We start from the raw sequence: 243,793 nt of genomic DNA, 5'->3' as shown, positions 1-243,793 counted from the left end.
CAGCCCTAATATAGCCTATTTTTTTTTTTTTTTAAGATATATCCATTACTTGGCTATATGCGACCATACTATAAAATCAACATAAGATATTCCTTTATTAGTCCCGCAGTAGGGAAATGTGCAGTGTACAGCAGTAAAAAAGAGCTAAACAAAGTGTAACAAAATATGAACCATTTAAATAGAAGGAAGTATAAAAACAGGAGCGGTATATACAGTATTGACAATAAACAGACTATTAACAAAATTGCACAAGTGGAAAATGATATTGCACAGTGAGAACGAACGATTACTGCAGCATTATAATGATAATTAATAATCATGAAAACGTATATAAATATTGATTTCATTTTTGTATTAATATAATGACTATAGGACATATAAACTGTAAACAGTCCTTCCTCCAGATCAGATGATGGCAGTAATCGTCGTGTAAAGTTTTGCTGCATCCGGTGTTAAGGCACACAACTAAAGAAGAAGCATAAACACAATCCGTGAGAGGGACGAGGAGCCGGTGTAAATATATACTGTATATATTATATATTATGATAGATGACTATGACACATTTTCGAGGTCAGATCCGAGGACCACACTGGGGTCCAACCATGGACAACATGCTGATCGACTTCTGGCGCAGACATGACTGCCTGTTTAACTCCTCGGTCGACTCTTACTACGACAAGGATCTGAAGACCAGTCTGTGGACCGAGTTCGCGATGTCCATCGGAAAGCCTGGTAAGAGCTGGAAGGTGAAGGGTGACACACTAAAACAACAGTGTATGCTGTTGTTGATGAAGCATTCAGGCAGTGTTGGATAAAAAAAACACCTGAAGCAATGATATGCAAGCACAGGGAGAGAATGAACCCAGCTGAACTTCATCAACTCTGTGTTTATGGAATGGGAATTGGCTGACAAGTGCACTTTCATAGACTAAGCTACTGGAGTTACCCTGCACTATATTCACTTTTTAATAGTCGTGTATCACAGCTGTTACCCTGCACTATTTTTTGTACTTTGTACTTTGCACTACTAACTTTTTTACTGCCTTTTTACTAATATGTTTTTGCACTATGGAACTGTGATGCTGGAAACCTGAATTTCCCTCTGGATCAATAAAGTTACTATCTATCTATCTATCTATCTATCTATCTAGCCTAATGTGAACCATTTACATTGTTGTAGCCTACATTTAGAGATAAACAAGACGTCCTCTTAAGAACAATGTCTATTTCTTTTAAAACATATAAATTGTCTTCTTCTTACCCCACATCGGTAACTATTACTCTACTACTCTACTACTACTACTCCTACTCTTACACTTAGCTACATGTTATTCTGTGTTCAAACCAATGGATCGCCGCCATATGATTTCCATATTAGGCCTATAGGTAAAAATAGTTTGCATATGTATAAAAAACACAGAGAGGCTTCTTATCCTACAGTGTGCACTTTATGGTTTATCCTTTAACTTCTTCGTTACATCTAAATTACTACTGTTCAGTCACTATTTAGTAGGGCTGCACGATTATGGCCAAAATGATAATCACGATATTTTGATCAATATTGAGATCACGATTATTTATCACAATTATTTCTAGATTTTAGAGACAAAGTATTTCTATTGCAAAGAGCGCTGCTTTCACTTCCATGTCGTGCTTCATTCCAACCATCCAAAACTAAAAATGTTATCCTTTTTACTTTGTTATTATCATCTATAGTGGTTATTTGCATAAAAACACACAATTAGGAAATAAATGATTGTATTTTTATTTAAATATCTGCTTTGATTAAAAAATCTTGACATTAGTAGTTCTAATTATATATTATAAGCTGCTTAGAGCTAGTGTTAGGAAGTTAAACAGGAGTTAAACTCTCTCTCTAATATCTATTTCATATTGCTGTGAAAACATCTGCTTCAAACAACTGGATTTATTCAAGTTTCACGCCAAAAACTACATTTTACAAGATTACATTTGAACGTATCATGGTAGCATTATGATGTACCATGGCCTAATACTCATTTTTTTACTAGTAGAGTAGAAAAGAAATTGGATATACGAGACTGTTGAAAACCTGCTTGATTTATGCAGCAGAGTTTTCTATGAGCGGAGCACGTATTTGAAATGATCGTTTAATTGTGGGAGGCCAAAATTGTGATGGCGATTAATATTCGATTAATTGTGCAGCCCTACTATTTAGCATATTTTGCTAAGGCCTATTTTCACCTTGCAGTATCTGATGTTGAGAGAAGATCAAGATCGCTCCGGACTCAGTACGGGAGGGTGCTATGGCATCCGGAGAGGGTCAGCACTACCCAGCAAAAGATGCTTAGGGAGAAACTTGATTTTCTGAAGCCTTATATAGTTCGCAGGCGAGGTGAATCATATCTGGTAAGTTGAAACTAAAGCAGAAAAAACCTGCAGATGCCTCCCCTGCAGAGCTGGATTGCACATGTTTATGTATGTTTCTGCTTATACTCTTTTTGCAGGAGGACAAGTTTGATGATCGGGATGAGGACGACGAGGAGCTGGAGACTGAAGGAAGTATTGATCAGGAGATGGGAAGCTCATTTGGTAGCCCACTGGATGCTGATGTGACTGAGCAAGATCCGGAGGATGAACCCCACCCGTCCTCGAGCCTGAACCCTGCTGCTCCCATGCACTGTCCAAACCCACAGCCTCAGGTCACAGAGGTCATGTCTTTGAGCTGTCCTCGCCGTCACAACGACGAGGGTTCTGCCGATCAGCCTGACCAAACATCTGCACCAAACACACCCAGACACAACATACTAAACCAGTTTGCAGAGGTTATGTTGGCAGACATGCATCAAATTAAAGACCCCATGGTGCTCATGAGACTTCGCCGAGATATCACCGACATTGTGTTCAAAGCGGTGGAGGAGGACGTGCAGCGACGGTGCGTTCGAGTGCCGACACATAGGGAGAGCGCTCAGTTACACGGCTGCTCCGGGCCCCAGCAGGCATCTTCACAAACAAACTACTCATGGAGGCAGAGGTTTTTGAAGAGAAAGAACAAGGCCTGTGAGATTGGAAGGAGGATACAGAGATGGGAGGAGATGAAGCACGTGAGGAGAATGTCCAGGAGTCAGTTAATGCAGCCCGTCCAGCAAGGCCAAGCACTGGAAGGCATGAGTGAACACGGCTCTCAGGTTATTATTCAGGCGTCTGAGATCAAAAGAGAGACAGAGCCCCACACGGTTAAGATTGAGGAGGAGGCTCTTCCGTCGGCTTGACATTTTAGATACAGAGTTGCCACTATTTTTCCTGATCACAGTCATCCCAGTCAGTAAAGTGTAGGTTAGAAAAGCTTCTTAAGACTTGGAACACTTCCATCAGTCATTCAACAGTAAATGATAACAGTAGAAAACAGATGCTGTAAATTGCCCTCTTTGCCATACAGAAGTCTTGATGATTGTAACGTATTAGCACTTAGTAGCACTTTGTAGAGGATTTCAACAATTATCCATATTGATAGTTTTAAAAGATATGGGAATAGGATAAAGACGTATAGCCTATCGGAGTACTTAAGGACACTACAATGCCAAGGACTGCATGTAATAGTGGAATCACCACCGAGAAACTTTTCTGCCTTTTCAAACACAAGATGTCTAGTTTCTAATGAATCTATGCCTTTCAAAAACAATTCAGACTAATTTATAGGCCTACTTGGTCTGTACTTTAAGTATGGTATTTAACATGGGAGTAACTTTTGAGCCTGAAAGTGTTACAAAGTTATGGAACATTCTGAGCTGTAGGCATAAGGCAGTGGACGCTGTGTGATCCAACTCGAATCGATGATACTCTGCTCCTATTAAAGAGAAAATAAGGGTTTTCACCTTTGTTGTGTACCTTGTGTGTGTAATAGTACTTAGTCAATGGCGTCTGCAAGCTGACTGCACAGGTAGGAAAATATTGACAGTTCCAACCAACCATTGACAAGCAGATGGTAGTGTTACTCTCTTCTGTTGCACTAATCAGGATTATTTGGATTCTATTAAAAAAAAAAGTATTTTAGGATGAGCGACAGCAAGTTAAGGCCTACGCCCAATGTCAGCTGGGATCGGCTCCACGACCCTGAACAGGATAAGGGGTTACAGATAATGGATGGATGGATGAATGGATGGAGAGCAAGTTAAGGTTCAAAACCAGACTTAGATTAGTGACTGATATTTCTTGAAGCAACATTTTTCAATACCTTAAAATGAATGTAATCTTCTTTCATTTCCCCATCTCTCATAGAGCTGAACTGACTCTATATTTACTGTCCATGTCACTAAATTAATTTAAACCAGCTAATTCTGTTGAAATGTTATTTACAGGTTAAAATGTCTCAGGGAAGAGACACGATAAATCTGGATATTCTGAACATGCAAGAAAATAGATGTGATCGGGCCTCGGAGAGTTCAAATTAACACTGGAAAACACCGACTGACATTAATATGAAGATTTAACTCTAATAAAGCTGTTGCATTTAATTCATAAAGAATCAAATTAAAATGATTGCTGATTTTCCTGAAGATGACAATGAAAGATGCAATCTCTGCTGCCATGAATCTTTCTCCAGGATTGTGCATAGGTATTTTTTTTTTATTTTGAGTGAATCATATTCCCATGTAATGAACAAATTTGGTAAGGGGAAGCTTAGTTCTCATGTGTTGCATAAATGTGTTGTTGTTTCACAAGTCTGTGCATACAACAGACTATGGTCTCACTTTGAAAATGTCTTTTTTTTTAATTATACAAACCCTCTCGATTTCAGAGTAGACATGAATACATACAATATAGCTTGAAATGTCAACAATACGAACTTTCAGTTACAGAGGAAGGGATCTGCTGAATAAAATATAAAATATAAAAGTAAAATGAGGACACAGCAGCAGCTGTTTCATAAAAGCAACAGGTCTGACAACCTTTTATCTTCTGATATTTGCAACACATCTTCACTGAAACAGGTCTTTGAACAAGTCAGAGCTGTCAGGACCTGTAGGTCACCACTTTCCTGAAGAAGGATGATGGCGAGGATCATTTGCAATGATAGGCTGTTTTTTTAACATAGCCTGTTCCTTTGTTGTCCCTCAGACTCATATATTTGTATAGCTACTGTATGTTCAAGTGAGTTTTGCATGACGGTGGTGAAATTACACAGCAACAACGACTAGGCTATTTAACAATCAATCATAAACTATTTAACAATCAATCATAATTTACAATATATGTTAAGTAATAGGTGCAAATCATGTCAGTTAACAGCTGGCACCATATTTTCGGGTAGTTCCTTATTGGCTGCAAATTACCCCAAAACAAACACTTGTAGAAATGATTAAATTCATGCATGTGCATATTATGCCTTTTTTTTTTTACAAGTATGTTGGGTCTGTATAGGTTTATTCTTGGGAAACAGAATTATTAAACCCAACACCTTCACTACTAAGCCATACAATTGTAAGCTAATTACTAATAGTCACTGTCAGTGTTTCTATATTTTATTTATCTCTGTTTCCCCCGTGATCAAACGTCTTTCCTCAGTGAAGTTTATAAGATTATGCCCATAGACATGCCTGTTCGACTAGTGAGGTCCTTTTGCATTTTCAATCAGGCAATGCAGAGCGGTACCCGGAAGGGTCCTGCAGACCTCTCACACACACACACGTGTTGCTGTGCGTCGTTAAACATGGCGGACCTGCAGATGAAGCTGCTCCGCAAGAAGATACAGAAAAGAACTGATAAGAACAAAGAGCGCAAACTACTGAGGGAACAGAAAGACGACGAAGAGACGGGTATGTGCTGTAAATAAAAACAGAGTATCCGGATGTTGTTGTTGTTGTTTTCTGTGTTTCTGAAGCAGGTGAAGTTCGTCACCTGCTAAGCTAAGCTAGCTCCGTTAGCTCCTCACTGCATGGCTTTAAATCAGGAACTCTCTTCACATCGTTTACATTTCACTGACAGACATAACGTCGGCTAGTAACATCAGATTATTGTCTGTGTACATCACCGTCATGTGTCGCTGATTATTGTGATTTATAAGCGTCGCTAAAATGTAGCTAGCATCGTGTAACGTTATTTACAAAGTTCTCCTTTAAGTTCTGAATGCAGGACTTTTACTTGTATTGGAGTATTTTCAAAGTGTGGTATTAGTACTTTTACTGCAGTAAAGGATCTGAATACTTCTTCCACCGCTGTGAGTAACCTGCCAAAATAAATAAATAAATGATTCGATAATGAATCATTAAATGTACCAAAAATAGTATAAAAAATAAATGTAGTCATTAATTGAGACTTTATTTTAAATAAATAACTAAATTTATATTTCTGTTTTGCTTCTCTATTTATTTATCTTTGTACTAATTCCCTTATTTATTTACTCCTGTTTAATTTCCCCTTTTATATATTTGACAGCCCTCTCATTTGCATAATGAGGCAGAAATACATAAGAAATGTCTAAAAAAAAAATACATAAATAAATAAGTTTGGGGAATTAAATAAGGGATGAAATGCAAAGGGAAAATTATACTGACTTCCATAAACGTGAGGAAACATTTTAAATTCCCAGGAATTGTAATAATCATGAAGTACATCTTAACTGCTCATAGTTTTTTTCCACATCATCTGACTGATCCGGTAAATGTGTGTTTTGTTTTCATGATGCTTTTGACAGTGAACTCAAACGGGTTGGAGGAGGAATGTTGTGAGCAGCCTGCAACTCTTTGTAAGAAGAAACCGAAGAAGCAGATTGGGTTACCATCGGAAGGGACCACAACAGAGGAGACTCCTCTGAAGAAGAAGTCAAAGAAGAAAAGAAAGCTTGCTGACACTGCTGATACACCAGGTAACAGCTAGAGGAGGTTGACAACCTCAAATAGATAGATAGATTTGTGATGGCTAACTAACATGTTGTATCCTTACTTCAGTTGAGAAGAAGACCAAAACAGTGAAAGAAGCAGCAGACGACGAAGAGGAGGAGGAGGAGGAGGAGGGAGCAACATTAGCAGATGGAGAACAGGCTGTTGATAAACCAGAGGAAGCTGCAGATGAAGAGGAGGAGGGAGAAGATGATGAAGATGAGGAGGAGGAGGACAAAACTGGAGATGATGATGAAGAAGAGGAAGATCAACCTGAATTACCATCTGGCTTAACAGGTATTGAAGAAATAGCAGTTTGTTTACTACAGAGCCGGCTGGCTCTTCAGCAGTTGTATTACCTGTGAGGATTTCCATTAGCTGAGTACAGAAGATAAAAACGGCATGGTGCATCTGGACAGGCCCCGTAGTGAGAAATCACATAGTTTTCCTTAATATGTCCTGAATTTTACTGAAAGCCCACTGTAAAAAGTTCAGCAGTTTAAAAACAGTTTTGTTAGACTCATTTTTTGTTGTGACATCACACGTTTTTTTCTGCATCTAGAATTACGAGGCGGAAACTCTAATTTTAGATACCTGTAATTACATTTTGACTAGTAGATATAAAGTTATAACAAATGGAAATACTCTAAGTAAATATAAGAACGAGTACCTCAGAACTGTACTCAACTACAGTACTTGGGTAAATGTACGATTTTCCATTTTTCAGAGGCTGTAGCAGACCCACCTGCTACTGTTCGGTCTACATACACACACATTGACCTGAAGTGAAAAACAAAATTCAGCCGCGTTGCCTTTATGTGTTGCCCTTTCAGTGTTTCCATCATGAAAAGGGTGTCAACTAAGGCATACAGAGATTCTTGTGGTTGTCTTTGGGAGGAGTCACCAGTGATTCTCCTGACAGGACTAACTGCAAGGACACAATGGATTTTAACTAGTTTCCCATGGCCGATAACATCAGCTGTTTTTCCTGCTTCACCTTGGTCTTTAAATGGTCTTTAAATGGTCTTTAAATGGAATCTGCTTTTGGGTCTTTCAGGAGCATTTGAGGACACATCCTTTACCTCTCTTGCTGAGCTGGTGAGTGACAGCACGCTGAAAGCAGTGAAGGAGATGGGCTTTGAACACATGACGGAGATCCAGCACAAAAGTATTCGTCCCTTGTTGGAGGGAAGGTAAGTCTCAGACTCTCGTGAGCTGCTTGTAACTTAATAAGTGATGGACCATAATGTCAGACTGGGTTTCGTGTCTTTTGGCTATGGCCTTTTGAGGGCAGCTCATTTCAGATAAAAAGCATGATTGACTTTAGACCAGAATCCGATTGTGACGTTGTCAATACTTAATCAGTGTTTCTGTTTGCTTCTCTGTAGGGATGTTCTAGCTGCTGCCAAGACAGGTAGTGGTAAAACCTTGGCCTTCCTCATCCCGTCTATAGAGCTCATCTACAAACTCAAGTTCATGCCCAGGAACGGTAAGACTCCTGTTAATGTTTCCACTCTCCCCAATATGTTCTGGCTTAAAGCTAGGGTTGGTAATCTTGAGAAACCAGCAACAGTACAGTAGATTTTAAAAATGATTCAACCCAAAAACCCAGCCCAGTGTTGCCAACTCTTTTCCAAAGAAAGTAGCAGCACTAGCTCCAAAAGTCCCTACATCTAGAGAGAAAGTCACCAAGTCGTAAAAAACAAACATGAATATTGTTAGTACAAAAAAAATGTTTCTAAATTACATTACCTACCCTAGCTTTAAACACTCTGTGGGCTGCTGAGGGAGAGGGAAATGTATTTATTTTACCTAATGTATCAAACTGTATTATGTAAGTTGAGTCAAAGCTCTTGACTAATGTCCTCCTCTTCCTCTCAGGCACCGGTGTAGTGATCCTTTCTCCCACACGTGAGTTGGCCATGCAGACTTACGGTGTGCTGAAGGAGCTGATGGCACACCATGTGCACACCTTTGGTCTGATCATGGGGGGCAGCAACCGCTCAGCTGAGGCCCAGAGGCTGGCCAACGGCGTCAACATCCTGGTGTGCACACCGGGCCGTCTGCTGGACCACCTCCAGGTGAGAGGGGTGGAGTCCTGAGGGGATATATGGCACAACAACACTACTGCCAACGCTTCTGGAACATAGCATATGAAACAGGCCGTTATCCATTCATAGTATTAGTAGTCAGTACAGTTCAAACATAAGCTCATTGTTTTATTGGTGTGTTTCTGCTAGGGCTGTCAAAGTTAACGCGGTAATAACACGTTAACACAAATTCAGCATCATATTTGTCCACTCCCATGTTGATAAGAGTATTACATACTTGACAAATCTCCCTCTAAGGTACAGTGAGGCAATTAGTTGTGATTAAATATTTTAATCAATTGACAGCCCTAGTTTCTGCAGATCCTGCTTGTTGTTAATACTTGGATAATAATATTTACCATGTTACTAATGTTGTCCTTCAGAATACCGCTGGCTTCATGTACAAGAACCTCCAGTGTCTGATTATTGATGAGGCTGACCGTATCTTAGAGGTGGGCTTCGAGGAGGAACTGAAGCAGATCATCAAACTGCTGCCAAGTACGTATCTATTGTTGCACAGCTCTCATTCCTCTGTGACGGGATTGTTTTGTTAAAGGGCTACTTTAGCAATTTAGCATTGCACTTTTGTAAAGTTAGGGCACTCAGATTTTTTAAAATAGTAGTCAAAACCGCCATGATTCGATTCAAAAATCGATTCTCAATTCAGTACATAGGGGTGTTGATTTCAGGATCTCCTCCAGTCCGATGTGCGCTAATAAAGGCAGTGTGGCAAATTATGGCACGAATGCAGAGTATAAGATTGTGGAATTTTTATATTTGAAAAATTTCTATCAACTGATTGCAATAATGTAAACACAGAAAGGCAAAAGGTAACATTTATTCATGCTAAACAAACACTTTTTACTAAAGTTTTTAGTGTTTCTCAATTCTCAGAGACTTCAAGAATAACAAGTTGAAGTTATACAAAAAATATAAATGCTGCCTGTTGCATAAATACTATTGGTAGGCTTTTATTTATCACAAACGTGTCAATGAGGAACGGCTGATTCGTGAAGTTGAAATGAGGAGTTATCTTTACGATACCTCCTACTCATAAATAAGGTGACAGCTGGCTGGAGGGAGATCACCAGGAGGTCGCCTGAAAGTTTCCCACTGGCTGTTGGCTATAATGTCATTTCCAGTAAATAGCACAACATAAAACGTCAGAAGATAGCAAGTACTCAAGCCTCTTATCCATCCGGCTCCCTCTGAATCCCTGTTTTCTGCCTCTGTTGTCCAGAGAAGAGACAGACCATGCTGTTTTCAGCCACTCAGACCCGTAAGGTGGAGGACTTGGCTCGCATCTCCCTGAAGAAAGAGCCCCTCTACGTCGGCGTGGATGACAACAAAGACAACGCCACCGTTGACGGCCTGGAGCAGGTACTGTCTGCTGCTTTTCTGTTCAGTCGATGTTCCGCTGAAGGTGGACTGGCCTCGAAGCTCCTCGGCACCACACTAACATGATCTCTCCTGTGTTTCAGGGTTATGTGGTGTGCCCGTCAGAGAAGCGCTTCCTGCTGCTCTTCACCTTCCTGAAGAAGAACCGCAAGAAGAAGCTCATGGTCTTCTTCTCTTCCTGTATGTCTGTGAAATTCCACTATGAGCTACTCAACTACATCGACCTGCCCGTCATGGCCATCCATGTAAGACGTGTCACTTGTTAAATCTCATACGGTATTCCCCTACACGCCTACAGAGCCAGCTGTTGTAAAACACTGTTTATCTTTTTGTTTACCAGGGCAAGCAGAAGCAGACCAAACGTACCACCACCTTCTTCCAGTTCTGCAACGCCGACTCGGGCATCCTGCTGTGTACTGACGTGGCAGCTCGAGGTCTGGACATCCCCGAGGTGGACTGGATCATCCAGTACGACCCTCCAGATGACCCCAAGGTATCCAAACTATTACCACATAATAGAACATGACCATAATTCAAAATTGGAGCAAAAAAATCAATGTGAAATCTAGGGCTGTCCCAAATACCATTTTTTGGGCTTAGAAGCTTCGGTGATTGCAACGGTCGAAGCGTTCGGGTCAGTTCTATTGAAATCAGCGACGTGGCTCACAAACTCTCGATGACTTGTGAAGGTCACCTTTTGAGTTTGAGCCGAGTCACAGATTAGGACTCCTTCTAAACTTGACTTTGCATGTGCAGGAGTACATCCACAGGGTGGGCAGAACAGCCAGAGGCATCAACGGCCGAGGCCACGCGCTCCTGATCCTCCGACCGGAGGAGCTCGGCTTCCTCCGCTTCCTGAAACAGGCCAAGGTAACCATCTCAAACCCCACTGTTTTCATTTAGATTCACAGCTGATTGCTAATTTTACTTTATCCTATCAACCTTTACTAATGTTGAACCCAACAAGATGGACATGTCTATAAATGGGACTGCTCTCTATTTACATGCCTCTTTATTGTCCAGGTCCCACTGAGCGAGTTTGACTTTTCTTGGACGAAAATCTCTGATATCCAGTCTCAGGTAAGAAATCTACTTATATCTTTAAATAGTAGTTGTTAGTTTTCTATAGTTAGAAAAATGAAATGCTAATACCAAATGTACGATGTGTAAATTTAAGGGTATTAAAGGACATCCGTGGAATGTGCGTGCACGCTCAGCTGAGAGGTGGTGTCCCCCACCTTTTTATAGGCTTAATGAATGAACAAATGGATGAATTATCTTTACACTGCACTTTTATAAGTTGAGTTGATTTAGTAGATTCACATGATTTGAGTCAAATGATTCACATGTTTTGTAAATTTTTGGCATAGTTTTATTTTGGAAATAATTTAATTTAAAACCAATACATAGGCTAGATAAGATATGGGATTAAAAACATGTTCCCCTTAAAATAACCTTCTTTATTTCCATTGAATAAGAGTGCATTTAAATTTCTAGTAAAACTTTACATTAACCATTCATTTCCAATTTATTTAAGCGTGTAGCGCAGGCCTTCATCACATGGGTATATGATATTACGCTGTCACATTTATATTTTCCGACTTCTGGCAGCTCTCTCTTTTCACCACATGTTTGCATCCCTGGATATAAAATACATCAGTAAATAGCCCACTTGTGAATTTTGAAGCTTTGCCCCTCTGCCTTTTGTTCCTTAGCTGGATAAGCTGATTGAGAAGAACTACTATCTCCACAAGTCAGCCCAAGAGGCCTACAAGTCCTACGTGAGGGCTTACGACTCCCACTCACTCAAACAGATCTACAGCGTCAACACCCTCAACCTCCCCATGGTGGCGCTGTCTTTTGGCTTCAAAGTTCCTCCATACGTCGATCTGAGTATCCTTTACTGTGATTCTGCACACGGCTTGTTTGATATGTTAAGTCTTATTGTCGTCGTTTGTGTTCCTCAATTTTCATGTAGAAATGTATGATTAAAAAAAACAATTTAGTTTCCTTAACTCGGCTCTTCTCCAGATGTCCACAGCAGTAGAGGTGTAAAGATGCAGAAGCGAGGCGGCGGAGGCGGTTTTGGATACCAGAAGTCCAAGATCGGGCAAAAATCCAGAATCTTCAAGCATGTCAACAAAGGAAAGGGTGACAGGAGACAGTTCTCCCGCTGAAACCCCGTCACGTGAACTCCTCCTGGACTGATTCCTCTTCTCTTAGAAGAACTGCCCTTTTTTTATTACATGAACTTCCTGCTTTGAACAGGATGCTGTGTATTGTGTAGGGCACAAGTCTCTCAGACTTCCTTTAGGCCCACTTGTCCTCCTATGAGTTATGTAAAAGTCTTTTGTAAACAAACATTGTAGGTGTTGTGTGTTGAGGAGGTCGCTGCATTCCACTGTGGATTCCTGATCAACAAAGAAAAGCTCACCTTTCTAACATTTCCTCATGTCACCTGAGTGGAATATTAAATCTCTATCGACTTTAAATATATTTAGTTTGCTTCATTCATACTATGTAGACTTTGCCAAGGAGTAAAAGAAGTGCCGGTACTGCGTACCGATGAGTACCGGCCAACAGCGGACACTGGCCATGAGCATGAAGTCGCCCGATATAAACCACGTGAGGTTCTGATGTAAAATTCTTTTATTATACATCACATTATTACAGCATCCACATTCCTGCAGAGCTGAAGGACTCCTGCTATGCATCTTGTCAAACAAAGCAACCGGCAGGCACACAAATAGGATCTGGGATAATTAGATACATGTTACAAAAATCACAGTTAAGTTCATCAGAAACAAATATAGCAACATTCCCTTTAAATGATGAAAAATCTCAATAAATTTTATAACTTTAAGAAAACGTAATCCTGAGGTGTTTTCATTCTAAAAAGTGAGCTTCAGAATTTTCATGCTCTGATCTAAAAAGCTTGTGCTTAAATACAACTGATTAGTATCTAAACGTACCATGATGCTTTGTGAACTGCGCCTCGCCTTGGAAGTAGACGAGATCAGGCGGCAGCAGTGGGGGGGGGGCGGAGACAAAAAGCTGCAGTCGAGTCGGACGGTTTCCAGCAGCCTTCAAAGAATTTATAGGAAGTCTCAGGAAAAATGACATCCTGTTAGATCCGATCTGTAGGCTACTTGTAGTTTGCAGACCACGTTGGGATTTATTTATATTTGTTTGTAAATATATATGGAAATGTGTGTGTATCTGCCATTGGATATCCTGCATTATTTTAATGTCTGCCTTCTAAAACACTCGTTTTGACAACTGCTATATAGATGTGTTTAACAGATGAAACCTTCATTGCACAACATGAGACTAATAGCCTACAAATTAAATATTACAATTACACAGAAAGTTGTGACTTTCTACAACATGTGGTGTTTGCTGTCAGAAACTAAGAGCCAATCAGCTCTGTGATCAGGCGACAGCCAGGCGTTTCCCATAATGCCCTGGGTTTTGCAGTCGGTGGAGAGCAACTGCAGCTGCCTCGATCCCATGAGGTTATTGTTGCTCACGTGTGCATGACGTCAGAGCAAGTCCGGCACAAATCTAACTGGCATGCATTGCGCGGCAATCGCCGGTGATGGATTCTGCGCAGGCCTGGTTCATCTCGAACGAGCCTAATGATTAACTTAAAAAAAAATATATCCTTTTTTTAAAAACAATTAGGTTAAAAACCTGCATGGCTCCCACATCCATCCTCTCCACACAAGATCAATTATTTTGACCCAAATGCCCCATGAAACCCTGAACTCTGAACTCTGTCACTCCTTTTTAGTTCCTCCTAGACCAGACACCACTTTAAAGGGACTATTTGTAACTTTCAGAAATGTTTGTTAATAGCAACACCTGTGGCCGTGAAATCAACGAAAGTCAGCGTCGGGCTCGCGCTTGTGCTCGCTCTACATAGACATGAACAAGCATCGCTCAAAACAGTGAGGCGACACACGTCAGCTAAAACCACAATATCACTCTATATTTCAGCTGCTTGGCAGTAATGTTAGCTGACCAGACGAAGGTTTCTCCATGAATCACTGCTGATCCTAGTGTTGGCTTTTCCTGAATCAGGAAAAGAGACGTTATTGTCTCCGACCGCGGCCGGAGGGAACAGGGAAGACCCCGTCACCCGGTCGGAGACGATAAAGTTGCTCGTTGCGGAGCCCCGTCACTTCACAAGACACGGGAAACCTCTGTTGGTCTGGAGGAGCTGCAGCAGTTATTTCTGCACAAACGTCCACTGTACATTCACTACATATTCTCAGAGCTAAACTAACTCTTCTACAGTGTGTAGTGTGCGCGCATGAACGTGAGTGGGAGCCAGAAAGCGCGTTGTGTGAGTGAAGACAAGCAGGCAGCGGAGCGGTCTGAACAGCGTAGCCACACGCGAGCGCGCATGGGACACCGACCCGGTAGATTTATACATGTAAAAAGTTACAAACAGTCCCTTTAACAGGACGGAAGCTGAGCAGTAACCTTTTTCATCACCTGAATTAGTCCGACTAATCTTGTACGTCCCAAAGTTAAGAAAGAGGTACGACTACATCAACACTATGTACAGAACGATACAGAGAGTCCCCTTTTGTTACAGTGATGAGGTACAATAGTGCAACTGTGTACCCCTGAGTGTCCCTATGCTTTACAGTAAAGTTATAGTTCTCCTTTTTAGAAAAGGAAGATGAAAGAAATGTCATCAAAAATAGTTCTGTAGTTGCTTGAAAAGCTCCACAGGTTGTGTCACTCTTCAGTCCAGCTGGCACTTGAGGTTGATGATGAACTGGGTACTACTAGCAGACTATGCATCACCCTAAATGGCCGCATATCGCATCAGGCGGCCGTCAAGTCCTTTATTCCCTGTCTTGCTCCATAGGTTTCCATGTTCCCATTAAGGTCTTGTTCCAGAGTTAGCGCTGGGGATCTGTGAGGTGAAAAAGATCACAGTCAGAGAGACCACAGGACAGATAAGATTGACCGACAGATGTTTTTTTTATGGTTCAAAAAGTGTGGAGGCACGGCGGTTAGTTCCAGGAAATAGTTTGTTCCACACACAATGTAAACCCTCTGGGGCTTTAAAACAGACCCGATTGCTCAGTTAAAACATGGCGATATCAGCTGTAGCCAGCGTATGAGAGCAGTGCAGAACAGCGGCACGCTCACATGCACTAAAAGCACGCTCGCTCAGCCGGCTATGTCAATAAAGCACAGATAAGCTCTGATTACAACACATACAGAGATAGACTTCATTCTCTGCTCAGGTAGACATTACTCCTCTATATCTACATAGACAATAGTTGTTGATATATTAATGCTGTGGATATCATATAATGGACCTTTAGTTCACCAAAAACTAAAAAAGGACATTGACCTTTTCAAGTTATCTCAGAATATTAAAGTCAGTTAGTTTCATATGTGGCAACGGGGAGTCGAAATCTGCAGTTGATGGGATCACACAGATCCAGTATTTCAACTCAGCATCCCTTAATCTCTGATGACATATCATGGTCATTTTATGATTTATTACAGTAAATATATTACAAATTGGTCCTTTAAAGAGCTGGTCAAATTCCTAGAAATGTAATTATGCCACAGTGAACCCCGTCACAACATAAAGAAGTTAGCGTTAACTGTCACACACGGCATGCAGCAGCGGCAGCGAGCGTCGGACCTTAGGGGTCTGCTCCGGTGGGGGGAGTGGTGGGAGGAACCCCCCCAGGGGGCGCCGTTCATCTTTTCTACACCTGTAGACAGTGAATAAGAAAGATAGCATCCAAGATGGATCACAGTCAGGTCCAATCCCAATGACCCCCCCGCCCCCTAAGGCCTTCAGCCCTGAACCCTCAGGGACTTGACCGACGTCACCTGATAAAAGATTGAGTGTGAGAGGCTGCGAGGGCTTGAACCACGACGACGCCAATTGTGGGTTTTTATTTTATTTTAATCCTTTTTTTACTGCCTATTTGAACGTCTTCCGGGCTCTTGCCTTATGAGACTAGAGGTGACTGTCATAAAAACTATTTACTTGTTTTTGTCAAACTTCATAAAGCAAACTAAAAGGAACTGGTTGATGAATAAACCAGGTGTGTAATATAGTCTAATGCTCTCATTCCTCTGATGTCATGTGTTTTTTTACGTATCTTAAATCCTTCATGTTAATGTTTCTGTGTAAATTTAAATATGCCAGTCTGAACACCCATGTGCCATCCTCCGGGGCTTTCCCTGGTAACCATGTGTTTAACGTCACAACGCAATGAATTGTGGGTAATTTCCTCAGGCAAAGTCTGCAGAATTGCGGACTTACGGAAAGTGCTCATAAACGGCTCAAAATGTCTGTGAGAAAGTCTTCAAGGATTTGATGATTGTACAGTGGGACAGCCCTAAACAAGGACTTTACGAGAACGCACCTCAAAGTCTATCAGTCTGTGAGTGTGGACGTTTGGATTGAGCCTCAGACTCCTGCACTTGTTTACCTCTCGACATTCAGGAAAAATTGTATTACAAAATCCACATTAAAATCAATTCCTGTACGTCACAGATTTAGGGAATAACTTCTTTCTTCGGTCATACTTTTCGTAAAATAAGACAAATATTGCAGTTGTGTACCGTTGGTATTGCAGCAAGGCTCTGTGGTCTCCCAGTTCATGGATCTCTGGACGGCTTTCTTCCAACGAGCAAAGCGGAACTCGCTCTCTGTTTGTGAGAGGACAGAAAGACGGACAGACAGAAAGACAGAGACAGGTCAGGCGAGGTAATACAGAGCAATTCTTTTCCACACACTGTCCTGATCATAACATCCACTAGATGGCAGCAAATGAGCTGTTTTCTGACCATCTTTGAGAATCACATGCTCAGTATCATGTCCACATGTCCTCTGGGTCTTTTTTTCCTTACCGTCAGAGTTGATCTGAGGCTCATATTTCTCTGATGTGACGTGTGGGAGATGACTGGGGCTCAGGCTCCACATGCCCACCCCCTCTGCTGCTCCTGCTGCCATGGCGGCACCCAGAGCTGTGGTCTCTGACATGGTGGGTAGCACTGGACCAGAATGAGAGACACAAACATACACACACACACACACACACACACACACACACACACACACACACACACACACACAGGCAGAAAAAATAAGGTACAATCCCTATTTTATAAAATAAAAAATGACAAATTAGGCAATTTAATTACTGAATTTACTGAAATGCAAAACGAGTTGTTACGTGTTTTTTGACATTGTCCGAAATGACAGAAATTTTTGATGCATAATAAGTTAATATATTGTAATTTAAGTCGTAAAGAGTTTTCCTTCGTAATTTTATAATAGGTCTAAGGAAAATATTGATATTCCCAACCATAGACATATATACATAGAAGCCGCATTGGATTCTTCAGCCCGTTGCAGCGATCTGTCAACGTGGGGGCCATATTGGACCTGGCAAGACCTGGCATGTAACCCTATACAAGTGAACGGGGCAGCTGCTGCTTTTCTGATTGCTTATTTAAATTCCTTAAGTTTTCTAGTTTCATATGATACCAGTATCTTCACTCTAGCTTTAAAACGGAGCCCGCTACAACCTCTGAAAGATCGACTGCGTTAATGCGTTAAAGAAATGAGTGGCGTTAAAACGGATTTACGTTAACGCGTTATTATCGCGTTCACTTTAACGGCCCTAATGTGTATGTATGAGTACATGCATTAGTGCGTTGTGAGAGTCCTCTTACCTACGGGGATGCTGAGGATGTCGGCCTGCAGCTGCATCAGCAATCTGTTGGAAGTCATGCCTCCATCCACCTGCAGCTGCGTCAGAGGGACGCCGCTGTCCTGGTTCATCGCATCGAGGATCTGATACCCACAAAGAGCCACTCACTTAAACACAAACCAATTTCAGCCAATACCAGTCACACAAAACCTCAACCAGGGTCTGTAAAACATAACTATTGCTGAAAGAAAGTTGGTGCTTTGGTGTTTTCATTTCTACTAAGGGATTACATGCTTTTCAGTTGTTTGCAAAAACGTAATTAATACACTCAAACTTTCACTGCATCAATTTAAAGGAAAAATTAACTATTTCCCATAAATGTGGCCTTTACCTTTATTTACCTTTACATGCTGTTTCACAAACTGTTACACCTGTTTACTCAGTTTCCCAATCTGAAATACTGTCATCAAATAAATTCTGAATTTACATTTACATTACTATTTGATATTTAATTATGTTTACATGTATTTCAACTGCACTATTTTATGCCTTAGAATATCATTTTGCTTTTACATTTACTTGTATATACATATCTTATTGTTGAAGAAACCTGAGACCAAAGATTTTCATCGACAATGACTGCTTTGCTGGAATTGACATATGACAAATAACCTTGAACCATTGTGCTTTTCTCAGTCACCTCCTTGAGTATCACCCCATCCTCAAAGCAAGAAGAAGAACAACTAGAATGCAACAGGCTGAAGAAAGACAGGAGACACTGCTCACCTCTCTGGTCTGAAAGCAGACGGCCTCAAGGGCAGCAAAAGCCAAATGGTTCCTGTTGGTGAATTGAGTGAGGCCACAGATGATGCTGGAAAACAAACAGAGGAAATAGATTAAATATACAAACTATGATATCATTAAGGCAGTTTGTTAGGTCAGCTAATACATATGTTCATGCTTTCATGTTAAAGAGAGAATCTATACAAGAAAACTAACTTTATAGAATCAAACAAGTAGCTACGGAAGCCCTGAAAGGCAAGTGAGAAAAAAAAAGAAACTCTGATCTAAATTGCTTTCTCTCCTGTGTTTATGACTCAAGAAATGCTTTGCCAGGATAATCTTTCTAAGTTCCTTTTTTTTCATCTATGAAAACAGGTGAAAAAAATAAATTATGTTTGTTGTTGTAATAGTCATTTTGGCCAGAAGAGGCTGAAGCGCAACCCTACCCCATGTTCTAAATAGGACTAAAAGCATGCATGTCTTCCTTAACAGCTGATTAGCGCAGATTAAAATACATTTCTAGTCAAAAGAAAGACGTGACAGTAATGTTACATAACTTGTTAAGACACAGTTTATGTACCTTGTGTTTAGAGCACATGGAGAAGTTAAAATTCACCTAGAAGAAAACATGAATGCTTTAAGTCCTATTTAGAACATGGGGTAGTGGTGCACTTCAGCCTCTTGTGGATGAAATGAGTATTACAACAACAACAAAATACTTTTTTTCTTCACCTATAAAACTGTTTTTTGTTCCACCTGTTTCACAGATGATCTTTTTTAAGGAGCTTGGAAAGATGATCCTGTAGCTGTAAAATGAGAAAGTTTGTGACCCGGCAGCCATGTTGAGATCAGCTGAGGAAATACCAAGCACCGCCCACCAGCACAGCCAATAGGAACGCTCTCTCTCTGAAATGACCTGTGATTGGTCAAAGTCTCCCGTCATGGGCTAGACTTTCTAGAGCCTCAAATTACAGTCAATAGTTCAGACATGCGTTTTAACAGCTGACTTGCTCACCCTCTTGCACTGGGCTCCCAGTAGGGTGCATAGAGCCCGGAGAAGGCCGGCACAAAGTAACAGCCGTAAGACGTGCCTGCTGCAGCTGCTAGCTTCTCTGAATGACACGGTGAGAAAAAAAACAAAAACAGGAGGAAGAGTTGTTAGTCAAACTCAAATATGTCTTTTTTTTCTACATTATATAATCAAAAAGCAATCAAGTTGCTACAGACAGATTTTGTTTATGAATGAGTCATGAATTTCACATAAGGTCACATTAAGTTAGATGCTACAGTGTAAGTACCGATCTCTGAGGAGGACTTCACAATGCCCATGTTGTCCTTCAGCCACCGCACGACTGCCCCTGCAATGGCCACTGATCCCTGGAAGAGGAAGACAGAGAAACATCAGAGCAGCAGGCCAGGCAGGTACAACATGGAGGACCTTATTGCAACAAGGACGCTGACTTAGAAACAAAACCTAGTTCTAGTTTTCACAAACCTCGAGTGCATAGCAGGCAGGCTCGTCTTTTCCCAGTTTGTAGGCGACCGTGGTCAGCAGGCCGTGGTCTGACATCAGAGGCTGACAGAATCACATGTAAAAAACATTATACAGGGTGTGAAGACAACAGCGTGAATGTCATTTAGAATGTTAAGTCCCATGTTATATTTTCTTGGGCACAATATCTCACCTTGGTCCCTGTATTTCTGAGCAGGAAGCAACCGGTCCCGTACCTGAACATCACACGGATGGGAAAAGGAGAAAGATAAATTAGAGACCTGTCACTGAAGAATTGATGACATCCTTCAAGATGAAGAGAAGACAAAATAATAAAGTTACTCTATCTCTGAATGATGGAGACTCACAATTTCTCTGTGGTCATTTATGCCTAATGTGAGTTTGAAGTTGATTAAAAGATTATATTTCTATTATGTTGATATATTACAGACAACACTAAGTGTTTACATATATATGCTAGACTTGCTGACTCGCTGCTATTAACCACACCATTGTCACTTTTCCTTGTAACTTTGTCTTTGATTGCTCTTGTATAGTTTCCATTTTTTACTTGTAATCTTATTCTAGTTTTATATATATGTTATTATTATTATATTATTGTTTTTATTATTATTTATTTCCTTATTTATCTGTACTTATTTCTGCCTTTGTGCTACCACAACTGAATTTCATATTAACATATTTAACTTACCAATTTTCTACAATGCTAAAACCTTTTAGCTCTCTTTATTCCGCAAAACTCACCTTACTATCTGTACATTGGGATTTAATCATGTTTCTCACTAGATTTGGAAACTTTAGAACTTTTTTTGTGACTTTTTTTCCCCAAAAAATAACCTAATGACAAATGTGATGAGTCTTTGTTCAAGGGAGAGGAGTTAACGTCTGCCCAGAGTCGTCGGTGAATATGCTCTCATTGTGGTGGAGGGGGAGGAGGGCTGCAGCCAATCACTGATCCCCGTTGTCTGTCCGGGGAACTCCTTCTCCTTTGTTTTTAATTCTAAATGATTTAACTTGACTTTTTAAGTTTAATCTTTTTCTCAAATACACAGTTTACAAGAGTTTATTCCAGGTTCTGAATACTTCAGTTTCACAGTCTACAGCAGTTCGTCATAAAACTAGAATTACTGCCTCATGGTTGTATGCCTCCGCCAACCATCATCAATTAATCATTTGATCCTGTTAGACATTTGTGTGAAATTGTCATAATCAGCATATGAATTGTTGAGTTATGGATGAAAACGTGTTTTGTGAGGTCACCGTGACCTTTGGTCACCAAAATCTAATCAGACGTTTGTACAAGATGTCGCGTTAACGAGAACAGAATGTACGGATGGACGTATAACCCAAGAACATAAAAAAATTGAAATAAGAGGTAGATTTAGACACATATTGATGAGATGATAGCACTTTGAAAATAATAATAAAATGTAGTTTTGAGTCACTTCTTCTCTTGTATATATGTAAATAGTTACATCATGACATGCAAAGCAAAATAGCTTTAGCTGCTCTCCACTGAAAACAGTTGTCAACATGTTTTACATGCATCAGACGGTCTTTAATGTTATGTCATTTTGGCACCTCAGCTGGCATCTTGTGTCAACACTAACAGGAAGGATGAACCATTCTACCAGTGTAGCGCGCTAAATGTAGCAAAGAGGGAAAATGAAGAAAACGGTGGATGGCTTACGTGTTTTTGGCCTGGCCTTCCTGGAAGCACATCTGACCAACCAGAGCAGCCGACTGGTCGCCAAGACACTAAGAGAAACAAGGTTGCAGTTAGAGGGCCATGACTGTCCATGTATGCATTTACACACACACATACACACACACACACACATGTACACACACACAGAAGTGTGTACAACCCCCCAAAAACGCAGCGTCTCACGCTCAAAAACAGACAAAACAAAGCTTTAACCTGAAACTAGAGCCTGATATTAATATTTAACTTTTTTCTTTTAATCCAACAACAATATACCAGCTGAAATAACTTTGTTTTTGTTTTATTAAATAAAACAGTTTTGATAAGGATGCATTTTTGTTAACTGATAGAATTCACTCCTCTTTTTTTTATTGTTTTATTCTATTCTTCTATGATTTTTTTATCAGCTCACCTGTAAAGCACTTTGAATTGCTGATATGTAGGAATTGTGCTATATAAATAAACTTGCCTAACCTTTTATTAGGTTGACCAAGATATGAACTGAACGGGACATTTTACCGTTGAAAAATAAACTACATTTTTAACTGCAAACATCACTGGAAATTATATAAAATTACAGCAGCAACTATAAACAATAAATACAACAAAATAATATATGAGAATAAGATTCACATATATAAAAATACTGCCGATATAACTATAATAATCTATACTAAAAAATATATTAAATGAAGTAGTGTGTGGTGTGCAAAAAAACTATTTGACCTGTGCAGGGTACAGATGCCCAAAGATCAGTTTCTTGTTACTGACATATGCATTGGCACAATATGTCTCTGACAGGCTAATATTGGCCTGGGAAAAGTATAGTGGGGGTTCTAGTGGGATATTGGTCACTGGAGGAAAGCCACGTGTAACATACACCACCGCAACACAAAGCAAAGACGGATAGCACCATTCTAACCAAGTTACACAACATGACAAAAGGCCTTACCCCTGATATTGGTACTCCTGCAAGAGAGCTGGATTTCTGGTTAGAAGACAGAAACACACACATGTTTAGAGTTTGTATAAATGACTGCGGTATGACTGTTGTGCAACTGAGTTACAAAATACACGCCAAGAATAAATACTACCATATGTTTACATCGAAAACATTTGAATCAAGTAAGATGGTTGCAACAGGACATTGTAGGGAATCAAACATGTGAAATAGGCAAATTACTTGTATCCAAGAACAGTGTTTATTTATTTAACATGAATAATGAAAGGTTCACTGCTTAAAATAACATAATTTTGGTGAGGAAAAACTGCCATGGCCATTTTCAAAGGGGTCCCTTGACCTCTGACCTCAAGATATGTTAATGAAAATGGGTTCTACGGGTACCCACGAGTCTCCCCTTTACAGACATGCCCACTTTACTTCAAGTATTTAATACTCTTATCAACATGGGAGTGGGCAAAATTGCTGCTTTATGCAAATGTATGTATATATTTATTATTGGAAATCAATTAACAACACAAAAAAATTACAAATATTGTCCAGAAACCCTCACAGGTTCTGCATTTAGCATTAAAAAACATGCTCAAATCATAACATGGCAAACTGCAGCCCAACAGGCAACAACAGCTGTCAGTGTGTCAGTGTGCTGACTTGACTATGACTTGCCCAACGTGCATGTGATTATCATAAAGTGGGCATGTCTGTAAAGGGGAGACTCGTGGGTACCCATAGAACCCATTTTCATTCACATATCTTGAGGTCAGAGGTCAAGGGACCCCTTTGAAAATGGCCATGCTAGTTTTTCCTCGCCAAAATTTAGCGCAAGTTTGGAGCCTTATGAAGCCTCCTTCACTTCATGGTTGGTACCAATGGATTCCTTAGGTTTTTCTAGTTTCATATGATAGTAGTATCTTCACCCTAACTTGACTGAGCCCGCTACAACCTCCGAAAGATTGATTGTGTTAAAACGAATTTGTGTTATCGCGTTAACTTTGACAGCCCTAGTAATAATGTATAAGCTGGAAAAGAGTCATCTCAGTCAGGGCAGAGCATTTTTATTACCTAATAGGGACTTGATTATGTTATTATGTATAATCGCAACATCACGTGCACACAGATTATCATTTCTTTGGAAAGTTATCACCTTATCAGCTGCAACACCTTTATCCGTTGCCAGTTAAACACCAGCAGAGCGCTGCAGAGAGTTTGTTTATATGTGTATCTCTGGTCTAGTTGACGCAATTTCACAATGTCAATACAAGATTAGGGACTTTTCCACTACAATGTGCTCTTGCAAACATTAGGATAATACTGTATATTGAAGCAGGCGTCCTAACAGCCAAAGAACCGGTCTACTTTCTCACGAGGGCATCTCTTCCAGTATTATTTTAACGGCAGGTTTGAGGTTTGAGAGAATGTGGGTGAACAGTGAATAACTATATTCTGAGGTAAAACAAACCCGTAAAAACGAGGAAAACAAACAAAGCTGCCACGTTGCTGACCTCTGGACTGCAGGGCAGAAAACAGTTTTAACGTGGATGACGGTGTTATGGTCAAGAGATAAGACACGAGCACAGAGAAACAAAGACACACAATAACAGAACCAGTGTCCGTGTCTGTTCAATGCAATCACATCATCTGCCAGTGTGACAAAGCAACATGGGATCTGATCAGGCTGTTTATCAGGGTGAGGCCACAATAAGGAATCTTATTCTAAACCTGTAATCTGTTTAACTCCACGCCCAAACAACAAATATTTCCATAAGCATGTGATAAAACATACAAAGGGCAAAAATCAGTCCCTTCTTTACAAGTAAAACCTTACACAAACAAGCTGTATGCTGTATGTGTGAGTTATGCATGAAGGTTACTGGTGCTTAAAATTAGGAAAAATACAGTTTGACCCTTTTTTAAAAAGCAGACCACCTTGACTATTTGTACACGTTGCCTTCTCTGATATCCGCCCGTCAATACAAATTCTTTATATCATTCTTCATGGATCATGAATTAAAAAAAAAAAAATCCTATTAAAGCTTCAGCAGGCAACCATTTCTTTGCATCATTGGGTAAAAATTCCATAATAACCTCTCAGCATATTGAAATTGACCAAAGACTTTGACCAATCACAGCTCATTTCAGAGAGAGAGAGCGTTCCTATTGGCTGTGCTCCGGCTGGTGGTTGATGCTTGGTATTTCCTCAAGAGCTCTCAACTTTCTCATGTTACAGCTAAACCGTGCACTACAAAATGTTTCTGAAATCCATTTCTACCCACTGCAGCTTTAATGAGACTGTCTTTCATTTGAGATACGTTTTCTGTCCAGCAGGAAATTCAAAGTAAATGCTCACATTTAAATGCTTTACTACTTCACTATCAACACCATCAGTACATTATCTGCTCTTCTGATGAATCACACACTGTATTTTATCATGTTCTATGATTATTAAAGAGGACCTATTATGCCTTTGTGCTTTGTCCCTTTCCTTTAGTGTGTTATATAGTTGTTTGTGTGCATGTAAAAGGACTGCAAAGTTACAAAGCCCAAAGTCCACGCCAAAGGGAGTTACTCTCCCCGACAGAAACACTGCTCTTCAACTGCCTGCAACACCTTACTTGAAGTCCCGCCTTTTCTTCCGTAACGTGGTGATGTCACACATTTGCATAATACCTGCTTAGAGGCTAGTTTGGCACGCCCGCCAACAAAGCTAGTTGGATCTTAACTGGAGCGGAGTCCGAAGAGTTTGGTTCACAGCAGACTGGCTTTATGGTTACACTAAAGCATGTAAACATGTTCCAGCAGAAATACAAGCATGAACCTGAAAATTAGCATGATATGTCCCCTTTAAAATACTTAATGAGACCATTCACAAGAATATTTAGGGATTATAGTTAGCCTTAATTTACACAGATTTACAACTGTGGAGTTCTTTAATGAGTTGGAGATTACATGTAGGTCAGGTCTGATCAGGTCCATCTCCAAACAAACAGTATCACTGAAACAGAACAGACACGTTAACTGAGCTCACCATCCAGCCGTATATTTCAGAGGAGCTCCTGACTTTGGGAAGGATTTCCATCGGGACATCAAAGTACCTGGAAGCAGCACAACAGCAGTCAGTCATAACAAAACGGATCAAGAGAAAGGTAGGAAAAAGGTTTTATTTCTCTGTAGGGTCATTTCCATCATGTTGTCAGACACTTAAATACTAATAAAAAAGACACTAATAACAATCTAAGCCTGTCAGTGGCAAAAATGAGCACTTCTAGTGAACATAATGTATTGATGCTGCTTTTTTTTTTTTTGTGGCTGCCGTCTACAGTGCTCTCCCTCAAAAAACATGGGAAACGGTTGAAAAATACCAAAGTTACCCTTTAAAGCTGAAAGTCTTTAAAGTCACCCTGTGGAGTTTTCTTGCAATCAAACCCAGTTATGTTGACATTCAGTAGAGTGTGTATGCTTGAGGCCTGTGTGTTAAAAGCAGTTATTCACGAGCTCCTCAAATGGTCCAATGTGTGTGTGTGTGTGTGTGTGCACCTGTGTTCGTTTACCTGCAGAGTTCAGGATCCCAGTCCAGGTCGTGAATGTTGAAGAGCATGGTGCGACTAGCGTTTGAGACGTCTGTACAGTGGACCCCTCCATTCTTGCCCCCCGTCAGGCACTGAGGGAAAACAACACTGGACTAAGTGTGCATCAAATGTTGTAAATAAAAGGGGGTGTAGATCCAGTGAAACTGTTTCATTTGTTCTCCATATCTTGATTTTAAAACCGCCTCTGGCATGTCAAGAAAAGCACAGCATCTTCTCCTGTGCTACCTTTGACTCACAACATTTTCCAGATTGTTAATAGACTTCATTGTGTGCAGTTAAGTACAAGAGAAAAGTCTGTTAAGAATGTTTTTTTTTACTATCTGAGCTCCATCTGACCCAGGGCTGGTGCACAGCTCTTACCCAGATGATCCAGGAGTCCACTGTGCCAAACATGGCTCGCTCACTCAGCACTGCCTGTTGCACCTCATCCACGTTGTCCAGCAGCCAACGTAGCTTCACTGCACTGAAGTAGGTGCTGATGGGAAGGCCCGTCTTGTGCTGGAGAGAGAACAGTAACAAATATAGATTAGAGTGTTTGTTTTTGTATAAAAGGAGCGTGAAGATACTCAAATATCAGAAAACCAAAGGCTAAACCACCCACACTGATTTTAGTATCAAAAATAGAGTTCTCTTCTAAAATTAAAAGGACCAGTGTGTAACAATTAGGGAGATCTAATGGCAGTTATGGAATATAATATTAACTAGAAGTGCACTTGGAGAGCACAGACCTCCGCCAAGGCAGGTTTCATGTACGTCGCTTCAGAATCAGAGGATTACATTCATCCATACATCCATGTTTCCTATACCTGCTCATCCTGATCATATTTCTGATCGCTGCAGCCTGAATCTAACTTCTTGTCCATCTGTCTCACCTTGAGGTGGTTCTTGTTTTGTCCCGGAGCTTTGTTGATGAGACTCTCCACAGTCGACTGTGTGCGCAGGTCCAACCAAACTACAGACAAAGCAGAGGAGGGCGGCTTACACATAGGAACCGAAAATATCTAGATTAGACAGGAATTTGTCCTTTCGCAAAAAAAATGTATATTAACATGTACGGCTTTCGACTGCCACCCTCAACACCATTTCAGTATTGCCTTTACAGCAGTGCTTCCCAACCTCTTGTCACAGGTTGCATGTCTAAAAAACAATGATATTTATCTTCTCAGAATGTTTAATTTGAACCATTTTAAAAAAAGTTGTAAAGAGGTTATATTTTACGAAAGTGCAAAGATTAGAGAAAATCCAGAAAAAAATAAACCTATTTTTGTGTAGCAGAACTGTTTCTTTTCCTTAATTTCTATCACATTAAAGCTAGGGTAGGTAATGCATTTAAGACACTTTTTTTTTGTTATATTTGTTAAAATTCTCTTTATATCCCGACAGTCAATCAATCAATAAATCAAATGCTTTGACAAAAAAAAGAAAGAAAGAAAAGTATCTGTGGCTGTCGCAGGACTGTAATAAACCCGTCCAAACATTTCATTCAACCCGAATGAAATGATTGGACGGGCTACCTGCCTGCCTACCTGTCTCAATTTCCTACAAACAGAAACTTATGCAATCAGAATAGATTTCATAATCATCCACAATCTTTACACATGGTGGCTTTAGGCTAGACAACTGGACCTTGTTGCCTCTTGAAGAATTGTCATGCAAACTATCATGTTTGACAACCCACCCCCCGTCACATCACCCCCATTGCATCTGAATGGCATTCTTGAACAGCTGGCAGACAAACCGGCCTGTCAGGCTGGAACTGAAGGCCTTAGTAGGGGCAAGAATGACCGCTTCTCTTTGCTAGTAATATTAGCACACAGGCTATGATTGAGTGGGTGGTGTCTGCATGTCAGCTCCTACACTGAATCATTGCCACGTGGGATGCTGGGTAATGGGGCAGGGACGGACATGACACTACGATCTGATGCAACCTAGTCATGCGCTGTGCTTTTTCCAAGATGACATAATCTTAAAGATGTTACAGCTGAGGAGTATGACGTGTTAAGTCTGACATTTCACAAGTATGTAACCAAAGAAATTGTAGCAAAGGGAATCTTTACGAAAATACTTAATATGGCTGGTAGAACTGTAAATGTCGGTCTATTAATTCATTCCTTTTTATTTTAAACAAGTTTCTCCTACTGATATATTTTAACCATGTCGAGTACTTTGTTACAGTGTCTAAATTTAATAATTAAATTACAGAATTTATATATAAATAAGAATATTTGGCAGTGTTCTTTCAGACATATAATGCACCCACCAATGGCGTTGTAGAGCGGCTCTCCAGTCTCTTTGTCCCAAACCACGGTCGTCTCTCTCTGATTGGTCACCCCCACCGCTAAGAAAATAGCAACAACAGAAATGTCAATAGAACTCACACCTCTGCCCATTCCTCTCCGTTAGGTGTGGTTAACAGTCTGATCCAGCTACAGGTGTAGGTGTAGTTAACACATCTCCATCCACAGTTAGGCGTGGTCCTATAGGTAACAGTGTGCACACCTTTTATGTTGGAGATGTCGATGTTGAGCTGGCGGAGTTTCTCACAAGTCCTCTCCATGCACTCATAGATAGACTGCATTATCTCTTTGGGGTCCTCCTCCACCCAGCTGATTGAAACACACAAACACATGTCTGTTTTTTACTTGTCAGAGAAAAAGACACAAAGATGTAAACAAAATCAGCACCATACAGTGTAGTTGTTAATAGACTATACCGTGTTAGTGGGTTTGGGGTTGCAGGGCAAAATGTCTTTTGTGTACACAATATAGAGGAAACTGTTATGATGTAACCTTGCAACATGACCTAAACTGATCACTGGTGGCTTCAGGATATGTGTGCCTTGAGGCAAGAATAACCAGGATTTACACACAGCCATTGTTTTTCCATTACAAAACATAGAGCCATGATTGGAGTTTGCTAATTGTTAAGCTCCTAATTTGCAAGCCAATGTCAATTATTTCCACAGCCTGCAATGTTTCTGACCTGATATGGCCTCTAGTACTTTGTGCAGGGTGTTCATCAACCACATTTTATGTGGTTGATGAACAGTAACATCTGAATATGTGTCAGCCAAGCCAACTTTTGGGCGTACAATAAAAGCTAGACTTTAGACTCAATTATGTTCCGCCCATCAAATAAAGTAAGCGATTAGTCTAAAATGCACTTACATTGTAACCTCAGTAACCCAGTAATAAAACATTCAAAGGAAAAAGGAAGGCACCGTTGTTACAATCTGAAACTCATCTCTTGTAGGCAGTATGGATTTAAAACTATATCTTTTAGTATTTCTTTGTACATGAAAGCCAGGTTCCCGCCAAAAGTTTATGGGACTTTTTAGTCCATATAACTACTTTTAAGGAACTTGAAAGTTCCTTCAGCCCACTGTTGTCTGCGTTTCCACCGCAGTCTAAAGACCTGCGAAGATAAGGCCTTCTTTCTTGGGTAAAAGGGCCCTGGAAAATGTCCCAGGAACTTAATTTAGACCCTGGTCCCTGTGGTGGAAACGCAAAGAGTTCCTCAAAAGGTTCCTAGTTCCGGGGGAAAGTTCCTGCGGTTGAAACAGGGCTTAAAGCTGGCAAAAAAATTGTTGTCTACCGAAGCTTTACATTAGTTTCCGGACACTCAAAGATTTCCCGTATGAAGGATGTTTAGCGAATAGCTAAAATATTGACTATCGATCCACACTATATACTATTTGTACAACCAGCTGTACCAGCAGAATATGGTTCTGTTGGTTTAAAGAGTTTCCTAGCAGCCCGGCATCTAAGAATATTGTGTTATTGTGAAGTAGAGCCGCATCGATTAGTCGATTAGTCAACCGATGGAAAATTAACCAGCAACTATTTTGATAATCAAATAATCATTTTAGTCATTTAAGCAAAAATTGTCAAACATTTACTGTTTCTAGCTTCTCAAATTCTCTCTTAGTCTTTAAAGGTTGGACTGTGGGTCAGACAGAACAAGACATTTGACATCGTCACCTTGGTCTGTGGGAAATTATTACGGTTAATCGATTCATTGGAGAATAATTGAAGTTGGAAGAACTCACCCCTCCTTGGGGAAACTCTGGCTGATCTCTACTTGGTGGTGACTCATCACCTCGGCTGTTCTTGCATTGAACACCTGTGGAGAAATTTAAATTCATAAGAGACCAAGAACAGAAGTAAAACAAAGGATACAAGGGTGTGCTTGTGGAAAAAAACTCAAGACAACACATGATTTGGCATAGCACAGCACTGGAAGAGTGAGGGGAACTTTTATTTTTCCAGTGATATATATTACGACACAGCACACAGTGGTGAGTGAGGAGCTGATGATTATTATTGGCTGGATTGCATCCTGCCACCACATAGCAGGCACAGTGCCTGGCATGGACGTCACTCCAATGAAAGAATGGCTTCCTATTACAGAGGGGGGATTTAACACGAGGCAGCAGTTAGTTACTGTAACCTACAGAAGTCAGCATTTCTTCTAATAAGGTAATAGGATCAACCTCTGTGTAGCACTACCCTCCTGTGAGCACGGCAGAACAATTCAGCTGTAGACAATACTCACATTGCTACGTTTTACGAGCAACATACCACACAAGGAAACACTGGGATGCATTAACCTTGAAGACCCACAAGCAGTTTCCAACCACATTTGCAACCTTGAACTCTTTAAACTTGATGATCTTCTCACAGCTGCCAAGACTAGACAGAGGCACAGATACAAACAGGCTGCAGCTGACCCCTTTGACACTCAAAGGAAAGAGGTATCATTCCGTTGAAGTCACGCAGTTGGACAGCAAACAGGAACACCTTATGACTGGGCCTGATGTCACTCTGAGCCCAAAATTGCACCACAAATATTTAAAGTCTACAAATCTGACGCATGCAAACTAGCTAAATCACCTTGAATCATACACTAATAAAGTGTGGGCTGACAATTACATGTTATGCTAAAACCAAAGTCAAGATTGTCTTAATGACACTACCAAATCTCTATATATAAAAAGGTCAGGGAAGGTTAATGAATTTCAATCTACAGCAGAAAAAGCTTGCAGGATGCAGGAGTCGAGGCTCAGTTATGTGGAGGATGTATTTCAACACTGCCAAGGGCTTAATCATTACCATCTATGACTATAGAGACGAGTTCGCTTATCATCATTTGGGTCCCGCGATGAACCTCACAAACAACCTTCCAGGTTTAAGTTTAACTTTCTGTGCTTGTCGTCTGATCAGCATTCAGCCAGGGACCTCACAAAGGGTTCGAGGCCCCTTTGGAAAGAACTGGTAACTAATTAAGAAAACATCCAGAGCATTGTATGGCCACCGGTTTACTGTGGACATCCATCATTTTTGACCAAATAAGTTTGAGATATATTCCCCCAGCATAATGAAAAAGGCTGGGTTACAAATGTTAAATGTGCATTTGTGTATTTCTCAACAGATCATGGTTCTAAATGTGTTTTTTTCTCCGATGCATTGCTCACAAACAGCACTAAAAAAAATCTTTAACAGGGTGTGAGATAATAATTGTTCTCTAGGAGTAGTACTCATATTAAAGACCTGGCAATAAATTACGTAAAAGCAGCTAGTGTTTTAAATTTAGAATCAGACACCATCCAAACAACGACTCCCTTGTGATTTCACAGAAATGTTCAGTGTCCAGATCTACTGAGGCATCCTGTCCATCTATTCTTTGAAAATCTAACAGCAAGTTGAACTTTTTATCTCCACAGAGCTCCAAACTGCTGTATTCATGTGCCAAGTCTGAATCTTCCAGCTGACCTACTTGAGGAAGCCCAATTTTATACACAATGGATCACTCAACAGGACTCATTGTGCTCAACGGTGAAAATAAAGCAACAAGAGGAGAAATCTGATGGCAAATGTAATGTCTGCAGTATTCACACAAGCAGAACTATGAATGGGATGAGTCTCTTTGTTGGTGAGTCAGTTAGTTAGTTCACTTTAAAAGGGTCATGAACTTCAATTTCAATGTGCAATTCTTCTAATGCAAAGAGCCAAACTGACTCACTAAATTAGTTTTTACACAACAATGCTGTCCTTACCACGTAGTGCAAAACACTATCACATGCTCAGCCCTCAGAAATCAGCCATCTCATAGTAGCACATCCTTGTTACTATGCATATAAATCAATCCAACACATTGGTTTGGAAACATTACCGAGGTGATCAACATTTCTACGTAGTTGCTTATTACTTCACAACCACTGCAATGCATTTCTTACTAACAGTGAATTGTGGCATTTCATATTTTCCGGCACACAAGCATTTTGTCTTGTGTGGATGTAGAATGTACTTAGTGTGCAGTTGCACTACATTTCTGCAACATCATCTTAAATAGGCTACTTGCACTGTTTTTCTTATTGCTATTCGTATTAGCTTTGAGAAAGCGACTATTGCAGACTGTTTTGCTGCAAATTAGTTGACAGTATCATTTGGCAATGGCCAATATGTGTCATAACGTAATAATGAATGACATTAAATTTAGCTTTAAAATTAGAAAGTTTGCTCTGGTGGGCGGTGCTTGGTATTTCCTCAACTGATCTCAACATGGCTGCCGGGTCAGAAACTTTCCCATTTACAGCCAAACAGTACACTACAAGATGTTTCTGAAAACATTTGAGGCCAGCAATAGGCATTACAGTAACAGAATATTGATTCATATTTGATCAGCGCTGCATTGACCGTTGAGTCGGAGTTCACGAGTGATTGACAGCTGCCTCCGTTGAATGAACAGCCAATAGGAACGCTCTCTCTCTGAAATGACCTGTGATTGGCCAAAGTCTTCCGTCACGGCTAGATTTTCTAAACCCTGAAAACAGAGGCATGAGGAGGTGCAGAAGTCTAGTTTCCTCTCAGAACACTTGAATTTTATGGAATATTTGCCCAATGATGCCAAAAATATTCTGCTTACCCTCCCTTTTCCACTTAAGTGGCAGTAGGCAGTATATTTTTGGCATTATTGGGCAAAAATTCCATAATAACCTTTCAACATATTGTATTTCAAGGGTTCTGAGAGAAAACTAGACTCCTGCACCTCCTCATGGCTCTGTTTTCAGGCTTTAAAATCACAGGTCATTTCAGAGAGAGAGCGTTCCTATTGGCTGTGCTCTGGTTGGTAGGCGGTGCTTGGTATTTCCTCAGCTGATCTCAACATGGCTGCGGGGTCACAAACTTTCTCATTTTACAGATAAACAGTACAATACTAGATGTTTCTGTAAACATTTGAGCTGAGAATTTGTTTTCAGGTTACCTGTCTCATGTACTACTGTCAGGATATATCGACCTGTTTTAGAAAAATAACTTTTATTTTAATCAGATTTGCTCTAATCTCGCCTACTCCAGCTTTAACGTTACAAGTTGTTTTTTCAGTTTGAAGGCTTCTTTATTTGTTGTCAACTATGTGCTCATACAAACCAGCAAATATCAAAGGAAAGTAAAACAGAAGTTGTATATCAGTACAGACACTGGCTCTGTGTGAACTGTATGGAAACATTTAGATAACTATCACGTGCCACTCACCAGAAACCTCGTGGAGCTCGTGCCCTGGTCGATCGCAGCAACCAGCGGATCCATGGCAACGTCCTGGTAACGGCACGTTCTCTAGTGACGGTTCTAAAACTCTCAGAGCAAAGAAGTTAAACTCGATCAGCTGTTGATCTGAGGCTCGCTGAGAGAGCTTCACTTGAACAGCAGCCGAGACTCCTCTGAAGAGAGAGGGGGGACGTTACGTAGGTAGGTCAACAGGACTGACAGAGAGACAGTCCCTCTGGATCATCACATGGATCTTGAGGAGGACAGGGACACACCGGTGTGTCCCTGTGAACCGGCCTGTGCTGAGGACTGATTGGCTCGTCAGAAGGCGTCGGCCCCGCTCTGTCCAATCAGGGTTAGAGGCACGTCATCACTGTTATTGTTTTACAGTGACCCATAGAGACCCTCTAGTGGTTACATCAGGGATGGACGGAGCCCCCTAGGAGAACATTTTTATTACAGTTTTTCTCAATTGTTTACACACAAATACTGGTACTTGACACACAATGACCACAACATGTAACTCATGCACCAACCCCCTGAACCAATTCTGCTAAACTACAAGCACAATTCCTGCTTTACACTCAAATTGCAGTTCTAAAACACACTTTTTTTCAAAACACTACACACAATTCTCTGCATTTGGCACAATTTTCATGAAGAAAATCTCGTTTTCACAAGGAACACACTGTCATTCAAAATTCTAAAGTCAATTGCCCTACTATGCACACTGACTCATCACATGGGCAAACACCTGTCACACAGTGTTACAATTAGCAATCAGAGCTTTAGCATAAAAGGGCAAACATTGCTTGTGATGTGGATGAGGTGCTGTGGCCAGACCGAAACAGAAGAGAGGATGCAGCATAGTTTTTTTTTTCGTTTTTTTTTTTTACTGTAACTGTATACAGTAAATTCTTCTGTTGTTTTGTATGTAGACCACTGTATGTGCAACTTTGTGTTGGTTGGGATGTACACTGTGTACATTGGTTTTGTGGGGAAAATAAAATATATTTGTTACCGTGTATTTGTGTGTTCTGAGTATAAAAACAATATTCTAAAATATTTTACAACACACTTCTGTATGTACTGTCTGTAGTAAGTGTAACACTGAACAAAAAAAAGGCCTAAGTCATTATGATGAATGGAGAAGAAGTGTTTTCCATTCATCATAGTGTTTTACATTGAGCACATCAGTGTTCAACTGGTTCTTATACATGTCTATTCATATGATGGTGTGTGTGTGTCATTTGAAAACAAAATACCATTTTGAGAAGAAATAACATTGTTTTGAATGTAAAGTTTCATTTTGCAGGAGAATTGAGGGGTTTTGCCCATTGTGTGTGTGTTTTTTGATTTGTGTGTAGAGTTCTGAGAGTATGAGGCATGCTTTCAGAAAATGTGTGTAAACAATCGAGAAAAACTGTAACTCGTTCCCTCGAGTTACTTCACAGAGCACTTCCTCCAATCATTCCTGAATGTCCACACATTGCTGATGTACAGAGCCCCTCCTAGATGATGTACTTTGATAAAGTTGTAAAGATATTGACAGATTCAAACTTGCTGGATCAATAACTCATAACAGAAACATTGTTAAAACACAAACAACATCTTTTTCTAACCGTAGTAAGGTAGACAACGAGCTACAACCTCATTTTAATCAACACATAACACATAACACATTGGTCTCTATGTGCAGCCGGCTGTGAGACGAGAGGTCAGGGACCGTCTACAAAATGCAACGCCGAAAAGAGAAAAATATTCAATAACTTCAGTATTATACAGTGTAGTACCACCAAAATTACTTCACACATCAATGATCTCCTCATAGTTGTACTACAAGATTTAGTTTGGAAAAAAATATTATTTTGCATAATTCTTTTGAATTTTTAATCGGAAAAATATTCAATAACTTAGTTTTATAGTGTAGTACCACCAAAATCACTTCAATGGTCAATGGTCTCTTCCTGATTATACTTATTAAACTAATTAAGACATTTTGATGGAACTACACTTTATAAAAGGGAAGTTTTTGAATATTTCCCCAAAATTATGCAAAAGCATATATTTCCACACCATGACACTGCCCCCACCAAAAGCTGTTACTCAATCGGTGCAACAATCAGCATAGCGTTCTCCACGTCGTCTCCATACTTTGACCCTGCCATCCAACTTTCGCAGACAGAACATGGACTCATCACTGAACATGACATTCCCCCACATGTTCAGGTTCCATTGTCTGTGTTGTCGACACCAGTGCAGACGGGCCTGACGGTGAAGGGCAGTCATTGCAGGCTTCCTGGTAACCTTGTGAGAATACACTGTTTACCATTGGCAGAGCATTTTGGCACATTTTTCTTGGGCGCTACCCACATAATCAGCTGTGCTGCTCATCCCACAAATGCATGATCCTTACAAGTTGGACATCATTGTGAAGGTAAATAAACAGGCTTTCCAACGATGTAAAATACAATGACCATTAGCATTGTAACAACAGAGAAATAATCCACCAAACACAAGTTTCCGAACTTTCTTTTCCCAGTTTTATATTATATTATATTGTACTATACTGTACAGGACGGTTGTTCTATTTTGTTTATGATATTCTTCTGTACTTATTGCTTTATGCATTTTAATATAAAGCACTTGTTGAAATGTGGCGTATAAAAAATTGCCTCATGGTGGGAGAGTTGAGAGTTTTACTGTCAAACATGTTGTCTCCTCTCACTGCGCTGACATCAGAGGTGCTGGGGCCGTATCATCCTCAACAAAGTCACTGGTGAGAAATAACAGGAGTCTGGTGGGTTCTGTTGTAGAGTAACATGATTGTAGTGTCCATGGATTTGTACATTTCCTGTCCAACTTTTTAAATGACGGGAGTTATTGTTCAATCCTATAGAGTTCCTCGTGTCAGAATTGCAAGCGAGTTTTGTCAGGAATATGAAGATGATGCTGACAAAGACAGAAGGACGGGATGAGATGCAGGCAGAATGGATATTACTGCTGCATGTCCTGGACATGGACACCTCCTCTCAATTTACAGATGTGCTGAGTGAGGTAAGTCTGATATAAGAGAGACTGAGATGTGTATAAGTCATGACTGAGAAGAACTCTATGGATTTTTTAATTTGAATGCAGGTGGAATCAAAGCTTACCGTGTGGAGACATGACAAACCCGCTTCTGAACACCAGCCTCAGCTCAGAGCAGTGGGTATGTTGCTGGGGCTGTTACCAGTTCATTACACATCATCATGTAACTCATACATGAGCTTTAACATAACATTTCAACCTTTTTTTCTTATCTGTTTCTCATGTGGAAGTTAAAAAGATCAATCAAGTTCTGTCAGAGGACTATCAGTGTCGGCGACAAATGATGATCAAACGCTTTCCGGTTACACTTGAGTCATTTGCATGGGGAGAAAAACAAAAGGTAGGCATGTAAATCACTGCATCTGTTACAACTTACTCACTTTAAGAACAGTCATACCATAGGCTGTATACAAAGATGGACGACATGACAGCTCCCCAAAAGTGAAGCCAAAACATCTCCATCGCCCCCTGGTGGCTGGCTGCAATATAGGTCATAAATCCCGTCCCCTCCATGTTAGTGGATAGAACATGGGCCAAACTAAAAAGTCAAAGTACACGTCAAATAAATTTCTCCCAAATATGGTTTCTGTCATTTTAGGTAGTTCTTGGCACCACAGTGTCTCACCAGCGCTGTCCAGGGTGCTGATTCTGGGTCTGCCAGGGATGTGACACCCATCCTGTCAGTTAAGTTGGACGAGAGTTATAGAATTTGTAGAATTTAAGTGAGGGTGATACTGACTTTAACACATTCACTCGTACATTTATCTTTATGGTTTGAATACAAGGAATAGGTTTAGTGTGTATAGGCTACTGCTTACAACAGTAACAGTGGATGACGCTGGAAAGGTCGCCTGAGAAACAGCAGTCCATACCACATAGAGACATAAAGTGTAACACAACTTTCTACATACTGTTTGTACTGTACCTCATCCAAAACAAATAGTAGTATGAGAAGACCACAAAGAGGTTTGGAGTACTTTGCCAGGTGTTTATGTTTCTGTCAGTGTGTCTGTGGACAGATTATGTGACCACGATAAAGTCACAACCGTGCAATATGTAGTTACGAAACTTTACAGGTGTGTAGTTGAGATCAAAATGAAGGTTGAGATCAAAGATGGGTGTGGTCTGAGCAAGGGCGCTGGAAGTAGGGGGGTAGGAAGTGAGGTAGGGGCCATTACCCCCTCCACTTTACGCCCCTGGCCCAATTTGGTGTAGTGGCTGGTGTGATTCCATCACAAGATGGTCTCTAGTGTGTTTTATTACCTGATACTGATGCAATGTAACCAATCCAACAGTATAAACAGTTTATTTATTCCGAAACAAACAGTGGAGATTTTAAAAGAAATGCATTTTTGTCAAGACTTCCTCGTCAACAGTGAAATAATGCCATACTTTGGATGTGTGACCTAAAATGCCGAACTGTTCATATCTATAATCCATGAATCATTTGTCACACATTTTCTTTTGCAATATAATTTTTTTTTTTTCTGTCATAAAATATAAGTCAGGCAAATTTGTTGTACCCTACTTTGGAAATACTTTTTAAAACTGTCTTACTGTTGAGAATTTGTATTGAACTCCTAAAAGTAAAAGTTAGGTTCCACCTCTTCACATGACATTTACTACTGCATACACCAAAACTACAACAAACACTGATTAGAACAGAATACCTGTGCTTAGCCCAGTAAATAAACAAAAGTAAATTCAAATTAATCTATAATGATACAATCTTTAGATAAAATGCCCAAGATAGCTGCTGTCCAGTTCTCAAATGTGCCGTCCACCACAGGTCACTGTGTGTCTGTTTTCGAGGCTTCAGGCCCAGCGTCTGTGGTGCTGTCAGCTGTTCTCTGTGGGCCTGCGGTCGTCTCCTTCTTGGCTGCATTCTCGCTCTGAGCCCGGGTCTGTTTCTCCCGCTCCAGTGCTTTCTCCATCTCTGTGTAGTAATCAAGAGCCTTCCGTACCGGGTCGATAATGTGTTGCTGCAGAATGAATGAAGAATTGATCAAATTCCACCCCAAGTGAGCAAACTTTCCTTCAACCGTGTCCACTCTTCATATAGTAAGTCATTCCCATACGGTGAATCTTTTAAAGGTCCCATATTGTGCTCATTTTCAGGTTCATTCTTGTATTTTGTGTTTCTACTAGAACATGTTTATATGCTTTAATGTAAAAAAAAAATCTTTATTTTCCTCATACTGTCTGCCTGAATATACCTGTATTTACCCTCTGTCTGAAATGCTCCGTTTTAGCGCAATTCAATGGAATTGCAATGGAACTGCAATGGAATTGCAATGGAATTGCATTGCTAGGTAACAGCTTGGGTCCATGTTTACTTCCTGTCAGCTGATGTTATTTACATACACTGCAGCAGGATATAAACTGGGACACATTTCGAATGTTTATGTTTAAAACTGTGTAATCATCTACAGTAAATATTGTATATTTGTGACATCACAAATGGACAGATATCCTAACAGCTTGTTTCAAACGCACAATTTCTGAATACGGGCTGTGTGTATTTCTCCGTATTTGATAGTTTAACAGTATTTATATAGCACTTAAACCAGTTTTATAATATAAAAGACATGAAAATCTCCCTTTTTACAATATGGGACCTTTAAAATCAATTACCTCCAGGCAGGGGAAGAGGTTGGCCAGCTCAATGAAGAGAGGCAAAAGGACAAATCTGATGAAGCCTGTTTGAGATGAAGGCTTGGTTACTTTGTCCCGATCCATGAAGGGGGTGACTGGAAGACCCTCTAACTTCTCCACATCACTCTGAGGGCAGATAGACGACACAGCTGGAATTAATGGGGAGACACTTAGCAGGGCTGGCTTGTGTTACTTTTGATTTTGTCATTTATTTCAATTGCCCCTGAATCTGAAAGCTTCAGGTTATGCCTTTACAAGATTTTGAATTAGAACAACACATACATTTAATTGACCAAGAAGGTCAGATCATGTGAGGCAAAATGTAAAAAAAATCCTCTATAGTTGTGAAACTAATATCCAGGTGTTGTCACAGTCTTTACATACAGTAGGACTCAGTTACCTGGTTGAAAAATTCCTGCAGAAGGCAGTCCAACCAGGGCTCAGCCACCTCCATGGGCCGTGCCTCGTTGGAGATGTCGCTCACTTTGATCAGAATCATCATCAGCTGCACACAACAGGACAAAAATCAGATAGTAGACAGCTACCCATAAAGTATGAGAGAAACATAGAGGTATAGAGTTTAACCACTGTCAGCTTTGGCCAGTGTTTGAATTATGATGGGGCCTCAAAGAGACTGAGCTCCACTGAAAGCAAAAACAGTTTGGGGGTTTCACAAAAAAGTTTTAAAGCTAGGGTTGGTAATGTAATGTTAGTGTACTGTTTAGTTGTAAAATGAGAAAGTTTGTGACCCGGCAGCCATGTTGAGATCTGTTGAGGAAATACCAAGCACCGCCCACCAGCCGGAGCAAACGTTCTCATTTTACAGCTAAACAGTACACTACAAGATGTTTCTGAAAACATTTGATGAGAGAAATAGGCATTACAGTAACAGAATATTGATTCATATTTGATCAGCGCTGACTAGTTTGACCATTTGATCGGAGTTTGTGAGCAATTGACAGCTGCCTCCGTTGAATGAACAGCCAATAGGAACGCTCTCTCTCTGAAATGGCCCGTGATTGGCCAAAGTCTCCCGTCACAGGCTAGATTTTCTAAAGCCTGAAAACAGAGCCATGAGGAGGTGCAGAAGTGTAGTTTTCTCTCAGAACACTTGAACTACAATATGCTGAAAGGTTATTATGGAATTTTTGCCCAATGATGCCAAAAACATTTCGCCTACTGCAGGTTTAATGCATGCTTTTCCATCTAGCAATCTAAATTATTTCAATGCTTTTGCTTATTCTGCCTAATCAGACCAAATAAATTTGGTGACATCATGTTAGTCCAGCATACAGAAACATGCAGATTACAAGTAGTAATCGTCAGTGTGCCTTCTTACCACCTCTCTGTGGTCCTTGTTGGTGAAGTCAAATGCTGGCAGGATGGACTTGAACTTGTTGAGAATCTCATTGTGTCTCGTCATGTCAGTGGCCAGAATGCATCTGCAATTACGACATAATAAAAAGCATATGCTGTTATGCTATCATGACTGAACCACATGAGAAAATGTACATGCTAAGAGAATCAGAAAGATGATCTCACTTGATGATCCCTTCCCTTATCCGTTTGTATTGATCCATGGACAAATTTCTGAAGATGTTGCTCTCTGTCTAGAAAACAGAAAACCCTCTGTTCATTGCCGCTGCGTAGTTGACAGGCTCCATGTTATGGTGATAGCCCCTGGCCTTGTACAGGTTTATTCAAATCCTTAAACTAAAATGTATGTTTCATGGCAGCTTGGACAGAAAGATTTGAACAAACAGCGGGTTGTCATCCTTACCTTCTCCAGTATCTCAAAAGCTACAGCACAGTGGTGGTTCTCCAGCGGAGAGATGTCATTGTAGCGGAGAGCAAGTTCAGTCCGAGCATTAATCTGAAAGAAATACAGTTGATGCTGAATCAGTTCTGTATGCTTTGGTGCTATAGCCTCAAGGGACAAAAGCAGGAAACTGGATAAAAATGTCTATGTTATATTTACACAACTTGAGAATTCAGGGTTTTTAAATTAAAATGAGATGAATAAAATTATATAAGGTGTTGGAAAATAGGACTGACAGCAAAAAGGTCAAATACAACAGGACGTAAACACTGTGAGGGTATATAATGTGCTGGTGTCAGATGCTGTATGTAAGGTAAACAAGTACCAGTATATATTAGCTGATATAATTGACCAATTGTTGTGGCTCAGCAAGGAAACACTGTCTGTGGAAGATCAAAGAGGGGATTTCATATACCTGATAGGCATTGTTGTATCCTGTGTGGTCGAGGTCGTGGCAGACCGCAGAGGTCAACATGATCAGCAGGTCGACGCTGTCCATCTTACTCTTTAGGTCAGTCAGCCAGATCAAACCATACATCTGCTCAAGAGATTAATAATAAGTACACAATGGGGACTAGAGACGTTGTCATGTGTGGAAAAAGAAGGCTGCAATCTACTCTTAAAGATTGAAGCAGCAGGCAGGAACGCTCTCTCTGAAATTACCTGTGATTGGCCAAAGTCTCCCGTCACAGGCTAGATGTTTTAAAGCCTGAAAACAGAGGTTTTCAGGCTTTAAAACATCTAGCCTGAGCCATGAGGAGGTGCAGAACTCTAGTTTTCTCTCAGAACACTTGATTTACAATATAGTGAGAGGTTGTTATGGACTTTTTGCCCAATGATGCCAAAAACTTGTTGCTTACTGCAGCTTTAAACCTCTACATGTTGAACAAAAACAATGAGCTTAACGCGGCTAAAAGGCCTAAAGAATGGTAGAGTTAGGTACTAATTCTCTGTGATTTTGTTCATATAAGCCAACACTTTTATATTACACAGAGGCTTCTAATTTAATGATATCAAACATATTGATTAATGCAGGTTTATAGAATGAATCCTCTATGCATCAGCTATAATTTAATCCACCAGGTGTCCTCCTTCATGGATTGTGTTGAGATAACCTGCAGAGCAGTCCACTGATTTGAGTCACCTCTCCCTCCCTGAGGGCCAGACGTCCTTCACCAATTAGTCATCAAGGTGATGGCATAATTGCACAATTTCATGATTACACACACAATTGGGCTTTCTATTTTTTGCCCCTGATAAAAAGGTCACTCTGACAAACACGCACACTCACCATCTGGGTAACACAAAAGCAGTGCTTGAAGTTGTGGAAAGGGATGTTGTTGTATCTGCGATAGACCTCAAACAGGAACTGTTGCAGCACTTCAGGCTCAATGTTGAAGACCGCTATGAAATCTAAATCTGTGTACATGACCTGCAGGAGCACCATGATCTCTGCGTCCTCCCACTGCCTGCACACACAAACACACATACACACACACACAATACAATATAGGAGGGCACCTCCAGTTCAACTTTCTTTTGGACTTATATCTACAAATATGCAAATAATAATGCTGATGATAAAAAACAACAAAACATCAGCAACAAAAATACTGTTTGAAAACACTTGCAATGAAGCATAAATCTTTGTGTGTGTGTATATACTGTATATATGTGTGTTTATATAATATATATATATGTTATCTCCAAAAAATTCACTATTTACTTCTAACGTTTGCTTAAAACAGTGCCCAGCTGTTTCAGAAAATTGCTGAGCCTTTTTAAAAAAAATTAATTATATATTTTTGGATTATTATTTTTTAAAGATGTATGTGTTGAGCAGGAATGGAATGGCTTGGGGCTGAGTGCGACAGACAGGGTAGGGAAGTCATAAGTGTTGAAATACAGACTAACACATTATTGTTTTTTTCATGGGATTTGTTGACAACAACAAAAATGTAGAGCCTAATAATACCTCTATGCCCACATAGCAGGGAGCAAAGAAAAGCATATGTTATCAGGGTTTCAAAGGATTCCTAATTTATTATGATTATGTGACGCTCCAAGCTTCAGTTCTCATTCTGTAGCCTGTGCATAAACGCATATCTATCCTCCGCCACCATTGTGGGTTTGCTTTAAAAGCTTTCGGACAAATGAAATGATGACCGAGCCTTACTGAATTCAGCATGCACTTCCTCCCCATGAAGCCCACTTCAAACATGGTTTGTTGATTAAGCCTTTTAACAAAGACCTTTTGATTTGTGAGCCCTCTGCAGGCCTATTCATATTGAGATGAGTGTGTCGATCAGAAGAAATGGGTGACGTCTCCCATCCTCTTCAGAAGTGCATCAGAGGTGCTTGTCGGGCACGACTGTCATTAGCCGACCGTCTGCCTCACCTCACTGTCTGTTCACTGAGGAAACAGGTGCACTGTTTGTTTGTTTGTTTGTTTGTTTGTTTGTGATCATACAGGCACACGGACATCCAGCACATCATGGTGATGAACATTGATGCTGCAGGTGACATTAAAGCTTTTCCAGATTCATACTGGCCGAGTCGAAACGTACCAGTTATCAAAGGTTGGGGTCTTTAAGTACTGCCTCACTTCCACTGATACCTCCAGGGAGCTGCAAAGGTGACAACATAAGCATTAAAGGGGACGTATCATGTTCATTTCCAGGTTCATACTTGTATTTTGGGTTTCTACTAGAACATGTTTACATACTTTAATGTTCAAAAGACATATAATTTTTCTCCTACTGTACTACTGTACTTCTACCTCTTTTTTAAATTGAATTGAATTGAATTTTATTTTATTTTATTTTATTTTATTTTATATTTTAGCTAAAAAACTAAAATGAATTTACGTTCATTTTTATTTAAGTTTTATTAACATTTTAACGAGGCAATATCGTTTCAGTTTAGTTTTAGTATTTCTTAAATAATATAATTTTTATTTAGTTTCAGTTTTTATACAATATTTTTCACCGCTTATTTTCTTTTTCGTTTAATAATTTACAGTTTACTATAATAACCCTTGTGGGTTGGTAGGCACTCCCGATACCCAAATGTATGCACACAAGCACTGAAAAAAGGAGTTTTTTTTCATGATATATCCCCTTCAGTGATTACTAGATATTAAAACATATAATATATGGAGGAGTTTTGCATGTGAACGTGCCTCATTTGAAGAAACTTTTCCCGTACATGCTCGCACTCCTTCCTGGTTTTATGCAGGGTTCTCTTGTGGTAGAACGGGGAGGGCTTGTGTGTTCCCTCTGACAGGTCTTTAAACAATCCCAGCCAGCTCAGATGCTCCACACTCTGAAAATAAATCCAGTCAGCAGAGGCTGGAGGTCGGAGCAGAACATTGTTCATCACATCAAATCCCCAGATTGACCCTTCAACAAATAGGCAATTACACATGATCTGAAAATAGCTGGCTGCTAATGCTGGAAATGAGGTTGAGGTCGTTGAATTTTCATATTAAAGCTTCGGTGGGTAGAAGAGGGTCAGAGCTGATCTGGAGCCTGCTGTCTCTGAGCAGCTGTCAATCACTCGCAAACTCCGATCAAACGGTCAAACTAGGCAGCGCTGATCAAATATGAATCAATATTCTGTTACTATAATGCTTATTGCTCACCTCAAATGTTTTCAGAAACATTTTGTAGTCTACTGTTTAGCTGTAAAATTAGAAAGTTTGTGACCCGGCAGCCATGTTGAGATCAGTTGAGGAAATACCAAGCACCGCCCACCAGCCAGAGCACAGCCAATAGGAACGCTCAGTAGGAACGCTCTCTCTCTGAAATGACCTGTGATTGGCCAAAGTCTCCCGTCACACGCTAGATGTTTTAAAGCCTGAAAACAGAGCCTTGAGGAGGTGCAGACGTCTAGTTTTCTCTCAGAACACTTGAATTACAATATGCCGAAAGGTTATTATGGAATTTTTCTCCAATGATGCCAAAAACGTTCTGCCTTCTGAAGCTTTAATAACTTCCATGTCGTTTTCCCCGAGTAGCTTTAAAGCCATAGAGTACTTTGTCTGTACCTCTAGTTTCTGCCGGAAGGAATCCACCTGTTTCTTCATCTCATACACAACTGCAGGAGTCTCACTGGCCTCGATCAGGATTTTCTTCTCCAGGCCCTGCAGTCTGAGATCACACACACCACACAGTCATCTAGATCTTTGCTCTGTGCTGTTCAGCGTATCAAAGTTTTGCCCCTGTTCAAAGTATAATGCACCCAAATGCCAGATCTCTGACCTTATTTCCCACTCTGCCTACCTTTTCTCCATAGAGCAGAGGTCAAATCCTAGTGCACCAGCAAGCTCCGCACCTGAAATGACAAGAAAAGAGAGAGACTGTCTGTCAACAACTTTTAAATAAGCCCAAGCACTGCGATTCCCATGGTGCAAAGTTAAAGATACCTAACGGCTCACTGTTGCAGTCGGCGGCCACCACCTCTAGCTTGTAGCAAGAGTTTGGGGCGTTGGGCTCCAGACTCGGGGAGATGTTGATGATGTTGCCTTTGGGGTTGTACAGCTTCAGGATGTCATGGGGTCCTGCCTCGGCCGCAGAGCGGAACAGATCTGAAAAGAACGGTGAGCCCTTCATTTCACACCATGCTCTGAGAAATGATTAGCTGCTATAGGGAAGACCAATGGGTGTGGTTGGAAAGCCCTGTAAGTAGGTCGTCCACCAATCGGAAGGTCGGCATTTGATTCCCTACTCCTCCAGTCCACTTGTCGAAGTATCCTTGAGCAAGATACTGAGCCCTAAAATGCTCCTGAAGGCTGTGCCATCGGTGTATGAATGAGTGTTTAGATCCTGATGGGCAGGTTGGCACCTTGCATGGCAGCCTCTGCCAATCCGTGTGTGAATATGTGTGATGGGTGAATGCTGACATGTAGTGTAAAGTGTTTTGAGTGGTTGAGTGACTAGAAAGGCGCTGTATAAGTGCAAGTCCAATTACCATTTATATTAATTGTTAATGAATAATGCACTAAAGCCTTATAGATCAATTATACCATTATTATTATTAACAAAAACACATTTGAGTTGCCAGGTTGTGCAAAATCCCTTTGACTAATGAGACCGTGTGAGCATTTATTATACATTATACATGTATTTGCATTATTAGATATAAAGGACAAACATATAGACCAAAGTGAATTTTCATAACAACCCAAAAGAATGTTCTTGATAATGACTTATTACTGATCTATAAGCATTTGTAAATGATTGATTGACATTAATAAAGCATTTAGTTACAGCTTTTGAGCCCTTTATAAAGTGTGCCTGAGAAAATGGTACCACTTTTATATAGATTGCCACAGATGCACTCAAATTACAAACAACGCCATGCTCATTAACATTATATTTGAGATCTTCAATAAAGTGTTTTTTTTTTTGCCTTCCTCGCCATTTCAAACATGAAGAACATGTGAAGCCAGTGCTAGACAAAGCCCCCGACCTGTGAGACCAGTGAGGAGCTGTCAGTGGCAGCTGTATTGCTGTCTGTAGCTCAGACAACCTCCACAACACTTATACAGTTTTCCCATCTGCTGGTGTAATGACTAACTGTGCATTTGATCCAATAAGACTTACTTGATACCAAGATTGTTTTCTTGTTTGGTTTACAAAAAAAACAACTGTTTGAATAGTTGTCTGTCATTGAATCTGTTAATAATCTATACAACTAAATAATATATCAGATATTCACATTATATTTACCTTCTTCCAATAGAATGATGGTAAACATGGGAGAAGTTTGTCAAATGTACATTATGATAAAAATGGATCATGTCACAGATGTCACAGATAGGAATTTTCATACACTATAATTGCACATGTGGATACATGCATATGCATATGCACTCAGACATACCTTAAACGCTTTACTGATATAAATAAGTGAACTTTAAATAGTGCTCCTACCTTTGACATCCTGTGCAGGGCAATCCACGGAGAACTCAGCCTGCTCTGGTTTCCCATTCACGGTGAAATAGATGATTTTTGTTGCCATGTCATGAGTTCAGAGCCACTGATGTTGCTGTGTGCACTGCACTGCTGATCTCTATCTGATGTGTGTCTCGCCTCATTATTTTACGGGTAAACACCCCACCCCCTTGTTTTTACTTTCTCCTCCTCGTCTTCTGATCCTCCTTCCTTTTCCTTTTTTTGTCCTGTAACATTATTCCAGTCGACACATAAGAAGTAGGCTAATTAATTGTGTGAATGCTGTGCAGCAGCATTGTTATTCAAATTAACCTCTGGATTTTTTTTTCTTCTTAGTGTATGTGTGTGTTTATTTTTTAATTTGTTATTTGTCTGATCTTTTTGATGGAAATCCATTTCCAGTATTTGAAAAAAAAAAAAAATCCACTATACAATTAAGTCTCATTAATAAGTGGGTTTTTAAAATCATAATTATGAATATTATCTAATGATTATGACACAATATATTATAGTTGTGTGCTATTCATTCATACTCATGAGATGGTATATTATAATTATTATATATATGTATATATATATATATACATATATATATATATGTATATATATATATATTATAGTTTTACTTATTAGAGATAATAAGTCAAAAAGATCGCATTAAACATGTCCCATTATCTAATAGTGAGATATCTCAGATATATAGTCAAGAAATATTTCAATGAAACAAATAAAATGAAAAAAAGAAATGAAATTCAAAGTCTATATAGCCTATGTTATGAATTACAATACCTTGGGGACATATATGAATTGTGCATTGTGCAAATATTTTAATGGGAATATAGGCAATACAGTCCCATACATAGAGGAAATCATAAATCATAATTATGAGATACTATTTTATAATTAGGGGATGAGTCATAGAAGATCACTTAATAATTAAAATTCTTAAAGCTTCAGTAGGCAGAAGGTTTTTGGCATCGTTGGACATAATAACCTTTCAGCATATTGTAATTCAAGTGTTCTGAGAGAAAACTAGACTTCTGCCACTCATTATGGCTCTGTTTTCAGTCTTTAAAACATCATATCAGAGAGAGAGCGTTCCCATTGAGCGTTCCTATTGGCTGTGCTCCGGCTGGTGGGCGGTGCTTGATATTTCTTCAAGCTGAAGTTGGCGATATTGGAGCAAATATGATTTAAAAAAAGTTATTTTTATAAATGGTCGCTATATCGTGACAGTAGTACATGAAACAGGTAACCTGAAAAAAATCATGTGCCTCTGTGTCCTTTGGTGTCCTCCGGTGCTCCTAACGGCATCTGCAAGATTTCACTTACCGGAGGAAAACAACCAATCAGAGCTGATCTGAGGTCTGCTGTCCAGCTGCCGTCTATGAGAGCCGGCTGTCAATCACTCGCGAATTCCGACCAAACGGTCAAACTAGGCAGCGCTGATCAAATATGAATCAATATTCTGTTACTGTAATGACTATTTCTCGCCTCAAATGTTTTCAGAATCATCTTGTAGTGTACTGTTTAGCTGTGAAATTAGAAAGTTTGTCAAATCTGGTGAAGGAACGCCAAGTTCCGGTCACATGACCGGAGCACAGCCAATAGGAACACTCTCTTTGAGTGAAAGGACCTGTGATTGGTCAAAGTCTCCCGTCACGGGATAGATTTTCTAAAGCCTGAGAACAGAGCCATGAGGAGGTGCAGAAGTCTAGTTTTCTCTCAGAACACTTGAATTACAATATGACGAAAGGTTATTATGGAATTTTTGCCCATTGATGCCAAATATATACTGCCTATACTGCCACTTTAAGTAGCCCTGTGGTTTTGTGTCAAGTGGCAGAAAAGGGCTTCCACATGTTATCTGTATGGGAGCCCTTTGATGGTGTAATCCTCCAGACCTGTAGGTGGCGCTGTTTCCAGCTCACCACTGTAGAGGTCACAGTCAGACCTTCCCTCCGCATCTCTCTGGCTGGCAGCACCACATGGTCAACCGGATGAAGAAGCCAGCGTGGTTCGTAGATGCATCGTAGTTGACTGACGGCGTGTTTTCATTCTGCACTATATGTCTCGTATCATTAATTAAATCCAAAATGACTGAAAGTAAAGCAGAAACGGCTCCCAAGCCGGCCAAACAGCTGCTGGCTCTGAACCCAAAACAAGAGTCCGAGTTCAAGAAGAAGATGCAGGAGGCGAAGAAGAACACAGCCAGCAAGGTACAGTAGGTCCACATCAAACCAGCGTGAAGCCTTAACCCGTAACACGAGGCTGCTGTTGTTTAGTTTATTCAACAGTATATATTCCTGCTTACAAAGGGTAACACAGTGTTGCACATTATTCCGTAACCCGTCTGTTTGTGTTACCTAAATATACATGTTAGCTCTGGTGACTGCAGGCCCGTCTGTACCCGGTCTAGTAACGTCAGTGTTGAACTTCGCAGCCACATAATTTATCCACATAATAGTCTGGTAATTAAAATGTTGGCTCCATCATAGTGTTTTTATTCGACAGGGTGACAGACTTTGCTACAGGCCCAAAGCACAAACAGGCCATGAAGCGTGACTCGTGTCTGTCTGATGCTAAGCTAACCAGGGATAAGAGCAGTATATGAGCTCTGGGTGGAAGTCCTCTACCTTGCATAGGATGCACTTTAATTAAGTGTAACCATGCCTATGTGTTGTCCCTGTCAAATAAACTAATACATAAATAAAATACATTTAATAATGATATTCTTTGTTGATACAAAATGCATTATTGTGCATTTAAAGATCTTTATACATTACATAATAAGTAATATTAAACTAATGTATAACAATTATAGCACAAATAGTAACCAAAATACAGTTAGTGTAATAATATTATAATTGTTATAATATAATAATGTAATTGTCCTAGGAACCAAACAACTATTCATAATAATATTCATAATCTTTTTGTTTGCTGCTTGCCTAAATAATCTAGGTATAAATTAAATTAAAAAATATATATATATTTATATTAGGGGAGGACAATAATGCCCTTTTTTTTTTACTGCAGACATTACAGCTGCAGTGGGTAGAAATGGAGCAAATATGATTACAAAAAGTTATTTTTGGTTGAAGTCTTCACAGCCTAGAGTTTGTAAGGCCTGAAAACAGCCATGAGGAGGTGCAGGAGTCTAGTTATCTAGCCATGTGGAGATCAGTTGAGGAATTACCAAGCACCGCCCACCAGCCAGAGCACAGCCAATAGGAACGATCTCTCTCTGAAATGACCTGTGATTGGACAAAGTCTCCCGTCACGGGCTAGATTTGTTTAAAGCCTGAAAACAGAGCCATGAGGAGGTGCAGAAGTCAAGCTATCTCTCAGAGCACTTGAATTACAATATGCTGAAAGGTTATTATGGAATTTTTGCACAATAATGCCAAAAATAGTCTGCCTTCTGCCACGTTAAAGCAAGCACAGGTGTTACTGGTGACATGAATGTTGGCCCCAGTAAGTCAGGACAGTGTGAGAGAAGCAGCTTAATGGAACTCAGCCATCATTCATTTTATTATTTACACCTGTGACATGACAAAAATGTCTACAATGAAAAAGACCTGTCTCGTTCTGTGTACATGAAATTTATCCATTAAAACACACCCAGTATAATGTAGAAGTAGCCCATATCTGCTTATATCTTAGTTGAACTGTGCAATAATAAAATACATGCATAACTGATTCCTGCTTGACATTACACAATGTACAAGTGTTAATTCATTTTCTATGTAACTCTGTCCTCTTGTTTTATTGTAATTTTATTATTTATTTATTTTTTACAGGGGGGGCGTTTGGCCCCTGGAGTGGTTTATGTCAGTCACCTTCCACATGGGCTGTTTGAACCTCAGCTCAAATCTTACTTCGAACAGTTTGGGAAAGTCCTGAGGCTGCGGCTGTCCAGGAGTAAAAAGGTAACACAGATGAAATACACAAACGTGTCTGACACATCTATAACCCTACAAAGCCTAATTCAGTTGACTTCCACCAGAGAGTAAATGTGTTCTCATGAGATTGGAAAAAAAAAATGCCATCTTCAGTTTTTAACTTTGCTGTTAGGACATTTTAGATAATGCAGTTGGCCCATCAGTTCGACTGGACATTGTAGGAATGATCCTGCTGAAATTTGGCTCAGTCTGAAAATGATCTCAGATGTATCAGTGGTCTGAAGTCAGATAACTGAGCCTAAAGTGTTGTGGCGCGTTAAGCTTATCACCTGCTCACCCATTGGCAGAGCGATAAAACCCATGTGCCTACAAAAGCACAAGGACAACTAGAGGACAACTAAAATAATCTGCAGTATGAAAGCATTCAATGGAAATACATTTAAAATGGAAGTCAGATTGGCATTAATCAAATGCACACGTGTGATGTGAAACTATTTAATATAATATTTTTCTGTTTGTCATTGTCTCAGACAGGTGGCAGCAAAGGCTATGCATTTGTAGAGTTTGAATGTGATGAAGTAGCCAGAATTGTTGCAGAGACCATGAACAATTACCTCATGGGTGAGAGACTCATCAAATGTAAGTATTGGTCACATACAAGTTAATTACCAGCATGTTAAACACGGGTTAAATCAGATAAGAAATGGTCTAGTAGATCCTGTCAGTGCCATGATACTAGAATGGGACCTGTCTTGATTTATAGTGATAGTACATTTTTAAGATCTATTTACAAAATGATCACAGTAAAGATATTATTTTATGCCTATTTTTCACACTTTTGTCAGACAATGATTTACTCACTGTAAATGTAAAGCAAAAAATGCAACATCAACCCCTCTTGCTGTTTAACAGGTAACGTGATTCCACCAGAGAATGTGCATCAGAAGCTGTTTGTCGGCTAACTTTGTTGTTAGGACATTTTAGATAATGCAGTTGTCCCATCAGTTCGACTGGACATTATAGGAATGATCCTGCTTGAAACTTGGCTCAGTCTGAAAATGATCTCAGATGTTACAGTGGTCTGAAGTCAGATAACTGAGCCTAAAGTGTTGTGGCGCGTTAAGCTTATCACCTGCTCACCCATTGGCAGAGCGATAAAACCCATGTGCCTACAAAAGCACAAGGACAACTAGAGGATAAGAAATGGTCTAGTAGATCCTGTCAGTGCCATGATACTAGAATGGGACCTGTCTTGATTTAGTGTTAGTACATTTTTAAGATCTATTTACAAAATGATCACAGTAAAGATATTATTTTATGTCTATTTTTCACACTTTTGTCAGACAATGATTTACTCACTGTAAATGTAAAGCAAAAAATGCAACATCATCACCTCTTGCTGTTTAACAGGTAATGTGATTCCACCAGAGAGTGTGCATCAGAAGCTGTTTGTCGGCTCCCAAAGAGGATTTAAGAAACCCACCTTTCCTGCTGTTGCACGCTACAACAGGACGCACACAGAAGAGCAGGTCACCAAGATGAAGGGCAAACTCCTGCGGAAAGAAGCGAAGCTCCGCAAGAGACTCGCAGCGCACGGCATTGACTACGACTTCCCTGGATTTGTAAGTGTTTTGAGATTGAGATAGGAAGTTTAAAAAAAAAAAAAGTCATCCCTAGAATGAAAACAGTCAACCTTAGATATGCACTTTGCCCTTGGGAACTTCACATTAACAATATAAGTAAATGTCCAACACTCACGGCAGTTCGTGAAATAGTCACGAAATTGAATCTTTTTGATCCACCCTGACCTCCTCCCTACGCAGTGTTCGCACTGCTCTTTATAGTTCCCGGTTCGCAATTATGTGGATTTCATAAAAATTTGAAATTCGTGTCTACGTACACGAATCAATAAATAAACTTTCTTGACTATTTCACAAACTGCTGTGCGACTGGACTGAAATGTCATGTGAGCCGTGACATTTGGCATCCTCTTCCGATCAAAACATGGTGTTCAACATTGTAGAGCTACTCTGCTATTATCTATACTTTCTTTTGGTGGCATCATGTTAACCTTTAGTGTTCTCTTTGCTTTTCCAGGCTGCCCAGGTGCCTCAGAAGAAAAAGTCCTCCGATTCCCTGGATGAGTCTACATGTAGTAATGTAAGGCCAACACTAATGTTCTATTTAGCTTTGGCACATACTGAAAATGACCCCTGGTGTACCAGTGATCTGGGGTCAGATTAACTGTGCCTACAGTACTGTGGTGCGTTAAGCTTATTGCAAGCGTCTTTTGGTGGCTGCGCGATAAAACCCATGTACCAACATACTGTATTAATTCTAGTGAAGATTAAAGATTCAAGGGGAAAAACTTGGAACTAAACAAATCCAGAATGAGCATGTGTGACTAATGAGCTCCTCTCCTCCAATTTCAGGACACACTAATTGGTACCCCCTCAGTCCTGGAGAGGAGGAAATCCACGGCCGCTGACAGTGATGGAGATGATGAAATTATCATTAAGATGCCACCTGTAGAGAAAGATGAAGAGTGCTCCTCAGAGGAGGAGGAGGGAGACGGTGACAATGATGACTCGGAGAGTGAAGAACCCGCTGAAGAGGACGCGGAGTGAAAGTCCTCACTGTTTTTTTGTGGACTTGGTTCTGTGGCTGTCACGAGTACATGAGCATACATCAGAAATCACAGTGCGTCTTTCAGCATGTGGAAATCACATTACATTTGAGAAAGATGCTTGTATGAAAGTTTCCACCATAATTGTGGGTATTACATTAGTTAGTACCAAGGATGGTGCTCATCTGTGAGCCGGATTTATGGGCAACAGTTGTGACTGGACTTCTTTGACAATGGCAAATGTGCAGTTCAGTCTTGAAGCAGGCTGTTTTCTTTTGTCATACAGGGCCATAATGTTGATGCAAAACAGACCGTAACATTTTTTTGTTTGTTGCTTTATGCACACTTGTCTGAAAGTGTGGTTAAATTTGTACAATGTAAACTATAATTTTTAACAATAAATGATGTGAGAATATACTCTTGAGCAGTCCTTTTGTGCCTGTTATTTTTCATATACACCTTTTTTATGGGAGACATTTTGACATGTCACAGTAGGAAAAGCGTCTGTAAATACAATAAATGATGGCTGAATTCCAGTTGGCCGCTTCCGTTTCAGGGTCCTGGTATCGGGCATGTTGACTAACTCACACTATCATGGCTTAATGGGTCACTTGAATAGAACAGAGACATTGTTAATGTCATTTGTAACACCTGTGCTTTTCCTGCTCTGACGATTGTAATGTGTGCTGTGAAAAAGATCCGTCAGTGACAATCTGCGTTCCAGTACCCATATACCATACTAAATTATTAAGTATGTCAAATGCAGTGTGCCAAAAATACTAGGATGTCCTACTGCATCTGGTCGTATTTTGTAGTATGCAAGCCAGCATGCTTTTCTGGCTATTACGACCCACAATCCTCTGCAGCAGATATATGAGCCAGAGGGTCAAAGTTCAAGGTACAATGTTATGACAAAGTAGTATGTCCCAGTTGTATGCATACTTCATACAACAGTACATACTTGTAAGGGCAGCTGCAGTATGTACTAAAAGTAAAAGTATGCAATGTAGCCTATATGAAATTCTGCAATGATAACAATGTAGTTTTGCATTTCTCCACAACCAAATGGAATGTATTGGCTTAAGTCCTTATGGATTTATATTGACTGATACTGTATATTAATGCTTCACATTAATAGGTAATAAATATATTCACCCTCTTTAATACCAGGAACAGTAAACTAGGTGACACTTAGGCCTGTTTTCAAAGTAGAGACTGTGAGACATCGATACAATATTGTCAGATAAACTGGTCGTCGTAGGTACGTAATCAATCAGTCAATCAATCAAACTTTATTTATACAGCAACTTTTGAATAAATCAAATGCATTTCAAAGTGCTTAACAAGCAACAAAATGTCAAAATGATTAACAGTTACTCAAAGTCGTAAAATGTTGATAAAACATGAGTAAAATAGAGTATAAAATAGTATAAATAATAAAATCACTAAAATTGTAAAATTCCACATGAAAACCAGACTAAATAAATGGGTTTTTAATTTACGTTTAAAAATATCAATATTTTCAGCTCTGGTCAGATCCTCTGGAAGGCTGTTCCAGTGGTTTGGAGCGTAACAGCTGAAAGCAGCATTGCCAAATCATTTTGTTCTGCTTTGTGGAACGACTAAAAGAGAAGAACCAGAGCCAATCACCACCTAATGAAAACTAGTTTGTGTTGTGGGGACACTAGTCTCTGACTCAGTGGGCTGTGTTTGTGGTCTGGGGTCCTTTTGTAATTTGGATTTTTTATTCATAATTTGATTGAAATAGAAACAATTAGCTACTTGATGTACCGTTTATGTGAACAATGTTTTTTGTGGGGCCCAGGGCATGTTTTCCCTATTTTCAGGAATGTATCCCAGACACTGAACCTTTAAAGCTGCAGTGGGTAGAAATGGAGCAAATATGATTAAACAAAGTTGTTTTTATAAAACGGTCACTATATCCTGACAGTAAGGCATGAGACAGGTAATCTGAAAAAAATCATGTTCCTCTGTGTCCACTGGTGTCCCCCAGTGCTCCTAATGGCATCTGCAAGAATTCACAGACTGGAGGAAAACAACCAGTCAGTGCCGTCCAGCTGCCGTCTATGGGAATCACTCGTGAACTCCTGTCAAACCGTCAAACTAGGCAGCGCTGATCAAATATGAATCAATACTCTGTTACTGTAATGCCTATTTCTCTCCTCAAATGTTTTCAGAATCATCTTGTAGTGCACGGTTTAGCTGGTTAATGAGAAAGTTTGTGACCCGGCAGCCATGTTGAGATCAGTTGAGGATATACCAAGCATCGCCCACCAGCCGGAGCACAGCCAATAGGAATGCTCAGTAGGAACGCTCTCTCTGAAATGACCTGTGATTGGCCCAAGTCTCCTGTCACAGGCTAGATGTTTTAAAGGTCCCATATCATGCTCATTTTCAGGTTCATACTTGTATTTTGTGTTTCTACTAGAACATGTTTACATGCTGTAATGTTAAAAAAACAAAACATTTTCCTTATACTCTGCCTGAATATAGCTGTATTTACCCTCTGTCTGAAATGCTCCCTTTTAGTGCATTTCAATGGAACTGCAACGGAACTGCATTGCTAGGCAACAGCTTGGGTCCATGTTTACTTCCTGTCAACTGATGTTATTCACATCCACTGCAACAGGAAATAAACTGGGACACATTTAGAATGTTTACGTTTAAAACCGTGAAATGGTCTTAATATTGTATATTTGTGACATCACAAATGGACAGAAATCCCAATTTCTGAATACGGGCTGTGTGTATTTCTCCGTATATTGAGCGTTTTGATAGTTTAACAGTACCTGCTTTATAATATTTAAGACAATCTGAAAATCTCACTTTTTACAATATGGGACCTTTAAAGCCTGAAAACAGAGCCATGAGGAGGTGCAGAAGTCTAGTTTTCTCTCAGAACACTTGACTTTCAATATGCTGAAAGGTTATTATGGATTTTTTTTGCCAATGATGCCAAAAACTTTCTGTGTACTGCAGCTTTAAAATCCTCACTTTTATCAATTGATTTCAATCCAATTCAATTCAATTAAATTCAATTTGCTTTATTGGTATGACTGTCAGGTGAACAATATTGCCAAAGCGTCAATTCAATAATAAATAAAAATAAAAAAAGAACAAAATAAAAACAAAAACATATATATACACATATATACAATTCATTAAGCAAATTGCAATATGTAGATATTTAAAAAGAACATGCATGTAAATGGAAGAAAGCAATAAAGAAGTAATTAATGTTTGTTGTGTCAATAAAACAAACAAACAAATAAAAAAAACAATTAATAACAATATATTGCACTATCAAAGGATAAATGTAAAAAAAAACAACCCAAAAAAACATGAAGTAGAGGAGTAAATAAAAGGCAGAGTGTGTGTTACATCTAATATGTGTTGTTGTTGTTGTTGTTGTTGTTGTTGTTGTGGTCGTATCTTTCTGTATGCAACAGTTTGAGTCAAAACATTTGGTGGAAACTCCCATTGCACTGTGCACAAATCATAGATCCCCATGTGTCCAGTAGATGTCGCTAGATGTTGAGTTATACACACTGACATTTCTTTTTTTTTTGCATTGCCATGCGACAGTTTTCCAAGTGCCAACATCATCCCTGGATCCAGTGCGCATGCGCAGGACGATCCCATTCTTGTCCTGCAGGCAGCATTCCGGGTGGAGAGAGAGAGAGAGAGAGAGAGAGAGAGAGAGTGGAGAGAAAGAGAAAGACAGACGAGATCTGAAGCCGTAGAGACTGTCTATTTACACCAAGAAATACGAGCTGTTTGTCCACAACCAGCCGCGGCGTTTACAGCAGGATATGGTGAGTAGGAGAATGAATGTTGGAGGTAACACCTCCTCGCCTCTTCTCTTTGTGCTGCTGCTGCTGTCTGTCTGTCTGTGGACTGACGGCTCATTGAAAGGAAGCAGGGCTTCGCTAGAGGCTAGCTGTAGCCTTTATTCACCTAAACACACCTTACTCTAGTCTGGTACAGTTGGCCAGCTGGTTTAGAGAGAAACAAAGAAGAGGAATGTTTTATGGCCACGAGGGTAAATTACAGGGGGAGCTTTTTGTTTCATGTTAGCAGCAGTTTATCTGGAAGCTGTCAGGGCGTCCTACAGCAGAATGCACAATGCTACTAGCAGAGCAGTGATGGTCAGACAGGCTGAGAGCTAGCAGAGATCAGCTAACAGCAGAGATCTCTCTCTCTCTCTCTCTCTCTCTTTCTGTCCATCTCTCCCTCCCTCTCTCTCTGTCTCTTTCTCTCTCTCTCTCTCTCTTTCTGTCCATCTCTCTCTCTCTCTCTTTCTGTCCATCTCTCCCTCCCTCTCTCTCCCCCTCCCTCTCTCTCTGTCTCTTTCTCTCTGTCTCTTTCTCTCTGTCTCTTTCTCTTTCTTTTTCTCTCTCTCTCTCTCTCTCTTTCTGTCCATCTCTCTCCTCTCTCTCTCTCTCTCTCTCTCTCTCTCCCTCGGTATCTCTGTCTCTCCCCCCCCCCCCCTCTCTCTCTGTCTCTCTCCCCCCCCCTCTCTCCTCTCTCTCTCTCTCCCTTCCTGTGTGTGTGGCAAATATAATTGACACCAAGCTGATCTATGTGAGCAGGATGGATGAGTGGCTTATTGGTGGCTTGTCAAAGGTGAGAGTGAGTCTGTTGTAAATTGAACAAAGAGGATGATCAAATTAGAAGCATTTTTAGGGTGGTAAAAATCATATAACAATGATAACAAATTGAAATGTAAATGACCTCATAATTATAGACCTAATACATTATTACTAAACTGTATTACACTCAGACCAGTGCAGCTTCTTTACTTACACATGCACACATACACTCTCATACTTAAATGTCAATACATACACAGTGATAAACAACACATATACACATGCCTATACACATGCATACAGTTTGATTGGCTCTATATATCCTGTATCTGTTTTATCCACTTATTTGTTTACCTGTTTTTTTTAGTGAAAACACTATAAAATTACATTACAATGAGCGTGCAGATGTACATTATTATTATTTTTTTTTTTTTTTTACATAGGAACAAAAAATATTAATAAGAAAGAATCAGATTGTACACTTAAAAGAGAGAGAGAGAGAGAGAGAACCCAATCACACCAACATTCACACTCCCCTCCCTGGCTCAATTAGAATGAAGAGTGCACATTCACATAACAGAATTTAACAAACCAGCCCGACCTGCAAGTCTGTCAATTTAAGTTGTTTTAACCGTCATATAAAAGTCTAACCAGGGATGGTGGCTGCAAAATAGCTTCAGCTAGATGCGCTATGGGCATTTCATGTCATGCATTGCTTCTCCCTTAATTGGTAACAATGTTTATCTGTATTATCCTCCATAATTAATTCTAACTATTACCATTTGCAACCAGTAAAAAAGGAAACTTCTTTCACTATTTATTGTTTCAACTAGGGCTGTCAATCCGTTTAAATTTAATCGTGATTAATCGCACGACTGTCCATGATTAATCTGTTGAAAACATACCGTAAAGGGAAATTTGTCAAGTATTTAATACTCTTATCAACATGGGAGTGGCAAATATGCTGCTTTATGCAAATGTATGTATATATTTATTATTGGAAATCAATTAACAACACAAAACAATGACAGATATTGTCCAGAAACCCTCACAGGTACTGCATTTAGCATAAAAAACATGCTCAAATCATAACATGGCAAACTGCAGCCCAACAGGCAACAACAGCTGTCAGTGTGTCAGTGTGCTGACTTGACTATGACTTGCCCCAAACTGCATGTGATTATCATAAAGTGGGCATGTCTGTAAAGGGGAGACTCCCCAGAACCCATTTTCATTCACATATCTTGAGGTCAGAGGTCAAGGGACCCCTTTGAAAATGGTCATGACAGTTTTTCCTCGCCAGATTTTGTGCAAATTTGGAGCGTTATTTAGCCTCCTTCATGACATGGTTAGTACCAATGGATTTCTTAGGTTATCTAGCTTATATGATACCAGTATCTTCACTCTAGCTTCAAAATTGAGCCTGCTACAACCTCCGAAAGATTGATCGGCAAATGCGTTAAAGAAATTAGTGGCGTTAAAATAAATTTGCGCTAACGCGTTATTATCACGTTAACTTTGACGGCCCTAGTTTCAACAGTATGATTGCACTAAAAAGGAGAAAGTAGTTCACACATTTTGGCACCAAGAAGGTCATAGTCCAGTGAATGTGGCCCGTATCTGGGTGCTTCAAGACATGCAGGTATGAGTTTCACCTCCCAGAACGGAGGCCCACGTCTGATGGAGCTTGTTTAAGCAGTCCGTTCTGTTAGATAATGTTGTCACACAAAAAGCCTGGGGTTATTTGAAGGGAAGAAGTGCAGTCAGCGTTTGACCAAGCAGTTTGGAACTGCAGCAAATAAACGCCACAGTGACGTCCTTGTGTCTTATTCATTTGGAGTTGCTACTGAAGCTCAACCCCTCTGTGTTTCCACGGCAGTAGTGGGCTGTCAGGCTGAGCATTTGAGGCTGTCAGAGGTGGGGGGGATGTGTTTGGGTGGGGGAATTATTCAGAGAATTTATTCAGCTGCCTTGTCATTTTTGTTTTTGAATGTTGATTTCCATAAATTATTTGATTATAGCCTATTCTTGAAAGAAACCATGGCCAAAAGTATTTGGACAACCAAACATTACACCCATATGTGAAATTTGTCTATTTTGATAATCAATTTCCATATGATTTAAGCCATTTTTCAAGCAAAAACGCCAAACATGATCTGGTTTCAGCTTCCCAAATATGAGGATTTGCTGCTTTTCTGTGATAGTAAACTGAATATCTTTGGGTTTTGAAATATTGGTTGGACAAAACAAGTGATTTAAAGACATCACCGTGGGCACTGAGTAAAACTGATGGGCATTTTCTCTATTTTGTGATATTTTTTCAAACCAAATAATCACAAAAAAATTGTATAATAATGATAATAATATCACTGTATGCTGTAGCATTGTGATTTCATTTGTGGACAACAGGAGTCCACATACCTTTGGCCACACTGGGTTAGCTTTTTATTATATAAACCACTCTCTTTTTACTGTAAGATCAAAAATCTGAAATGAATTTCTAGTGATGAATTGTAATGCACCAGCCAGGAGGAATCAGTAATGAAGAGATTTGATAATGAATTGATTACTATTGTCTGCTCTCCTCTCTGCTCCTCTAGGGCTCTCCAGGGCAGATCCCGGGACAACACATGGAACTCTAAGCTAGCCCTCTCCATCCATCTCCATTTGCTGCCTTGCTCGCTGCACGCTGCTCGCCAAAACCACCTCTCCTACCCCTGGTATAGCGGTTTGGCTCCGACTCCTCTTAAGAGAAGGAGAGAAGAAAACCCAAGTGGGAGGGAGTAGTAAAACTTTCCCCAGCTGCTGTCCAGACACACACATGCTGCATTGCTGCCATTCCCCAAGCCCTGCTCTGCTCCATCCATCCCTAGGGCACGGCCACTAGCTCGCTAGCTACAGCTAGCACTTGGCACAAAGACGAGGCCTTGTCCTCTGGGATAAAAATACAAGCAGAACTGTGTACACTTGCCTTCTTTTTCTTTTTTCTCCCTTTTTTCCGGGTCACCCAGCCAAACACTCATTAACTGGGGCTCCTTTTGTTTAGCTGTCACTCCCGCTGCTTTGAGCAGTGGAGGCTTGCTAGTAGCCAGTCAGTCAGTCAGTCAGACATTCAGCCAGGCAGACTGAGGAAGCCAGAGGGGTCGGTTATCAGAGACCAGGATGACGGAGCCCAGCATGGAGAACTGCCTGGCCCAGGTCCTGCAGAAGGACATGGGCCGCCGGCTGCAGGTGGGGCAGGAGATCATTGATTACATTTTGGACAAGGAGAAGTCCCCCGACCTGGAGCAGGATCAGACGGCACTGGACAAGATGGTCGACGGCATCGCCAGCTCCTGGGTCAACTGCAGCAACTTCAAGGTAAACCATATAATATATAATAATACCAAGTTGTGTTGCAGGTTTCCACACACCTGCACCCACACTGGTTTAAGCTTTTACTATAACCAAATACAACCAAAGTAGCGTTATGACTCTCCGTTTGCATTCTGTTTTAGACAAAACAGCACTTTTTAATCCTCAACTCATTTTCCGTCCACTGAAATTTTCTGCAATTGTGGACTCACTCAATGTAACTCAATGTTTTGTTTAACAGCATGTTAGACGTGTTGTTTTGCCTTCAGTTTATTAGGAAGTGTTTGTTATAGCTAATTCCACTGTGAGTTAGTTATTTGTGATTAAAGGTTCAAAGCAACTTTATGGTTTAAATGTCTGATTCAAACGACTATCGGTCATTTAGATATGGTCTGTTTTCAAAATCCCAAACAGGGCTGCTTTTGTTACATCTACAGTGTTTCTTCTGTGTCGACTGCTTTGGGGCAGTGAAACCACACCAACACAAAATTCCGTTCTCCAATTTAACACTTAAAAGTTTCTTTTAAATGTTTTAAAAATATGTATCAATAGGGCTGCCGCAATAACCGGAATATTGCAATACCCGCTATTCACAAGCCAACCGCAGGGGATGGCAAGCAACCGCCACAACCGCTATGTTCACATTTTTACTTTTTTGAACTCTTCGCAATGGGAGAGCCGTGTATTTACACTATGCTACAAAACGCCAGCAGGGTGACGAGGCGCTGAGCGTCTATTCTGCACATCCAAAATCCACATGAACCACTCTTCACATCAGGCGTTGAAGAACACCAGGAGCAAATGCAATGCCAGTTTTCATTAAAACTAAAGTATGACTGGTGTGTTAACTGCATGCCAAATGGATCAGAGCACACAAGGCCAAATTGCCTCCTAAGTTATCATATGACCGGTTGCTGATAAGCAATGTAGCATTTAAAACACTATTTTTTAAATGGAGTCCAGCGAAAAACACAAAATCCGACAGCATGTTAGCGTGTCGTTCACTTCCAAGCTTGTTTGTAACCGGTGCGACACACGTTATCTTCACTTCACCTGCATGTCCTCTGCTCCGTGTGTGTGTGTGTGTGTGTGTGGGTGTGGATGTGGGTAGAGGCTAAGCCCCGCACAGAGCAGAGGATATTAACGATCGTGTGGAATTATAGCAGTGGCCTAAATATAGGGGAAACACTGATAGATGCTACTGGCCTTTGAATCAAATAGAGCAACTTGTAAACATCGATGCTACAGTGTGTGCTTGTTGCAGAATTCTCTGTTTCTTTTCTGTGTTTGGACTGCACTTCCATATTATTGTACAGCCTTATAATGGCCCTTTCTAGTTTGTTTAAGGAGGAAGTTTTTCTGACTGCCGTGCAGTAAAGCAAAATGTTCTCAAGCAGGCAAAGGCACGTAGCATTATTGTTATCCTTCACCATAGAACTGGCTCACATTCTTCTTCTGTGATTGATTGTGCTTTATTTTGGAGTTCAATCTAGGGCACATTTGTATCTGACCCGGCAATGTGATTACATCAGCAGTTCTCTCAGTGCCCAGCCACAGGTTGCTTACTCTGCCGTAACTGTTAGAACACATTGTTTACTAAAGCTCTGATTTCATGTCAGGATATGCTGCTTTTGCGTCATGTGGGCCTCAAAATGTCAGCGATATCTGCCCGAACAAAGCCGAGCCTGCCCCCACTACCCTACATACTGTAGCTCTCTGTCTCTGCAGTCTCAGTGCTATGATGCCCTGTTTGTTGTGCATGGAAGTTTTTGTGTGCTTCAAATTACCATGTAGGCTATGTTGCACTGCTGCATTTTTGCTGCCAGAAGTCTGGCACATGCCTGAGAGAAAATGGTGATGAGAGGCTAGGAAGAGTTTGAAAAATGCGAGTTTAGGACACGGAGCAAGAGAGGCTTCATCGGATCTGGCCTGGTTACAGCTCAAGGTATTGGAAGGCCCGAGCCGGCAGATATGGAGCTTCACAAAGAGGAGTCACTACTTGTGGTAGCAGACAAAGCTCCCTACAATGTGCCAAACAGTGGCCTCAAAGTCTGCATCAAATCATCTTTCCTAGTAAGCACTGCTCAAAAGATGCAAGGTTAGAAAACACAACTGTTCTCTCTTTAGCCTATGTTTAGTATGAGTCAGTCTGTCAAAAGCAGGTGATGACGTTTCCTCTTCTTAGGGGCTGATAGACAAACACATCTCTACTTTCTCAGCAGCACTACTCGTGTTGTTAGTTAGCCCAACACAGGCAGTATCCTCAGCCCAGGCCTAGCTGATCACTTGGCAACTAATGTGGAAACTATTTAGTTTGAGAGAGAGAGAGAGAGAGAGAGAGAGAGAGAGAGAGAGAGAGAGACTGATGGATTCATTCGCCATAAATGGTGCTTTGGGTGGATGCCTCTAATACCAAGCAACTGTTTAAAGAAAGAGCTTTACAGTCTTTTACACTCTCCTAAACCTAAACTTCACTGTCCCATTCAGTGTGTTTTCTTTGCTGCACATACCATTAGTGTTTGGATAACAGACGTTAGATTGTTGTACTGCCATACTGGTTAGCTGACACATCAAGTGTAGCTAAAAACTCTTATTTACAGAGGAACAGAATCACTGTGTACTTTTCTTTGTATATCCCAAGGCCTGTTGAAAGAGGCTGGGTCACGCGTCATCAACGCGTCATATGTTTGGGGTGCAACACATGCGCAGTAAAGTCTGGTCTGCACTCCAAGAAATTGAGCCAATCGCAACGCACGACCGCAGCTTCAGTTACACTGCGCATGTGTTATACCCAACATCCCAAGACCCGTGTCCGCCCGTGTCCCAGCCTCCTTCAACAGGCCTTGGTATATCCCACGACTGGACGGGGTTTAACATGACGTCAAACTAACATTTAGTTTGGGTCTACAGTATAACATAAGATATTTTTTCTTGAACAAAATTAAATTGTGATATTCAAACATAACAAAAGGCTCCACCAAGGTTCTTTTTTTTTTACACTCTCAAGCATGAGTACATAGGGTGGACATTTTGCATTAGCAGTTTTTTGTGTTAATGTTTAAGGAAGCTTCAGGCTGTAAACTGGCTAAGCATTATGGTATGTTTGCATGTAAACTGACAGTATACTTTTGTTTGGCTAGTCTCAGGTGTGCTCGCTGACACAGTGCCTGCTCCAGCTAAACTTTTATAATGTAATCTAGTATGCAAGATACTGACAGAGGATTTCATACTTAACATAACATAACATAACATAGCATACCACAGTACATTTGTTCAACCTGGGAAAATCAAATCAAAAGTGTTTCTAAATCTAAGGAAGAAGTCATTGAATAATCAAGTTAGTATCTCACAGAAATGAATGACAGTATGGAAGTCCAACAAAAACTCTTCTAAAGTGCTTTTATATATAGGGATGCACCGATACAGGATCGGATATCGGGCCGATACTGACTCAAATAGCTGGATCGGATATCGGTGACAATGGGGCCGACCTATTAAATTCATTATTCTATGTTTATATACTATACACATTATAGACTGGAATTTAAATTCCTTTTTAAGTTTTGACCAATTTGTTGCTGCGTTAAAAAGGTTTACACTTGAATTGTAATTCCTGTTAATTTTGAAGATTTTTTCTGCCAAGTTGTTGGTGCATGATTTATTATTTAAATAATAAATAACAATTACCCACCGTCATGACAGAATTAGAACAGCTAATTTTCACGTATCAGCGGCATGTTATCAATAGATGGTCGGACGACGGACACTACAAACTGAAATTGCATCTGCTCCGTATGGAGTCTCAGCTCAGACACATGGGACAAGAGACTTTAATATTTGTCAATATTTCAGATTTAAACCCAATGCTATAAGGGAACCATAATGTTAATTAATGTTAATGAATTATTATTAGTTATTCTCAGACTGATATCGCTGTTTGTTATGTGTAGAGGTGAGTGTGTGTACAGTACGGCAGCGGCACTGTCCCGAAGCTTGGAATACCTTACATTATTTCTCACAGAATCTTCGAAGCCTAAAAAAATGGTATTTTCGACAGCCCTACAAATGACTGCGATGAGACACTGAAGTTGAACAAACTGGTATTTGTGTGCAATGTGATCAGCTAAGCCTTGGAAATGCCCCTCTTAATGGAGCAGAAAGCATGAACATCAGTGATTGCTGTTGCCAGGCTAGTCTGACTGTTTCTAAATAGAGCAATTTAATGATTCATGCACATGCAATTTCAAACGAAGAGAGTCATGTGTGCAGCAGTAGATGGACACCTCTTGGTGCAGTTGTCATTTTCCAGAGCGATTTCCTTCTGTGCGACCCCATCCATCTCGGGGTGTGTCGAGTCAGCAGCCGCATCCCAGCTGTGGTTTCAGTAGCCAAATCAACTCGAAACATGTCTGCATACACCTACTGATCAGCTAAAGGCAGAGGTGTGGCGCTGTTGAGGAAGCAAGAGCGAGCGAGTCGGCGGCATGTTTGTCAGAAGCACACCAAATTCACTCTGGTGGTTTTTGTAGATAATCTGTTGATGAGGTTAAATTTAGGCCAGTAGTTGTCTGAGTGTGCACATGCTGTACACAACCCTGCTTGACGTGTGAAATGTTGCCTGTCTGCTCTACAATTAATGCTTGGCCACGCCCATCTCAGGATTCAGACTTTTGCAGTTCCCCATGAGCACATCACACATCACATCATTTTATGCCCTTGTATACAGTTAGCTGACCCTGATACAGAAAGCACAACACTGAGTAAGCTGCAATCACCGTACCAGCAGCATCGACTGACTCCAGTGTTTTTACGACAGCAGATTTAACAAAATAATGTTATGACTCTAGAATGGTGATCAGCACCGCTGTCTTCTCCTTGGGTCATACTTTTATTTTACCATTCAATAATGGCAAACAAAAACAAAACTACTTTAGTTGTACTGAAATGAATGCCCCCTCTTCCTCTTATTCAAGTTCATGCTTTGATTTTAACAGAACATGATTGTGGCATTCAAAGAATTTTAATTAGAAAAGCAAGAAAAGACCTCAAGAAAAAATACTATATTTGATGGACACTTGTATTGAAAGCACTCTCCTGTGTGACAATTGCCTTGATTTTTTTTTTGACAGATTTAGTGCCACTTTGAACTCCCCAATGCTGCAGGACCACAAAAAAAACATTGAACACGGATGTGATTTGTACTTCACTTTTTTTCACACCTTCCCTGCCTCCAGGCGACGGGTTCGGCTCTTGTCAGTAACCATCCATCACGTCACCTCTCCACTACATCATTTTCATCTCTCTTCCTCTCCCAGAGCTGAGCCTGGGAGCTGAGCTGGTTTACTGACTAAATCAATGAAGGCTGGTGGGACCGGTTTCCGGGTTTTGACGGGTCTTGAAGTAATCGCTCAGACAACCCGGTGCCACCTGTAATGTCGTTGAGCCGTGTCTGGGCGTTGTGGCTCGAGCAGACCACAGGCGTGGCAATATGACCATCATTATGATACTGGAAGAAAAAAAAGAGGTCTGCACCATTGAAGCGCTCAAAACAAGCCAAGACTCTTTAGTATTTCTAGTATTTTTACCTCTGGTCCTGATTCCCAACTAGTCATTTAGGGCGCGTTCATACCAGCCTTGTTTAGTCCGGCTGAACTGAACCCTGGAGCGTTTACCCCCTTGGTGTGGTTCGTTTGGGTTGGTGTGAACGCCAGACTGTAACTCTGGTGCGGACCAAACAACCGCTCTCTGGTCCGCCTCGAAGGAGTGATCTCAGACCGCTGTCAAGTGAACTCTGGAACCGTTCATTTCTTGAGTGAACACCATTCTAACCAATCACAGGAAGCATGCCATTTATGCGTAATTTCATTGGTTAAAAAAACATTTGCTTTATCCGTTTGTGGTGACTGGTGAACTAGTAGCCTATTTGTGCGTTTGCTACCACTGAATTTGATGAATTTACTGTTTATCAGACTACAAATGAGACAATAATTAGCTAGCTAGCACACCCTGCTCTCCCTCTACCTCACTCCCCGCGGCTAGGGGATTAGATCGCCGGTAGGAGAGCGGTCAGCACCTCCGTAGTCTCCTGAAATGCAGCTGGTGTGAACGCCCGACGCGTGTATCACGCAGCCGCCATGCCACGCCACGCAGCCGCCACCAGCTCCTGACGTTCCCAGTGTGGATGAGGCTTTAGGAACCTCGCATCATGACCACCCTTGCCTCTCCTGCACTATGCCAAGCTTCTCCTGGGGTTTCAATCAGCGCAGCTATAAGTGTTTATGAAATGTGTTCAAGCTTGTGTTTCTCAGATTCAGAGTAGAGGACCGGTACTGTCTTTGGGGAGCCATTGAGTGGTTGGCGCCTCGGTTTATTTCCTGGTATGGGAAGGCCTTTTTTTCTACTTATCATTACCGTTCACGGTTTGGTTTTATAAAAGATGGTTATGCCGTTTTTTCTCACTTCCTTCAACACAAAAAGCTGTTATGTGGTATTTGCCGTGTGTATCATTACAATGACTTCATCCATTATGTATTATACAAGAAGTGTTGTTCTGCAGACTGAGTGGTCCTAGCACAGGACCAAAGCGTTGTCTCTTTTCAACATAAACACATCTCAGTTGTCAAATTATAGGGATGAGTTTCACTTACTTCAGGCTTTTGTAACTGAATCATGGTGGAACAGTGCAGTGTGGTACAAGTTGATTTTGGGGGAAACAATAGGATGGGAACAATGAGAATGGATAGGACAGTCATAGGCTATAGTGGCTGTAGGGAGGACTGACCAGCTGGCATCATCATAAACTGGACAGATGATTAGTTGTATGGTACTCAAACACTCAGGCAGCTTAATGCTCGAGGGTGCAGCCAAATGACATCACTTTGAAGTTGTACTCATAAAATGCTGTTTCTGTTGCCCTGCGGGGGAATATGATGTCTCAACAGGATATTGTACAGCAGATAATGTGGCCTATTAAGACAAGAGAACCATTTCCCTTTGGCGACATTTTAAGTGCTTACCTTGGTTGGCTTTAGTCTAAGTATACAGTTCAACACTGTTCAGTGTGAGTCGGCTACCTGAGGCAAGCAGGAGTAATGTATCTGTAGTGCAGTATTGATATCAGAATATTTAGCACTTTACGTCGTTATGGTAGAGGTTCCCTTTAGCCCCCCTTGCCCTCTCACTCTTCTATTTTCCTCTTTGACGAGTACAGACACTGGCTTGTAGGGAGAACTTTAACGAGACAACAGAAGCCTCTTTCCCACTGGACAACAAAAACCCACTAACACCCACTAACATCTGGCTTTAGTTTTCAATGGGAAAGGTTACAATCAGCAGTCATTCCCGGGACAAATGTCTCTGCAGTAGTCTCAGTATTCTTCAGCTCCGATCAGCAGTGATGGAAACATGACACTCGAGTGGACAAACTAATTTTCGCCCCTTTTCAGGTGCGGTGCTACGTGACGCACATTAAAGTCAATATATGATAAATAAAATCAACAGGGATTTGGACAATTATATAATTAACGTACAAAACATACAACTAATATGGTCTCCTCAAAGCTGCCAGACTGCAGTCAGACAACAGTCATTTTACCTCGCTGATCGTCGTATGACACACTTCATTCAAACTTGACAGAAACAAAATAAAACTCATCAGAACCGTTTTTGTTAGTCTTTCCACTGTCCCAACAATCACTATCTCTGGTTTGAGAGTTTGATAGAGAGACTTAATAAGTAACAGATATAAAAAAAAATAAGTAACCATTTCACTGTTTACTAACCCTGCTTCCGGTGTTATCTGATGTCGAACCTCCAACAGCAAGGAAAAAAATAGAAAGGCATATTCGTCTACTGACAATGAGAAAGGAGTCTATTGCCTCTTTTTAGCGTGTTTTCCTGTGTTAAAGAAAACTGCATATGCACCCTAATTTTGATAGAAACGAGTAAGGGATTAATTTTGGCCTGTCATCAAGTTACACACAGAATGACATTTAAAGCCGGTGAAAGTGGCGGTGAGTGACGGCGAAAAACAAACTGCAAACTGAATGTTTTCTACGCTGGTCTTTGCTAATGATAATGGGCGTCAGAGTTTAGCGAATCCGTGAATCCGAGTCAATCGCCGGCGCACCCAAAGCATTTTTCACTCTCACACACTCCAATTTTCACTCTCACATGCAGCAAAATGCTCACACTGTAGAAGCCGGCTGTTGCCAAGGAGAGAAGCGCTGCAACACTATAGCATGCTGAGGTGGACATTGGAGAACAGTAAAGAAAGGATCGCAATTTGATCGGCTTCATTTTAGCCGATATGATCCTTTTTTTAAATATGCCCGGATCGGCAGGGACATCTCTACATAAATGTACAAATGTAATGTAATGAACTTTGTCGGATCTATTTATTACTTCCATGTTTGTGCTCTTCAATCTGAAACTGAGCCGTTGAAAACCTACCATAAAGTGACATTGATAAGTTACAAAATAAAAGAAATAAAAACAAAAGACTTGATTTGAATAGGACAGCAAGTCTTCTCAGATCCACTCCAGTATTCGATATGTTGGCACACAGACCCAAGACCTGTCGCAATAGAATGGGACCCTTCTCAAACTCGGATTAGACTGAATAAAGTTTGGCCCAACTCGGGTCCTGGGCCGGGTCTCTGTTACTAGGCACAGAGATGTCTCCTGAAGACCTACAGTCCATTTGCCAGATTGGAGTAGGCCCTGGGTTTTACTCATCAGAATGATCCAGATAAGTCCGTAAACCTGTAGAGATGGTAGACATGCTGTAGTTTGGCTCTGTAAGAGGCAGCCTGCCCTATCTGTCTCTTTCTGTGTTTGTCTGTCTCCCCCTCATGGACCCACTTGATCAATAGCATTTCTCTTTCATTTACTGCATCAGGATGTTGGGGAGTTGGGAATAGAGTGTGTTTGTGTCTGAAGTCAGTTTGAATGACAGCGGCAAACCCATAGAGGACCCTCTGTAACCTTTGTTCAAAGCTTGTGCTAATACAATCAACCTTTGACAGCCAAGTGTGCATACACACAAACAAACACACACATACAAACTCTTACAAAAACACACCTCTCTTGTTGCGTAGTTGATTCTCTTTATGGAAAACTGACAGTTTTCCATAAAGTGAAATCTTTGGAAGTGACATATTTGACACATTATGTTTACAATATGAGCCCATGTGCATCGAGCATGCTTGTAAACCTCAAAGTTCATTTCCAGAGTGAATCGGTCTGTTCAACTTGAAGGGGGACTTTGGAGCCTTGGCGCTGTTCCACGTTAACTGTTAATCCCAAACCATGTTAACTTTGTGAACCCTCGGAGAGCAGAGATCTGTGCAGAGCTCAGATGAAAAGCTTGCGACACACAGTGCTCCGCTCTACTGATGAAGGAAAGCCTTCAGGGTGATGCAGAGCTTGTGTGTTCTTCCACATGCTATGACATTTGTCTATTTGTGTATGGGGTGGGAGTGGTTGTGTGAGGCTTTCTGGGTAAAGTGTAAAGTCAGGAGGTGTATGCAGTGTGTTATGAATGAGGCAGCCACCGCCACATGTTTTTTGTATCGCGGGGGATTTGCTGTTGTGAGATGTGTGATATAAATACATAATATGAATATTGTTTTAATGAAAATACATTATCAAGGAAAAGCAATCATTTTTGGGGGGTTTACTAGTGGGGATGCATCGATCCGACTTTTTCAGATACCGAGTACCGATCCGATACCAGTGTTTCATTAATAAGCTGTATGCCTCAATGTGTGGAAGTGGATGAGATCGTTCTTTTATGTGTAGGGCAACATCAGGCTTGACTTAAATATTGCTTTCCTAACTCTGTAAAACAAAATGTAATAAATAAATACGTAGATATAAATTCACTGAATTGTTATTTGTTATTAAAATAATAAATTGTACACCAACAACTTGGTAAAAAATCTTCAAAATTAACAGGAATTCAATTCAGGTGTCTTTTTAATGCAGTAACAAATCTGTCATAACTTAAACAGAAATTTAAATTGCAGTATATAATGTCTATAGTTTATAAACATTGAATTTAATTGAATGGATTGGCCCTATTTTCACCGATACCTGATAAAGCTATTTGAGTCAGTATCGGCCCGATATCCGATGTAGTATCGGTATCGGTGTATCCCTATTTACTAGACTGTTCTAGCTGAGTAAAATTAATAATTGTTTGGTCATCATGTCCAGTACTTTCTACTGACTCTTAAAATTCTATGTTGTGTGAATATCTGGTGAAAGCAACATTAGTTATTTTCAAAATATTGTCATATTATTAATATTATGGTATTTGAAAACACTATGCCATTTAAAGGTGCTCTATACGATATCCGTAATATAGCAGCAAACAACTATTGTCCATGTAAAGATGTACAGGAGTAATGTCTACCTGAGCAGAGAATGAAGTCTCTCTCCCTCTGTGTGTGTTGTAATCAGAGCTTCTCTGTGCTTTGTTGACATAGCCGGTTGGCCGTGCGTGCTTTTAGTCTATGTTAGTGCATGTTAGCGTGCCCCACTGGCTAGCTCACGGCCGCCACTCCGCACTGCTCTCATACAGCGGTTACAGTTGATAACGCAGTCGTGCAGCCGTGCGGAGGCAATAGATTTGCTCCCAATCTCGCATTCAGCACCTTTAATTCTGACAATATCTCTGAGCTCTGTGTGTTTAGTGTGGTAGGGACCACATGGTTTAAGTCTGCGATTAATGGGTGGAATTAGTCCTTTATGTGATATTTGCTGCAGTCGTAATTGGGTTAATCCGTAAAACACAAGAGGTCAGCATAAAACAACTTATCTCCACAAATTTTAGTTTCGGTAAATTCAGTTTGCTACAGAGAAACACCTTGGCTCAATCTAATTTTCAAGTAAATCTAAAGAAAATGGTATCGGCAGAATTCTTGTTTTAATCAAGCCATTGCCAAAGAAGGTTAAGTATTCATATAGGCGTTCAAAGGGTTTTGGGTCTGGAGCCTGTCCCAGCATGCTTTAGGTTATAAATGGGGCACATCTGTCCACTAAAGAGCTAACACATACAGTATTATATTTTATGTAATTCTGAGGGAAACCAATGCAGACTCAGGGATAACATGCAAATTGAGGGCAGGAAATACATTTCACTCAAACTTCAGCTCCTAATAAGAGTGAAGAGGGGGGGTCAAATTCTACATTGTCTAACCTTACATGGCTGAATCAAAACTAATTCTGGTTAGAATACCCTTTTAATCTAATGATGTGAAGTGAACCTCTCTGCCTGTGGTATATGTATGTGTGTGTGTGTGTGTGCAGGGCTGCCAGAGCAGAGTTGCAGAGTATAGTAGTACACGTTTATGTGTCCAATGATAGCAGAGCCAGCTTGGTAACAGGGCTGCGCCATGATGCTAATGACGCAGCAATGGATGAGAGAGGGAGGAGCAGAGAGGATGAGGAGGAAGAGGATTGCAGAGAGTGATGGACATCCCGCTGATACCCTTTTTTTCTGTTTTCTGTTCCGTCTTCTCTTCTGTCTTTCTGTCTATGCTCTCTTTTTATCTGTTCATATTATCTGTCTCTATGGCTTTTCTCACACATTGATTCTTTCCCACACACATACAGTTTCCCTTTCCTCCTCTCACTCTCTATACCGGTCCTCCACAGATCCCGCCCTATTTTTAACCCTGAGAAACCTCCCACCTCCTTTGTTATCTCTCTCTCTCACTGAATGCAATCTCCGCTTTCCTGGCGTTTTTACAGATTGCACTGTGCAAATGATGATTCCTTTGTGTGTCACAACCACAGCCACCATCATTGTCACTAACAGCAGCAGCAGCAGCAGTAGCTGTAAATCCCTATGTCCTAATGCCCCCCCTCCAACACTGCCAGTACAAATCTGTCCAGTGGTGGGACCCTTGGCGGCGCCAACCCCATATAATCTGCTCTCTTATTTAATCTGCTCAACTCAAGGATTTTTTTCCGAGTTAAGATAGCAGTTCCGTGTTGCAATCTCCCAGTTCATCAGGTCCCTGCATGCCATTGTTGCATGTGAGACGCAGTTGGATTTTATTTTTTTTTCCAGCAATTTTTATTCAATTTCTAATATTTGTAATTTGTGAGATATGCTTTCTCTGTTGGTCTTCCTAAAGGCTGTGAATGTAAATTGAATTTGAAATTCCTTTCAGCAACAATCGGTTGGCAATTAATGAGCACAACTGTCTGGCAGATGGAGAAAGGAGATAGACCACAGGGCCTGTCTGCCTCTGCCAGTCGACTCTCATTACAGCACACGGAGAGATGAATGAGGGGCCAATAAATCTCTTCAGCGCCACGCTGGGGCCATAACAGGCGACGCAGGAGCATATCTGAATCCTTTTGTAGACCGATGCCTAAACCCTCTGATGCAGTTGTTGTTGGTGGATGTTTGGCTGACAGTCTGTCTATGTGGTGTTGCTTCAGCATGTTCCTTTGTATTGTGCATAGGTCACATTTATAGAGGGGTGACGTGTATCTTTCGTGAGTCAACGGAGATCAGAAAATGTGTTTCCAGTGGCCTATTGAGTGCCTCATATTCCTCCAGATTTTTAAAGTGTTCATCAGTCATTTCATTTGGTAAAAATATCTTTCTTAGGCAGGAATCTTTTCTTGATTTACTGAAAAGAACAAAAGGACAATCACTTATGCAGTAAAATTCAAATTTGTTTAAATTGCAAAACTGTGAAGACAAATGTGTGAGGTTGATTCTTTAGAAAAGAGCATGCACATAATGATTTGTATTCTAGCTACTACAAGTTGTGAACAAACCGCAGAGGTAGACACTATGTATTTTGGATGATGATTCATTGTTCCACGGTCTATTTAGTTTTAAGATACAAAACAATAAAAACTTGATCACAAAAAACAGATACAATTTATATTTAATATGGATTATTTTCAACAATGACTGAAGGAACATTTGGATCAACGTGGCAGTGCAGCAGGCCGAAGAAGGTTTTGCTTTGTCAGAAAGGTCCTGTAGGTAGGTCCCATGCAGGTTAAAGTTATACCAGTAAACTAAACTCACTGTTCTAAAAAATAAGTGAAAACCAATTGGTCCTGGGTTGGATAGGGTTGCCTGAAACCTTTATTAAGGCAGAGGTACGAACTTCAGAATAAAAGAGCAATTACAAACTGGAACAAACTGATCTTGCTTCAGTTCTGTTGTTACATCCATGGGAGTTAAACTGCAATAAAATCTCATCTCCATGACGGCAAGGGGAACAGAGAATGGAATGAATGTACAAAAATGGGAGAGAGGTTAGTTTGTTTGTGCAGGCCTGTTTAAGCCAAAAAAGCAAGGCATTGTGGGTATAAGGAGATTGATGTGGACATCTGATAGCCAGGAGTTACTATGTTTTCCATCTTAGCAAAATGTAATGAACTGAGGGTAAACCGCAGTCTAGACTGATGATCATATTCATGTGTAATGGTACTTCATGGCAAAGATGGTAGTCTGTCTCCCCAGCTGATGAAACATCTGATACGCTTCTACAACTAGCCTATCCAAGAGCTAATTGTGTGTGAATGATATGTTTTAAGCCAGGGTTTGCTATTTGCTGATACTACCCACTTGCAAGGATGAAACCAAGGAATGAAATGCAGAGATGCAACAGTCTTACGTTTCTCAATTTGGCTTAATACCAAAGAACATCAGGTGAGGTCACACCGAGGCTGTGATCACACCTGAAGCCGTGCATACTCATGTAGTTCACTTACTTAGACATATTATCTAAGTCGTTCTTCCTTAATTGGACCAACTCCAACTCCCCTCAGGAGGAAGTCACAGAACATTACAGCTGTGAGAATAGAAGTCTTTTTACACTTACACAGCGGTGTCTTTTTGTGTGTGTGAACCTACAGGCACTGATCAGCTGAGCATCCATGTGTGAGTTTGTTCTCATTAGAACTCTGGTACCAATCAGGTTTGTGTGTGTGTTAATGTGTCAGTTTAATGTAATGTAACATTTAAAGCCGGGGTAGGCAGTTTATTTTTTGCGTCATTGGGCAAAAATTCCATAATAACCTTTCAGCTTATTGTAATTCAAGTGGGTAGGCAGTTTTCTGGAAAAGGCAAAAAGAAAAACAAACAAAAAAAGATGCCAGAATTTGAAAATCCAGCCTTCCTCCAGCAGCTCTCCCCTCTCTGCCATAAGCCCCTCCCACCAGACGAGTACAGCCATATGCACGCGCTATACACACAGTAACCTGTGTGAGTACTATGGTGCCTTCAAATGGAGTGGTGTTTACCGTGTTCACCAGATATGTCCATATGAACGCCCCCCTCTTGTTGTATTCACGACCTCGGAAGTGGAAAGTTTCTGAAAGCTCCGAGTTCATGACTTATGACGTGTTTGTTGAGGCTGTCGGGAATATCAACATTTTCCTCAGTCATTATGCCTTTGCATTTCCTGCATTATGTTACCCACTTGCTAGCTTGCTGAATTGTTAGCCTCTGTGGCTACGAGATGCCGACAGTAACGTTAATATTGCCCTTGCTTGGCAGCGGTGTTCTCATGACTTAACCACTTAAACACCAAGCATATCGTGTACACGACTACCCATGTTGTGAACATGAGCTCACGAGTTTCATTTGAAGGCACCACTAGTCATTCATTTCAAACATCATCTCGATCGTCATTGTGATCCCGATACCATTATATGGCGGCAATTCTATGAGAATTACCGTCCTGTTTTCTTTGCAAACTTGTGGGCCTGTTGAGCCCTTTGAGATGACATACTGTGATTCGAGGCTGTAGCTTTCCAAAAAGCAACCCCCAGCCAAAAAGAAAGCCGACTTATCAAAAAGAGTCTGACAATATCGGCGAAGCGTCCCACAGATGGAGAGAAAATGTTGCTAATAGGTTAGCCTTCTACTAAGCGTAACCGTGAGCCAGCCACAGCCGTGAGCAGAGGGCTAAAATATTAGCAACCTTTTCTCTCCATCTCTGAAACGCTTTGGTGATATTGTCAGACTCTTTTTGAAAAGTCCGTCTTCCTTTTTTGGGGGGTTTTGCTTTGCAGTATAGGCAGTTGTTGCAAATGCTGGAATATACATTTTTTTCTGCATGATATTCCGCTGTTGAATCAGGCTTTCACCATCTGAAGGGACGTGCACGCGCATCTGCATTTGTAGAACAGCCAATAGGAATGCCCTCTCTCTGAAATGACCTGTGATTGGCCAAAGTCTCTCGTAAAATGCTGATTTTTTTAAGCCTGAAAGTGAAAACAGAGCCAAGAGGAGGTTCAGAAATCAAATTTTTCTCTCAGACTACTTGAGTTACAATATGCTGAAAGGTTATTATGGGATTTTTGCCCACTGACATGAAATAAATTGCCTACCCCAGCTATAACATACCATTTTCTCTGTGGTATTTGTGTCCATATGTCAGAATAAACATAGTTTTATAGTTCCCTTCAGACCCAGAAGGAAACCCTGTTCCTTTGAACAACATAAACACACATGCCCACTCTCTCCATCTCTTGCTTTCTGTCCCTGCGTTGAACTCTCTTACTCCTCATCTCTTTCGCTGCCTGTGCAGTGATGTGTCATTCTGTCTAGATTGTGAATCCCTCTCATGAGTTATATCACTCCGACAGCACACAGCTCATATGCTGGCCAATAATTCTCTTGAAATTGTATTTGCTTTGGTAAACAAGCACAAGAGAGAGTTCTTGGTTAGCAACATGGCAGTACTTTTAACAGTGCTTTTTCCTCTACTGACTACCTTTTCTGCATGGAATACAACCTAGATCAAACATCCTCTGCTGTAAATTAATACATAGGAAAAATGTCTCTATCCGCCTAGCCTTGTCTTCCAATCTCTTTATCCCTGTCCCCCAGAATTCCTCTCTCTTATACCATGCATGGTGCATTATTTCAGCAACCTGTCTGTCAGCCTAGACTTTGATGTTGTCTTTGCAATTTCCTTTCCTCTGATGTTGTACAGCATAACTCAGTACCTCCCTTGTGTTGCAACAAGTCACGTGGCATTGTCCTTTCGGGCAGATCACACCGCAGCCTCTGGCCAACTGGATTACGTCATAAGTAGCGCAGCACCCAGTCCAACCCTGCCTGAGGGGACACTGGCTTGTCTTCTCCCTGAACACTGAAGTTGACAGACAACTCTGAAACACAACAGTGACTAGTCCACCTCTGTGATCTGCTCATTACCTGCTAGACTGAACTGAAACTCTTGATTGTGGACCAGCATACAGAAGCCTACGTTCCCTAATGGATGCATGTTATCAACATCATGAATCAACAACAGCAAGCTGTTAACAGTTTGTAGTAAAACCAAAAACTGTTCAAGTCTTTCCCACTGAGGGCAGTTCATACTGTAGACTGGCCCTGAGTAAATGCTTGCATGAGGCTATATGAGGAATAACACATTACCTGAATATAGACAACAAAAACAAAACCCGGTGACACTTGTTTCAGTGATTTCAGCGTTTGTTTTACACTGCGGCTACACACTTCTAACCACACTGGATCAATATTAAATCTGGGTCAAGAAAATAAAAGGGGTGCAAAATGTCCAGTCTACTTCAATTCTGGATAGGATTGCACACTGGAAATTGGTCTGCATTAGGGATGCACCAATTGCAAAATTCTGGGCCAATACCGATGTTTAAAATAACAATTTGGCCGATAGCCGATACCGATGTTTTTGTTTATTTTGTTTTTGCTGTTGGTTCTTCCCCCTTTTGTGCCGGGGAAACAAAGACCTGTTTTAAAGTCATTCAGCATTTCATTACACTGTCTTTGAACAAGCACAAATTCAATCATACAAGTTTATTAAACAACCTTTAGTATAACCTTCTTTCATATGAAAAATATTCAAAAGCCTTTTCAGCTGCTATACAACTACCTGCTCAATGAGAAGAATGTTTCAGTACTTATGCAGCCCAACAAAAATATTAGTTTTGTGAAACATAAATTAAATGTAAAAGTGATTAGAAACATAAGCAGTGTTTCTCACACAGACTTTACTTGGGCGGGTCGCCCATATATTAACGAACGCCTAAGTATATTTGGCGACCCAAATTAGCGTTTTCCACCTGGGACTGAATCCCGGTATGGGGGGGACGGAGTGCTGCACAGACGGCACAGCATGGAGGATGTTCCCACTGTAACATACTGGGCGCTGCCCCCGCCCCCCCCTTGTTGGACTGACAGGCATCTAGTGACACATTACACACACATGAGGTTCTTTCATCCAGACTGCAGTGAGTGTTTTTAATAAAATCTAGTAAGCCGTTGTTTTCCTGCTTAATTTTTTCGTTGAACATAAATTTCTTGTCGCTGATATTTCTCTGAGATAGTGTAATACTCCTACACGGACGACTTTTTCCTTCACTTTTATTTGTAAAGTGGTTTCTTCTCTGAATCAGCAGCTGGTTACTGTCCGAGACCGACCGCAAATAACATCAGCCACTGCCATCCGCAAATGTCATCTTATTCGCCAATATGCCGATGGCAGTCAACAAGGCGAATATCGGCCGATACCGATGTTCGGCCAATAAATCGGTGCCTCCCTAGTCTGCATGTTGTATGTGTTGGTGGGGGCTTGACTGTTGCTTCAGGTACCAGTGAGACAAGGAAATACAGTCCAGTTAGGCCGTTGGAGTAATGGATGCATGACTTTGAAGGCTTATCAAATGCCATTGACATTTGTTTATAATACTATGAGAAAGGATTTTCCAACTATCACAGCAGCAGTCATTTTATCTTCAGTCGTTATGATCAAAAGATAAACAGCAATTAAACGTTCAAAGTTAGAAAGTAATCTTCCAGGAATGTACGCTTTCACATTTTTGATTGGCCAACATTACTGAATGATGCTGCAACTTTTTTTTTTCCGGATGAACCTGTATTTTTATTTTTTTACCAGAGCCCTCTGTGTCAACACACACTAGTCTTTTTTTATTGGCGCAATTACAAGATTACATGAGACAAAAAGACATTGAGACAGGACAAAGCATGATATTGTGTGGTTGTAAGACGTGAAGAGGCATGTTTATCTGGTGTGTATGCACTGGAGGAAAAGAATGATGAAAAGGGGTGGTTGTGCTCTGGATAGATATGGTTAATGCAGTATTAGTAAAGACATTTTAATAGAACAAAAACAAAGAAACGAAGTGGTCCCATTGAAATGGATTACGGTGCATTTTTAATGCAGTACGATTGCTGGTCTGAACATAGCCCTTGTGCTGCCACTCTCCCTGCTCTTGAGTTGGGACCATCCAGTTGTGTAAAGAATTTATGTAAATGTCTTGTCCTAAATGTGGAAGGAAAGTCACATATTTGTGCATCAGTCAGTAAAGTGTGCTTGAGTGACTTTCCCCGAGGATGCTGCGTCCTGCTGTTCATGTGCACCGACTCCTCTTGGGAACTGCATGCATGTCGGCCTCAGAGGAATGTGTGATGAGACAATAACCCAGTAAACACTCGTTATAATCCTAATCCTAATATTCTGAAGGACTATTTTGGACAGTTTTCCTTTGATCTGCTCTTGTCCATGTCATTTTCCATGTCAGCCCGCTGGAGCTCTAACACCCGTATCATGTTGTCAGTTTGGCCATTTGTTCTGCCGAGTCAGCAGAGCCCAGGAAGGAAGCCACTGAGTGGATTGTACGGCTAATGTGCTTTGTCATGGTCCAAAGTGAGCATTGTGGCAGAGTGCTGTGTCATGGACAAAAGAGTGTGTTGTACAATGCAGAAATGTCCTGGTTGTCTTCATATCACTGTGATGTACTACTCAGCATGTACACTGTCAGGGTGGGGGGAGAGAGCAATATAGCATAAAAATGCTTTGTGACACACACACACACACACACACACACACACACAGCAGTCAGCTAGCATGGCAGCTAGTATTCAAATATATTCTGCCTACTGCCACTTTAAGACAATTACGAGTCCTTCTTCTGTGTTTATGATGCTGTGAAATGTATTTTACTGCAGTCCTACAGGATTACATGTGGAGACAGGAAACAGAGCTGGATCATCTCCGACCTGCATTAGCGTTTAACAGTCTGGACACCATTGATTTGATACAACGATTTGCTGATGAGTGGATAATAAGGGAGCAATCGAGTTAGCATGAACACTTGTGCTCCTGATATACATTCTCCTACTTGATGCACCTCAGACACAAGGAGAAGTGGTAGAAAAGGATGATTATTTGGGGAAATGGAAAGACAGTTGTGACCCCCTTCTATTTGAGATGCTAATGTTTAATGGGATTCTCCATTGACACTTTTTGGCCGTGCCGAGTCAACCATGCTGCGCTGATTTGCGTTTCCGTCACCAGTTTTAGCTCGCCGAGTTGTGCCCAGCCGTGCCGAGCCATTCCCGAGATGGATCATCTCCACAATTAGGCCAAAGAGCGCCTGACCTGCCAACAAGCGGGTTGCGGTGACGTCTCGCCAACTGCAGCCAACCCTTCTCCAAGCGTGTGTTGCGAGACTCGACTCATGTTTGTGCAGGAGACCTGGGAGAAAGACATCGTGTCTTCAGCTCTCAGTATATTTTGTAGCTTCTAACTGAATCTCTGTGGTTTTAAGTTTAGTTTCTCTCCTGCGTCTGTGCTTGTACTTTGCTTTATTTTACTGTTTCGTTTTCAGCTGCAGTAGTGTTAAGTTGCTGCTGATGAAAACCCAACATTTCCTGATTTTTTTTTTCAGATTTTGAAGCTTCATAATAAAAGTTTTTAAATAACAAAATAATAGGGGAAGAATTTTGTTTATCAACAAATTAGCAGAGCTTTGTTAAAAGCTTTTTTTTGATAATAAGCCTACTAAAGCTGCTTTCACATTACGAGACACATTACATGACATTGCAACATTCTCAATAGAAGTAATTTCCAATGGAAACCGGTGACATGGAGCAACAAACTAACGGCCAACACTTGTGGCTGCGTGACAGGCGTGACACACTACAAATAAAGTTGGGCTGGTCTCCAATATTTTCAGCGCTCCAGTGACACAGTGAAGCGTCAACCAATCATATGTTTTTGTTTCACCCTGTTCTGTTCCATCTCAAAATTGCCGTTCCAGTTCCCAGTGCTATTTAACGACATAACTACGTCAACGAGCGCTTGAACAACACCTCAACGGCGACTCGCAGACAATGTAGCTGGCCACGCTTGGCCGTTTCGTTGCTTTTTTTTCGCTCGTAGTGTGAACATAGCATTATACTGCAGGGAGGAAGTGTACAAGCAGCAAAAACAATGGGGACTTTTATAGTGAAGATAATAGGAAATTAAATGTGTTTATCCACCGTTTTACAGCCACTCCTTTTGACCACTAGTCACAGCCACACACACACACACACACACACACACACACACACCTTCAAGCGAGTAGCCCTGCTGTGATGGAGATGCAAATCCGTGCCGTGCTGGGCTGACGTGTCGAGTCAAACCGAGTCAAGTCTAGCCAGCCCATGTGTATGGAAAAGGGGCTTAAGACCTCTAGTTTGAATTCCTCCTTTTGTATGCTTCTTATTCCCAGATACCACAAGTTGGAAACACTACAGGGCTGCGGTAACACTAGTAATGCTGGCTTGATTCTGTAGCTTTTGCTGACTAACGGATGTTATAAGAACTTGGTTTGAAAGCTTGAATCTTAGTGACCTATTGAGTGGCAGCAATACTGTAGTTATGTACTTATTTTCCTTATGAATGATTCTTTTAATTATTATTCTATCTGTGTCTGTATCTAACCATAAAAATGTGACTCAGCATGTTTGCTGGCTTCACTTTCCCAGTCCACATTGTCCCCAAACCAGCAACCCTCTCATCACAAGCACTATTTTTGAACACATCTGAATACATCAGATGATAGAAATTACACAGAACTGAAGAACAGAATTAAAGCAACCTTGTGTACAAGGTGATTTGACCCCATTTCACCTAATTTTCAATACACCGTACAATGGTTGCTATGATTTCTGAAATGTAAGCAGAGTACTTCCCCACAGCGCTGCCTGAGGTTTCCCCTGGAAACTGTCCGCATGACTCCTGCAAGTTGCCGCACTGCTGTCACAACACTTCCCTACAATAAGGACTGTCTTTGTTCATGATGACTTTGGATTTGTTTCTCAAACTTAATACAGTCACTCTAGTTCTCTGTGATCTCTGCAGTGTTACCTACATGGTGATTAACTGAAGTGGAGAAGCTTTAGTATTCTGATGCTCCCTAACAAGGAGTGTTGGATCTTCAGCAGCTGGTAATGCTTAGTTGGATTAAAGTTATCAGTATGGCAAAAGTTACTCTTTTCCAAACTGGATATGTTAAAATACTATAACAATATTTTAGGGCTGGGACGATGCACCCATCTCCCGATTCGATACTATCATTTTACTTGAGTGCCGATTCGATATGTATTGCGATTTTTAAGTATTGCGATTCGATATTACGATTTATTGCGATTTTGTTAACTTTTGTAACACTAGACCATGGGGAAAAGTTGAATCATACACTTCTAGAGACTTTTGATTTGAAATATATCTAAATTAATAAAGTAAAAATGTTTGGTTTTTCAGCATGTATGTAGTCAGAGATGTCTTGAAGTCATATATCAGTCATTATCAGGCATTATTTATTACATTTTTTCCAGCAACCCAAAAATCAAAGAAGACATTTGCCTCATAAAGTAGTGGTATTTCCTTTTTAATTTATAAGGGACATGTAATTTGTTATACTTCTGATGAATATAATCTATCAATCTTATTTCCATACATGTATTTTGTATATACAGTTCCCTTTGTTAACACCTTATTTTGAAAACCGGACGTAGTCACAAGTGTATGCTTCCTCCAAGTCCGTCTCTAGCTCTCCCGTCAGCTCCATTCTCTTTAAACATCCGTGGTCAGCTCCATCGGAGCCGTTTGAATGCATTTAACATAAATGTCAGTATATTGGTGCTCTACAGTTGTAGCATCGGCTGATTTGACCAAGCAGATGATTGACGGCTGGCTTGACCACACGTTACTGCAATACGATAACGTTTCCTGTCCATGACAGAGTTAGCATGCAGCTTTAGCCGTGATGTCTAGCTCTGCTTTTCCTGACAATGTGTGAAACATACTTTGTGTTTCCATACTTTACTGAATGTGTAGTGTTTACCACTTTGGATTTAAAATGTGAGGGTGCAGATTGTTTCCATGAGGACCCCTCTGCCGTTTTCTACTTTCTCGTTTCGGCTCGTTGCGGTTAGTTTTATTTTGGACAGATACGGAACGGATATGACGTCACGTTACTCAGACTACAACAATAAAAGCGGTAACTTCCTTCTACCTCCACATAGACTCAAATTAAGCAAATATATCCTTTCTGGCATTAAAAAATCCATTTCAAAATTGTAAAAAAGAAAGTGAGGTGAATTGATTTTTTTTTTCCACCCCTACTTTATTTTGAGCTGGGTGATATTGTTGAAGTCCATACCACAATAGGGATATTTTCGAATAATAAGGCATGCATCTCTGTGACCTTTATCAGTCTGGAACAAACTAGCACCCTCCACCTCCACCGTTTTGTTGTGTGTGAGCGGTCTAACTGTGACATCACTGTGAGTCAGCTGTCTCTCTGCCTACATGTCCAGTTGTTTTTACTGTAGTAGCCACGCTGCCACTTCCATTAAGACTGCTGTCTGCCTGCAGAGTGATGTCCTCCTCTATCCTGTCTGGCAGGTGCCATGGCAGTGTCTGTACGGCACCCTCAGACACTAACTTGGTGTTAGAGGCATGAATATATCAATTCAGTCCAGAAAAAATACACAAAAATTCAGTTCGGTTCAGGTAGTTCAGTTTCAGGTAGCTGGAACCTGCTGCTAAGTGTTTGTTCTAGGATCCTTGAACATTAAATGTCCTTCTAGTACTGCTGTTATATTTAAATATGATGTAAATATGAATGTGTGTGTTCAAGGGTTTGAACAGCGGTCACAGTGTCCTCAGACTCTCTCTGCTTGTGTGTATGTGTTGTTTAAAACACGCCAAAGATTACAGCAGCGTTGGCATAACGTATTCAAACTTATAAGTGCTGATCTGTCAGATTGGGTTAGAATGTGGTTGTTGTGTTCTTGTAATAGCTGATACAGTGTCAGTGTGTGTCTTTCTCTGATGTGCTGCTGCTGTTCTTAGTTTTCTGCCCGTGACCAATGGGACTCATGAGCATCTCGGCTCACGTCACTGGCCGTCCCGTGGTTGCCGTCTGATAGGCCACATCTGTACCTTTAGGACACAAGTTAAAGTTGGCTGCTCAGAGGCTGCCTCAAAATAATAAACAGACCCTTTAAATCAGACTTTTATTTGCACCGAGATGAGAGCAGAACAACCGTGGCTGTCCCTGGGTTACAGAACACGTGCCTGCTTTCTTGTTTACATGTTCTAATGGATTTTCTATTTCTACCAGCATGAAAGATATCATTTTTAGAACGGAACACGAGCGCTCAATATTTATTTAATTATTTATGAGGAGGCGACTGTGGCTCAGAGGTAGAGCGGGTCATCCACCAATCGGAAAGGTCGGCGGTTCAATCCCCGGCTCCTCCAGTGCACATGTCAAAGTGTCCTTCAGCAAGAACCCAAAACGCTCCTGAAGGCTGTGCCATCGGTGTGTGAATGAGTATTTAGATTAGATCCTGATGGGCAGGATAGCACCTTGCATGGCAGCCATCAGTGTGTGAATGTGTGTGTGAATGGGTGAATGCTGACATGTAGTATAAAGTGCTTTGACCATTTACCATTTAATTTGGTTGCTTAACAAGTCAAGTGTGCCACAATAAATATACTAGAATGTGCTTTGCAACTATGACCGGATCCAGCTATGTTTACAGTCACACTGGATCTGACACATTCTAGCTGATGCTATTAAAATAGGGTGAGCACGTGCTGTATGAAGACATTTTACCATGCTCATGGTAGAGGGGTGAGAGCTGGGAAGTCATCAGGATTATCAGATGGGCATTCATCAGTGAATTAGGCTCGACTGCTGTCATCACAGCCTGCACCAAGCCAGAGAAAACGCTACAACATCAACAGCATGAGAAATGAACATAAGTTCAGTCAGAGTGGCACATTTTGACCAGAAAGCTCACAAGGAATATGAACAAGAAGAACAAGAAATAAATTGCTGTCATAACTTATCTTTTCGCAGTCATATGTGACAGGTGTGTTGCCATGTTGTCTCCATCCGAACTGAACTGATCTGATCATGTGCTTTTCTCCCTGTTTAAGAGTTTAAGTCTCCTATTGGTAAAATGTACAGTAGTGATTGAAAGTGAAGGATCTCTGATTGTGTCTACCTCTACATTTCTGTCTCTGTGTCTGTTTCTCAGCATGGACTCTGGTCTAGCAGGAAAAGTGTTAATACACAGCAGCTCCAATTTACCACTAACTGCCAGCCACGTCTTGACCCGCTCTACCTCTGAGCCACAGCCGCACCATGCCGCCATGTCAAGAAGCACTGAAGCTCTTTCAGGTGGCTGGTGGCAACCAAACACTTCACTAAGACACTTTTTAGTTAGTTGTTTCCCTTTAATATGCTGCCACATTCATGTTAATATAAGTTGCCTCACTCAGCTTGTCCTTTGCACTTTGTTCCCAAACCAGTTCAAGCAGTGTTCTGCCTCAGGACCAGAACTATCAGGGTAAAAAACAAATTATAACACAACAGAAAAAAAAGTTACCTCACTGACTGGAACACAATCACACACACAAAGTAAAATGCAATGTTATCTGGCCCTAAAAAGACAGTACACTGTAGCAACCTACCTGACCACAGTGACTGATCAGACTGAGTGCTCACAGCCTGGCCATAGAAACAGGCAGATATAAGAACGAAGCTGCCAAAACAGGGGCGACTGTGCCAACAGTGTGGAGGAACTGCAGCAGAGACAGAGCAGCACTTCCTCACTCAGGGCCCAACACCTCAACCTGTCCGGGAACAATTCTTTCCAAAATGTAATAACAGGCATCCACATTTTATTAAGTCAGAAAATGAAAACCTAAAAATCGTACTGGGGGAAATGAAAGACAGTTTGTCTCTGCCTGCCACAACATGAGGGAATCGGACGGACCTGCTCAATCTACATCGAGCCTCGGATCTCGTTTCTTTATGTATTATATGTATATACTAGGGCTGTCGATCGGTTAAAATATTTAATCGCGATTAATTGCATGGTTGTCCATAGTTAATCACGATTAATCTCAAATTAATCAAACATTTTTTATCTGTTCAAAATGTACCTTAAAGGGAGATTTGTCAAGTATTTAACACTCTTATCAACATGAGAGTGGGCAAATATGCTGCTTCATGCAAATGTATGTATATATTTATTATTGGAAATCAATAAACAACACAAAACAACAACAAATATTGTTCAGAAACCCTCACAGGTACTGCATTTAGCATAAAAAATATGCTCAAATCATAACATGGCAAACTCAAGCCGAACAGGCAACAACAGCTGTCAGTGTGTCAGTGTGCTGACTTGACTATGACTTGCCCCAAACTGCATGTGATTATCATAAAGTGGGCATGTCTGTAAAGGGGAGACTCGTGGGTACCCATAGAACCCATTTTCATTCACATATCTTGAGGTCAGAGGTCAAGGGACCCCTGTTAAAATGGCCATGCCAGTTTTTTCTAGTATGACATGGTTGGTACCAATGGACACCTTAGATTTTCTAGTTTCATATGATGCCAGTATCTTCACTTTAGCTTTAAAACTGAGCCCGCTATAACCTGAACATTGCAAGTTGCGTTAATGCATTATTATCACGTTAACTTTTAACAGCTCTAGTATATACCATTGGTCATATCCTGCACATGCACAACCATAATAATCAATAATTCAGCATGTATGCACATGCACCATGATCAATATTTAGCTACTTTTGTTTCCTCACATTAAATTGAATATGAGAGAGAGAGATGTATTAGTATCAGTAGCAGTATGTCTGGAGGAGGATGCTCTTCTTTCAGTGTTTTCACTGCAGGAAGTCAAGCATGAAATGTTGTCTCTGGAGGAAGTGAACTGGAAAACACTGACGTGTTCATGTGTGTATTTGTGTACAACTCTGCCTTTCATGTGCGCTATACATAAAGATATCTGTGTCTTTGTGTGTGCTCGGTGATAACGCTGTCGGGTGTGTTCTGTAATGAGATGTCTACTGTACATTCCATCGTTTGCCACCATGCCTGGGGACCTGAGCTCTGCTAAATGAAGCTGAGTCACTGTGCGGTCACTGCTGGCTAATCACACCTCAGGAATATAATAACGCCGCTGCTGCAGTCTCCAAATGCTGGCATAGCACCACAGTCACCCATCCTATTTCCATAGGGAAGTGATTAAGTCACCAGACATGTACAGTATGTTGGCTTGTGTCGAAGCATGCCAAGACTGTTCCCTCTTGCAACAGCGTGTCAGCCTATCCTTGAGCAAGCTATTAACTGTAAATAATCACGCAGCTGCTCATTGACCAACAGTAGACGTCTGTGGGTAACTGTGACACAGGAGTGGCAACAAATTGAATTACTTTTAATTAGGGCTGTCAAAGTTAACACGCTAATAAGGCGTTAATTTGATTTGTTATCTAGCTTGTAGCGAAGGAGGCTAAATAACACCCTAAACTTGTGCTAAATTTTGTCGAGAAATAACTGGCATGACCATTTTCAAAGGGGTCCCTTGACCTCTGACCTCAAGATATGTGAATGAAAATGGGTTCTATGGGTACCCACGAGTCTCCCCTTTACAGATATGCCCACTTTATGATAATCACATGCAGTTTGGGGCAAGTCATAGTCAAGTCAGCACACTGACACACTGACAGCTGTTGTTGCCTGTTGGGCTGCAGTTTGCCATGTTATGATCTGAGCATATTTTTTATGCTAAATACAGTACCTGTGAGGGTTTCTGAACAATATTTGTCGTTGTTTTGTGTTGTTCATTGATTTCCAATAATAAATATATGCATACATTTGCCCACTCCCATGTTGATAATAGTATTAAATACTTGTCAAATCTCCCTTCAAGGTACATTTGAAACAAATAAAAAAATGTGTGATTAATTTGCGATTTATTGCGATTAACTATGGACAATAATGTGAATTAATCGCGATTAAATATTTGAATTGATTGACAATTCCAAATGTGCTCTGGAAATTGAATGTCTTGTGTAAAATCAGTACCAAAAAATTAGAAATTTACAGTATATTTTTGGTTTCATGACCCCTGTCTCCTGTTTGTGCCATAACCAGTCACCACGTTGTAACTCTTTCTACATTTCATTTTAAACTATGTTTGCATAAAGCAGTAACAGTCACTGTTCTCGGCTGTAATCTGCAGCACATATTAGCTTTCTAACTCATCTACAAACAGAGGCACATGTCTCATCTTGTGCTGTGGATGAGTGAACAAGTTACCAACAAACATCCACTAAGGAAAAGTGCACTTCTTTTGTAAGTTTGAAGGCTAGATAGCTTACAGTGATTAGCAGCAGCACTTTAAACAGCGTCATAATGTACCTGCATGTGTCAGCATCTGTCAGTTTAGACGCTGAAGGATTTGGTCCTAATTCTGCAGTACTACTGCCAACAAAAATCAGGCTTGTGAGTTACAGTTATGGTGTAATTTCAGTTGGACTAGAAAATAGATCCGGTCCAGACAGAGCCCAAGCTTTACGGAAGCGCCTGAGACATCAGAATCCAGTTAGTATTATGTAGCAGGAAGAGGGAGGAGGAGAGGGAGGAGGGCCAGGTATGCTGCATAATCATAAAGCTCTCTGCAATAAACTACAGCCGTCTGTTCTGTGTTTATGTGGCATTAACTCATTTTGGAGGTGGTAGAGTTCTCTTACAGTTTGAATTGATCTGTGTGCTGAGTTTTGGTTGTCTTATTGCAAGGTTAATTTAGGAAACTGACACTTATAGACAACATACAGATTGACAGTATCTATCAATCAACACTCATGAATCTTTTTTCCTTTATCTACTGAAGCCTAGTCATTTATCATATATTAGACTACATGTGTTTTCTAATATGATAATATAGGCAAAACTTACGAAAGGATTACAGAAACTTTTGAAGACTGAAATGTATATTTCACTCACTCCACCATCCCAGTAAAGATTTGCTTCATATAGTAGGGCTATTAAAGTTTTTTAGCTGGGCATGTGACGAATGTTGGGTAATGTAAGAGCTTGTCCAAACATAATAAAATGAGATTATATTTAATTTAGTTTGCCAATTGCTCGATAATGTATTGAACTAGGACTGTTTGTTACTTTATAACAGATGGAACAGGCGACAGATGGATCTTTTAGCAGGTTTATTTGGAAAATTAGTTAAAAAAAGTTAAAAAAGGTAACGATACAAATAGAAAATGTGCAAACACGCTTTAAAATCAGATGCGCTCACAGCTGGCAGAACCATGAGGTGGTCACACAGTGTTTTTCCGTGTAACGTAACAACGGATGCCTCTCTCATTCAGCAGCCTTGTTATGCTCGTTTAACATCCATTGCCATTCACATCGAAATCGTCCCTGGTCTGACCCGACTCTCGACCTCGGTCACGATGCCGAGTCAGTCAATGTGGGTTAACCCTTTTAGACACACAATCAACTCTGGTTCAACTCTGGTTAAGTCCTCGGTGTGAAAGGGGTATTAGTGTGTGTGGATGCACTCTCTGTGGAATGAGGCAGTAGGAAACCCAGCTGTTCTCCTGATTTAGAGGAAATCACTGCAAATACAGTATGGCAACATGTTTCTTGTGTCTGCCTTTCCCTTTGTTCGTCTTTGTGTGTGTGTGTGAGCTTGTGTACAACTCTGTGTGTGCGTCTGTGTGTGGCGTTTCCACTGCTAATGAGACAGGCTTAGTGGTGAGTGAAGAGACGAGAGTGAAATCCTTGATTTAATTTAAAGGCTCCTCCACATCTGAGATGCTAAATGCAGTACCTGTGAGGGTTTCTGGACAATATTTGTCATTGTTTTGTGTTGTTAATTGATTTCCAGTAATAAATATATACATACATTTGCATAAAGCAGCATATTTGTCCACTCCCATGTTGATAAGATTATTAAATACTTGACAAATCTCCCATTAAGGGACATTTTTAAACGATAAAAAATGTGTGATTAATTTGAGATTAATCGCGATTAACTACGGACAATCATGCGATTAATCACAATTAATTATTTGAATCTATTGACAGCCCTACTTTATATTCAGTCACACAGTCGTGTGTTTCCTTTCTCATATTGTTCATACACCATGTGTTTTTTTGCCAGGTTCTCTACAAACTAGGCCACAGATCTCTAGGTCACCTTGTGCACATCATTATTTATCTCCTAGGGTAAAGGAAATCCAGGTCAGGATTTTTCCTCCAATGTGGATTGGTGTTATTTCATATTTAGTATCTGCTGATAGATACAGAGTCATGATCTCTGCTGTAGTGAACAAAAATACTAAAGACACGAGGAGGAGTAGAAATGCGAACCGAGCGTGTCGGTAGGAGGATTTGGGAAGGGATGATGTCTATGAGATTTGGGTCTAGCGCCTAGAGGGGGGTCGTGTTATGTGTGTATTTGCATTTTGGGGGGTCCGGATGTGGATGACAGCAAAAGGGAGTTAGCCATCTGTCTGCAAAGAGGAGGAGCCCATCTGACCTCATCTACACTGGACTGGACTGTGCTGTTATAGTCTGTGTCTCTCTTCTGTTGAACTCACACTCTAACACAGGGTGCAGTTGTTGCCATGGTCCCTTTGTGACTCAATTTTCCCAGAGTTCAGAAAAGGAGCAAGAAAAAAGCGAGTGCTTTTGTCTCCAGTTGTGTTACTTAGAAAGGTTAGAAACACCTCCTGCATCGACCTTACCTAGGAGGGAGCTGAACCTAGATTTGAGGTCAGTTCCAAACTGAGAAGATGAGTTTCTGTGGAGATCTCCACCTTTGTTAAACTCTGCTGATCCCTCTCAGAGCTCTCACTGAGACTCTTTGTTTGGGCCCTGTCATCAGTCTAATTGCTGTAATTCCTTCCACTTGGAGAACAAAAGGACTGATCTGAGGATTAGGCCCGTAGACACCAGACCTTCTGCCCTGCTGGGACGTTCACTACCTGTTCTTCCAGTGGGAGAAAGCAAGAAAATACAGCATGTGACGACATGAAGTCCAAATGAGTCGATGTGCAATAGACTCCTGAGCAGAAAGGCCCAGCACAAAGTAGAATAACGTTTCATGAAATGGAAATTTGCCTTTAAGGTCACCAGAGGTAGGACATGTATTTGTCACACTGACAGCATAAAAACTGCTTAATCGCTTGCACACTTTTAATGTGTTGTATTGCATCTCAACTCCCTTGTTGGTCAGTGTTCTACCACCAGATGCCAGCATTGCTATGCAGTGACTTTACACTTTTAAAGGTTTAATATCTTTTTAACAATTATAGGGTTTCCAAAAATTGCACCATGATCCGGACAGAAGTCCAGGTGATGCTTACGTGTCAGTATGGTTGTTGGCAAGGCTACTCTCACTAGACGTTCATTGAGCAGCTCATTCACCCCATGACAAGGAAAGATGCTGTGGGAGGGGCCTGGGCAGTTGTATCTAGGTTTGATCAGATGGTGTACAGTTATGGTGCAGGACTCAACATGTGTTTTATGCTCTACCTGAGTCCCATATATGTTATAATCTGATATTGTGAAGGTTGCAGGGGCCCAGTGTCATCCATTAAACACAGCAGAAGCTTAGAAACATCAAAATGTTCTGTTTACCCATAATCCTTTGCAACATAACTTTTTTTAACACCGCCTTCAACCCTGGGCTTGTCCATGGCTGCAGCAATCACTATTCCATTCATTTGTGATTATGAACAATATGTAGGGGTTAGTGTGTTGTTTTATTTTGATGAACTGTTCTTTAAATAGCATATAGATGTATTTATGTGTTTCATTATGTCTCCACCAGGTGGCTCTGCTCGGCTTGGACCTCTTATCTGCCTTAGTGACAAGGTTACAGGAGAGATTTAAGGCCCAGGTGGGAACAGGTAAGACTTTTTATCATTATTATTATTTGTGTGGTATCTGTATTGTGTTCATTATTATTGTACCATGTCATCATTTTCTCAATGTAGCTAAAAACCTTCTTGCCTCAGATTTGTGAGTGGGGATTTACAGAGCCCTTTGTCTTTCATGGCCTCAACCATTCAGCTATTGAACCAAAGAAATAGAAATAAAAAGAAATGTCGAATTTTAAGGATACTTTTCGTCAAGTTACATTTTTACAGCATCAGTCAGACCACATTATATGTTCTTGGTAGTTAACAATTCCCCTTTCTCTTGTTAAATCTCACCAGCATCTCCTTTGAACTGAACAGTTTTTAAGGAACTTTTTTGTTAGGTTAGAGATTAGATTATTAGGGTGTCATTCTCTCTTCACTATCACCTTGATTGCTGGCCACTCTCTGCCCCTCCCCTTCTCTGCACATAGTTTAAAAGAGAATAAATCATTTACTCCTCAGATTCCTCTTCCTATTGTGACTGTGTTTTTGTGGATGCCTGAAAGTTTGACTGGCCGAAGGACAAATCCAGAAATGAATTTTGCCTTTTAATATTTGAATGTTTTTGTAAAATATTTAAGAAATGTAAGTAAAATCATTTCTTACCAAGAAACATGCTGGTAACACAAAGCCTTAGGCACAGCACTTCTTGTCAGTGTAAAATACCCAACACTTCTTCACATCTTTATTAACCACCACCAGTGTTGTTCTGATTCTGATGTGTCTATTCAGCGTTTCCCTGTGTTGTCTTCCCCTCAGTTCTGCCCAGCCTTATTGATCGATTGGGAGATTCTAAGGACCAAGTGCGAGAACAAGACCAAACAGTGCTGCTAAAGATCATGGAACAATCTGCCACCCCGCAGGTACCAGCGCACACACACACTCAAACACAATAACATGCTTTTCAGAGAGAGGTCATTTTTTCCAGATTACAGCACACAGCCTGAATTAATTCCAAATGATGATTAATGGAGATTTGCTGCCAATATTCTTTTTCTTTTTTTGTGTTGCCGTTCTCCTGAATAAACCACAACTGCACAGTCTTTGTCCAAAAATGCCTCAATTGAATTGTAGCTTGTTCAGTGTGATGAAACTCACTACTGAGCTGTTGCAATTAATCTGATTCTCAAAACTTTCATATTGTAGTCCAACATGGCCGGCATTACTGTCTTTGATTGGTTGTAGCGGTTTCTGTTTTAAAGCTAGAGTGAAGATCCTGATATCATATGAAACTAGATAAGGCCTTCATTGGTACAGAGGAGTAGAGTGGTAGAAGAGAGAGACGTAGAGCGGCGGTGCTGCGTGTTTGTGTTTGATCAATCAGCGTCGGTCATCCCTGCGAATCTCCGACCCGAAGGTTCCGGTACTTTCAGAAAGTACTGCCCCCCGACCAGGCCCTTTTTGGGGGGTAAAAAGGCCCCATAAAATGTCCCCAGAGCTTAATTTATACCCTGGTTCCTGTAGACGAAACGCAAAGAGTTCCTCAAAAGGTTCTTAGTTCTGGGGGAAAGTTCCTGCAGTGGAAACGGGGCTTTAGGTGGCAGAACATAGTTAGTGGCGGGCTGGGTCTACAAACTGTCTGTTGTCAGTTTCCTGTCCTATAATGTTTGTTATGGCAGTGATCCATTACAACAACAATGAAGCCTATTATTCTTTTGGTGTGTGTCGTTGCAGTATGTGTGGGACAGAATGCTGGCAGGCTTCAAACACAAGAACAACAGGACCAGAGAAGGAGTGTGCCTTTGCCTCATCGCCACGCTGAGCACGTGAGTCAAATGCCTCCCTCCCATTCCAGTTATACTGGTCTCAGTGGTAAACATAGTAGAAAGTCCTCATTTGCATACTCCTTGATATAAATTCATTCAGTATTTTCCCATGTGTCTGTTTACAATTCTTGTAAAATATAATGAATGGTTCCTTCTGTTAATGGGTTACAGTTGTATTAGCTAAGGTCATAGAGTTACCTACTGCTGAAAAAAAAGTTTTAACTTTGTTTTTTTACATCTTGTCTTCCAGACACGGAGCTCAAGGCCTGACCCTCAGTAAAATTGTTCCCCACATATGTAACCTCCTGGGGGACCCCACTAGTCAGGTGAGCCCTGTCATGCTTTGCCACTGTTTTGAAATGTATTTCATTCTTATGTTTAAGGACCGCATAGTAGGGCATTTTGTGCTGTCAGAAATCACAATAGTTTGGGGAAACAATATTACACAGAGTAATGACAAATTAATTAAAGACAATTTTGATAATGATTTAAGATATTTATCAAGTAAAATAACCAAATAACCCACTGGTTACAGCCTCTCAAATGTTAAGATTTGCATGCTTTCATATTGTTGTAAACTGAATATCAGACCATGTTTTACTGTTGATTAAATCAAATAACCTATTGTTAGATAGTCAGGGTTTCTGGCTATTTGTGTAAGGTGCAATTTTCTTTGACATTTCAGGAACTGTATAATTAAACAAAGTAATTGATCACTATTAATTGATCATTCAAGTAGTTGTTGAAACAAATCTTGGGTCTCTTGTCAGTATGGTTTTTCACTGGTGTATCAGCTGAGAGGCAGCAGTCTACAACACTTCATACATTGTTCGTCCCCTAGTGGCAACACGGAGTAGTGCAGCTTTAAAACACTGAAATCTGCCATGGTACAGTAGATTGATGCTTGAACACTGAATCTAGTGCAAATGGATCAGAGTAACACATGAGTAAATAAAAGCTGTTAAGAAGGACCACATATATTAAAGTTGTTAATGATTTCACATGTTTCTGTGATCATCAGGTACGTGACGGAGCTATGAGCTGCTTGGTGGAGATCTACAAACATGTGGGTGAGAGGGTGAGAATGGATCTCAGCAAAAAAGGCCTGCCACAGTCACGGTACGATAACAAGAAGCTGCCCACCTGTCGCTGCCCTCTCCTTCCATCCTTTTCTGTTCTTTCCTGGTTTTGCATCCTTCCTCACTCACTTACACTTCCTCATACGCACAAGTGCACACAGAGGATGTAGGTCAGGTGTTAATATAGTGGTGACAGGAACATTTTCTCCCACGTCTAAACACTTAAGAGGTAGCAGGCTACAACACTGTGGGTCTCCCACTAGTGGCAGAATTAAGCATTGCAGCTTTAGAGCATGGTTCTACTAGGGATAGATTTATACTCAGTTGAAAGTTTATCAGATACACCTAGCTTAAACTTAAACTCCTACCTCCTTGAAGGTTATACTGTTCAGTTTTTGTTTGGACCAGCTTTAGAATGGTGTTTATTTAACATTGTGATCGTTTTGGAGGATCTAGTTTGAGTGTGTGTTCATACTGTTCAAGTTGAGAAGAGTCTGTGAGCTTTATGAATGTCACCATGTTACACTAGTGGATTCTCCTCATGTGCTACTGGATAATGAAATAGAGTCACGATAATCATGTTCGTTTGTGTGTTTTAGATTGCCATAATGTCTGTAACGTATCACACAAACACACACACACACAGTTCCTCATGTAGGATTACTGGTATAGAGTGCTACAGGAATTAGTCCTAAAACCCAGAAATGGGATAGCAAGATAGCACTTCCTGTTCCCTCATCCGGAAGTCAATGGGTTTATTGAATGGGTTAGATGCCTGAAATAAGATATGTGGTTGACACTTCGCTTAACGCTTCCATATAATCCAGATGATTTCAGATAACCTCGGATTTTGATTATTTATGAAAACTGTATTATTTTCCGATTCAACCCAGAGGGGGCCTCGGACCGGCTGAGCGGAATCCTCCGGAGCAGCATTACGCACGGGTTTGCAGCCGATCATTGCCGGAGAGGCGGCACGTAACATGCGTATCCAACAGCCTCAAAAGGCCGGGGAGGCCCGCAAACTTTGCAGTAGTCTACGTCTACACTGGCACACACAGAGTGATGAGGAGAGGAGACGCCACAGAGGCGTGTGTGAACTGTGATCTCTCTGGTCTGGTCAGGAGCGCTAAGGTTGAGCAGGTTGAGCAGGTTGAGCGACATATATTTATTTATTTCTATTACATTTATTTAAAACAAGAAGACATATTTGTGTGTGAATCAGAAATATATTTGTGAACCTTATTTTTTTTATTTGGATTTTCGTTAAATTTATATACAACGATAACTATTTTTGTGTGCATTGAAAAATAATTTTGTGGACAGAGTCAATTATATGGAAATCACAAAATACATTTGTGAATCCTTCAGTGTGCATTCAATAATATTGAGACTGATCTGACCCCATCATATTCTTGTTAAAAGCTATCTGAACACCCAGCTGATTTTTTTCAGCCACTAAATCTGATCAATAGTCTTCTGTCTTGTAACCACCCCTGAAGAAGACCTCTGAACAGGGTGCCAGAATTCCATAGGTCTGATTTGGATGAGCTGTATTTCTTTTTTTATATCACATGTCAACATGTTTCGTCTTCTTTGTCCTTTTTTACACTGGACAACATGTCTCTGAGTTCCACCATGGCCTCTCTCTCTCTCTCTCCCTCTCCCTCTCTCTCTCTGGCCCTAGTGCCAGTTTGTCATGTGTGTGGCAGTTTTGGACGTCATCTATTTTGGTCCTGGCCATCTCTGCTGCACAGAGCAGAGGGAGAGCTTCTCACCTCAGAAGTGATGGATGGTGCAGTCCAGGGTTCTTTTATACAGTCCATCACTCTCTGCCTCAAACAAAAACACTTTGTTTTCACACCCCTTTCATTTTTTTCGCTTTTATTTCATATCCTATTTTCATATTTATATATATATTTTTTTCTTTTACAGGTTGAATGTAATCTTCAGCAAATTTGATGAAGTCCAAAGATCCGGGAACATGATCTCATCCTCTGGCTCAGGTGAGTTGTTTTTTTTGATGTGGTATCCAGGTGGCTCTTTGACCGTTTGATATGCATCCATCAACAGAGTCTTCCCACAGTTTAAAATCAAGCATTGTTGTTTATCTCAAGTCATTCAGATATAGTCTTTAGGTTGGAAAAATGGGGAATACTTTTAAAAATTCACTGCTGGATGTGCAGACACACTGTGAATATCAGGGCTATTGTAACGTGGTATGAGCTGAGGACAGTATGTAGAGCTGGAGCAGCTCGGTGGTTGTTTGTTATATGGTGCAGGGAAAAATGTAAGAATATCTGATGGCAAAGCGTTTTTTGTGATCAGTTAAAGGCACAATTGATCACATTGATAACATTCAGCCAATAGATGTTGCATTCTCCCTCCCCCGTTCCATTACATTCACTTCACAACAAGTGGTTGCCAGTTCATTGTACAACCTGCATATTTTATGGTCAAGTGGAGTGAGACTCAGACCCGCTAGCGGTATGGAGGGAGGGATCTGGCGGCAATGCGCCGATAGAGGAGCACTCGGCCGGTGAGTGGACCCGCTGACACGCCCCCCTAAAAATGTAAACAAAGGATTGTTCCCGCCTTTTCATTTTGAAAGAGCAATGACCAATGAGGAAACTCCAACCCTTGTCCGACCAATCGTGTAACTTCATCACTCAGTCAGTCACTCAGTGACAGACTTTTGCGTTTGTAGGGCTGGCCCTCTGCAGTCCAGCCAAAAATGTTGTCAATATAACCTTTAAGTAGCTTTCATTGTCACACATTGTCAGTGTCATTCAGCTGGCTATTTCTCTCCTGTATCACCACTTGTATTTCCGTCACACTGCATTCGGAGTGTGTCGGCTTGTTTTCTGTGTTGCGTGTGTGTGTATTGCTATGTGTTTGGAGGAAAAAGGGGGGTTTGCAGACCAGACGGACAGCCTGGGGCTAGACGGGATGAGATTTCTCCACAGGAGGTGGGCATCCACTGGAGCTTTCAGATGTCCCTCTCTGCTTCCAGAGGCATCCCTCCAAACTGTATAAATATATCAGAATAGACAGGACAAAACAGAAAAGAGACACATTTAAATAAAGAGGCAGATGTATTTGTCCACGTCTGTGTATTTTGTGAGTTGCGACCTCTGTGCAGGTAGAATCGCTCCAACACCCTCAGTGCTGACTCCGTCCCATTACCGCTGACTACATCCACGTTGCATTTGCAGGAACAACAGCTGAGCTGAGGAGAATACAGTCAGACAGGGCTCAGCGTTTCAACCTCTCAAATACCACTCCACAACATTTCACATGTGGAGTTCAACTGCCATCACAACTTAATTAATCGTGCCACACACACTGAGAAGCATGTAGTGATACAGGAGCACTTGCTGAGCCTCTAGTGTAAGATGATAGATTAGCTGTTTAATGAATACCATCATTGTCTGTCTTTCTGTGGGGACTCCCCACAGCAAAGTTGAGGATAATGGCAAACATTTTGAACTGAACTAAACTAACTTAAACAGACTTTTCTGCAGGCTGATACTGTAACTCACAACAAAACTATTTTTATCTGTAGCTTTATTTAAGTAACATGTTTGGATCTGACAGTACAGTGTACAATAGACTCTTTCTATTCTTATCAGCATTAAAGGGACATTCTCACCCAGTTCACTTGTCACAAAAACAGCTGTATAATGTCTTCTGTGGCTTTGCACAAGCAAATAACCCTGATGACGTCATAACGATGTCATCTGTGTTATTACTTTAAGGCAGTCCCATAACAGTCACTCCTTATTTTATCACTTAAAGCAGCAGTGGGTAGAAATGGAGCAAATGTGATTTTTTTAAAAAGTTATTTTTTTAAAATGGTCACTATATCCTGACAGTAGTGCATGAGACAGGTAATCTGAAAAAAATCATGTGTCTCTGTGTCCTCCGGTGCTCCTAACGGCATCTGCAAGATTTCACAGCCCGAAGGAAAACAACCAATCAGAGCTGAGCTGGAGCCTTGCCGTCTCTGAGCAGCTGTCAATCACTCGCAAACTCTGATCAAACGGTCAAAATATTCTGTTACTGTAATGTCTATTTATCGCATAAAATGGGTTCAGAAACATCTTGTAGTGTACTGTTTAGCTGTAAAATGAGAAAGTTTGCTACGGCGGGCAGGCGGTGCTTGGTATTTCCTCAACTGTTCTCAACATGGTGGCCGGGTCACAAACTTTATCATTTTACAGCTAAACAGTACACTACAAGATGTTTCTGAAAACAATTTATGCAAGAAATAGGCATTACAGTAGCAGAATATTGATTCATATTTGATCAGCGCTGCCTAGTTTGACCGTTTCATCAGAGTTTGCGAGTGATTGACAGCTGCTCCGGCAAGCTCCAGATCAGCTCTGATTGGTTGTTTTCCTCCGATCTGTGAAATCTTGCAGATGCCATCAGGAGCACTGGAGGACACAGAGGAACAGGATTTTTTTCAGATTACCTGTCTCATGCACTAATGTCAGGATATAGTGACCGTTTTATAAAAATAACACTTTTAATCATATTTGCTCTAATTCTACCCACTGCAGCTTTAATCAGAGTAAAGCAGAAAGCCTCAAAACACAAATCCAATAAATTATGTAATAAACAAACAACTTATTGTTGTTATTTTTAACTGTGTAGGAGATATGAATGGACTCTCTTATTTGGCAGCGTTTAAAGAAAAGAAAAACGATAATACTGCTGAATATGATTCCAAATGAGTCTCTCTCCCAGTCGACGTTCAGCAGAGTTGCGGCCAGTTCATCTAAAAAGTTAAGAGGAATATGCCAACATGACTCATTTTAGCAAGTCATTAGATAGTCGAGCATCATATTCATCACAATCAGCTGCCTGGCTCCTCACAGGCTCCATTTCTCTCTTTCACGGCTGCACTGAAATTAACTTTGGGACTGTAGATGACGACTCATTTTAATTTCACTCCATTTGCCTCAGAGCTGAGAAGAATGCCTGTCTGGTGTTAATGTGGACAGAGGATGAGCTGAGATGAGAAATCAAAAGAAGAGAGAGGAGCACTTGCAAACTAATATATAAGAGTAAAGGTATATTAGAGTAAAGGTTGAGTAAATTCCCAAATTGTGTCTCATCTTGTCTTGTGATATGCGTACAGATCTCCTTGTGGTGAGGTGGGGGCAGAGGGGGTCACACAGGCAAGGAGGAAAAGAGAAGGAAGGAGGGGGGGAGGTAGAGATAGAAGAGAGGGAGGGAAGGAGGGGACAGAGAGCAAAACAAAGCAGCCATTTCTCTTGCACCACTGAGAGGTAGTGAGTGGGCGAGAGATACCGTGCAGAGACTATAGAGAGAGAGAGAGAGCTGAGCTATCAGCTGTGAGGCAGCATTCTTCATTCCTCTCAGGCTTCAGTGCTGAGGGCGGCTTTGCACAATGACAGCTGGAGAAGGTAAGACTGCAAATAGAATCTTTGCTAAGGTCAGATCACATACATGTTTAATACAGAGTTGAATGGCACAAAGATTATCCATCTCCCCAGTGGCTGTGAGTTTGTCTGTGCATGTGGAGTGGTGACGGAGTACTGTTCGATAAGGAGAAAATAACAGTTTTCACTCTCCTATATAATCTTTTTTCCTACTGTTAGTTTTTCTTCAGCTGTATTTTGACTCAGTCTCGTTATGTAATAAAGCAAGTGCGCGTGAAGAAGGAGCCACCTTGTGTACTGTGTTCACATCTACTGTTTATCTCTGCTGCGTGTGTTCAGTGAATGCTGGTTGTTTTGCTGTACTGCAGCAGGAGTCTCTCCAGCACAGGACTATATAATGTTCCATGTCACGCTTCTTACGTATCTAACAGTCTGGTCTCCAGTCTCCTCTCAGTGCCTTGAGTGACAGCTTGCCTGAAGCATCCCAGCACATGTTTCATCTCGGTCCAGCTCTGGGAGAGTTAGTGTCAACGTGTGAACTGTTCCAAATGGCTGTCTGTAAGACAACGTAAGACAACGTAGTCGGGGGTATATAGCGCTTCGCGTGTCCTTCGGTCTGTCCTTCCATAGCACTCCTTGTGTCCTTCCGTCCGTCCTTCCGTCTGTTCGCGTGTCACACTTTTGTTTCCGGAGCAGAACTCAGAAACTATTGAACTTAGGAACTTCAAATTTGTTATGATGGTTGACAGTGTGGTCTAGTTGTGCCCTTTGGGGGTTACAAGTCCAGGGTGCCCAAGAAATTTTGGCCATAAACTGTGATATTTTTCGACTTCAATTTCATTTTCTGTAGCAGGCCTCGGAAACTATTTAACTTAAGACCTTCATATTTGGTATGATGGTTGACTGTGTGGTCTAGTTGTGCCCTTTGGGGGTTACAAGTCCAGGGTGGCCAACATTTTTGAAATTTTGGCCACCCTGGACTTGAGGAAGGTGAGCTAATAACAAGCTAGATTGTGCTCAGTAGACTAATTCCATTGGGTCCAAAAGGGCCAAACCTTTGGCCCTACTCTAGTAGGGGTCAAGCAGTGAGCGGGGGAATGTGAGCCATGCTCACTTTTGCCTTGTTTACACAATTTGTTATGCAATCCATTTATAAACCGGTTCATTTCTGATTACTTGTTGTTGAGTTACATTTGAATATTTTTGTCTTCTACTGCCTCCACAGCGGTCCTATAACGTGTAAGAAAAGTGCTTCACTGCCATTAGTTGGCATTACTTACTGGCATACAATAACAGTGTACTTCTTTTCCTCAAAATGCTTCTGAGTAGGTGAATATATATTTATCTACATGTTGTTGAACTTTTGGTGCAGGTGTTATGAGATCAGAGTAATCTTATTGCATTACTTTGCGAGTTGCAGCAGGGATGTTTGCAGAAAACTAAGATATTTTCTACCTGGACTCATTTAAATTGAACACCAGGAATCTGTTATAAGAATCTTTGCGCTGAGCTGTGTGGTCCTTACAGCAGGATTTTGTTGTAGCATTTTGATTACTCTCACAATGAATTGCTCTCATTGTAAGCCTCTTAGGATAATGCAATACAGCTAAACCCCCCCAAAAGTGCACAGATCTCAATCTGAAGATTCATTAGGTTAATTGGCCGATGCAGAGCACTGATGAGAGTATTTCTTTTATTACTCATTCATGCTGGTGTCAGTTGTACAGAAGGGAATTGAACGGTTAAATCAATAAATGCCAATCTGGGATAACATGCATTCTGCAATTTTATACTCTCAGTTGACTGTAGATAATTGCAGACATTCTTTCTGTATACAACAATATTGGGCGTGGAATCTGAAATAGACAAACAGTAGTAAGGAGCTGTATCAGGGCTAACTATTGGTCAGCATGCAGGGCATAGTGCTGGTTTGTGGTTCCACCAATGAGTATGTTCATTATCAATTCATCTACTGATTATTGTTTTGGTTAATCACTTAAAGCTGCAGTTGGTCATTTCTAGCAAATATGAAACAGTCACTATATCCTGACAGTAGTACATGAGACAGATAATCTGTGAAAATAATTCATGTTCCTCTGTGTCCTCCTCTGCTCCTAATGGCATCTGCAAGATTTCACCACACCCGAAGGAAAACAGCCAATCACAGAGAGCCGAGGAGTCTCTAACGCAGCTGTCAATCACTGCTTATGAACTCCAATCAAACGGTCAAACCTGACATCGCTTATCAAATATGAATCAATATTCTGCTACTGTAATGCCTATTTCTGTGAGAAGTGAGAAAGTTTGTGACCCGGCCGCCGTGTTGAAAACAGTCGAGCCCAAAAACCAAGCACCGCCCACTGGCCGGACACTGACAGTACACTACAAGATGAGGAGAGAAATAGCCATTACAGTAACAGAGTCTTGATTCATATTTGATCAGGGCTGCCTAGTTTGACAATTTGATCGGAGTTTACGAGTTTCATGAGCAGTGATTGACAGCTGCGTTAAGAGACAGCTCGACTCTGATTGGTTGTTTTCCTTTGGGCGTGGTGAAATCTTGCAAATGCCATTATGAGCGCAGAGGAACATGATTTTTTTCCCCACAGATTATCTGTCTCATGCACTACTGTCAGCATATAGTGAAAAAAATACCTTTTATCATATTTGCTCAGAGTTACCAACTGCAACTTTAATTGTTTGGTCTGTCACATGTCAGCATATCCCAAGTTCCCAGAGACCATGGTGACGTTATCAAATGATGATTAATTGATTATCCAAATTGCTGACAATTGTTAATTAATCGACTTATTGTTGCAGCTGTAGTTCCACTAAAAATAGCATCTGGTCATGATACTGTAACACATTTTTAGATTGAACCTTCCAATGTGTAGCTACTGACAGGTTTACCACCAACAACAGAGACAGCCTGCTCTGAACAGTATGCCTGATTTAGCTGCTTCTCTTATATAACTGACTGTTTATAAAAGGGCCTGCCAGTGTTGTCAGAGTTTCTATGTGTCTGTCTGGTTCTGTATGGGGACCATTTATAGCAGATCAATGCATAATGCAAACTGAAGCTCCAAATAGAGGCCGTATTTAGAAGCACAGAGAGGACGGTCGGCTAGCACTCTTTAAACGTGAAACTGTGAATATGGGAGGATTGTCGTAATCCTGGTACATCGGCCAATTGGTTCTCAGTTTCCTCAACACAATCACACAACGTCTTTGTAATTGGCTTAATCCCAGAGGCTTTGTGTGTGTGCATGAGCTGCCTTCAGCATCTTCAATTCCAGTTCTTTGCCGTTCCGTTAACATTGTGGACATCGCAAGTCCGTCTGTTCCCCAGAGTTCTGCTGGGATGAGCAGCAAACTAATTTTATCTTTCTGGCACTAACTAGATTCAAGTGGCACATCCCTCCAACCACTTAAAGGAATGCAGGTTGATATAATGATAAGACGTGATATCACATTGGATCAGTCTATAAAAAGAGAAATAACATGCATGTTCGGGCTCTGAAGGTGAAATTTGGTTCCCGGGATTATTAGACTGTCAAAACCCAATTCATGTGTCAGCTAGGCCCCGCTACTTATGGATTTGGGATGACACAAGCGCCACTGCGTAGGTGCTTGAACACTGTGTGTTTATGTAAGTGTGTGTGTGTGTGTAGTATTATATCTTGCACCATGAAGGAAATGGTTAACACCAGTGGGGGCTGAATCCTTTTTCTAAGGAAGCCCTTTGATCATCATCACATGCACGCACAGACACACACACACACACACACACACACACACACACACACACACACACACACACATGCCCTGCTTTGCGAAGAGCTTAATGTGTTTTCTTATGTGGGCTGCTGCATAGTGTGGAGGAGGCTCTGAAAAAAGCCTTTTCCCTACATTAGGTATTTTTTAAACTGTATTTTTTTGTGATGCATTCAGACAAAGAGGGAATACTTGGGAAATAGAAGACTCAAATAAATAAATGATATATATATATATATACATATATATATATATATATACACAGTAGTCTTAATCATATAATCACAGTAGTGATTTTATGTACTGCTAAAAGTGGTATATAAATGATGAACATGATGCTGGAACTACACTTCAATCCCAAATACTTTAAGATCAATTGATATTAAAGGATAAGGATTGATCTATTCAAATGTTTTCTTATTCAGCAAATGTCACGAAAAGACCAAAAACCAACAACATGATAGCCTCAAATAATCAATATATTGTTCGTTTTGGTCTTTCAAGGGATTTGGTGACAATAACAAAAATACAGACAACGTGCTAATGAATGCATTCATTATCAATCACCTCATAGCATAACTTGTCAAGTGTAAGGTATCGCTGAGATGCAGCTTGCTTTGATTTTAATAGTGAGTTCACAGTTGAGAGAGAGACACAAGACAAGAGTATAAACTGTGACCAGCGTACTGAATGATGTGATTGTCTTCCTCATGCTCTCTGCCAAGTGAAATGGGCCAGCGGCCCCTCTGTCCTAGTGACTCTGATGTTTAAAGGGAGCCTTTGAGGGGCACAATAAGAGGCCGCTGTAGCAGTGGCCCCTCTGCCAGGACTCAGGCCAGGGTTATCTATGCCAACTGCACTGAATATCTGTACTAGTCACTACAAAATACAGCCTCTGTGGCTGAGAGTTGGGGTGAGCAGGCTTAAAGGACCAGTTTGTAACAATTAGGGAGATCTATTGGCAGAAATGTAATATAACATTAATAAGTATGTTTTCTTTAGTGTATAATCACCTGATCATAAGAATGATTGTGTTTTTGTTAGCTAATGAATCGTTTATATCTACATACGGAGCGGGTCCTCTCCATGGAGTCCGCCATGTTGCACCGTTACTCGCTCCCGTCGCCGCCGCTCTCTGTCTTCACCGCTCACTTCACATGTACACACACTCTCTAGGCACTGGCTCTGCTCCAGATGGCACTAGAAAGGACCATTCGCGTTTTCGCGTCGGCCACCGTAGTTCTCCAACACGCTTGGCACACAGGAGAGGCTTCAGGTCGCTGCAATCTCCTCACCTCACCGTTAGATACCGCCAGATCCTACACAATGGACCTTTAAGTGCACATTTGTATATGTACACAAACTCTGTTTTTCTTTTCAGCTCTGTTCCTGTCCAGCTGTCTAGTAAATGTACTACGTACAGTTGATCACAACATAAACAAAAATACACGTGGATGATGGCGCAAGCTGAACGTAGAGGGGGGTGGAGGTCTGCGCTCTCCGAATGCCATTCTAGTTTGCTTTAAAAACAGTCTGGTAAAAAGCAGTAGACAGCCTGGAAAGAAATCCGCGGGGGTTAGTTGGTCTGAATAAGAGCCTGGTGGCCTTACATGGCCGCTGGGTAACAAGCCAGTCAATTCTCTGCTTCTGTTCCTCATTTCTTCAGCTGATTGTAGTGAAGTCTGAGTGGGACAGCCGGCTCATTGTCCTCAGAACAAGCCAGGCTACAATAATGTGTTTCTGTTCTGTCTGTGTGCTGTGAAAATATCACTCCCACAGTGAATGGCCTTTTTTACCCACACAGTGTATCTGAAACATTGCATTTTTCTCTGTTTTTTTTTTATCATTAATGAATTGAATTAATTGTGAATTGAATGTCATTGGGCTGTGGACTTCTAGGTCAGAGAAAACAATCTATTTGAAGACATTTGCTGAGGCTGTAGGAACAATATTTCTCTATGTTCGGACATTTTATAGACTATTAGACAAATTGCTTAATTTTAACATTTTATTTTGCAGTAAACAATAAAGAAATGAAAGCATTAGCTGTAACCATCGTTTCATCGGTGCTGCTGCTGAATATAGGACACCATATTCATAGTTGGCCGTGCTATTCTATCTATTCAATCAGCATTTTCTGACACAGATAAATGAATCAAAGCCTGCCTTCTGATATCTTTTGGCTGTTCAGAGAGGAACCGGATGAGTCATCAGTTGACTGATCAGCAAAATGTTCTTCCTACTGCATCTTGGTGATGAGCAAATAACATCCTAACAATACAAAACCCCTCATTAGCAGCAGCCACAGTATACAGTCAGAGCAAGCTCCTCCTCTGCCTGGCTGTCAAGAGAGCAAGAGCTCAGTTCCCCGGTAGATATCTGACAGACTTACAGCAGCAGTGGGTAGAAATGGAGCAAATATGATTCTAAAAAAGTTATTTTTATAAAACAATCACTATATCCTGTCAGTAGTGCATGTGACAGCTAATTTGAAAAAAATCTTGTGCCTCTGCAAGATTTAACAGAACGGAGGAAAGCAACCAATCAGAGCCGAGCTGGAGGCCTGCCATCTCTGAGCAGCTGTCAATCACTCGCAAACTCCGATCAAACAATCAAACTAGGCAGCGCTGATCAAATATGAATCAATATTCTGTTACTGTAATGTCTATTTCTCGCCTCAAATGTTTTCAGAAACATCTTGTAGTGTACTGTTTATCTGTAAAATGAGAAAGGTTAAAAAAATTTCAGCTACCTCCATTGATTGAACAGCCAATAGGAACGCTCTCTCTCTGTAATGACCTGTGATTGGCCAAAGTCTCCCGTAACGGGCTAGATTTTTTAAAGCCTGAAAACAGAGCCATGAGGAGGTGCAGAAGTCTAGTTTTCTCTCAGAGCACTTGAATTACAATATGCTGAAAGGTTATTATTGAATATTTGCCCAATAATGCCAAAAACATTCCGCCTACTGAAGCTTTAAATCCTGTCTGGATTAAACAGGTAGAGGCAAGCTCTCTGAGTCAACAAAACACATGTGGTTTAGTTGGTTGGTGTGGTAATGGTAGAAAATAAAATGAGAGCCAAAACAAGGGAAAGTACTGGTAAATGTTTGCGACCAGAAGCTTAATTTCCTGCCCTGTCAGCAGCCTCGCTATAGTTTGTCAGCAAAACAAGAAATCTTTGTTATGACATAACACTGGTCACCAGTCATATGTCTCTTATGTAACCCCTCAGGCTACAGGCTGAACCATAGGCCTGTGTGAAGGGCCGGAGGTTAAAAGGGGTAGAGGTGAAGACAGTGTGAGAGAGACCCCCCCCCCCTCCTCTGTCTCAGCCTCCCAGCTGTCAGCCAGCAAAGAACATTGAATAACTTTACTTTCCTGAACTTTCTCTTGCCTTTGGGCTTTTATCCTTTTTCTAAAAGAGTACAGCGAGGGGAGAGAAAATCCCTCCTATTATATAAATCTGTGGTTCAGAGACAGATTACTGGTGACTGTGCAGCTTCAGCAACTTTGAGTGCTTCAATGTGTTTCAGTGTATCCTGACACCTAGTGCACATAGAAAGTAGCACATCCTTCATTCCTGAAAAGGACCTAACCATGTACTGTTTGTGCATGTTGTTTTTAATGGTTTAAATAACACTGATATATCCCTCTATGCTCTGGCTGGGAATTTTCTCCAAAATAATGAATCATTATTTCTTATCCTTTAAAATTATATAGTTTTAAATTAAGCCCATTTCTCTTCTCTTTTACTAGTGTTTGTCTGTTTCTCCCATTGCCTTGCTGGACACATTCACTAACAATATAATATGCAGTGTTTCCATAGACTGTAAATAAGAAGTGGACATAGTCACTGTGACGTCACCCATTGGTTTATGGACTGCGGTTTTTGAAGCCTCGAGTTCAGTATTTTGGCCATCACCATCTTGTTTTTTTGCAACCAGAACTGACACGAGAGGGTGGAGCTAAGTACAACCAAACGCTGAATAAGACAGTGTTTGTGTGACAGTGCTGTTTTCAGGCGACCCAAAATGTTCTTTCAACCTGTCAATCACAAGGCAGCCACGCCCTAAAGCATACCCTGCTTTATGGTCTATTTGTCTATTACTAAATGAACATCATGCTGTATTGAAGAAGACTTAAAACTAGCGATTGAGACCATAAACTCATGTTTACAATGTTTACTGAGGTAATAAATCAAGTGAGAAGTAGGCTCATTTTCTCATAGACTTCTATACAATCTGAGGAGTCGCCCCCTGCTGGCCATTAGAAAGAATGCAAGTTTAAGGCACTTCAGCATTGGCTTCACTTTTAGTATTTCCCGCAGGATTTTGTGAGACTGTGGTGGGTGGACCTTGGACACTGTAGGGGGGTCTGGGCGCATGCTCCTCTTGAAGAAAATGTTGTATATTTTAAAATGAATTGCATCAATCTGGTGCACACTGAGAGCAAATTAAGATGCTATATCTATGAATAACTCTGTGCCCTTGTAAACAGCTTTGTACTCTAGTAACAAATTTCATCATAAACACATTGGTTGTATAGATATGAATGGTGATGACAGGGCAAAAAAGTCACACCCACAAAGCGTGGTTAACGAAACGGAGTCCGTGTTTCAAGATGGGTCGGGTAGATTGCCGACATTGCCGCAGACCGTCAGTCATGGCGGGAGCAGGAGAACTGTGGTGCTGCAAAGCTCACAGCCGAAGCCGTGGCCCGAGAGCCACCTTCACCCTGGGACTTTCCAGGCCGACTTAAAGGCACTCGTGATGGAGGAAATGCTCCCGGCAAGGGCAAGCCGAGTTGAATCCACAGGGCAGACTACGCTGACCCACCCACTGAGAAATGTAAAAAATTGCTTGGTTACATTATGAAACTGGCGGGTCTAGGTAATTAATGGGAAACACTGGGCTATATGAATACCAGCACACAGTCTTGAGGGGACAGCGTTTACATACACATTGGCCACAACATAACACTATGTCACTCACGTGTATGATAGCCTAGTAGCCTACAGAGTTGTAGCAATTTTAAGTTCATTTTTTGCGTCAATGTAGTGAACTACTTTTAGGCCTATTTGTCATGTATTTAGTAGTTTAGCCAAAAACAGACAATGATATCTTATTGTTTTATGTATAAATAGTTTCTTAATTGAATTTATTCAAAATATATGCCATATTGCCCACTCCTAAATGACAAAATGGGCCAAGAAAGATAGATTTATAGATTATGAAAGGCAGTTGGTTGGTGGTTCATTCTCCCTCTTGGTTGAATAAAGGTTAAATAAATAAATGAAATATCCACAGCTGCTCAAACAACAGACTGTGCTCGTGCTGTGCTTCTATAAAGTATGTGAAATGTGATGTTTTGCTAAAAAAGAACTCAACAAATAAGTTGAGACTGTGAATCATATCAGTTATCGATGCTGTTCGTGGGATCCTTTCCTCCCTGAGAGGATGTAGCCAACTGTAATATTGTCTGTCCTTCTCTGCCGTGCTTCCTGTGTATCTGTTTGTGTATCTGTTTGTGTCAGACTGCCCTGTGTCTGGAAGGAGGTGTAGTCAGTGTAGGAGTGTGACTGTTACAAGTCATGGTGGTCTCAGTAGTAAGCTGTCTTTCATTAAAAACTTGCAAAGGAGGCATCTCCTCTGCGTGCGTGCGTGCGTGCGTGCGTGCGTGCGTGCGTGCGTGCGTGCGTGCGTGCGTGCGTGCGTGCGTGCGTGCGTGCGTGGTCTGTTTTGCGTGTCTGTATGTGCACACGCGGGTTTCAATTGCTCATAGCATGTTGCATGCAGCTCTAATTGCTCCCCCGACACACAGATAAATGACCTCGACATTTGTGTCAGCGCTGGTGAGAACAGCTCCTCTGACAGCTCTAATCAATACTCTTCTCAGTGTGGCGTGCTGTGCTTTGTGTTAAGGTGCTCAAGCTATTAGCCTTTATGTACGTGTGGGAATCAGGCAGGGTGAGCTCAGATTTTTGGAGCGTTCGGATCTGGATAATATTTGTGTATGTATATACTGTATATATGCATTATACTGTGTATGTATAGACACAGTACATACATACACACATGTATATATTTATATGTATATATTTGTATATACAAATATACAGGGTTCAGTTTTAAAGCTAGAGTGAAGATCCTAGTATCACATGAAACTGGAAAACATAAGTAATCCATTGGTACCATTCTAACTTGTTGCGATGGAGGTTGAATAATGCTTGAAACTTACGCTACATTTTGGAGAGGAAAAACGGTCATGGACATTTTCAAAGTGGTCCAATGGATACCATGGGTACCTCTCTTTTACAGACATGACCACTTTATGATAATCACATGCAGTTTTGGGGCAAGTCATAGTCAAGTCAGCACACTGACACACTGACAGCTGTTGTTGACTGTTGGGCTGCAGTTTGACATGTTATGATTTGAGTATATTTTTTATGCTAAATGTAGTACCTGTGAGGGTTTCTGGACAATATTTGTCATTTTTTTGTGTTATTAACTGATTTCCAATAATAAATATATGCATACATTTGTTCACTCCCATGTTGATAAGAGTATTGATTACTTGACAAATCTCCCTTTAAGGTACATTTTGAACAGATAAAAAAAATCGATCTATCAGTCTATACACACACACACACATATATATATAACTGGCCTTGTTAGCTGGATATTTATAGGCTTGTGAGGCCAGCTTGTGGTTGTTGGTGTTGAGTGTTGAGTGTGTCTACTCGGTAAGCACAAAAAAGGTGATCTCACAACAATAGACCCCTCCCTCCTTTCACCAAGAGAGTCCCTACACAACAATAGACCCCTCCCTCCTTTCACCAAGAGAGTCCCTACAGTCCAACAGCATCACCACAACACACACTCTCACATCAACACACACACACTGAACTCTGAGAGGAAGGCTTTAGGGGTGGTTAGTCTGGCACTTTGTCAGAGCCCAGCGTGCAACAGAGGCAGATGCAGAGCACACACACACACACACACACGCATCCTGTCGACAGCTGCCTGGTGAAAAAGAGAGAGCGTGTTAGAGGGTGAGGCAGAGACATGCTTAAGAAGCTGATGTGCAAGAAAATCTGCGATCGTAAGAATGATGCATTTTTAAATCTCCTCTTTTCTCTCTCTCCGCTCTCTTCTTGCTTGCTGTTGCTCTCATGGATTTCTTGGTATTTTTGTCATCTCCTTTTTCAGTCATTGCTCTGAATTCTCTGGATGTACGTCTCTTTCCTGTCTCCACCTTTTAATCTCTCAACATGTTGCCTTTTTGTCCCTGGCTTCCACGTTTTTTTGTGGTGTCTGTCCGTCTGTGATAGATGTCATGCTCGTGGCTTCGCAGCGGGGATATTTAAGGAGCTGTGTTTTGTGTATCAGCCTGATCACTGTTCTGTGATCAATTGATGAAAGCAATGTTTATGTGCAGCTAAAAGGGGTGGGCTTCATTCCCTTTTAAATCAATTCTATTTATCTACATGTCCTCACAAATAGACAATGACCTAAGCTGCAAACATTCCCGTTGTTGCCATGCCGGCAAACCACCCAGCACCATCACATCTGCCCCGGGCTAATCCCTCATGTGAATGGTCACGTTGGGCAGGTGACAGGGGGCCGTGTATCCATGCATGGCTGCCACACCAGATTAAAGTCAGATGGATGGATAGATAAAGGCTGAATGAATACATATACACACACAAAACCTGACAGATTTGACTGCGTTGTACTCTTTCCCTGAGGCAGGCAGAGGTCAGACAACAGCAGAGATGACTCAGGGTCTGCTGTAGCACGCAGATTAATGAGAAGAGAAGGATGATGCCCTAATACTTACCAGGAAGAGAGCACCTCTGAGGGGAGCAATGTGTCTCTGAATGATGAGGGAATAATGATTTATTGATCCTTATGGGAAGCATCTCTCACACAGTCACTGAGACATCGCCTTTTTTTTTCACGGTTTCAAATGATGATGACAAATTTACAATGACAATTTCCTTTTTTCTGCCTCTGTCGTTGCAGATAAGAACTTTGAGGATGAAGACTCTGTGGATGGAGGCCGGTCCTCCTCCTCGTCATCATCCAAAGCACCCCCCAGTGGCAGGAGGACTGTAGTGAGCTCTGTTAGAAGACCCAGCTCAGCCACCACAACTAAGGCCACAAGTAAGGGAGGGGTTCAGTCCACACATCTGTACACAGCTCTAACACATTTACCCTTTCAGTGCTTTCAACATTAGTAATTGTGACAATGCTACAGCTGTAACTTTCCCTACTGTGAGTAATATGTCTAGTAATGTCTTGACGGGTATCAAATAAACACTTTTCTGCTGCTTAGATCGTTCTTTAGACAAGTTTAGAATCTCAGGTACAATACCTCTTTTTTTTTTTCAAAGGTAAAGAAGCAGCTGCCGGTGCTGTTGATGAAGAGGATTTCATCAAATCCTTTGAAGATGTGCCCTCAGTCCAGGTATGCTGAGCTATGTATTGTTTGGTATTGTTGGATAGTGTAAAATCCAGAGGTGGGAAGATGGCCGAGAGAGATGTGAAGATGTTCTCTAATTAGATTAGAGAAAGATTTACACTTCAGTAGTTGTCTGCTATATCTTTTAATGTGTTGCATCTCACTCCATGTCAAACCAGTATGTCATGGTAGGGCTCTGCCAGGACACAGCAGTGACAGCTGTAGTAATATTTTCTAATTTTTTTTGCTTTTTTGTTTCCCCTAATACCGCTATTAACTCTACTTATTATCTTATATTTTGTATGTAACTTGTATGGTGTGGACTATTACCAGCTGGCCTCTCTCAAATCTCAGCCTTTAAAGTACTGTTATATGCAGTATTGTAAAATAGCTCATTCTAATGTTATTATGTCTCCTATCTCTGTGTCCAGATCTACTCTAACAGAGATCTAGAGGACCAGCTGTCCAAGATCAGAGAAGTGCTGTCTGATGACAAACATGACTGGGAGCACCGAGTGGTAGCGGTAAGACTCCGAAACCAAATGCGTACACACACACACACACACACACACACACACACAGGGTGGAAGTGCATGATCCAGTGATGAAATACTGATTTATGTCTTTCTTCTTGTTCCTCTCCAGCTGAAGAAGGTTCGTTCTCTCATGCTGGCCGGGGCAACTGAGTATGAGGGTTTCCCTCAGCAGCTGCGTCTCCTGGAGGCCTCCCTCAAGATGTCAGCTAAAGACCTGCGCTCACAGGTGGTCCGCGAGGCCTGCATCACACTGGGGTAAGATCCCAAGTTGAGGAGGATGTACTGTCCCGCCCTGAATTTGAAATGTTTTTGGGACACATCAGTTAAGTACAATTTTACGGTAGCTTCAATGTGGTTACCTGTTAGAACTACCTGATAAATGACAAACAATCATAACAGAGCATATTTTCATCATGTGCACACGGTTTCAGACATCCGTCTTAAAGGGATATATTGGATTTTTTAAAGTGGGGTTGTATGAGGTTCTTATTCATAGTCAGTGTATTACCCACAGTACATGACGGTCGGCACGCCCCCAGTTTGGAGAAACAGACAGGAGTACCAACATGGAGGCGAAGCAATGTATTACTGTGGACGGGGGGCAGCAACAAAATTTATTTTAGACACCTAAAAGAAAGGCCCACCTAAAAAAATCAATATCAGTTTCAGTGTATGCTATATTTAGAATATTTACACTGCGTTACCTTGCTGTCAGACAGCCCTTTTCGACGGGTAACTGAAGCCGTTATATCATCTGTGCTCTCTTCAAAGCCACCAGACTCCACTGACAAAAACAGTAATTTTACCTCACAGAACACAGATTCTGAACTAACCCTTTAAAACACCGAAGTCACACAATAACACAACAAACTAACCAAACAAGGCAGCGGTAGACCGGCAGCAACCCCTGTGTTCTGCAAGGTAAAATTAGTGTTTCTGTCAAAGGAGTCTGGTGGCTTCGAAGAGAGCATAGATAACAGCTTCAGTCATTCAGTTTTCTTTTATGGATCGGCATCGGTTGCCTTGTCAGGGTAGTATTAATGGCTTTGATTGGCAGCAGTGATATTAACTCAAGTCTCTAACTGATTAGGCTACGCCATGCTAAAATGTTTTCTTTCCACATACTTGAGCTAATGAACATGAGCCCTGCTCGGGTATGAAACGAGCAGCGTGCTCTCCACCCAAAAACATCCGTCATCCAAGTTTTAATACAACCCTGATGAGGTGAAACAGAGCAGAGACGCACGAAAAGAGCAGCAGGTTGATGAAGTGATGGGAGCTACTGTACGTGGATCCTCTCATCCCTTGTAACGTCACCACCGCAGTTCGCCTTTCAATCCAGCACAAACATTCCCCAGCTGAGGCAGACCACATATTGAATTTCTCTTCAGTTTTTAAACCATTACAACCTAGATATATTTTACTTTTTCTGTCCGTCTCTCAATTTCTCTCTTTTGTGTTCTCTCCAAAAAGAGACGACTTCCCAACTGTCTTAATAATATTACATATGTTTTTCTCCAAGTAATTTTCTCACTCTTTGCATCTTACCCTTTAGTTAAAATGCAGAAAGTGAAATACACTTTTAGACATTACGGCATAATCATTGGAGGAGCTGTACTATTGACTTCATACCTGCCACAGTGCTCTTTGTGTTGTGAGAAAGAAGATCTGAGGAGGTGTTCACTTGTCTTTTAACACCATGTCCTTCCCTCGTCCTTCCTTTGTCAGACATTTGTCATCAATACTGGGTAACAAGTTTGACCACGGAGCGGAGAGCATCATGCCCACACTGCTGAACCTTGTGCCCAACAGTGCTAAAATCATGGCCACGTCTGGAGTGGCCGTCATCCGCCTCATCCTCAGGGTAAGGAGAGTTGATGGGGTTTCCTCAGGCACCCTGCAAATATTTCCATTCCTCTTCCCTGAGACGATACTTTTACAACGATGTCATGTATACCACCAGACCACACAGGCATCATTATGTAAGAATGAAAAGATAATTGTACCTAGAAATGGTGAAACCTTACTTCTTGGCTTTCTCTTCCAGCGCACACACTACCCACGTCTCATCCCCATCATCACCAGTAACTGCACCTGCAAATCAGTAGCAGTCAGACGGTAAGAGGACCTTAATACTGCTACTAAATGCAAATTTTATACCGTTACAGCAGGTCAAAAGTAAAAAGAATCATACTTTTTCTTAGATGATTTTCAAGAATGAGTAGAAAATCATTTACATCGAGCACTGATTTATTTTCCAATAAACTGTTGGAAATATACTATACTCTGACGGCATATAAGGGCCATTGTAAGTTAAAAATAAATAAATAAATAATCTCACAAAATATTCAATTTTTTTCTACTCATAAATTTACGACTTTAATCTCAGAAATTCTGAGTTTTTATTCTCCGAAGTCACAAATTTACAAGAAAAGAAATTCGAAAATTGTGTGGGTTTTTTTTGGTCAAAGAACCACATCGCTTCACTTCGCCAGGTTGGATCGACCTCATCAACCCTGAATTTTGTTGCTCCTGAAATAGTGCTATTAGGGTAAGGATGGCCTTTGAGCGAGGCGAAGTTCCTGAAAGATACATGTACGCATTTTCGTTCATGTTCTTTCTGTGTTCTTTTATGAACATAATGCTTTAAACAGTTTACCTTCATGTTAGACCTGTTGTACCTTTTATTTTGACAAAAAAAACACAATTTAAAAAAAAAAAAAATTCTTGTAATTTATCACTTTAATCTCAGAGAATATCAGAGTTTTTTTCCCCCTAAATTCTGTCTCAGAATATTACCCCCCTGCCCCGGCTCTTAATTTTTCACCTACAATAGCTGTAATACACCGTTGCACTATACAGTATATAATATGAATATATTCAAACTATATACTATTTTACATCTAGTTCTTTATTAGTTTCAAGAAACAATTCTATCTTTTATATTCTCCCCTCAAATCACAAACATGTTATGTTTTTTTATATTGCTTGTGTTGCACTTGCTTTAATTGACATGTCATATTTTGTGTATACAGTAAATGTTTTTTATAGTGGTGCTTTTGTTTGTAGTTTTTGTTCCCATGTTAAATATCCTATGTCATGGCATTGCTTTGTCCCGTTTCCAGACGCTGTTATGAGTTCCTAGACCTCATGCTACAAGAGTGGCACACCAATACACTGGAAAGGTCAGTTGTATCTCTTGAGTAGAAAAATATCAGTTAGTTCCTGCAAGACCACCAAAGCACTTGGCAAGTGTGCATGTAGTGTGTGTCTTATGGACACGGTGGTGTAACGTGTGTGTGTGTGTGTGTGGGCAGAGAAAAGTTAGAGTTTGTGTGTAGTTCTTCCTCCTCTCACATGTTGGCATTTGAGTTCCCTAACATTTGAGTTAGCTACGTGTTGGTTGGATGCCCCACTGATGAGGCCCATTAAATTGATGAGTCCTGAGAGAACCGTCATCATCAAGACCCCCAGCGATAAAGGCGACTTTCCATCACTGTAACCGTGACAACCGCAGCAGGGACTTTAAAAAGGGTGCGAAAAACCCCTGTGGGTGGCCACATTGCCTGTGAGCCACCAGAGGAATGAAACTGGAAGAGACAGAAAACAAGAAAGAAGAGAGATTTATACTCAGGACTTTTTTTTAGTTCAGCATTTGAGTCTATACTTCCTGGTTTTATCTTGACGTAGTCTTGGGTTAACTGCTTGTGTCCTCCTCACCATGTTCCCTTACTACCCCAGACATGTGGCTGTTCTGACTGAGACCATCAAAAAAGGCATACACGATGCTGACTCTGAGGCCAGATCCATTGCAAGAAAGTAAGTGTTGTCATTGCACCTAGTGTTAAGATATTTTAATTTAGTTTTAGTTTCAATCCCGTGTCAAATGTCCTTGTTAGTTTTTTTGCACTGTTTTTTTTAACTCTAGTTTTAGTTGACTAAAAATCTGGGCATTTTAGTCTTATCTTAGTCAAAGAAAACTGGAACTATTTGAGTAGTTTTAGTCTGAAAAACAGTTTTATACTCATCATCAGTTCAGTTTTATAATCATCATCTAGTAATCTAGCCAAAATATCACCTTGTTTCTTTGTTGTCATTGTTGTTGTCTTTAACTTGAGTTAGTAAGTTACTCTGAGTAACTTTTTTTTTTTAGGTTTTTAAACAACTTTTTAGTCTCATTGTTTTTTTCGTCAACAATATTGCATGTTGATATATGTAGTGTTTTAAAGGAGACTTTGCAACCGGCTTTGTATCATTGCAAAGTGGGTGGTATGTGCAAATTAATGATGTTTGGCGTCCCTCCATGTTGCCGGCGCTCAGAGCTCCCCGCTCATTTGCCGACGGACATCTCGTCATCGTCATTAACGCTGATTGCGCCGCAACAGACTTCTTCTTATTCCTATGGTGAACCTTGTTATGTCTATGTTTTATGTGTTCATATATCCTCTGCTTTTCCTTGCCCTCACCTAAAGGTGCTATTGGGGTTTCCATGGCCACTACAGCCGGGAGGCAGAGCATCTGTTCCAGGCGCTGGAGTCCACCTATCAGAAAGCCCTCCAGTCTCACCTGAAGAGCTCTGACAGCATCGTGTCTCTACCCCAGTCTGACCGCTCCTCCTCGTCCTCCCAGGAGAGTCTGAAGTAAGAACCAAGATGCCCTTCTAGTGTTGTGCTTTAGTTGTAGTGCTGAGATTACCCACTCTCTGGCTGCGGTCGAGAAGTCTTTTTTTTGCTGAGCGAGGTTCCTAACGGAGTGAAATGACCCGGAAGTGGCGGCCATGATAAGAACTGTTTGAATTCTCTAAATGTTGGTGCTTCGATGCTTCCTGGAGCATCCTTTATGAAAGGAAAGGAGATAATGCTGCTCCACAATTCATTGCGGCTGCAACATTTAAAGCGACTCACCATTCGGCTATTCATGAAAACAAACAATATACTTATCTTGCATTAATTTAACAATTATTTTCATACAGTCATATACTTCATTTTGTTTAACTTTATTTCTATTTATTTAGTTCGAACAAGTAACAAATAAGTAAAAACCAAAACAAGAATAGCAAACTGAAGTAGGAAGAAGTCCAGCCTACACACATAGTCCTACCCCTTCTCCATAGCTTGAAAATTAATTCAATATTTATATAAACTTGTTTGACTGGTAGCCTATATTCCTTTTTTTATTTCAATTCCAACCTTGGTAATAAAATAAAATTTCTCACCGGTTGTCCTCGTTAGGTAAAATAATCCTTTATTATCTGTTGATGTTCCAGCAGCAGAAAGACCGGCGATATCTCTCTTTCACTGTCACTGAAGGAGCTATTTAAGAACACACGATGCGAGCATGCGCCTTTTTATAGTCCATCTTTGGAACATTGTAGTTTCACCACGTCAGACCCGCGTCAATAACCTCCACCTTCGTCTCATCATAATTACGGAGTCTAGTGAAAGTACAGTCAGATTCTATTAACCATTAACACTGTGGTTGTCTTTTCCTAAGTCCTTCTGAATTCTCCTTCTCATCTTTCCTTGACCTCGTGACATTTTCCATCGAGGTCAAGGAAAAGTGGTTAGGAAAAGACATTACTTTTTGACCGCAGCCTCTGTTCTTCTGTGTTGTTCTGTCTCTTCCCTTCTGCCTTTTCCTGTATTCTCTGAACTTTTGCACATCTATTTTAATTGATCGGATCCACTATTCCTAATCTGAATTATTGAATATGATTGTAAAAACATTGGTAATTATTATCAGATTGCCAGCAGACGTGTGAGCGCTCTCACACACAGCCACCGGTGCACACACACTCTTAGATCGATTGCCATCATTTACCCAGTTTATAGATTCCCCCATGGAGCGTGTTGACTAATGACCTCATACTCAATCCGTCAGCACTGCAGTTGTTGTGGTCATCTGTGTGTGTGTGTGTTTGAGGGGTGAGCTAATTTGTTCCGTCTCACAGGAAGCTAATGTTTCCAATAAAACGAGTCCATACATTTCACATGAATAATTTCAAATGAATTGTTCTTATTCTTAGATACCATAACTGTCTAGTGGTGTCAGGTGCTCACTGGGTTGGAATGTGATACATGCATGTGTACATAAAGACTAAAATGTGTCCTGCTATTTCTATTTTTTTTCAGCCGGCCATTGTCTGTGAAGAGTGTCATCGGAGGGAGCATAACAAGGAGTAAGCCACTTTCTATCCCTTCATGTGTGGTTTTCCCTAGAAGTGCCAAGAATAGTGTATAAAGTAAGACAATGTGTGGTGATGTTGGTACGGAGAAAGCAGGAGAGAGCAGAGTAATGCTCCCTTGATCCAGACCTTGTATCCATACTGTCCCCTACAGCACTAATCTGTAGCTTAGTGGTTAAGATGAGATAAGATAAGAGAAAACTTTCCCGGGCTATTCACGTTACAGCAATATAAGAAACGAGCAAGGAAACAGATAAAGGACTATTTCAAGTAATAATGACAAAATAAGAAATCAAAGTAAATGATATTCAAAAGCTATACACGCAATATACATTTGAATATTTAGACCATATACATTTATGCATGTACTGTATATGCTAGGGCTGTCAAAGTTAACATGATAATAACACATTAACGCAAATTCATAACGCCACTAATTTCTTTCTGGCATCATATGAAACTAAACCTAAGGAATCCATTGGTACCAACCATGTCATACTAGCTTGGAGGGAAGGAGGGTAAATAACGCTCCAAAAGTTAGGCTAAATTTTGGCAAGGAAAGACTGGCATGGCCATTTTCAATGGGGTCCTTTGACCTCTGACCTCCAGATATGTGAATGACAATGGGTTCTATGGGTACCCACGAGTCTCCCCTTTACAGACATGCCCATTTTAAGATAATCACATGCAGTTTGGGGCAAGTCATAGTCAAGTCAGCACACTGACACACTGACAGCTGTTGTTGCCTGTTGGGCTGCAGTTTGCCATGTTATGATTTGAACATATTTTTTATGATCAATGCAGTACCTGTGAGGGTTTCTGGACAATATTTGTCATTGTTTTGTGTTTTTAATTGATTTCCAATGATAAATATTTACATACATTTGCATAATGCAGCATATTTGTCCACTCCCATGTTGATAAGGGTAATAAATACTTGACAAATCTCCCTTTAAGGTACATTTTGAACAGATAAAAATGTGATTAATTTACGATTAAACATGATTAACTGTGGACAATCACACGATTAATCGTGATTAAACATTTTAATCAATTGACAGCCCTACTATATGCACATGTGCATTTGTACATAGCTGTGCAAATGCACATGTGAAAAAATAATGAGTCTTAGGGCTTCACAGCTGACTATTGCTGATGTCACAGTACAGTCTGATGGCAGTGGGCTGTCTTACTCTTTGGTGGAAGTGAAAAGTAAAAAGTTCGATGGAGAGAGTTGGATGAAAGTGATGCGTTAAAATAAACAGCCTCTGTGACTGTATGCTTCTCATGTCTGTGCTGTTATAGGTAAGCTGGTGAGCACCAGGGTGTCGCCCTCATCTGGATCTCTCCAGCGTTCCCGTAGTGACATCGATGTAAACGCCGCCTCCAGCGCCAAGTCCCGTCTGTCCACCGTCCCTGCCTCCTCGCCATTCAGCTCTGCGGCTGCCCTTCCCCCAGGGTCCTACGCCTCATTAGGTAATCCATCAGTCATCTCCTTCTAACCTTCTAAAAGCAGATAAACAAGCCTCAGTACGGCAGTTTCACTCTGTTGTGAAGAAAGAACTCTTTCTGTCACTCAGCAAAAAACAGCACACGCTGAATTGTAAGTACAAACACAGTGTTCAGAGAATCGAAGCTGTCCAAGCAAATTGGAATCAAGATGAAAGGTTATACATCAGACCGGCACATACGGGTACTTTGCAAAAAGTCAAGGCCGTGCCCCCTTTTGGGGGAAAGAAAATCGAAGATCCCACAGACTTCAATGCAATTTGATGTATGTTTGGATTGTAATTTTGACATGATCTCTTGTTATACAAACATTTGTTTTATACACATGTCTAATAATTATTTTGCGACCTTGCCTGAACCTGAGCATTCGCAATACCTTAATAAATTAAGGTTGATCACCGCCATGTCCCTTCAGTCTTCCCCCATCCAACACAGTGTCTGGATATTGCCTATCCAGACATCTCTACATATTTGATTGAATCACGTTAGGCTAAGTGTTGTCTGTAAATAACCAACGTGTTAATAGCCAGCTGTTTGATCTATAGGTTGAGATTTAGTTGGAGACGACAGTCTGATGCTGCTATAAAGTTAATATATGACTGTATTACTGCATCAGCCTCACACTCAAGCTAACGTTAGCATCATTTAGCCATTTACCACACTGACAGTTAATATTAACGTATCGTATGGGCCTCAAACATCAGTGTGAAAGCCTCGGTAGACCTGCTACACAACAGCTTTTCATAATTTCCTCTCCTGTGACGGCGAGTTTCTTTTCCCCAAAACGGAGCGCAGCCTCGGCGATGATGCCATGCTGGTCTGGTCTATAGCTTGGAGCCATAAAGCCCCTCTGTTAGATCTTTTTTAGGACACGGCAGGGGAACAAATCGGAGATCGGCATTTTTGAATTTATTGTCGATGCAACCAACTACACAGCAACTCTTCAGCATAGTGTTATTACTAGTAACGGTTTGTTTAAAGTAGAAGTTTGGAGACATGTTTCAACTTCTTCTGTTTACTCTGTTACCGTCTATGAGGGACACGGGGTTGTTTTCCCCCAAAAGTGGGCGTGGTCACGCGAGCCTACTCTGGATGACGTATTGCCTATCTGATGTATGCTAAAGAAAGCTGTGAATTAAATAAGCTACAGCTTTGCTAACAGGATGCAGTGGTGCATCTGCAGAGATTTACTCAGGAATGAGCCACTATCTACAGTATTTTAGCAAAGCTTTGTTAACAAAGTCCTTTTTCAGAGGCCCACCCGAGCAGTTATTCTCAAAATCTCCCATCATCATGAAGTATTAAAACATTTTCCCCTGTAGTCACTGGCTTTCATGGGCCTGACTGGGGTTATTAATGACTACTGAGGTTGTAATTAGACTGTTCTGCCAGCAGGAACTGTTTAATTCTTACCCTGCTGCTTTTGACGAATCGATGTGATGAGGCTAAGTAGTGTGATGAAAACCCCCCGACATTTTTTAAGGATGTTTTCCCAACATTTTCAGTTAATGGGGGAATGTTTAAGCCATTCCCCACCAATAGATATGAAATTTACTGTAATCCTTTTGGTCAAACTTTTCTTCCCCCCCCCCACCCCCCCCCCTTGTTCTTCTCCAATGAGTCCCCGCCGCTTGGTAATGGCCATTACTAATGATGATGAGGTCCCTTGCTCACCCACTCACTCCTGTTCCTGCTTCAATTGCTACTAATGTCTTCCTCTATACCTCTCCTCCCACTCGCTGCTGCACTGCCTTTCTTAAATGCCCCAAAAGATGGCACTCCTGGTAAAAGTGATGGTAAGACTTGTGTCTGTGTCTGTGTGTGTGTGTGTGAGTGTGTAGTTGTGCAACATGCACAGAATACAAGAAAGTGAAGACGTATTGTATGAGTGTGCCTTTTTGTCAGCTGTCACGGGCTACACGTTTACATCCTCTCTTCATCTGTGCCCTCTTTTCCTCTCTTTATCCCCCAAGTGGTCGCCAGTTATGTGGAACTGCATGGACTGTCTGCATGGACTTTCTCCTCTTACTGTAATCCTAACAACTGTATCCATCAACTCTGTTACTTACACAGCGATCACGTCCAATGTTACTGGTTCATACTGTAGGGTTGTTTTTAAGTTGATAAAGGAGGTTGCTTTTTTTCTTTATTTCTTTCTTAGTTTTTTTCTTATTTCACAGAAATTGATGTGCCACTGTAACGGACGGTGCGCTGCAACGTTTCATGAACTAAATGGTTGCCAAATTTGACATCTTACCCAACTTTTAACTGTCTCTAGGGTTGCTAAATCTGAAGTCTTGGACTGTTCTGCTGTGTACACAATGTGGCATGAATTTAAAATCACACCATCTGTTTTGTGTTATATTGTAGGGTTTCATACTACAGATCCCTTTTTGTCTTGTCAGTCACCCACAAGTCAAATTCTATGGAAGCCCTGAGTGGCAAGTGAGAATTTTTTTTTCTGGTGATCTGTTTTCTAAGTCTGATCTAAATTGTTGTCTCTCCTGTTCATGACTTAAGAACAGGTGAAAAAAAAGGTTTCGCCAGGATAATCTTTATAATTTCCTTGATTTCTTTTTTTCTTCTTCTGTAAAAAAGGTGGGGGAAAAAGTTTTTTTTTTTATTTAAATTGTGAAAACAGTTGTTTTTTTTCACTTGCCTCTCAGAGCTTCCGTACTTATCGGCTTGTTGTCAATTTTTATGATCCGAGACTAAAGGATAAGCTTTTTGACTACTTTACTGGAGGGAAAAGGCTATGGAGTCAAGTATAATGCAAATGAAACCGAGAGGACCCCAGAGTAACAATTCCTCTCCACCTCAAAGTGACTTTTATTTTTAGCTTGCTGTGCAATTCTTGTTATCACACCATTCCAGGCACAACAAGCTACAGTAGATGCTCTAGGTCAGATGACCTTTGCCCCCAACTTATCATCAAATTCTCCAATGGACTCACTGGTTGTACCTCACGTTTTATAATGCCGCTTTGGAAGTAAGCGTGGAAAGAAAGTGTCATTTTTGGCCAGCACCAGTGTGATCTATATTAAACAAAAATCAAATGTCTCTCACTACAAATTGACTTTATTTATGTTAAAAGGGCTGTTGACACTTAGAAATCTTCAGAAGACATTTTTTTTTTTTGGATTGTATTATCAGATGTATTTCAGGTGGAGTTGTGTGGGGTTACGATGATGAAGTTGCTTGGTTAATATGACTTTAACAGCTTCAGACCCACTGCATGTTTAATGTAGCAATTCCAAAACGTGCTACATATTGATGTTACACATTTACAATAGAAACCAGTCTCTCAGTTTGGGGGAAAGGTTTCTGTCAATTTTATGTTGCTACCTTAAAGCCCAAAGCTAGCCTTTAGCTTGCAGCTAGCAGTATCATGGTTTGAGTTTAAAAGTTTTTTTTAGTAGCTAAAGTGCATATGTTTTTTTATTCATTATCAGAAGTCTAAATGTCAAAGTATTCCTCATGTTTGCAGGTTTTTCAAGCATAGCATATAGGCAGCTGCAAAGGATATTCAATGTTTGTCCATCTTTCTCCAGACCTGGGTCAAAAAAGTTTGCCAATATTTCTCATGGTTTCTTTAGCACATTAAGGCACACTTAAAACTTTATAAAAGTGTTAGGAAGTCAGACCAAAGTGGCTTAAAGAGTAGGAGGCAGACTAGGGAAACATTGTCCAGTTTCAAAAATGGTGTATTTATTTACAGTGCCACCTGTACACCTGTAACCAAATATATATCAACAAAAAAAAAAAAATTAAGTAATTCGGCTTAACTAAATACAACTCAACTCATGACAAATAACTTAGAGTAACCTAACGTGCACACATCTACACGCAGAGATCCTACCCCCGTACCAGCCCAAAAGCCACTGCTTATATAGTCTCCTCAATGATGAAGAGTCACTCTTCAGCAGGCGGTACCATGTTGCCAGGAAACCCAGACCCTTCTCTGAGAAGTGTTAACTAATTTTAGTGGGTACTTCTCACTAAAATCAGTAGAACAACACTCTTCACACATTCATTTATCACATACATTTGTCATCATAGTTAATCTGATAATAATACATCACAAAATTACTTTTCCCAAATGAACCTTCCACCCCTTACTTGGTCTGCTCCGGTGACATCATGTGGTTGGTTTCGGCCACCTCACCGCTAGATGCCACTAAATCCTACACACTGGTCCTTTAAGTTGTGCTTTTCTGTGGCTCGTGTCTTAGCTAGCACCAGCACAGCTATGCTTACAGGGCAAACCCCAACCATCTTGATTTCAAGTTCCAGGTTAAAACGAACGCTGAGAATGATTTGCAAACTAATAGACTCAGGTTTGTTTCTTTCCCACCTGTGTGTTTTCAGGGGGGGCTCTATCCCCTCATCCAGGTCTTCTTCATTCTGTCTCCCCAGACCTTTTCTTCCCCAGCATCTCTGTCCAGGGTAGGGGTGAACACATTGAAGTAATTGGATTAAACTCCCACTGCCTCTCTTCCCTCCCTCCCTCCTCCTTTTTCATCCAGGTCGTGTTCGTACCAGGAGACAAAGCTCGGGCAGCGTGGCCGGAGGAGCCAGTACCTCAGTGGTGGACAGTAGGGGGCGCAGCCGAGCCAAAGTGGTCTCTCAGTCCCAGCGTATGTATATACACCACACGCAGACTCTCATAACGTTGAAGTTGAATTGAAATCAGAGTCATGCTCTTTTCAGTCACGCTATCGAATTGTACTGCATTACACAGCTATGCGTGTGCATACTGCATACCAATCTGCCACTCTCATGTTTCTGGTATGATCTCTGTCTGCATCGGCTTTGACATCATACTCGATGCTTTGCCGTTTCTTGTATGTGTGTTGCGATGCGCTTACAGCACCCCGAAGACTCTTCCAGTCACTCACAAATCTTGTGTATTTGTGCAAGGGTGCCCTACATGCATGCACAGTACGTGTGTGTATGTTGGTATATATTCTTGAGATCAGGCAGTAAATCCGTGCACAGCTAACACGTTCACAGCCGCCCAGAGTGCATGCTGGGCAAATTTAATCTGTCTCATTTTGACCGTTCTCCACCCTGTCCTGCCTATTGCTTCCATCACCCAGGATCCAGATCAGCCAATCCCATCAATGGTAAGGCCTCAGCTTCATCCGATCACAAGCCAGAAGCCTCATCCCTAAGCTCTGTCCCCCACCTAGCACACAGAGCTTTGCACGCCGTCCCATTCTTTTTAGCCTTTTACGTTTGTTTCACCACGTACGGTAGCAGCATGCTTCACACATTTTTTTACTCCCCCCCAACAGTTTGAGAAGCTGTTTGGAGTCGTGTGCCGTCAGCCATTGTGTTGTCCTTGTTTTCACTGTTGAAATGCTGTATGTTCCCACTTGTGACTGGTGCCACAGTAAATGTCTCCCCACAGCACAGTTAGTTAGAACATGGGTTCCTCCCCCTCACCCTGAGTGTGTGTCTGTGATTGTTCATTCAGACTCTAATTTAATTTCCTGTGAAGTTCTATTTGCCTCCAACTTCTGTGTTGTCATTAAAATAGTATTCATTCACCTTCAAATCTAAGTAAATCCATGAAGTACAAGATGAATAAATGTAGAAGAAGACATTATAATATGTCACGTTACCTTTTATGTTGCTGCACTGTCCCACAGCACTGGGTCTGTTGACACAGGGCTTGTGTTTTAAGATTTGACCAAGCATGTTATCAAAGGTTGGACCCCTCCCTTACCCCTTCTCCCTACCAGTTTCTCTCACTCTGAATACTGTCTAACCACAGTACAATTTTTTGTCATGTCTCCCGGCAGCCGGCAGTCGCTCCAGCTCCCCGGGCAAGCTGCTCGGCCACAGCAGCTACGGCCGGATCCCTCGAGCCACGGTGTCGGCCTCCACCACGCCAGCAGACAAGCGCACCAGGATCCCTCGCAGCCAGGGCTGCAGCCGTGAGACCAGCCCCAGCAGACTGGGCCTCGGTAAGGCCAGGACCACTCACACAAGTCTATCTATCTTTAGTGATAGATTACCTTTTACTTTGACCTCTGTTTTTTACTTCTTTCTTAAACAAACTTAAGTTTTAAATTATTTGATGCCCCAAATGATGAATGCTAATTGTTCATTTAATTAGTCGATTCCATCGGCTATGTGAGCATGAGCTTTAGAAATTAGCTTTAGAGACCAAGGCTGTAACCAGGCTATAAACATGTTTACTTCTGCTGTAAAGTTGGGCATTTTAACATGGGGCTCTATGGGGATTGACTCCCTTTTGGAGCCAGCCTCAAGTGGCCATTCGATGAACTGCAGTTTTTGGCACTTCAGCGTTGGTTTCACTGCTCAGCACCCAAGGTTGCCACTTAGGTGAAAGAAACTGAAATGCAACATATCACAGAGTTCCTTTAATTCATCTGTTTCTCGTCAAATCCACACCATTAAAATGTGCAGGCACTGGGACAAGACTGCAACAAGTTAAACACTGACCATTCACATGCTCCATATCACCGACCACATGAACACATGTGCTGATAAGTGACATACGTTGACACAGGATTATGTTATGGAACTGGACCTTGCTATCTTCACTTTCTGATAAAGAGATAAACTCATGATTTGCCCTTTGAAACGCCACAGAGGTCACATTTCCTTTACTCAGACCATAAACACTGCACAGATTGTTGTTGTCCATCACAAAGCGTTGTTGGCTTGTTATTGGCACAGACAGTGCAGATTGTCTGCGTCTGTTCTGCTAGTTCTCTTTTCATCATGATGAAAACGTACACACACTTTGATGTATAGTTTTAGTCTTCAGCTAAACATTCCTCACAGATCTATTCTGATGTATGATTGGTTGAGAGGGAGCGGTGGTTATGGGTGTTGTAGTGGCTGGCATGAAAACGTCTGTGTTCGATGGAAAAAAATCTTTTAAGGCCTCCGCGTCGGTGACAGCTGTGGCCAGAGGCAATTTTGTTTTCAGGTTGTCTGTACATTCGGTTCAATTTTGGCACAAATGTCTACTTGGACTCAAGGATGAACTGATTAGATTTTGGTGGTAAAAGGTCAAAGGTCACTGTGACCTCACAAAACAAGTTTTTGGCCATAACTCAAGAGTTCATATGCTAATTATGACAATTTCACACGAATGTCTAATAGGATAGAATAATGAAGTGATGACATTTTGAACAGACATCACGTGCAATGCATCCTGGTACATGTAGGCATTGCTGGTACGGCTCTGCGAGCAGGAGAACTCAGCTTTCTCGGTCAATATGGCACGCACTGGGGAATTTATTGCTTCAATGGACTACATTTACCATCAACACTGATTGGACATCCACATAAAAAGGTGGTGAATTTTCCCTTTAATGGACGACTGGCTGCTTTTGTGAAGTGTCATTGAAAAGTTGTTTCAATAAGAAGAACTGTTGAATGTTTATGATTAATTGCAGATCCTTAATTTTGGTTTTGTTTTCAATTTGCTTCATTTGTTTTGATAAGAGGGGGATACTGTTCACGTTCCGCTGTTACTACTGTTTTTTTATCCCAATTTGATGTGTTACTTTCTTAATATCTAACCCCTGTAATCCTTTTCTTATGTATCTCATCGTTAACAGGCACTTGAGTTGCTCTTTGGAGATGTCCAGACTATCTAACCTTTACTAGCAGTATGCTGTTTGACCAACTCACTCACCCAGCATTCTGCCACTGCTTTTGTTTCTGTCTCTGTCTTCTTCTAATCTCTCCAGTACATGTTTGTCTCCCTTTATATTTTGGTCACCGGGCCTCATTACAGAAACTTCAGTTTAGGATGACATTTAGATATATTTGTATTACACAAACATGTTTCCTAATTGTATTTAAGAAAAAAAATATTATTATTATTATTTTTAAGTTATAGGAATTTAGCTTTTACAGAGCTGTCCTAACTTAAGTGGGAATTTTCCAAATTTTGAATCTTAAATCAGGATGGCAGAGACCGTCCTAAATTCAAAATAACTGCCAAAAATGGCTGCAGCACTGTCGTTAGCTCTGTATGACAATGAAGATGGGGAACAACAGGAACGCTAAAATACAATGATTGAAAGGCTACTCAAATCGTATGATGATGGATCACAAATGCACTTCGTTTTAGTTTTTTTGTTAAGGGTGACTTCCAGACTTCTAGCCAGTAACAAGTGAGAGCCGTTGACATTATGGCTTGTCCGTCTCGAGTAGCCTACCTGTACATTCTAAACATAGATACAGGCGTGAGAGGACGAGTGTCGATTGAAGAATCAAATGTACAGTTGTAGTTTAGATTTCTTAAATTAAGATAAGATAGGAGGTCTGAGATAGGAGAGGACACAGCAGCCACGAGTTTAGGAATTGCTTCTGTAATAGGAAGACAGGATTTGTCCTATCTTTGACACGTTAACATAGGACAAGCAGGTATTTTTCTGTAATGAGGCCCCTGAATGACAGATGTCACTTCATCAGTCTGTCGAATGTGCATTTGTTCACAAAAACATGATCCAAATATGATGGTCATGACATTTACCGAGCACATTCATGTGTTCAAGGCAATAAAGCCTTTTGATTTTAATGACTTTTGATGCTAATCTAATTGAGCACCACCATGAGCAAAGTTCTAAGAATAGCAAAGTCACCAGTTTGTTGTTCCATCCAGGACTTTGTTGGGTGTCATGAATAGTATAGTCCTGGAGATACAGTACAGTCTGCAGGGCTTCCATAACCTCTACCCCTCGTCTCATCCTCACTTCTGACTCTTTCCCTCATGAATGGACACTGACATTCCCATCTAACTTGTTGTCCTGACAGCCAGGCTGTGTGGTAAAGCTCTTCTTCCTGCTGCTCTTCCCTACCGCACGCTAGCCCGGAGCCGCATTCCCCGTCCCAGCATGAGTCAGGGTTGCAGTCGCGACACCAGTCGCGAGAGCAGCCGCGACACCAGCCCTGCTCGGGGCTTCACTCCTCTGGGTGAGTACCACTGAGCTAGTAGCCGTCCCAACTACCTCTACCAGTGGGTGTCCCAACCAGACTATCTTTACCAGATGCTTACACCAGCCTCCCTCCTGTTGTTGGTGTTCTTTGTAGTGTCACCCTACCTCTGCCTGTCTTTCTCTGTGCATGCACTAATAGTGTCTTTCTGGGTTTAGGGAAGATTACTGTTCTGTGTCCAGTGTCTCTTTTGAATCCTGTTTTTAATTTTTTTTTTATGATGGTATAAATGACGAAGTACTGTCTTCAAATGTACTTTATTTATTGTATCTTTATTCGTGCGTGTGAATACTTTCTGAGTGAATCTGTGTACAGATGTTGTGATTTTAAGTATAAGTGCCATCATTAAAGATTGGGGAAGCAACAGAAACAGCAAGCAATAACTGCAGTCAGTATTCATAGCTGACGGTGCCCCTGCAACCAATGCACTTCTACTGCAGTTCTTGGGCTGTTACACCCCGGGAAGTGATGTCATAACTCTGCAGCCGTTGCTGTATCAATAAGGAATGTATAAAGCAGGAGCGGAGAAGTATGCCATTCTTCAGCATGTCAGTGATTTAGAGCCAAACTTAAGGACTGTTAGCATAGCATAGGTTTACGGCTTTTGTTGTTGTGCTTTGGTTCTTTCTGTGAAAAAATCAGGTGAAAATTCATTTTTCGAGTGTTTGTTGTTGTAATACTCATGTTATACTCATGTAATACTCACCCCATGTTTTAAATAGGACTAAAAGCATTCAGGTTTTCTTCCAGGTGAGTTTTAATTTACATAACTTGCTTAGATACAATATGTGTACCTTGTGTTTAGAGTAGGGCTGTCAATCGATTTGAATATTTCATTGTGATTTATCGCAAATTAATCACACATTTTTTATCTGTTCAAAACGTACTTTAAAGGGAGATTTGTCAAGTATTTAATACTCTTATCAACATGGGAATGGGCAAATATGCTGCTTTATGCAAATTTATGTATGTATTTATTATTGGAAATCAATTAACAACACAAAACAATGACAAATATTGTCCAGAAACCCTCACAGGTACTGCATTTAGCATAACAAATATGCTCAAATCATAACATGGCAAACTCAAGCCCAACAGACAACACCAGCTGTCAGTGTGTCAGTGTGCTGACTTGACTATGACTTGTCCAAAACTGCATGTGATGATCATAAAGTGGGCATGTCTGTAAAGGGGAGACTCGTGGGTACCCATAGAACCCATTTTCATTCACATATCTTGAGGTCAGAGGTCAAGGGACCCCTTTGAAAATGGCCATGTTATTTTTTCCTTGCAAAAAATTCAGTGCAAGTTTGGAGCATTATTTAGCCTCCTTCGCGACAAGTTAGTATGACATGGTTGGTACAGATAGATTCCTTAAGTTTTCTTAGTTTAATATGATACCATATCATATGAGCCCGCTACAGCCTCCGAAAGATTGATTGCGTTAAAGAAATAAGCGGCGGTAAACAAATTTGCGTCAACGTGTTATCGCGTTAACTTTGACAGCCCTAGTTTAGAGTGCAGAGATAAAAACTGGTCGTAATGAGTATTACAACAACAAACACTCTTTTTCCCCACCTGTTTTCACAGATGAAAAAAAAAGAAACTATTTGTTTGTCCCATTCTCGTGAACGCATTATTTCTCTGGAGGGAATTTGGCCATAAGTCAAGAATTCATATGCTAATTATGACAATGTCTAATAAGATAAAGTGATGACGTGATGACATTTTGGACAGACATGGATATAAAGTGCAACTTCACTGGTCGGTGGAGGCATACAACCGAAAGGCTGTAATTCTAGTTTTCACCTGTTCTTAAGTCGTAAACACAGGAGAGAAATCAATTAAGATCAGACTTAGAAAATAGATCACCAGAATTTAGTTTTTATCACTTGCCCCTGCGTACTAATGTCACAGCACAGCAGTGTAACATTGCCCCTGATTCTTGGTGTTGGTGGTTACACCTGGTTGGTGTTACACCTGTAGGATGTGTCATTAACCCCCTGGTCCGGATGTTGCCCACTTCTCCTGTGCCCTGCAGCCTCCCGACGTCACTCCCGTTCAACCAGCGCTCTCTCCACAGCCGACCCCCACGGCCAGTCAGGTGACCTGCATGCCCAGACCTCCCGACCCCCCAGTCCTTATCGGTTCCCCACAAGTTCCCTATCTTAGAGGCAATAATGCCAACCGGACCAGCATGCTTCTGTGGTTGTTTTAGCATCATTATTCCTTTACTTTATTTTCACTCCCGAGTATTTTTGAGTATTTTATTCAGTAATTTATCAAACAGGAAAGGTAAGAATGGACAGCTTGTATTTATTTAGCATGTAAAGGGAAACATTCATCTGCTTGTCCCTTGAGCGCCACATTTTTTTCATTTTAGCTTTGATTTTTGTGGAATTGTGACCTTATATGAGCTGACTCAGCCCAGCTTCACTTGATGTTTATTTGACACGTCATCCTTTGTACTTTGTGAGTTGTGCGACTGTTTGTTTTCATTTTTAACATATAGGCTCATATTTGTGTTTTTTTCCTCTTTGGTTTATTGTTGGTGTTTTACATCCTTCATCTCCGAGGGAAACGGCATAGCTGCAACGTATGCCTGTCTTTCTGCCCAAGGGCTCGTTCATCCTCTATTTGTGTTTTTCATTTTACTTTCGGGTGGTTGAAGACTTGAAAATATTCCCCCTTTGGTTGGATCTTTTCAGCTCATTCATTTACAGCGTATTGCTTTATATTCCAATGTGTCCAAAAGAAACTCTGATCTGTGTGGTTACAAAAGTAAGAAAAGCATCTTTTGCTTTTGTCCATTCAGGTAAGTTACGGTGGTCACTTTTACTTGAGCTTCACTCACCATCTGCCTTTACCTGGTTTCTTTTCCCATTTCCTGTCTAGACCGATATGGTTTGATTCACCAAGCGAGGATCTCTGCATCAGTCAACGCCATGAGGGTCCTAAACACTGGCACAGAGGTGGAGGCAGCAGTTGCTGATGCTCTGGTAAGCTGCTGTGGAATGTTTTTCTTCAGGAAAAGACATATGTCAATAGGTTTATTGTTATTGAAAGGGGGTTGTTGTTAAAAACAGGCACTAGGTAAGGTTTTCATGCAAACATTTTGTATAGAATGAGTTGACTGAATTGCAAAATTGGGTGGCAATAAAAATGCCTCATACCAGCCTTATACAGGGTATCTGCAGATCTTGAAAAGTCTTTAACAGCATTGAATATTCCCTCATAAAAAGGCCTTATAAGATATTCAAAAGTCTTAAATTTAATTGACAAACAGGTGTTATCTAACCATTCCCCACTATTTGTATTTTTGGGCTGACAGGTATCTGTCAGGCTCGGCCAACTGGATGCTTTCCAGACTTTAATCTCTTAACTGGAAACTGAGTGAGAAAAACACAGTCAACTTTTGCCAGGTTACAGTCTTAGACTTAGAAAACAAATGTCTGCTCATACAGTAGATTACAATAGCTGAGAGTATCTCAACCGTTCACACATATCGGTTGAAATGTGAAATGTGAAGTTTTGTCCTCTCAGCAGGACTGTACTTTGTTCTTTGTGTCCTCTTAAACCTTCCCTCTCTCATCTTTCCCTCTTGGTTGTTTGTTACCATTTCAGCTATTAGGAGACTCCAGGAATAAGGTAGTTGGTCATTTTACATACTGTTCGTATATCCATGCCATCACGTACTAATCGAGTTCAGAAAACAATAATGCAGCTTGACTCATTAAATGGCTCGTGACACTCCTCCACCCCCAACCCCCTTTTGATTGATTTGATCTTTTGATTGAATTTCACCTTGAATGTTTCTGTCCATCGCATCCCAGTCGTGTGCATCTACAGTATGGCACCCAGCAAAGTCATTTTCTTTTTCACATTGTAGTATTATTGCATTGAACCTCATTGTTATGGTACATTATTCATTCATGTTTATTTTTTGAGTCTGTGAGATTAACTTTGCGCTGCTGTTTGAGGTGTCTCAGACTGCATTGCATTTGTAGTCAAGACCTTTTTGCTGACTGATGGCACTGCTTGACTGGCTGTTGATGATTTTGTGCATCACTAAGGACATTTTTGGCTTTTTAATTTTAATTTGTTTGATCATTTTGGCTGTGTTAATACATATGGCATACATTTTGGCAAGGGTGTGTTTTTTGTTGTTGTTGGGTTTTTTTTACTTCTAAATTTTGGAAGTTCAACCTCAGCTCCTATAATAAGTCTATAATAAACCTCACCCAGACCCTTAAGGACAAAAATGCCCCCATTGAAACCCATTAAAATTGATCCTACAGCCATTAATCATGCATTGTATTATATCAGGCTTTCAATCTGGAGTCCTGGATTCAACATTGTAGTTTTTACTATTTTCCACCAGATTGAGCCATTTTCTCATGAAAAAAAATCCCAGAGCATTTAGTATACTATATATTTATTACAGTCCTGCAACTGCCACAGATACCGGATTTTTTTTCTCTTTTTTTTGTCAGAGTATTTGATTTATTGATTGCTGTCGGGATGTAAAGATAATTTCAACAAATATAAACAAAACTGTTTCTAAATCTTTACCAACCCCTCCTTTTTAAAGGGTTAAAATTCTGAAAATGAATGAATATTTGGTAGTTATAATCAGGACTGAAGTTGGTTAAAACATTTAACTCAGTGATAGTGGAATATGATATTAATATTTAATTTTATGTTTTTTTACGCTGACATTTTTGTCCTCTAAGAAAATCAGAGCAACTTAGTTTCATTTTCAGCTGAGGAATTAGACACCACAACTGCGTATGTATCAAATTTCCCAAAGTCAAATCCACAGAACAAAACATGAAATGTACGGAAACTGCATGGCTCCTGATGCAACTGTCTTGCAATCTTGTAATCAAAGATTCTTACCTCATGGCTGAGTTTATTTCTCTAAGCACTCTTCCTGCCGAGCCTGGCTAACATTTAGGCATCAGACTGTGTGATTCCTTCACGTTCTTCTTTCTCCCTCCAGAGGAAGCCGTTGAGACGGAGGTACGAATCACCTGGGATGTACTCTGATGACGACGCCAACAGTGATGCGTCCAGCGCTTGCTCAGAGCGCTCATATGGCTCCAGGAACGGAGGCATCCCCCATTACCTGCGCCAGACGGAGGATGTGGCGGAGGTCCTGAACCACTGCGCCAGCTCCAACTGGTCAGAGAGGAAGGAGGGCCTGCTGGGTCTGCAGAATCTCCTCAAGAGCCAAAGAATACTGAGGTGGGATTGGGCTCATGTATCTTGGCCAAAGTGTCAAACAGTGCCAGAGTGGAAATGTGAGCTTTGGCACTATGCCCAGCTCACTCAAGTGTGACCAAAAGCTATAACTGTGTGTCGTCTGCTTAAGGAGATGTTAATGTTTAATACCTCTGAATGGTACAATAAGAGATCGTATCCAGCAATCTCTAGATGGCAACATAATCAGGATTTTGGCCGTGTCTAGTAACTCTTCGCAGGAGTCAAGGATATAAATACAAATACAAACTTGGTGACGATAGGAAAGAGTCTTGACTGGCAGGCATCACTTCCTTCCATCCCACATGACATGAGCACAGCATGAACATACGGTGTGCATTTGAACAGTTTTGGCAAAAATGTCTGATTGGCTAGATAATTTACTCCCTACTGGAAACGCCCTGTAATGGGTCTGTCCCAACACCCACGGTAATTGCTAGTAGTCAAGTGCCTACTTGTGTGACGTATTTCCAGTAATTGCCAAGGTGCCCATTAAGAGCGCAAGCATGCAGAAGTTTATCAGAGCTCACTGGGACATTCTTGTTTGATAAAAATACAAATACAAATACCGTACATGACATAACAAAAGAGACATAATATGATATTATTTAGAATGTCTGATACAATGTTTAATGATGGAACATATATATGTCGACACTGACAGTGTCAGATATGTGATTATTCTTATCAGTCCCATCAAGAAGATCGGTGTGAAGGTTTGATTATAATTCTATTATATTCACTCTGTATCCAACACGGCGTCTGTCTTAAAACCAGCTTATAGGCTCATTACTGCCAACAGCTGGACAGGTGTAGCATGGAAGACAGTGTGAATTATGGGATAAACTTGCCTCGGAATACAACGTCAAAGTGGTATTAGGAAAAGTGTACTCTATGTTGGTATTTTTCCAACGTGAGACACGCTTGCCTACTACCTCGCGGCACGTGACCGCGCAATTAAGTGCTGAAGACCTCAACTGTGGGTATTGGGACAAAGCCACCGTCTTTGAACAATGCTGAAGGGATAAAATCAAAGTGACTGGACTGTCTTGGTTGTGGCACGGTGTTTGTGAGATCATTCATTAGTTTAGCTGAACTCAAAGAGTTTTCCTCAGGAGCCTGGGGAAACTCTTCGACTGCAGCCTGAAGGACACAGCTACCCTCCACAAAACCAGCAGAGACCTTGAGGTCTGTCTTAAAAAGGTTGACAAATCTGGGCTGCCCAGTCATTTCAAGGCTTGGATATACCTGCCTGCCCAGGGTTTTATGGCCCCTGCTACTATATGATGTTCCTATGTCAACTAAGGAAGCCCTGGAGAAGAAAATCAGCAGCTATCTGTGAAGGTGGCTTGGCCTGCCCAGGAGCTTAAGCAGTGCCGCTCTGTAGGGTCAACCAGCACCCTACAGCTCTCCTTCAGCGGCCTCTTCGTACTGTAATTTGTAGTGACATGAACAAGAGAAGCCATGCAGTACAGAGACTCCAGGGAGCCCAAAGTAGCAACAGCTGGCATTGAGGTCTACACAGGCAGAAAGTGGAATGCTGCCAGAGAGTAACAGGTGGCAGAGGCACGGTTAAGGCAGAAGGCTCTTGTTGGGACGGTGGCAGCAGGGTCATCAGGCCTGGGCTACTTTCCAAGCTTTACCCCCCATGACCCCAGGAACATCACTGATGTTGCTTCCCAGTTCATCCGAGAGATGCATCTTGCAACCATCTTGGTTGTGGTACAGTCTTCGTGAGAGCACTTATTAGCTTAGTAAATGGCCGAAATGGAAGTGTAGGGGCTAAACTGCTGAGGGTTTTATGATCATCTAAGCTTTAAAGGTTCTCTATATGATATTCAGAGCATTACAGAGCAAATAACAACTATTTGCTATGTAAAGATATAGAGGAGTAATGTCTACCTGAGCAGAGAATGAAGTCTCTCTCCCTCTGTGCGTGTTGTAATCAGCGCTTCTCTGTGCTTTGTTGACATAGCCAAGCCGGCCGTGCGTGCTTTTAGCGCATGTTCGTGCACGTGGGCCTGCTCCATTGGCTAGCTTATGGCCACTGCTCTGCACGGCTCTCATAGGACGGTTACAGCTGATAACGCCATCCCCACTGATGGCGCCGTTGTTGAAGCATAGCGTCCCCCCTGCCCTGTTAGCTCTGTCAGCAGTGTTCCTGTTGTTTTCACTGTCAGCGCTGTTAGCACCATCGGCTCAGCCGTCCGTCGCCATGTCGATAGCCGTGCGGAAGCAATAGAAATGCTCCCAATCTCGCATTTAGCACTTTGAATGTAATTTTGAAGGGGTAAATAGTAGCACCTGAAACACTTTCGTTTCAGTGAAATGATGTCTGTGTTTCTAACCTTTTAACATAAGAAGCTTAAGAAGCATTTTGTCGAACCCGCCCTGCTTGACATACTTCCTGGTGTCTTTTGTTCACTGCAGTCGAGTGGAGCTGAAAAGACTTTGCGAGATCTTCACAAGGATGTTTGCAGATCCACATAGCAAGGTAAGTAAAGAAGATGACTTGTTCTAATTATGACTGTAGTGTAAAGGCATGGTATCCAAAATACAGCAATACTGAACATAGTTGAGGTGTGACTTACTTGAAACTAATGGAGTATCTCTTGTTGCATGGCCTGCCTTGCTGTGGATTTAACAACAGAGAGTAAGTGTGTTTTTTATCTATATTACCACAGGCATTAACATAAATCTGTCTGAACATGAGCAGTTTAATGTTACAGTAGTTAAGTCAAATCAAGCATGCATTGTATGATACATGTCTTAACCGTGCACATGTCCTCAGGTGTTCAGCATGTTCCTGGAAACTCTCGTGGACTTCGTCACAGTACACAGGGAGGACCTGCAGGACTGGCTTTTTGTCCTGCTCACTCAGCTGCTGAAGAAGATGGGGGCAGATCTGCTGGGCTCAGTCCAGGCCAAAGTCCAGAAGGCCCTGGATATCACAAGGTCTGAAATGCAAGCCCAGTCACAGGGAGGGGATAGCAAAGATTAGTGGCTTTAGTGCATTTCCAGTGGATAAGGGGACATTTCACACTATTGGATATTAGTTCTCCATTCATCTCTTTAGTGGAATGTAAACATTAGTAATTGTGTGAGAGATTCTTGTGTTTGTGGTAAACTTTGAAATCAGTAGCAACACCCTCACAACCCTTAAATCATATTCTATACAGATCTGTTTGAAAGACATGTGACTTCCGAAGCCCCTCAATTAGTGGTCAACCTTATCATTGAGCCGGCTGATACAACCTCATAAACTACATCATAGCATACACAGTCTAATAGCATGGAAAAAGTGAACCTCTCATTTTCTTTCTCTTTTCTCAGGGACTCCTTCCCATTCGACCAACAGTTCAACATTCTGATGAGGTTCATCGTCGATCAGACTCAGACACCTAATCTGAAGGTGAAGTCATTTTCAGATTCTCTTCATATAGGCAATATGATGTTGATTGGTTAGTGGGATTGGAACAACGACTGAATGTTTTGTTGCCTCTTTAGGTTAAGGTGGCCATTTTGAAGTACATCGAGTGCCTGGCTCGGCAGATGGACCCGACGGACTTTGTCAACTCCAGCGAGACGCGCCTGGCCGTATCTCGCATCATCACCTGGACCACTGAACCCAAAAGTTCTGATGTCAGGAAGGTAGGCATTATTCAGTATTGACAATGAGAATCTCTTTGCTCGGACAAAACCTTTTCCTTGTTTTTATTTAAAGTAGGATGCCTATATTCAGCACATGTTTAATCTTTATCATTGGAGTGACGAGAGAATATCAATGTATTATTTTAGTTTTAGGTTCAAACAAGGTGTGATCCAGGACATAATGGAAACAAGGAAAGTTTTTTTTTTGCCTCAACAGCAATTAGTAAGGATATAATCTACACAGGAAGTTATGCCATACTAAACTGTTATAATTTTAATAACATTACAAGTGGGTGAGCTTATTGCAAAACTAATTGCTAGAGGATACACATGATACACACGACAGCCAGTGACATCTTGTATTCTCCACACTTTTTTATCATTTGAATTCCTCGACCTGTAGTGTTTGTTTAGCAACAGTTGTAAACTTTGATAATAGTCACTCTCTGTGTGGATGGCCTTGGGTCAGCAGCCCATTACCTTCCACTTGTCTGACGCGCGTCATGTGTTCCCTCCCCCCCGTGTCCCCTTCTGTTTGTTTTTCCACTACTGTTCTTCTTCCAAATGAAATCCTCCCCTATAATTTCAAATCAGGGCCTGACTTCTAAGCACACTGCATATATATCTAGGAGGATAGATTTGTTGTGTCTGCTGCTGAAAGCAATCCTCACTTTAGTTTGTTTTTGAGTACAAAATATCCATTATCTGGGAAGTTTGATCCACACAGTGTTAGTTGGTACGGAAGCCCTGAGAGGCAAGTGAGAAAAAATAAATCTGTTGATTCATTTTCTAAGTCTTTAAGTCATTTTCTAAGTTTCTAAATTTCCAGGATAATCTTTCTCAATTCCTTAATTTCTTTTTTTCACCTGTTGTAATACTCATTTCGGCCACAAGAGGCTGGAGCGCACCACTACCCCCTATGTTTTAAATAGGACTAAAAGCATTAATGTTTTCTTCCAGGTGAGTTTTAATCTCTAAACACAAGGTACATATATTGTGTGTTAGCATGTTTTGGAAATTAAAGTCACCTGGAAAAAAACATGAATGTTTGTAGTTCTATTTAGAATATAGGGTAGTAGTGCACTTCAGCATCTTGTGGCCGAACTGTTAAAAAATTCTCCTGACAAAAAAAAAAATGTAACACCAAAATAAAGAAAAGCTTTTTTTTTTGTTTTTATTTTTTTTATTACATGTTCTTAAGTCATAAACGTAGGAGAGTAAACAATTTAGATCAGACTTAGCAAATGGATCACCAGATTTTTTTTTCTCACTTGGCTCTCGGGGGGGCTTCTGTAGGTCTGTGCTTAGTTGTTATGAAAGACTGGTTCAGTATTGCATCCATATGTGATGGTGGAGAACCTGTGTCATGCTGTAATGCCCATTCTACCTTGCCACTGTGCCCCAGACCCTTCATAACTGGGTGAGCGAGGAGCTAGCTGGCAGGTCCAGTACTGCAGCCTTACTGTCCGCTGAGGGCAACCAGGAAGAAAGGTGTAAGCAGGTAGAGCCCACTCCGACAGCCAATCACAACACGACACGTTAAGCACGCAATGCCCCGCCTGCCCGGTGCCTAACCAACACCTTCGAGACAGCGAAGACTCGAGTGTGGCATCTGTCACTCACCTCTGCCATTTACTATGCTCTAGCTGTTTTTGCTGTAACAACTTAAAAAACACTCTGTGCCTTGCAAATTGCTCACTCACCAGATAGATTAAGCTTGTTGTGCAACCACAAAAGACCGTAAGACCTTTAACCTCGGTATTTCTTAGAATTACAGGAAAATGCTTGTTGCTTTGTATGAATGGACATTTAAGCCAACTTTATTGCTCAACATTGATAGGAATGCTGTTTTGTTACTACTGTGTGCCTTTTGTTTGTCTGACTCACCTTAACAACCTCTCATCCACCTGCATACCTGCATGTTGTTAACATTTTATTTTTGTACAATATGTATTTAAACTAGTTTAGCTCAGGCTTATTATAACGTCATATGTCTGTATGTATAGTGCCAAGTAACAGATGACTATTATACATGATTACATCACATAGTGTTACATTCATTTGCTTTTCTCCAAAGCAACATACAAAAAGTTTAAGCTTAAAAGCTAGAAGTGCGTTCCTCTCAAACAAACAACACTGTGTTCATTGCTAGTACAAGTGCTTAGATTCCAGCTTTGGCATAAATGAAGAGAACCACATCAGATAACTTTTTAATCACCATAAAATATGAATCATAGACAGTGTATACTGTGTCACATGTTTGCTAGCCTGATATAAAGATCAGATTGTTTGTCAATCAGTTTTTCAACCCATCATTTTCAGGGTCAAACATCACGCACATACTGCTGTAATCAGCGGAACTAGCTCATTCCGCTAGTATCTATGATTAGTATTATGCCTTATAATCATCACATTTAGATTTTTCTTTAGTATGAAAAGAAATCAAGGTGATGGTTGTCTGTACATCCATGCTTTACAGCAATCAGGAACTTGCTGGTTCCTGATGAAGCATGATTTTTCACAGTGCAGAATTACCGAAATGTATAAACAAATACAGGCTAACTCACATTGCAACATTATACTTCACATTTACATCACCTGAGGCCTGTTGGCAATCTCACAATATACTCAAGCCAAAAGGAAACATGTAGTAACACTGCCATACAACCTGTAATTATAGATGTAAGAAAAAAAAAACAAGCAAAAACAGCTAAGGGTTAGGAAGTTACTGTAGCTAATGTCACAAAAATTTGATTATTATTATCCATCAAATGTCTCCAAGAATAAAACATTTTAGATGTTTCTGTCTTCTGATGAGCCAAACCATCTTGGTACTGTTTAACTTCTGTTCCCCAGCAACAATAGCAAAGTATTTTCTACAGCCTCCTTCAAGTTTGATGTGTACTCACTTGCATGTTGCAACGTTGATATAGCAACAATGTCCTTGAATAGATGTGTACTTCATAAGTCTTCCACTGAATGCAACTTTGAACTCTCCCCTTTTAACAGTTTCTTTCTACAGGCTAATGCATACTGTATGTGAGTCTACCAAAAAAGTGCACTGGGGAGTTGAAAAGTTGGTTTCCATGGTTTCCGAACTGTTTTGACCTTTATTAACCTTTGCTTTGGATTGGTCCTCTGTGGTTTTACGGATGCTGTTCATGTGGAAAATTGTCAAATATTACATCAATTCATTATTCAGTCACAACCTGTGCATTTTTGTATATTACAAATGTCAGTCCAGCTCCTCTGACTCACTCTGGATAGATTGCTGTTAGAAACAAACGGTCAAGGTATTTGTGGAACCAAGGAAACCATCTGAACTTCCTAAGCTGTTGTTGTCCTCTATCCTAACCTGCTGTAACTACACTGCCTCCAGGCCGCCCAGGTGGTGCTGATCGCTTTGTTTGAGCTCAACACCCCAGAGTTCACCATGCTGCTGGGAGCTCTCCCCAAAACCTTCCAGGACGGAGCAACCAAACTACTGCACAACCACCTGAAGAACTCCAGCAACACCAGCGGCAGCGTGGTGAGTCAAACACTGCAGTATTTGATGGCATTCACACAAAAGCCGGACCCCAAATGAAAAATCGTGTACCAATCCTCAAATGGTGACCACACAGCAGTAAACACCATGCTAGATGCTTATATTGCAGTATATATATATGCCATATTTAGATTTCATCATAGTTTCCTTGTCTTCCAGGGGTCTCCGAGCAACACCATCGGCCGGACGCCAACACGCCACACCCCCAGCAGAACCAGCCCCCTCACCTCTCCAACAAACTGTTCCCACGGAGGACTGTCACCAAGGTAGCTAACCACCCATCTGTTATTAAACTATTCTCTACAACACACCTCCTGTCCTAATCATGGACTGTATATAAAGATGGACGACGCGTCTCCACTTCCTCCCACTATACAAAAATGGAGCCTAAATATCCAGGATACGGGCGCTGCCGTCTTGCACTGGTGACGTCATTTGAGTGGAGCCGCGGTATCAAGGTCCTGCTCACACACCCGCCCGAGCTGCTGTACTTAACTTACGTTAGCACCACGGTAGCTGTTTGGCTAGAAAGACACAACAACTGATCATAATATCTCTATAAATACATTTATGATCAAATTGACACGTTTTATTACACAGACTTGTTTCAGAAACATCATCTGTGTGTCTGCTAGGATATATACACTGACTGTGTTGACTGTCCATTGACTGTATATAAAGATCTTTATATCTTTATATGTTTAAAACAGACTATCCAAAATGGAAAGTTAAAGTTAGATCTCCTCTCTCGTACAATTCCTGAGCCTCCGGCTGCACGACTACTTCACTCAGAGCAGCTGTCAATCATGACGTCACACCCCAATTTTAGAGCATCAAATAACTCATTATAACCATAAGAATGTGATAAGAACTACGTAAAATGACAGAAACCATCTTTGGGAAAAATGTATTTGACATGCACTTTGACTTTTTAGTTTGGCCCATGTCCCATCCGCTAACATTGAGGGGGCTGGATTTATTGGTGCCTTCTAATGGAACTCGTGACCTCGTGTTTACAACATGGGAAGTCGTGTACACGATATGCTTGCCGTTCAAGTGGTTAAGTCATGAGAACACCGCTTCTACGCAACGGCAATATTAATGTTACTGTTGGCGTCTAGAAGCCACAGAGGATAACAATTTAGCAAGCTAGCAAGTGGGTAACATAATGCAGGAAATGCAAAGGCATAATGACAGAGGAAAAAGATGAGGCCTTTGGGAATATCAACATTTTCCTCAGACATATTATAAAACTATGAAGAAAAACAACGTACGACTAAAATTACAATATATTAACTTATTATGCACTGAAAAATTAACTTCCATGGCCTCCGCCAATACTGACAACGTCAACAAACACATCACAAGTCGTGAACTCTGAGCTTTCAGAAACTTTCCACTTACGAGGTTGTGAATACCACATTACCACACGATAAACAGCACCCCATTTGAAGGCACCATATGACCTATACTGCAGCCAGCCACCAGGGGTCGATCCAGATGTTTTGGCTTCACTTTGGATGAGCTGTCATGTCGTCCATCTATATATACTGTCTGTGGTCCTAATGCATGGCTGTGGTTTAATCATACGGATACTGCTGCTGTCCAGATTGGTCATATGTGGTCAAACTAACGCAAAACTAATGCAAAATGTGTGGGTTGGTTGGGGCATGATACTGAGTGAGTTGCTCAGAGAGGTTAGATACTTTCTCTAAGTATTTTTGGGTATAAATAAAGAAGCCAAACTTTTTTTCCCCATAAATGAAGTACTTTCAAAACACCTCCTACCCACTTTGCTGATATTTACTACCTTAGACACAGTTGATGCCGTAAAGCATTTGATAACCAGGCTGTCTGATGTTGTCCTATATAGGGCTGTTTATACAAAATGAAACACGTGGAAAGATCAGTGCAATTTTTTGCCTTTTTTACTTGCTCCTATGCCAGTGTAATGCAGTCAGTGACTGAAAATAAGGGCTCCCTGAAATACTGTTTACTTCTCTGGCTGAGCAGCTCATTCACCTGAGGCACTGTACAGTCTTTTTATCTGCAAGCAGAAACCCATAAACACAGATAACAGAGCTATTGAATTTCCTGGTTGTAATTGCCTTAGCTGAATCTACGGAAGCCCTGAGAGGCAAGTGAGAAAAAAAAAATCTGGTAATTAATTTTCTAAGTGTGATCCAAATGATTTTCTCTCTTGTGTTCATGACTTAAGAACAGGTGAAAGGCAGAGGTCTAAGTTCCTTAATTCATTTTCATCTGTGCAACAGGTGGGAATATACAGTTTTATATATATAAAAATTAAAGCTCACCTGGAAGAAAACATGAATGAATGCTGTTAGTCCTATTTAGATCATGGCGTAGTGGTGCACTTCAGCCTCTTGTGGCCAAAATGAGTATTACAACAACAAACACTTTTTTTTTTTTTCAAACACAAAATTATTTAGATCAGTCTTAGAAAATGGATCCAGAATTTCTCACTTGCCTCCTAGGGCGTCCGTATGAACCTGAAGTACACTTCTTGTTAAGAACATTCTCGCCAAAATGTGGAAAATGTCCCCCTCACTGGTGGATGGGAAGTATTTTTTTTGCTTATGTGAAGTTGACGTTGTGGGATTCTGCTACTTTCCAATTCTCTCCTTTAAATTAACACTTTCATTTAACCTTAAAGCTCAGACTAGTTTCTTTTTGTCTTTTCTCTTTCCCTTTCTGCACACTTGTTTTTCTCTCTTTCTCCTCCCTTGTCTTGTCTCTCTTCGTGTGGTCTCCACTTTGTTCTTGATTTCCATCTGCCTTGCCCCACTCTCTCACTCCTGTCTGTCCATCCTTCCCTCACGGCTGCGCTGTGGCAACAGTCGGTTATGGGGTTGGGGTGTCGACGGACTGTCAAAGCAATCCCCCGCCCCTCCTCCTCCTCCTCCTCAGCCCCACTCCACCCCTGCTGCCCCCTCCCTAAGGGTCCTCCGCAGAGCATATTCACCCAGGTAATGAGGCGGGCTGAGACACAAAAGCAATTATTCCCGCGAGGAAGCCAGACCCCGATCCTTTTCCTTTTTTCAAAAAAAAAAAAAAGCATATCTTTCACTCTTCTTATGTCAGTTTTTCACTGAATGCTTATTACTCACTTCTAATCAAATTAAAATATCACTTTTCATTGCTTCTAAAGCGTGGTTAATGCTGTGGTGTGTGTCCAATGCAAAATAGACAAGGAAATTAAGGTTTACTTAGACCTGACCATTCCCTTTCTGAAAACTAATCTCTGTCAATTGCAGCGCTAAAGCATTTTGCATGGCATGCTTGTGTATCTCCTTCATGTATGCATTTCATATGAATATCGTGTGTTTTTTCTGTCTGTGTTTGTCTGTCTGGTAGCATGATGGAGTACGACACCGAGAACATGAATTCGGAAGAGATCTACAGCTCGCTGCGCGGCGTCACCGAGGCCATCCAAAGCTTCAGCTACCGGAGCCAGGAGGACCTGAATGAGCCAATCAGACAGGAGGGCAAGAGGGACGATGCCGTGAGTCAAAGAATTTTTCATAGCAGCATTTATCTGAATATTCCTGCTTGAAAAATGACATTAAGAGTTTTAAGGGAAAGCTCTCGGAGGTCAACAGCTGCAGGACCAGTCTTTTCAGACCTGGGGCTTCTGTCTGGCGGTTTTCCGGCAACAGTCTCAGTGTAGATTCAAAATGATTTGAAAGCTGCATAGATTCCTGTCTCTTATTCTCCCCCACCCCCACCCACCCTTCTGTCTTACAGGCAGGAAGAGAGGGCGTAGCGTCCTCTCCTGGCTCTGACGCCCGCCTCGGCTTAGACATGGTGGAAGGGGGTCGCACCGCCTTAGACAACAAGACCTCGCTACTCAACACGCCGTCGCCTCGCTCCTTCTCTGGGCCACGGGGCCGAGAGTTCGCTCCTTACGGCTACGGAGAAACCATCTGCACGTATGACAAGAGCGCCCTGAAGGAGGCCGTGTTTGACGATGACGTGGAGCAGTTCCGCGACTGTGAGTTCATGTGATAATGAAGCAGTGATGTTGTTTTCTGTAACACTGGGGGGATTATTGTAGCAAACAATACTCATACAACATCAGAAGGTGCTACTGTACTGCACATATTATATAAAGCACATACATTTTGAGTTATTCTATAACAAAGTGGTTTTAATCTATTGCTTGTGTCAAACCCTATTCTTCACTTACACACATTTCACATCTCACACATGCACAAAATGAGCTGAGACCGTCTTGCATTCACTCCTCAACTTGTGGTTTCAACAAACACAATCAAAGACACTATTCTCAGAATTCATTTATTTAATTTCATTTGCATTTGCACATAAGACTGCATCAAATCCAGATAATGAAAAAAATATGGAGTGTGTCAGGAGAGGTCAAGAAGCCACAGCTGCACTATACAAATTGTCTTACATACGATATTCACTAAAATGTGTACATGCTCTATTGAAAAGTCCTCCCATGTACCACTGAGGTGCTCAGATTCAAAACTGAAATGTTTTCTTCTCATTAGTGTTCCTTTATTCACCGTCTTACAGTATATGCTTACTACTAAGGGTCTACTTTTGAGCTTTCAGATGCACAAGTTAAGAAACTATTTTTAGATTTATTTTTTTGATGAAATTGTCATTGTTAGCTGCCTGTCCTCGCTGCCGGTCCTAGTCCTGATCAAAGAGGTGAAAAGATTGTCACAGGAACGAGGAGGAGTTGCGTGCGCCTAGTGCATCTGTGAAAACTAATTCCAAGATCACACGCCAGCAGTCGTGACTTCCGCTCATCATTGTGCCACCCTATCTGTCGTCCACCATTCCCACATTGTGTAATGTGTCATGTCGTTTTGACAACATAAAGGAAGACACTCCTATGTAGACACTATGGCAAGCCGTTTTAATGTTTAATAGCCATAACTACAGTTAGAGATATCTACAACGTCATTCTGGCTAGTCAAAATTGTATTTTAGATATCTAAAAAGGACAATGTAGTCTTCAATTGAGGGGAATTAAAGACATCTTCAACTGGAATTACGACTCGTCAGAATTAAATTGTAGATATCTGAAACTGGAATTATGACTGTAATGAGACACCCCATACACATGAATGGCAAAAGTAGTTTGAATCGTACTTGTCAAAATGTAATTAGGGATATCTAAAATTAGATTTTTTGCCTAGTCAAAATAGAAATAGGGATATCTTGAATTAGAGTTTTGACTAGGCAAAATGGCGTTGCAGATATCTCTAATGAATATCCTGTCTAGAACGGCTTGCCATAAGCCTACTGCTGTGAAGTGTTGTTGAGACCTGACACAAGAAATGACCTCAACCACAATTGTGTCAATAATTCTTTGTTGACAGCAGAGGTGAAACTCTCTCTGTTTATCACAAACACAGGTGTGTGAGTCTGGCCTGTGTCTGACAACTGACCAGCTGCAGTCTGTGTGTCAGTTGGTGTTGTTGTTGTTGTTGTTGTTGTTGTCGTCATCACATCCTTTGCTCTGCACCCCCCTCCCCCCTGTCCCTCACCTCCCCACCTCCACCTTCATCCCTCCTCCTCTTCCTCCACCCCCACCCTCTCCTCTCCAGGCCGACGTCAGGAAAGTGGTGAAAACAAGATGACGCTCCCCAAGGTCTTTGGTCCTGGTAAACATGCCTCCCCTTCCTCAGAAACTGACTGACAGACTCAGTGACTGTGTGACTGATTTATACTGACTGCACCTTCACTCCACTCACCCTCTGTGTGTGTGTCTGCATTGTTCAATCAGCTCTCTCAATTCCCATCCCCATCTTCTCTTCTAACTTCTTTTAACTCCAATTACTACCCGTTCAACCTGTCCTGCTGTGTGTGCACAACGTGATGCTTTTACTAATGGTTTTGTCATTCTCTGTGATGGACTGAATGTTTGGGTGGTTGTGTTAATATGTCTAATACTTCTTTAGAGATCCAGCTTCTGAATAACATGATATTAGCTTAATTGCACTAACACATATAGCACAGCGATAAAGGGCACAAGTACGTTTTATCCAACCTGACATGAATAACCATTGTCAAAATAAAATGAATAACATCACATATTAGAATAAGGGCTGTCAAAGTTAACGCGGTAAACTTTGGCTCAGTTTTAAAGCTAGAGTGAAGATACTGGCATCATATGAAACTAGAAAAACACCTAAGGAATCCATTGGTACCAACCATGTCATGCTACATTTTGACGTGGCCATTTTCAAAGGGGTCCCTTGACCTCTAACCTCAAGATATGTGAATGAAAATGGGTTCTATGGGTACCCACGAGTCTCCCCTTTACAGATATACCCACTTTCTGATAATCACATGCAGTTTGGGGCAAGTCATAGTCAAGTCAGCACACTGACACACTGACAGCTGTTGTTGCCTGTTGGGCTGCAGTTTGCCATGTTATGATTTGAGCATATTTTTTATGCTAAATGCAGTACCTGTGAGGGTTTCTGGACAATATTTGTCATTTTTTTGTGTTGTTAATTGATTTCCAATAATAAATATATACATACATTTGCATAAAGCAGCATATGTTCTCCCATGTTGATAAGAGTATTAAATACTTGATAAATCTCCCTTAAATGTACATTTTGAACAGATAAAAAAAAATCTGTTATTGATTTGCAATTTATCGCAATTAAATATTTTAACTAATTGACAACCCTAATTAGAATTAGTTTGCACACCCATCCTTTCACCATATATGCAAACTTTTATTTTTATGGTCAGATTCTTAGCCCTTTAATGTAAACATCTGTTTAAAACAGTCAAAGTCTTGGCTGACAAATTCATTTCTTTAATGTAACATTTAAGTCCCGTAGCGCCGTGACTTTAGGCCTTCATTGCATACCTAGCTGTTAACTTTGCCGTGCATTCAGAGATGTATTTCTCACACCGAATGCACTACAGTGTCCATCTTGGCATGTCATTCTTAAAAGTTATAAAAGTGCAATTTTCTCTCAGAACATGTCTTTTTAAAATAAGATTGGTTTTATAACCCATTTAGAAATGAGAGATTATGGATCAAATTTTCCCACAGCATTGGTTGAGTTTTTTCGTCTAGTCTTGATAAAACTGAAGACTGATGCTGGATTAAATGACTGATGATGGATGACGCTGAGATTGGATTGTTTTTGGGCTGTGGCAGGACGTCAGTAGCTATATGTTTGATGTGCAATTTATAGTGTAATTCATTACTCTCTTCCTCCGTCCAGCAGTTGGTCAGGACCACTCAGACCTGGTGGCCGACCTGCTGAAGGAACTGTCCAATCACAACGAGCGTTCTGAGGAGCGTAAAGGCGCCTTGGTGGAGTTGCTGAAGATCACACGAGAAGACAGTCTGGCTGTGTGGGATGAACACTTTAAAACCATCCTCCTCCTCCTGCTGGAGACACTGGGTGATAAAGATGTATGTTATTTAATGGCTCTATATGTGACTGTGTGAGTGTGTGTGCTTCCATAGAGGTTTTTCTAATTATCATACAATAAAATTCTGTAATCTGAAGAAACTGAGTGAATGTAGGATTAGAATGTGTGGACATCTAGCGAGGATATTTCTACTTTCTACTGAATGCACATGCCGCTGTTTCCCCCAGCACACCATCCGAGCCCTGGCCCTGCGTTTGCTGAAAGAAATTCTGAGGAACCAGCCGGCCCGCTTCAAAAACTACGCTGAGCTAACCATCATGAAGACCCTAGAGGCTCACAAGGACTCTCACAAGGAGGTACACAGCTCATCACATTTGGAGAATACACTACATTGCATTATTTTAAAGCTTCATTAATGAAATTATTTTTTTCACTTGGGGGCAGCAGATCAAGCTGAAACGCAACAAACAATTTTATGCATATCATGTGTTAGCTAACTGTCGCCTATTTATACATCCAGCAGATAATACAGTAAATATGGAGCCGGAAAGGAAATATTCCGAGAAAAAACTCAGAATTTCTGAGATTAAAGTTGTAAATAATTTACAAGAAAAAAAACTCAAATCTGTCTGTTGTTTTCTTCTGAATAGGCCCAATTCACGGCAATGTGCAGGCATATTATGGAAAGCGGTGGTGTCTGTGTTGTGATGAGGTTGATACAACCTTGCAAAGTGAAGCGATGTGGTTCCTTGATCAAAAAAAAAACAACACTATTTTTCTGAGTGTTCTTTCTCGTAAATTTGTGACTTTATGACCTCAGAGAATATTCAAGTTTTTTCCTCTTAAATTTGTGAGTTTTTTCTCGTAAATTTACCATTTTAATCTCAGGGAATACCCACGTTTTTTTCTCCTAAAAGTACAACTTTAATCTTGGAAATTCTGTTTTTTATTATCCACCGGCTCCGCAATTATTATTTTTTTACCTACAATGGCCCTAATTTGCCGTTGTATTTTCCACAGAGAAAGCGCTTTAGATATTGAAGTCCTTTAAAGTTTTTGTACAAGGAAACATCTATGATGGAAGTTGCCCGCTTGTTAATCCCATAACACACACAGGCACCAGTTAGCCCCCCACTGATACAATACCAAAACTGATACAATATGTCATTCTTCTTCCCCACGTTATGTTGTCGATCTTAATGTGTACGTACTCTTTTGCTTTTAGGTGGTGCGTGCAGCCGAGGAGGCGGCGTCCACCCTGGCCGGCTCCATCCACCCAGAGCAGTGCATCAAGGTGCTGTGCCCTATTGTGCAGACGGCCGACTACCCCATCAACCTGGCCGCCATCAAGATGCAGACCAAAGTCATTGAACGCATCGCTAAGGACTCCTTACTGCAGCTGCTGCCTGACATCATCCCTGGACTCCTACAGGTCTGCGTCTGAGGCTAAAACGTTACAAGCTTATAGTTCAGACCATGGACCGTATGTAAAGATGGAGGACGCGTCTCCACTTCCTCCCACTATACAAAAATGGAGTCCATCTTTATATACAGTCCATGGTCCAGACACAGCAAGCAAAGAAATATAGATTTTGATTGTTATATTTACACATTTTTATGGATTAGATTGAATTATAGTAGTCAAAAACAACTTCTTCTTTCTTTTTTATTTCTGACTGGATCTCAAAATGTGATCCAACTCACAGAAATAATATTCAAACACACGCTTTAAAAGAAAACTGAATTAATTAAACATTGTTTGCTAGACAACAGTGTTAAATCTTAATTCAAATGGATTGAATAAAGAAGAGTACGATTTTTTTTGGAGGGAACAGACAGACTAGAAACACCCCTGTCTGCTCCAAAAGGGCTTATTTGGTCAATGTTCATATTTGGACACTGGGAATTATTTGCCTTATTTGTCCCTGGAAATGTTTGCGTGTACTCTGCACTCTTCTGCGACTCCTCCCATGTTCCCGCTGTCCCCTCATGTGTGTGTATGTGTGTGCGCGTGCGGGTGCCTGACACTGTCTTGTTTCTCTGCAGGGCTATGACAACACAGAGAGCAGCGTTCGCAAGGCCAGCGTGTTCTGTCTCGTGGCTATCTACTCTGTGATTGGCGAGGATCTCAAACCCCACCTGGCACAGCTCACGGGCAGCAAGGTACTGGCTGCGGCATTTCTTTGCATGTACATGTTCTCACGCACACACACACACACACACACACACACACTTTTTTACCTCTTCAACAGACATGGAGCCTTATCATCTTCCCATGTTGTTATTTCTCAGCCGGTTTCAACCGGTTGTCCAGTAATTATAAAACACAGGGTCGTATATATTTGCCCTACTTTCACTACAACATGTGTCCTTGGGTTATGTAAGGGTTGAGGTCTGAGGGTCACGTTCACCCTCCCCTCTGATCTGTTGGACAGCTGCTTATCTGAAAGGAGTCTGATACATTAGCAAACTGAGGAAGCACCGTCACGTTCGCAAGTTGTAGTTTTGAGATGTGGTCTTAAGTTAAACAAGAACTCCACTGGACCCAAATAATCCCAAAAGAAAGCAGCTTTTACCTCCCATGTCTGTTTATGTTGTGAGGTCCAGGTAGGATGTAAGTAAGGAGTTAGGAATGTACATGTTCAAGAGTATCCAACTGAACAGTTCACCCTGAGCACACATCAAGTCATTACAAATATACCAAAAGAATGTTGCCAATATCAATAAAAACATTTTTTGATTGAATGATGTAGGAATCTTTAATGAGCTCTTCTGCCCATCTGATAAAATCGGCAGTGAGTTAGAAAGCATGTAATGAAGAGAATGTTGATTCCTCATCATTTTGGCATCATCACAGCAAATACTTCTTTCCTTTCATAAGAGATGGTCCTGTGTTTTCTGCCCTATTTTAAATAAGGAAGCCAGTTTCCTCAGCATTTAGAAAATTCAACCGTGCCCTGTAATGGCTGCCACTCTGGATTGATTCAGTCACTGTGGCCCTGTTCACTCCTGGCATTAACCTGTGTCTTGGGTGATCCGATCACAAGCGGACAGCTCTAAGTACGTCTCTTCACACCCGGCGTTAGAATGCGTCTCTGCATGCGTCTCCAGTGACCACATGTGATCAGATCTCACTTCCCCGTTCTGTATGCAAAATGAACACGGACATCATTTCCGTTTGCAAAGACTAAATATTAGGGCTGTCAGTCGATTAAAATATTCAATCGCGATTAATCGCACGATTGTCCACTGTTAGTCGCTATTAATCGCAAATTAATTGCACTTTTTTTAATCTGGTCAAAATGTACCTTAAAGGGAGATTTGTCAAGTATTTCATACTCTTATCTACATGGGCGTGGACAAATATGCTGTTTTATGCAAATATATGTATATATTTATTATTGGAAATCAATTAACAACACAAAACAATGACAAATATTGTCCAGAAACCCTCAAAGTGGGCATGTCTGTAAAGGGGAGACTTGAGGGTACCCATAAAACCCATTTTCTGTGAGGGTCACTTGCCACCCAGCAGGCTGGTTAGGTTCATTATCTCTGAGGAGAGGCAGCTGTGGAGTCTAATTGTCCCTGATGAGGATCAGGTGGTTGAAGCCTATATCTACCTCTGGTTTCAGTGCTCAGGTGCTGACTCATTGTCTCTTTATCAGACGTAGTGAGAGTGCTGTCCTGTTTGTGCTCTGTCTGTATAGAGTAGGGGTGTGTGTATCTGCAGAAGTACCATGTGAACCTATCTGTGGGATTCACTCACCAGTTAGCTTCTTCTCAGAGTCTCTTAGAGTGGGTTAGGTCTGTGTGGCCTGCCTTGGCTGGTTCTTTTGTTTCAACTATGTTTTAGTCAGCTGCTCGGCAGCGGTGTTTTAGTTTTAGTCTTTTCAAGATATATTGAGTGTAGGAAGCCTTCCTTTTAGGCCCATTTTCATTTGGTGTTTCCCCTCTCCCTTTAAATCGCTTGCGATTTTTGTGGTCACAAGGTTTAAGGAGATCAGCAGGTCCCAGGTCTGGTCTCAAATCCCAGGGTTCGGGTAGACCCGTGAAGACTTCTAGTCGCAAGTCCTTTAAAGTGTCACTAGCCAAAGTGTTTGCGGACCACCGGTGTACGTAATGAAGTGCATTTTTAGCCTCCTGTCGTCCAGTTTAAAACTAAGTCTTGCTTCTTCAAACTGCAGGTTTCTTAAATAACTATCATAAGACCTGAAAGGGATCAGATGTGATGATACTCCCCAACATACATAATCACACTGTGCTGAGGAAAAGCTTAACATCTCTTGTCTTTGCTTGTTTGCAGATGAAGTTACTGAACCTGTACATCAAGCGAGCCCAGACGACCAACAGCAATAGCAGCAGTTCCTCGGACGTCTCCTCTCACAGTTAATGGAGGGAGGTTTCTTTGGGGAAACCCTGTGGATGGACGGCGTTGGAGGATATCCAGCCGGGCTTCTTTCCGACTTCTCCATCTCCGAGCTTCCCCTCCTCCTCCTCATCATCATCATAACTCCAGCTCCTCTGTGCTTTCCTCCCGTTTTGAGGAGATCCTGTCAGCAAACCTATTTGTCATTTAGTTCCTCCTCCCCACCTTTCGCTCTAGAATCTTTTTGAATGTAACTGTGGATTGGTTTAGACCGGTGGGGAGGGACTCAACACATTTGGAGTTTTTTTTCGATTAAAATGCACTTTCTCTTCCTCCACGGTTCCCACAACCTCCAAACGGCCTTCCGTCTATGGAAGCACGTTTCTCCTCGAGCCCTCAAATTTGGTAGATTAAAGAGTTCATACGTGATGCCATGAAATATTCACGATCAGAGTGGAGAAATTTCTGTCGGATTAGACTAGAGTTTGGGATGAAATGTCATTTGGCTGGCCCAGTGATGGTAATAAGCCCATAGGTTATGGGATGAATCCTGGTTTGGGGAAACATAAAAACCAAATCTTGTAAGAAAAAAAAAAAGAAACAAATGTGTAAAGGAACAATGTGACAGAAAAGAAAGAAAGTACTGTATGAGAATTTTTAGTTTTTGAGCATAATCATGGCTCCTAAAAGCCTGTGATTGTAGTCTTTGTTATGCTAACTTGTAATTAAGAGTGACTCAATCAATTGAATCCCCCCTTTCACAAAAACGTTGCCAAAAGATGACTGTTAAGCTACAGAATTGACAATCCTTCAAATTTAGCGCAGTCTGTATTTTAAAGGTGCAGTAGATGAAATTGCTGCACAAATTCAAGTTGGCTGAATTCGTCTTAAAAATTCACAATCAGCAGACGGTAGAATTTGAGCCTGTGGAAAGTTGTGTTGCCTGTAATTCCTCACTGAACTTTCTGAACATAAGTTTGAAAACAGTGTTTTGTTTTTTTTGTCCTTTCACAAACGGTTGCCTATTGGTTGCCAGTGTGTGGCATCTTAACTGTAAATCTCTGAGGTTAATGCTCAGTCCAGTGACACTTTGAGAGGGAGTCCTTTTGTAAATACAGCAGATGTTTTCCCCGCTTGGAGTTTGGGGAGAGAGACGAGCGATCCTAGACAGACAGTCAAAAAGACATTACCAGGCCTTATTTACTTCACACATACACACTAATGCTGGTTGACAGGGACCGCGGAGAGTGAATGGGATGTACAGCGCTAACTGTAACTCTCAAAAAACTGTGAATCTGCAGGCGTAAACGTACCCCGGCAGTGTTCTCGTCGACCCGTGACGATGCAAATCCAGTATTAGACGTTTCCTCTGATCTCCTTCAGTTTCCCCGTCACGTAACCGCAGCAGCTTCTGCAATAACCGTAAAAACCCAACAAATAACGGTATTTTGTACATACACTTTTCGACCACTGCTTCGCAAAGTTTTACATAATGTCAATGAAAAAAAAAAAAAGATGATAAGTGAAGAACGGGTTGACTATCTGATTTTTGTTTTCGCATATTAGCCAAATAGCTTGCATGTAACCTGCAGCACACGCCAACTTGCTGTTTTGAAAGGGCCCATGTTTTTTGGCTGTTAAAGTGCACTTGTGACATCATCAGATTGCTCATCTCTGATTTCATGTTTCAGTAGAGGAGGGGGGGTAGCCACATTAGCCACACTCATATGTAAAAGGAACAAAATGGAGATGACAATTGTTGACCAAAACGTGTTTGGTATATTTAAGCTGGTTGAGAGAAGTATGAAGAAATCATACCTCTGGGCTGCAATTTTTTTATTTCAGTGTTAAGTTTGAGTTCTCAAGAAGCTTTAAAGTGTTTGATCTTGCAGCGACATCTCTCTTTTAAGTTGATAGTTTACTCCTACAGTAAGAGATCCGAGTCCAGCCATGGGTCCCTGATTGGGAAAGGTTCCCCCCCCCACATCTGATCGCATTTGTTATTATCGGATATGATTTTGGTTCATCACGGTACAGTTAATCTACTGTAGGAAGGGATCATTATGCCTTTTAAATTCCGTTATCTCATTTGCTAACTTCTAGCAAATGAATCATAATAATAAGGAAATAAGAAGTATTCCTGATTTCGCCTGGGGACATCCGGAGTCCTTGGATGGACAATTTAGGGACTCACTGTTTTAGTTGAGTGGTGTTTTCATTCAGGGAATCCACTGAGAGTGGGCCAATTTTGGTTATTTAAGTAAATGAATGTACAGACTTAATAATATGTGTTATAATTAGCTTTTTAAGTATTGGTACTGAAAAATGATTCTCGGCAACATGCAGCCCTGTACACTCTGTAATATGCCTGTCTGCACTCTACCTTACCTTCCTTTCTCCTGAATTCCCTCAGCAGTTTTAATCAGCCTGGTTTAGTTTTAAGCCAATTAAAAGCAAATCCACACAAGACATAATAACGGGAAACTAGCATATGTTATTACATTACTGGTCCTAGAAAAACAGACTACATGGTATTCCTTGCAAAACTGTTCACTATGCATGTTCAACAGTACACTGTCTTTCCTTTGTCTCCCTGTAATATTCATACCTGTATTTATATATTTTATTTTATTTTATTTTGTTCTCTCATGACAAAACTGTACAGAAGGTTTTTTGTTAAAACTTCCACCTGTGATAGATTTGCAACAATGTAAAGAAATTGTTTGCTCTAGAAATAAACAGATTAAGAACTGATCTGAATGTTGTTGTTTCTTTTAAAGGTCCCACATCGTGCTCATTTTCAGGTTCATACTTGTATTTTGTGTTTCTAATAGAACATGTTTACATGCTGTAATGTTAAAAAAAACACATTATTTTCCTCGTACTGTCTGCCTGAATATACCTGTATTTACCCTCTGTCTAAAACGCTCCGTTTTAATGCATTTCAATGGAATTGCAACGGAATTGCGTTGCTAGGCAACAGTTTGGGTCCATCCATTTACTTCCTGTCAGCTGATGTCATTCACATACACTGCAACCAGGAATAAACTGGGACACATTTAGAATGTTTACATTTAAAACCGTGTAATGATCTAAATATTGTATATTTGTGACATCACAAATGGACAGAAATCCTGACGGCTTGTTTCAAACGCGCAATTTCTGAATACGGGCTGTGTGTATTTCTCCGTATATTGAGCGTTTTGATAGTTTAACAGTATTTATAAAGCACTTAAACCTGCTTTATAATGTAAAAGACCTGAAAATCTCACTTTTTACAATATGGGACCTTTAAGTTATTAATTTCGGATTTCACAATAATTAATCTCGTGTAAATTTTAAAGAGCCGATCGAAGCTCGTAAGTCTTCCTCATTTTGGTTGAACCTTGTTCCGTGTCTTCCGCAGGGGGCAGTGGCAGCAGTGTTGCCTGGGTTGTCCATCCATTTTCCGAGCACATGCATCCAAACGCTGAGGTGTGCTTAGCTGCTCTGTGTAAACATTAACCTGAGCACACTCTCCGATGACCTGCTCCTAATCTCTGGCCCTTCTGAGGAGCTTTGAAGAGACCAGACCCGGCAGCTGCAGGGTGTCTAGCACATGTTAGAATCAAACATGCATGTTGGGATTAAACTGTCTGGTGTAAAGCACCATTTTGCCACTGATGTGTTTCATTTAGCATCCCTCTATCACTATTATTATTACGATTATTTGTTGAAATTAGCTGTTTTTAGAAGCTATCATAAGAGAATATGTTAATTAAGATAATTTATGTTTACACCTATTAATTTGAAGACTACTCGCTCTTCTTCGTTTTCCAAAATGTCCCTCCGGACATCACTGCCCTAAGTGAGTGTAAAGTCGAGTTTTAGGGCCATACTGTTGGCAGTGTCAACAACCGGTCAGGTGAAAACTGCTATTAATGCATCAACCTGGCTAAACATTGGTAGTGGGAGGTGTGTGTCTACACACTCCGCCTCTCAAAGGTCATCCAAGGTATGCTAAAAAGTGGGAGTCCTGATGACATCACCGGGACAATATAAGAGGCAGACGATAAGGTTTGGCTGCAAACCTCCCTGAGCGGAAATCTGAGGAAGCCAGCAGGCGCAAAAGCTTATAGCTCCATCAAGTCTCCACGTCCTCCCTGTGGTCCCGGGATACAAGAAGACACCGCACTGGAAAATATGCTGTTCTGCCATTCCCAGCCTGAGTCCTACCACCAGCACTCTGCTAGTTACATTAGGTAAAACACAAGAGAAGCTTCAGAAATGTATGGATTTCATGCACTTTGCAGCTGGGAAAAGTTTCTAGTTACAGCAGGTTAAATCAAAGTGTCAGAGCAAAGCAGCTGTGTTTACTTTACTTGCACAAGAATATATGGAGGGAAGTACAAGTGCAGTCATGTGGCTTCAAATTCATTTTTTAAATGTGCAGTAATTCTGCCTCTTGGAGAATATTTTATTATTCACATTAAACTAAACATGTGAAATTCAAATTTAAAAAATGCATTTCGATGGTTCATTTAAAGGAGCATTGCATTCAAAATCCACATTTAGATTACAAATATATGGACTTTTTTCTCAGTTAAAATGAATTGAGCTAAATGAGTTAACTGTATTTTGTAACATCAACCTTTTGCACCTTTGTTCCTCTGATTTAAGTGATTAGATAAAAGAGAGAAAGGACAGTCACCTTTTGTCGTGCCCATACTCAGCCCCTCTTCTTCTTTCCTTCTGGTCTCTTTCAGAGAGGCATTGGCACCTTTCTTGAAAAACGAAGAAGCGAGGCTTATGGCTGAAAATGGTGCCAAGAGGACCTCATTCCAGTGCATTCTGTGTGCAGCCACCTCGCCGGCTGTGAAACAGCAGGAGGAGAGTCTCACTTATCTCAACCAAGGTAGCTATCTGTCCTGCCAGTTGAATGTCCACGTTGACTAAATGGACTGGAGCTTGTTTTGTCACATGTAATCCCAGCAGCAGCAGCAGGGTTAGATTAAATCCATTATAACTCAGGGTTAGGCTAAATCCTGCTAAATTCAACCATGTTCACTTGAAATTAATTTAAATTTGCACCCTGAGTTTGGGACCCTGCAACGAATACACACATCTGTTTCTCAAAACCATAAAATCCAGGTGGGATGGAGCTGTGTTTGCAGAGTCATCAAGATATCAAATCTGGAGCTGTCCAAAAGACAGTTTGATTATCAGAGGAGCTTTATTCTACAACAGAATAATCAATGAGTCCGATTAAAATGACCTGCAGAGATTCCCTTTGCTAAAGTTCTTCTTACAGTTGCAGCTCTGGATTTTATGTTTTTATCAGAACTTCAGGTCTATATTGTCCGGTTCCTTTGAAGCAAAGAAAGGCCATAATAATTATATATATGTTGTGTATATATTAACTAATTATATACCCAATTGAGGAACTTAATTAGGGCTGCAACTAAACACAGTTTCTCATAGGCCATGGTAATGTCTGGTAATGTCTTCAGTTTGCCTGTTTTGTCAGACCAACAGTTTAAACTTTAAGATATTCCATTCACTGTCATATATGACAAAAAAACGCAGCATTTTTGCGACTAATCGATGATGAAAATAGTTGCTGACTGACTTTCTTTTAAATTTAGATCTGCAACGATAAGTCGAGCAATCGATCAGTTGTTGCAGATCTAAATTGAACCACTCCTGAATATTTAATATTGAAGTATACTTAATATTGACATTTACATTTATAGAAAATAAAAATTCTCCTCTTTGGAGGTTCTTCCAAATTGTGCAATTTCAAAAACTTTTTTTCAGGTTCACTAATTTATCAAATTCCAATGTCCGAGGTTTCCGGTCACTCGTGAACTTTTCTTTCTTGGATCATGTGACTGACAGGACGTAAACTGATAGGACAGAGGTCTGATCTGTTTCATTCAGCCTTGATTCATTATCTTCGGTAGTAGCGGAGTCTCAATAACTCCAATTTACCTTTTTATTTTTTTTTTATTTGACTGATTTGAAATTGTGAACCTTTTACAATCTTGAAATTAAGTTATTGAAATCTGAAATTCTGAAATCTGGAGATGTCAAAGCGGGGGAATTCAAATTCACAGAACTGCGGACAGATGGATTTCAAAGTAAAATTTCTCAATGCTGTAAATTCATTTATATTTTAATTTCAACATGAAGTGTTCAGCAGTGTTTAGATATTCAGTTGCTTATGAAATTATTACTGCCTTGTTTTGCTTCCATAGGTTTCTGTGTTTAGGAGACAGTTGTTACAACACTCACACATAGAGACCAGGCTGATCTGGACTATAAGAATGGGATACGCTGTATACATAATAACATCAACCCTGACTCCTACTAAATTATGTTCCCATACAACTAAACTGCATTCGCAGTTACGTTTCGAGGGAAACCTATTTTCTTCCGGATTACAGTCGCAGTTATGGGAACGTCATTTTTAGGAGACAGGGCTGAGTTACATACATACAAAAAGTTGCTACTTACTAAACTTACTAAAGTAAAGTAAGATTTGAAAGGCATGAAGTCATAACTGTGGGTTACTGATTTATGTGTGCAAAATGAGCTCTGTATACATGTTTTTAAAATTTGTCTGACTTTCATCTTCTAAACTAATTCACCGTCTTTTACTTTCTTTTCTTTTTCTTTTTTAATCTTTTCTCCTTTCCAAATTGTACTTTCCTGTTCTTATCTGTGCTTTATTTACCTTTATTTATCTACAAGTTTGCCCTGCTTATCTGCTGTATAGTAATTTGGTTGGAGTAAAAAAACACACAATGAAAGTGAGCTTGCTGTAACATGCAACAAATACATTGCCATGTAAAGATGGCATGTATTGATTAGAAGTTAATTGCCATCAGTGTCCGTAGATTAGTTTTATTACTATGCTGAAAAAGCATAGATAGTTAATTTTATAGTGTCCCTCTGTGGCTGTTTTTGTGCTATTTTTCTTGTAATATTAAACTTAATATATCATATGGAGATATGTGAAAGTTTTTCTAGTGGCTGGCCTTGATATCTGCCTTAAAAGGTTTCTAATTTGATTCAATTTCCATCTCCACTGCCCCTCTTTTCTGATTGACTGATTTCCCATTTTTCAATTTTAATCAGGTTTTTTTTTTTAATGTTTTAAAATGTAGGTCAGTCCTACGAAATCCGTATGCTTAACAGAAAACTAGGGGAGTATACAGATATAAGCAGCAAATATGTAAAGGTAGGTGTGTGTTTGTCTGTTTTTTGACTTTCACATGACCTCTTCCTCTTTCTTCTCCTATCTGTTTTATGTATTTATTTCCTGGTTTGTCACAGGTCCCTCAACCCTCCCTTCCACTTCAGGGGTGGGGTGTCGACCTTGGAGAGCTTGGTACTATCACCCAAACTTACCTTTCCTCTTTCCTAGATTCCACATAAACCCCTTATGAACACACAACTCATCTTACCTTCACATTTGTACCACACACACAAACACACACTCTGATTCATCTGAACATGCCAATCTGCTTTTTTCTACATTACTGTGATTTTTTTCATAAAGACCAGGCATCTTTATACACATATTATTTCTGGAAATATTAAGTTTCTGTAATAGAAATAATAATAATACAAAAATAAAGTGGTGTATTCTTGATGCCATGGCTTTCTGAATAAAACCCATCATCATTTCTATCATGCCACTTTCATTTTCATATTGTTGTGACAAACAAAAGTGTTACAGACACTTCAGATGGGAGTTGAAAGTGACTGCATTTATTGTAATGAAGTTTGTCAACACACTTACTTAGGAGTAAGGAGAGATCATTTTATTTAATTTCTGCGTGAGTGCATCCACTTGACATGTTTCTGTTGTCAGGCTTCAAAAGCTTGAGAGAGAAATGTTAGTGGTAGCATCCTAGAAACACAAGAATGGGCCAGGTGGCATCTAAGCAAACACATGACGTGTGCGGGGGTCCAGGGCTTTTTTGAGTTCTGGCGCTCAGTCTTGCATGAGCTTCCCTCCATAAAACATCCCAATGGTGCATGTTTTTGGAGGTTGTTAATTTAATTTGTTGATTTATTTCATGTCCTGGCAGGATTTAAAAATGTTGCCATTAAAGAGGTACTGCAGCGTTTTCATATAGTGCACTTTCATATACAGTCAGGGGACTCACAAGAGACAGATTTTTAAAAAGAATGGTCAAAATCAAAGCAGCAGAGGCCAATATAGCCAGACGTTTAGTCCTTAGAATGGGTCACAAATGCAGAACCCTACATTTCCCATAATGCAACTAGATAGTTGCCACACACCCCCCCATGGCCTTCAGGTGCATTTGTGCCATTAAATTCAAGCTGCCACTTCAACGTAAAAACGTGAAAGGCTCTCTCTAGAGCCAGTGTTTGGTATGTCTGTTCTGGGGTACTGTAGAAACATGGAGGAGCAACATGGCGGCCTCAATGGAAGAGGACCTGCTCCCTATGTAGACATGAAGGACTCATTCTAAGCTGACGAAAACACTGCCAATAGATTACCCGAAATCCTACACACTGGTCCTTTAAGAAAAATGAGTAAACTGAACTTCATGTGTAAAACCGGTGGAGTGCCCCTTTAATGAAATTGTAATCTATGAGCGGGCAACATTATTTATTTTTTGTTATGATGACAAGAGGTTATTATTTAGCCAACACAAATTGGGTCAATGAGCTAGTAACGACAGCTACTTGTTCTGCAATGCATGCAGTTGACAGAGTGAAGATGTGGACTGTCTTTGTTCAGGGTTCCCACATGATCAAGTATCTGAAGTTTGTGAAGTTGACGGAACAAATAAGCACTTTTTGGTTTGAAAATTGTTCTTAAACTTGACAAGATCATACAGTCTCTCAGTGGTATCTCATTCTGGCTATGATTCCATTGTCTCACACCCCCCAATTTTGTGTGCTTGAATATCACCAAACAAGACACCAAAAAAAAGGTCTTAAAGGTCCCATGAAATGGTATCAATACTTCCTTAGTGTGCTTTATTTCCTGTTGAAACAGGTCAGTCTACGGGATTCACGTGGAGTTAAAGAAAGTTTTGATTTGATATAGGTAGAAAAAGGTTTGTTTGTTTGTTGATTGTATCAACTGGAGTTTTCAGTTACGCTCACTAGTGCGGCATGAGGAACTAGCAACTCTCCAGGAAGCTCAAATATCCATTTCATGGGATCTTTAAATGTGTCGTCCAAGTGAGTGTGGGAGCCCTGAATTTGAGTTGGAAAGTCACTGTTGGCGCTGCATCTCGCAGGTATCACATGTAGCTCATTGGCATTCATTGGGGCATTTCCCTCATGGATTATGTTCTTTTTAAATATGACTCTAGTGTATGTATGGTAGGAATGGAGATGAAGTTTCCACCTCCTTACCCCTTGCCTAATGAAACTGCCTCAGTATGTTTTAATAAATAAATGAGGGGAGCCTTTTTGCACTTCGCCCAACAGTCCAGCTGTTCGGCTATGTGCGAGCTGCCCCGCTCAAGCCGTAGCTGTTACTCTGGCCTAAACGCCTGATCCTGCCTGTTCACAGAGCATTGTGCGCGTGGTGTTTCATGACCGTCGACTGCAGTATATGGAGCACCAGCAGCTGGAGGGATGGAGGTGGAACAGACCTGGAGACCGAATCCTGGATGTAGGTGAGTTGACTGTACATACATAAATGAGCTGATAGATCAAAGATCACTGATATCCACAGTTTTGATGATGTATATTAAAAAAAAAAGAATAGCTGGCATCAATAGGCCCTTGAGCAAGGCATTTATCTGCCTACTCTGCTATACTCTGACTTTCTTGCTGACCAAAGTAAAGGACTAATGCTGTTCTGAACCAGAGTTGGGGACATTTGTTGGCCTCCAGTTTTCAGTTAATGGTCCTGGTATAGAGTGCTCCAGGAATGAATCCTAAAACCTGGAAATGAGTTCGCATTTTAGCACTTCCTGTTCCCTCACCTGGAAGTCAAAGTGTTTTTTTTTTAATGGGTTTTTAGTTAGATTCCTGAAATAAGATCTGTGGTTAACACAAACTGAAGAGATTTTAACGTTTTGTTCTGCAACATAAAATTCATCAGTAAATATCCCACTCGTGAATTTTGAAGCATTTATGTGTCTTAAAAAAGGCGGTAGCTAACACATGGGTAAATGAGACTACTAAACGTCATCGCACCGACTCGTCCACCTTTACGGCCTCGTTGTGTGTACTCTCGCTCATGTGATAGTGGTGTAATTTGTTTATAGCCCAACATTATCTTTTTACTTTGCCGATTGCATTCACACTTCAAAAATCATTTGTGGAGATTATCTTGCTGAACTAAATGTGTAATTATTATAAATATTTGTTTGCCACAGAGCTTATTTTCTGCAATAATCCAAAATCCAATGGAACAATCCCTTAGGCTTTTTGTCAAGGGAACTAGGGCGATGCAAAATACGTAGTCCCAGGAGCACTCTATTTCTCTATAACATTAAATATTCATCACTAAATAAATAACAATCAAAGTGAAAGATTTGAAAGAAAAACTAGGCTATTGTTGATGAGTATATCACTAAACAAGACTGAGAATACAGTCATGCAGCTCTATGAGGCTGTAAATACAGTAGGCACAGCAGTGCTTCGAGCTAACTGGTAATATCAGCATGCTGATGTTTCCCCATGAATGTCTTGTCTGGACCAAATATCACGGCAAGTCATCCAGTAGTTGTTGAGATATTTCAGTCTGGACCAAAGTGGTGGACTGACTGACAGACAGACCAACGTTGCTGTCCATAGAGCCATGCCACTAGCATGGCTTATGACAAAAACCTGTTGGTGTGACTCAAATAGACATTTTCATTCAAATATCACAAAATTCTGGTTGGTACATGGATGTATGTGACATCACTTTTTTTCCAATTAATACCTGCCAACTTCAAAACCAGTCAGAAGAGCACAGACAAAACAGCAGAGATAGGAAGTGAAATAACCAAAACTGTTCTAACAGAAAACTGCTCAACAGCAAGAAGCTGATTGAGAAAATGTGATTTTTAGGGGCTTTGAAGCAAATGTAAATTGACTGACTCGTTATTTGCAGATATCCCATTGTCTGTGGGGGTACTGGAGCCCCGTTCACACCCTCTGCATCTCAACACCATTGAGTTCCTCTGGGACCCGATCAAGAACTCTTCTGTTTTCATCCAGGTACACATAGATTCTGGTCAAACATCTAGAGGGGGGGGAGTGTTGTTACTACATATATGGCAAACTTACAGTCCCTCTTTTGTCATGTCTTCTCAGGTCAACTGCGTCAGCACTGAGTTCACCCCCAGGAAGCACGGTGGGGAGAAAGGAGTGCCCTTTCGTATCCAAGTGGACACTTTCACCACCAATGAACACGGGGAATACATGGAGCATGTCCATTCTTCCAGCTGCCAGGTCAAAGTCTTCAAGGTATGAAACTTGCCTGCCCATTGTCGTCGTATTTGTGTTGTGCAAAGTTATGCTCTACTTTAATATTCATTGGGCCACATGGTCCATCAGAAATATAACTCCATTTATCTATATGACAGGTTTCTATACTTCACCTCTAATGTCTATTTTATATTTTTTTGGAAGCCTAAAGGAGCTGATCGCAAACTGAAGACAGACAGGGAAAAGATTGCTAAAAAGGCCCCTCAAGACAAAGAGAAGTATCAACCGTCCCATGAGAGCACCCTCCTAAAAGAGGTGAGGCATATACCCTTCTCTGTCTCTGACCACATTACATAACACAACTTTCAATTTGTCAGCAGGTTTGTAATGCTGCAACTTTACTGATCCCACTGTGGTAAATTCTGTACTTCAGCTGCCAATCACAATGTTTTCCTCCTCTCACTTCGCTTCCACATTACATTTTGTGCTACATCACTCTATGTTAATATGTTGCTTCACTTGTTTTGTGTTCTTTTTAAAAGTGGGCTTGCTTTGGCGCTGAGCTCTGTCAATGATTGGGACTTTTTGATGCATCACTTTGAGTGTTTTTGAATGTCGAGTGACTCGGTAGTTTCTGCTATAGTGTTAATCTGGTTAGTCATTCATCTGGATGAAGAACAAAACCTGATTACAGCTGAAGCTAGGAACCACTAATCTGTATGTCCTTAATAAGAGATCACTGAAAACCAATACTGGAAGAAGATCCTTTGCAAGGAAAAGCAGTAATAGCACAGTGTAAAAATACTGCATTCAAATTAAAGTCCTTAAAAAAATTGACTTCAGTAAAAGTGCAGAAGTATTATCAGCAAAATTCAAGCACTTATTATGTGGAATGGCCTCTCTCAGAATGTTATATTATTACATTGTAATAATATAATAATATGTTAGTATTATTGTATTATAGTTATTGATGCATTAACATATAAGCAGCGATTTAATACTAACTGGTTGAGGTGGAGCTTAATATACTGTTGGTATATTATTGATCTATGGTTATGGATTTAAAAATTCATAACATAACAATAGACCATGTTCTAATATATGTTTTTCATGTAAAATATTAATCCGTAACTATCAATCAGTAACTATAGTTGTCAGATAAATGTAGTCGAGTAAAAAGTACAAAATTCCCTTCTGTGGAACCACTGAACTAAAGTACAAATTGAGTTAATGTACTTCTGAACTACTGAAAACATTGTAATGAAGTGCAAAAAAACTAGACAGTGTTTCCTCCTGGGCTAAAAATATAGATTAAAAAAAGGTTACGGAATGTTTTTTTGCTCAATATGACAAGTCAAAGATTTTAAAGCTGCATTGTTATGATATTTTGGCCACTTGTGGGGGCAGGATGGTGCTGGGCAGACAGTCTACAGTGGGTTTATTAGAGCTTCTGCCTGCTGCAGCTGAAAATGATGTTGATGAGAAGAGTTTGCAGGCGGGGAAACCAAAACAATGACCTGAAAGAAGCTAAAAAGGCTTCATAGCAACACATTCTCACTACCAACTCATCAAATATGGCAGCTTGGTCAGTGGCAATGTTTACTCCTGTCGTCTTTGTGCACCAATATATTGACTTTGCCAGACTGAATAATCAGAAATGCCTTACTTCTTCTTTGTTCTGTTTCTCTCTCTCAAGTGTTCCCCTTGGCCCGATGCACTAAATCTCACCAGCCACAGCAGCAGCAGCACTCCATCACCAGTTTACCACAGCTCACCAACTTCCTGCAGTTTCACAGACGGGTGAGTCAGCATTCACGCCGAATATCACCATTTTTGGTATGCACCGACCTAATGAATTGTGTTTGGTAGAGCTCTGTAGATTAATGTCAAGGTGGACTAAACGTTACGTTGACAATAGTAATAGCTCCCTCTATGGGTGCATACCAGGATTAGCTGTTCAGAACCAGGAACTTCCACAACCTGTGCTCTAATATACAGTATATATATATATATATTAGGACTGTCAATCGATTCAAATATTTCATATGATTGTCCATTATCACAATTAATCGCAATTATTTATATATTTTTTTCTGTTCAAAATGTACCTTAAAGGGATATTTGTCAAGTATTTAATACTCTTATCAACATGGGAGTGGACAAATAGGCTGCTTTATGAAAAAGCATGTATATATTTATTATCGGAAATCAAATAACAACACAAAACTGTGAAGGTCACTTGCCACCCAGCAGGCTGGTTGGGTTCATTATCTCTGAGGAGAGGCAGCTGTATGTGGAGCCTAATTGTGCCCGATGAAGATCAGGTGGTTTCAGTGCTCAGGTGCTGACTCATTGTCCGTTTGTCAGAGGTAGTGAGAGTGCTGTCCTGTTGTTGCTCTATCTGTATAGGGGAGTGTGAATCTGCAGAAGTACCACGTGAACCTATCTGTGGGATTCACTCACCATTTAGCTTCTTCTCAGTCTATTAGAGTGGGTCAGGTCTGTGTGGCCTGCCTTCGCTGGTTCTCTTGTTTCAACTATGTTCTAGTCAGCTGCTCGGAAGCGGTGTTTTAGTCTTTTCAAGATATATTGAGTGTAGGGAGAACTTCCTCTTCCTTTTCATTTGGTGTTTCCCCTCTCCCTTTCAATTGCTTGCGACGTTTGTGGTTATCCTTTGGGATTCATTTTTAGATTCCCCTGGTCCGCAATTGCGTCCCTGTCCCCGTTCCCCTGACACAAAACAATGACAAATATTGTCCATAAACCCTCACAGGTACTGCATTAAGCATAAAAAATATGCTCAAACATAACATGGCAAACTGCAGCCCAACAGGCAACAACAGCTGTCAGTGTGCTGACTTGACTATGACTTGCCCCAAACTACATGTGATTATCATAAAGTGGGCATGTCTGTAAAGGGGAGACTCATGGGTACCCATAGAACCCATTTTCATTCACATATCTTGAGGTCAGAGGTCAAGGGACCCCTTTGAGAATGGCCATGACAGTTTTTTCTCGCTAAAATTTAGTGCATGTTTCGAGCGTTATTTAACCTCCTTTCCGACAAGCTAGTGTGACATGTTGGTACCAATGGATTCCTCGGGTTTTCTATTTTCATAAGGAGCCAGGATCTTCACTCTAGCTTTAAAACTGACCCGCTACAACCTCCGAAAGATTGATTGCATTAATGAGTTAAAGAAATTAGTGGCGTTAAAACTAATTTGCATTATCGCTTTAACTTTGACAGCCCTATATATATATATATATATATACAAAGTACTGTATATGAATTATAAACACGTGTAATATGTGTGTGTAGAGTTAAAATAAACAAAACACTCAACTGATCACCCCAATCTGTTCTTTCTTCCTCATGCGGACGTTACTGTAGCAACTGTTCTCCAAACCAGCAAGGGGAGCTTCTCATGCCCGTCTGCTCTGATGTAAGTAACGGAGAACAGTGCAGCAGTGTGGAAGTGTTAATGTTGCCCTCTTATTCCTTTTAGGCCATTATTTGGAAACAGCGGGTGCTGTCCCGCTAAACTCATTTCAAGGGTTCTTCTTTTTGACATGTAGCACCTTCTGCCGTCGGCCTCACCACAGGACACTCAGCAGTGGCTGCACCGTTACCGGTTCTCACCTTTCTCAAGGCTCTTCTACAGCTTCTCAGGTAAAAAAAAAAAAACGCTAAGGAATTCATTGAATATGTTTGAGCAGGAGGGAAGCAGAATAGACCTTCTGCTGTTTGTTCCAGGTGCTGATCTGTTGAGGATGAGCAGGGAGGATCTGATCCAGATCTGCGGTCCAGCAGATGGTATTCGCCTCTTTAACACTATGAAAGGAAGGTGAGTGACTACTCCGTCAGTTACTATACACTCAAAGCAATTAACTGAACGAGCAGCAGCAAGTGGTGCAGCTGGTTTTTGCCTCTCAGGCTACACACGGGTTGCCCTACCTTAACCTCTTAAAACTCTGACGGCCCGTCGGCTATTCTGTCTTTCAGAGGTTGTTGCAGGCTGAGTTTTTACTCTAAAGCCTCAGGAATCCATTGGTACCAGCCATGTCATGCTAGCTTGTTGGGAATATCGCTAAATAACGTTACGAAGTTACACTAAATTTTGGCGAGGAGAAACTGGCATGGTGATTTTCAAAGGGCTCCCTTGACCTCTGACCTCAAGATATGTGAATGAAAATGGGTTCTATGGGTACCCACGAGTCTCCCCTTTACAGACATGCCCTCTTTATGATAATCACATGCAGTTTGGGGCAAACACCGTGCAGTTATTTCATGCAGTATAAATGTGTTATTGTCTTCTATTCTAAAATGGTGTGTTGGAATATTTTTGCATACTGGGGTCCCTAAACAGTCTTAGAATTACATAAATTGGGTATCACTGTAAAGCTGAGACTCTTGTGGATCCAATGAGCCCAACTGTATTCATGTGTGATGATGTTAGTCCCCATAGTAGCCATTTCATTGTAGTGAGACCATTTTTTTAAACTTGACCTCACTGTATAAAATGACCTGTGGTGACCTCTAGGATAATCACAGCCTCATGAAACTTTACAGCCACAAACTAGAGACCTAGAACATTCAGAGGATGGATGGCTTTCTCAGCTAGATTGACAATAAGGGGGTTTCTGAGAAGTTTACACAACAGAAGTGCTTGCCATCCAATCGGCAAAAAAATGCAATTCTTGCAGAAATCTCATAAATGTCATATATATGTCATAATATATATATATGTATGTATATATATACATATATACATACATATATATATATATATATATATGAGTAAGAGGTTTGTGCGTACAGAATTACAGGCCTGTCATATAGACACCCGTCCCAAATATACATCGGTTGAGATTGAAGCAAATAAAAGCAAGGGGGCAAAAAGGGGCAAACCATCTTGAATCATGTTACCTCTGCGGCATGTTCTACCTAGTACTAGTAATAGTCTCTGCTCACGTCTTCCAGGTGTATACAGCCCCGTCTTACCATCTATGTGTGTCAGCAGCAGGCCAGACATCAACCTCCCGTCAAGCCAGGGGGTGGAGACAGTAAGTGTACAAAAATGAAGAAAGTGATCTGATGTAGTGATGGAATTGTGCATTAAGCTCGTTGTGTCATCTGTTCCCTCCTGTCTCCTTTGTCCTCCCTGCAGTCTACCACGCTCTGTACCTGGAGGAGCTCACACTGTTGGACCTGTCTGAAAAGATTGCCATGCTGTACAGCATCACTCCACAACAAATAACACACATCTACAGACAAAAACCCACCGGCATCCACGTCTTAGTCTCTGACAAGGTATCGTACATCTCCTCTACCTACCATTAACTCCTCATACCTTTGAACCATTTACCATCAGGCACTATTTGAGGGCCCAGGGCCGGTTACTTATGTTCTAGGCTTTGTTTTAAAGCTGCAGTGGGTAGCAATGGCTGAGGAAATACCAAGCACCGCCCACCAGCCGGAGCACAGCCAATAGGAACGCTCTCTCTCTGAAATGACCTGTGATTGGTCAAAGTCTACCGTCACGGGCTAGATTTTTTTTAAAGCCTGAAAACAGAGCCATGAGGAGGTGCAGAAGTCTAATGAATTACAATATGCTGAAAGGTTATTATGGAATTTTTGCCCAATGATGCCAAAAAACTTGTGCCTACGGAAGCTTTAAGGTTCAAGTCGGATTTCACCCATTCACTTGACATAATGTATCATATGTGATCTGGTTGTATTGTCTATTAATTATATTCCAAACAAATAACTTACATTCTTTCATTCACACTGTGATCTCATCTTTGGTATGAGACTACTGCCGTGCAATTGTACTGAAAAGCAACAGATTACTGAGCCTTTCTTCGACTCACTTCACGTTGTCTCCACTCTCAACAGTCTCCACCAGCATCGGACACTTGTAGGAAAAAACACATGCAGCCAAATCTGACCAAAAACAATGGCATAAAGAATTACTGAGCTACATTTACAGGAACAAAAGAAAGTGCAATCTACAGTGAGAAAGCTTTTCTCTAGAGCTGACTATTTACCACTGCCATTTCTAGGCTTGCAAAAGCTAATCATGACATATGTAAAAGGATGGTTGTCAGGGCAGAATGGGATTTATAAAAGATGATGAACTACAGGTGGAGATTTTCTTCATATGCAGCACTTTGTAAATGTAAATGATCTGTGCTTACATGGGTCGATCCGTTGGTTTCAGATGGTGCAGAACTTCAGGGAGGAGACGAGCTTCACCCTCAGCACTATAAGAGGTAATTATTTTTTATAGTCAACCTTTAATTTCACTACTCACTGTTAACAAACATTCAGCATCCATCCTGTGTAGCTTGATTATTGGTATTTTTGAATGACTTTTTACTGGATTGTTTTCTGTTACCCAGACGGAAACACCGATGGCTACCACGTTGTGTTGAAATGACTGACAGGTACTCAGGAGGTTCAAAGTTTCCTCCTAGAATCAGTGGAATTGTACAGCTTGTATATATAAATCCTTCTAGACTACGATATGTAACATTTACTAAGATTTACAGTACCTTAAAATGCTGTTCAGCTTTCAGTTTACTGTTGATTTTGTGGCTTTGTTGAGTTTTCTTTTTAATTTTCCTGTTTCATTTGTATTAAGTTACTGATTAATGCTTGGTATGCCTTGTAATTAGAGGTAATCACTACTGTATTACTCCTTCACATGTGCGTACATTTTTGCCTAAACACCTATGAATGCAAGTTGATGACTTTCATGATAATCAAGCAGAGTAAATGTCCCGCCGACAAATAGAAAAGAGGAATGAACAAAACTGTATTATGTTGTTTTAATGTAATTCAATGTCCCTGCTCTTTTTTCATGCTTGTCCCAAATATGAAACGCTGTCATGTAATCTATTGGCTGTTCCTGTTGCATATGCTATACAACCTATTTTCTTGACGAGGTGTAATGTAATATTTGGTAAAAGGTTCTGTTTAAACAAAGGCCTATCTTTATCCCAGCCTCCTTGTATAGGCCTTGCTTCAGTCGGCACTCAGCTCTCTCCTCTCTGCGAACAAGCACGTAAAGATGTCTTTTATTTAGACCTACTTGTCTCGAAAAGTCTGTCATGCTTTTCCTGTTTGAAGACCTACGCATTCATTAATTAAACAGCGACTGCACAACAGACTACAGAGTGTACTTAAAATGTGTCCGGGATGGTAAGTGTGTGTTGTCTATACAGCCTATATTTTTTCATTTATGTGGGCAATGTGAAAAAAATAGTCGTACAGGCACAATCTAAATAATTTTAAATGAAAACCAATATTTCCTCAGTTTTATGATGTAGCTATTAACCAGCTCGGTTGATGTCTATCTGTAACATTAGTTCCTGCATGACTTGCAGGTTGTAGGTTTGTGTGGTTTCGAATGTAACTTCTTGCTTCCACTTTTGACATTGCATTGATTCCTATCACACCCACACACCCATAGCGATACATTAAATAATGTCAGTCATCTAAAATCAATACAATTATGTTTGCTAAAGTACGTTGGAATTGTGTTTTGCGCAGACAGTTTTAAAATGTACAGCTTTTTCCTGGTTTTAATTTAACCACAGCTGGCACGGTAGCTTGCGTTAGCAGAGCTGAATAGCTTGCAAGCAACTGTGGGATCAGCGAGAAAGTCTCTAAAAAAGGGAGAAAGCTTTGAGTGCTTAAGCAGAAATAGTGTAAGTACAAATATATAACGTTAGCCGCTGTGATTAAGAATAAAACTAAAATGACTATGCTAACGGTAACACAGAAACGCTGGTAACCAGAAATGAGAATACGATTACCGCAGCATGTCAGCAGGATCTCCGCAGCATCAACAAGAACCTAGAACTAATGCTTGAGTTACAGGATACATTAGAAAAGATATACTGTACTTAGCAGCCTTTCAAGTGTTGTTCATTAAACAGGAAGGCAAAGGGCATTTAAAAGTTTGTTAAAAATGAGATTTAGTCCGAGTCTAACACTTGAGACTGAGCACAATCAATGTGCTTTTTCAGTACATTTCACTCTGTTAAAACTTCAACCGTCAAAGAACTTTATTCGGCATATTTTAAAACAACATTGAAAATGAATGTCCATGGTCACAACTAGCAGAAGAAAAATAAAAAAATAAACATTTTAAACAAACAAAAGCAACCCCACAAAATAAAAGTCTTTGATATAAACATGAAGGCACCATGCTTGTTTTCTTTCATGCTTGACCTTTGACCTCTGTCCTTTCAGATTCCCCTTTGCTATAGAAAGTAAACGTAAGGTAAAGTCAGTAAAATACTGTGGTCACCAAGTAGTTTTGGGATTTGCTTTATAGAGACCATAGTCTTCTCCCCTGAAGAAGGCAACTTCTGTTTCATTAGCTGAAACAACAAACACAAAAAAATGTTAAAGTTAACATTGTGATAAAACTATACCTCCAGCAGCAGATCAACAATATCAAGTATGGCTGTCCTCGAACAAAGAAATTCTCGACTAACATTCGTACAATTTTTATCAACTAATAGATTAGTTGATTTAATCGACAGATCTGTGAAACGGAGTTTCTCCACAAAGAATCACACAAAAGCACAACATTAAATCTTGTGTTTATCAGAGTTGTGCTCATGAGTTTCTTAGTCATTTTTTATGCTTTTTTTTTATGCCAAATGACTTATTTCTAATATTAAGCTTTTAACATTAGTCTTATTGCTTGGAACTTATTTTATTGGACTTCTATTACTGGCCTCAGTATATCACTCCAGAACATTCTCACCTTATTACAATATTAATACAATTTCTTTATGAATAATTATCACAGACACAAATGCCAGGCTAGAATTTGGGTGTGTATAAAATTATGCATCTAGGGTATTTCCATTTGATGACAAATGTCAAGGGGTTTTGATGTACTCAATTTAAGCACTGGTCAGGGTGATACTGAGCAACAGCAACAATATACAGCATACGTATATTCCCGTATAGGACAACCTGTTTTACAATGTTAAAAGAAGATTTTTCTCTATGACAAAACATGTTAAGAGGTTAGATGAATTTTTTTATTTTTTTTTTTACAACATAATTCCAAATGATCATACTGTGGGTGGAAAAGCCATACATTTACTTGGGCCATACTGATAATGCTGCTCAGTCTGTTTGAAGAAAGCTGATGGTTTAATACACAGGTCTTGTTAACCTTAGTACACAGGAAGAAGACTGAGATTGATTTGTAATCACTAACTGACTACACAGACAGTCACCTATTAGCTAAGACTAATAGTCTAGTCTTAGCTAGACTGGTACATTTGTTTGTTTATGGTGCTGTTGAATTGCACTGTGTTATATTTCTAGCTATGTGTCCACCCCATTTATATCAATAACAGTTGACTAAATATATTTTTAAAAATAACATAATAACCTTAATGACTGAAGTTTCATTTTAGCAACAAGTGTTCCCAGAACAAAGTATACAGTTTTCAGTGAGTGCTTACTGAACAGCAATGACAAACTCTTACCGACGCCAGCAGCTCGAAGGGTTTGGCCATATTGCAGAATGAGCTTGTCATCGTCCTCTAAACTCATCACCAACTCATTAGTCTGCAGAAAAAAAGGTTTCTACTTAAAAAACAACATTTGTTATCAAATGACCACAGAATGCACTTGTGAAACATAGGCTGAAAAACTAACTAAAACTAACTAACCCATATATTCTGATTGAAATGTGGCAATCACCAACTGGTTCAGTTGTTTATGTACAGGATTCCCAGCTCAGTCCTTGGAGATCCAAAATCCAAAATCTTTTAGCTTACGGCTCCACCAAGCACAACTCATGGTCCACGCAAGTACGTGAACGCAAATGACAACACCTGAGGCCTGTACTATGAAGCAGGATTTGGCGTTAGCGAGGTAACTTCAGGGTTAACCCTTCAGGGTTTTCCGTCCTACGAAGGTGGTTCACTTCTTACCGGGGTAGATCACCATGGTAACTTATGCTGAACACCTAACCTGCTCCGGAGCAGGTTATGTTCCAGATAAGAGATCAACTTGTTTAAAAGCACCGCCTACTGACCAATCAGAGCTCCGTGCGGTGATTGTATGATAATATTACACACATATGAAGAAGTTTAAATCATAATCCAGACTAAAAACAACACAGTTTAAACTGACAAATGCCGGAAGTACAGCTGGATTTCACACTGCCGGAGAGGGAGGCGCAGCTGAAAGATGGTTGAAATAGTCCTAAACGCCAAATCTTAGTCACAGGGTGTAAAGAAGTGTAATCCATTACACTCTTTAAAGCTATTTACATCCAGACGACTTTATCTGACTTTTGAGTGTTCCGTTAAATTAATAAGTCTGATAATTTACGCATTCGCACATGATCGGGAGTGTTTTCTTTTACCAGCTGTTCTTCCTGCAATCTGGCAGCTTCAATTGTGTTACTGTTAGTCTGGATTAAGTGTTTAATTTCTTCGTATTTGTCTAATATAGTTTGCTCTTCCTTTGTAAAATGTGCCGCTCTGTCTGTTTGTCTGCAAGTCTGTGGACTTGTCCATGTCTGTGATTGGTTATATACTGCAAACACCGCGCCTTTCATGTGAACACGCTCATAACCAGAGTGAGAAACCCTGGGTTGATTTACCGAGTTGATAACTACCTTCGTAGGACCGCTTAGGGTGATCTCGGTTGTTAGGGTTAGTGAAGCCACATAACGAGAAGATACCCTGGGTATGTTGAACTCGCTTCGTAGTACAGGCCTCTGGCCCAGCAGACACAAACGCATGACTGCGTGGCAGTGGCGTAAATATTGACGGCACACCGGGGGGCCCAGAAGCTGTCAGGGGCCCAAAACCTGCTATATGCACTTCTGTTACATCATGTAAACAAACCACATAGGCTACCTATTGGCTGTGTAGTCACTTTGTGTGACATTTCCTTTAGATAGATACCTTTGATCCATATGCTTGGTGGATAATCTTCATTGTGTCTGAAAATACAAAAGAATGAATCAGATGCAGAGCATGGATTTGAACACACATAGAATTGACCGTTGGCTAAGCCCCGCCCCCCCCGCTGCTACTCCGTCAAGCTGTCAGAGCTAACATAGAGCCACACTGTCACTAACTGCACTCCCTGCATAAATATCTAGCTAATTTTTGGCGAAACGAAAAAGAGATTTCAGAAAAAAGCGGACAGAAGAGTCTACAATGTGCGTTTGGAGGATATATCAGGATGTCAAAATGATTCAGCAGCAAAAAACAGGTTAAAAACATAGAAATAGAAGCTGAAGCCTACAGATCACAGTGTAAAGGTAAACCACTTTCACATGGCGATCGAGACAGAAGACAATGAAATTAAGGAACAACACTGTTCCCGTTCCCTATGTAGATATAAACGAAAACACGACTCTTATTTTCAGATTATTATACACTAAAGAAAACATACTTATTAATATTATATTCCATTTCTGCCAATAGATTCCCCTAAATGTTACACACTGGTCCTTGAACAAGTTTTGGGTTGTTGGTCAAAGTAAATCAAACCCTATTTAAACTTATTATTTTGAACTCTGGTGACTCTTTTTGACACTAAAAAAACATATATAATAAAAAAATATGAATAATTATATGAGGCTATAATGAAAGGCTTTGTCTGCAGCCCCAACATGCTGCAGATACATCATCTGATTTATGGTCCGTTCACTAGAACCACACTTGACAACAGGTTAATCCAAAAATCAAGAGTGAAAACTACAAAACACAAGTTCAGAGAAAACATGGAATATTATTAGGAACACTACCAAACGATAATACAAATGTCAGGTATACATACCATAAGTGTGTTTCTTGAAAGGAGGAGGAAGCCCTAGCCTTGTTGCTATATCTGGAAGAAATTGGGTTTATAATGACTTTAAGTAATAGGCTATATGCACATTCACTTCCACATTTAGAATCAGCCAGGCTGGTCACTCGTAACGCCCTGCCGTTTTCACTCTGTCGCTGACTGTCAGCGACATTAGTTGCATTATTTAAGCAATTGCCATTACAAGCGATTCATACTTTTTCCAAAGCCTGCGGTCTAAAGCTAAATTTGAACAAGTGTGAGTTAATGCGAATTCATCAAAGTCCTTTAAAGGGACTGTTTGTAACTTCTTACACGTATAAATCACCCGGGTCGGTGTCCCATACGCGCTCGCATATGCGTGCTCACGTGTGGCTACGCTGTTCAGACAAGACTCCAACACAAACTACACGGAAGCACCAAAACCGCAAAGTTATATCTGGTGAAGCCTGTCTTGCAAAACAGTGTTGGCCGCGGTCGTAGTATGCGGGGGAGACCGTAGCTTTGGTCTCCAGGGCCGGAGTCTCTGCTCTTCTGCTCCTCTGCTCCTCTGCCTGCCTTCAGTCAGCTCGCTCCACCTCACGTGCATGCGCGCACACTGCACACTGCACACTGCAGAAGAGTTAGTTTAGCTCTGAGAATATGTAGTGAATGTACAGTGGACGTTTGTGCAGAAATAACTGCTGCAGCTCCTCCAGACCAACAGAGGTTTTCCGTGTCTTGTGAAGTGACGGGGCTCCGCAGCGAGAAACGTTACCGTCTCCAACCGGGTGCCGGTGTCTCCCTCCGGACGCTGTCGGAGACGATAACGTTTCTCTTAGGAAAAGCCAACACTAGGATCAGCAGTGATTCATGGAGAGACCTTCGTCTGGTCAGATAACATTACTGCCAAGCAGCTGAAATATAGAGTGATATTGTGGTTTTAGCTGACGTGTGTCGCCTCACTGTTTTGAGCGATGCTCGTTCATGTCTATTTAGAGCGAGCACAAGCGCGAGCCCGACGCTGACTTTCGTTGACTTAACGGCCACAGTTGTCGCTGTTAACAAGCAATTCTGAATCTTACAAACAGTCCCTTTCCCTTCTGATTCTGATTTAATTTTGTATTTACATTTCTTGTCTGTTTTGTCTTTTCTCTGTTTTGTTCTGTATGCACGTTGTCCTTTTACTCTAATGTAATGATCTATACGCCATGTTGTTTATAAATTTGAATTTATTTAAAAAATAATAATTCATAGGAATGAACGTGGCCTCGCCTCGTTCTCTTCTGCATGCAGCGGGCTGGCGAGGATGTTAACGTAAGTACGTCATCACCACTGTGTGCATATAACCTATTTCCACTAATAATATGCATTAGAATGATACACCCAGCCAGCATTTGTATGTGGGGCCCATGTGGGTAGTAAATGGGCTGAAAAATGGGCCCTGTATGGTATGGTCCGTGGGTTCCATAATGGCCCCGTGCCAATTGCCCCTGTGGGTTTCATGCAGGAGTACACTGGGTGTTTTATGGGCCCAATCTGGGCAACATAAACCAAAACCCATCTCGGCCCCAGGTTTAAGCTCTATGTGGGAACTACATGGGGACTACATGGGCTGAAATATGGGTTGTAAGTGGGTTTGTCCACAGGTTTCTATGTTGGCCCCATGTACTAATTTCCCAGTAGTGACCCAACTAGGACCCACACGGGGAGCCCACATGGGGAGCTCATGTGGGACCTACTTAGTTGATCCAAGTAGGCCCCAGATAAGATGCCCATTTTGGGCCCATACCCACTTGGTACCCAGGTACCCCCAGCATAACCCATGTGGGGCCCACATCACCATGTTGGCTGGACGTCATGACGTAATAACATCACAGTCTGTTGTTATGGTTACTCACCGTCTCTGACCAGCTGTATGAAGTCCTGCACCGTCTGGTCTAAACTGACTCCTCTAAACACCACCGGCTTGAAGTTCCTGTGCTCGAAGGACCGAACCAGACGAACCGTGACCACGGCTTCAGCTGCCGCCATGTCCTGCTGCTGCTGGATAGCTGGGAACTCTTCGTGAAACGGCGTAGTCAAACAGCTCAGCTGTTGTTTGGCGGTTGGTTCAGTACAGTAATGCGGGTTGAGGCGAACATCCGGGTATCTGTTAAGGCCAGATCAGTCAACTCGAGAACTTTGAGCTGCCAAGACTCGATGAGCCGATAACCGAGTGCTTCTTCTTCTCCTTCGTTTGTATTGTATCGGACGGAGTGTGTAGTAGTAGTAGTAGTAGTAGTAGTAGTAGTTGTAGTAGTAGTAGTAGCAGCAGTAGTAGTAGTAGTAGTAGTAGTTGTAGTAGTAGTAGTAGTAGTAGTTGTAGTAGTATTAGTAGTTGTAGTAGTAGTAGTAGTTGTAGTAGTAGTAGTAGTAGTAGTAGTAGTAGTTGTAGTAGTAGTAGTAGTTGTAGTAGTAGTAGTAGTAGTAGTTGTAGTAGTAGTTGTAGTAGTAGTAGTAGTAGTAGTAGTAGTAGTAGTAGTAGTAGTAGTAGTTGTAGTAGTAGTAGTAGTAGTAGTAGTTGTAGTTGTAGTAGTAGTAGTAGTAGTAGTTGTAGTAGTAGTTGTAGTAGTAGTTGTAGTAGTAGTAGTAGTAGTAGTAGTAGTAGTAGTAGTAGTAGTAGTAGTAGTTGTAGTAGTAGTAGTTGTAGTAGTAGTAGTTGTAGTAGTAGTTGTAGTAGTAGTAGTAGTAGTAGTTGTAGTAGTAGTTGTAGTAGTAGTAGGTGGAGAGATGTTTTTTTTTTTTTTTTTATTGGAAGAAAATTAATTTACAAACATTAAGGCATTGTAATCTAAACTCAATACTTCTAACATACAAGGCACAATTGGATAGGACAGATAACTTAAATTATACAAAATAATGTAATAACAAAAATAAAAGAGGGTAGAATTAATTCAAGGAACAAAAAAGAAATGCATAAATAAATAAATAATAATAAGACTGCACTCTTCCATGGTAGCTCTAGGGGTCATCATCATATATGTTCAGTTCGTCATCAGCTCTGAGGAGACACGTTGCATGTTGTCCTTTCATTAGTCTTAAAGCACTGAGATGATTGTCCACAAGGTCCCTTTTGAAAACAGAAAATAGGGGTTTCATTTTCCTCCATTTGGATGCATGGATGAAAAAATTTGTAAGCAGTATCAGATTGTTCAATATCCAGTCACTCTTAATGTCCATGTTAATACCAAACACAATATTTTCTCTTGTGAGAGGAGCAAGTAGTTGGATTTCGGTTGACAGCCAGTCCTGATGAATATATACAGTGGAAAAAACAGATGATAAGTAGTTTCAATCTCAGTCTCACAAAAGGTGCAGTTATTGTGATCAACATTAAATCTCAGTCTTAGCAATTCATTGGATGGATAAATATTAGACATTATTTTGAAATGGACTTATTTTGTCTTGCGGCTTACAGTGATGCATTTAGATCTCCATTTCTGAGTCTGAAAATAGTTGGATGATGTTGTATCTGTTTGATCGCATTGGGTACAGTATATGGAGAGATGTTGACTTGTACCAAACAGGTGTTTTATGATCCACAAATAAAAACATTTACATTGCAGGTCTACACCACCGTTCAAAAGTTTGGAATCACCTATTGATGTTTTTCTTCAATAATGGGTATTTTAACAGAGATAGCAAGTATAATTTCAATTAAATTTGCTTTATTGGCATTACTGTCAGGTGAACAATATTGCCAAAGCGTCAATTCAATAATAAATAAAAATAAAAAAGCACAAAATAAAAACAAAAACATATATATACATATATACAATTCATTAAGCAAATTACAATATATAGATATTTAAAAAGAACATGCATGTAAATGGAAGAAAACAATAAAGAAGTAATTAATGTTTGTTCTTTCAATAAAACAAACAAACAAATAAAAAACAATCAACAACAATATATTTCAATATTAAAGGATAAATGTAAAAAACAACAAAAAAAACATGAAGTAGAGGAGTAAATAAAAGGCAGAGTGTGAGTTACATCTATTATGTGTTGTTGTTGTTGTGGTTGTCTCTTAGGCTGTGACATGCACTGACATATCCTGCAACTGTATTAATTAGCCTACATAAGTAGAAGAATGAAATGATTCAAACTTTAGTCGATGTCCCCAACCTCTATTGTTAAGAGGTTAAGACTTATTTATTTCCAATGACAGGCTGATTCCTTGAAGCCGTATTTTCGGTGCAGTTTCGTTTCCGCGGATTTCCCCTCCTCTCGTCAGTGAACGCTACTGTACCAGGGCTCATTGAAAGAGGTTAGGACACGGTCTTGAGCTGTGTGGTGTGACGCATGCGCAGTGTAACCGGAGCGGCGACCAGATCTTACTGCGCATGCGTTATACCTCGATGATATGACGCGTGATGTCTCCTCTTCTCACATTCCTTGTATTGTTGCATGAGGAAATACAGAGTTAATAAATGAAACCGACTCTCTCTCACACACACACTGCTCAGCTGGACTACATTATAAAACTGACTAAAAAGAGCCTTTACAGTAACATGTCAGCCGCTCTTTGTGCCTTTATCCTGACGTTTTCAACACTATGCGGATCCAGAGGTAAGATCATGTCTTCTTTGTCACCTGTTGGTTGATCATGGAGTATGGAGTGTGTGTTATTATTACTCTCACTACAGTTTATGAGGAACTATCTTCTTACTATCATCTATCATTGAGCTGTCTGTTTAAAAATAAAGTTGGAACAGGCTGGTTTATTTAAGGTTATTTAATGTCACTAGGACTTTTTGATTGAATTTACATTGACTGAAGTGGAAACAACGTGTTTTTGTGGCTTGGGTGGAAATAATAAGATGATCGTGTGATAAAAGATGCAACATCCACCTGTTGTAAGTTGTTCCAATGTGTTGAGTCACTTGTGTAAATGTTCCAACTAATCAATAATGAAAATGGTGAACTTTGACACTAGAACAATGATGATCATAACATTAACAGCACCTATACTTAATATGAATGCGTTTATTCAATAGGAACCCTTCTAGTTGCTCAGATGATGTTTTTTGTATTCTCAAAAAAAAGGAAGATAATTTACTTTGTCTCCATTCAAGATTCAAGCCCTTTATTGTCATTGTGTAGTACAACGAAATTAGATTGTGACAATGCCATAGGTGCTAATGAAAATATAATACAATAAAAAAAGAGATAGTGCAATATAAATATAAAAAATATAAAAAATAATTCAATATAAAAATACAATAAGATGACAGTTTTGCCAGATTACAGTTTTGCCAGATTATTGCACAAGGTGTCCATCAGATAATTATATAATTATTGCACAGCATCATATAATTATGGCAGAGTGATCAGCATGTTATACATAACATATCCGTAACAGTAGATTTACAGTATTTCCATTGCAAAAGTGACACAAAAGTGACCAGTGTTATTGTTATTTTTGAGTGTATCTGTGGCTGTGATAATACTAACTTATGATACATGGATTTGGACTGTGCAGTGGTATCAGGAGTCCTCAGCACACCCACAAATGTCCGATTGACCTCCTATAACATGAATATGGTGCTGAGGTGGGATTCTCCTGAGCAGCCAGCCAGCGACCTGGTCTACACAACACAATACAAGTGAGTCAACACTAATCTCAGCAACAATAAAACACCCTCTCTGGTTTTGCAGACATTTTCTCCTTTGTTAGTCTGTTATATTGCTGCGCAGCCATCAAAGTCTGTTTAGGTTAAAGCTACAGCTGATTTCTAGAGCTGCAACTATGGATTATTTTCATTATCAATTATAAAATATCAGAAAATAATTAAAACTGCCCATCAATATTTCTCAGAGCCTGAGACAGTGTGGTTTTTATATTCAAATTGATTGTTTTGTCCAGTCTGAAACCCAATTTACTTTTACATTTGAAAAGCTGGAATAAGAGAATTTGGGGTCATTTTAGCTTTAAAGAATGACTCAAACGATAAATCTATTAGCAAAATTAATTGCCTGATCGTATTTCCATACTTATGAAACCGAGACTCAATGGCAACCCCTGCGCTGGAGAAATATCCATTACTATTAAGTAAGTAACAGTGAATAGTTTACACACAGGGAACAGTATGGATTTTCACAACTAAAAGTTAAATCAAGTTTAGGTAATACACCATTACTCTGAAATTCCACTCTTCTGACAAACACACAGTAGCTATAGGCCAGTTAAATGCTATTTTGCATATGAATAGACTTTATCTGCTCCGTCGTTCATGCTGTTCCGTTTCTCTGAAGTGCTGTGATCATTGCTTACAAGCAAAACTACATTTCCATCTGTCATGCTGATTTGCTGCTACATGTTCTGGATGTCAGCAAATGTATCTTAATGATTAGAAAAGTGTATTGTATTTGAAAAGGTGGTCCGAGAGGTTGCTGGATTGGTAAACTCTTTGTTATGCATTTGGATTGAGGCTTTGGGTTTAACAGCCAGATTTTATCAGGAGCATCATTTAACTAACTGACAAACTCGTGAGGCAAATAAGCACCAGCTGCTGAGCCCCACCTCCCCCTCTGCCTGTCAACACAGAAACTGTGAACAGTGAGACTTCCCTGTTATCAAAAACAATGAGTGTTGTACAAAAGTACCTTCTCTTCTGGGAAAGAGGACGCTTAGTATTACTGTATATGAGTCATGTTAATGAGCAAACACATTGTTATGTCCTGATACACACTTTACACTGTTGACAAAATATAGAGCTCAGTGTTCTTCATTTATATGTCCACAGTTCAGTCCATATGATATCCACAGCATTAATATAGCAGCAAACAACTATTTGCTATGTAAAGATAATAATAGAGCGGTTATGTCAGAGACAGTTCAGAAAGGAGACGGTGCACTGAGAGTCCGTTTCCTGTATCTGTGTCACGTGGGTTTGGCAATTGCCCCGCCCCTTTAGGAGACTAGCGGCAGTTCCTGAGCATGGATGTACTAAGAGAACTGGAGACAGCGTTGGAGGCGGGGCCCCGTTCATTCCTACGAAAGTTGCTCAGTTGCTCAGCCAAAATGGCTCCACTTCCGACTGGAAAAGTACCCGGATCTTCCGGCGATCTTCAGCATCCACTGGGGCCGTGGAGTAGGCGCAGTAGCATCCGCCTCGGTCACATGGCTCGGTTCGAAGCTTGAAATGTGTCATCTTTTTTATAGAGCAACTTTGGTAATGTCTACCTGAGTAGAGAATGAAGTCTCTCTCTCTCTCCCTCTGTGTGTGTTGTAATCAGAGCTTCTCTGTGCTTTATTGATGTAGCTGGCCGGGCCGCACATGCTTTTAGTGCATGTTAGTGCATGTGATTGGCCCTACTGGCTGGTTCATGGCCGCCGCATTACACTGCTTTCATACGGTGATTACAGTTGATAACGCCGTCCCGAACGACAATGTTGTTGTTTGCACTGTTAGTACTGTTAGCACGATTAGGGGCGAGCTGCCAGCTCAGCCATCGCCATGTTGAGAGCCATGTGGAGGCAATCCCTCAATCATAGATATGCCCGCATTTAACACCTGTAAGTTTTGACTTGTGCAGTACAACTTCGATTAACATCAGTGAGTCAGTGATGGATAATAATGTAAAGCAGTTGGTGTTAAATAACAAATCTGCCATTCCTGTCAAATGTGATTTTTTGTAACAATGTCTCAGAATGTATTTTCATTTTGGGGCTGTGTTCCAGCATTTTCAAAATGTACAGTGATTGGTGTAATTGTGCCGACAAGGGTGAGAAGGTTAAAGTTTCACTCATCAATATTTTTGTATAAACAATAGATCCAATGACTACGTGTAACGTGAAAGGTGTCGCTCGTAATGACGAACCCACAGAGAATTATCACCTGACTCTGGTTTTCTGGCCCACACTTTCAGCTATCATAAACTTTGTTTCCAGCTGCAGTAGGCAGATGGCAGCCGCCTAGTGAAACAACTAGAAGCTAAACAAAATTGATATTTTCCAAGGTGGTGTAGAGCAAAACTGATCTAAATCTCAAAACGGAGCAAAAGAGAAAAAGAGAAAACCGCATTCTCATCCACCTCGTTTTCAGCCGCAGCAGGCAGCTGTTTTCCGTGAAGAAGCTCTATAAACCCACTTTAGGCTGCACTACCTGCACAGCAGCAAACAGCAGACAGACACAGTGAGAGACTAGCTGGTGAACATAGTGGAGCATTTAGCAGATAAAGAGACCTTCAGGAGTTGGTGAAGACCAAAACCAGAGCTAAAAGAGAGAGAATATTGGACTCAGATTTATCAGGTGACACAAACACGACTCCAAACAAATGCTAATGTTGCTCTGTGTCTGCTGGATTTTTAAGCAACTGTCTGCTAACATGGTAGTCATAGCCACAATTAAGGTGATCTTATGTAATGGTTAGGTCTTTATTTGACAGCATGGCGTACTGCTAGCTTTGTGTCAAATGTATTTACACATTGACAAATATTGACTTTCTTGCTGTCAACCCATAGGTGAACATCAGGGGTTTTTGTCACTGTTGTTCTTTCTCTACGTTGTCATCACAGACACACCTGAAATTGGCAAATCTGTAATGCCAGCACTGTATTTTGTCCACAGACCCTCATTCGCAGGCGCAGAATACAGAGTGGGCTGTGTGAACATCTCCACCCTTGAATGTGACTTCACCCGCCTCAACATCTCCATATTTCATTTTGGAAAGTATACGGGCAGAGTGCGGGCGCAGTCGGGGACAGAGAGCTCCGCCTGGATGGAAAGTGGCCAGATAAACTTGGACAGAGATAGTGAGTAGAAACTCTCTGTGTGTGATGGCTTGTCACTGTAAACACTGCACAGTGACGTTTATCAGCAAATACAGATGATCTGCTTTCAAAAACGCATCTTTTAGGAAATTACTTTTTGATGGAACTTTAGTACTAAAATGATTCCTCAGTTAGTTGATTAGTAGTCAATCACCAGAAATCGATTCCTGTGTACTCTGGTAAATTGTCATGAGCTTTTGTTATAATTACAGACTTGTTGAATAAAAAGAAAATCAATTAAAGAAGTGTTTAGGATCTGGTGGTACTATCTAGTGGTGAGGTTGCAGATTACAACTTCTCCCATGTGGCGGGGCGCGTAGGATTGCTACGGTGGCACGAATGGCCCTCTCTAGAGCCAGTTGTTGTAAGAGTAGAGTGCTTAGATTGTGTGTGTATGTGGGAAATGAGTGGTGAAGCAAGAGAGAGAGAGAGTGGCAGCGACAGCAGCGAGTAACGTTATTGACTTTGGCCCAAGCAGGAAAAGTTAACACAGGCTCATTCTAAAGTAACAAAAACACAGCATTTCTTTTTTATCAGGGGATTATACACTAAAGAAAACCTACTTAATATACGCAATATTATATTCCATTTCCTTTCCCCCTAATTGTTACACACTGTTCCATTAAAGCTGCACGAATCAGTATTTTAATATGGACAATGGGTCAATTGATGATACATTATACGTTGTTAAACCTTGTGGAGCTAGCATTAGCAGAGTGCTTTAGCACATCATTAACTAGCGCTAGCACTTCAATGCTACGCCAGCTACTGAAGGTATACTGAATGTATACACATGTCATTTTTAATGACTGTAATACTGAATAAAGGAACAGTGTTGTTCCTTAAAGGCAGGGTGGGTGATCTTGAGAAACTAGGAAGAGTACACTAGATTTTTAAAAAGTATCCAACCTAAAGACCCAGCCCAGTGTTGCCAACTCTTTTCCAATGGAAGTAGCTAGCAGCATTAGCTCCAAAAGACCCTAAATCTAGAGAGAAAGTCACGCAGACATGCATGCAGACAGGTAGACAGGCAGGCAGCCTGTCCAATCATTACATTTGGGCCGAATGAAATGATTGGACTTTTTTCTTTGTCGTTAGTCAGAGCATTTGATTTATTGATTGCTTTCGGGATGTAATGAAATTTCAACTAATATAACAAAAAATGTTTCCCTATATCTTTACCAACCCTACCTTTAACTTCATTGTCTTCTGTCTCGATCGCCAGGTGATGCGGTGGTTCGAAATTAACATTCGCCTCCCCTTCACTTCCATTCTATGCGAGCGAACGGGCGGAAAAACATTTGCTTAGTGAAGGGTCAATTAAGTCAAAACCATTTTGTCTTTGCTGAGGATGTGCCAGAAGTGTTTGATTTCAAACCCACCACCATTTGCTTTTGCCAGAAGGCTTAATCTTTGTTAACTCGTCTCTCTCTCCTCCTCAGCCATCATCAGTTCACCCAATGTCTCTCTCCACTCCAATGGGGCTACTATCGAAGTCAGCATTAAAGATCCAGTGTTCGCCATCTCTGCACTCAGGAATGTTTTCAACTCGGCCACCTACACCATCACCCACTGGAAGGACGGCAAGAAGGAAAAGGTGGGATAAATTGATTGAAGTGCTGTTTATATCAGAGTGGATCTTATACGGTTATGGTTCCTGGGTGGCATACTGGGAAGAACAAAGCATTATTAACCATTAGGTTTGTGGATCTGATTCCCTTTTTTTGTAATTCATATACTGTATGTATGTATGTATATTCCTTATGTAATTGAATTGAACTGAATTGAATTGAACAGATATCTGTGACCAGTTCTGTTTCTCTCTCTGTGATGTCCTGTAGCTGCTGCAGGCCAGAACAGACCACACACCTGACCGCTTTTCTATTCTTCTTACAGGCCGCAACCCTCAGCAACGTACAGCAAAACCGGGTGGTTCTTCATAAACTGGACCCCTGGACCAAGTACTGCGTCCAAGTCCAAATCATCACAGAGCGAAAAAACCCCAGCAATCCCAGCGCAGTTGTCTGTGAGAGCACTACCATCGGTAAGCATCTTTTGCTAGATTTTTATTTATTTATTTGTTCCACCTGTGACTTTCACCACCACTTGAAAGGATTTGATCTGAAAGTCATTACCATCTTCTTATATTTACAACAAAAGACTGATGTTAACAGGTTTTTAGCCAGGCTAGTAGTGGCAGGGCTGTAGGGATGGCAGTGTCAGCCGGTCAGTCCGTCCGTTCACCACTTTTGTCCAGAATGAAAATGACTCACCTCTACAGGGTTGGCAGAACCTTTTCTACAGACGTCTATGGCTCACAGACAATCCCCTGACTTTTCTTCTAGCGCCACCATGAGGTTCACATGGTTGGTTCCTGGTGAAATGTTGACAATGTTGACAACTATTGGATGGATTGCCATTAAATTTGGTTCAGACATTCATTCTCCCCCTCAGGATGAATTTCCATAACATTAGTGACCCCCTGCTGTTCCTCTAGCGCCATCATCAGGTCACATTTTTTATTTGCCCAATACTTTGGTTTATGACCAAACACCTGCAGAACTAATGACATTCCCAGCAGCCTCACTTTATGTTTAATGCTAATTAATAAATGTTAGCTTAACTTAGGAACTTCAATTTTGGTATGATGGTTGACAGTGTGGTAATGTAATGTCATGATAATTCCATTAGTTTTTAGAATTAGAATTTAGTAAAAGGGGTCAAGCAGTGAGCGGGGGTATGTGAGCCATGCTCACTTTTGTTTTTAGTTATTGCTAACTTTTTTTATGTTATGACACTTTTTGAGGCCATAGTTAGTGCTGATGCTGAAGTGGACTGCATTAAATTGAGAGGTGTTTCTAATATTTTGTCCACACCATCTCTATCGGGGGAAAGTGAAACATCTCTGCAGAAGGTGTTGAGTTTCACTGACAGTGGAAAATAAAAATAGCAAAGTAAAAAGTAGTAGGTAATAAGTAGTTTTGATAATTTGTGTGTAAGTGGAAGTGGACAGAGCATTCACTAGCTGGCACCTGTTGAGTTTTGTAGTGATTCAAATCAAAATGCTCCAGGGCGAGACAACAAATAAATTAAAAGTTGAAGCATACTGATTATACCTCTGCTGTTCTTGGTCTGATTGTTTTGCAGAAGAAGAGGCTCCGTGGGTGTCAGCCGTGGGGACATTTGTCGTCATGGCAATGGCAGTGACTCTGGTGGTGGTTGCAGTGGTGTATCGGAAACATATATCCCACTTTCTCTGTCCAAAAGATTTACTGCCTCAGCAATTTAAAGAGGTGTGTATGTATGTTTGTATGCATCTGCATGGATTTCTTAGGCGTGAGATTGTTTGTATTCACCTTCAAACCCTGTCTAGTCTTGGTACATGTGGCAAGCAACAAAACATGATCTCCTTGCATGTGGTGTGCACAAAATTGCTGATTTCCACTGTATTCATGTTTGTATTCATGCGGTAGGAGTCTTTGAAGTGTTTTCTCTTCTGTTGGATTCCTTAGCCAGGTATTCTAACAAAAACCTAAATCAGTTTCCTTTCTGCCCCCCAAGAACCTGCTGTCACCCCCCAACTCGTCCATGTACCTAGCCATGCGCAACTCCCATCCACCTGAGGAGATCTACGACCAGGTCAGCATCATCGCAGACAGAAGGACTAGTGAAAGGACGCCCTCTGGAGGCAGCGGGGAGTAGCTGCAGCAAACAGCCTGACACCTACACAAAGAGATAGAAGGAAGAGGGAAAGGCTGAAAAGCAGAGAAGCAATGAAGAAGAGCCCTTCTGCAGGCTGCAGTCTTCTGGGACTGTTAGAGATTATCAGCGGGGACGACTTTAAAGACACTGAGAAACAGTGAAGCAATGGATTCTTGGTTGACTTCAGAGATTTAATGCAACAAATTCTGCAGCAGGCCCATTGTTTGCCCCGAGTTTGTGTGCTGTACAGTCGTAATGTTGCTCGCAGTATTACCACTGTACATAACAGATGGAATGTGGCACGGCCCATTGGAGCGGCCTTCACTTCGCGCCCTTTATGCTGCCATGGTGCTATAAGATCCACCACTTAAGGTGAATGATTCTGTATTATCAAAGTATGGACTTAAAAAAAACCTGCATAATCTGCCATTCAATGGGCATCACATTTTGTGAGGCATACATAGTTTTAATTTCCTCATTGTGGCAATATGAAGGTTTTTTTCCTAATGAAAATGAAGTCAGTGGTGATAGTTAAGAGAAGCTAGAGCTGAAGGTGTGTTTGTCATACAGTGTGTTCCAATCCACATACTTCCTGATGTACACTTCAATGTACTCTCTACTTACTTGAGTAGTGCATGAATTTCAGTAGGGTAGGGTTGTCTCAAATCGAATACTCTGCGGCGCACTTACCAGAAATGACGATCGCAACATTTTACCGCGGCTCGCTACCCGCCAAAATATCTGCCTGCTTTGTTGATCAAGAATACACAGAAAATGAAAGCAAGGTGGAAATTACGTTTCCAACGTCGTCGCCTACGCCTACGATGTGTCCTCCTGTTGGCTGAAAACGCACTGGTATGTTTACGTATTGTATTGTTTTATTCTGTTATCTACGTAGCCCATAGACATCTATAAGGTACGTTGTTCAGCACCGCAAAAGCTCCTGCATCATCTGCCGCCATTTTCACGTTTGAATAGTGGTCGTGGTCCCGCCCCCTTCCGCTACGTAGCAAAGATGGCGACAATTGAGTGTGAAAAGTGTTCAGCGTTCCACACTCAACGTTTTGACCGTTTTGAGTACAACATCCGGGTACTTCGAGTGCACTGCATTTTGCCGTGCTTCACAGTGTGAACGCACTTATGGAATCAAAATAGTAAGTGTAAGTACAGAAGTACGCGGATTGGAACACACTGATGGTCTCTCACAGAGTTAGCCATGAGCTTATAGAGGAAACAAGGTAAAGCTAACACAATGTTCAGCTCAGAGGTTTGAGGGATGGAGAAATGTGTTCAAACTTTATTTAAGTTCAGCTGAGTACAACATTAATGTGTAAACCTATTGCGCTGCAAAAAATGTTTACAAAAGCGCGCACATCCAGATGAATGTAAATATGAGATGCTGCACAGAAGAACATGCAAGAGACGGAAAAAGTCTGCATACTAAATAACGCTCCCGTGAACATACATTTAATTACCACCAAGTGATGTTTCAAATGTTAAGCTCTTCTTCAGACAAAGAATATAATACTCGGCCAAGTCACCTGACAGAGCACCTGTTGTATGATGGATCTGTCCAATATGTGTGTGTGTTAACCAATATATTGTATGTATTCAATCTAAGGGAGCCGATTAGGACCAGGTGCTCTGTCAGGTGACCTGGCCGAGTATGTATTTGAAGGTGTGTCTCTGTATTATATTTTTTGTCTGAAGAAGACCTTAACACTCGAAACATCACTTGGTGGTAATTAAATGTATGTTCACGGGAGCGTTATTTAGTGTGCAGACTTTTTCTGTGTCTTACATGTTCTTCTGTGCAGCATCTCATATTTATCGTCTGGATGTGCACGCTGTTTAACATTTTTTGCAGCTCAAAGGTTTACACATTAATGTTGCACTCAGTTGAACTTAAATAAAGTTTGAACATGTGCTACGAGTTGTTGTGTCTCTGTTGATTAGGTTTGGTTGTATTCTGACATGAAACAATATATACATAACTTATTAAAGTCATACATGACCTGTATTGCTTAAACATCAGAAAACAAAATGTGTCATAATGAGTGAGCATGGCTGAATTTTAATGGTAAAATTTAATATTTTTACGTGTTTCCCTTGTACTTAAAGATCCCTCCTAAAATGTTTAATAATGTGTTTTTTCCACAAAAATGTTGAGTAAAAAAATTCTAAACTATCTATGCCTTTGCCCTTATTCAAAAGTCTAGAATCTATGAATATGCAAGTATGTTTCATTTCAAAAGTTGAACTGCTGGGCACAAGATGTATCCTGCTTCACTGAAAAGTCTGTTCCTTTATCACACTTGTGTAAGTTGCAGCCTGGACTTCAAAACTAGTTGTCTGCATGGAGAGCAAACTGGTTGTTTTCCTCCGGTCTGTGAAATCTTGCAGAGGCCATTAGGAGCACCGAAGGACGCAGACGCACATGATTGTTTTCAGATTACCTGTCTCATGTACTACTGTCAGGATATAGTGACGGTTATATAAAAACAACTTTTTTTAATCATATTTACTGCAGCTTTAAAGGTCCCATATCATGCTCATTTTCAGGTTCATACTTGTGTTTTATGATTCTACTAGAACATGTTTACATGCTTTAATGCTCAAAAAGACTTATTTTTATTTACTGTCTGCCTGAATATGCCTGTATTTACCATCTGTCTGAAACGCTCCGTTTTAGCTAATTTCAACAGGTGAAGAATGAAACGAATGTCTGCTCTCATCAGCGACACATACACTGGTACAGTTCATTGCACAGAGGTTTGAGCATTGCTGCCTGAGTCCAAAGAGGAAAAGAAAGAGAAGGAAAAATCTCTTAATCAGTGTTCATTTCCTGTAGGTATACGATCCTGTTTCATCCAGTGTCTGTCGACCCTGTTTTTCAGTAGACGGAGGGTGTAAGTCATGTTTTCCATGGAGCACAAGTAGTTGACCATGCCCATAACAAGGTCTGTAATGGGAGGGGTTATCTGAAGCCAGCAGTTTTACTTGCAGCCATAAGAATCTTCAGCAGGTAGATATCACGTTTACGCAAACCTTCAGGAATAATTCCAAGATACAAAGACACATCAATACTAAAGCCCAGTATATCCTTGATATTAATTATTCATTTATTTTAAACATGTAAAAACAAAAAAAGAAATAAAATGAACAGTAAACATATTGCAAACTGTCAATAAACAAATAATATACATAAATAAATAGTACATGTCAGAAAAGGAGTAGGAGGAAGTAGGCTACAGCAGCCTGCACATGGTCCTGTAGCCTTCCCCATAACTTGAACAATGAACTCAATATTTATCTTATCTTATCTTCCAACCTTGAAATGAAGTGATATTTTCACCGGTTGTCCATGTTAGATCAGATAATCCTTTATTATATGTTGATGTAAACTAAAGTGTTCCAGCAGTAGAAGGACCTGTGGTATCTCTCTTTCACACACCTGAAGCAGCCTGTCACTTAAGGATTCAAGATTCAATATTCAAGATGTTTATTGTCACGCCGGTTATACAGGTACAATGGTGTGAAATGCTTTTTGCTGGGAAGCTCCATTAAAAAGAATAAGTTATATTACAATCATAAAAGGAAATACTTTGTACAAGGTATATTAAGAACATATACATATCAGGAAGTAATATACATATATATAAGAAATACTTTGTACAAGGCATATTAAGAACATATACATATCAGGAAGTAATATACATATATATAAGAAATACTTTGTACAAGGCATATTAAGAACATATACAGTATATACAGTATAAGATATATGATTGAGGTATTGCACTTGTTTATTGCACTTTACACGCACAAGGAGCTATTTATCAACGCACAGGGCGCACGCCTTTAGTAGTCCTTCTATGGAACATTGTAATTTCACCACGGCATACCAGCGTCAATTACTTCTCGTGGCTCTATGAATCTCGCGAGATTTCGTGGTTTTCGCAGTCCCTTCTCGGCAGACCGTTCGTGACACGACCAAGGCCTATTGAACGAGGCTAGATCACGCGTCATCAACGCAGTCACATCTCCGGGGGTACAACACATGCGCAGTAAAATCTAGTCGGCCCTCGCCGAAATTGAGCCAATCACAACGCACGACCGCAGCTTCAGTTACACTGCGCATGCGTTATACCCCACACCCTTTGTCCTATCCTCTTCCACAGGCCGTGGACACGACCCCGTTAGTGGTATGCTGGAAGTTTGATGGACTTTACCTCCTTCACCATCCGCCCAGTCGTCTCTCTCTGTCTGCTGCTGCTGTAGGATCTGTAACTAAACATGGCTGATCTCCAGGTGTGTATGAATGAGTTAGCAACATTTAAGAGCTAAAGTTAGTTTGTATTTGTACCTGTGTCACGTTAAATGAGCGATAGAGAGATCCGTTAGCTGGCGTTAGCTGCTAACCTAAAAGCCCCTTGCTAGTGCTGCTAATATAAACAAAGGCTGTTGTTTCTCTCAGATACTCTGGTGTCATGATAAGGGCTGGTATTGCATCACAGTGAGCTATAGTTAGGTAGGTCGTTGATAAAGACATGATGGTGGGTGTGATGGGACTCCTTTATCACAGTCTCTCTTAAGAGTGTATATGTCTTGTTTATCTGTTTATTTGTTTTGCACAATACAACATAACAAAAATAATAAATGAATAATATACAGTGCAGGAAAAGGCAAAAAAAAAACACTGGGCTTATCTGAAGCCTCCACCTAGAGACAAGATTAATATAAAGACATAATATGACTACATAATAGTGATAAGAAAACAATTAGGACAAGATATATATATATATATATCTAATAACAACAATAACAATACAGTAAATATATTAAAAAAAAAGACAAGTGTGTGTGTTGCGTGGAAGTGTATGGTTAGTGTTTGTGAGGAGGATATTGATTTAAATATCTATAATGACTTCTGGGCAATCGTAACCAAACAACATTGTGAGTGGGAAAAGATAAAACACATAAAAACAGATTTGTTGGTGGTATCTGTGTGTTGGTAGGAGGGCTGTTAACTGGTGGTACTGAAGAGCTTAACTTGTAAAATATGTATTGATCAGTAAGATTGGAAGATCAAATAGAAAAAAAAGAGTCAGCATGGCTGCTGATATATAGCTCTGCATGATGATCATGTGTTGGAGGATTTGCATATTTAAGGGGAACTTCCATGTCCTGCCTCACAGTTAGACACACACATCTGTCAGCTGACTTTGGGGGAGTGTTGAAATGGTGTTTGTACTCCTTGACCTTTGACCTACAGCCAATCAGACACACAGCCTGTTAACTGTTAACTATGGTCCTAATACCTGACCTTTGCTCCATATTGTATTTCTGTTGTAGACTTAGGAGGTTTCCTCACAGATAACATTCAGAATTTTATTTTATTTTGTTATATATGTGGTTACACACACACCAGCAGCACGTTTTTGTACAGTGTGACAGGTGTTCTAGTGCAAAGTGGTCTATTTCATGTAGTGTTTAACATATTTATTCATATCTACATCTGTAGTGCTTCTCTTGGCAATAGGGAAATCAACAGGATTATTTTTAGCATTAATTCCATCTTCTAACAGATCATTTTACTGGGACTTTCTAGTATCAGACCTGGCCCTCCCCTCTGGCCCAGCTGGCACAGCTATTGGGGTTTTAGTTTAGTTGTGAATCAATGAGCTCATTGTTCTTGCAGGATTTTGCCTCTTTTCAGTTTCACTGCATTTCACTGCTTTATCCTATACTGTCATATTATTTCCACATGAGTTTCAGATTTAACTATAGAAAATTTACTAAATCTATCAATTGTTTATTCTAAACATTGATATGCATGTGCATGTATCCAGTACAGGGAGTTTTAGATGAGTCTGTCCTGTGTTACCAGACTAGCCCAGTCCTGGTCAGGCTAGTTTTCAGGCTTAATTTAGTTTAGGGTAAATGTCCCTATTAAGCCCATCAAAGCAAAGTGTCAGTAATTTATTTCTGAATGTCAAAAGTCTGTCTGGCATGGGCTTAATAGGTAATGTACCCTTTAAGCCCATGGGTATTCCATGGGCTCTCTGGCGTTGAAACAAATGTACGTTAACGTGTTATTATCGTGTTAACTTTGACAGCCTTAATAACAACAAAATGTGATGATTTAATGATTAATAAATTAACAAAAAGACAATGAAAGACAAAAAGCACGTCCTCTCTGGCCACACCTAGCAGCTAAAAGTGCTAAAACTTTTCCCAACTTTTAGTTTGGCTGCACGTTGCCACAGAATTAAACGACCGCAGCTTGCTGAGCTTGATAGCGGCCACCGCAGCTTTTCAAAGACGTTGCATGGCAGCTCGCTGCATGCCGCACTTCGCCACTGCTTTGGTGTGAATTCAGAGTTCTGAAATTGTTGTCCTCTCTCCCGAAGGCTCAATTTGATACGGCAGCTGCTGAGGTGAAGCAGCTGAAGGCGAAGCCGTCGGACGAGGAGATGCTGCAGGTCTACTCCCTGTTCAAGCAGGCCACTGTGGGTGATACCAACACAGGTGAGAAAAGCACTCACTGCCTCCTGCCACTAACACACTGCAGCACTCTCAACACAGTGTCACTGCCGTCATATGTGCTGTTGAGTATAAGGGCCTGTTCACACCCGAAAGTCTGAACCAAGGTTTGCGTTTTTGTTACATTGTACGCATTTGATCCAGTTCAGTTTTGGTTTCACATTGCAATTCTGTGAGCGCACTACAGAACTATACATGACATACCTACGTCCTGCTGTCATCACCCATACTTGACATTGAGTCTCATCTTCTCGGCAAATAATTGAAAAGTGTTGGAATTTTTGTGAGTTTTCTCCAACTGATTCTTTATAAAGTTGTCATACCAAATGACCACGAATCATTTTGTTTTGTTGTGTTTTTCCTTTTTCCGGTTACGATAGCCAGCCAGAACTTCCTGTTATTGATCCGAAAGTCCGTACCATTCCAAAAAATGTTTACATACTGGAAATGAACCGAGCCATGATTCAACCATCATGACCATTTCTTCATTCCACGGTTCTGCTGTTTGGTCCAGACCGTGGCTCCGGTGGAGGTTTCACACCTGGAATATTGGTTTGGAACAAACTGAAAAATTCGAAAGACGGACCAAACGCGTTAAGCGTGAAAGGGCCCTAAAGCAGTGACTAGGGATGTGCTTGATTAGGCGACTACCCTCGCTAGTCGGCAACAAAAATACTAGTCAGTTAAACGGCGGCTCTCCTCTCTGGTCTGAACTCAACAGCCGCTCCTGACTCTCACCGCCCCGCAGCCTTCTCCCGGCCCCCGCACGCCACAACCACCTGTATCTGAAAGCGGCCTGGATTAGCAGTCAGTCTGGTTCTCTCATGATCAACTGAAAACTTAGAGTAGCAGGCCAGCCACGTGTCTCCAGATCCCACACTTTAACAAGACGCTTTTTGACATCAGATACATTATACCTCCAGTACATTTTTTTCTAACTGTCAACTCTTTCTAACTGACTTGTTTCATTTACCTAAACCTCTTCACTTACGTCTGTTTATGTCTTTCCTCTCTCTGAAGAACGTCCAGGGATGTTCGACTTCACTGGTAAAGCTAAATGGGATGCCTGGGAGAAGCAGAAAGGTACACGTTCAGTCCTGTAGATGGTGCCGCTCTGAAAAATGTGTGTTTTTCTGTACAAGGGAGACTTCAAGCTTTTGTAATTCATGTCACAACTCAGGTCCCAGGCAGACCTTCTTTTTTTACTTGTAGGATTTTGCCTCTTTTTTAGTTCCACTGCATTCATCTCACACACACACATCTTCACAGCATGAATGCAAAGATTTCAGGGTTATCTCAGGCGCTGAGCTGAAGCCCTGTTGGTGTAGCCACAGCAAAAACCCTGACCTGCAATTAAAGTTCATCCATGTGGCATCTCTACAGCTGCTGTAGCCCTGATATGTATTCAGACTTTGTTTCCAGATCTCTGCACTTACTCTTCTATAAATGCAGCCATTTAGTCTTTACTCTGTTGAGTACACTGTTGTTATAATAAATAGAAACAATGGCCAAACCTAAGCCAATACTGCCCAACCAGAACTATTCTTTAATATTTATATTCTCTATCCCCAATTAGTCTCACTAAATCTAATATATCCCTGACAGCCAGAGGACCAGGCCAGGCTCTGAGTCCTCCGGATTACACACTGCATGCAACAAAGAGGAAGTCACTGTTTAAAGTAGGAACGTTGCTAATTTCTTCATTAATTTATCCTTACGTATATACTTAAACACATTTTTGATTTTTCATTAACTATCAGGCAAGAGCAAAGAGGATGCCATGAACGAGTATGTCGCCCTGGTGAAGCAGTTGAAGGAGAAGGACGGATTGTAACGTCACATGATGACGTCACATTATGGCCGGGCCAACTACCTAGATGGACGGAGACCGCGAGTCGTCCCTCATCCATCCTCATGCTGTGAAACGCCTTAAAACCCAAGAAGTGTGCACTTACCCACTGCTAGTGGTCCCCCCAGTGAGATTAACCTGGCCTGAAGAAACACTGATGCATGATCAGAATCTGTCCTCCACCGGAGGACCATCATATTTTAATTAATGATTTTAACCATGCGGATCTGCAAAAGAGTCCTGTCATTTCAATACAAAATATTTCTACTCAAGTGTTGTGTTTGGTGTACTCTAATTTCTTGTTATATTCTAGTTTCACATATAATGTATTATTTATATCATGTCAAGCTGAGACTGAAAAGGATTCACAGGATGATGACTGGGTGGATATCTTCATCTTGCAGGGTATTTCAAGGAACTATCTTATTCTTACCGCTACAAGCCTAAATGGTGCTAAAAGTTCATAGCTAAGAGTTCTTCTTCAGACTTTTTCTATGCAAGTCAAGAAAGTCACAGTTTGTCGTAGCATCATTTAGTTTTGTGTGAAACCCTCAGTGTTAACTACCATACATATTTTTTCCGAAATAAGGTCCCATGGTGGTCTGCCGGAAGGGGCGGGACTTCGCCTCTCTATTGCAACTTGTCTCATCCCAACTCGCCATATACTGACGCTTTGTCACTGTTCAGTCGCAGTAAACACGTGATTAATGTTGTGAATTAAACAAAAAAACGTGCTCAATATACAGATGAAAGCATCCCCATATATCCATGATGTGTGAGAAATCATCAGAGATCAGGGAAGTAAGAAGGTGAACACATTGGACAGGTTGTAAACACTTCAGAATGCGTACGCCTCTGTAGGCAACAGATCAATAAGTCAAAATGCACACACCTCTTATAATAATAATAATAATAATTAAAAAATCTATGAAGGAATGGTAACAGGAAATTTATTTTACATTTATTTTTGATACACTTAAAAAGATCTGTGTTTCATTAAGTAATTAAGCATAAATGATGCTTTCTCCTCACATACAATAAATCATAACGTCTATAGCCATGCTGGTGGTGAGGATGTAATGATTATTTTTACAAAATATTGGCAGGATGAAAAAATGGAGAAAAATAACTGCTATTCTTGGATACCACAAGGCAAAAAAACAAAACAAAAGTTTGGCCTGAAGGTGGCGCCAGATGTATGAAATGTTAAAAAAATCAAAGGTTTATCCTCTTTAGATGGCAATTTATCTCTATTTATCAGCTAACTCTGAACAGAATGCTCTCAGCATTCACCAGTCTAGTCTAATTTAAATTTCTGTTCTGTGAGACATTTGGGAAATGTACATTATTAATGTAATTCGCTTGTGAATAAAATGTACCAATTTTAGATACAGTTTAAACATTAAGGGCGGGCTTCACTTACAGCAGCTACCTTTAAACAGTATGACTGTTATTATTAAAGGGATATTTAATTTAGTTAATTACCACAGTGTTTTCATTTTGGTTCGACAGTGCCACAAGCATAAAGTCTGGTTCAATCTTAACTCCATTAGATTTTGGTGGTCAAAGGTCACTGTGACCTCACGTCCGTCTCATTCTCATTATATCTCTGAAACGCCTTGAGCAACTTCTTCAAATTTGGCACAAACGTCCTCTTGTACTCGAGGATGAACTGATTAGATTTTGGCAATCAATGGTCACTGTGACCTCACAAAACACGTTTTTGGCCATAACTCAAGAATTCATATGCTGATTATGACAATTTTACACAAATGTCTAACAGGATAAAATGATGAAGTGATGACATTTTAAGACAGACATGGATGTAAACTGCGACTTGACTGGTTGTTTGAGGCATACAACTGCAAGGCAGTAAGTGTAGGCTATAGTGCCCCCTATTGTGTTGGACGGTACATTATCACCCAGGGGTCCAAGTCTGGAAAACGGTAGTGTCTAGAAGGTAAACCGCAAGTTGGGGAAACTCTCGTGAGATGCTAAAGGTCGTCGGGCAGCGAATCTCTTGAGAACTTTTACAAGTTTGTGCAGATCTCAGATCACACTTGCCAACCCTCTTGATTTTCCCGGGAGACTCCCATTTTTCATTGCCCTCTCCTGGTTTCCTCCCGGGGTCACAATTGTCCTGTATTTCTCCCAATTTATGGCAGTTTTTCACACCTTTTTTTCCTTTTCGTTATCTCAAAATGTTTCTGGCATTCACTGTACAATGTGTATAAGCCCTACTGTTTCCACCCTGACGGCAATAGAGCTACACCAACACCGAGGCGCTGTTTGAGCTGCGCTCGCCGCACGTCACAGCATCACAGCATCACAGCAAAGCCGTCGTGGCGTGGCACAAGCCATTGGAAATAACGGGTTTCAGAGTGCAGCAGTGCCGTAGTCACGTCGTGTCTGAAAGGGCCTTCAGTGACTGAGAGATTGAGAGAGAGTTTGTGCCAAACCCCACCCCTCCAAAAAATTTTATTCAAATCTAACGTGGACTTCTGGAGTTATCCTCCAAACGGACAAACCAACAAACCAACAAACCAACAAACCAACAAACCAACAAACCAACGCCGGTGAAAACATAACCTCGTTCCTAGGCCTTCGGCCTTGGTGGAGGTAATAAATTAAATATATTCATCAGGTTGGTGCCTTCAACTAAGCTACAGCAGACAAATGCTTGACCTCTTGACAGCTACATTTGCACATTTACTACCTCAATTATTTTTTTATTGAAGAACGAAACACTCTAACTTGCACACTTTGCTAATGTATATAGTGATTTATTCTATGTATATAATTTGGATTTTCTATTACGGTACCTCCGCCAAGGCCGAAGGCCTAGGAAGGAGGTTATGTTTTCACCGGCGTTGGTTCGTTTGTTGGTTTGTCCATTTGGAGGATAACTCCAAAAGTCTGCAATGGATTTGAATGAAATGTTTTGGAGGGGTGGGGTGTGGCACAATGAACAATCCATTAGATTTGGTGGCGATCCGGGGGGGGTCTAGTTCTAGTTGTAGTAGTCAGGTATATTTATAGTGTATTCCAATATTCTTTATATTTTGTAGTCTTTGGATATATTTCTCTAGAAGAAGAAGAAGAAGAAGAAGAAGAAAGGCACTTTATTAATCCCAAAGGGGAGATTACATTTTGACACTCTGTTATTTTACATAGAACATACACACAGGCAAGAAATACACACATGCACAAAGAGGACCTATATACAGTACATGCATTAATGGAGAGATGTCAGAGCGAGGGGGCTGCCCCTGACAGGCGCCCCGAGCAGTTGGGGGTTTGGTGTCTTGCTCAAGGGCACCTTGGCAGTACCCAAGAGGCAAACTGGCATCTCTCCAGCTACCAGTTCACACTGCTTTAGTGTTGACATGAACATTTGATGTTCCTGTGCATTGCTTGGATAACCTGCTGCTGTAATGCAATAATTTCCCAATTTGGGATCAATAAAGTCTATCTATCTATCTATCTATCTATCTATCTATCTATCTATCTATCTATCCATCTATCTATCTATCTATCTATCTATCTATCTATCTATCTATCCCAGTGAATGGAAGAGAAACTTTGGGATACAACACAATATTCAATTCATTCAAAGCCTTTCGCTCCTTTGTGGAGCATAGGCCGTTGACCACAGTCTGCCAGAGTCTTTTGTCCTGGGCTTTCCTCTCCAGTTGTTTCCATGTCAGCCCGCTCTGTGTGATGTCTGTGTCAAGGTCCCTGCGCCAGGTGTTCTTGGGCCGGCCTCTCCTTCTTTTGCCTTGTGGGTTCCATCTAATGGCCTGCCTGGTGATGCTGGTACCGGGTTTCCGGAGTGTATGGCCAATCCATCCCCATCTCCTTCTCCTGATCTCTTCTTCAACAGGTTTTTGACCTGTTCTTTGCCAAAGATCATTGTTACTGATGGTATCCGGCCAGTGGCTGTTTAAGATGCGCCTCAGGCAGTTGTTTATGAATGTTTGTACTTTTGTTGTTGTGGTCTTTGTTGTCCTCCACGTCTCTGAACCATAGAGGAGTATTGGTTTAATGTTGGAGTTGAAGAGTCTGAGCTTTGTCCGCCGGCTGATTTCTTTGGAGCTCCAGATGTTCTTTAGTTGTATGAATGAAGCCCTTGCCTTGCCGATTCTGGCTCTGACATCTGCATCCGTTCCGCCTTGTTTATTGATGACACTACCGAGGTATGTAAAGGCTTCTACTTCTTCCAGTGCTGTTCCCTCCAATACAACACAATAAGTGTTCACAAAAACATTATTCAACAATGTTAAAGTGGCATGCTGTGTGTAGTTGCAGGGATCAGGACCTTTTGACCTGAGATCAGTTTATCTCCCCCCCTCCTCACCTTATCTCCGGCCTGTCTGCCCGCTTCTCATTACCATAACCACGCAGCTGCACAGCGGGAGGTTCTGCAGGTTAAAACAAACGTCCCTCCCTCAGAGGGCGCGTGGGTTACAGGTGAGGAGGCCAGCAGCAGAGAGCTCAGTGTCTGCTACACAATCCAACATGAGGCCCAACGTGACTCTCCCGGTGCTCCTGGTGTTAGCGGTGTGTTTCCTCCTCGGTGTGTGTGCTCTCTCCCAGGTGGAGCAGCTCTTCCTCAGCTCCCTGGTGCTCTCCGGGCGGCCTCCTCCTCCTCCTCCTCCTCCTCGGCCGGCTGGGAGCCGCCAGCCCCGGCGTCACGTCCCCTCCGCCCTCTGGAGGATGTTCCGGAGGTCAGAGAGCATCCAGGCCCGGGAGGAGAGCGAGCCCTGCACGGTGTCTGAGTACGGAGTCCGCGGCAACATCATCCGATACGTGCAAGACCAAGGTGGGTCATCATATGTAGCGCGTGATGCTGGTCAGTGGTATAAAGGCTCAATATGCTGCATGACCAGCTATTCATCAAGTTGTCATGGTTGCTTCTGCATGACCAGATCATAGATGGAGACAAATCAAAAGCTAAAGCCTGTTTATTTGTTTATTTGTTTATTTGTTTTGCACAATTTAAGACTATACAACATAACACAAAAATAAATGAATAATATACAGTGCAGGAAGAGGCAAAAAAAAGCCCACTGGGCTTATCTGAAGCCTCCACCTAGAGACAATATTAATATAAAGACATAATATGACTACATAATAGTGATAACAAAACAATTCGGACAAGATTTATATAATAACAACAATAACAATACTGTAAATATTCCCTGTCTTTCCCTTAGCCTACTTCTTGGCCTTAAACTTTTTATTAACTTTTTTTATTATTATTATTATTTATGCTTTTAAGATACAGCTCTTAAAATATGCACACTTCATTGTTAAATAACAGGTAATTCGTTTATTAAGGACAGATAAAGTCACCCATTGTAGAGTTTACAATTAGGGGTGTGAATAACCAGTTTTATCACGATATGATATATCAATTCTTTGGACAACGATACGATATTTGCAGAGTCTGCCATAATGCAAATACTACCATGATTTTGATTTGTTTGAATAAATTATAAAAGTTTAAGGATGTCAATTTCTTTTGGATTGTTTTATCAATTTTGTTTTAATATTCATAAGATTTTAACTGTAAAATGTGTAACTGCCCCTATAGTGGCTAAAAAAATAAAATAAATAAGAGTGTGAATACACATTATTATTTACTGGGGCTGGGGTGATATGCTTGTCTCCTGGTTCGATACTATCACGATACTTCTATGAGGGGTGGAAGTAACAAAAATTAACTGATAATAATGGAGGTGATGAAAATGCATACAAATTGAAAAATGGAGCCATAAAAATGGATGTGAAATGAAAAAATGGAGTGATAAATTATCAAGTGGTTTGATTAATGTAAAGCTGATTTGACTAAAACAGTCATGATGGGATGAAAACAGAGCCACGTTCCATCATTTTACCCAACTCACATTCATCATTCACAACACAAAGTTGCCATTTATCATTTATGGGAAGTGGCCTCAAGGGTGGAAGTAACAAAGTATAATAACTTTTTTTTACAACATAACATCACAAGTTTGTATATTACACTACATCCAGTAGACCAAACATATTCAATTTAGGTTAAAATTGCACACATAAGCCTACTAGTTATTCAACTTTAAATTAATATACAAACTTGTGATGTTATGTTGTAAAGTTGTTTATTTTGTGTTACTTCCACCCTTGAGGCCACTTCCCTTTAAATGATAAATGGCAACTTTGTGTTGTGAATGATGAATGTGAGATGGGTAAAATGACAGAACGTGACTCTGTTTTCATCCCATCATGACTGTTTTAGTCAAATCAGCTTTACATTAATCAAACCACTTGATAATTTATCACTCCATTTTTTCATTTCACATCCATTTTTCAATGTATATGCATTTTCATCACCTCCATTATTATCAGTTAATTTTTTATTACTTCCACCCCTCATAGAAGTATCGTGATAGTATCGACCCGGGAGACAAGCATATCACCCCAGCCCTAGTAAATAATAGTGTGTATTCACAATCTTATTATTTTTTTTGCCACTATAGGGGCAGTTACACATTTTACAGTTAAAATCTTATGAATATTAAAACAAAATTGATAAAACAATCCAAAAGAGATTTACTTCTTTAAACTTTTGTAATTTATTTAAACACTGTATCCTCACGCTGTTTGCAAAAAGATCAACCAGGGTTATAAACTTTTCTTAAAGCGGTGCATGTTGGTGCTGGTGATATACAGTGCTATTTCACACATGGGACTACTATTTATTCAACTTTAACCTAAATTCAATAACGTTTGGTCTATTGGATGTAGTCTAATATACAAACTTGTGATGTTATGTTGTAAAAAAAAAAAAAAAAGTTATTATCTTTTGTTACTCCCACCCTTGAGGCCACTTTCCTTAAATGTTAAATGTCAACTTTGTGTTGTGAATGATGAATGCAAGATGGTGTAAATGATGAAACATGGCTCTGCTTTCATCCTATCATGACTGTTCTAGTCAAATCAGCTTTAAATTGATCAAATCATTTCATAATTTAACACAATTTTTCATTTCCCATCCATTTTTATGGCTCCATTTTTCAATTCGTTTGCATTTTCATCACCTCCATTTTATTAATAAATTGTTGTTATATCCACCCCTCATACGCTTGGGTGCCAATACGATATGTTTTGCGATTTTTAAATATTAAGTATTGCGACTCGATATTACAATTTATTGTGTTAACTTTTTTAACACCAGACCATGGGAAGAAGTTGAATCGTACACTTCCAGGGACTTTTACTCTGGAAAATCCTGAGTGTTATTCAGTTAACATGGCAGAGCAATCAGTCAAAACACACGCTTCTTTCAAAAGATTATTTTAAGGTGTTTGCGGTAAGTCATACTGCACATGTGCTTCAGTAGTACTGCTAAAAATGCAGAGTGAGTACAACCACAGTGTGTGTTTTGAGAGAGAAGTAATTGGTCATGACAAATTCTTCTTCTCCGTGATTTAGGTTATCATTCTTAGATAAAAAAGCTAAATAAACCCCCTGCTGTTAAAATGCTGATGTGTTGCAGGCAGGCTGGTGTCTGGCTGGAGCAGCAGCTGTCAGGCCTGTCTGGAGAAGCAGCTTTTCTTCAACATGTCTGTCCTGCAGCCTGTGGAGCTGCTGTCTCTGGCTCAGCTGGAAATCAAGTTCCACTGGAAGCCCTTCACATCTGCAGACCTCCTGCTGGAGCCCCGGGCCCTCGGCGTGTCTCTGTATAAGGTGATTCGAGCCACGCTGAGGGGAGCCAATCCCAAGGCCAACCGCAGACTCCTGCTGTCTCAGTCGGTCCAGCTGCGGCCAGAACCCACCTCCATCACCATGGACATGACCTCGTTGGCAGAAAACTGGCGCAAACCGGGACGCAACTACGGTTTGCTTTTAGAGCTGCTGCCTCTCAGCGCAGATCCGAAAGAGTTTCTCCCCTTTCACCCCGGGAACTCCCTCCCATTGGAACCAGCATTCACCCTGCCGCTGGTCCAGGCCTCGCTGGTGGCTGTGTCCCTCAACCCCCACCAGTGCCGCTCCAGACAGAGAAGGAGCGCCGTCCACCTCCCCGTGACGCCCAGCAACGTGTGCAAGGCCCGCCGCCTCTACATCGACTTCAAGGATGTGGGCTGGCAGGACTGGATCATCGCCCCGCAGGGCTACATGGCCAACTACTGCCACGGCGAGTGCCCGTTCCCGCTCAGCGAGAGTCTTAACGGCACCAACCACGCCATCCTGCAGACCCTGGTGCACTCGCTGGACCCGCACGGCACGCCACAACCCTGCTGCGTCCCCATCCGCCTCTCCCCAATCTCCATGCTCTACTACGACAACAACGACAACGTGGTGCTTCGGCATTACCAGGAGATGGTGGTGGATGAGTGCGGGTGTCGGTGAGCTCGGTGGACTTTTCAGAATTTTCAAATATCCACCAGTTCTTCTTTTTCTTAAGCTGCTTTGTTAAGAGTCTCAATGCGATTTAATGCCGTTTTGTTTGTCAGATTTCAGTGTACAGAGTTCTTTGCAGTCAATGATTTTAAAGAATTTAACATTTGTATTTGTTTGTTCTAACAGAAATGTAGATGTATCTTTTAATATGATGGCTGATGTTAATAAAAATTGCAATAACTTTTTTCTTAATCCACACTTTGAAAATCAAATGACCCAGGTTATCCTCTCTTAGGGGCCCCTCAAAGGCTTGTGGGAAATAATGCAGTGTCTCTGAGCACACTGCTTTTGAGTAGCAATGCAGTTGTTGAGCGAGGAAGAAATCTTTACGTGGTTTGTGCTGACTTTCAAGAGAGATGCTCGTCGCCCAACACGTTCTCATGGTAAACGCTAGACTTGCAGTAAAGTATGGAAACACTTTGGGTTTCACACATTGCAGGAAAAGCAGCTCTAGACATCACAGCTAAAGCTGCATGCTAACTCTGTCATGGACAGGAAATGTTATCGTATTGCGGGAACGTGTGTTCAAGACAGCTGTCACTATATATATATATTCTTTTATATGACTGATATTCAGTATTTGAGTTCAGGACATCTCTGAATACATACATGCTGAAAATCAAACATTTTTACTGTATCAATTTAGATATTTTCCAAAGTAAAAGTCCCTGGAAGTGTATGATTCAACATTTCCCCATGGTCTAGTGGTAAAAAGTTAACAAAAATAGCAATAAATGGTAATATCAATTTTTTAAAATTGGTTCTTAATGCTAAAAAAAACAAATTCATAATCTTTTCCAAAGCTCGCTCCCAGATCTCAGATAATGTTGGCATTCATACCTTAGGAGGGACTCCATTGAAAGAGTATCATCCTTCAAATCCAATCGCCAAATCTCCAAATGTCAAAAGTTTGTGATACCAAATCACAGCATGGCTTTTTCTATGGTGTTCCTGAAGGTCTTGGTATCTTAGTGTGGTATTTTGGAGAGATTATCGATAATTTTGATCAATTCTCGATTGGTAAAAAATGGTTAAATTTAGCACCAAATCTGTGGAACAAATGGTATGGTATTGATAAATCAACTATTCAAATTGTAATTGTAGCCTTGGAAAACAAATGTTCATTTAAAAAAACAGTTTTATAGTATTTACTTTATGATAGAAAAACAGAGTCCTTGGTAGGCCTTCATTCCTCATGCAAGCATATTTTCCTTGGTAATGTGATATTCACTGCTTATTGTGGATTGTTGAGTATTAAATATAAAATATTCACACCAGCAAAAGTTCAGTAAGTCTCACATGTTAGTTTTCCTGTGCTTTCAATGTATCACTGACACCAGACCAGCGACTCTTTTATCTACTAAAGGAGAAATTAACTCTCTTATCTAACCTCGCTGCCTGATAACACCCCCACCGCCTCCCTCACCGAGCCAGACAGACCACTGGGGTTGCCGTGGTGATGGCCGGTCGCCACAGCAACTGGGAGAGGCTGACAGGTTGTAGTAATTAGTGAGGGAGAGAGCGAGAGAGTTTAGGGTGTGAAGGAGGAGAGAGGAAGAGACCCAGTGAGAAGCTTTTTGGCTCCCAGTATGTCCCCTAACGTTCCCAATGGGTTATGGTAATGTTACTCTTTTAAAGGTTCCCACACTCTTTCCTTCGTTCCCACAGTATGACATCATTTTTGAAGCACTCTAAAACAACATTATTAAACTTTTGATTTTCACCTCAAGTTTCAAGTTTCAAGAGACGGATATAAAGAACAGTCAAAAGTGTAGCAGAGGCTGTGATACTCTTTAACATTTAGTCCCTAGTATGGGTCAAGCGCCAAAAAACACTGGATCCCATTTCCCATGTTGCAACCAACCGGCTCAGTAAGACTAACCATGCCCAGTAAACTGGCCTTCACGTGTAAAAGTGGCATCTTTAAGCATGTTTTTTGTATGTTTTTACATGCTGTTTGAATTTAAATTTGTCTTACTAGCTTGTTGGGAATATCGCTAAATAACGCTACGAAGTTACGCTAAATTTTGGCGAGGAAAAACTGGCATGGTGATTTTCACAGGTGTCCCCTTGACCTCTGACCTCAAGATATGTTACTGAAAATAGGTTCTTTGGGTACCCACGAGTCTCCCCTTTACAGAAATGCCCACTTTATGATGAATCACATGCAGTTTTAGGCAAATACCTGGCAGTTTTTTCATGCAGTATAAATGTATTTTTTCGCCTATTCTAAAATGGTGTATTTGAATATTTCTGCATACTGGGGTCCCTAAACAGTCTTGAAATAACATAAATTGAGTACGACTGTAAAGCTGAGACTCTTGTGGATCCAATGAGCCCAATTGTATTCATGTGTGATGATGTTAATCCCTGTAGTAGCCATTTCATTGTAGTGAGACCATTTTATTTTTAAACCTGACCTCATTGTGACCTCTAGGATAATCACAGCCTCATGAAACTTAACTATAAACTACAACCACAAACTAGAGACCTGGGACATTCAGAGGATGGATGGCTTTCCAAGGTAGATTGCCAATAACAACTTGACACACAGTGCTGAGCTGCATCTCAAATTAATCTTCAGATTCCCAGCTTTCAGATGATGTACACAACTTCTATGTGACATATAACAACATCACACTGAAATATAGTCGTGTAGACGACTCACATTATTATTTTGATTGCATTTTTAATTCTTCATTTAACGAGGAAAACCAATGTGGTGTGTTTTTAAAACTGGGTGCTGGCCAGTACAACCAGTTGTCCTGCACTGGCCACTGAAAGCAATTAAGTATTTTCTCCACCATTAGGGTTTTTGTTTTTTTTTGCATTCATTCCTGTTTATTGCACTGCCAGTTCTTAATCGCCCTCTTATTATCCTCTGATGTGCAACATAACTGAACTGAAACGGAAGATGAATGAAAGAGTCGAGAAAGAGAGAGAAAGAGATAGAGAGAGTGGAGCAACACAGAGATAGACAAGAAAAGGAAGAAGCCTCAGGCAACAGTACTTTGCTGTCAAAGACAAAAGTAATTTCCACTTTACCCTCTGGGGCCCACAATACACACTCTATCTCTACCAGTCAGCCTCACAGAAGTGTTTTCTTACTGTCTCTAAAACCAAAACACTCTCTCTCTCTCTCTCTCCTCCCAAATGAATTTACACTTGGTTTCAGACGAGTCACAGAGTCAAATTATCTTTAAGCTTTACATCAGTGGTGTAGCCTGGGGACACTCTGAGCTCCTTCAACGCTCTCAGAAGATAAGATACAAGAGTTGAACCTTTTGTCCCTTGGTCTGGGACCAAGGGTTCAAGTCTGTTTTAGACATGCTAGCAGTGTGGTTCTACGGTCCACTACTTTGGTCACCAACAACTGTTGGATGGATTGCCATGAGATCTGGGACAAATAATCATGGTCCCCAGTAGGGTTGTGTATTGGCAAGAATCTGGCGATACGATACATATCATGATACGATTCAATACGTTGCGATATATTCCGATACTGTAAGCGAGACGATATATTGCAATTTTTTAAATCTAATTTTTATATTTTTATAATCGTATAAAGACGTCATATGCATAAAATCTGGATAAAAAAGTGTATTTTATTTATGCAATCAGAACAGTTCTTCATTTGCATTTATCACAGTCCCTGTAACATCCAACATCATAGCACTACTTTCGATCATCATCACCGAATATTGATACATAACATCATCATTAAGATGCACTTTTATTTTAAAATTCCCACTTTATATTTATTGTTTTTATTAAAAATAATAGATTGTCTTTCAATTAAACCTCTAGTAGAGCTCAGTAATAAAATGTAAAATCATATTTTAGTTGCTTTTTTTGTGAGTTGATATAAATGTAACTGATTGTGTTAAATGTGTATATGATATCGTCTCTAGGGCTGTGTATTGGCAAGAATCTGGCGATATGATACGTATACAGGGGTTACGATTCAATATATTGCAATATATTGCGATACTGTAAGCAAGGCGATATATATTGTGTTTTTGTAAATCTAATTTTAGGAAAACTGTCATAGTATAGAGAACACACCACCATAAAATCTGAGTAAAAAAAAGTTTTTTTATGCAATCAGAACAGTTCTTCATTTGCATTTATTACAGTCCCTGTAACAACCAACATCATAGCACTATACTTTGAGAGGACACATACACTGAGAGGGCGCATATCTTTGCAAATGTAATTCAAGTGTGATCAAATTGTGATCTAACAGGCAGGCTACTGACTTGTTATTTGCAGCTAACTGAGCTAACAGCTGGTTGTTTTTTGGAATTAGGTGATTAGGCGAGGATTACTGACTAAATGTAACATTTCCACTTTGCTAAAACGTGTACTGTTCATTCCTGTTGACCACAAATAATACAAATGGATACATAAACAGACACTTTTGTTAAATCTGTGCTTCCATCGACTGGCGTTATGACCAGAGTTGGGATGTTATTGGACACAGTGGATAATAGCTTCCTTTCTCTCTTCCTTCCTCTGCAGTTTCACTCTCCCACATGTGCACAGTCAATGAGAAATGAATAATCAATACCAGTCAAGATGGAGCCGGTGTGACTCAGCCATCCTGACTGGATGTGGCTTCTTCCGTCCGTCGGTATTTCTGTCTTCAAGGTAAGGGAAATCGTAATGCTAAAGCATGCAATGATATTTTAGACATCAGTGTTCCTCCAACTTTGTGGCAACAGTTTGAAGGCTTGATCTTGACCTCATCCGACACCTTAGTGATGAACTAGAACGTTGACTGTGGGCCAGACTTTATCACCCAACATCAGTGTTGGACCTCACTAATGCTCTTGTGGCTGAATGGGAGCAAATCTGGTGGAAAGCCTGAACCAGAAGACTGGAGGCTGATATAGCAGCAGATTAATGGCTATCTGGAGGTGGTCTAATGGTTTGGGGATGTTCAATAATAATACATGTTTAATTGTCTTCATACAGTTGGCCATGTAGTGGAGCTTCTTACTCCTCCAGTTGCCATGGTTGTTTGGGTCAAATAATGGAGATACTGTACTATACTTTTGAGTGTGTAACTTCTGCTAGTTTGTGATTACACAGTATATTTTTGTTCTGCTGCTGCTCTGACTCCCCATAAAACCAGGAAACTGGCTTCATTAAATTACTTCCTTTATTTTCTAAGACATTATTACATATTTACAGTAAGCAAAACTCTATGATGGAAGGCATGACATTTAAAGCTTCAGTAGGCAGAATGTTTTTGGCATCATTGGGCAAAAATTCCATAATAACCTTTCAGCATATTGTAATTCAAGTGCTCTGAGAGAAAACTAGATTTCTGCACCTCCTCATGGCTCTGTTTTCAGGCTTAGAAAATCTAGCCCGTGACGGGAGACTTTGGCCAATCGCAGGTCATTTCAGAGAGAGAGCATTCCTATTGGCTGTTCATTCAACGGAGGCAGCTGTCAATCACTCGCAAACTCTGATCAAACGGTCAAACTAGGCAGCGCTGATCAAATATGAGTCAATATTCTGTTAGTGTAATGCCTATTTCTTGCATAAAATGTCTTCAGAAACATTTTGTAGTGTATTCTTTAGCTGTAAAATGAGAAAGTTTGCTCTGGCTAGTGGGCGGTGCTTGATATTTCTTCAACCGATCTCAACATGGCGGCCGGGTCACAAACATTCTCATTTTACAGCTAAACAGTACACTACAAGATGTTTCTGAAAAGGCAAGAAATAGGCATTACAGTAACCGAATCTTGATTCATATTTGATCAGCGCTGCCTAATTTTACCGTTTGATCAGAGTTTGCGAGTGATTGACAGCTGCTCAGAGACGGCAGACTACAGCTCGGCTCTGGTTGGTTGTTTTCCTCCGGTCTGTGAAATCTTGCAGATGCCATTAGGAGCACCGGAGGACACAGAGGAACATGATTTTTTCCAGATTAGCTGTCTCATGCACTACTGTCAGGATATAGCGATCGTTTTAAAAGAAACATTTTTTTTAATCATATTTGTTCCAATTCTACCCACTGCTGCTTTAATAAAGCAATCATATAAAAAAGGTAACGAAAGGAAATCAAGAAAACAGAAAAAAATGGTGGAAAGTAACCACATTTACTGAAGCACTGCACTTAAAATTGATCTATGCAACTTTGTACTTACACAACATTTCAGAGGAGAATATTACACTTTTTACTCAAATACATTAGTCTAAGAGCTATATTTTTACTTCACAGATAAAGATGATTTAATAATAAATATAAATAAAAAGGAATAAAGAGTTAGTAAATATTGAATGAGCTTAGAAATGTTATTATTAATTGATTTTGAAATACCAAACAGTAGAAAGAAACAGTCAGATTCATCTCCACCTCCACATTATACTGCTTCTGGGTTACCACATCATTTAACACTGAAACAATGAGTACAGTTACTAAGGATCTAAAGACTTCTGACACTGCCTGGTAATGTTCTTCTATCAACCAGCAGGGAGCAATGTGGCTTCAGCTCAAAGTCTAGAGCTGACTGGCTGCTGTAGCTGTCTTTGTATCCATTGGTTGTGTGTGTGTGTGTGTGTGTGTGTGTGTGTGTGGGTGTGGGTGTGTGTGTGTGTGTGTGTGGGTGTGTGGGTGTGTGGGTGTGTGTGTGAATACTCTCAGCATGAGGTAGCTGGTTAGCAGTGGGTAGTTGCTGAGCTGACCACTGCAGAGCCCATTAGTACTGAATCTTTTAGTGAGGACTGGATGTGTGTGTGTAGGAGTTTGTGTGTGTGTGTATGTGTGTGTGTGTGGGCGTAGTTTTTATCATTTTATTAAAAAGTGTGTCAATAAAATATTCAAAACACGGTCAAACCTCATATTTGTTCTAATGACCAATGTGCCGCCACATCATCAAAAATCAGAACACAACAATCAACCGGCCATCATTACCAAACTGATTGACAGGTCTTCAAATACTTACCTATAAACATCGAAATGAATGTTTGCTGATGCTGTAGGCCTACAAAGATTTATTTATACCAGGAATGCAAACACACATTTTCAAATTAAAACAGATGATAAAATGCTGATTTTCATTCTAAGCCTCAAACTCTTCAGTTATGTCAATTATGCCTGAAATGTTTATGGAGAAATATAAATATACAGATTTGGCCTTTAATAAAACTATATTTTCTATACAAACATGCTCTCTTAACATTTCATTATAGTCACAAATGAATGTGACATATAGGCCAAAGATAACTGAATTAAATATTCATTTTATTTTACATCATATGGCATCTACACGTTATGAGTGTGTGTAAAATTTTTGCTACATCATATTAAAAAAAAGAAAAAAAAGAAAGAAAATCAGTCAATACTTAAAGCTAGTGTAATACATATTTTGATATTAACAATGGATAACATGAAAACTTGTATGTGAAAGGTGTTGCATCTAGTGATCCACTCAGCTTTGTAGAGCTGCTAATTCTGCTAATTGTTTTGGTTTTCTGGCCCCGTAACTTCACTGTTTTGGTTCACTCTCACCGCTCTCATTACGACCTTGTCACTCAGCCAGTTGTTTTCAATGAAAAAACCTGTCTATACAATACCTGCCCAGTAATGAACGGCTAACAGACACATCTAGCGACTAGCTGGTGAACATAGTGGAGCATTTAGCGGCTAAAGAGGTAGATATTTCCTTCAGGAGTTGGTGGAGACCAAAAACAGAGCTAAAAGGAGAGTGAATGTACTAAATTCCCCAGTCAGGCATAATTAGGGACGCCTATAGTGTTGTTGGGTCTTCTCTGGGTCCTTAGCTGTGCTGCATGCACTGTAGCAGCCTCACTTTGAGTCGAGTGGTGTGGCATGCTAGCTTTGGCTGTAGCTTTCTTGTTAGCTTATGGAACCTTTAGATTTATTACGTGTCTTTGTAACATTAAAAACAACATTGAAGTACATTGTTTATTTATATTGAAAGGAATCATATCTTAATATTCTGTTAGTAATTCCTCAAAGTGTCCTGCCTATAATGACTATTAAATTCATTGACAGCATAATTAATATGCGTTGCCACAGTATTGGCTGTATATTTAATTTATTTTCTGTTGTTATGCTTGTATTGCAGGAACCATATCATAAGCACAACCTTAGTAAACAGTTGAACAGCATACTCTTTGCACTTACATGCACACAATGGCCTTAAACACAACTCCAAATGAATGCCAGTTCTGCTCCATGACATATCAACTTATAAATTAACAGTGTTGTGCACACAGCTTTGTTCCTGCTGCCTCCAAGTGGCAAAAAAAATCTGTTATTGTGGGTTTGCAGGCAACAAGCATGAAGGAAACATGGCATCCTAGTGTAAATTAATTCTTCATTCTGTAGCGGCAATACAAAGTTCGAAGAATCGAAACCTTATGATGAGAGCTAAACACTGTTGGGTGAATGTGACTTCATGTTGGGCATGTTTTTTTGATGCGTTTGTGTTTTGGGATGTTTCGCTGATGGCGGGAGGTAAAATCATTGGAGGCTATAAGATACGCCCAAGTGTTGTAAAAATGAATTGAATACCTAATGCATGAGTGTTAACACTAATGTTTGTCAAATCCCAATGTAGAATATGGTGTGTCAGTGTTGTTGTAGCTAGCTTACAGCTTCCATTAGATGTTACAGCACCTTTAATGTGAGTAGATGATCATATGAGTGGCAAAGATGACAGCGAGGCACTTATGCTCTTTCAAACACAGACTCATCGTTCCATTGACCTCCATAGTGAGCGCAGTAATACCCCGTCTGATAGGACAAGCACTCTGACTAATGTTCTGTCACCACACACACACACACACACACACACACACACACACACACACACTTCTTGGCTCCCATATTTCTAATCCGTTTACAGCGTGTGTCACACCAACATGCATTTGGCACACACCCTGTCACCTAATCAATGATAATGGAATCACTGTGTATCCTGCCTAGTAACACAAGCCTCTGTGTCATTAACATGCTAACCTACACTTTCGGTCACACACACATACACATGTTTGCATGTCGGAACATGTATGTACAATCAACAGTACACTAAACCAGACGTAGTAGATCACTGTGCCGCGAAAGTCCTGACAGGGCTGGATGAGAATCAAATGACTATGAGTAATGTAAAAGGTGTCACTTGAACTCTTTTATGACACATTGACTGTTTGGTTCAGTCTCATCACTCTCATCAACCTTTTTTTCCCTGTAGCATAAAGACCTTTACACACAGGAGGTATATATATATATATATATATATATATTTAAGCTGTTGTTTTTGTCATGAATACTACTGCGAATATTACATGGTGAAAAAAGTGAAAGTGAAAAAAGGCATCAACCAATCACGTGTGGAACGGGTTTAGTTGCACCTATATTTTTAAAATCAACAACATGGAGGCTTCATAGTCTGAACCAAGACAGCAAACATTATTACATCTTTCAACCATGACAAAGGCTGTGCAGAGCAGGTCCAGGTCTTCTGTTCTTACCTTTCACAATAAAAGCCCTAAACATATAATATTCACAGGTGAGTATTTCGCATTTTCGTATCGGTTATTCGTCACGACCCCGGTGCGTAAAGGCCTTTAGGCAATTGTTTTCAGCTAAAAAAAATTCATAACAGCAACACCAATGAAATTCAATGGAACCATGATCAGTTTTTGATGGAAGCACATTCACACACTGCTTCAGCATAGAATTCAACTTTGGTGAACATTAAGATACTAATTTGCGCCACTAACAATTCAAACTGTCTTGACAGTGGCGACCTTTGAGGGCCATGAGAGAACCGGGGGGTATAAAATGGAGACAGATATCATATTAGCTGAATAACAGAAGTCACTATGTCACTAAGCTTCCAGTTTATTTTGCGAGGAAACATGAATGAATTTGACTTTCTGGTGTGAGTGGGCAATCTGCTGTGCGTCCACAACACTTTAGGAAAAGCACAAAGGGTCCTTCTGGGTCTAAAATTTCCGATCCGAATGGGGCCCATGGCAAATCTACCCAAACCTGACATGCATACACTGATGTTTTAAAAACACAGAAACTTGATCTGAAAGGGATCTGGCAGCATGCATAATAATCAATAACAGGGCTGCAGTTGAAAAGAGCAGCAATACATGGCATTTTTCCTGCACACATAATCAGACTGAATCCAATCTGACCCAATTAGACTGAATATTGACGACCCCAACTGCTTCCCTACCTGATTGGAGGTCGTCAGCGAGAGGAGGTTCACCTGGGCTGCTCTTCTGGGAAGTCTTTAAAAGTCTTTTCCACATGGTCAGCCTTGTTTGGTTTACTTTGTGGGTTTTTCCACCCATGTAAATTGTTTACTTTACTAAATTATTTTCACTTTGGTTTCAAACCTCATGCGTGTTCTTCGTCCTCCTTTGTCTGAGCCGTGAGCCAGTTCCTGACAATATAAATTATCAGGTCCGGGTCGGTTCTTGGGTTATGGGAACTGAGTGGACCTGTGATGACATTTAATCCAAACACAAACCAATTATATCACTCTGCTTATTACTACGCCCTCAAAACTAACAATATCAAGTGTAGTTTTAACCATGTAAGGGGTTAGGTTTACCACATTTGATTGTATAAAGAATTTATGTGCCAATGAGTGCAGGATGAGTCATATTTGAACTTTCTACAGGAAGTGAAAGCAGAGGCTTCGATATTTAAAGATATAATATGTAACCACTGTCGGTTCCTGTTTTATAAACACACTGCAAAGTTGGCCACACTTCCACAGCTCAACGAGCCGAGAGGGAGAGAGAGAGCAGTGATGGTTGAGCGAGCTACAGAGTGACTGAAGAGAGGGAGTGGCGTTAGTGATAACAAAGCAGCAAATCGGAGAAATAAAACGTTATTTTCTGATTGTTTCCCGGCGGTTACGTTCTAAAACACATAACTAACTCTGCACAACCTTGCGGGAAGGTGCTGAGTTGACGGATTTTGAATGAATGGCTCAACTTCCGAGTGGAAAAGTACTTGGATCTTCTGGCGATCTTCAGCATCCATTGGGACCATAGAGCTGACGCAGCAGCGTCCGCTCGGTCACATGGCTCGGTCACGGGGTCACAGCCACTGTCATCACAGCTTGCTAACTCTGCCTCCCAGGCCTCGCTCCAGCCTCAGTCATTCACATAAACGGAAGAAGGGAAATAACTCTGGATTTGGCTATTAGCGCATTTTACAACTTTTAGGACCTAATGATTTAAATAAGGGCTATTAGAGTGTTCATACTGGGAAGTTGATTCACCTCAAAAAAAGATATCCGCTGAGTTACAGACGTCTCTTTTCTATGGGAACAAGTATTTTTTGGCCCAATGGCATCACGTGACAGACACGGAAGTTGTAGTCTCACCGTGTGGCCACTACGAAAATTGGCATCAACGACCAGCGCTCTTCCTGGGGGCTTGCTCTCGTCAAACTACAGACACACACAGATCATAGCTGCACTCACAGCACAGAGAGGAACAGGGGGATCACTGGAACACATGCACATAACACAACCCCGTTCTCATGCGTGAAATACAGCCGCTTTGTATCTAACAGAGTAAAGGGGGGACTTGTGAGTCGTATCAGAAGCCAAGGGGGGTGACAAAGCGGCGGTATTTGGCGACCTGAACAGGCTGCACACCCTGCGCGCTGTTATTGGCCGGGGGTTACACCCCCGCGTGGCACCCAAAGGCTGTTTGCAGCGCAGAAGCGTCCCGAGTAAAGCAAAATAATAAGGAAAGAGAAAATACAGGCAGAGGGCTGCAGGATCTCTGCAGAATCTCAAAACCACCACACACTTCTAGTGGGACATAAATGATGATTGAGAGGGTTTATTTTTGTATCAGTCCATACATTGTTTTTTAGTTAATTCTTATGACATATTAGACCTTTAAATACTAAAAAATGCTTTTTTGACACATTTGAGACAGCAGAGGGATAAGAACATAGAAAAAAAAATTGTTTTATTGCACTCTCTTTAATAGTTTTCTCCATTCCTCATAAAAGTTGCTCCCAGCAGCTTTGTGAATGGGACTTAAGAGGAAAAACTCTTAGCTCAGAACTTTTTGGTGCCATTTAGAAGAGCTCCTGGTGGTAACATAAAATACTCTGTGAATACGGCCCCTGGATGTCAGCGTGAGTTGTAGCCGGCGGTGTCCTGTAATGAGGTGACAGCAGGTTCCACCAACACACACTTTAACGCCCCACCTGGACACACACACGGACGGAGGTGACACCATTACCCCTGACCCTACAGCCTGCATCTGTGAGTGTGTGTCCAGGTGTGAATGTGTGTGTGTTTGCAGTGGGAGGGGCCGTGGCAGTTGGAGAATTTAATTACAAACCATACGGCTGAGCTGCTGCTTCACGCACAACACATTCACATTAATTCTTACACAAATATGATTTTAACGAGCATCTAATAACTGTCAGATAGTCAGACACAGGTCGCTGACCCTCTTCAGGTTAATGCGTCCTTTTGCAATTTTTATGAAGAATGGTTTCTGTTTAGCGAGACAGCTCCGTGACAGGAAGTGTGAAGTCCGTCTTGACCTCCATTTATATAATTGCTGGAGAATGAATTGGCTCAGTCGATCTCCTTTTGCTTTGAATTAATTTTTGCGAATCAGTAAAGGAAGCGGCTATTTTTGCTCATCAAAACGAAAAGTCATACTGTGACTGTATACTATTTATTCTTTTCTGTATAGTACTTTGTACGGACTGTTGCGGGCTAAGTTTTGGTACCAACCATGTCATGCTAGCTTGTCGGGAAGAATGCTAAATATAACGCTATGAAATATACTTAATTTTGGCAAGGAAAAACTGGCATGGCGATTTTCAAAGGGGTCCCTTGACCTCTGACCTCAAGATATGTGAATGAAAATGGGTTCTATGGGTACCCACAAGTCTCCCCTTTACAGATATGCCCACTTTATGATAATCACATGCAGTTTGGGGCAAAAAACATGCAGTTTTTTGAATGCAGTATAAATGGGATATTTTTGCCTATTCTAAAAACCGAAAAGTGACTCAGAGGGTTCTGACAAAGCGTCAGTAGCCTATATGTCGAGTTGGGATGAGAACATGTTGAGTATAAAGAACGATAAAGGCAGGGAGGAGGTCGGGGTGGATGGTTGGGTTCAAAAATATAGGACTTTCACCCAGGAGACTGGTGTTTGTGGCCCATGTGAAACCAAAATTCAACGATGACTTATTTTAAGTAACGTAACGTCACGTACTATGTCACTTACGCAACGTAGCCAGCTACGTAACATTACTACTTTTCATAATTTGTGGATGATTCCCAACGGCCATAGGTTTCCATTCTTCCGATATTTGGGTTTTGTCATCACAGTGATCATGAAGCCTTCAAGGATAACAATGAAAATGTAACTTTTGCAAACAATGAATGCAGGACAAATATAATGGATTACACTACTCAGTCAGGTTTATACTGCGTGATTTTGTATACTGTATGTTAATGAATGGAAAACAATGGCTGCCATACAAAGTCTAAAACATAACAGCATGTTTAACAAAATGGTGATTAGCTGCAGTATATGTATGTAGTGATTTTTAGTAAATGGGGGAAAACATGCAAATTCACTAGTTGGTACTTAGCTAAAATTTATACAGTATTTTACATGTTTTGGACTCTAATCACTGCTGGAATAATCACACATAAATCACACACATTTGCTCCGGACAGGATTAAAGTAAGTGATCAGCGTATAAATCGGAGAAATAAATCCTGTCTGGATGAGGCTTCAGTCTGTCTGAGTCTGAGGTGATGGAAGGGAGAACCTTTTCAGATCTTTACACAAGGCAGCAACAACCTGAACCAGAGAGACCACAGATATAGATGACTGGAAGACCTATATATAGATCTGGTAGCAGTGTGTGTGTGAGTGTGCGTGTGTGTGTATGTGTGTGTATGTGCTCGTGAACACACTTTTTTCCCTCCCGCTGGGACTCTCAGACCAGCATGAGTAAGCACCCAGTCGGATTTACAGCATATTGATTAAATTAGCATTCGTTCCTCAACCTGAATATTAACTCATCCAACACACACACACACACACACACACACACACACATGCACACACATTTGCATGCATACACACACACGTGTTATGAAAGCACACAGGATATTATGAATTCACAAACACACACACACACACACACACAGCTAGGTGTACACACCAAGAAGTGATTAATTTCTCCTCGGAGAAAGAAAATTGACTCTGAAAAAAAAAAACGGCTGTCACAAGGCCCGAGGTGCGTCTGGTTTGTAGGTCGGTGAAAAATGACAGCAGGCGATGATCACCTGTCCACTCCCTGAGGAAGAAGAGGTTTTTTTTTTACCTTTTTATTTCCCCAGGGAATATTGACAAAGCTGATTTACAGAAACACCCTACACCACATTTATGCAGGGCACTGTCCAGTCTTCTAATACTAGAATATTCATAAATACTAGGGTCTGGCGATATGATACGTATCATATCGTCGTATTGCGATACTGTAAGCAAGGTGTTATTTTGCGATTAATAGGAAAACTGTCATAGTATAAAGAACACACTGCCATATACATAAAATATGAGTAAAAAACAGTTAACCTCTCATATTTTTATCAGAATCAGCAAGATCTGCATTTACATTTATCACAGTCCCTGTAACATCCAACATCATTGCACTACTTTGAGAGGTCACATATACTGAGAGAGCGCATCTCTTTGCAAATGAAATAACGTATTGACTGAGTTCATCTTTGCATGTAAACTATTAATTAAAAATCAATACAGTGGGGCCCTTTGCTGCATGTCAAATTTGTTGGCTTTTTGCCTTTTATCAAATAAAGGCAAAAAGCACACAAAAAAATCAATAGTGTTTTTGAGAATCCATACAGAATCACAAAACATAATGCGATATTTTCTGTATTTTCTTACACCTCGAATAAATACACTTACTATTAGCAGAAACAGTACAGTGTTCACACGCAGAGTAAGAGCAGAGCTCAGTGACCTGCCTTTCCTTTGTTTGTGCAGCAGCAATTACAAAACTTTCCAGCCACTTAATTGGTTTTAGAAACACGACCAATTAGGCAGAAACACAAGGAACTAGCGACCTGTTCTGTTGTCCTTTATTTCCTCTTTCTAGTACTCAATAAGCTCTCCTGTGGAAGAAGTGCTCACATCAATATAAATGATTCTTTCACCACCTTGTAAGATACAGTTTTATATGTGAGTGTTATATATTGTAAGCCTGACTCTCTGACAGAGTTGAGAATAAATAATTAATAAGGAACGTCAGAAAATGTTGGTGCCGTGAAGAAGGCAGGAGTGATACTATACAAGCCTTTCATTTCGTCATTTTGAGCCAGAAATTACAGAGTATGTTTAACCAAAAAGAGATTTTCACATTTACTTTATTTTTGCTGATATTGTGTGTTTTACAATGCCACAAAAAAGGTCACCTTACACCACTAATAAGTCAGCCCGGGTCTCACCAAATGGTGTATGAGTGACACGGCAATTTTTAAGACATTTAGCGTGCAATAACAACGCTGTTCTTGCTTTTGGCATGTCATTTCACACCATGTAGTCTGTACTGACTGCAGTGTAAACGCATGTGTATATGCTATGCTCAGAGCTAGTGACGTTAAATAAAAACTGAGAAAGACTGCTTATGGTGGTTGGGAGGTGGATGAGTCCGGCCGTTCTCATTCCCAGGGCGTCAAATACTGAGGCGTGGTCACGGTCGTTGGCGTGTGTCAATAATGTGTTAGCAATTAAACACGGAGCAACATTAGCATTCATTTAGAGTTGTTTTTCTGTCCGCCTGGTGAATGTAAGTCCAATATTCACTCTCCTTTTAGCTCTGGTTTGGTCTCTACCACTTCCTGAGATAAATATCACTCTTGTTCCACCTCTATGTTCACCAGCTATAGTCACCAACTGTGGTCTGTCTGCTGTTTGGAGCTGTGTAGGTAGTGTATAGTGGGTGTATCAGAGCTTAATATGAATGAGGCTGATGAGAGTGCTGAGACTGAACCATAAAGTGCCATAAAACCAAAACCAAAGAGCTGAAAGACTTCTCCGTAGACGGGAAGGGAGCTGGTTTCATTAGTGCAGCTTTATCTTCGCACATTAAGTCTTTCAATGCCAAAATGTTTTGCATCCCTCAACTCCACCTTCAGCCAAAGAGGTTCCACCAGTAGCGTCCTTAACCCAAGAGGGATACTGTCCTGACTCTATCTTCATGGGCCTGCATGTTGTGGCGGAGTTACATTTTAATTAGGGCTGTCAAAGTTAACGCGATAATAACGTATTAATACGGATTAGTTTTAAAGCCCCCAATTTCCTCAATGCATTAACGCAACTTGCAATTTTTAGGTTGTAGCGGGATCAGTTTTAAAGCTAGAGTGAAGATACTGGTATCATATAAAACTAGAAAACCTAAGGCATCCATTGTTCCAAAATTTGTGCAAACATGTCATTCTAGCTTGTCTGCAAGGAGGCTAAATAACGCTCCAAAGGTGGGCTAAATTTTGGTGAGGAAAAACTGGCATGGCCATTTTCGAAGGGGTCCCTTGACCTCTGACCTCTGAAGATATAATTTAATTTAAACATATTTGTTATGCTAAATGCAGTACTTGTGAGGGTTTCTGAACAGCATTTGTCATTGTTTTGTGTTGTTAATTGATTTCTAGTAATAAATACATACATACATTTGCATAAAGCAGCATATTTGCCCACTCCCATGTTGATAGGAGTATTAAATACTTGACAAATCTCCCTTTAAGGTACATTTTGAACAGATAAAAAATTGTGCGAGTAATTTGCGATTAAATATTTCAATCGATCTACAGCCCTAATTTTAATGCATTCTGATTGCTAAAACATTTCCTATCTAGTTATGATGTTCATTTTATTCCTACTTACTTTGAAAGAGGACAGCCAGCATCATTGAGTGTGTACAACACACAGTGACATGAGAAAGACTACAAGCATTTTCACGTTACACGCTTTCCTGTCGATGGTGTCTGCTCTTGAAAGTAAAATTCAGCGCCCACACTGCTAAACAAAGGGATCGTTTGCACCTGTTCCCTTGTTTTTCCTTCCTCCGACACGGATAACAGGATGCAACCCGTCACCATGAATTATATCCCACAGTAACTCTGCACTTGTGTTGCATGTTGACTGATGATTTAACTTCACTGGCTGCACTGGTGGGACTTACACCGCTGAGACTCTCACTTTATCCACATGCACAGCGTGTAGAAAACATTTTCTCGGTTACTTCTCTTGAATTTTCCCAAGGCAACACGAAAGTTCAAGCAGTCTATCTTGAAATCAGTTATCCCTGCCCATCTGCTACTCCTGGCAGGTTTAAAGCAAACAATCAAACTGAACATGATTGTTTGTGAAACCTGTGAAGCCGTATGCCACGGAGAACCGGAGCATTTCAGAGAAACAGCAGAGTTTCTACCAGAGAGGGCGGAATTAATCAGACGTCTCCCCTCGACTGAGATTCAAATGGTTCAACACTTTTGTCTGAGCTGGTGGATTGAAATCACTTATCTTGTTGTACTCGTATTGAAAGTCAGTTTCTCCAATTTAGTCTGTGTGCAACAGCTCTCAGACAGCAGCATGTACAGTAAAGGTAAGACACAAATTGAAACTCATGGCCAGAGTAAAAGTAATGTTCAGACTGACTGTGAAGCACATCTTAGAGGTGGTGCAATTACATGCAAAGTCAGTGGTAAGATGCAAGTGGACACAGATTTGCTCAACCTGTTGTCACACCCAACTCGTCAAATACCGCCGTTTTGTAAGCGCATCGGAAACTGAGGCACAGAGGCGCCCTTTAGCAACAGTATGTGACGAACCGGGCTCCAGCTAACTCCAATGTAAACTCACCTGCGGCGTTATTCAAGGGTCGGAGCAAGTGACGTAGTATTAATAGCGTAAGAGCCCGCTCAGGGCGGACAGGAGGGTGGATGGGTCAAACAAACACAAGACTTTCAACCAGGAGACCGCTGTTCGTGTCCCGTGTGAAACTAAAAGTAACGTTGACTTATTTTGTCACGCCAGTCTTTAGTCAGCCCCGTGAGTCACGTGAGTTGCTAGACAGTTAAGTTAATGTCAACTACGACCGTTTCCCAACCCTACCTTAGTGGTTGTGTTGCCTAAACCTAACTTCCTGTGAAAACGGAAGTTTATTTTGAAAGGACAGCATGTAACAAGCGTATTGACATGCTGTCCCTGGTCTGTCCAAAAGTAACGCAAGAGGGGTACTGAGGGGACTCCGATGGATTTTAGAAACAAGCATTTTCTGTAGAGTGGTATAAATCAGGGTCATGTCTGTAAAGGGGAGACTCGTGGGTAGCTATAGAACCCATTCTCATTCACATATTTTGAGGTCAGAGGTCAAGGGACCCGTTTGAAAAAGGCCATGCTTGTTTTTCCTCCAAAATGTAGTGCAAGTTTGGAGCGTTATTTAGCTTTCTTTGCGACAAGCTAGTGTGACAATGGATTCCTTAGGTTTTCTAATTTCATATGATGCCAGCATCTTCACTCTACCTTTAAAACTGAGCCTGCTACAACCTCCGAAAGATCAAATAGTGGCCTTTTAAGAGGTTAATTAAAAATCACAAGTTGCGTTAATGTGTTAGAGAAATTAGTGGTGTTAAAACGACTTTACGTTAACATGTTATTAACTCTGACAAGCATTATTCTTGATATTTGGTACGGACATCCAGTATAACTTTTATATATCGCATGAAAAATCACACTTTTATTAATAGTCAAAGTCAAGATTTTTGAAAAATTTGCAAAAACGCTAACATTACGTTTATTAAATATTTTCCATATTATTATTTTTTTTACACTGCATAAGCCTATGTGTGCAGATCTTTGATATTCAACTTGTTATGAGTTCATATATACCAAATACTTGATTGTGCTCCTTGTAGTTTCTGAGATACAGCTACAATATCTAATCTTTGGGCACATGGGACTGTTTTTTCCTAAAATATAATGGAGTCTATTGCAAAAACAGTAGTCCCATGTGCCCAAAGACTAGATATACGTTTTTGGGGTCGAAAGGACAGAAGGTGTCGTATGCTATTTGTGATATTGGGCTATAAAAATAAAATTGCCTTGACATATTTCACATACAGGTATGTGCCTTTTTTACTTTGCTTATGTGCTTGCTGTGATGAAACTGAATCTCTTCCTCCTCCATTCACAGCTCTCCTCGCCACTGTAAAATGCGACATAATGCAGTTATCACCATGGAGATCACTCGGAGATGGACCCTCTCTGGACAATGTCAAGCGTCTCTCTGTCGCTCTCTCTCTCTCTCTCTCTCTCTCTCTCTGTGGATTTGATTCCTGACTTGAGAGCCGAAGCAGATGGACGACTCTTAAGCGCCTATAGAATATGAAAAGTCAAATTCAAGGGCAGGATTTTCTATCTAATGAGAAACAGTGTGAATGCTAAATGAGAGAGCTTACAGAAACATCAGCTCAGCAGCTTTGTGTTACCGGAAAATACTTTTAATAGAGAAGCATTATGGAAACAAGAAAGAGCACTACTTAAAGCTGCAATATCCCAAATGAATTCAAATAAAAAGCTAGAGGCAGGTAGTGACTTACGCTGTGATCAGTTGTGGGGACTTCATTCCTACAAGAACAAAGAGCAGAAACCAGTAATGAACACAAAACACAGCAAAGCTAATCCTGTTGGGCTAATGTAAGCAACCTTGTGGACTTTGATATGCTTGAAAAACACTTTCCATTTGAAGAGGTGACTGGGCCTTTTGTGCATTTATGTTTCTTTTGGTTGAGAATTAAAACTGTAGAATGTTTTGTTTGATTAATTTCTTAATTGTAATAATTTGAGTCAATCACTGTTGACGTCTGAGGGGGCGGGCGCCGTAGAGTCCAGAGTATTCTGTATTAAAAAGTTCTTCCCCGGCAGAATAAAGACTGCAATAGCCTACCAAACTGTATATTCTTATACCTGCACTGTTTTTAGCAGATAAGCCAGTTAGCTTGCTACCTAAACTACTAGTAATAGTCAGTTGACAGGTGTTATGTAGGCTGTATTGCTACTGAGGCACAGTGCGGGCAGAGCGGTGCAGACAAATCGCCACACACATCTGCAGATCTCTGCAACGGCAGAAGTGTAGAAAAAGTCACATGTAAATAGACGGCCGATTGAGAGGCCTGCTGAGTCGTAACTGATGACTTGTCTGCATTTCTAGCTCTTGGAGCAAAATATTTATCAGCCAGTTTTGCTCCAATAATGTCCCAATACTATGCCGCTAGTGACAGGCGACCAAATGAAATGGGCCGTTACCTTGATTAAAATTATGGATTTCTCTTGGTTTGAAAATTGTTGGAAACATTTTGGATGATGTAAGTACACAACTCGGTTATCGTTTTAAGACATTTTAATGCGGAAAAGTTACATATTATATCTAAAGAATAAATAAGATAAGATAAAGAAACCAACGTTGAGCGACGTTAGGAAACGAGAAACAAACAGCAGTGCCTTACATATATCAATCAGTTGGTAACCATAGCAACGTTGATGCTTCTGATTATTTTACCATTACTATCATTTTGTTTGCCCCTCTTATCCTTTCGGTGCGTTCTAACCCGTTGTACGAGTTGGATATTTGCCTGGCTTTCATTAGTTCAGCTCCTTTTTATAGTCTACTGTAATAAAGTACTATTAAATTAAATTAAAGTCTATTAATGGTACTCTGTGAGATAATAGAGCTCGGAGTGAGGGTTAAAACATCTGTGAGCATGTTCTTGTAGCTCGGGGAGAACAGAGATGGAGACAGAGATTGAAAGAGAGAGGAGAATGAGAAGGAAATAAGGTCCAGTGCGTCCTAGAATAGAAAAAGAAAATCCATTTATTCTGAGAGGCCTGTGGGGCTGGAGGTAGCAGGAGTCCACTGTTACTCTACACACACACACACACACACACACAAACCTCTCATCCTACTGGATAAAATGAATTCTTTTCCTCCTTTCCCTCTTTTTCCCCCCTTTCCCTTTTTGCTTCAGTCAGCGCAACCACTATAACTCCAACCTGGGCACAAATCCCATCACACACACACACACACACACACAGAGAGAGAGAGAGAGAGAGAGAGAGAGAGAGAGAAAGTCACTCACCTGGTCACCTGCCTGAGGGGTTGTGATGCTGTTTCACTCTTTGCAGGGGTCTCTGTTTCCTGTCGGCCCGGCCACAGAGAATAGGAGGCTATCAATAATCCTGCTGAGAGGAGAGAGGGGAGGAGAGGAGAGGAGAGGAGAGAGGAAACCAGGAGAAAATGGAAGAAAAAAGGGTAAATATAGAGGAGAGAGGAGAAAATAAGCAAAAAGGGTATAGGAAATTGACAAACAAGAAGAAGAGAGGAGAGGGTAGGAAGCAGGGACACAAGTTAAGGAAAGCAGAGATAGGAAGCGAAGAGAGGAGTGAAGAAAAAACAGGAGAGAAAACATTGAGTGGAGAGGAGAGGAATGAGAAATACAGTTGAGAAGAAGTGAGAATAAAAAAGAGAGGAAACAAGGATGAAAGAGGACAGGAAATGAGAAAAGAGGAGAGGGGAGGAGAGGAGAGAGGAGACAAGGAGAGTATAGAGATAGGTGTAAGGGAGGGCAGTAGAGACCTGATCCTGATGCTGCTTATTGGCAGGTTAAGACTCAACATAGACGGTGTTTCTTCACACCTGTTTGTGCTTCTATACTTCTGAGGACCATTAGTGATACCTTAAACTAATCCTAACCTTAGTCTTAACCCTCGAGCAGCCCTTTAAAGAAGTTAGGAGATGACAGAATGTTCTCACTTTCCGACCAGTGTTCTTAATGTCAAGGTATAAAACTCAAGCTGGTCCTCACAAAGACAGGCATACAAGAGCGCGTGCACATACACACGCACACACAGAGGGGAATGAATAAGGAGACAAAAGTTAAATATCAGCTTTTCTTCATTACGCTCCGTGCTGAGTTCATTCTCCCTCCTCCCCATTTCACCTCAAATCCGTCTGCTTCTCTCTCACCAAGACTAAATCTTTTCCCCCTTCTTCCTCCATCCTTTTTCCCATCCATCTATCCCTCTGTCCCCGTCAACGTATTTCCTTCTCCTCTAATCCGCCAACCTTCACACCACCTCTAAACCTTCCTCCAAAGTGCAGAAATACCTTCTGTTCTCCTCCAACCCACCGGAATACCACAACACTGATACCTTGAAATTCACAGCAGAAAAAGCCATGTCAGTGGCAAATATCTTTGTATGTCTCATCCACATGTTTCCGCCTGCTGTAATGCACATTTTCAGGTTAAGCATAAAGAAAAAACAAGTGGAAATAAGAAAGGAAAAAACTGAAATATCACAGGGGAGGTTTTGTGCTTGGCTGAGATTGAAAAGTTAAATAAAAAAATATGCGATAAATATTTTTGGAATACACTTTAACTTGCCGCAGTAGTAGGTGTTACCGGTGTTACACGGTGGTTGGGCATTCATATTTGATCAGCGCTGCCTATTGACCGTTTGATCGGAGTTCGCGAGTTGAATTAACAGTCGGTAGGCCCGCTCTCTCTCTGAAATGACCTGTGATTGGCCAAAGTCTCCCGTCACAGGCTAGATTTTCTAAAGCCTGAAAACAGAGCCACGAGGAGGTGCAGAAGTCTAATTTTCACTCAGAACACTTGAATTACAATATGCTGAAAGGTTAATATGGATTTTTTTGCCCAATGATGGCAAAAATGTTCTGCCTACTTCAGGTTTAATCTCTGTTGGGTAGTCACATTTGAAAGCACATTACTGCAGTTCTAGATCACTGCTGCTCTCTTACTGAAAACAATGAATGTTGGTGTGTCCATTTAACCCTTTATCCCTTCAATCACGTTTATTGGCCTGCATGTTTCAAAGCACCTTTAGGCCAAACTTTTATTGCTGACCACACAGTTTGCCATCTACCACATACCAACAATGTGACTGCAGCCTGAGATTGATCATTTCATTTCTTTTTAGTCCCTTCTGGCTTTTGCTTCTGATGGAATCCTTTTTGAAGGGCACTTTGGAAATAATTACCCATCTGAAAAGGAGAATGTTTGAGAGGATAAATGGAGTCCCTCCCACTTCTGAAGATCTGCCAGGACATATAAACATGTCCATCCACATATGTGGCTCTGCCTCGCTTTTTCGGGCAGACTAACGCTGTGCCTCAATTTGCATTCTTCCGCAGTTACACTTGCTATCTTGAGTGCATAAGTGCATTCACAATGACAAGTATGGCAAAATGCAGTGCAGTATGAGTACCCGGATGGTGTACTCATAGCGGTCAAAAAGTGCGTGGAAGAGTGTGGAACGCTGGACGCTTCCCACCCTAAGTGGTCACCATCCTGGCTACGTAGCAGAAGAGGAAGGACAAATTGTGAAGTGAGCAAACAAGCCAGCAAATATTTTGGCGGTAATGCTCCGTACGGTTGCAATTTGCCATTAACCCCCTGAGACCCGCGATCCCGACCGACTTTACTGTCTTTCAGAGACTGTAGGAGGTTCAGTTTTTTTTCTCATATGACACTAAAAAAACTCCAAATCCATTGGTACCAACCATGTCATGCTAGCTTGTCTTGGAGAAGAAAAACTGGCATGGCCATTTTCAAAGGGGTCCCTTGACCTCTGACCTCAAGATATGTGAATGAAAATGGGTTCTATGGGTACCCACGAGTCTCCCCTTTACAGACATGCCCACTTTATGTTAATCACATGCAGTTTTTGAAGTCCCGCCTTTTCTTCTGTAACGTGGTGATGTCACCAAGTACCACACTTTGCCTAGCGTCTAATTCGGCTCGCCCTCAAACAAAGCTAGTTTGAGTGGAGCTGCAGCGGAGTCCAAATGGTTTGGTTCTGTTGACCAATCACAACAGTAGGCCAGCTGACCAATCAAAGCAGACTGGGCAATTTTTTATTACAGTTTTTTACTTTATGTATTAATTCATTTACTAATTTATTTTCAGAGTCTTCTCCTCTTTCTATTGAGTTTTTTAATGTATAATTATATCATTATATCATTATACTGTATTGTACCTTTCATGTTGCTGTTCGACTGTTAGTTTTTGTGATGAATTTTGTTTGATACATCCTTGTTGTTCTCTTTTTATATTATATTCAGTGTTTGTCGATAAAGTTGGGGGAAAAAAAGAGTTCCCACTTCACCTGACCTGCATATCTTTATTCTGGGATGGGACGATGTTAACTACCGAGCCACCCTGCTCTTCTGATTAACTGATGATTACTTGTTAATTAAAATGAATTGTCTAATTAACTAGAAGCACATATACGGTCTCAGAAGTGCAATAAAAGTCATCACATGAGAACACAACTATTATCAGCTCGGCTTCATCAGCGCCTCCGTGCAGGGGTGAAGCCAAATAGGTGAGGAAACCCACATGCAGCTCTGGGCCTCCGGGGCTCGCAATATTTAATGTTTTCGGGGCCCCAAGTGAGCTGTTTCTGGGGGACCAGAGGTTCTAACAATGCCCCTGCCTCAATATATTGGTCTATGAGTGTGATGGAAATAGATTCTTATCAGTGACTAACACTAGGGGTAAATTTGGTTTAAACCCAAAGGAGGGCGGTAAAGTTTAGGAATGAGACTGAAAATAAATCTCCATCTCGTGAGGAATGATAATGACCTCTTGAAAATGGCTGAAGTTGTCTCTTTTATCATGCTGCTAAACCACAGCACTGGTGCAATAATTTCCAATAAGAGTGAAAGAGATATATATTGTCATCATTTTAGACACACACACAGTGCTTCTGAAAACCTCCGGAGAGAAGACGCGATTAGGGAAATAAAGTGAACTATATACGGTACAAGGGCAATTTGTCTTATTACATCGCTGGTGTGAGATAATATGAGATAGTGTTTTAAAAATGATTAACCATAAAACAAAGACTTGGTCTGGATTAGAGAGAGGGAGACAGACTACACTGGGGCCACTATATCCTGGACCTACTGACACATTGGAGACGGGGAGGAATTAGGTCAGGACTGGAATGTAGAAGGTAATAGATGGCTACAGCGGAGATTTATGTGCGACACCCTCTCTCTAGAGAGAAATAGAGAGGGAGAGACAGAGGGAGAGAAAAGAGAGATGGGAGGTTGGTATTGGAACTAAATCAGACTGTCAGTTGGTGCTGAATTCTTCCTGAGGCGACAGAGGGAGGGTCGGAAGGAGGGGAGGGCGGGAGATGGAGGGAAAAGGGGAGCAGAGCAATGGAGAGAGAACTGGGACATGGAGAGGGAGAAGAATACTGATGGAGAAAGCAAAAGAGGCTGAAAGAAAGATCAGGGTGGTGGAGTTCATGGGGCAGAAAACAGCACACAGCCAGAGTGAGGACACAGCAGCAGAGATCAGGAAGCTTTTAGATGATGTAACTTACTGTGTGGTGGCAAAGGAGGAGGAGGAGGAGGAGGAGGAGGAGGAGGAGGAGGGATGGAGTTACTTCAGGTGTCCAGAAGTTAAAGTCCCATTCATTTTCTACAATGTTAGGTAGCTGACAGTTGGAGCGCTCCCAAGGCTTAGATGGACGTGCAACTTTCTTGGTTGAATCATCAGTACAAAAGATGAACAACTGTGTTAGAAAATATGTGGTTCTTTGGTATATAGTCAAAAGTACACAAAACCATGAAGAGAGAACTAACAACTCTGACTCCTTTTGATGTGAAACATTCAATAAAATTGATTTTGAATAGTTCTTCGTACGATATCCAGAGCATTAATATGGCAGCATTAATAATCTGATCTGGCCATTGTGCAGCTCCACTGGAGCGGCTGGGGTTAAGGACATTGCTCAAGGGCACCTCAGTGGTGGTAATGAGGGAGGGGCAAGCGCTGCTTTTCACTTTCCCCACCCAAATTTATCCTGCCGGTTACGGGGGATTGAACCGGCGACCTTCTGGTCCCAAACTCGCTTCTCTAACTTTTAGGCCACCACTGCCCCCATTTGCTATGTAAAGATATAGATCAGTAATGTCTACCTGAGCAGTAATCCGAGCTTCTCTGTGCTTTTAGTGCATGTTAGTGCCGTCCCAATGGATGGTGGCGTTGCAGAAGCTGTAGCACCCACCCTCCAGTTCCCCCTCAGTTGAGCAATGTTATCTCTGTCAGCACTGTTGCCATTGTTTCCGCTATTATCGTTTTTAGCACCGCTAGCTGTGAGCCGCCGGCTCAGCCATCGCTATGTTGAGAGCCGTGTGGAGACAATAGATATATGCAATATCTACTGAATTTCAAATTTAGCACCTTGAAAGCAGGAAATACTAAATAAACCAATATGTTAAAGGGACTGTTTGTAACTTTTTAAGCGTATAAATGTAGCGGGTCGGCACACATGTGCGTTCGCATATGCGCGCTCACGTGTGGCCGGAGCCTCGTCTCCGCTGCCTGCTCTCCTTCACTCAGACAGCGCGCGCGTCCTCCACCTCTAGACGTCAACGCGCGCTCACTACACACTGCTGAAGTTACTTTAGCTCTGAGAATATCTAGTGAATGCACAGGGGACGTTTGTGCAGAAATAAATGCTGCAGCTCCTCCAGACCAACAGAGGTTTCCCGTGTCTTGTGAAGTGACGGAGCTCTTCAGAGAGTTACGTTGTCTTCTCGTTACCGACCAGGTGCCGGTGTCTCCTCTGCTCTCTCCGGCTGCGGGCGGAGAGAGCAGGAAGACATGCTGCAGAGCCCCGCTGCTTCAGCCTGCACTGAGGCAGGAAAAGCCAACACTAGGATCAGATCTAAATCATGTTCATGGAGAGACCTTCGTCTGGTCAGCTAACATTACTGCCAAGCAGCTGAAATATAGAGTGATATTGTGGTTTTAGCTGACGTGTGTCGCCTCACTGTTTTGAGCGACGTTCGTTCAGGTATATTTAGAGCGAGCAAGCGCGAGCCCGACGCTGACTTTCGTTGATTTCACGGCCACAGGTGTCGCTGTTAATAAGCATTTCTGAAAGTTACAAATAGTCCCTTTAAATACAGTATATATTTGTAGCCCGGTGTAAAACAGTCAAGGTGTAAAAAGTCAAGGGGTTAAAACAGTCAGGGACTAAAACAAGTTTGCCTAATAAACTTAGGTGGATAAATCCAGTAAAGCAATTAAACTGAAAGTAATTTAGTTTAATGAAGAAAGAACAAAGGTTTAATTAAAAAATAATTTAGTCATAAATAAGGTAGGATGCAAATGTGTTAAAGAGTAGTTCAAAATAAATAAATGTATATTGTTTTAAGGTAAACAGTGGATTTAAACTAAGTGAAAAAAACACAGACTGTGCCTTTAGTTTCAGCTATTTAGTTTGTGATTGGTTACTTGGGTTATCAGTCAATGACACCTGTGGTGATTGGCTGTAGTTAAGGAAGAGAACCAGTAGGGGGCGAGGGTAGAGAAAAACACACAGGAAAAGAGAGACGCGGAGAAAGGAGAGGAGGAGACGGGAAAACGTAGAGCAGACGCAGGAAAAGAGAGAACGAAGTAAAGGGAAGAATTGTTGAGAACGCTGGGTTTGATAGCCTGGTTAATGTTTATGTAAACAGAAGAAAAGTGTAGCTGTGGACTATCACACTGTTTTGCTTTTATCACAGTGGATTAAGTTGAATGTTTGGTGTGAGCTGTGTCGCTGCTATGCTAACGTCAGTCAGTTGCTAGCCACGAGGACGGCGTTGCTAACTGACTGTTTGACACGTGAAGGGGATGCTTGCTCGCTACGTGAGGAGGACGGTTTGCTTGCTACGTGAGGAGGACGGTTTGCTTGCTACGTGAGGAGGACGGTTTGCTCGCTACGTGAGGAGGACGGTTTGCTCGCTACGTGAGGAGGACGGTTTGCTCGCTACGTGAGGAGGACGGTTTGCTCGCTACGTGAGGAGGACGGTTTGCTCGCTACGTGAGGAGGACGGTTTGCTCGCTACGTGAGGAGGACGGTTTGCTTGCTACGTGGCGGGGATTGCGTTTCCGCTGCCGTTGGATTCATCTCTCGGACCTGAACTGTTTTTCCCGAACTACGAACTGTTTCTTCAAGGAAGACTTCGACTGTAAGTTGGACTTCTGGGGTCCTCCCCCAGGACATTTTGAGCGTCAAACACTTAGTTTCCTGCATTGTGGTGATATTTTTATGCATCAGTTTATAGTAGAATGTTAGAAGTAGAAGTAGAAAGTTTATTAATGTAAAGGAAAACACACAATATAATGCAGCAAGGCTCTCAGTCTATAGTGCTTTCAAATATTTCTTCTTGTGTAGATCAAATTTTCTCCTATAGATCAACTTTTGTCATTTAATGTTATTCCTGCTGAGTCAACACACATGTAAGCATGAGTTACTTTTCCCTCCTCTTTGTGTCTTGTGGCACCTATTCACATCAATGATACATGAATTAATCGCGGCAGGGGTCTTTAGGGGGATATAGCAGGTCAACAGTAGATGTCACATAGAAGTGGTAGCCTATACATCATCTGAAAGCTGGAAACATGAAGATTAATTTGAGATACAGCGCATGCAAGTTGTTCTAGTCATTAATCAGAAATAATCATTGATTAATTAATGAATAATTAAAATAAATGTGAAAGTGTATAAGGGGTTAGATCATTATGATGGAAGTATATGATGACCATTCCCATGCTCACTTTTTGGGTTGATACCATTTGTTACACAGATTTGGTGCTACATTTTTTGATTGATAAAAATGATCAATAATCTCTACAAAATACCACATTAAGACACCAAGACCTTGAGGAACACCATAGAAAAAGCCATGCTGTGACATTTGGAGATTTCTTCAAGAGTTGCATTTTTTGGCGATTGGATGGCGAGCACTTCCGTTCTGGAAAATGCTCAGAAACCCCCGTATTGTCAATCTACATAGGAAATCCATCCATCCTCTGAATGCCCTAGGTCTCTAGTTTGTGGCTGCAAAGTTTCATGAGGCTGTGATTATCCTAGTGGTCACCACAGGTCATTTTATACAGTGAGGTCAAGTTTCAAAAAATGGTCTCACTACAATGAAATGGCTACTATGGTGACTAACATCATCATACATGAATACAATTGGGCTCATTGGATCCACAAGAGTCTCAGCTTTACAGTGGTACCTGAAATTTATGCAATGCCAAGACTGTTTACGGGATCCCAGTATGCAGAAATATTGAAACACAAAATTTTGAGAATAGGTGAAAATAACACATTTATACTGCACTCAAAAAACTGCCTGTTTTTTTCCCCAAACTGCATGTGACTATCATAAAGTATGCATTTCTGTAAGGGGGAGACTCGTGGGTACCCATAGAACCCATGTTCATTCACATATCTTGAGGTCAGAGGTCAAGAGACCCCTGTGAAAATGCCCATGCCAGTTTGGGCATATTTGAATATTAGGGGGACCCAGTATATGTTATAATTATGGCCTTGAAACATTAAGTAATTCACTTTCAGATTTTGTGTCAGTTCTAGATAAATGTAAGCAACTATAGCACTGTGTTTCGTTCCCAATTACAAAATGAAGATGCTTTCTGAATTTGCCGCAGCATGACATCGGCATGACGATGGCTGCTAGGGCTGACGGTTACCGTGTATAGAGCCAACCGCTGTACCAAACTCATGGGAAAAAAAACGTGTTGCCTTCTTAAACCTGAAAGCAAACGTCTGATTGGTCGACTGTTTCTCTGACTGTCAAAGATGAGGACAACACCAGACATGTTTTAATTGTTTAAGAAACCAAACATGTTTTAATTGTTTAAGAAATTAGATGTGGGCAGTGGTTCAGAGGTCTGAAACCAGGCCAACATACATCTACAGTAGTAGATTAGTAGTTGTGGCTGCTGTTAATAGCTGCTTTTCAAGAATGCTTTAATATCAGTACTTTTTGTTGACATAGTCTTGACTGTGACCGGGTCATTGTGCGTACAAAAACCCCAAATACAGACGACATTATTGATTTCTAAAAGCTTTAGCTGTGTTTTTATAATGAAAGCTAAAAGGTACTTTGACTAATATTCACACAAAAGAATTCTGTAATGTGTCGCCTCCAGATTTTGATAATGATAAAACATTAATGCATTGGGAGTGGAACATGATAAGTGGATCAATTGAGGTCAAGGTCTTCCATGTAAAACCACTCAAGTATTGATCAGTTTTACAGTAGCTTATATATGTAATCCAATATTCTATCCATCATATCCAACTGGACATTATCCCATTTTAATACAGTACATGCATGTCTCATGCATGTAATGTTCTAACCCTAATGTAAGCATTGACTTTTCTTTCCCTCACCCGGACATCAACATTAACCCATCCGACCAACACTAATTGGACAGATGCACAATTCATGTGCTGTTGTTGATTTCAAACCAGAAAAAGATGGCTCTTCTGTAGTTGTGTATTTGACTGTCAAAACCCTCCCGACATAAATATGTTTGTGTATTTTATCACCAAATATCAGTCACATACGGAGTTGGGGATGACAGATTTGAGGTTTGACCTGCTGATGCCAAGTAAAGTATCTGGCCGTGTCTGTCACAACTGTCCACCCATCAAATCCTCCCTTTTTCAGATGGTAAGTAATGCACACTTTTGCAACAGAAAAGGGAGTTTAAAGGTGCTTTATATGATATCCAGAGCATTAATATAGCAGCAAACAACTATTTGCTATGTAAAGATATAGAGGAGTAATGTCTACCTGAGCAGAGAATGAAGTCACTCTCCCTCTGTGTGTGTTGAAATCTGAGCTTCTCTGTGCTTTGTTGACATCACCGGGCCGGCTGCGCGTGCTTTTAGTGCATCCGAGTGTGCCCCACTGGCTAACTCAGTTGGCGGTTACAGCTGATAACCGCGTCCCGACTGATGGTGTCGTCACGGAAGCGTAGCACCCACCCTCCAGTTCCCCCCCCAGGTTAACACCGTTAGCTCTGTCAGCACTATTGCCGTCGTTTTCGCTGATAGCACTGTTAGCGCTGTTAGCACCATTAGCTGTTAGCACCATTAGCTGTGAGCCGCTAGCTCAGCCGTCGCCTTATTGAGAGCCGTGCGGAGGCAATATAAATGCTCCCACTCTCAATCAATCTTTTTAAATTGTTTTCCTGCAGTTTTAGTGTCTCCGTGTGAAAAACAAACCTTTTTTTTAAAACACTAATGTAAAACCTTGTTTGACATGAACATTTTTTTTAAATATATCTGCATTACAGACGGTCTTTGATACACCAACAGACAGACAAAAACCCATGTGCTTTAAGTGCTTTTTCACAAACAGAAAACGGTCATTTTGTTCTCTTTCACACCGTTAGTCAAGCACACTCTACACACACACACACACACACACACACACTAATCAGTGTTACACTTGCTGCCAGTGACCCTTATTGAAGGCTGTGTTAATGATGACTTAAACAAACAGTGTGTCTTTAGCTCCAGTCAATAGCTCTAAACAGCCACGAGTCACATCACCCATTACAATTAGGGTAGAAATATTAGAACTGCTGCAAGTGCACACATTGCCATTGTGTGTGTGTGTGTGCGCTTGTGCTAATGATGGTATTGAAATTGTCATTAATGTGTGTGATGACTCAACACTAGGAGAGCAATTGGGTTTATGAAAGGCTCATTGCTTTCCATATTTCAGCCTTAAGCAATATAAATGTTTATGTGTTTTCTCATTGACAAGTCCATAAAGCAGCTTTCCAAAGACCTGACAGGCCATAACTAATTCTCTGAAGCAGCAGGCCCACCAGGGATGCACTGACACACTGGGCTCCTCATATAATGGTCCTGCATGGTTCTCCTTTTGTCTAAAATAGATACAGTGCAGTCGCTATCATCCACCCTTGTGGAATTTTCATTCCAAAACTACAGACATTACAGCTGAAGTTGGCAAGTTGGAGCAAATAGGATTTAAAAAAAAGTTATTTTTATAAAATGGTCACTATATCCTGACAGTAGTGCATGAAACAGATAATCTGAAAAAAATCACGTGCCTCTGTCTCCTCCGGTGCTCCTAATGGCATCTGCAAGGTTTCACAGACCGGAGGAAAACAACCAATCAGAGTCGAGCGGGAACCTTGACGTCTCTGAGCAGCTGTCAATCACTCGCAAACTTCGATCAAAGGGTCGAACTAGGCAGCGCTGATCAAATATGAATCAATATTCTGTCACTGTAATGCCTATTTCTCACCTCAAATGTTTTCAGAAACATCTTGTAGCGTACTGTTTAGCTGTAAAATGAGAAAGTTTGTGACCCGGTAGCCATGTTGAGAACAGTTGAGGAAATACCACGCACCGAAGATGAAGATGAAAAATTAAAAGAGCCTTCTGTGTTTTTCCTCTTGACTTTAGTCGTTGGCTTGCTTTCCTCACGTCCGTTTCTCTTCGTGCACTGATTAGTTTAATCTGAAACGCCGGAGTGATTTCTCTCACCGATGGGCTCCGCCGCCGATTCAACATGCTGAATGGGCCGAAAAACCTCCAACACGGGCAGACTAGAGCCAACGGTGCTGGACACACCGAAAAAACTAGGCCGACGGACGCTCACCGACCCCCCCAAACTGTCCGACGGCTGACCGTCGACTTGGTGTGTCAGGGCCTTTAGATTTGTTTGTTCGTACTGCCATCCTGTTGCCAACCTGTTACTCAACCCTTACCTGTACATGCCTGCTTACCTGGCTGTAAGTTTATTAGTCTTCACTTCATCAATAAATCCCTGACCTGGACTATCTGCATTTGGGTCCTTCCTTCCTCATTACCTCACACTCACCTGCCTGACGAGTTCACACAAATTACAAAAAAGACACCAAGTTCCTAATTACCTCTTTTCTGGTATCCAACCATGTAGATAATTTGGTTTTATTTGCCAAAATTCTGTCATATCTGCTGAGTTTTCTGCTTCCACCACGACACAATGGAGTAAATGGAATTCAGTGTGTGGTGCTTAAGCGTGATTCCAGACGTGATGATGTCCCATTTATTCTGATAAAGTTATTCAGCGAGGTGCTATTCTGAATGACTGGGGACATTGTTTCTGAAAAGAGACATTGCTGTTGAGTTTTAAATGTCATTTTGAATGATTTGAATGCTACAAACGCAATTCCATTTGGCTCCATTGTATCGGGGAAGCGGCAGAAGTCTCCGAGACGGTTATCTGAAAACCTTAAACTGCAAGTATCTGTGTGACTGGAAACCGCTGAGGCTAAGTGGGGGAAAATATGTTTTTGGCGTGATTTGAGAAGCCCTTAAAAGAAATCTCCACATCTGTGTGTGTGGATGTGATAAAGCTGCAGAGTTGGAATGGTCTCAGCGCACTCAGCGTGTACTTGGCCTCCATTATCTTTTATTTGTAGGCTGATAGCGTCTCTTGGCAGGGAATAAACGGGCTGTAAATCAGGAAAGTGTTTGTGCATGGGTATGAGGGAATTCAGACGTGCACAAACACAAGTATGAATACGCAGGTGAGGAACACAAATTCAGGCAAGCTTTCTTCATTTTATTTTATTGGGAAAATCGAAAAAAAAGCTGAAAACAATGAGCCTTATGCGTCCATTAGCTGTGCAGAACATGAACACAAACTCACTGTGTGAATATGCACATTAGAGAATCAACCATGGCAAGCGTCACTCCTCGATGCATTTGAATATGCAAATGTTTTCCCGGCACAAAAAGCCTTGACAAGCTGTTATTACATGATTCCTGTGGGTGCAGACACAACAGCCTGAATATATATTATGGGAGGCAGAACAAGAGAGGGGAGAGTAGCCCTAGACAGTTGCCGGGGAGATGCGTGCACGTTGCTTGCATGCGTGCATTTGTGGGTGCTTGTTTGTGTGTGGTGTTTCTTTGCTGCTCACCAGAATATGAGATGTGCTGGGTCATACTGGTTATGAAGGGGTTGGTCACAGAGGGCATCAAAACATTCATGGGAATAAATTCTGATCACAACTCAGAACAGCAGGCAGTGATGACTCTCTAGTCTCCAGGAGGGCTCTGCCTATGAATATCAGGACTCAAATCTTACTTCTAGGATAACAATTAAGGGTATAAACGAATCACAATTATTTAATGACAATTAAGGTAAATGCCCTATTTAAAAAATTTAGCTAAAGTCAGTCAACTCTTTAAATTAGGGCTGTCAAAGTTAACGCGATAACGCGTTGACGCAATATGAGTTTTAATGCCACTAATTTCTTTAACGCAACTTGCAATAGATTTTTAAGTTGTAGTGGGCTCAGTTTTAAAGCTAGAGTGAAGGTACATATGAAACTAGAAAACCTAAGGAATCCATTGGTACCAACCTTGTCATACTAGCTTGTCATGAAGGAAGTTAAATAAAGCTCCAAACTTGTGCTAAATTTCGGTGAGGAAAAACTGGCATGGTCATTTTCAAAGGCCTCCCTTGACCTCTAACCTCTAGATATGTGAATGAAAATGGGTTCTATGGGTACCCACAAATCTCCCCTTTACAGACATGCCCACTTTATGATAATCACATGCAGTTTGGGGCAAGTCATAGTCATGTCAGCACACTGACACACTGATAGCTGTTGTTCCCTTTTAGGCTGCAGTTTTCCATGTTATGATTTGAGCATATTTGTTATACTAAATGCAGTACCCGTGACGGTTTCTAGACAATATTTGTCATTGTTTTGTATTGTTAATTGATTTCTAATAATTAATATATACATATATTTGCATAAAGCAAGCATATTTGTCCACTCCCATGTTGATTAGAGTATTAAATACTTGACAAATCTCCCTTTAAGGTACATTTTGAACAGATCAAAAATGTGCTATTAATTTGCGATTAATCGCAATAAACTATGGACAATAATGTGATTAACTGCATTTAAATTATTATTGTTATTTAATCGATTGACAGTCCTACTTTAAATCTTTTGCTGATTTCACAGCAACCTATTCACTGTAAATAACATCTTTGCCACTTCAATGGCCTGATCAAACATACAGTATAAAAACAATGATATTAAAGTAGAATGCCAGTCTTAATTCTTTTCCCCCACATTTTGTACAGGACACTTTGAACAGAATCTGTTTAGACCCAGGGTTTTAATGTCCCTTAAAGTGTCTAAAAAGTGTTACTGAAAGTGTCTTACTAATTTTATTGAGGTCTGTGTCAAGTCTAAAGTCACTAAAAATGAGCTGCATGGTCTCATGACCATTATTGCATCCTGGTTTGATTGTCCCCTGGCGTTTCTTCTTTTGTGGGGATGTAACAAAGCACATTCAGTATATAGAACCAACCCTGTCGTGCATTTCTAATGTGTAAACTGGGCGTTGTCAGTTGTGTTTGTTTAAAGATTGTTTAGGATTAAAGAGCAACCACACCAAGGCTGATAATCCTGCTTGTTCTGCCGTTTCATGGTTGCTTCTTGCTCTGTCCACACCCGATGTGCAAGTACAGGACTCACCAGTGCACCATAGTGCAATCATACATCCCAGTTGAGTGTGGTTACAAGTACAAGAGACCACACCCAACAGTGTGGAGTTCCTCTTTAAAACAAGATCAGTTTAACTGTCTTTCTATTTGAAACAGCCTCTATTATGTGTATTAATAATGCTAGTAAGGCACTAACTATTCCATGTACTATAATATTTATTTTTGTAACAGCAATACATTTTTTTTTTTTTACATTTTTGGAGTAAATACCTACTGTATAGTCCAGTCTTTCAACTTTACGTGTGCCGACTGCGCTGGAGCATCCTTAGCGAGCTGTGGCGAGGATATCGGACAGCAGTGAAGGTCAAATGATAATTTGGAGGAAGAAGCAGCAATGAGAGAAGGGAAACGAATGCACCTCCCATTTCCTGGTCATTTTGTAAAGGTCAGGGGGAAATGTTAAAAATCTACAGGGAATGAGAAAACCGCAAATTGCAGTGGTGGAAAAAAATACACTGAAT

At 40.8% G+C, this 243,793-nt stretch overlaps 12 protein-coding genes, 2 long non-coding RNA genes and 5 other non-coding genes across 69 annotated transcripts; 13 read left to right on the top strand and 6 right to left on the bottom strand.

Moving 5' to 3' along the window:
- The first annotated feature begins 415 nt into the window (after nt 1–415).
- On the top strand, nt 416–4,498 carry LOC119500884. Of its 2 annotated transcripts, XM_037790867.1 has the most exons (4): nt 416–733; nt 2,232–2,389; nt 2,488–3,168; nt 4,035–4,498. In XM_037790867.1, the coding sequence occupies exons 1-4, from the start codon at nt 550–552 to the stop codon at nt 4,095–4,097; spliced, it is 1,086 nt and encodes a 361-aa protein (XP_037646795.1). In that variant the 5' UTR covers nt 416–549; the 3' UTR covers nt 4,098–4,498. The 2 variants fall into 2 exon arrangements, with proteins under 2 accessions (XP_037646795.1, XP_037646794.1); XM_037790866.1 differs by lacking the exon at nt 4,035–4,498 and having other exon boundaries at nt 419–733; nt 2,488–3,854.
- Nucleotides 4,499–5,594: 1,096 nt separating this feature from the next.
- Nucleotides 5,595–13,209, top strand: ddx18 (DEAD (Asp-Glu-Ala-Asp) box polypeptide 18). Its single transcript, XM_037790391.1, has 14 exons — nt 5,595–5,796; nt 6,675–6,845; nt 6,928–7,155; nt 7,916–8,051; nt 8,247–8,347; nt 8,740–8,939; nt 9,332–9,446; nt 10,189–10,328; nt 10,430–10,591; nt 10,687–10,839; nt 11,103–11,216; nt 11,370–11,426; nt 12,062–12,239; nt 12,378–13,209. The coding sequence occupies exons 1-14, from the start codon at nt 5,619–5,621 to the stop codon at nt 12,521–12,523; spliced, it is 2,079 nt and encodes a 692-aa protein (XP_037646319.1). The 5' UTR covers nt 5,595–5,618; the 3' UTR covers nt 12,524–13,209.
- LOC119500945 lies at nt 7,668–7,800 on the top strand. Its single transcript, XR_005209732.1, has one exon. It is a non-coding gene; the product is annotated as a small nucleolar RNA SNORA13 (small nucleolar RNA).
- Nucleotides 13,210–14,688: 1,479 nt separating the features above from the next.
- LOC119500730 (glycerol kinase-like) lies at nt 14,689–34,505 on the bottom strand. Of its 2 annotated transcripts, XM_037790609.1 has the most exons (20): nt 34,134–34,505; nt 30,650–30,723; nt 29,101–29,207; nt 28,862–28,939; nt 27,474–27,553; nt 26,962–27,099; nt 26,563–26,672; nt 26,040–26,106; nt 23,006–23,041; nt 22,039–22,106; nt 20,521–20,563; nt 20,331–20,411; nt 20,134–20,212; nt 19,851–19,947; nt 18,839–18,923; nt 18,075–18,195; nt 17,247–17,390; nt 16,959–17,045; nt 16,024–16,096; nt 14,689–15,276 (listed from the first exon to the last, which is right to left on the bottom strand). In XM_037790609.1, the coding sequence occupies exons 1-20, from the start codon at nt 34,185–34,187 to the stop codon at nt 15,186–15,188; spliced, it is 1,713 nt and encodes a 570-aa protein (XP_037646537.1). In that variant the 5' UTR covers nt 34,188–34,505; the 3' UTR covers nt 14,689–15,185. The 2 variants fall into 2 exon arrangements, with proteins under 2 accessions (XP_037646537.1, XP_037646538.1); XM_037790610.1 differs by lacking the exon at nt 16,024–16,096 and having other exon boundaries at nt 34,134–34,504.
- A 2,319-nt stretch (nt 34,506–36,824) lies between these two features.
- LOC119500657 (protein FAM98B-like) lies at nt 36,825–38,394 on the top strand. Of its 2 annotated transcripts, none has more exons than XM_037790499.1 (5): nt 36,825–36,924; nt 37,045–37,202; nt 37,284–37,356; nt 37,466–37,575; nt 37,834–38,394. In XM_037790499.1, exons 2-5 carry the CDS (start codon nt 37,086–37,088, stop codon nt 37,879–37,881), a joined length of 348 nt encoding a protein of 115 aa, XP_037646427.1. In that variant the 5' UTR covers nt 36,825–36,924; nt 37,045–37,085; the 3' UTR covers nt 37,882–38,394. The 2 variants fall into 2 exon arrangements, with proteins under 2 accessions (XP_037646427.1, XP_037646428.1); XM_037790500.1 differs by having other exon boundaries at nt 36,859–36,945.
- A 134-nt stretch (nt 38,395–38,528) lies between these two features.
- Nucleotides 38,529–47,787, bottom strand: LOC119500654 (high affinity cGMP-specific 3',5'-cyclic phosphodiesterase 9A). Of its 2 annotated transcripts, none has more exons than XM_037790496.1 (14): nt 47,646–47,787; nt 46,136–46,297; nt 45,993–46,044; nt 45,758–45,860; nt 44,891–45,033; nt 44,277–44,336; nt 43,001–43,178; nt 42,125–42,247; nt 41,671–41,763; nt 41,433–41,500; nt 41,230–41,332; nt 40,291–40,395; nt 39,870–40,016; nt 38,529–39,217 (listed from the first exon to the last, which is right to left on the bottom strand). In XM_037790496.1, exons 1-14 carry the CDS (start codon nt 47,731–47,733, stop codon nt 39,026–39,028), a joined length of 1,617 nt encoding a protein of 538 aa, XP_037646424.1. In that variant the 5' UTR covers nt 47,734–47,787; the 3' UTR covers nt 38,529–39,025. The 2 variants fall into 2 exon arrangements, with proteins under 2 accessions (XP_037646424.1, XP_037646425.1); XM_037790497.1 differs by having other exon boundaries at nt 46,148–46,297.
- Nucleotides 47,788–49,576: 1,789 nt separating this feature from the next.
- On the top strand, nt 49,577–54,619 carry nifk (nucleolar protein interacting with the FHA domain of MKI67). Its single transcript, XM_037790498.1, has 6 exons — nt 49,577–49,885; nt 51,470–51,598; nt 52,102–52,210; nt 52,982–53,193; nt 53,669–53,731; nt 54,004–54,619. The coding sequence occupies exons 1-6, from the start codon at nt 49,763–49,765 to the stop codon at nt 54,196–54,198; spliced, it is 831 nt and encodes a 276-aa protein (XP_037646426.1). The 5' UTR covers nt 49,577–49,762; the 3' UTR covers nt 54,199–54,619.
- On the top strand, nt 51,816–51,945 carry LOC119500941. Its single transcript, XR_005209729.1, has one exon. It is a non-coding gene; the product is annotated as a small nucleolar RNA ACA64 (small nucleolar RNA).
- On the top strand, nt 52,619–52,748 carry LOC119500947. Its single transcript, XR_005209734.1, has one exon. It is a non-coding gene; the product is annotated as a small nucleolar RNA ACA64 (small nucleolar RNA).
- On the top strand, nt 53,767–53,898 carry LOC119500942. Its single transcript, XR_005209730.1, has one exon. It is a non-coding gene; the product is annotated as a small nucleolar RNA ACA64 (small nucleolar RNA).
- A 3,246-nt stretch (nt 54,620–57,865) lies between the features above and the next one.
- clasp1a (cytoplasmic linker associated protein 1a) lies at nt 57,866–157,954 on the top strand. Of its 46 annotated transcripts, none has more exons than XM_037789184.1 (45): nt 57,866–58,033; nt 61,411–62,170; nt 93,168–93,246; nt 94,018–94,121; nt 94,933–95,024; nt 95,275–95,350; nt 96,046–96,143; nt 98,039–98,109; nt 113,315–113,455; nt 113,686–113,759; nt 114,185–114,277; nt 114,399–114,544; nt 116,018–116,153; nt 116,337–116,407; nt 117,415–117,474; nt 118,031–118,108; nt 118,762–118,929; nt 120,421–120,467; nt 121,779–121,949; nt 123,755–123,778; nt 126,509–126,619; nt 127,082–127,108; nt 127,790–127,954; nt 130,845–130,949; nt 133,012–133,074; nt 133,866–133,969; nt 134,595–134,618; nt 135,973–136,217; nt 138,663–138,726; nt 138,883–138,885; nt 139,024–139,187; nt 139,566–139,644; nt 139,740–139,883; nt 141,289–141,384; nt 143,263–143,412; nt 143,590–143,696; nt 146,289–146,417; nt 146,806–146,953; nt 147,196–147,442; nt 149,034–149,090; nt 150,678–150,871; nt 151,059–151,187; nt 152,057–152,263; nt 152,878–152,994; nt 155,138–157,954. In XM_037789184.1, exons 2-45 carry the CDS (start codon nt 61,973–61,975, stop codon nt 155,222–155,224), a joined length of 4,893 nt encoding a protein of 1,630 aa, XP_037645112.1. In that variant the 5' UTR covers nt 57,866–58,033; nt 61,411–61,972; the 3' UTR covers nt 155,225–157,954. The 46 variants fall into 46 exon arrangements, with proteins under 46 accessions (XP_037645112.1, XP_037645105.1, XP_037645104.1 ...); XM_037789177.1 differs by having other exon boundaries at nt 130,791–130,949; nt 150,681–150,871; XM_037789176.1 differs by having other exon boundaries at nt 130,791–130,949.
- LOC119500946 lies at nt 92,651–92,778 on the bottom strand. The gene has a single exon (XR_005209733.1). It is a non-coding gene; the product is annotated as a U4atac minor spliceosomal RNA (small nuclear RNA).
- LOC119499932 lies at nt 102,825–125,666 on the bottom strand. Its single transcript, XR_005209486.1, has 3 exons — nt 124,396–125,666; nt 103,511–103,516; nt 102,825–102,835 (listed from the first exon to the last, which is right to left on the bottom strand). It is a non-coding gene; the product is annotated as an uncharacterized LOC119499932 (long non-coding RNA).
- A 1,296-nt stretch (nt 157,955–159,250) lies between the features above and the next one.
- On the top strand, nt 159,251–173,769 carry tfcp2l1 (transcription factor CP2-like 1). The gene is made up of 15 exons (XM_037790412.1): nt 159,251–159,441; nt 159,946–160,094; nt 162,349–162,422; nt 164,745–164,850; nt 166,281–166,387; nt 166,484–166,636; nt 166,802–166,912; nt 168,294–168,397; nt 169,989–170,040; nt 170,174–170,267; nt 170,352–170,442; nt 171,579–171,661; nt 171,766–171,908; nt 172,819–172,870; nt 173,000–173,769. The coding sequence occupies exons 1-15, from the start codon at nt 159,383–159,385 to the stop codon at nt 173,035–173,037; spliced, it is 1,416 nt and encodes a 471-aa protein (XP_037646340.1). The 5' UTR covers nt 159,251–159,382; the 3' UTR covers nt 173,038–173,769.
- Nucleotides 173,770–174,655: 886 nt separating this feature from the next.
- On the bottom strand, nt 174,656–180,661 carry c13h2orf76 (chromosome 13 C2orf76 homolog). Of its 2 annotated transcripts, XM_037790414.1 has the most exons (5): nt 180,326–180,647; nt 178,437–178,487; nt 177,554–177,591; nt 176,120–176,201; nt 174,656–174,988 (listed from the first exon to the last, which is right to left on the bottom strand). In XM_037790414.1, exons 1-5 carry the CDS (start codon nt 180,456–180,458, stop codon nt 174,912–174,914), a joined length of 381 nt encoding a protein of 126 aa, XP_037646342.1. In that variant the 5' UTR covers nt 180,459–180,647; the 3' UTR covers nt 174,656–174,911. The 2 variants fall into 2 exon arrangements, with proteins under 2 accessions (XP_037646342.1, XP_037646344.1); XM_037790416.1 differs by lacking the exon at nt 178,437–178,487 and having other exon boundaries at nt 180,326–180,661.
- A 2,099-nt stretch (nt 180,662–182,760) lies between these two features.
- LOC119500598 (interleukin-10 receptor subunit beta-like) lies at nt 182,761–191,688 on the top strand. Its single transcript, XM_037790413.1, has 7 exons — nt 182,761–183,038; nt 183,952–184,075; nt 187,043–187,227; nt 188,688–188,842; nt 189,142–189,289; nt 190,393–190,538; nt 190,807–191,688. Exons 1-7 carry the CDS (start codon nt 182,900–182,902, stop codon nt 190,945–190,947), a joined length of 1,038 nt encoding a protein of 345 aa, XP_037646341.1. The 5' UTR covers nt 182,761–182,899; the 3' UTR covers nt 190,948–191,688.
- A 3,417-nt stretch (nt 191,689–195,105) lies between these two features.
- On the top strand, nt 195,106–199,614 carry dbi (diazepam binding inhibitor (GABA receptor modulator, acyl-CoA binding protein)). The gene is made up of 4 exons (XM_037790462.1): nt 195,106–195,258; nt 197,361–197,478; nt 198,514–198,576; nt 199,254–199,614. The coding sequence occupies exons 1-4, from the start codon at nt 195,244–195,246 to the stop codon at nt 199,325–199,327; spliced, it is 270 nt and encodes an 89-aa protein (XP_037646390.1). The 5' UTR covers nt 195,106–195,243; the 3' UTR covers nt 199,328–199,614.
- A 4,141-nt stretch (nt 199,615–203,755) lies between these two features.
- Nucleotides 203,756–208,158, top strand: gdf3 (growth differentiation factor 3). Its single transcript, XM_037790461.1, has 2 exons — nt 203,756–204,164; nt 206,883–208,158. The coding sequence occupies exons 1-2, from the start codon at nt 203,861–203,863 to the stop codon at nt 207,734–207,736; spliced, it is 1,158 nt and encodes a 385-aa protein (XP_037646389.1). The 5' UTR covers nt 203,756–203,860; the 3' UTR covers nt 207,737–208,158.
- Nucleotides 206,194–212,194, bottom strand: LOC119500631. The gene is made up of 3 exons (XR_005209648.1): nt 212,184–212,194; nt 210,916–210,918; nt 206,194–206,615 (listed from the first exon to the last, which is right to left on the bottom strand). It is a non-coding gene; the product is annotated as an uncharacterized LOC119500631 (long non-coding RNA).
- Between the last annotated feature and the right edge of the window lie 31,599 nt (nt 212,195–243,793).

The sequence above is a fragment of the Sebastes umbrosus genome, chromosome 13 (assembly GCF_015220745.1).
Source record: "Sebastes umbrosus isolate fSebUmb1 chromosome 13, fSebUmb1.pri, whole genome shotgun sequence".
NCBI lineage: Eukaryota > Metazoa > Chordata > Actinopteri > Perciformes > Sebastidae > Sebastes > Sebastes umbrosus.
The sequence above is the reverse complement of the archived record's forward strand: the minus strand, read 5'-3'. Positions and strand labels throughout refer to the sequence as shown.

Bases quoted from the DNA above. Each gene is read 5' to 3' on its own strand.
- LOC119500884 (XM_037790866.1), top strand. From the start codon at position 550: ATGACTATGACACATTTTCGAGGTCAGATCCGAGGACCACACTGGGGT. The intron at 734-2,231 runs GTAAGAGCTGGA...TTCACCTTGCAG, and splicing joins GATGTCCATCGGAAAGCCTG to TATCTGATGTTGAGAGAAGA. The intron at 2,390-2,487 runs GTAAGTTGAAAC...CTCTTTTTGCAG, and splicing joins GGCGAGGTGAATCATATCTG to GAGGACAAGTTTGATGATCG.
- ddx18 (XM_037790391.1), top strand. From the start codon at position 5,619: ATGCAGAGCGGTACCCGGAAGGGTCCTGCAGACCTCTCACACACACAC. The intron at 8,052-8,246 runs GTAAGTCTCAGA...GCTTCTCTGTAG, and splicing joins CGTCCCTTGTTGGAGGGAAG to GGATGTTCTAGCTGCTGCCA. The intron at 11,427-12,061 runs GTAAGAAATCTA...TTTGTTCCTTAG, and splicing joins TCTCTGATATCCAGTCTCAG to CTGGATAAGCTGATTGAGAA.
- LOC119500730 (XM_037790609.1), bottom strand. From the start codon at position 34,187: ATGGATCCGCTGGTTGCTGCGATCGACCAGGGCACGAGCTCCACGAGG. The intron at 26,673-26,961 runs GTAAGAGCTGTG...GTTTTCCCTCAG, and splicing joins TGGACTCCTGGATCATCTGG to TGCCTGACGGGGGGCAAGAA. The intron at 18,196-18,838 runs GTGAGCAGTGTC...TGTGGGTATCAG, and splicing joins TCTGCTTTCAGACCAGAGAG to ATCCTCGATGCGATGAACCA.
- LOC119500657 (XM_037790499.1), top strand. From the start codon at position 37,086: ATGAAGATGATGCTGACAAAGACAGAAGGACGGGATGAGATGCAGGCA. The intron at 37,357-37,465 runs GTATGTTGCTGG...CTCATGTGGAAG, and splicing joins GCCTCAGCTCAGAGCAGTGG to TTAAAAAGATCAATCAAGTT. The intron at 37,576-37,833 runs GTAGGCATGTAA...CTGTCATTTTAG, and splicing joins CATGGGGAGAAAAACAAAAG to GTAGTTCTTGGCACCACAGT.
- LOC119500654 (XM_037790496.1), bottom strand. From the start codon at position 47,733: ATGGCAACAAAAATCATCTATTTCACCGTGAATGGGAAACCAGAGCAG. The intron at 45,861-45,992 runs GTAGGCAGAGTG...GTGTGATCTCAG, and splicing joins CTCTGCTCTATGGAGAAAAG to ACTGCAGGGCCTGGAGAAGA. The intron at 40,396-41,229 runs GTAAGAAGGCAC...TGTTGTGTGCAG, and splicing joins ACAAGGACCACAGAGAGGTG to CTGATGATGATTCTGATCAA.
- nifk (XM_037790498.1), top strand. From the start codon at position 49,763: ATGACTGAAAGTAAAGCAGAAACGGCTCCCAAGCCGGCCAAACAGCTG. The intron at 53,194-53,668 runs GTAAGTGTTTTG...TTGCTTTTCCAG, and splicing joins ACTACGACTTCCCTGGATTT to GCTGCCCAGGTGCCTCAGAA. The intron at 53,732-54,003 runs GTAAGGCCAACA...CTCCAATTTCAG, and splicing joins ATGAGTCTACATGTAGTAAT to GACACACTAATTGGTACCCC.
- clasp1a (XM_037789176.1), top strand. From the start codon at position 61,973: ATGACGGAGCCCAGCATGGAGAACTGCCTGGCCCAGGTCCTGCAGAAG. The intron at 133,075-133,865 runs GTGACCTGCATG...TTTCCTGTCTAG, and splicing joins CGACCCCCACGGCCAGTCAG to ACCGATATGGTTTGATTCAC. The intron at 150,872-151,058 runs GTATGTTATTTA...TGTTTCCCCCAG, and splicing joins AGACACTGGGTGATAAAGAT to CACACCATCCGAGCCCTGGC.
- tfcp2l1 (XM_037790412.1), top strand. From the start codon at position 159,383: ATGCTGTTCTGCCATTCCCAGCCTGAGTCCTACCACCAGCACTCTGCT. The intron at 166,637-166,801 runs GTATGAAACTTG...TTTTTTTGGAAG, and splicing joins GCCAGGTCAAAGTCTTCAAG to CCTAAAGGAGCTGATCGCAA. The intron at 168,398-169,988 runs GTGAGTCAGCAT...ACGTTACTGTAG, and splicing joins TCCTGCAGTTTCACAGACGG to CAACTGTTCTCCAAACCAGC.
- c13h2orf76 (XM_037790414.1), bottom strand. From the start codon at position 180,458: ATGGCGGCAGCTGAAGCCGTGGTCACGGTTCGTCTGGTTCGGTCCTTC. The intron at 177,592-178,436 runs GTATGTATACCT...TTGTATTTTCAG, and splicing joins TTTCAAGAAACACACTTATG to ACACAATGAAGATTATCCAC. The intron at 174,989-176,119 runs GTAAGAGTTTGT...TTGTTGTTTCAG, and splicing joins CCTTCGAGCTGCTGGCGTCG to CTAATGAAACAGAAGTTGCC.
- LOC119500598 (XM_037790413.1), top strand. From the start codon at position 182,900: ATGAAACCGACTCTCTCTCACACACACACTGCTCAGCTGGACTACATT. The intron at 187,228-188,687 runs GTGAGTAGAAAC...TCTCCTCCTCAG, and splicing joins GATAAACTTGGACAGAGATA to CCATCATCAGTTCACCCAAT. The intron at 188,843-189,141 runs GTGGGATAAATT...TTCTTCTTACAG, and splicing joins AGGACGGCAAGAAGGAAAAG to GCCGCAACCCTCAGCAACGT.
- dbi (XM_037790462.1), top strand. The intron at 197,479-198,513 runs GTGAGAAAAGCA...CTCTCTCTGAAG, and splicing joins TGTGGGTGATACCAACACAG to AACGTCCAGGGATGTTCGAC. The intron at 198,577-199,253 runs GTACACGTTCAG...ATTAACTATCAG, and splicing joins TGCCTGGGAGAAGCAGAAAG to GCAAGAGCAAAGAGGATGCC.
- gdf3 (XM_037790461.1), top strand. From the start codon at position 203,861: ATGAGGCCCAACGTGACTCTCCCGGTGCTCCTGGTGTTAGCGGTGTGT. The intron at 204,165-206,882 runs GTGGGTCATCAT...GATGTGTTGCAG, and splicing joins CCGATACGTGCAAGACCAAG to GCAGGCTGGTGTCTGGCTGG.